General features: G+C 41.2%; 4 protein-coding genes across 12 annotated transcripts; 2 read left to right on the top strand and 2 right to left on the bottom strand.

The window, feature by feature from the left end:
• Nucleotides 1-2,209: 2,209 nt before the first annotated feature.
• Nucleotides 2,210-43,237, bottom strand: SLC24A1 (solute carrier family 24 member 1). 4 transcript variants are annotated; one of them, XM_086710984.1, is made up of 11 exons: nucleotides 43,120-43,237; nucleotides 41,895-42,041; nucleotides 28,872-30,885; nucleotides 17,598-17,651; nucleotides 16,155-16,263; nucleotides 12,127-12,210; nucleotides 10,946-11,037; nucleotides 7,050-7,613; nucleotides 6,238-6,327; nucleotides 5,198-5,364; nucleotides 2,210-4,250 (listed from the first exon to the last, which is right to left on the bottom strand). In XM_086710984.1, exons 3-11 carry the CDS (start codon nucleotides 30,753-30,755, stop codon nucleotides 4,001-4,003), a joined length of 3,294 nt encoding a protein of 1,097 aa, XP_086567110.1. In that variant the 5' UTR covers nucleotides 30,756-30,885; nucleotides 41,895-42,041; nucleotides 43,120-43,237; the 3' UTR covers nucleotides 2,210-4,000. The 4 variants fall into 4 exon arrangements, with proteins under 4 accessions (XP_086567110.1, XP_086567109.1, XP_086567112.1 ...); XM_086710983.1 differs by lacking the exons at nucleotides 41,895-42,041; nucleotides 43,120-43,237 and adding an exon at nucleotides 33,364-33,496; XM_086710986.1 differs by lacking the exons at nucleotides 6,238-6,327; nucleotides 41,895-42,041; nucleotides 43,120-43,237 and adding an exon at nucleotides 33,364-33,496.
• Nucleotides 43,238-44,147: 910 nt separating this feature from the next.
• Nucleotides 44,148-74,836, top strand: INTS14 (integrator complex subunit 14). 2 transcript variants are annotated; one of them, XM_086710977.1, is made up of 12 exons: nucleotides 44,148-44,247; nucleotides 48,525-48,808; nucleotides 50,552-50,659; nucleotides 54,347-54,502; nucleotides 55,286-55,404; nucleotides 55,845-55,987; nucleotides 57,966-58,058; nucleotides 59,243-59,387; nucleotides 60,624-60,757; nucleotides 69,887-70,005; nucleotides 72,187-72,252; nucleotides 73,938-74,836. In XM_086710977.1, exons 2-12 carry the CDS (start codon nucleotides 48,587-48,589, stop codon nucleotides 74,187-74,189), a joined length of 1,557 nt encoding a protein of 518 aa, XP_086567103.1. In that variant the 5' UTR covers nucleotides 44,148-44,247; nucleotides 48,525-48,586; the 3' UTR covers nucleotides 74,190-74,836. The 2 variants fall into 2 exon arrangements, with proteins under 2 accessions (XP_086567103.1, XP_025775300.1); XM_025919515.2 differs by having other exon boundaries at nucleotides 44,210-44,552.
• Nucleotides 74,837-75,277: 441 nt separating this feature from the next.
• On the bottom strand, nucleotides 75,278-114,073 carry HACD3 (3-hydroxyacyl-CoA dehydratase 3). The gene is made up of 11 exons (XM_025919117.2): nucleotides 113,828-114,073; nucleotides 96,793-96,835; nucleotides 94,820-94,893; nucleotides 93,371-93,535; nucleotides 91,623-91,674; nucleotides 90,263-90,373; nucleotides 83,775-83,902; nucleotides 81,739-81,851; nucleotides 80,245-80,351; nucleotides 79,582-79,713; nucleotides 75,278-76,964 (listed from the first exon to the last, which is right to left on the bottom strand). The coding sequence occupies exons 1-11, from the start codon at nucleotides 113,912-113,914 to the stop codon at nucleotides 76,888-76,890; spliced, it is 1,089 nt and encodes a 362-aa protein (XP_025774902.1). The 5' UTR covers nucleotides 113,915-114,073; the 3' UTR covers nucleotides 75,278-76,887.
• A 10,435-nt stretch (nucleotides 114,074-124,508) lies between these two features.
• DPP8 (dipeptidyl peptidase 8) lies at nucleotides 124,509-193,123 on the top strand. 5 transcript variants are annotated; one of them, XM_086710973.1, is made up of 21 exons: nucleotides 124,511-124,702; nucleotides 126,451-126,587; nucleotides 128,781-129,050; nucleotides 134,224-134,336; nucleotides 151,117-151,290; nucleotides 152,795-152,963; nucleotides 158,665-158,775; nucleotides 160,393-160,521; nucleotides 161,518-161,579; nucleotides 163,544-163,644; nucleotides 164,322-164,499; nucleotides 165,452-165,611; nucleotides 170,512-170,591; nucleotides 173,521-173,673; nucleotides 173,918-174,053; nucleotides 175,551-175,696; nucleotides 181,506-181,652; nucleotides 182,980-183,132; nucleotides 184,414-184,556; nucleotides 185,224-185,335; nucleotides 188,924-193,123. In XM_086710973.1, the coding sequence occupies exons 2-21, from the start codon at nucleotides 126,551-126,553 to the stop codon at nucleotides 189,044-189,046; spliced, it is 2,697 nt and encodes an 898-aa protein (XP_086567099.1). In that variant the 5' UTR covers nucleotides 124,511-124,702; nucleotides 126,451-126,550; the 3' UTR covers nucleotides 189,047-193,123. The 5 variants fall into 5 exon arrangements, with proteins under 5 accessions (XP_086567102.1, XP_086567099.1, XP_086567100.1 ...); XM_086710974.1 differs by having other exon boundaries at nucleotides 124,511-124,806; XM_025918928.2 differs by lacking the exon at nucleotides 124,511-124,702 and having other exon boundaries at nucleotides 124,819-126,587.
• The last annotated feature ends 14,252 nt before the right edge of the window (nucleotides 193,124-207,375 follow it).

Below are 207,375 nucleotides of genomic sequence, written 5' to 3'. Positions count from 1 at the left end.
TATATAGAGAAATGGCCCCTGAAAATGTTGGTTCAGCATTTTTAGTGATAAATACTTATTTTATTTTATGCTGGTCATTACCATGATGCTTATTGAAACTAGCAAGTGTTAGCCTGCTGTATAGAGAGGCTGTTACAGTGTATTTCTAAATACGTTTTAAGTATATGGTTAGAAAATACCCGTTTGTATGGTAATGTGAGGTAGCCCAGTTTTATTTTTATTTTTCCCACTAGAACTTGAAAGCTGCTATTAGGCACTTTATTTCAGAGCAGAAAGGGAAAGAACAGGCTGCCTCTTTAAGAGGGCCCTTGGCCCCTTTGTGTGGTAGAGTTGGTGTGCTCCGTCTTTCCTGTTTGGACACAAGACCAAGTTTTATTTCAGAACTGAACCACTAGCAATTGCATACCAGTTTACCTTAATATTCTCAGGCTTATTATCTTCTTATCCCTTCACACTAGCCTCTTCCTCTGGCCTCAAAGCAAGTGCATTTGCTGGCTTAATTATTGTCGTTTACAAAATGAGCAGTGCACAAATTAGTATAGGAGTTTGTCTCTCACTCAGGTGTGTGTGCATGTGCTTATCCTCTGAGATGGTAGCAGACCCTCCTGATGAAGTCTCTGCGGCCTTCCCACGGTTGCTGTCGTTTGCATGGCTCCCTCCTTTTGTCTGTAAAGATTTTTTTCAAACATTGTGCTGTGATAGAGCCACTGGAGCAACTGACAGAATTTTCTGTAAATGAAATTCTCCAGGCTTTGCCTGCTCATCACAGTGAAGACCTAAAGCTTGCCTTTGGTTGCAAAGGCAACCATGTTGTCTTAGGCCAGGGTGGCCTGCTTGGCTCCAGTACCCCCCACTCCCCACCCACACTGGGCAAAGACAGCCGTGATCATGAGCCCTCTCTGCACTTCCATAGTGACCAGTCCCAAAACACATCACAGGTGGCACCTATGGAGGGACCCTCCCACAAAAAAAGGAATCAGATCCCCAGGGTATTCTTTGGCACGGAAGGCCAGCCAGTTCTTCAAATGTATCTACCAGGCTGTGTCCTACACACTAAATTCCAGTTCCTGACCTCTTTGGTATCAGTCTTTAAAGAAATGATCATTATGATATAGACAACGGTGTCCTAAAGGGCCAAGCCTATAATTTGATGAAAACATTTTCAGATCTATTGATGAAAGTAACCATTTAACCATGTATAGTAACCATTTAAACATAACACCATTTTTCAAAAATTTGGAAGGAATCTTTTCTTAGTACTATATAGAGACTTAACCCATTAAATTAGGAACACCCTCACATTTTTAGAAATTTGACCCAAACCCATTACCAGGGTCATCAAGGAAATGGAACCTCCAGAGGGAGGGAGCAGTCATCTCTGCAGCCACTGTCTTCCAGCTGAGATGCCCAGCTGGGACACTTCAGACTTCCTGGGATGAATGAGTGATCTAGTATGTGTCCCTTGTAACTCAGTAGATCATTTTGCCTACCAAATGAGAGGGCCGTGTCACCATTATCTTGACATTTTAAGATGACTCTTTTTATCCTACAACAGCATAATTCTAATAAACTATAGGCTTATAAATATGACAAAAATTTTAATTTCCAAGCATAACAAATTGATCTTATAAAAGTTACATAAGTTTTCCATCTCCCTGAAATCTCCTTTCTCCTGCCCACCCCAGTGACTTCTTACCCATCCATCAAGACCCAGCTTTCATTTTACTTGACTCTTTCTGTCATAGTGTGAAGTGATCAGATCATCCCTTCTAAGCAAAGAGAAATGCCAAAAATCCAGCAAGCTAATCAGAAAAAGAATGTTAGATCATTAGAGTTGACTCTAATCATGAAATGACTGTCCAACACATTTTCATGACAAAATGTTCCACTGTCCATCACTCCTTATCAGTCATTCTGGGGAAGGCATCAGATCCCACACTCCCAGGTGATGCCCCTGAAGCTAGCTGGAATTAGACACAGATGCCCAGAGTTTGGGCATTGGGGTCACCCTTCTGTAGGCATTGTTCTCTCCTGTTCCTAGGCCATGGCATATGGAGACTGGGCAAATGCAGCAGCAACGGCAATGAGGATAAGTAAGAAAATGGAATGTGAACATGATTCCATATTCTTCTTCTTGAGCATTCTGACCCAGTGACCTAAAGATACAGATGAACTCATCCATGTTGGTAAAATAAAATACCATGGGGACTCACAATTTATTGAAATTTAATAAAAGTCATTTCCAAAGAATGTGAATCCTGGGGTAGTGAGGCCATTAATTAATCAGCCCATCTTAAGAGATGGATTATGGACTAAAGTATTTTCAGTACAGCCCTTCAACACCAAAATGTTTGATTTTTTTTTCCACATCACATCTGTCCTCTTATATTCCAGTCTGAATCCTCTCACGTTTGTAATTAAAGCCATATTTGCCATCATTATGTATAGTCACCTGAGCTCCTTTTGCTCTGAAACCAGGAACGCGGAACTGCTTCATTTCTAATGGTCCCCTAACTGAGTGCTAGTAAAAGCAGCAAGCAGTGGTATTTAACACACAAGCACTTCGAGTTGCACAAGCACTGCTTCAATAACCACACAATTTTTAAAAACACAGAAGTCCTTTACACTAGCTATTAGAAGTAGTAATACTCTTTTTCTCACTGTGTTGTCGTTATGTTAAGCATTTTTGGAATTTCTCCTTTGTAATTGCCTTAAGAGCCACATGTAAGCCACACGGGAAATCAATCTGGCTTTATCATCCAATGTAGGTTGGCATACAGAAGTAGCATTGCCCCACAAGATCTCTTACTTTATATAGCAGACTTGGCCCTACTGATTTTGGACTCTTTTTAAAAATCACTCCCCTGGGGCGCCTGGGTGGCTCAGTTGGTTGAGCGTCCAACTTCGGCTCAGGTCACGATCTCACAGTTTGTGGGTTCAAGCCCCGCTTCGGGCTCTGTGCTGATGGCTCGGAGCCTGGAGCCTGCTTCGGATTCTGTGTCTCCCTCTCTCTCTGCCCCTCCCCTGCTCGTGCTCTGTCTCTCTCTGTCTCAAAAATAAATAAAACATTTAAAAAATAAAATAAAATCACTCCCCTTCTGACTCACTAGTAGCATTTGTCACTGTTAGGTGAGCATATGCTGGAGGAGCAAAGTCAGGACAACTTTGTATGACTGTCTAATCCCCCAAGGCGACCACTTGATGGAGACAACACTAATTTGGATTTTCTAGTAAGTACATATTTTTAAATAGCCCTCCCTAATATCCCACCCCCCTTCTGGTACAACGGCGAATTATACATTTTCATTTGGGGGGCTACTTATTTTAATTTCACGTTTCAGAAATGCAAAAGAAGAGCTAAGGGAGTCTTTTTAAGCTATCAAATATCAGTACACATTTTACTGGGCTACAGTGTGTAATGATCATTGATTCCTGTTATACTTTTTTTTTTTCCGAGTCTTAGCTCCTTAAACCCACCAATAACTGGAAGTGTAATGTTTACAAACCTGGTAGAACCTCGTGTTTTAAACAGAAAAAGAGAGGACGGCAAGTTGCAGTGTGTGCTTGGGACAGGGGCCAAAGGGTGGGGTGTAGACCACATCTGTGTCTTTGGATCAGCAGCCTTTCAGGAATGATCAGGGAACTGTGAGTATAGGGGCTTGTCCTGCTACTGTGCCTGTCCCTGCCCTCACCCCCAAATGATCCCTCATTCCGAAAACCCTCTGGCTCCAGAGGTCCTTCTACTGGCCTCCATGTGATAGCTGCCAACATCAGGCAGGGGTAAAAACGCCATCCCTCCAGAGGTGAGACAATCCACAACGAGCTGCAGGTGTTTCCAAGGCTAACATTCAGTCCCCGATCACATTCCCATCAGTGGCTCTTTGCCACTCTGGTCTCTCTCATGGACCATGTTCATTCTTTTGTTAATGTAACAAGAAGTATGGTAGCTTCTGGCATGGTTTTCTGATCCACGTCCATTGTGAGCAACAGTGACTCTGCCTCAGACAGATACAGGACAGGAAATGATTCGATCTTCTAACATCACACTGATTATCAGGAATACAAAGTAAAGGAGGAACATTGTGAAGCCCAGGATCTTGTTCATTCTCCATTTGCATGATGCAATTGAAGAGATCACAAACAGGAGCATGAGAAAAAGCAAAACAATTGCACAAAACAAGCCGTTGCTGCTGACTGGAACAGGCTGTAATCCATTGATAAGAGAGAACAGCAACCAAGGGACAGGCAGGCTGCAAGATTGAAGAAACAATGTGAATATTCTGAATGTCTGCACTAATCCCATAAACATAAACAGTATTTTACAATTTACAAAGCACTTATTTTTCCACACACACAAGAAAGCTTATGAAATAGAGCAGAAAATAATAGTCCCATTTCACAGATGAGGAAACGAAGTTCATGGAAATTGAATTACGTGCCCAAGGTCTCACAGCTAATAACAAGGAGTTCTATATTAAAACCGAAATTTTCAGGATTTGAGTGGGTATTTTTTCTTTATAATTCATGACTTTCCTATGAGTAACCCAGGTGAGCTGATGTGTGACTCTTCCATCTGTAAATGTTTGCGATCAGTCCTAGCTCAGGCTAACGTGTCTTTACATTTAAATTAGCCTGAGCTAGGACTTACCATAAAAATTTAGAAAAATCAAAGCCACCACCCAAATCCAGGATACGCCTGTGGAAATGAAAATAGCCCAGAGGTTGGGTTCTGACAAAGTTGGGAGAAGGGGGCAAGAGAATGGGAACAGGGGATGCGGCATTTGCTTGTTTAGACAAAATGCTTTTAGAGCCTCTGAGCTGGCAGGATCCCAAACACAAAGGAGCAGAAGTATCAGCGAGTGAGATTGAGTCATTGCTCCTTCCAACCCCACTTCCACCACCTTGGAGGTCAGTGAGCAGAGCATCTGACTGAATTTGGGAATGAAATTTAAAGGACTTTGTTTTTCGATTCATCTATAAGTTCTAGTCAGTTACATTTCAGACCGCATTTTTGTTCTGTTATCCCCTCAGGCTGTGATGAACGAAGGGAGGACACTTTGATGCCTAGTAGAAACTAATAACATAAATGCCCTTTTATTCCATGTATAAATAATGAAACAGAAAACCAGCAGACAGAGCCAACACCGTGTTTTCCAGTCATTCTTGATATGCCTTGGAAAGCAACTTTGCCACTCACCCCACGGTGATATCAAATATGTTACTGCCCACAGAGCTGGACACAGCCATGTCTCCCAGGCCTTTCCGAGCGACAATCACACTGGTGATGAGGTCAGGAATGGACGTGCCTGCTGCTAGGATCGTCAAACCCATGATCTCTTCTGAAATCCCTATTGTTTCACCAACCTGGTAAAAAGTAACAGCGATGATAAGCCATGGCAACAGCAAAAGGAAAAATCTGAAGCTCTTCAAAGCACCAACCACATGCTACTTTGTGCAAACCCAACACTTTTCCGGAGAGCTCAGCATACTCCCGTGGCCTCGGAGGGAGGGTATGGCGAACCGACAGATGGGGAGATGGGCCACGGAGAGAAGGAGCAGGGTCCCTGCTCAAGGCTGCAGGGAATGACGCAGCTCCTTTCTGGAGTACACGTCTCTCCCTGATACAGCTGTCACTGATATTCCAGCTATAACACCTGCACCTTCTCAGAACTGCCCCTCCGAACACCTGTTCGTGTCACGTTTCCATCTCCAGAATCACGGACACCTGCTATGTGCCAGTTAGAGGCTGGAGACAGAAGTATGGGCACCACAACACTGCCCCTACCCTCAGCCTACTGAAAGAAAAAAGCTCGTGAACAACAATTACAAGTAGAACAGGAAAGCAATGGGCACTCAGAGGAAGACTCACTGGATGCCAGAGACAAGGCAAAATTGAGCTTGCTCTCACAAGTGTGTCCAACATCGCCAGGTGGGGAGGAGCAGGGCATCCATGACAGAGAAAGCCTGGAGTAAGGCTAATAAGCAATGGTCAGTTGGGTCAGACTGTGAAGGGCCTTCTATGTGAGGCTACAGCATGAACATTAAGACAGAAGAGCCGCACTTGAAAACACTACACTCACTGGAAGAAAAAAGGCAAATTTGACCCTTCGTAAACAATCTAGAAACTACAAAGTCACTCGAGCCTCACCGTTCCCTGGGTACTGGCCATTGACCCTGAAGGTAAAAATTGTCCTTGGGCCCCGCTGACGTTGAATGTAGTTCCTGCTGTTCACTCACCTGGTGAGCCCACCAGACCATGAGGTATGAGAAAATGGCTATCCACACGATGGATCCCAGGAAGGTGATAACAAAAAACTTCCTAGACTCCTATTTGCAAGTTTGAAAAGGAAGAGAAATAAGTTGCAGATGCTAAAGGTCATTGGCCCTTCTGAGGGAGCCCCAGAATCAGGGACGGGATCTGCTGAGTGAGTGATGGAGAGGATCTGGGGATGCGTCAGCTGAGATCTGGATCTCCAGTGAGGACCCCGGGATGGTGGCCTGCAGGGGAGTCCAGCCAGCAGGGCATTCAGCAGTCACCAAACTGAAGAGGACTGTTTGCTTGCCCTAGAGCCAGACTTGCCTAGGTGTTTAGTTTGGTATCTGCCACCTCCCCCCTACCCCACCCATCTCTGGACCTAGAGACAGCGTATGGATGGCCTTTGGGTAGGGTATGTTAGCACTTTCCCTATAAATGAGAATACTGGGTAGAAACAGTACTTTCCCCCTAGGTTTTCAGAATATCCCTGGAAATACAGGGGCGGAGTGGGGACGTCTTGGCATCATTCCCATATTAAAATCGAGAAACTGAGAATAGGAGTTGAGGGACCAGATCACATGCTTATAGTGATGGAAATAAGCATGTCTTAGGGCCTCCCAAGCCCACTGGTATGTCCCCATAGGTGCATGGTCCCATCTGGAGCTACAAGTTGCATCCCAGATACTCTCTGTGGTTGAGCCCTGCCAAGCTGATTTGCCCTGTCTTCTCACTTCTTGAGCGGGAGTGCTTAGAGACTCCACAGATTCCCTGGGGTACAGCTGGGCAAACTCACCAGCCTCCGGACATCAGGCACCGTCAACCACAGTGGGAACACAATGGGCAGGAGGAAGAGGTAAATGGCTTGCTTCTGCCTGGTGTCGGGCCACTCCAGGGACAAAGGCTCCTCATTTGCCTCCTCTTCTTCCTCATCGTCCTCCTCTTCCTCATCGTCCTCCTCTTCCTCATCATCCTCCTCTTCCTCTTCATCCTCCTCTTCATCTTTACTGTCACCTCCATCACCTCCCCCTTCACCATCTGTACCTTTCTCGTCACTTTTGGCTTCACCTTGACTCTCAGCATTGAATTCCTGCTCTTCATTTTCACCTTCATCAGCTTTCATTTCACCCTCTTCTGCTTGGAGTTCACCTTCACCTCCACCTTCATCAGCTTTCATGTCCTCATCTTCTGCTTGGAGTTCACTGCCATGTTCACCTTCTTCTCCTTCTGCTTCAATTTCACCTTCACCTTCCAGTTGAGACTCACCTCCACCTTGCTCTCCATTTTTGCCTTCACCAGGAGCTTCACCCTCTTCAGCTACTATTTCACCTGTGCTCTCAGCTCCAGCCACATCTCCTCCCTGCAGTCCAAAGCCAACAAATTAATGTGTAATAACTGCTGGGTTTGTTTTCCCTCCCACTTTCCCCCCACTTTGTTGTTGTTGCTGTTCTCAGAATGGATCTAAAAACTTTAGGAGGAGGAGAAATCATTCAGCAAAATTCCTCCACAACCACAACAGTGGTTGTCCTTTCTTTATTTGATTATTTTCAGGGATGGAAGACTCACCACCTAAGGCACCCTCTGTATCTTGGCAACTCTGATTAGAGTCCATATTTGTAACAAGGTTCTACTCTCTGTGTATAGGTTGACTCTTTGGAGCCACACAGAACAAAGCTAATCACTCTTTCATGAGGCAGCTCTTTTCCCTGAGTTAAAGATTCCCAGTCCCTTCCTTTATTCCATGCTATGGCCTGGAGCCTCCTCCCCATCTTGGTGAACTCATTCTAGTTAGATTATACCCCATGAGGAAGCTTTGAAAACTGAAACAGAACACCACACATAATAGGATCGGACCACAGAATGGAATAAGATTATCACTTCCCTCTCTTGGATACCTACTTCCATTAATGTTGCCTAATATTGCATATCTTTTGGTGGTTACATTGCTGAGCCTACTAAAACTTCTAAATTGTTATATTACCTTACGTATGTAAAACTATGATGGTAATACCTATTTACTGGGGGGTTTTATGTGCCAGGCACTATGTTAAGTGGCTTCAATAATAATAGCTAGCACTTACTGTGTCTCATGAGTCAATTAACTTATGATATAGATGGAATTAAACCCATCTGACAGATGGAGAAACTAGGGTACAGAATAGTTAAATAACTTGCCCGTGGTCCACACAGTGGTCCACATGGTGTAAGTGATAAAGTTGGGATTTGTCATATGGATAGTCCAGCTCTTGGCCTCTTAACCACCAAGCTACCCTTCTTCGCAAATGCCAGGGCTGAATGAGATCTTTGGTTCTCCGTTGGGGAGCTTAGTATAAATACTAATTTTCAAAATAAGTTAATAAAATAAAAGAAATCCAGATGTCCTGGCCCCTCCTGGACCAACTGAATTAGAATCTCTGTGATGAGAACTAAGCCAAGAATCTATTTTAACATGCTCACAAGTGCTCCTAATAGATGCATTTGCAGACCAGTGTTTGGGAACCAAACACTGTGACTCCATGCACTCTAAAAGGCATTGATTCTGAGTGTCCTCAGATTAGGCGCCCAACTAACCTATAGCAACATGCCTGGCCTGTCCCTTGAGCAAGTGACCTGCGCTGTGTGCTCATAGAATATCATCTGTAACGAAGTTCACACAGCCAACCCCAAGGGATACTCAGTGATTCTGAACTCCACTGCATATTCAGATCACCTGAGGGTTTTAAAAACATTCATACCCACCCCAGATACTCTAACTTAATGGTCGAGAGTACATTTTTTTAATTTTTAATGTTTTTTATTTATTCTTGAGAGAAAGGGAGACAGAGCATGAGCCAGGGAGGGGCACAGCAAGAGAGGGACACAGAATCTGAAGCAGACTCTAGGCTCTGAGCTGTCAGCACAGAGCCCGACACAGGGCTCGAACCCATGAGCCGTGAGGTCATGACCTGAGCCGAAGTCGGATGCTCAACCGACTGAGCCACCTAGATGCCCCTGAAATACTTCCTGCCCTCCCTCCCCCAGCCCCATCAGGAGAGAAGGCTTACTGGGGGAGATGACAAGTCATTTAAATCCATAGGTGTGGGAGTGTCTGCCCAGCCTGCACCCTTTTCTCTGAGAACTGTCACCCCTAACGCCCTCTGAATGGGTGGCTCCATTCTTCTGTGTTGGAGTCAGAGCACCCCAGCACTCCCTGTCACAGCTTAGACACAGGCTGGATCCCTGACCTGTGACCTGGTTTAAACAGATTCTCTCTTCTGAGACTGGGAGCCGGTCATCGGTTGACCCCCATAATGGACTGGGGCCTAGAGTGGTGCTATGTGTGCTAATAAGAAAGCAAATACGGGGCACCTGGGTGGCTCAGTCGGTTAAGCACCCGACTTCGGCTCAGTTCGTGATTTCACGGTTCATGAGTTCAAACCCCACATCAGGCTCCGAGCCTGGTTGGGATTCTCTCTCTCTCTCCCTCTCTCTCTGCCCCTCCCCACTCGCACTCTCTCTCTCTTCCCAAAATAAATAAAAATTGAGAGGAAAAAAAGTCTGCACACAGGGAAGGGAACATGAGGGAGCAAAGACAGACAGTGAGAAGCCACCAGGGTCACAGCTGCCTGCTTAGAGCTGGGGGCAGTTCTTTGTGAAATGGAGCTTCGCTTCTGGCCCTGGGATTCCAGGAGATCTCTCTGTCTCCTCTTAATCCCTTGTACTTGAGCTGGCTGCAGTGGGTCTACTCAGGACACTCATGATACCATCAAGAGGTCTTCGACACTAAACCCAAAGTTGCTGGCTTAAGGATGAGGTATAATTGACTATTTCTGGGTGGCAAACTAAAAAAACAAACAGGGATGGAACCTGCAAACTAAATGCAAGTCTATCACTGACCATCATCGACTCCCTTTCTGACTGGGCTGCTGGCCCCACACCCTCGCTGTCATCTCTGAACCCTTACTGAGCACAGCCGCGTGTGCCAGGCACCGCACTTCTCTCTGTGGGACAGACAGTTCAGGAGTGCATCCTGCCCTCAGGAACTTCACTCAGCAGCGAGCTGAAGGAAGAGAGACTCCTAAATGGAGTGCGGGGAAGGCAGTGATAAGAGCCCTGGGACAGGGACAAAGCACATGGGCATTTATTCATCAGATGGGGGTGGGGGGCCAGGGAAGCTTGAGGGCAATGGAGGCATTTACAGTGGCCTGGAAAGGTGGGTGAGGCGATACATGCAGGTGGGGGGATACATGAAGGGGAGGAAACCAAGGTCCGGAGGCAGAAGAGCACGGAGACAGGAGTCCAGTGTAGCTGGAGCGTGGTGGAAGAAGAGGCTGTGTGGCTGTAAAGGCAGCGGCAAGCCCTGTAGACAAACCTCAGGGGGTTCCAAGGCATGGAGCTACGCTTTGAGCTGCCTGGTCTTACTGCCCCCTAGTTTCTGAAAGACCCCCTAACAGTTATTCCTTATGTTTTCCTAGCACGTGACCCGTGGTGGCACATTCTCGTGTGCATATACCGCACTCACACTAAGGTGTTAATGGTGAATTAACTGGCCCCATGAGGTATTATTTGATCTTCAGAGAAAGGGCCATACTTACTTCAGAGGAATGAACCTCAAGCAGCATTTCAGACCTTCAAGAAGGAAGACTCTTTGGTCAGCAACTTCTTCCCTGGGCCTGTTCAATCCCCTCCACCTGGGAAGAGGCTCGTGCCTACCTGACTGCCAGGATCTTCCTCCTGATCTCCCTCAACATCTGGAGCAGGGGCTGGTGTGACCGTGACCGCAGGAAGCTTGGCTGACTCCTCCTCTTTAAAGGACAAACATGGAAAAGATCAGAAGAGTGTGCCAGTTTTTGAGGGCAGCTGGCAGAGCCAGTGTGAGGGGCTACAGGACGCGTCCACCCCAGGGTCTCAGTAAGTTTGGGGAATTTCTTGTTGTTAGGAAAAGTAACATGATGTGATAGGAATTATTGTTGCCCTGTCCACAGAGATACCTGCAGATAGGACAGCCGGGAGCTGGCCATCCTTGCTCCCCCTGTATTCACACATATTTCCATTCTGACCAGTGGGGCCAGGGATCCAACCTATAAAAAGCTTGGGCAACTGGGACCAAAGAGAGGGCAAAGCCCCAGCCCTCAGGGTCTGACCCTGCCCCCTACCGCCTACATGGAGAGGATCCTGATGACTTCAAAGGCAGCACAGCAGTTTGGAAGCCTTGAAATAGGTGGCAGGGAAGGGAGACTCAGAAAGCCTGGAGAGCCGGGTTTAGGAGCAGACCCTCTCACTTCTTCAGACGAGTCAGTTGACCTCTCAGCCTGGGTTTCCTTGTCTATTGTATGGAAAAAATGGCTGCCGCTCTCCCTCCTTCCGCAGGTCGCTGGGTGCATGGGGCAGGCCCGGTGTGCTGTGCAGAACCCACAGGGGCAGGAGCTTCCTCATTCCCTCCATCCCAGGTGCCACATGGATGCTGGACTTCTGCATCACCAGACCCCTGGTGTCCTTCCCTCCTGGGGTTGCTGGTCTCAGACCAATCCCTAAGAGCACTGTCCTTTTGTAGAAGTGACAGGAAGAAGAAACAGAGGTCCCATGGAGTCTCATTTGGGATGAGATTTAGTGAAAAAGAAACGGGCCTTCAATAACCCCTTGGCCTGGCCTGGCCTGGCCCATCAGAGGAGAGTGCGGAGGGGCTGTCCAGAGCCTCCCTAGGGCCAGCAGCCCAGTCAGAAAGGGAGCATACTGGAAGGAGGAGGCTAGAGTGCAGTGGCACTCAGGGCAGCACCAGACTATATCACTCCAGCTGACTGGCCCAGACAGGCCGAGAGGCACGTCTCAGCCCCTGGCCAACAGGAAGGAGGAAGGTAGCATGAGGAAACCCACCAGTTTCACCATCCTCTCACCTGGTTTGTTCTCTGCATTAGCATGAGGCTTGGCTTTGGTCTCCTGATTCAAGCTCTCCTCCTCCTTATCCTTGGAGGGATGGGCTGCAAATGAGAAAGGGGAACACATCTTATCTGAGGCCCTTCAGTTACACTGGTCAGCTGAGCAACCAGAGCAGCTGAAGTGGGTGGGAAGAGGCTGGCCTGGAAGTCATGGTCTGGGTTCCGGTCCTACTCCGCATGTTCCTGCTGCCCGCTCCCAAGCTTTCGCCTTAAATTCCCTGTATGTTACTAACTGGCTGTGACCTTAGGCAAGTCACGTCCCCTCTCTGATCCTATTTCCTCTCTGGCAAGATGACATGGTTGGACTCAGAGGCAACAAATAGGATTTATTTTCTTTACGAGCTCGAATGATGGCTGTTTTGAGTGCTGGATTGAGGAAGATTCTGATCCAAGGATAGTGGAGGTTTTACCATGATTTATTGATAATATCTGCAATGAGCAGGGAACGGACGAAAAATGGCAGGGAGACATGTTTGCCATCCTTGGACTGGATTATCTGTAAGGTCCTTTGTAGCTTGCTTTCTTCAGTGAATTTACCAGAAGCTCTGCTATAGCTCCAGGAGCACTACTGGTGAGACTTTCTTCTCTGGTCAGAAAGGGGAAATAGCCTACCACCAACCTCCCTGCCACACCATTTTGACCCTAGGTACCCAGAGCCTCCTTTCGGATCTCTATGAACACATTTTGCCAGAGGCCCAAAGAGAACTATGGACAGAATAGTGCTGCTCTGATTTCCAGGCAAGAAAACTAGGGAGGGCAATCTTTTTCAATGTGATGATGCTCCAGGCAACATGCAAAGTTTACATGTGTAATTCAAGGTGGGAGGCACAGAGACAGGTGCAGGGGCTCCTGCGGGTCCTCACAGCTGTGTAACCTGTGAGGGTAAGGACAACGGCACAAGCGAGAAAAAAAAGTGGCATCATGGAATCTATTCTGGAGTCCAGGCTGGCTCTCCCCTGTGAGCGCTGGGTGACCCTGGGAAGCCTGTGTGCCCTCTCTAAGCCTCAGCGTCCCCCTCTAAAAAGGCAACATCATGATATACTGAGAGCACTGATGTGGGGGTCCGTGAGACAAAAATAAATAAAAAGGCTTTAATGCTACAATTAAATATTGCTATGTTAGCTGGGATTCTGATACCAGATAGTCTGGGTTTGGATCCTAATTCTGCCACTTGATAGTCAGGGACCTAGCTCAGTGATTGCTTAACCTCTCTGTCCCTCAGTTTCTTCATCTGTAAAATCTTACAGAGTTGTTAATGGAATAAATAAGTTTATACATGAATGTGCTTTAAACAGTGCCTGGCACCTAGAAAGCACTATATAAGCATTAGCTACAACAAGGACGAAGTGAGTAATGGAGAGCAGCTGTCCCACCCAGGAAGCATCTCTGCAGTGGCCCAGCATTCCAGAGCGTTTGAGTTAGAAGGGAACCTGAAGATCCTCTAGTTTATGACAGACAGACTGAGAAGGTACAATGTGGGAAGCTGCTGGGACCAAACTCTGCCTGGGTCCAGGATGGGCAGGAAGCATAAACGGGTCTGGAATTTCCTCCTTTCAGCCTGTCAACTAAGCTCTCAGAGATGGTTCAGCTGCAGCTGCGTCTGGCAACAGGCTCCATCCTGCAGGGCCACCACTCTGGCATGACTTCCAAGTGTCCTGGTGGGCCAACCCAGCAGGTGCTCTTCAGAGCTGAGATGTCAGGAAGCAGGCCCTCCGCTGCCTGCTCACCCACACACCTTTAATGCCCCCCCTGGCATGGATGACGCATTGCAATCTTCTGTTGAGCAACAAACACAGAGTTGTTACCAAAGGAGAGAGTCCCACTCGTTCTGGTCCTGGTGCTGAGAATATCTGCCGACTGTTGGCTGGAAGGGCTGGCAAGAAAAACCAAGTCCCCCTGTTTCCTTCTCACTCCTCATCACACACCCTAACCTCTCATTTCCCTTGCCACTGAGGAAAGCAGGTCAGCTGCAGAACCTCTTTCTGTCCCTCTCTCCCTCTCTCTCTTACATATGCACACATCCATAGATGTGAAATCACCATAGAAGGCATAGGATCTTGGAGAAGAAAGGCCCCTTCACAGGGTGGGTGAGAGTTCAGACCACACATCAGCTCTGTGGAAAGAGTTGGAACACCTGGAAAGGGTGGAAACATCTGGACAGCCATTTGGAAACAGCATATGGAAACACAAACATGGATCTGGAAAGTCTTGGGAACAAAGGCCTTCACCACAGTTCTGCAAGGTCCCGGGCCCTCCTGGATGGGGTCTGGGAGTATAGAATCCGGGTTGGCTTCTCAGAGCAGGACTTCATCCCAGAGCGTATCAGCAGTTACCCACCACGAGGGCCTTTCCACGCCTCCCTGCCTGCCACATGTACCCACCATATACCAAGCTTGCTTGTCTTCCTAGGGATGACTGTCGCTGGCTCCCCCAGCACTTGTTTCCTCACGTGGCCTCTCTACTCTCAGCGTGGCCGGATCATCTCCTACTTAGTATCAATCTCCTCTGACCTCTGCCTGGCCTGGCCATCACATAATCCTGTTAGGACAAGTAGGTCAGCTGTTGGCAGGCTGCCAGTCATGGAAGTGGCCCAGGCAAGGGGCCCTGCAGTCCCATTCAGGAGATCTTTATCTTCAGGACTTTGCTAGAGTTGGTGATTCTACAAGGAGTGGCGGAGAGTAACCCAGAGATACAGCTTCCTTCACCGCCCCAGGCCAGGTACGCCCCCAGCACGATCACCCACAGGCTACTGCGTAATGCAAACTCCACTCTCAAAACTCCAGGGGCACTGTTTTTCTGGAGTTGACACTTGGGAGTAGCCTCTCTCAATGTCTGCAGAGGCTCGCCCTGAGGATTTCCTGAGGAAGGTTTCATCACCTCGGCTTTGTCTCTGCTTTTCCCAGTACAATAGCCTTCTAAATACCCTAAACCCAATACTGTATCTGAAGGGGATATTTCAAGGCCTGAGGAAATTCTGAGCCCCTTCCCAACCTCTCCCCCTGCCACTCCTCTCCCTCCCCCCCCGCCCCCCCCCCCCCACAAGATTTGTCCCTGAACCAGAAAAGTCAGTGAGGGTGTTTCCCGATGCTCATGGGCCAGTCTCCAGTGTCATATTCAGCTCAGCCCTCAGCCCTCCTTCCAACTACATTCTGACCCCTTGGCTTCTGCCCACAGGCCAACCTGGGCTCCTAGTTTTGCACCAGAGATCCAGAGATGAAGGGACCCAAGGAGAACAGGAGTGTACCTGAGGGTGCCCTTTAGGGGCCTGAGAAGCATTTTAGGAACAGTTCTCTGGGGAAGTGGGCCAAAAGGCAAGACTTGGTAAGGTGCATGGAGAGAATCTTAGCTACCCCCATCATTTGTCAATCAGGACCCACTTTACTTTGGACCCCTGTCATCCTCCAGAAGTGGTCCTGGCAGCTCCTTTGGGGTTCCTGGCTAGGGAGAGGGTTACCAGTTTCCCTAGGACTCCAGAGCTAGACAAAGACCAAGGGGAGGTGCTACTCAGAGCTTCTGGGCTGTGGGGCCCTACAGGAGGTACCCCCAGAAGTGGCCCTGGCAGTCAGCCTGGACCAAGCTGCCTGGCTGGAGGTTCTGTGGGACACTGGAGACGACTCGTGGGTGGTGGGCTACGCAGGGAAGTCACTGAGGACAGCCCTGACATCGACCAGAGCAGGGCACATGGCACTCATGGCCTCACTAACTACAAGTGGACCCTTTTACAGGAGGGGACACACAGACATGGAAGCCATGGGATACAGATGCCTAACCTTAGCTCCTTGGGGCCCTCTCCTGTTGAGTCCCATGTCCTCTCTCTACCCTGTCTCCCAGACAGTTGGCTTCATCCCCCCACTCCCCCCATTCCCCACTCCGTTCTCATCCTACCCACTGCCCCCTAGTTTTGCATGTCCCAGGTCTTGTCCACCTGCGGGAGGGAGGGAGGGAGTGGACAGGAGACCACGCAGGTCCAGGGAGGCCTTGCTTACCTTCTCCCAGAGGGTCCAGGCTGTGAAGCATGAGCCGGTAGATGGTGCTGCGGATGGTGCTGTTGTGCAGAGAGGTCGAGCTGCTCCCTCGGGTCAGCATTGCTGGGAGCTGAGCAGGGGAGAGCCGCACAGGCCTCAGTGAGCCCCTGCCCAAGCCAGGGGAGGAGCCACACAAGGGCCTCCCTAACCCTGCCTCCCTCCCATAGAGCTCAGAACAAAGCACAGGAGCCTTCTCCTGGCCTCCCTTCTCCCTTCCCCTCAGTGAGAAGAGTTACATTCTGCTTTCTTTCTCAGGCTCCTCTCACTCTTCCATGACTGGCTAATTTTACATACCAAATAATTCCCCAAGGTCTCAACAGGGAGCAGACAATGTGTACTAAGCATAACACATTACCAAGGGTTTGTCCTTCCCTGAAAATGCACTGTCATAGAAACACACACCCACACACAGCACAGACGGACCCCTGTGCACGGGCACAGCCCTTTACAGTCCACAAAGCATCATTGCGCTTTATCGTTGCCCCACCCCCAGATAAGCAAGGCTGTGACCCCCTTCTACAGAAAAGGACATGGAAACTCAACGAGGCTAGGTGATTTATCCAAGGTCGTGTGGGGAGTAAATGAAAGTATCAAAATGGGCACTCAGGTCTTTTGATTCCCAGTTCAGTCCTTTTTTCTACGCACAGGTGCTCAAGAGACCTTCGTAGGTGCACACATACACACATCTGTACATGCAGATACCCAGATGTGACACACATAGAAATATCATCTGATGTCCAAGGGAACATCCAAAGACAGACTGACACTTGCTCTGTCCCTCCCCCACGCTCCCCACGCCACCCCCATCCCTCTGGATCTGAACTCTTCTGCCATCTAGTGGCTGTGGTAACACAGTACTTCATAACAGCTCTGGGGATTTTCTTCAGATGAAGAAGGTTTCAGTCAGGCCCCAGACTCTCCCTTCTAAGGTTCCCATAATTCTCCCCAAATATCCCATAGGCCAAAGCAGCCAAGATACAGTTTTTCAGAAGCCTCAGACCCCCACATGCCCCCAGTGCCTCTCCTATGTTTCTCTTATTTCCAGGGCATCCCAAAGCCACAGGTAATTGGGCTTTGAGATCAATTCTAAATGTTGGGGCTTGAGTTCATCTAGTCCAAACAGTCATTTCACAGATGCAAAAGCTCACACAGCAAACTAGTGGTGGAGCGAGCAGTGATGTTCTGGCCTCAGCTCCCAAACAAGCACCTCAAGCACCTCGTCCAAGGCCACCTTAGAGGTGACAGTCCTGTTGGCAGAGGAGCTGGCGCCTTCCCTGGCTCATCCTGACAGCACTCCCTGGGGCTTCCCAAGCCTGAACCCGGCCCAGCACCCCCAGCATCAGGGCCACAGGGCCTCTGAGACCCTGCAGCGCCCCCTCTGGGCAGACTCCACATGGCACCCACCTTTAGCTTCTTGTTTTCCTGCAGCTCATCCACCGCAACTGCCCCATTGCCTGGCTGCAAACAGGGACAGGAGTCACGAGATGTCTGGAGAGACCCTTGCTCTCTCTCCCTAATTCTCTCTCTCTCCAAGGAACCCTCAGTTTGAGAAACACACCCAGAGAGAACCTGGTCTCGGGACATGTTTTCACATGTGCAAACCCCAGCCTGGCCTTTCACAGTCTGGCTTCAGCCCCCCGCCCCCCACAGTCTTCTTAAATGTATCCACTCACGACAGCCCACTACCACCAACCGTCTCTCAGTCCCTCAAATGCACCGTCTTTACCTGCTGTGAAACCCTCATCACAGGGTCCCTCCTCCCATGTTTGGAACCCTCTCTCCCTCACTCCCCATAGTTCAGGCCTCCATTTACATGTCACCTTCCTCTGTGAGGTTAAAGTGCTAATTATTTTTTATATGCTCCTGTTCTTTTCCTTCATAGCACTTTCCTCAATCTAGTCTTGTTTTTAATAAACAGACAAATAAATCAACTGCCCCACTAGCATCTTGAAGGTAGATTGCCTCTTTCATTCACCACCATGTGTTCGGCGTGAAAACACTCTTGAGCACTTAGCAAAGGTTCAATAAATATTTGTTGAATTAATGCATGGATGAACCATCCTGTAACTACACCCAATCTATTCGAGCTCCTGTTCCCTTGTTTACACCTTTTCCCTCTGCATAAAATGCCTCATCCATTCCCCCATGTCTCCAGTTTTTCAGAAAATTCACGGTGAATACTTCTATAAAGCTTTCCTGAATGGCCCCTTCCCCCGCCCCCACTCACTCCAGCTCACTACAATACCTCTCTCTTCAAAAGCTGTATAACAAGAGTAAGCACATTTTGTGTTACCAAAACCTGGCTCTGTGATCAAGTAAGTGCTAGTGTCCTGGGGAAGCTGTAGGGCAGCCATCTGGGAAATGAGACAGCCCTAGAAAAATCCAAGATGAAGAATCATTAAACCCGCAGTAACTATTGTCTGGACCACTAGCTTTCCACCTGGCATTTATTGCTTTATAATGCTGTTTGAACTTTTAAAAGAATCATTTAAAAAAATTTTTTTAATGTTTATTTATTTATTTTTTTTTTCAATGTTTATTTATTTTTGGGACAGAGAGAGACAGAGCATGAACAGGGGAGGGGCAGAGAGAGAGGGAGATACAGAATCGGAAACAGGCTCCAGGCTCTGAGCCATCAGCCCAGAGCCCGACGCGGGGCTCGAACCCACGGACCGCGAGATCGTGACCTGGCTGAAGTCGGACGCTCAACCGACTGCGCCACCCAGGCGCCCCTGTTTATTTATTTTTGAGAGAGAGAGAGAGAGACAGAGGGGGAGGGGGGAGGGGCAGAGAGAGAGGGAGACACAGAATCCGAAGCAGGCTCCGGGCTCTGAGTTGTCAGCACAGAGCCCAACGCAGGGCTCAAACCCACAAACCATGAGATCGTGACCTGAGCCTAAACTGGACGCTGAACCGACTGAGCCACCCAGGTGGCCCTAATAGAATCATTTTTTTAACTTTGCCATATGTGAGTTATCTACCCAGCTTGACTCCATATTTTTTTGAACTTACGATATAGTCATCTGTTCCCCAAGCCTGTGGCATAGGTTCTTGTACACAGGAGGTGCTCACTAAAGGTGAGCTGAATGAGGAGCTACTCCTAAGTGGCTTCCAGTACTATCTTCAGGTGGCAGGGTCACTGATAGCTGCCCCCAGTAATTGTCTTCCCCTCCTCACTGCCGGCCTCCATGGCCAGAACTAGAACTGGACTTGCTCTGTATCTCCTGTCTGTGTTTCAGCTCAGAAAATAAAGAAAACCCTGACTGGGCCAGAAAGGAATCGGGACCAATTCTATCTCCAGATAGAAAGCAGAACGTGATTCAAGAAATGAGAAGGTCAGATAAAGGTGCGGTGGTTGGAGGGACGAGGAGGCTTCCAAAAGTAAGTAGAACTTGGGGTGCCTGGGTGGCTCAGTCGGTTGAGCGTCCGACTTCAGCTCAGGTCATGATCTCACAGTTTGTGGGTTCAAGTCCTGCTTTGGGCTCTGTGCTGACAGCTCAGAACCTGGAGCCTGCTTCGGATTCTGTGTCTCCCTCTCTCTCTGCCCCTCCCCCACTCACGCTCTGTCTCTTTCTCTCTCTCAAAAAATAAATAAACATTAAAAAATTGTTTTTAATGTAGATAGAATCTGAGTAAGCTTTGAAGGATGGGGGAGGTCTGAATGCTGGATATACACTTGAATAAATAAACAGATGGATGAACAAATGAATATGCAAATGAATGAAATGGAGCAGAAATAACCAATCTGCATCTGAAGGGAGCACTCTAGATTTCTTGAACAAAGCCCCTGACTCTTTCCTGACACACCTGTAAGTTCACTGGGATACTGGAAGCTATAGCACCGACCCCCAGTGGCCCAGCCATCTCACTGTTTATCATGTCCCACCCACACCCAGTGAGTTTTTGGAGGTAACAAACTGTGAGGAGCCAGGCTGCCCTTTGGGGTAGCCAGTTCTGTCCTCAGAGGAGCAGGAGAGATTGACTTTTGCCCCATGATGTACAGGCCTCCTGATTTTTCTGCTATTCAGGTTTACTCAAGCCAAAGTACTTCTCTAGGAGCGCATCATTCTTTGCACACACCAATATCTTCTCCCTTCAGCATGTACTTCTAACCTTCTGACACCTTTCACATCCACTTTCTCATCCAATACCGCCAACCCCGTGAAGTAGACAAGGTTAGCGCTATTACTGCTTTTTGATAGATGGGAAAACTGAGATGCAGAAAGAGCCCGGGGCTTGCCCACACTCACAGAGACAGTGTCAGAACTCCGATCTCCATTGGAGGGAGATATTTGTTGCTGTTGTTGTTTACGAACTCCTATTTCTTTTCCCAAGGTATTGAGGTAAAAATCTCTATTCCCTAGTGGCTCTGCAAATTATTGACATTTTAGATAAATGGACATAAGTGTTTGCCTACTTTTAGGTGTGGACGATGGGTCCACTTACAGGAAGCAGTCCGGCAAGTGGGTGCATTCAGAATATGCCCTTAGTACAAACACATTTCATATCCACCTCTCACACCAACCCAGTGCCCCTCCTCTTTCTTCAGCCTCATCACCCCACCCTCCCCTTCTCCTCACAAAAACTAGCAAAGGGGCTGAGGAAACCAAAGAGGATGTCTCCATGCCAGCCAAAGCCCCCAGCACCTGCATGGTATCTTGCTGAGGTTGAGCAATAGGACCCCTTGCTGCCATTCATGGGAACCTGGGATGGCAAATATGGCAGGCCCTCAGGGGGCTTCCCCTCCTGACTTCCAGTTTCTGTTTCCCACTGATGTAGCAGTTAATCATTGACCTCTCCCCTTCTAGACCATCCGTGACACATTTTCTGAACCATGTATTTTAGTCTCTGTTGTTATTGTTGTTTTAAGATTCATTTAACAAATATTTACTGAGTCCCTGGTCTGAGTCCTGCCTTCACCGAGGTTAGACTCTAATAGGGGACTCTTCACTCTAGCCCTTTGCTGAGTACAGTCTTGCATCCGGATCCACTCATTTGTCTAGGCTGGAAACCCAAAAGTCTACCCAAATTGCTCCCTCTCCTTCACAGCCCAGGTCCAGTCAGCTGTCAGATCTAGTTACTCAAAGTCCTCACTTGTGGCCTCGTGTCTCCACTCTTCCTGCCTACAGTCCTGCAAGCCTCTGACTCCTGATCTGTTCCTCTTGCAGCTCATTCTCCACCCCTCAGCCAGAGTGATTTTCTGAACAAAGCACAAATCATGTCCCTCCCCTACATCCTGGGGGTTTACTGTCCTCATGAGGGAGTCCAGACTCCTTGGCTGAGCACACACTAGCCTCCTGCTTACCTCCAGTCCAGCACTGTCCAACAGAAATAGAATGCAAATCATATACGCAAACGTAATTCCTGTAGCAGCCACATGTTTTTAAAGTAAAAGAAATGAGTGGAATTGATTTTAATAATATACTCTAGCCCAATATACTAAAAATATTATAATTCAACATGTAATTAATATCATTGAGCTATTTTACTCCCCCCCCCCTTTTTTTCATCATACCAAACCTTTGAAACCCAGTGTATATTCTATACTTAACAGCATAACTCAGTCGGACCAGCCCCATTTCAAGAGCTCTGTAGCTACGTGTAGCAACTGGTCCGTATTGGACAGTGCGGCTATATCTCCTCACGGTGTCTCATTCCCTCGGCCTCTCCACAAGCCCAGGAGAGTCCTGGCCCCAGCTTCAGTCAGCCACCCCCTGCTGGTCCTTCAAGATTCTGTTAGACATCACCTCCCGGAGGAAGCCTTCCCTAACTCTCTGGTCTGTTGAGGTGTCTAACCCCTCAGCAGTACCCGCCGCAGTACTAAGCCCCTCAGTGCTTTCCTATACCATTACAGGTGATATTAACTTTATTTATTTACTTTGGGGGTGGGTGGGGGAGAGAGAATCCCAAGCAGGCTCCACACTGCCAGTACAGAGCCCGATGCAGGGCTCAACTCACAAACCATGAGATTACGACCTGAGCCCAAACCAAGAGTCAGATGCTCAACTGACTGAGCCGCCCAGGTGCCCCTGAAATTATCTTGTTTTTACTTGTTTATCATCCATATGCCCTCTCCCCCACACTATTAATGTTGGTTTTCTATTTCCAAGTTATTCAGGTGGTAGAGCATCTAGAAATCATGCTGTTACTTGTAGAACACCATGTATATCTAATCTCATATTTAATCCCATCATTTTCAGTATGAGAAAATATTACTGTGTTGCATGAATGCATGTAAAATCTCAATTATAAGCACACATGCATTCATGGAAACAAGCTATTAGACCAGGCATGATCAGGTTCTTGAGTTCTGTTCATATTTGTTTCTTACACATTCATTTTGTCATCTGCCAGCACTGACTAGCAGGTGAACACTAAAAAAATTTTATGACGAAAAGAAGGCTTAAAATTGAGAATTGTACTCATACCAACTTTTTGTGACAACTGGGGGGAAGCTAAGTATTCAAGGAGTTGAAGGAGGGAACCCTGGGGCTCCTGGCTGGCTCAGTCACTAGGGCGTGCAACCCTGATCTCAACATTGTGAGTTCAAGCCCCACAACGGGTGTGGAGCCTATTTAAAAAAAATAAATAAAAATAGGGGTGCCTGGGTGGCTCAGTCAGTTAAGCATCCAACTTCAGCTTAGGTCATGATCTCATGGTTCGTGGGTTCGAGCCCCGTGTCGGGCTCAGTGCTGACAGCTCAGAGCCTGGAGCCTGTTTCAGATTGTGTGTCTCCCTCTCTCTCTGCCCCTCCCCTGCTCTCTCTCTCTCTCTCTCTCTCTCTCAAAAATAAGTAAACATTAAAAATTTAAATTAATTAATTAATTAAAAATGGGTGAATGCTAAGGAAGGAAGGAAGGAAGGAAGGAAGGAAGGAAGGAAGGAAGGGAGGAAGGAAGGAAAAAAAAAACCCTCAGCCCAGGCTAGGATGCTTAGTGGATTCCCTGCAGCCTAGAGCAGGGACGGGGGAGGGGGCTGGTCCACAGAGACTGAAAAGGCTTTCCTGTCCACAGCCCCCTTGTCTCCACAGCAGACAGGTACCATATAAGCCACTGACAGAAGCCCTTGGAATAAATGTCAACCCTGGCAAGAAAGGGAAGGGGTGGCTCCTTAGGAGGTACTTGGTTTGCCTGCTTGAGAGTCATATTGGTTGGTTTAATTAAAAAAAACCGGGGCGCCTGGGTGGCGCAGTCGGTTAAGCGTCCGACTTCAGCCAGGTCACGATCTCGCGGTCCGTGGGTTCGCGCCCCGCGTCAGGCTCTGGGCTGATGGCTCGGAGCCTGGAGCCTGTTTCCGATTCTGTGTCTCCCTCTCTCTCTGCCCCTCCCCCGTTCATGCTCTGTCTCTCTCTGTCCCAAAAATAAATAAAAAACGTTGAAAAAAAAAAAAAAAAAAAAAAAAACCTTGCCAGGAAAACAAAACAAAACAAAACAAACAAAAAAACAGGCCTCAATGCATTTAGGAAAGAGTGGCAGACTTTTCTCCAGAGTTTCACATTCTGAAGTATTCTTGAGGGCATGATGTGGATAGAGACCCAAAGGGACCCAAAATAGGTTTGTTCCCCTCCCCCCCACCTCCTCCCACGGATTCCTTTTCACCACTGGCTCCCCTCCAGCCATATTGCCAATTAGCATCTCCTGCAGATGGCTGGTCCTTTCTAGCTAAGCTGGGAGCTCTCTCTATAATGGCCAGAGGTGCTTCAACCATTGAGAGATAACGCTTTTAAAGCCAGGCTAGTGTATCGGCTTTGCTGTTTATTGGCTTTCTGTGACTATGCATGGTCAAGGCAAGTCAGATATTTATCATGTCAGGCTAGAACAAATACATGGACAGGTGTACGCTTTATACTCAGGCATACTTTCTACTCAGGTATAAAATTTCAGAGCAAGCTAAGTTAGCCTATATCGATAATAGGGGTCATAAAAGGTATCCCAAACCAATACATGCCAGTTTGACGATGTTGTCTAAAATATCTTAGCCCAGGGGTGCCTGGGTGGCTCAGTCGGTTAAGCGTCTGACTTGACTTCCTCTCAGGTCATGATTTCACGGTTTGTGAATTTGACCACCGCGCGTCGGGCTCTGTGCTGACAGCTCAGTCAGCACAGAGCCTGGAGTCTGCTTTGGATTCTGTGTCTCCCTCTCTCTCTGCCCCTCCCATGCTCACACTCTGTCTCTCTCTCAAAAATAAATAAACATGAAAAAAATTTTTTAAAGAATTAATAATTCTCTGATCTTGTCTCCAAATTGTTCACATAGAAAAACACCTGCAAGTATGTTGCAATTGGTAACACACCATGTGGCCATTTCCGTGTGTTTATGTTCTGTCTGTGGCTGCTTTCATGCTGCAACAACAGAGCTGAGAAGTTGTGACAGAGACTGTATGGCCTGCAAAGCCTGAAATACTTACTATCTGGCTCTTTCCGGTAAAAGTCGGCCAACCCCTGCTCTGGGTCATCCCATTCACTTTATAGACAAACAATCTAAGGCCTGGTTGAAAAGCAAAGTGACTTTGTAGCACTTTGTATAAAGCTCGTTTTATTACAATTACTCTTGCCAAGCCTGTCCTTTCTACTGGAAGGGACACAATCTTTTTCCCACACTGCTTTTCATCTAAGTGCTTAATCATAAAGGTTTGTTGAATGGCATTGACTTGCCCAGGGCAACAGGGAGAGTCTGCAGTGTAGCCTGGATTAAAATCCAAAAATACAGCTTCAGGAATCAGTGGTAAGAACCACCAACTCGCTGTGAAACTAGCTGAGTTAAATATCTGCTGGGGGCCTCACTTTTCTCTACACTGGAGTCCCTGAACTGTTAGGATCTCCTGAGGAAACCGAACCAAATACTTACGGATCTCCTGCTAGAGACAAGACCCTGGGAGCACCTCTTTGGGAGATGCAAAGACTGTTTCCTGTTCAGTGGCAATGATGAGCTTGATGCTGTAGCCACCCCCTCTACCCCTCACCCCAGTCTGCTAACGGAGGCAGGGGGAGGCCCAGGTGTCTTTCCTATTCCTATTTCTCTCCAAAAGGAGCTGGCTCACACTGCCCTCCACTTCTCTTCCTGCTGCTTAGACTTCCGGAGCACCTGTGGCTCTGACCTGGCCTACCCCGCCTCTCCTTGACTCCCTACCACCCTGTCTGGTGGTATGCCCCACTTCTCTCTGACTTCTTCACTTTGGGCCATGGCAGACTGAATAAGCCCGGTTTCCCTGGATGCCTGCTTTCCAGAGGTGATGCTCAGAGAGGAACCATTAGTCGGGGAGAGGTGTGCGTCAGTATGTCAACATTAGTGAGAGAGCAAGGCACGTTCATTTTCATGTTAAAGTCAAACAGTTCACAGGGGTAAACTGCAAAAACAAATGCCAACACAGTTTACTAGATCAACAATTGGATTTTCGAGAATTGTTGCGTGAATTCAAAACCGAATAGCTCGCCCTCAGTCTATCAGTGAAGTGCAGGATAATTTATCTCCCTCTGACCAAATCATAGGTCTTGGCCAGCCAAACATAGACATAAAGGTAGAAGCAAAGACAAAGACAGTTCTCTCTATATATATATATCTATCTACCTCTATCTCTATCTCTAGAAGCATCCAACTTCTGCTCAGGTCATGATCTCACAGTTCATGAGTTCAAGCTGCATCGGGCTCCCTGCTGTCAGCACAGAGCCTGTTTTGGACCCTCTGCCCCTCCCCTTCCCACACTATCTCTCTTTCAAAAATAAATAAACATTAAAAAAAAATTTTTTTTTAAGAATGCTCTATCTCTCTTGCTATTAGAAACTTGAGGTGAAATCCAAATCCAGATGCTTTAAAAACCATGTAGCTATAGTTCTTGTTACTTGTACCAATTTTCAGTGAGGAGTTGTTAGTGCTGGAAAGTACTAACTATAGGTTTTTATTTTATTTTATTTTTTAAAAGATTTTATTTTTAAGCACTCAACATGGGACTGGAACTCACAACCCCAAGACCAAGAATTGCATACTCTACTGGCCAAGCCCACCAGGCTAGGTTTTTAATTTTTAAAAAAAATTTTTTTGAATGTTTATTTATTTTTGAGAGAGAGAGAGACAGAGACAGAACACGAACAGGCAAGGGGCAGAGAGAGGCAGACACAGAATCAGAAGTAGGCTCCAGACTTTGAGCTATCAGCAGAGCCTGACGTGGGGCTTGAACTCACAAACTGCGAGATCATGATCTGAGCCAAAGTCAGATACTTAACCGACTAAGCCACCCAGGCACCCCATAGGTTTTTAACTTTAAATAAATATAAATTTACTTTTAATAATAGCCCGTAATTCAACCTGTTTTTTTAAATAACACTGTTAATTAAAATTCATGCTGGATTTGTCTCAACAGATAAGAACAGAGCTGTAACCGGCACCACTCTTGGTGGTTGGCAAAGACCTGCTACTATTGCCCTTGAAGAGTCTCTTTAAGTAGATTACAAATTCTCCTTTAAAATCATGATTATGTTTCACTGTTTGATGAGCTTTCCTTTGATGGTCTAGCCCTGGCAAAATGGAAAACTCAGAATTTGGAGACTTGAAATAAAAACAGCACTGAGGGGCGCTGGTCATGATCTCATGGTTGGTGAGTTCAAGCCCCTCGTTGGGCTCTGTGCTGAAAGCTCAGAGCCTGGAGCCTGCTTCAGATTCTGTGTCTCCCTCTCTCTCTGTCCTTCCCCCACTCATGCTCTGTCTCCCTCTCTCTCAAAAAAAATAAACATTAGGGGCGCCTGGGTGGCTCAGTCCGTTAAGCGTCCGACTTTGGCTCAGGTCATGATCTCACAGTCCGTGAGTTCGAGCCCCGCGTCGGGCTCTGTGCTGACAGCTCAGAGCCTGGAGCCTGTTTCGGATTCTGTGTCTCCCTCTCTCTCTGCCCCTCCCCTATTCATGCTCTGTCTCTCTCTGTCTCAAAAATAAATAAACGTTAAAAAAAAATTAAAAAATAAATAAATAAATAAACATTAAAAAAATTAAAAAAACAGAATTACTGATAAGAATTAGGAGGCAAGTCAGAGGCATTTTGAAAACGGCTGGCCTGTGTGTACCACGGCATTAGATGCTTTTCTCAGGGGAGACTACCAGGCTTATGGCCACCCTCAGCAAGATGCGCCCTGAGGACCTCACTAGGAGGGAGGCCGCTGTTTCTTCATATTAAATTATGTAATGCTCTGAGCCTCCCTTTCTTTTTTAAGCCTCTGGCTTCATGGAGTAGTAGCCTAATAGAAAATAGCACTGAATGGGGAGTTAGATCCTGGGTTCTCATGCCAGTTCTGACACCTGCTGGCTGTACAACCTTGGGTAGGACATTCTCCTTTGGAGTCATCTGCAGATATGGCAATTGGAGCTTGGTTGACCAGACCGGACAAAAAAACCACGATGCGGGGTCTGCCAGAACTGAACTCACTTGGACAATGGTTGTCAGATAGGACCTTTTGGTGGCCAGTTGGACTCTGTCATTTCCCCCAGAGAAGAGAAGGGACCCATCCAAGGTCACACAGTTAGTTAGAGGCAGAATCAGAATAGAACCCAGATTTCCTGACTCTTAGTTCTGTGTTCTGTCCAGAACACCACATCATCTCAAAAATCCTAGAGGAAGTACATTTTCTCTTCCTTGCATCATAGATCTTCCAGACATGCTGCTAAATGTGGTCTCCATCCTGCCCACGCATCAAAACTGCTCTGGATTAAGTAGCTAAGTCCTTCCACTCTTTGCACACAAAATTATGTTCACACCAGTGGTTTGTCTGAGACCTGAAAGAGGCAGGCTGAGAGTTGACCTTTGCCCAAAATCACTGTTTAGGAGCAAGAAAGAAACAAGATCTGTGTTCCCTAGGGTATCTCACTTTGGAGTCAAGGAACAAAAACTCTGAGATGAATCTTCAGAAATCTCTTCCCCGGTCTAATCTCATCTTCCAGGTTATTGAATCATGCAGTGAACTCAGAGGGAGGGTCCCTCATGGGGGCAAAGAAATTCTTCAAAAGGAAGTTGAGGGTCAAGAGAAAGCCTTAGGGTTGGAGCCTCTGATATCTGGTCTCCACTCAACACGCAGAGAGGGCTCTGCACGCAGGGCTAGCCTATCATGGATGAGTGGAGCTCTCATCTTCTCCAATATATCAAAAACACGACAAAACCCAAAAACCTCCCCCTGCCAGACCCCATCCCAGCCACTAGCCCCTCCACATCTGGAATGTGAACAAACAAGATTAAGTGAAAGTTGAGGTGCTAGACAAGCCCTCAACACCATGGACAGGGAAGACATTATCATTTTTCCCTGCCTGATATCTTCCTTGGATATTCTCCAAAGCCCAGCTCAAATGCTATTTCCAAAGACCCAGTCAGACCAGCCCAAGTTCAAATCCTGGCTCCACTGCCTATTTGCTGTGTGACCTTGAACAGTGGTTTGACTTGATTAGGCCTCGGTTTCTTCCCCTACCAATGATAGATCATGATAATAACCACTGGGTGATTGGGGGCTGAGCCAAAGTCACTCTTGCAAAGGTCCCAGCATAGTGCCTAGAAAAGAATAGGACTTTAAATGTTGAATGAATAGCAAAGGGAACCAAAGCACCCATCTCTTGAGGTCTGACCCAGCACTTTCCTCTTTAGTCACTGGCTTCTCCCCCCTTTTTGCCCCAAAGGGGCTGCAGAAGCTTGAACCATCCTGTCCTTACCTTGCTGAGGTCCCCCAAGGCCATGACCTTGGCCACTGGCCTCCTGCTGAGCTGCTCCTTCACCCATATCTCTAGTTGTTTATTCCACTTCATGGTGAACACATAGAAGGCATAGGCCAGCAGCAGCAGCAGGCTTTCCCACCAGGCAATGAGGCTGTCCAGGAAGAAGAGAATGAGCATCATCAGGTCAAGGATGTAAAAGGAGACGTCACGGAACAAGGGCCACCACGTGAGATTGAGGATCTCCCGGGAGAAGAGGGCACAGGTGCCGATGACAAAGAGGATGTTGAACACAGCAGAGCCCACGATGGTACCAATGCCCACATTGCTGTGGGAGATGAAGACGCCAATGAGGGAGGTGAAGAGCTCGGGGGCAGAGCCTCCAGCAGCCATGAAGGTGGCACCTGCCACATCATCAGAGATCTGTAGCTTATCTGTGATGACACCCAGGGCTGGGACGAAGTACTCATCACACACGATGGCCAAGGCCACAAACACATACATCATGCCAAAGATGTGCAGCACCACCCAGCCCCGTCGCCGCTCCTCTATACTGAACAAGTCTGGGGGGTACTCTGCCTTGGAGTGAAGGTCTGGCCAGCCAGGGGGCAGCTCTGAGGGACTGGAACTGGGTGCCTCTGGGATCGCAGCTGTTGTCAGGTTGGGGGAGGAAGCAGGGGGCACAGCCGGTGCTGGCTCCACAAAAACACAGTGATGCACATGGATCTTTGGATTCACCCTGACCTTGGAGGTTGATGAGGTCCCGGGTGCTATGGAAGGTTTCTTTGCCAGCCCCCTGTAGGTAGCTGAGGATATTCCCATGGTCAATGCACTGGTCCTAGACAAAGGATCACTAACACTCCAGGTAGCAGTAGAGGCTTTGATTTCCTTTGGGCTACTGCCTGTCATGGTGCTTATCATCACTTGCCCCTCAGAGATGGCTGTGGTGTGCTCAAGGACCGTTCCCAGAGAAGTTGTCAGCCTGTTATTTCCCACTAACCCCCGCGGCTTGATCGGGCTCTTACTGTCCACTGTTCTGGGGGTAGTCACAGTGTTCTTTTCCGTTATACTCCTTGGAGAAGTCAGGATGTTTGTTTCTATTCCACTTATCTGGAAAGTTGGGGTGTTAATTATTCCCTTGAGAGTAGCTGGGGTGGTTTCCTCCCCCATTCTCTTAGAGGGGTTAGTCTCCAATATTTTGGTGGTTGTCATAATTTCACTGTCTTTCACTGTTGTTCTGGGGGTGACCCCATGTCTCCTTGTCATTGTCATGAGTGTGGATGGGGCATAATTGCCTACTAGTCTACCAAGTGGAGATGGGGTGTATTTCTTCACCTTTCCCTTGGCTTGAATTGGATTGTAGCTCTGCATTTCTCCCCTGGGTGGTGGTGTTGGGGTGTAATTCTTCACTGTTGGTCTGTTTGAAGTTGGGGTGTAGTGACTCAGTACTCCACTGGGTATGGTTGTGCTGTCTCCCTTCACTCTTTCTATGTCTCCTGCTGTGTACTTAATCTTGGATATTGTTGGAGTGATGTTGGCTGTTCTTCTGGGTGGATCGTGTGTATTCTTCATTGTTATCCCAGGTGTTGCTTCACGAACCCTGCCCACCGTGGCTTGGGGCACCTCCATTTCAGAGCTAGCTCTTGGAGGGTCACTGCTCACCATCATCATCTCATTGTCAGGGAGGTCACGGCTGGCCAGTTTTACAGAATGTTGGGAGGAGACTGCTGCCCACAATGAGGGGAGGCCCCGGGGGCTCCTCAGGTGCTGGTAGGTGGAACCGATGACCAACATTCCCAACAGGAAGAGGAGGCGACTCCAATGAAGCCGCTTTGGCCGGAGTAACCGCCTCTCCCGTGCCCCCATTCTGATCAATTTCCCCATGATGGCCAGCTATGCCTGGCTACGGAAGGCCTTTCATTCTGTCCAGGGAAAGAGGGGGTCTGTTCTGGGATTCAGGTTAGTGATCAGTGAAGAATTCTCCATGAAGCCCAGCCAGGGGGTATCCACAAACCTGCAGGGGGAAAAAAGAAGAGGTTATTTGTCCCTTACGAGGAGAGCTGAGAACCATCAAACCATCATCTAGAAGAGTGGACCTTTGTGCTAGGAGGCAGTTGTTTCTGCTGGGACAAAAGTACCCCTGCCGCCTGTTCCCAGAGAAAAATGCCTGCTCTTGGGAAAAAGCATTAGAGGTCCTCTGTGTAGACATGCCAGCAACCAGGTTCCTGAGCTGGGACTACCTAATCCTCTTTGGGATCCCTGCAAGAGGTCTGCCAGTGTCCCCCAAGTCCAAGCCTGACATACTGGGAGCTCAGTCATCCATAGTTGGTGCCCCAGGCCACAGATCTCACCTTGTCAAAGGCAGAGGAAGGGAAAGATTTTAAGCTTCAGACAAAAACAGGCAGCAGTGGAAGGCAGCGCTGGGAACTCAAGTCTCTGTTGGTGATTTTTTATTTTCTGGTTTTGGACTGACTTAAAACAATTCCACCATATCATCCAGAGAGGACAAAATCTAATGCCATAGAGCTTCCCAGACAGTGTGGTGTGGTGGGAAGAACACGGAGAATGGAGTCAAAGGCCTGGATTTCCAGCTCAGCTGCTTACTGGGTGTGCCTCCCTGGACAGGCCGAACCTCATTGCCTCCCCTTTGAAATAAGCATGATAATGTATATGTTGATTATGCAAAGAGGGTCCCTGGAAGGAGACGTGGAGAGAAGAAACTGAGGTCAGGGATCTGAGGAAGACTTACTTTTCAGTATATCCTTTTTTAAAAAATGTTTATTTTTATTTATTTTTGAGAGAGAGAGAGAGAGAGTAGGGGAGGGGCAGAGAGAGGGAGATGCAGAATCTGAAGCAGGCTCCAGGCTCTGAGCTGTCAGCACGGAGCCTGACTTGGGGCTCAAACCCACGGACCGTGAGATCACCATCTGAGCCAAAGTCGGACGCTTAACCGACTGAGCCACCCAGGCGCCCCACTTTTCAGTATATCATAATGTTCAGATTAACTGTTTAACCTTTTTATCCTGTGCTATTTAATTGTATTTTTTTAAGTTTATTTATTTATTTTGAGAGAGACCGGGGAGGAGTAGACAGAAAGGGAGAGAGAGAAAATCACAAGCAGGCCCTGCACTGTCAGTGCAAAGCCTGACGCAGGGCTTGAACTCACGAAACCATGAGATCGTGACCTGAGCCAAAACCACAGGTCCAACCACAGGTTGGACGCTTAACTGACTGAGCCACCCAGGCGTCACTATGGTATTTTAAACTTAAATTTAACAGAAATAACAATAGTAATACCAGTATCTATCCATGTAAATACTAATAACAATACCTATGTCACAGGAATGTTGAGAGTAAAAACACATAAGGTCTACAAAAAGCATTGTAGAGAGTCAAGTGCTACGTAAGGGTTAATTTTATATAAAGGGTTAATTTTATGTAAAATTTTAATTTTCTAATCTTATACAAAGGTTTAATTTATATTCTTCGGGAGGGAAGAAGAACGTGAAGGGCCCTCATAAAATCCTCAATTTATAAAGAACTAAATATTCATTAAATCTCTAGTGTCCACAGATTATTATAAAACAATAGCTAGAAATGGTTGGGTTTGCATATAAAGTAATATATTAGAAGACTCTAATATATTAGAGTCTAGACTAATAGACTCTTAGGATGTTAAAGGTAGACTCTGCTAGTGCGTAGCAGAGCAGGTGAGCCTTCTAATGCCCCATTCTTTCCAGCATACCATGCTAACTAGAGATGCAAATGCATTTATCTTTTTTTTTTTAATTTGTTAATGTTTATTTATTTTTGACAGAGAGACAGAGAGAGAGAGAGAGAGAGACAGAGCATGAGCGGGGGGGGGGGGCAGAGAGAGAGGGGGAGACAGAATCTGAAGCAGGCTCCAGGCTCCAAGCTGTCGGCACAGAGCCTTACGCGGGGCTTGAACTCACAGGCTGTGAGATCATGACCTGAGCCGAAGTCGGACGCTCAGCCAACTGAGCCACCCAGGCGCCCCATCAAATGCATTTATCTTAAAAACCAAAACAGGGGGCGCCTGGGTGGCTCGGTCGGTTACATGTCCGACTACGGCTCAGGTCATGATCTCATGGTTCCTGAGTCCGAATCCTGCATCGGGCTCACTGCTGTCAGCGAGCTTCGGATCCTCTGTCCCCCTCTCTCTCCCTCTCCCTCCCTACTCCCTCTCTCTTTTGCCAAAATAAACATTAAAAAAAACAAAACAAAAAAGGAGCAAGCTAAAGGAGCAGTACAGAATAAGCGAATTTCCTTCTCTGTCCTTGATTCCTGTAACTGTATTTCCACCATCTCCCTGCAGCCGCCCTGTCGCTTGCCAGACGCTCAACTCCGTAGCAACCCGCTTGACTCTCCTCAAGACCTTTGGAGGGTCTTCCTATTCCTGGTGTGCCTATGTTGTATAACAGAGCTGAGCTGGCACCCCAGCTGATCCCTCCTACCTAAGCACATCATTTACCTTCAAACCTGGACATCTGAGTGTCTTCTCAGTTCTGGAAACTTGTCAGAACCCAGGGTCTCAAAGAGTGAGTCTGAAGCTGGACAGCAGGGCACACCCCATTCTCCTGTCCCCAGCTCCCCTATGGAATCCTAATTCAAAGCAGGGTCGGGTGTGAAGGGCATCTCAGGGAAAGAATATCCGATCCCTGCTAATACCCACCTCTAAGAAGCTTATCAAGGCATTGTGCAAGTTCTGGGTCCCAGTGCCTCTGCCAGAGCCTGAGAGGGTGGACCTTTCACCCGGGAAAGAGATGGGCTCTCTAGTGGCCCCCTGCAGTCAACAGGGAACCTGGGGAAACTTCTCAAACTTGGCTCTAAGCTCTAGCAATGAGAGATGGTGCAAGGTTCCCAGGCTTAGTGTGAGGAAAGATCTGGAAAGATTCAGAAGGCACTCTGAGGTAACCAAGAGAAAGTACCTGGGGCTTAAGAGATCAGAAGACCTCAGTTAACACCAGGCTCTGTTACTGTGAGTCTAAATGTAACGTAAATGTGGAGATAATACCCCTTCTATTTGTAGGGTGGATGTGAGAATCAAAATTAAAAATTAGGGAGTATCTGCTCAATTTCACTGTGAACCTAAGACTGCTCTAAGAAATCAAGTTTATTTAAAAATATGAGAGGGGCCCCTGGGTGGCTTAGTCAGTTAAGCATCCGGCTTAGGCTCCGGTCATGATCTCACAGTTCATGGGTTCAAGCACTGAGTCCGGCTCTGGGCTGGCAGTGAGGAGCCTGCTTGGGATTCTCTCTCTCTCTCTCTCTCTCTCTCTCTCTCTCTCTGTGTCTCTCTCTCTCTGCCCCTCCCCCACCATTCTCTCTCTCTCTCTCTCTCTCTCTCTCTCTCTCTCTCTCTCAATAAATAAACTTTAAAAATAAGGTAAAATATGAGAGAATGTGGGGAAAATACTTCAAACTACCTTAAAGTATTTCACACATAAAAAATATTTTATTAGGCCAGAGGGAAATCCTTGGGGGAGAGGGCACTGACAGAACTCCCCAGAACAAGCTGGGACATCCCAAGATACCCAAGGAATTATGCCTCCAGCTCATGGCTGGAGCTGCTGAAGTGAAGGTGGGGTGAAGCAATGGGGACTTATGACCCTACCCATTGACCTGGAAGCCATTTTAATCATTCACCTAGCTTTGCTGGATTGCTGATTGCTCCTTTCTCCCTCCCTGTTTCCCCCGGGGACTAGAGAGCATGCAGTTTTGATTGTTCTCATCTGAAAAAGCAGGTAATCCCTCACAGCCTCACCCCTGCCCTACTTTATCCAGAGTGGCCTGTCAGAGTCAGAAGGTAGCCAGCTCCCCCTGCTGAAACACACAGGGGTGCCTGCCCCCTGTGGAAGCAGAGAGATGGGGGCTGACCTCTGCTAGTTAGCACATCCTTGCCTTCAGGCTGCTGCAAGCAGCCCCGGATCTAGTTACTTCTCCTCCCACACCAGCTCACAGTCTCCATGCGGCCTGGAAAGATGAACAAAGGAACCCAATTCACAGGTGGAATTTTGAGAGATCTTTTTTTTTCTAGATTAATTCCTCTATTTTTTACAATGTTATTTATGCCATACAGAAAATTCAAAAAAGCAAATTCCCAGAAAAGGAATTCCTTTTCTCATAAGCTTTATGTATTTATTTATTTTTTGAGAGAGAGAGAGAGAGAGAGAGAGAGAGAGAGACAAAGCAGGGGAGAGGGGCGGAGGGAGAGAGAGAGAGAATCTTAAGTAAGCTCCACACTCAGCCTGGAGCCCTACACGGTGCTTGATCACATGACCTTGTGATCATGACCTGAGCAGAAATCAAGAGTCAGCGGGTTTACCAAATGAGCCACCCAGGCGCCCCAATTTTTCTCATATACTTATAACTAACTGTTGCCAAGGAGTTCTTTCTAGTGTCCAACCCAAATCTCACTTGCTGGGGTGAATCTGGTTCCTTCTGTCTTGTTCTCATGGGGTTATGGCACATTTTGAAATTCACCAGGCTGTAGAAAAGTTTGCCGCTCAACCAAGAGTGGAAGCATTGTCTGTCCTGGCACAGTGAATTTGGGCAATCTCTTCCCCTGTAAAATGAGGGTGATAATGACACTACCTGCTTGGTAGGCCTGTTACGAAGATCAAGTAAATCGATATGGAAAACACGTCAACAGTGTCTGGTACTGTTGTTATTCTTCTTCCGGAGATCATAGGCTGCTAGGGGGGCAGCCGGTCCCCATGCATTCCACTGTGACAACACTGTACTGTGTACTAAGTGTGATCACCTGATTAGCGTTCTGAATCTCTTACTAGTTAGTGGCTCTAAGAGGAGGACAGGGACCTTGCCTGTCTTATTCATGACTGAATCAATCCCCAGAGCCCAGGACAGTGGGCTGCATATTTATTGATGGAATGAAAAAGTACATCCCAGTGAGCAGATCTCTGGGATAGGGTACCTGAGCTACGCATGAGGTCAGGAGGGTGCGGAGGAAATGTCCACTCACATAGGTTTATGTCCTTTTAGAAACAAAGTGCTGGAAAAAGACCATGACCGCTGAGGAAGAAAAATTGATATACTTTGTTCTACAAAGCTGCCTCATTTGATACTCTCCCTGGAACAGGGTGGCAGGACAGATATGGCCATTCTGGCTCTGACCTTCATAGTAACATCAGGGACTGAGGAAGGCAGGGTTTAGAGACTGGACAGGACAGCACAGAGGCCTTTCCTTTCCCTCTGCATCTCAGGGCTTTTCCTGTGGTTCTTTTAGAACAGGAGGAAGAGGGAATGGGATTTTTTGCCTGATGTAGAGGGTTTCTGGCTGAAGCTGGTTTATTTCTGGGCTACATCGGGAGCTGCTATTGACCCAACAGTTTCAGAGTGGAAAGTAGACAAGATTGGGCAGGGGTTGCAAAATCAAATGCCTTTGGTGCCTGGGTGGATAAAATTAAGTTACATTAGTTCTATTCAAAGTCAGTGGAGAGTAATGAGGCCTGTGTCTGGACAGAGAATGAATGACCTATCAATAGGCATTCCAACGTAAAGCAATTTTAAAATATTAAAATGTAAACGAAATGGGCCAAATTTGACTTACAGGTACTACTTTACAACATCTGATAAAGGAACAAGCCAGAACAGGAGCAAGTCTCCTAAGGTCTCTCAAAGTCAGCTTTCTCATTTATAAAACCTGTGGGGGTGATGTAAGAGGTCCAGTGGGAACCTGTGGAACAGCACTTGGATCTGTCAGGTACTGAACTGTGTCACAGCCCAAGACCTTTTGTTTATATTGTTTTAATTGTTTATATAATACTGTGTATAAGAGGTCAAAAAATGACCACACAGCTGTCACTGTGGGAATAAGCAAAATAAGCCCCAAAACATCCCATAACACCCTGTAATACTTCATCTCCTTAAACCAGTGGCTGGGGCCCTACCTGAGGCAGGGAGTTTGCAGGTGGTGACACTTCAGGTTAGTAGTGGTTCAGAGTCAGGGCTTGGGCCTTCTCAAGGACCCATCTGGATGAGCCTGGGGTCTAGAGGAGAAGTCAGACAGGCACTATCAGAGGGCTTCAATGTGGCCATACAGGAACCCACACAGCACCAGTCTGATTAACAACTCCCCACTGAGCAAATGAGAAACAGCCTATTAAGTAAAACTCACTGTCAATCTGGGGCGCCTGGGTGGCTCAGTCAGTTGGGCGTTTGATTTCGGCTCGGGTCATGATCTCACTCTTTGTGAGTTCAAGCCCCGCATCAGGCTCTGTGCTGACAGCTCAGAGCCTGGAGCCTGCTTCAGATTCTGTATCTCCCTCTCTCTGCCCCTTCCCCACTCACACTGTCTCTCTCTGTCTCAAAAATAAATAAACGTTAAAAAAAATTAAGAAAAAAACTCACTGTCAATCTGATTTTACAAAGGAATACCAACTGGGGGTTGTTGGGTAGCTCAGTCAGTTAAGCTTCTGACTTCAGCTCAGGTCATGATCCCACAGGTCACGGGTTCAAGTCCTGCATCAGGCTCTGTGCTGACAGCCTGGAGCCTGCTTTGGATTCTGTGTCTCCCTCTCTCTGCCCCTCCCTTGCTTGTGCTCTTTCTCTCTCTCTCTCTCAAAAATAAATAAACTTAAAAAAAAAAAAAACCCACAGAGGAATACCAAATGAAGCAATGGTGAGATTGTACTTTTCTTATCAGTTGACAAAGACTAAAAAATGTATTATCCAGTGCTGATGAAGTGTGTGTCAATCTGGTAGAGTAGCACATGAGACCTTGTTAAACTATAAGTTAGATCATGTCCCTGTTCTACTCCAAACTTTTCAGTGCTTCTCCACTTCAGTCAGAGGAAAAGCCCCCACAATGGTCTACAAGGCAATGCTTGTAAGAGCAGAAATGGAAAGCTATCTAAATGTCAATGGAAAACTGATTACATAAATGGTGTCATATCTTCCCAGTAATCAATTATATAGCAGTTCAAAGGAAGGAAGATGATGCCTAAGATATACTAATGAACGAGAAATAATAAAAACAAGACGTAAAACAGTATATATAACATTACTGCATTTAGTTTAAAAATATTATATACCTGGGGCACCTGGCTGGCTCAGAGGAGCACGTGACTCTTTGGGGTCATGAGTTTGAGCCCCACGTTTGGTGGAGAGAATACTTAAATAAATAAACAAACTTTAACAATTTTAAAGTATTATATATTTCATACTATTATCTATATGTGCATATATACATACATAAACACACGTTACACACAAATATAGACAAAGTTGCAAAAAGTATGCATGAATGGCTGTACTTTTGTCATCAGTAGTTACAGAATGAACAAAACCAAACAAAAAATTCTCTGATATTTCATGCCTTAAAGCCAGTGGTTGGAACCACCCTTGAGGCAGGGAGATACATATGGTTACTTTCAGGAAGGGAAACAGTTATTTTTCACTTTATATATTTTAAAAGTGTTTGAATTTTTTCCCTTTATAAATGAATTACTTTTATAATAAAGAAGTTTTGTTTTGCTTTATCTGCTTTTTCACTGAAAGATGCTACCAAAGTGGGTTTTTTTTTTTCATTTAAATCCAAGTTAGTTAACATATAGTGTAATGATGATTTCAGGAATAGAATTTAGTGATGCATCACTTACATATAACACCCAGTGCTCATCCCAACAAGGGCCCTCCTTAATGCCCAGTGCTCATTTAGCCCATCCCCTGACCCAGTACCCCACCAGCAACGCTAAGTTTGTTCTCCGCAGTTAAGAGTCTCTTATGGTTTGTTTCCATCTCTGTTTTTTATCTTATTATTCCTTCCCTTCCCCTATGTTCATGTTTTGTTTCTTAAATTCCACATATGAGTAAAATCATATCATATTTGTCTTTCTCTGACTGATTTATTTTGCTTAGCATAATACATTCTAGTTCCATTCATATTGTTGCAAATGGCAAGATTTCATTCTTTTTGATTGCTGAGTAATATTCCATTGTGGAATGTCGATGCACATTTGGGCGCTTTCCATACTCTGGCTATTGTCGATAGCACTGCTATAAACATTGGGGTGCATGTGTCCCCTTTGAATCAGCATTTTTGTATCCTTTGGATATAATACCTAGTAGTGCAATTGTTGGGTCATAGGGTAGTTCTATTTTTAATTTTTTGAGGAACCTCCATACTATTTTCCAGAGTGGTTGCACCAGTTTGCATTCCCACCATCAATGCAAAAGGGTTCCTCTTTCTCTGCATCCTCGCCAACATCTGTTGTTGCCTGAGTTGTTAATTTTAGCCATTCTGACAGGTGTGAGGTGGTATCTCATTGTGGTTTTGATTTGTATTTCCCTGATGATGAGTGATATTGCATATCTTTTTATAAGATGCTACCAAAGTTTTAAGAGGGTGAGGGTGAGCCCGGCAAGATAGATGCAGACCCAGATCATGAGGAGTCTTTAACAATTTAGAGTTTTGTAACACTTCTCAAAGGAGAAGGTATCCCAAATAAAGAAGTTCAATTCTACTTTCTTAGACAAATGTAGTATCAAATTTTCTCTGCTTTCCCCTTTGATTTTTTCCCCCAAATAATCTCCTCCTTCCTTCCTATCTTCTTTCCACAAATGCATACTCGGTGTCACATGCCAGACCCTTGGCAACCAAGGCTCACCCCTATTTGCAGAGCACAGATGAAGTTAATTGGAATTGGAATTGTATGAAATCCCTTCTTTGTTCAGTGAGTCTTTCTATGATTTTAGAATAGAGAGAAACTTTGTGATTTTCTCAAATGTTGTGGAAGGAAGGATTGAGAGCAATTAAAAGAGAGAATGTTATGGTTTCTTCATCAAATACTTTGCAAGAGAAAAAAGACATAGAGGGAGGGAGAAACCTATAGATGATCAGAGACTTCAGGGATTGCAATGTCTGGATCATACTTGGATCCTGACTCAAGCAACCAAAGTGTAAAAAAAGTAAAATTTATTTTTTTAATGTTTATTATTTTATCTTTGAGAGAGAGTGTCAGAGCATGAGAGAGGGAGGGAAAGAGAGAGAAGATCCTAAGCAGACTCCATGCTCAGCACTGAGCCTGACTTGGGGCTGGATACCACAACACTGGGATCATGACCTGAGCCAAAATCCAGAGCTGGATGCTCAACCGACTGAGCCACACCCTGTGCCCCCAAATTTATGATATTTATGAGACACCTGGATATTTGAAAACTGACTGGGCATTTGACGATATTAGGGCCTTATTGTTCATTATTTTAAATTTTATAAGGATATTGCAATTATTGTGGTTTTCTTTAAGTCCTTCACTGTCAAGAGAATGCAAAGGCAAGCCACAGACTGGCAGAAAATATTTGCAAAACACATATCTGACAAGTGTTATCAAAAATACACAAACAACAACACTTACAATTCAAAGAAAAGAAACAATCTGATTTTAAAATGTGCAAAAAACCTGAACAGACCTTCACCAAAGAAGATATACAGATGGAAAGTAAGCACATGAAAATATGTTCAACCTCATATATCATTAGTGAATTACAAATTAAAACAATGAGATAGAACTACACGCCTATTAGAATGGCCAAAATCAAGAACAGTGACACCACCAAATGTTGCTGAGAATGTGGAGCCGCAGAAACTCTTTCATTGCTGCTAGGAACACAAAATAGCACAGCCACTTCAACACAGCTTGGTGGTTTTTCACAAAACTAAACATAATCTCATCATACGACCCAGCAATCTCTTTCCTTGGTATTTATTCAAATGAATTGAAAAACGTATGTCCACGCAAAACCTGCACAATGATGTTTATAGCAGCCTTATTCATAATTGCCCAAACTTGGGAGCAACCAAGTATTGCTAAGCAAAAACAGCCAATGTGAAAAGGCTACATACTGCAGGATTGCAACTCTACAACACCCAGGGAAAGGCAGAACTATGGAGACATTAAAACGATTAGTGGTCACTGGGAATCAGGCTAGAGGGAGGGATAAAAAGGCAGAACACAGGATTTTTAGAGCAGTGAAAATATTCTGAATGGTGCTACAATGGTGGATATCTGAACCTCCCTCTGAGCCCGAGTATCTAGCACCTATGAGTGGTTCTGTCACTAACCTTTACTTTGCCACTCTGACTTTTAAAGCCTCTGTTGACAGCAGTCCACTGTTTTATGGCAAAAAAATTAAAAAAATAAATTAAAAATGAAAGGATGATAGATTATGCAAAGGAAGTTGTTTATTGATTCTCTTTAATGTGTGTGTGGAAACATGCAAATGAGGATCTCTGGAGTGGGACAAAGAAATTCATTAGCCAGCTACAGCTTGAAAGACATCTCCTGTAAGACCTTCTAACTCTTTGTGTTGATGTTCTCTTTTTTTATAATCACTGAACAATTTTCCAGTTTTTAATGGGATTCTGCTACGAATTTAAAAATAAAAACAAAAGCACTCAACAGTTGCCTTAAGTGACGCAGCCCCCTTGGTAGGTCTATCTTTTACCATTCAATTTTAGTAAATCGCCCTTTTGCTTCCCTAGTCTCCTGAAAGCCTGTATTCAGAACTAGATTACCAAAATCTGATCAACCATCAGCAAACTAATAAACGTAAGCTTTAGGACTGAGGAAGGTAACGAATCAGTCCATGGAGCTGAGCTGGAACTACCAGGAGAACAGCGACCCTATGGCTGAGTCATCACCACTTTAAGTGTAACTAGACGACTCCCTTGCCCATATATTCTGGGCCACATCCTTCCCACTAGGGAAAAAGTTAGAAATTGTGACTAAGTAGGGGTGTCTGTGTGGTTCAGTTGGCTAAGCATCCGACTTCGGCTCAGGTCATGATCTCACCGTTCAGAGTTTGAGCCCCACATTGGGCTCTGTGCTGACAGATGGGAGCCTGGAGCCTGTTTCAGATTCTGTGTCTCCCTCTCTCTCTCTCTGCCCCTCCCCTCCCTCTCTCTCGCTTAAAAATAAATAAACATTTAAAAAAATAAAAAAAGAAATGGTGACTAAGTAATCAGAAAGCAGCCTTACTTACTCATTATGCTCAAGCATTGTAAGGTTTTGAGACAGCGAGGCTGGCCAAGTTGGGGAAAGAAGTTCTGAAACAAAAAGGACAGTCTGTAGGTGTTTGGGCCTTGGTGCTGGCAGGGACATTCCCAGGGACTGACTCCTCTTCTGCCACCTTGGATAGAAGAAGAAGAAAGAACTATAAGCAAATGTGATGAGGGACCATAAGGCAGACTGAGGGCAAAGTACAAGCTAGCATACCCTCCCCCTACAGGTGACAAATGTGTGATATTCCTCAGGCACTCCTGGCTGCCCAAGGACAAAGGAAAGGACAGAAAACAAATGGTTAAACTGATAGGGTCTCCATCAGTATACAAATATCTTAGTAAATTACAAGGAAAAGGCAATCTTATCAATAACCTAATCTCCAGTAAACTATAGACTCAGTTTCCTGGAGCCCCAACATCACCCCTCCATAGTGATAGGGGGAACAAAGTCAAAAGGAAATGGCAGGTAAAATTAAATTTCCTTATAACCTGCAGGCATCGACATATACTTGAGGCAGGCAGAGTAGAACTCCAGGAACTCCCTACTGTCTTAATGTTAATACTTTGCTAGAGGGAAAAACAATTTTAGCTTGACAAGAGATAGGCCTCCAGTAATCTGTGAGTCCTCTTGGGGCACCTGGGTGGCTCAGTTGGTTAAATGTTAAGCATCTGACTTTGGCTCAGGGCATGATCTCACAGTCTGTGAGTTCGAGCCCCATGTTGGGCTCTGTGCTGACAGCTCGGAGCCTGAAGCCTGATTTGGATTCTGTGTCTCCCTCTCTCTCTGCCCCTCCCCCACTCATGCTCTGTCTCTCCATCTCTCAAAAATAAATAAACATTAAAATAATTTTTTTTTAATTTTTTTTCAATGTTTATTTATTTTTGGGACAGAGAGAGACAGAGCATGAACGGGGGAGGGGCAGAGAGAGAGGGAGACACAGAATCGGAAACAGGCTCCAGGCTCCGAGCCATCGGCCCAGAGCCCGACGCGGGGCTCGAACTCACGGACCGCGAGATCGTGACCTGGCTGAAGTCGGACGCTTAACCGACTGCGCCACCCAGGCGCCCCAAAATAATTTTTTTAAAAAAGAAACTTCCTCTTGACCTCACCTCTCCCAGCCCCATAGTGTATAACAAGTCACTCTTCACAACCACAGTGCAGTTCTTTCTGCCCACAACCCTGTCCCCATGCTTTAAGAAAATCACCTTTTTTGCACCAAAGATGTCTTCAAGAATTCTTTCTTGGCCGTCAGCTCAGAACCCCCATCTCCCCAAACCCCATCAACTGGACCCTGTACTCTCCCACAGAACAAGCTGTGAAAAGTCAGACAGACTGGGTGGTTCAGTTCAAAGCATCCTCCCTCCTGGACTCAACCTCCACCCCTCCCACCCCTGCCCCAATTCACCCCATCCCACCAACTAAAAGAAAGAGGCAGAGGCCTTTTTCTGTTCTCACTTGTAACCTGTGTGGTACAACATGATTTTTTGAACCACATCTACCCACGGCCTGATGGCATCCATTCAGGCCTATTTCTAGCTGGCATTTCCTGGCTCCCTACGTGGCTAGACCTGGCCCACAGGTTGCTGTGGGACACCAGGCGGCCAGAGGTGAGGCAGGCGAGGGCTCATGGTGCCTCACGGGTAAGTTTAAGTGCAATGCACCTGGTATTGTAGGGAGAGCCCACTGAACCTTCCCCCCGCCCCCTCGCCCCCCCCCCTTCCCTTAAAGAAGGAATCGGGGTGGGGGGATAAGGTGAGTCTCGCGCTGAGGAGACCAAGAGAGAAAGTCTTGACTTGTAAACTGGCTCAGGTCAGCTAAAAAAAAAAAAAAAAAAATGTGCTTAGCCGTTAGGAATTGCAGTTAAAAAACAGTTTGGAGAGGATACTGTCAACTGGTTCGTAGGATATTGACTGAGGGGGCTGAAGAGTGCGGGCGACGAGGAACAAGTGCCAGCGAGGGAGAGGCTGGTGCACCAACGGGCCTAGGTGCGTGAGGCGAGAGGAGTGTGAAGAGCTCAGAGTTACCAGAAAGGGGAGGAGGTGGGCAGGTGGGCAGGTGGCCAGGTGGGCAGATGGCCAGGAGGCCAGGAGGCCAGGAGGCCAGGGGTAAAAAGGGAAGCGCCCGAGAAAGGACGGGGAGGGAAGGAGAGATGAAGGCGCGCCCCCTAGCGGCCCAACTGCGCCAGAGTCCTGCCCCTCAGGCCTTAAAGCCCCGCCCCAACCCCGTGAGCCGTCTGGCGCAGGCTTCCCTTCTGTAGCGCGGCACTATAGTTCCGGCCGTGGTGCACGGGCGGAAAGTTTACGCGGACGGACTGCGCCGGCGATGGGCGCGGGGTGAGTGGAGGCGGCTGCGGTCTCGGGCCGTCCTTCGTTGCTTGTTGGAGCTGCAGGAGTAGGGGTCAGGGGTGAGGAACCACGCGGAGCCAGCGCCCGGCCTTTCCGCCGCCCCGCGCGGTCTCTGCGGCACCAGTTCCGGGCCCTGCTTCGCGGCGTCTGCTCCCGGGTTCCCCTCGCTCCGCCGCTCGGGGTCGTCGGCCGCGCGTAAACACCGCGATTTCGGCCCTTCCCTGGGCCCTGTTCGTCCCCTCTACCCATGAGAGACTTCCCGATAAAAAATTTTGTTTGGGGCTGATTTTAAGGTAAAAATACACCCCTCCAGCTGCGATTCAAATGCAGGCGTGCTGTATTTCCAGGCTGAAGGTTTCGAGATGAAGTTGTATCTGAGAACCTCAGGGCAAGGGAAGTCAGGCTGACTCAGAAACCTGAGGGTAGGTGAGGACCCGAACGTGAATGGGCGGGCGCCTAAAAATCCGAGTGGAATCAAAACTGCTGAGAACCAATTCTTTACGAAGGAGCCAATTGTCACCTGCTGGGAAGAATTGCAAATGTGTACTTCTGTGACTTGGCCCTAAGGCCAAATCAGGTGGCTAGGGTCTATTCTCAGCAGTAGACTGACCTTGAGAAAGGAGACCTACAGTTGTCTTTAGCCATGTATGTAAACAGTACTTATGGGGAAAGGCGGGGGTGGGGCGGGGAGGTGAGCATTAGCCCCAAGTGAGAAATGCTTCGCGTTCTCACAAAATTGCTGGACTGTGGTGGGCAGGATTTTTTTTTTTTTTTTTTTTTAATCGGGGCTAGATTGAGTGAATCATCCTTCAAGAACATGCAGTTCCCTCTTTTACTTCTGTGCTTACAACCTGGGTACTAAAATGGTTTCCCATGACATTGCCACTATTAAGAAGGTGGATGGACACACATACATCAGTAAGGAGAAAGAGCCAGCACTCGAGGTGTTCGCAGAGAAGGCAGGACTGCCAGCCGTGGTCGCCCAGTGCGGTGTTACAACCGATTTCGTGGGATAGAGATGCTTTCGTGTACCTGATCTAAATCTTTGTAGCCTGTTTCTCAGTTTCCTCTAAGAGTTGAGAAAGTACTTCCCATAATCCCTAACTTTCAGTAACAGGTAGGCCTCTATGCATGAATAGGTCTACCCATGAGATTCTACTTGTGGGAAGAGGCTTAGGTGTCCCTAGTATCTCTGATTGAATGAGGAGAGAAGGAAATGTGTTCCTAGTGTCCAGAGTTAAAATTTATCATGTGTTTTGCCAAAGAATTAATGTTACATCTGATGATGAGGGGTAGTCATTATGAAACATTTGTCTAGCTCACACTATGTGCCAGTTACTGTGATAGGTTCTGAGGAGACCATTGGTGGGCAGTGCCCTTTTATTGAATTTATGGCCTAATGTAGTATAGTTGAACCGATATTGTACAGGACCTCCCCTTTTGAACAACACAGCTAAGACCCAGAAAGGAAATAAAAAAGACTGAGGAGGTGAAATATTACCAAGTTGACACACCTAAGCCCATACATTTGATACGAGAAGAAACCCACAGACTCTGAGAGCCCGCTTGACTTTGGACGCAGTTTTTTTTTTAATTTTTTTTTCAACGTTTTTATTTATTTGTGGGACAGAGAGAGACAGAGCATGAACGGGGGAGGGGCAGAGAGAGAGGGAGACACAGAATCGGAAACAGGCTCCAGGCTCTGAGCCATCGGCCCAGAGCCTGACGCGGGGCTCGAACCCACGGACCGTGAGATCGTGACCTGGATGAAGTCGGACGCTTAACTGACTGCGCCACCCAGGCGCCCCAGGACGCAGTTTTAACAAGCTTGATTACCTGACTTTCCAGCCCATAGTAGCCAAGAAGCAGCAAATTAGAAAGAGGAGGATGATTACAGGGGATTACTGAGGAAAGTAGAATGCAAACTTATAGGCTAAAAATTAATTATAATTTTTTTTTCCACGTTTATTTATTTTTGGGACAGAGAGAGACAGAGCATGAACGGGGGAGGGGCAGAGAAAGAGGGAGACACAGAATCCGAAACAGGCTCCAGGCTCTGAGCCATCAGCCCAGAGCCTGACGCGGGGCTCGAACTCACGGACCGCGAGATCGTGACCTGGCTGAAGTCGGACGCTCAACCGACTGCGCCACCCAGGCGCCCCTAAAAATTAATTATAAAAAGACACCAAAACAAACCACAACAGCCTGGATACCTTGAATATAAGACATTGTTTCTTTTTTTTTTTTTTTTCTTTCTTAAGGCATTGTTTCTGTGTATGTTCTATATAAGCCCTGTTTTTTGAGACCTTAATGATAATTATGTAGAAAAAGGTAAAATGGGAAACACAGGGTTAGCAAATTAAACTGAATTCTTTGCGCTGGTACTTTTCAACATCTTTAATAAGGCTGGAACTCATTTTTCTTGGAGCATTTCTCCAGAACAGTGTTCCGCAGCACGTACTTGGGGGAATGTTGGTGTAAAGAAACCTATCAGAGTACCAGGGTGTTAGGCAGTATTGGTGTTTAGACGGGTGATGCCAAGTCATCATAAGAGATAAATTATGTTCAGCACACAGTGTTTAATGAGGCAGAGAAGAAAGATACACATTTTAATTTTGTCTATCAAAATGGTGAAACATTTTGGAATTTTTTTTAAGTTTACTTATTTATGTATTTATTTATTTTGAGAGAAAGAGAAAGCATGAGTCAGTGAGGGGCAGAGAGAGAGAGAGAGAGAGAGAGAGAGAGAGAGAGAATCCCAAGCAGGCTCTGCACTGTCAGCATGGAGCCCACTCGGGGCTTAAACCCCTGAACCACAGATCATGTCCTGAGTTGAAGTTGGACGCTTAACTGACTGAGCCACCCAGGTGCCCCAACATTTTAGAATCTTGAGGAGTCTGGAAAAGTAATTTATATCTCTCATTTAATCTTTATTGATGTTAGATACATGAGGCATTACTGTATTTGAAATGTATCTCGGGCCACTATGTGGTAAAAAGGCTTTTCCTACTTGAGTCCCTGACTCCCATTTATAACATTGCTTCCCTGAACCAGTATGTTCTAAGTTCCCAGCAGCCTATGTAGAAATGGAATTTTAGAATATCACACATTAGCAGTTGGATATTTTAATGAAACAAGCAGCCTGGCTACTGTTAAGTGTGTTTAAAGAAAGTTCTAAAAAAGAAACTGATGACTTTTTAATGAGTATTATCCATCCAGTGTGTTCCCTAATTGTATATGCAGTATAATTTTTATGAAGTTGTAATCAGTATATACATAGAATGCTATGACCTGCTTTTCTCAGTTACTGGTATTTTGTGTAAATATTTTTCATATTTACATATGTGTCTTTTATTTATAGCTATACGAGATTTGATTATGTCAATAGAATGTAGTTTGCTTAGTAACAGTAGCAGCAAGCTGTGTCCCCATGAACAGGTCTGTATATCTATGAACTATGTTCTTTATTTTTGAGAATAGAAATGTTTTCTCCATTTATTCTGCATATTGACTTTTATACACAATTTCATGAGATAATGCCAGCTGTCATTCACATTCTTTAATTTTGTTCTTTTCCTTCAATTAAAGTACTGTTGCCTGATTTATGTACAGTGCATGCTACTGAGGGTGTTGCTTTTGTAATAGTTAATGATTTCCAGCTTTGTCTGATTTGGATTATGACTCTTCTAACCCTTTCATTTTTATATTTTGCATTCATTTTAATAAAAAAAGGGCACCAAGCAACACGATAATTAAATAAACACATATACAAATACTGCTGTATTCATTAAGATAGTAATAATGCCCGGGGCCCCTGGGTGGCTCAGTCAGTTGACCATCTGACTTTGGCTCAGGTCATGATCTCATGGTTTGTGAGTTTGAGCCAGGTATCTGTCTCTGTGCTGACAGTGTGGAGCCTGCCTGGGATTTTCTCTCTCCCCCTCTCTCGGGCCTTCCCCCCACCATGTGTGCCTCTCTGTCTCTAAAAATAAATAAATAAATTAAAAACAAGAAAAATACTTATGTGGTCCTTGATTTATGGCCATTTAGTGGGTGATTCTAGGAGTCTTCCTCACAGGGAACTAAGCTGCTTGCTTCCTTCCCATTGAACTCTCCACAGATTTGCCTTCACCTCAACTTAAATGTGGTTTGCCTTCACCCATTTCTGCAAAGTTTGGTTAAAATTATGGTGGGGTAAAAACAAAAAACAAAAAACCTTTTTCTCTCTGTGACATGTGAGACCTAATCATGTTTATTTTCTACAGCATTTTTCTGTTCGTAGCTGTGTGTTTGCACTCGGACTGGGAACACTGGGATCACTTTCATCATGCCAACAGTGGTGGTAATGGACGTATCCCTTTCCATGACCCGACCTGTGTCTATTGAGGGGTCTGAAGAATATCAACGCAAGCACCTAGCCGCCCATGGTTTGACGATGCTGTTTGAGCACATGGCCACAAATTATAAGCTCGAGTTTACAGCCCTGGTGGTTTTTTCATCACTCTGGGAGCTGATGGTTCCCTTCACAAGAGATTACAACACACTTCAGGTACAAAAAGGAATAAGTGTTTGCAATCCAAGGCTCAAATTTTTAGGGAGGAAAACAGTGTTACCATATTGGGCTGAATATTTAGAATTTGGGATTATTTAATGTTAAGTTTATAGATAAAATATCTGTAAAACAAAGATTCATAAACTGTAAGCCTTATGCCTTTGGTAGAGCTATGAGTTCGAGCTGTGAGTTGTTACTTTATTTTCTTCTCTCGGTTTTCTGGAATTTTTCTGTGGAAAGGAGAGCATGTGAAGATGTAGTGCCCCATTTTCTAAAATTCAAGGTCTTTAGGTGCAATACTTGATTATTTTCTATTTTCCTATAAACCAAGTAGTTGAAAAATGGCCCTTCTTATAAAAACCTTTATTCTAGAGTAATTCAAAATTATATTTCCTCTCCAGTAAATAGCTTTGATTTACAGATGGCAAGAAAGTATAATTTTTAAACCTTAATTGTTAGGTGTCAGTTCAAAAGATGTCTGTGAAATGCCAGAAAATTTACTTTCTGACAACATCTCTAAATCATATTTCCAGCAGTACCTTGCATAGTGCCTTGCTTATAGTCAATAAGTGTTGAATTAAAACAGTTTAGGGGCACTTGGGTTGCTCTGTTCGTTAAGCATCTGACTCTTGATTTTGGCTCAGGTCACGATCTCAGGGTTGTGAGATTGAGCCCTATGTTGGGCTATGCACTGGGCTTGAAGCTTTCTTGGGATTCTCTCTGTCTCCTTCTGCTCATGTGCATGCGTGCGTGTGCTCTATCTCTCTCAAAATCAATCAATAAAAGAAAAGAAAATAGTTAATAATTGCTGGGTAGGTTAGAAATCCAGGATCGGTGTAATGTGATTTTTTTTTTAATATAAGTAATAACATTTTGTTAAATCATTGCTTTTATTATCTCACTTTCTTAATGTTACCTAAAAGCTTTTTAAAAATTGCACTGGATTTTTTTTTTTTAAGTTTATTTATTTTGAGATAGAGAGGGAGCGAGCATGAGCTCAGCACGGAGCTCAACACAGGGCTCGACCTGGGGCTTGATTCCACAACCACATCATGACCTGAGCCACCATCAAAGGTCAGATGCTTAACTGATTGAGCCACCCCAGCACCCCTGCACTGGATTTATTATAAATGAGTAGTAAACTAAGAGTTTTCGGATGTTCAGTAGTTTTGAAATTTAGAGAATTACTATCTAAGTTGTTCATAGTAGTGATTAAGACCAGGAGCCCTAGAGTCCAATTAAGTGGGTTTAAATCTAAACTCTGCCACCTCTAGGCATGTGACCTAGGAAAGTTACCTCATCAATCTGTACCTCAGTTTCCTCATTTTAAAAATAGGTTAATAATCTGTACCTTACAGTGTTGTGATAATTAAATGCATGTAAAGTGCCTAGGTTGATGTTTAGGATATAGTTACTACTCAATTTTTGTCATTTTTTTCGGTGTGTTTAAAAGTTCTTCATTTTAGTTACTTTCTTCAGGGTTCCCTTACAAAGCTATGAACTTGGTGGATTGTTCACTCATACTTGATAAGAGAATAGAATAAGGGGAAGCTGTTTTAATTGTCCTTTGTGGTTGAGGAAGCCTGTCTTAACATTTTGCTTTGAGAAACTATGCTTTTGGGCTCTCAGAAACACAATGTCCCCTGTGTAACATTCATGATTTGAATGGTTTATGTTGTTTTCTAATAACAGATTAAGACAGTAAAGAATAATGAGCAATTTTATCTTTTATTCAATTAGGAAGCCCTAAGTAATATGGATGATTATGATAAAACCTGCTTGGAATCTGCATTAGTTGGTGTTTGCAATATTGTTCAGCAAGAATGGGGTGGTGCAATTCCTTGCCAGGTAATGATCAATTCTTTTTCATTGCCCTAAGTTAAAACCATTAACCACTGAGGTGCTTCGATTTTCTTTAGGCTCTGACACAGCATGCATTGTAATTTCTATAAACTACATTATACACGATTGGTATCTTTTTAAAAGAAGGCACTAAGTCAACACTACCATGCTCAGAAAACAGCAAAATTATGCCTTGAGGAAAGCATTCTCCTAGTAAATTGGCTTATTGCAAACCAATATTGTTTGTATAAAACACGAAGTGCTCACAGTTGAATTTTAGAACACTTCCTAGAAGGGGTAATTATAATTTTGAATGATACAATTATAAACATCAGTACATTATACTCTGTCTTCATTATCTCACTGTAGCATTTGTTTAGCAAACTTAACCATCTCAACTGAGTTGTCTAAAAATGGGGGGAGTATGAATGTCATATATCTGTTGCCCTTTACTTAGAGTCCACAGCAGGGTCCACATTAGCATCAAATCAGAACAGAGTATTAAGATGAAAAGAGAATTGGAAGTTTGCTATAAATATTAGGTACAGACATACCTCAGAGATACTGTGGGTTCGGTCCAGACTACCAGAATAAAGCTAATATTGCAGTAAAGTGAGTCACATGAAGTTTTTGCTTTCCCAGTATGTATAAAATTGTTTATACTATACTGTAGTCTATTTAGTGTATAATAGCATTATGTCTAAAAAAAAATACATATCTTAATTTAAAAATATTGCTAAAATGATGTCAACTGAAAGTTGTAATCACTGACACAGATCACCATAACAAAGATAGCAATGATGAAAAAGTTTAAAATATTGCAAGAATTACCAAAATGTGGCACAGAGACACGAAGTGAGCAAATACTATTAGAAAAATGGCACCGATAAACTTGCTTAGTGCAGGGTTGCCACAGACCTTCGATTTGTAAAAACTGTAATATCTGTGAAGCACAAAACAAAAACAAAAAAATACAACGACGAATATGCTTGTGCTTTGAGAAGTGGTACCATATTTTAAAGGAGAAAACAAAAAATCACTAACAGAAAAATTATAGTAATCTACAACAGGAGTCAGCAAGCTTTTTCTTTTTCTCTTTTTTTTTTTTTAACTTTATTTATTTAAGAGAGCGCATGCACACACATGAGCAAGCATGAGCTGGGGAGAGGCAGAGAGAGAGGGAGAGAGAGAATCCCAAGCAGGCTTTGCAGGGCTGTCTCACAAACCATGAGATCATGACCTGAGCTGAAATCAAGAGTTGGACACTTAACCAACTGAGCCACCCAGGCACCCCAACAAGCTTTTTCTATATTTTAGATGTTGCAGATGTCTGTGACGACAACTCATTTCCACTGTCATGGCATGAAAGCAACCATAGATAAAAAGTAAATAAATGAAAAGCCTGTGTTGCAATAAAATTTTATTTACGAAAACAGGCAGTGTGCCATAGCATATGATTTTTTATTATATGGTCAAACATGGATTCTTTAGTAGTGTCAATGGCATAACTGGTATTTATTTTTTAAGATTGTGGTTGCCTGGGGGTGAGGGATGGGTTAGGGGATTGACTTAAATGAAGCACAAGGGAGAATGGAAAGTGACAGGACAGAACTAGCCTTTATCTTGATTGTAGAAGTCGTTGCTCACTAAAGGCAGTTGTTGGAATTCCTAGAACTGTATACTAAGAAGGATGAGTTTTATTGCGTGTGAAGTCTGTCTAATGAACCCAACTTTTTTTTTGGTTTTTGGGTTTTTTTCTTACTGTCAAACCACCCTGTTTTACAGAGTATGAACTCATGGGTTAATGAAGACCCTGAGCTGCTACTAAAGGTTAAATCGCTTTAGCAAATGCCATAAATGCCTTTAGATCAGTTTATTTTCAGAAATAAACATATTTGGTACCTTCATAAACATTTATTTGGTAAATCTGTGCATACAGAATTTCTAATGTCCTAACAATATACTGAATAAATGAAATTTTGTTGTCAGTATCTTCTGAACTAGAAGCTAGCTGGTAGCACAGTTTCCTTTGCTACTTCAGTCATTTTAGAGAAGAAATTCAGAAAATATGTAACAAGCAAGATCTTGTGTACCATGCAGACTTCTGCCTTTTAATATTTTTTCTTCCTTTGCAAAAGGAAGAATCTGAATTTGAGATGTACTGTACCCTGAGGTCATGGGGCTAGGCCTGGATCCACTTAGATTTGTTTGATGAGTTTTGGAGTGAATCAGGTCCAAAACAGTGTGCTAGGTGTGGAAGTTATTAGTGATTGTTTTTATAATCCGTTGCTATCATATAGATTTGTTTTAACATGGAGTTTTATTAACCAAGGTTTTAGACAGCTGGACTATGTCTTCATTATCTCAGTGAAGTCTGTCTCATTTTGATATTACATGAAATATTTCCACTATCACAAAGCATCTGAAAAAAGTAGGGGCAGAAGTAAATCATTATATAGCATTTGTTCATAGAAGAGGACATTGCCTTGTAATAAACTATCTTCCCAAAAGATGACATCCCTCCAGGAGACTGCCATTGAGCATTCTTGGGCTTTAGAAACAAGGGCCAATCTTGGTACTTCACATGGTTGCAGTCACCTAATACTGCTTTAATGGCTGTTTTATCAAGTACAAGTCTAGAATAGGAAAAGCCAAAACAGTCCTCCTCTGGAATGCTTGGAAAGTCTACCACCCTGTAGGGTCTCTGAAGCAATGAGGAAAATGATTTGTAACCACTGTCTATTGTTGGTATAGTTGGAAGGCTTTTTCAAATTGCAGGTTGATTAAGAATATATTTTAAAGGTCTTATACATGTCTGGTTAAATGGCTTTTATGAATACATTTTTAAAACAGTTGTCATTTTTAAAAAAATATTTTTAACGTTTATTTATTTTTTGAGAGAGAGAGAGACAGAATCTGAAGTAGGCTTCAAGCTCTGAGCTGTCAGCACAGAGCTCAACACGGGGCTTGAGCCCACGAACCACGAGATCGTGATATGAGCTGAACTCGGATACTTAACTGACTGAGCCACCCAGGCACCCCTGAAACACTGGTCTTTTTAATTGACCAGGTAGAGTTTAACATCTCTGAAAATAGTGTCAAGGTTCAGATTTCCTAGGTCCACGTAAAATAGATCCTCATGTCATTCTTGATGTCCAGTGCCATAGGGGCCCACCCCTTAGCTAAGAGATCGAGTTCTAGTTTTAATACAATTAAGTAAGAATTGATTATATGATTTTAAGTATTCATAGGTAGGTACTAGTTTTTATGTTTAATTATATAAAATACAGTAAAATGCATAGATCTTAAGCACGTAGTTCCCTGAGTTTTGACAGATACATACACCTATGTAACCACTATTCCAGTATAGATCTAGAACATTTCCGTTATCCAACGAAGTTTCCTCAACCCCCTTTCTAGTCATTATCCGCCTATACCTGAAGTCTCCTGTTTGATTTATCTTAGCTTTGTTGCATCTGTACTAGAACTTCATATAAATAGAGTCCTACATTGTGTCATCTTTCACTTGACAAAATGTTTTTGAGATTTATTTACCTTCTTGCTTATCTCCCTGAAGAGATGGGCTTTTCAGTGTAGGTGCAATTAGGGAGAAATGAAAACATTGCTAAATGAGACTGCTTTAAATAAATATGTTATTTCATGTACAAACCTCCTCTCACACTTTGCAAACAGGTTGTTCTGGTGACAGATGGCTGTCTTGGCATTGGTAGAGGGTCACTGCGGCATTCCCTAGCTACTCACAGTCAACGAAGCGAGAGCAACAGGTTTCCACTACCTTTTCCTTTCCCATCTAAGTTATACATCATGTGCATGGCAAATTTGGAGGAGGTAATACCAAGTTCTTTTTAGTTTGGTTAGATACATCTTAGGATTTTATTTTTTAGTATATTCCATTGATAGTAATATTGTGTATACTATAGCATTGAACTCCATTGGTTTCAGCTGAGGCTGGTCACTAAATTATATTTGAAAAGACTCTAGGTCTGTAATGCTCTTTGGAGGTTTAGAGGTTGCCCATCTCGGGAAACATAGCTGGACTTGTTGTTTTGTCCTACTTCCCACAGAGATTCTTCAGATGCCTAAAAGTCAAAATGTTCGTTTTGGTGTTAAGACATTTCTCTCGTTTAGGAATTCTTATGTCCATTCCACCAGAAATGTTGACAGAAGTGTGCTTGAACTTTTTCAGTAAAGTAACACTACTGATACATGTTTTATTAAACTCTACTTCCTGCTTTTGTCATTTCTTTGGGAAAGTTAGTTAACCTTTCTTCACCTCAGTTTTTCTGTCTGTAGAATGTAGATAATGATGGTTCTCACCAAAAGATGTTAGAAACGCCTTGGAGGAAAGAGACTGTAAATACCAACTGTGGTCACTTCTGAGAATCTTTGTAAAACTTTCTGAATGAAATAGCTCTCCTGGTATCATTTTATATAACATTCCTCTTAGTAACCTTGAATCAAAATTGTTATAGTTATTTTTCTGTCACATTGTTAAAAAAATCATTTCTATTACTTATTGGCTGTGTTATTGTGATGGGTTTGACCTTGGTGTGCTGATAATAATCTGTCATTGTGTGCCACTTTACAAGGGTCATCTGTTTTGCCTTGTAGCTTCAGAGTACTGATTCTTTGGATTGCCTTGAACGTCTCATAGATTTAAACAATGGTGAAGGGCAGATTTTTACTATTGATGGCCCCCTGTGCTTGAAAAATGTACAGTCTATGTTTGGGTGAGTATATCCTTTGAGCTTTTTTTGCCTTCTTACAATCTGTTGTTATAATTTGATATTCCACTATAAGATCTGTTTCATTATTTCTAATTGTTATTTTATTTTGCCCGAGTTGCACAATTGTCAGGTAAAAATTAATGGTAGTAGTGATTTTTTAAAGTTCATTCCCTTTTAAATTAGGCATGACTGAATCAGTGATGTCTATAGATATTGACCTCCTTACAACGACTCAGCAGTTTCAAAAGATTAATTTGCTTTTGGGCTATTCAGGATTGAAATTTGCTCACCAAAAGTGTCAGACTTTGTTCTATTTCACAAATGGTCAGATCATAGTTTTGGAATCAACTTGAAGGGAAAATAAACTTAGCATCTTGAAAAAATTACATGAAAAAATATGTATCATATTACTCTTCTAATAACAATTAATCCTCATATTCTAGAAAACTAATAGATCTAGCATATACGCCTTTCCATGCTGTTCTCAAGTGCGGCCATCTAACTGCTGATGTGCAAGTCTTCCCCAGACCAGAGCCTTTTGTTGTAGATGAGGAAATCGATCCCATTCCTAAAGTCATCAACACAGGTAATGTGTTTTTTAACTTCCTTCTTAGTTCTTCTGTCATCCTTACTTTCTTGTAACTTCTGACTTCTACTCTTCTCTATCCAAGAGGATTGAAAAGAAATGTAAGTTCTCATACCAGGGTGCTGTTGTCATCACCAGTATGTATATTTTGGGTGGGAGGAAGCATTGCCTAAGGGGTGGCAGGCTGGTAATCTTTCATGGTGAGGTCATGAATTAATCTCCAATCCTAGATGACTATAGCCCACAAATTAAATAGAGTTAGAAATCATGACCAGATTTACTAGTGATGATATCCTTGAAGTAATTCTTAAGAGATGCTAAGATTGATTAGCATCATAATTAAGATCATCTGTGAAGAGCTAGCTTCTAAACTTGGCTGTGTGGTTCTTCCTGTGTGATGCTGGACAGATCACTTCCTCTAATTCTGATTGCCTAGGTGCATGGAAATCTTTAGATGAATCATGGTCTCTCTGAGGTCTCTGCTCTGATATACTGTACCCCTTTAGCCCTGATGCTTATATTATGACTAAAAGGAAGAGATGTGCTACTGCTTTTACCTGGTTCGTGCTGATAGTGCTGTGCTTAGCTGAGATTGGCAAAGTGAGTCAAACCTAACAAGAGTGGAGAGGAGAGTTGTCTCCTATTGGTAGGTGTACCCCTCGAGGTGGTGGGTGCACGTTATATCATCATTGTCCTCCCTTCAGTGCCTAGCACAGTATCTGATGCTTATAGGTGTTTACTAGATAATTGCTCAGTCAACAAATGATTAAAATTAAGTGCACAGTAAATGTTCATTTCACTCATGGGTGTATAGATTTGAAGGAGTCTTGAGAGTGAAGGGCTGTGCAAAGGCTTTTTATTTTTTGTGTCTTTAAGCTCCTGGCTGTCTGGAAGTAGGGCATCCCTCTCTCTCACTGTGGCTCCTACACTGTGTTAAGCTGTGTCAAGTGTTTTGTTGCCTTCAGACCATCTAGATTCTACTCCCTCCCCTCTCTTTTTATAAGTACCTTTCAATTGGTCTTTTCTTTTCCATATAAACTTTTGGTCCAAGATCTTTGTCCATAGCTTATACTCCTTTTAAGCTACTTTAAAATGCAGGCCTTGTGCTACTCAAATGAAAAATATGTGACTGCTTTATGCTGATTCATTTGTTACTAAGCTGAAGAAGGTAATGACAACAACTCTCCAGAGAAGCAGATTTCCTGGTGTGTTTGAAGTACAACGTACTCACTGTGACTCTGATTTTTTTTAAAAATCGTTTTGAGAATATAGATATGTCTGTGCCTAGAAGAAAGACTTGAAAAGCAATTCAATAAAATATTGAGAGGTTTCCTTTGACGGTGAAGAACGACTGACTTTTCTTCTTTACAATTTTTAGTGTTTTTCCAAGTTTTTCTATTTATATAATCAGAAAATAAACTTAAAAAAAAAGTACTTTGGGATAAAACTTTCATTTTTTACCTATTAGGTTTTCAACAAATACCCATGGTCTTTAATACAGCTTCTATAAAGCAATCATTGTCATGGTTATACTGCTACCTTGGGTTTATAGATAATATATTTCTTTCTCACAGAAATGTTTTTAATGATAGTTTTACTGTCCCAGGATGGCAGTTCCTCCTGCGACTGTGGCTTGGTGGACGTGCTACACTGTGATGCCCCCTGCTGACCAGAGCATCCCTGACTAAACAGGGATTCAACCTTGAAGCTTTCGTCTTGGCTGGGGACCTAGCCTCATAAAAATAAAGTCTAGCTGATTTGTCTTATAACTTAAATCATTAAATGAAAGGCATGTAGTATTATTTCTTCAGCTATTTAAAATGCAAATTATGAATCATCCAGAGAAACTTCTAATAACATTCCTAGTCAGCGCATCTGAATTCCTCACCTAAGTACTGTATTTGTGAAATCTAGTACGTAGAAAATAATGTACTTCCCTATAGCATGAATTAATTGTGTTGATTCCATTTTTTTTCAGATTTGGAAATAGTGGGATTTATTGATATAGCTGATATTTCTAGTCCCCCAGTTCTGTCCAGACATCTGGTCCTACCAATAGCACTTAACAAAGGTGAGTTCTTTTCCTATTCTGGTTATAAAGATGAAGCACCTTATGATCTGAAGAATTGGGGGAAAGGAATAGTTATTGGATCGGGTTGTTTTTTTTTAATTTTTTAATGTTTATGTATTTGTTTTGAGAGAGAGAGAGAGAGAGAGAGAGAGAGAGAACGCATGAGCAGGGGAGGGGCAGACAGAGTGGGAAAGTCCCAAGCAGGCTCCACACTGTCAGTGCACAGCCTGATGTGGGGCTCAAACTCACAAATCTCACGGTTTGAGATTGTGACCTGAGCTGAAATCGAAAGTCATATGCTTAACCAACTGAGCCACCCAGGCACCCCTACTGAATTGGATTTTTTAAAAATGGAATGGGGGCCTGGGTAGCTCAGTCATTTTAGCATCTGACTTTGGCTCAGGTTATGATCTCATGGTTGGTGAGTTTGAGCCCTACATCAGGCTGTCTGCTGTCAGTGCCAGGCCCGCTTTGGATCCTTTGTCCCCTTCTTTCTCTACCCCTTCCCTGCTCACATTCTCTCAAAAATACACATTTAAGGAAAAAAAAAAAAAAAAAAGGAACGTCTTGGGCACCTGGGTGGCTCAGTCAGTTAAGTGTCTGACTCTTGATTTCGGCTTAGGTCAGGATCTCACTGTTCATGGGTTTAAGCCCCATGTTAGGCTTCATGCTGACAGCATAGAACCTGCTTAGGATTCTCTCTCGCCTCTCTCTGCCTCTCCCTCCACTCACATGCGCATGCTCTCTCTCTCTCTCTCTCTCAAAAAATAAATAAGCTTAAAATTTTTTTTATATAAAAATTGAATGTTGCCTAATATACTAAGAAACTGGTTCTGCTGTTTTAATTTCACAACCATAAAAGGAACCTTTTAGCTGTCAACCCCTAGCTTCCCATATCCCTCAAGCCCAGGTAACCAGTAAATGTCTTTTTTGTTTCAATAGATTCACCTATTCTGGATGTTCCATATAAATGGAATTCATATAATATGGGAAAATGGGTTTTTATATGGATAGAAGAAAACCAGAATAAGAATTTTTCTTATTTATTCCCATATAAGCAATTTATAAGCAATATTCCTTTATAAGCAAATACTCTCCTTCCAAGGCTAGAAACAGCCTAGGAGTATAATTGGGGTCTGGGAGTTTTGTAGCTAATCTCAGTCTGACCTGTTTTCTTTTCACAGAAGGTGATGAGGTGGGTACTGGAATAACTGATGACAATGAAGATGAAAACTCAGCCAATCAGATTGCAGGCAAAATACCCAACTTTTGTGTCCTGCTCCATGGCAGCCTAAAAGTGGAAGGAATGGTGGCAATAGTTCAATTAGGGTAAGAAACTTTGTTTACCTTTGGTTGAATGAAAGGGAGAATCAATTTACAAAGCGAAGGATTTCCTAGACTCTTCTGAAGGAAATAGAAATATTCTTGTCATCTTTTTCCTCTCCCTGCCATACCCTTCCCACCTACCATCACCTTCTAAACTGCTCTTTAAATCATCCCCTAAAGTCAATATAGAGTGAGCCTTTTTTTATTTATATTGCTTTTATATCCTTTCTCTATTTTCCTCTTTTCTATTTTTATCTAGGAAATCTGGACTTAGTTATAACAGTGCTACTGCTTACTATCTTATGCAATATTCACAGCCTCCTTAAGCTATAAAATGAGGAGGTAGAACTAAATGAAAAAAGATGCCAAGAACATTGGTTGAACATTGTATTATGTGCCAGGCACTCCTGTAGTCACTTTACATGTATTAATTCATTAAATCCCTCACAACAACAGTTGTATATAGTGTTATCCCTATTGTATAGATGAGGAAACTGAGGCTTAGGGAGGTCAGGGAACTTGCTCAGGGTCACACAGCTTGTAAACCGAAGAGCCAGGGTTCTTATGCATTCTGACTCCAGAGCCCATGCTCATAACCACTGTGCTATAACCCTTCCCTATGAGGAAAACCTTTCTAGCTTTCACGTGTGCTGCAGTCTTGAAATTTGCAAAGCCATCTGCTTCCCTCTCTATAATACTTATTGTTAGGAAAGAAGAAGTGACTGATCATCTTCTGGCCATCACCTGGGGTTGACTGGTATAGAAGATGAAGAGATTAGGAGTACTCAAATGAAGCTCCATTTCTACTTGAGTTAAAATTACCTAGTCCAAAAAGAAGAATACAATTCTTATTAGGTATTAATTTGCTGAGTTACTTGTACTGGCTCTGAATATGAGAATCCCTTGGGGCCCCTTGAGAGGCGGGAACGGAGTTGGGTGATGGCTTTGTGCCCTTTGTTAGAAGTACTCCCTGTGTTGGTGTTGCTGTGAATGACTCAAGGAGGCAGCTGAAACATAGGTTGCAGCCCTTACTCCTTCCGACCTCTGTGGCTATTTGCTGCCCTTGTGATTTTTTTTTTTTTTTAATGTTTATTTTTAAGAAAGAGAGACAGAGTGCTAGAGGGGGAGGGCAGGGAGAGAAGGAGACAAAGAATCTGAAGCAGACTCCAGGCTCCAAGCTGTTAACGTTACAGTCCCAGGCTTGACATTCTTCTGGTCTTCCATCTTCTCTCCATCTAGTCCTGAATGGCATGGAATGCTCTACTCCCAAGCTGACAGCAAGAAGAAATCAAACCTCATGATGTCTCTCTTTGAGCCTGGCCCAGAACCTCTCCCATGGCTAGGGAAAATGGCACAGTTGGGTCCTATTTCAGGTATAACCCAGATCAGATTTTACTTATCTTGACTTTGTTTTCTGTCTACTATTCTGAATGGCTCTGACTGTGTAGTCAGAGAGCTGTGTGATCTCCCTTAGGGGTGTGCTGTGGTCTCTGATGCTGGATATGTGCATGGAGAACCCCAATAGAATTTGATGTTTGAACTTTTAACTTTATGTCAAGGAAAACCAACATTTAGGTTGCTTTAAGTAAATGTAAATACTTTCACTGCTTAGGGTGAAAAGATACTGTCTATAAACTTTTTTTTCTCCAGTGCACTATTTTCAAACCAGGTAACCTCAGTCATTCCTAGAGAATTTAATTCCCTTCCTTCTGGAAAGTGTTTTCCCTCACCTTTCCTAACATTACATTCTCCTGGTATTTTCTTGTCCTTGTGTCGTTTTCTCTTGCCTCGTGATTTTCAGAATGCTGTTTGCCTTCTTCTCTTAGCTTATTATTCTCTCTTGATTATCTCGTCAACCATTACAGCTTCAGCTTCCCCTAGATCCATCACTCTGGTCCTACTCGATCTCTCCCTGGAACTTGCATATTGTATTTCCAGTTCCTAGTTGGACCTGTCCACCTAGATATTCTGCCTTAGTACTAAGCTCAGCATGTTTGTTACAGAAACCAGTGTCTCTCACCCTTTCCCTCACTAAATGGTTACTTCTTCTGATTTCCTTGCCCCTACTGATGGAAGCCTAAGTACTTCTAGGTACTCAGGCTCCAACTGTAGAGTCATCCTTGACTTATTTGGGCCCATTTCAATTTCAGGTACATCTACCAAGCAACCTTTCAAGGGATAAAAGAGTTAGCAGGAGTTAGTTGCTCAAAGTCTAGTGGAAAGTGGAATAATAAACATAGACTGGTACAAGATCAGAGTTGGCTTTAATGATCATCTCTGCCAGAGAACTCAGGAGAATCTTCACAGAGGAGGGACACCTTAGCTGGAGTTTGAAGAAAAAGATGTACTGAGCTGATGAAGGCAAAGGGGGCATCCTGGACAAATGGAACACCTATAGAAAAACAAATCTGGAACACAAAGGATGAGGGTAGTGGTGGGAGGGCCAGATGTTAGGTTAGAGCTTGGCAATGGCTGGAATAGGGCAGGCTTCATTTGAAGTGTGAAGAGCTAAAACTATTCTGCAGGTACTAGGAAGCCACTGAAGGAGGTGCATGTGAGAACAGTGGAGATACCAGTTGGGAGACTTTGTGTTCTGGGCAGTGGAGCCTCTGGAGTTGTGCAGTTTGGCTGAAATTAAGCGAGAGCTAATAAATTTACGTTTAGAAAGATAATACTGTGGAGTGTGGATTTGGAAAGGTAAGGGCATCCTGCAGTTAGAAGTCTACTGTGACAGTCCTGGAGATGTAAAGATGAGAGCCCAGAACAGGGCAGTGGCTGGGAATAGATAGGGTGGGGATCCATGCAAAAGATATTCAGGAGGTAGAATCAACAGTCTTTAGATATGGGTAAAGGAAATGGAAGTGTCAAGAATGATCCCAGGTTTCTGAACTAGACTGCAGGGTGAAAGGTGATACTGTTGATTGAAAGAGAGAAAAGGATTCCTGGGTGGCTCAGTTGGTTGAATATACGACTCTTAATTTCAGCTCAGGTCATAGTCTCATGGTTTATGGGCTCAAGCCTCGTGTTGGACTCTGTGTTGACAGCACAGATCCTCTCTCTCCCTCCCTGCCACCTCAAAATAAATAAAACTTAAAAAAAAAAATGAACAGAACAGAGGAGGAAGAGTAGGTTTGGGAAGACATCTTTTGTGCATTTCGAGTTTATGCCTATGAGATTTAAGTGGAGGTGCCTAGAGACAACTCCTGGAAGAGTTCTAGAGAGGGGGCAGAGTTGGATATATAATTTTTAGTTATAAGCATATCACTGATAGTTAAAATGGTGAAAATGAGCATAAGCTTAAGTAGTGGTTCACACATTTGATTTTTCGTATACATAAATAAAAAAAAAAAAAAACTTGTTTAAAAATTGTTTCCTGGGCCCCACTTAAAGATGGGGTAGGACTGATTCAGTAGGTCTGAATTCTGGCCTAAGAACTTACAATTTTAATATAACCCAAGTGATAACAGTCCAGGTGATCCATAACCACACTTTAAGAAGCCCTACCCTCAGGAAGGTGTGTAGTTAAGGCAAAAAAAGAGCCAAGGACCAAACCCCTAGGAAGGACTAACTGGTGGGGACAGTGGAAAGGGCACTGGCTAGTAAAGGAAAATGAGAAGGAATAGGCAGAAGGAAAAGTAGAAAAAAGTGATGTCACAGAAACCAAAACAATAGAGAGTCAAGAAGAAAGTACATTGTCTCATGCACATGTAAGATACATGACCTACATACTCTGTCTTATACATATGTGCATGCATATATGCACATATATGCCTAGAAAAGAGTTTGACTAAATATACACCCTAGATGCTAGACCAAGAGTCAGCAAGCTTTTTCAGTGAAGGGCAAGATAATAAATATTTTAGACTTGGCAGGTCATGTGCTCTCTGTTATAACTCCTATTAACTCTGCCATTATAGCACAGTACATAAATGAATGGGAATGACGTATTCCAATAAAATTTTCTTCATGGACACCAAAATTTAAACTTCATACAATTTTCGCGTGTCATGAAATATTATTTTGATTTCCCCCAACTATTTAAAAATATAAAAACCATTTGTAACTCAAAAAGAAGGCCATAGTTGGCCTGCTCTTGATCTAGGATGCAGGGGCTGGTGTTTTAAAGCTTACACAGGGAAAGAGAATATGACTTTGCTTCCAAATAAGATAAAACTGAAAACTCTGAGTAAAGCTAGGAATGTGGAACGTCTACTCCCTTAGTGAGAGGATGACAAGAAAAATTCTACCCATTGTTTCTACCTGCTTTTCCAGATATTATAAAAATTAAAGTCTCCTGGGGTGCCTGGATGGCTCAGTCGAGTAGCTGACTCTTGGTTTTGGCTCAGGTTCATGGGTTTGAGCCCTGCATTGGGCTCTGCACTGGGCTCTGCGCTGACAGCGCAGAGCCTGCTTGGGATTCTCTCTCTCTCTCTCTCTCTCTCTCTCTCTCTCTCTCTCTGCTCTTCCTCCTCCAAATAAATAAATAAACAAACTTAAAAAATTAAAAGTCTCACGAGTCCTGCACCATGCAGATTGACACTCCCAATTCTGAAGTGGGGATCCCCAAAACCAAGCAATGCACTAACCCGTTTCTGAAGCAATGAAACCTATGGTGCAACCTCCGGAGTTAATATAATGGCAACACAGGGCATAAAGACTTGTGCAGAAAAACCATCCTCGCTGAAGATGAGTTCCTGATTTGAAGAAAAGCCTTTAAATTATATGAGCATTATATCTCCTTTGAATGGAGGCCAACAGGAAGATTAGGATTGCCACCTTGAGAACTTAATGTGAAAGAGGCCACAGAATGTTGTAAATGACTAAAGAGTTTTAGGAAGGAATGGAAATGAAGAGGAAAGAATCATTTGACGTCGACAGGACATTTGTTGTGGCTTTGTAAGAGTAGCTTCAGTCGTGGTTAGACAGGAGGCAAGTTGAGGAATGAGTGAGAGATGAGGAAACGAAGATGACAAGTTTGCCACAAGAGGAGAGAAGTAAGGCAGTAATTGGAGAGCACTGGGCGCAAGAAGCCATGTGTATGTGTTAGGGTGAAGAGATTGCTCACCTCCTGGTCTCTGTAGCATTCCTGAATTTATTCTACCTTTTTGTTTGCACTGCTCTTGCCTTGGTCTGGTTTTCTTTTACCTTTCATTTAGATCAAAGGTCGGCTAACCAATGCCTGCTGGCCACACTAGCCCACTGCTTGTTTTGTAAATAAAATTCTACTCTAAAGGTTTATTACATGGTCACATGCATTAATTGATGTGTTATCGAGGACTGCTTTCCTGCTTCAGTGGCAGAGTTGAGTAGTTACAACAGAGACCATATAACCCACAGACTCTAAAATATTTACTGCTTGCCTTTTTGCAGGAAAAGTTTGTCAACCCCTGACCTAGACTTGTGACATTCTCATGCAGATACTTGTCGATGATCTAAGATGTAGCATTTAAGTTCCTTTCTAATCTAGTTTCCAATCTAGTAGTGCTTGGTTTGTTACACATGTTCTTTATTCAAATTGAACTGCTTTTTACTTTGCCCTATATTCATTTTTTTCTCCCTCAGGGTCTGTTCTCTTCAAATGAAGATAATAAGAGCTAACATTTTGTTGAATTTAACTTTATACCAGGCACTCTGCTAGACAATGAAGTGTGTAATGTCCTTTAATTCTCGTGACAGTCTTATGAGGTTAGAATTGCCATTATGACAGCAAGTAATAATTGATAATAAAACTTACCTTAGTGGGTTGTTGAGAGAATTTATTAGAGAATGTGCATAAAGTGACTGACACACAATAGATATATAAATGGTAGATCCTGCTGTTTTTATTGTTTTCTTTTCCTTTTTTTAAAGTATAATGTACACTGTTAGTTTCAGGTGTACAATATAATGATTCAACAATTACATTACTCAGTGCTCATCATGATAAGTGTACTCTTAGTTCCCTTTATCTATTTCACCCATCCTCCCACCCATCTCCTATCTGGCAACCGCCAGTTCTCCGTATTTAAGAATCTGGGCTTTTTTGTTTTTCCTTTTTCTTTGTTCATTTGTTTCTGAAATTCCACACATGAGTGAAATCATATGGTGTTTGTCTTTCTCTGACTTATTTCACTTAGCATTATACCCTCTAGGTTCATCCATGTTGTTGCAGATGGCAAGATCTTTCTTTTTTATGGCTGAATAATAGTCCCTTGTGTGTGTGTATATATATCACATCTTCTTTATCCATTCATCTATCAAAGGACGTGAGTTGCTTCCATATCTTGGCTATTGTAAATAATGCTGCAAAAAACACAGGGGTACATATGTCTTTTCAAATTAGTGTTTTCATTCTCTTTGGGTGAATACCGTAGTGGAATTGATGGATCATATGATAATTCTGTTTTTAGTTTTTTGAGGAACCTGCATACTGTTTTCTACAGTGGCTGCACTGATTTGTATTCCCACCAGCATTGCCCAAGGGTTTCTTTTTCTCCACATCCTAGCCAGCACTTGTTATTTTGTGTGTGTGTGTTAATTTTTTTTTTTTTTTATTGTAGACATTCTGACAGGTACAAGATGGTATAGCATTGTGGTTTTTATTTGCGTTTCCCTGATGATTAGTGATATTGAGCATCTTTTCATGTGCCTGTTGGGCAGTTGTATGTCTTTTTGGAAAATTGTCTGTTCAAGTCCTCTGCCCATTTTTTAATTGGATTATTTGTTTTTCTGGTATTGCATTGTGTAAGTTTTTTATATATTTTTAATATTAACCCCTTATCAGATATATCATTTGCAAATACCTTCTCTCAATCAGTAGGTTGCCTTTTTGTTTTGTTGATGGTTTCCTTTTCCATGCAAAAAGCTTTTTATTTTGGTGTACTCCCAATAGCTTAGTTTTGTTTTTGTTTACCTTGCCTGAGGAGACATACCTAGAAAAATATTTCTATGGCCTATGTCAAAGAAGTTGTTTTTATTTATTTATTTATTTATAGTCACAGCAAGGCATGCAGAACAATACCATTGTTTACACCTTTCCCTCCTACTTCTCATTCTGTTCCTAGAAACAACCACTAACAACTTATAATTTGGGGATGGGTTTTTTTTTTTGATATTTACATTTCTAATTAATATACATATATAATTATTTCTTAACTTTTTTTTCATTTTAAATGTCATATTTTTGACTTTTTAAGGTTCACTACTTAGCTCTCTTATCAACACCGTCCCAACCCACCCCTCCAAGAAGCACATTTTCCCTTTCTGTATCCTTCCAGTGCGGTTATAGTGTTCTTGGTTGTTCCAGAGTGGTTATAGTGTTCTTGATTGTCCTTGTTAGACGATGTGCTAATTACACCTAAGCCATGTGGTGTATACCAAGTTACATTTTGTTTTGCAATTCCTTGTTCTCTGCCCCACTTTTTTTTTTTCTAGCAGGCAAAATAAATGTGCAGGTGACCCTTGAATAATATGGGGGTTATAACTTTTAACTCCTCCAAAACTTAACTATTAAGAGCCTACTAATGACTAGAAGCATTACCGATAACAAACAGTTAACACATATTTTGTATGTGTACTATATAATGTATTCTAGAGAAAAGAAAATGTTATTAAGAAAACCCTCAGGAAGAGAAAATACACTTACAGTACTTGTATTTATGGAAGAAATTCTGTGTGTAAGTGGACCTGTGCATTTCAAACCCATGTTGTTCAGAGGTCAGCTGTATCCTAACATGAAAAGGAAGGCAATAATCAGAGAGACACTCCGATCTCTGAGGTTGCTCAGAGACTTCAAGAAATAACTGGGCAAGCAGGCTCTGGGGGCAGCCAGTGGCAGATGAGGGCAGTCCTCCCTCAGGGCTCTCGTGGCCTTCCTCTCTACTTAGTTTTTCTTTGCTCCTTTTTTTGTGTACTTACTGCTAATTCCTACTTTCCTACCTTCCAGGTACATTCTTCCAGTATGTATTTTTGTCAGTTTTTTCTTCCCCTTAGTATCATTTCCCTTCCTCTTGTTTCATAAAGTGAATTGGTTGTTCTCGAGGCCTGTTGGAGAGCTGTCAGCCTTCCCATCTCTCCTCTGGCTCTCCTGTTTCATGACTCCTCCTGAGAAAAGGATACATGGGAAGTAGATGTTTGAAACCTTGCCTATTTGGCAATGTTCGTATTTCATCCCTTACACTCAGTTGATGGTTTTGTTGGAGTTATGGGTTTGGAATCACTTTCCCTTAGAGTTTTGAAGCATAGCTCTATTTTTCCTTTCTGGCTTCCAGTGTTGCTGTTAAGAGTCTAGTGCCATGCTGTCAGGGCTTTGATGCTCTGTTTTCTCTGCACTCCTGGAGGTGCTTCTTTGTGTCCCTTGTGTTCTGGATTTTCAGAATGATGTCCTTAGTTGTTGGTCTCCTCATTCATAGTGCTGGGCATTCAGTGGGCCCTTCCATCTAGCAATTCATGTTCTTCAGTTCTGGAAACATGAATTATGTCTTTGATTTTCCCCTCTCCGTATTCTCTTGTCTCCCTTTCTAGAACATCTGTTTATGATTTTTGTGTATAATTTTCTTCCACCCATTTTTCCATTTTTTTCTAATTCCTGTAAGTTATCTTCAGTTTTACCTTGCAACTGTCTTTTTTTTGTTGTTGTTGTTGTTAATTCTGCTATCATATTTCTTATTTCTAAGAGTCTCCTGTTCTTTATTCATAAATGCAGTATTTTCTGTCTGCCAAGGCAGTTATCACATAAAGTCCCCAAACAATTAGAGGCAGTACAAGATAGACTTTGATCAGGTGTTGAAATATTTGGTACCGATACTGGGTGCTATAGTAGGAAAGGGTCTAGAGAAAGTACCGTGTGCCAGGAAAACTTGGGACAGATCATGGAGAAGGTGGGATAGGATAGGACCTAGAGTGTAAGTTTATGGGAGGAACAGTGGCGTTCAGTGGTAGAAAACCTGTTGCTTTTGCAGCCAGGCCCAGCTGGGTCACTGTGAAACCCGTGAAGGTCCAACCTGTCTAACCCTCAGTTTCCTCATCTTTAATGGGACTGATAATATCTACCCTGTAGGGTTGCTCTAAGGAGAGAAGGTCTATATGTAAAATGTTTGACACATAGTTGGAATTTAATAAATATTCTTTATTCTGTAAGTTCCTTGAATCCAGAAAAATATCTTCTCCAGTCACACTAGCAGGTGCTTGCTACATGGTGGGTCGACCATATAGCTCATGAGTGATGTAAGTGAGTAAGGGAATAAATGAATGAGGAAAGGGGAGCACCCCAGGCAGAGGAAATAACAGAAATAGTGGCAGAGAAGTTGGAAATAAACATGTTACATGGAAAAAGACTGCTGGGACCTTGGCCTGGCTAAAAAAGTGTGTGTGTGTGTGTGTGTGTGTGTGTGTGTGTGTGTGTGTGTGTGTATGTGTGTATGCACACATACATACATACATACATACATACATACATACATACAAGTATTTACGGAAATAGGTCTGGAAAGCTGGACCAGTACTTCTGGAGGGGCTGGGAGGAGAGGGGACTGACAGGAGTTGTGGGGCCAGTATAAAACATTAAATTACTGACCAGATTGGGGTTAGAGAGCTTCTCACTCAGAGAAACTAGGCTAATTCCAGTTTCCAACATGAACATTTGGGCAAGGGAGTTAAACTCCCTGAACTTGGAGAAATGATCCCTGCTCTGTCTACCCCAGAAGGTGGTAATAATCAGGATAAAATGAGCCAGTAGATGTAAGTATGCTTTGTAAGTTTGTGGCAAAGTTTCATTGGCTCAGGAAGCAAATAGAAAAACAGAAATCCTTGTTTATTCACATGACTGAAAAACAACCTGGCTTTTAATCTTTGGAAACAAGAACTAATAAACTATGATGACCTGGGGTATGTTTCACCAAAAAATATTTTTTATGCTCTTTCTTTAATTTGGCTATATGTAATTTTCCTTTGGAATTTTTCTCAGTGCCTAGACTGATGTCCAACCCACGAGCCATTAGATACTTGAGGATATTTAAATTTAATGAAGATAGTAAAATTTAAAATTCAGTTCCTCACTCTAGCCACAAGTCAAGTGTCCAATGGCCGTGTGGTCTAGTGACTGCCATTTGATCATTGTAGTAAATTCTGTTGGAGAGTGCTGGGCTTGACTATATAGAATTGTATTATGTATTTTTATATATTTTTTAAATACGTACTTCAGTATTGTTGCATGTATTTGTATTATTCTCTCTGAACTCAATTTATAAAGCAGATAAGTGAAGCTTGTCTCTTTGAAAACATTAAGCTGTTTTGTTTTGTTTTTTTACCTACATGGGCCTCAGTTGATTGTTTATAGACTTCTACATCAGTGGCTTTCTATTACAAACAGATTCCCTAACCTGAGGGAAGTTAATAGATTTTCTTAATTAGGGAAGTAACAGGATGTAGAAGATTGAATGATTCAAAGAGCTTTTAGCCTAATTGGAAATGTAATTGATTATGTTTTGCCAGATATCATTTTAACAATGTCTTTTTCTTTTAAGATGCTAAAGAAAACCCTTATGGTGAAGATGACAATAAGAGCCCATTCCCCCTGCAGCCCAAAAACAAACGCAGTTATGCCCAGAATGTGACTGTCTGGATCAAACCCAGTGGCCTACAGGTAATACTACCATTCAAGTTGCTTTCCACTGGGCACAGGAGGAGGGATTCTGGCAAGCAGGCAGACCTTTGATTTGATTTTCCTTTCCTTTGATACTTAGTAATTCATTTACTTCTAATGTTTGTCATTATTTCCAAAAAAGAATTGAGGTGGCCTACAGTAAAACACGTATGCAGCAAAATCACTTCTTAGAAAATTTAGAGCAGTAAAAAACCTAGAGGAAGAGGAGAGACAATTGTGCCAGGAACCCAAGGCAAATGATAATTATATTTGAGCAATTTGGCTCTGAGCTTCCTGCTACCAAGGTCAAAAAAGCAACATGTAGGATTATATGGTTTTTCTGGTCTGATAAAAGGAAGCATGTCGGTTCTAGAGAGATACATTTTCCTGGCATTGAATTTCAGTGTAAAATTTTTGACATAGTGAGGCATTGACATAATGGGTTTTTATCTTTTAACAACAGTTTTGAGAAAGATATAAAAATCTCTATGGGGTTATTTCTTCTGTCCCCACAGTAGAACCCAAGCAATGGCATTACACTTTAATCCTACAAACACACTTTCATGGGAAGCTAAGATGATACTGTCACAAGGTATGTTGCTTTCAGGCAAGGTACTCAGTGATGCTTCTCCTTCCACTGACATATAGTCCTTTCTGCCTGTTTTTAAAAATCATTTTTGAGCCTTTTTTCTCATTTGAGCACCATCTTCTTTTTCTTTGTTCCTCCAATGAATTCAACCTAAGCCAAATGAGAAGAGGCGGTTAGGCCACCTGACAAGGGAAATAGCTTTGGCTGATGGCACAGTTTCTTTTAGCCCCGTCTCCGTGGAGACTGGACACGTCCTGTCGTGGCTAAGAGGGTAGGGGTTTTGTTGGAAAATCAGGTTCTCTCTTTCCTGCCATCCTTGATCCCAGCACTCCCCTGTCACGAGGATTGCTGATTTTTTTCTTAAATTACTTTTTATATTTTGTTTTGGTCTGGTTGTATATATTTTTTAAGTTTATTTATTTTGAGAGAGAGAGAGAGAGAGCAGGCAGAGGAGGGGCAGAAAAGAAAGTGGGAGAGAGAGAATCCCAAGCAGGCTACACGCTGTCAGTGTAGAGCCCGATGTGGGGCTCAAACTCATGAAACTGAGATCATGACCTGAGCCAAAACCACTTAACCTAACTGAGCCACCCAGGCACCCTTGGATGAATTTTTTAATTGTGAAATATACATAAAAGTTATCATTTAAGCCATTTTAAACCATTCAGTGGCATTTAGTACAACCATAATGTTATATAACCATCATCACTGTGCAGCTCTAGAACATTTTCATCACCCCAAAAGGAAACCCTTTACCCATTAAGCAAGTCACTCTACATTCCTGACTTCCCCCAGCCCGTGACAACCACTAATCTGCTTTTTGTCTCTATGGATTTGCCTAGTCTAGATATTTCATATAAATAGCCTCATATAATGTGTGGGTTTTTGTGTTTGGCTTCCTTCACTTAGCTTAATGTTTTCAGTGTTCATATATCTTGTAGCATGTATCAGTACTTCATTTCTTTTGATGATGGCTACATTTATCCATTCATTCAGTTGACAAACATTTGAATTGTTTGCGCCTTTTGACTATTGTGAATAATGCTCCTGTGAATATTTGTCAGAATTTTTTTTCTTTTGTTGCTGTGCTGTTGTCATAACTAAGAAATCATTACCAATCTAAGGTCATGAGGGTTTACCCCTGTGTTTTCTTCCAAGAATTTTGTAGTTTTTCCTCTTACATTTAGGTCTCTGAAGCATTTTGAGTTAATTTTTTTGTATATGGTGTGAAGCAAGGGTCCAGCTTCATTCTTTTACATGTGGATATCCAGTTGTCCTGGCACCATTTGTTGAAGAGAGTATTATTCTTTTCCCCCAGGTCTTGGTGCCCTGGCCAAAAAGCAGCTGGCCATAGATACATGAGTTTACTGGGTTTGTTTTTGTGAGACAAGTTCATTTCTGTCACCAAGGGGATTTATTATCAAACATTTTGAAGGAGGGAGGTGCTTTACTAATGTTGAACAGAACAGTGACATTAACTCACAAGAGATTCTCTGTTCCCATATTCATTTCTCTAAACATTTAGGGATATCCTTTTGTATTCTTACCCCTGTTACCACAGAATCCTTATGTTGAAATCTTTTTACCCTTGACAGACAGACGTACAGAAGATTTTAAGAAATGCAAGGAAACTACCTGAAAAAACACAGACATTCTATAAGGTAAGACTGTCAGAATTATAGTGGAAAAGGGTGGGTCCTGGGATGTGTGCCAAAAATAAATGGTTCACAGTAGTTATGAATGTGGGGTGGCCGAGTGAACATGGACAGGAATTAGAAATGTTTAGCTTATGCCTCAGTTTTTTCCTTGATAAAGTCAATAGAAATGATAGGTCCACTGCTGACCCAAAATCTAAGAAGTGGATGTGTTTAAATGGCCTGGTTCTGTGCAGAAGGGCTCCTCCGTATTGGTGCTGCTGTGAATGGCTGAGGGAAGGAGTTGAAAGAACCTGTGGGTCAAAGCCCTTAACCCCTGTCACCACTCTCCTGTGAGTATCCAGCCAAACCCCAGGCAGCCAGGATGACTTCCTGGGATGGTGATCTCCCAAAGCATTCTTACTGTACCAGAGAAGCTGCTCCCAGGAATGACTATTAACATTGCACTTTTATGAGTTGCAAAAGGACGGCCCTCTGGAATCCTGTCTAGCTGAATCCAGAACAGTTGGTGGAGGGGATAAAGTTACAAGGAGGGGAGTTGAGGGGGTAATTTAAGTACACTCCTTGTTTCTCCCCTGTCCATCTGGTGTTTGGCCAGAAATAAATTAAGTGGCAGTGTGAGGTATGCCGTGTTGTCACTTGTAGCCTAGCTACTAATATATTATGGTGCGCATAACGTACCCCAGGCTAGCATCTCTTCCCAGAGAATATACGTGCTACTCTGGGTGTTATCTCATTACCTTCATGTCACTGGTGTCTTCAAACCTAATTGTGGCAAAGAAGAGCAACCTTAATCAGAGTTCAAACAGCTGCTCAGTCCACCATGCCCTCCCTCCCCATGAAGCTGAGCTCACACAGGCCCTTGATGACCACTATTTGGCTATAGTCCCTTTCTCCCCTACACACGATTGTCGGCCGTCTATCCAGATGGCACGCTTTACTTTCGCCTTCTTCTGAACTTTTCACCCGTTCACAGATGATAGTAGAGAGGTGGTCAGAAAGCCCACTTCTTTTCTGGTTTTATATAATCCCACATACCAGATGTGGAAGGGCCTCTTTTTGTTGGGCAAGAGTCAGCCCCTCCTGTGGGCAAGGACGAGGTCATCCTTCTTGTTTTATAAATGAGACCACTGAGACCTGGAGAGGCTACACAGCTTGCCTAGATTGCACTGCTAAGTGGTTTTAGAGGCACTTTGTATTTCTCTTGCTTCCATCCACTGCCCGGCCCTTCTTTTTATGGCAGTCTCTCAAGTCAGACTTCTTGAATCCTCCAGAGCCTCCTCCAAGCGTGTTGTTGTTTGGCCTGAGGCCCATCCAGAGAGGAGGTACCAGAGGGTTCAGAGCCCTCTGAGGTTTGAGGCATGCCTTTTCCATACCTGAGTAACAGGGGAAAGGTAATCCTCCTGAGAGTTACAAGTGAATGGTGTGCGACAAGGGTCTCTTCATGTTTGGTGTAAGCGCTCAGTCTGCCAGCTTTCTGATTGCCTGTAGAGGACCTGGTCGTGTCATCACATTCTCTTGTTATTGGCATCTCTGTATGAGCATTTGTTCTCCTATAAAAATGCTCACTTAAGTTCGGAGATCAAGGAAAACTTACTCTAAGCTGAGCATTTAGAAAGTACGTGATAAGGAAAATGCATTTCAGGAACATTGGTTTTTTTGTTTTTGTTTTCTTTTTAATCTTGTTTCAGGAGCTAAACCGTTTACGAAAGGCCGCCCTGGCATTTGGTTTCCTGGACCTGCTCAAAGGGGTGGCTGACATGCTGGAAAGGGAGTGCACACTGCTGCCCGACACAGCGCACCCAGACGCTGCATTCCAGTTGACCCATGCTGCCCAGCAACTCAAGCTCGCCAGTACCGGCACCTCCGAGTATGCTGGGTATGAGCACAACATCACACCTTTGCACACAGACTTCTCCGGAAGCAGCACCGAAAGAATGTAAAGCCGACTTTGGGAGCCTACCTTCTTTTGTCATTCCAGGTGAAAATGATTTAGGGTAAAAACTTTTTAGTTTGTTCACCTCTGCAGGAGCCACCCGAAGAACTCCGAGGCTGTCTCAGAAGCACCACTTGCTGGTTTCAGTGACTCTGCTAGAGTCTGAGGGAGGTTCCGAAGAGTGGTTGCCAGTTTGGGCTTTGACTTTAGCTTTTGGGGGCTGAGTCTTTAAGCCCAAAAAAACGCTGTTGCTCCCGCAATAGGCACATCTCAGAAACTTAAAGGACTGTTGAGCACAGAGCTCTCTCCCACTTCCTCAGGAAATCTAACCAGCAAGGGCTCTCCAGCTTCCTGAAAGGCACCTTTTTCCTCTTCTCTCTCAACCATAAGGACACTTTCAGGCTCCTGTCCTTAGAATGAGTAGCCCAGACTGTCTGGGGCTTGCTAAATACAAGCCCAACACCTAATTAAGCTTCAGAACTTTCCTTAGAACTTGGGCAAAAACTTGGTGGTAACCCTTTGGTGCTTTTGGTATGTCTTGAGATACAGACTTTTAAACAGCAACCATAAATGTATAAAATGATTCCTGTTCCTTCAAGTTGTTTTTTTTTTTTTTTTAATGAAAATAAAATACTTGATTTTCTATGAAATGGATTCACTGGGAAGCTAATGGGTCTTTGCCTATCTGTCTGTCCTATCACCTGTGTATAATTTCGGCTTCCTAAGCAGCACAGGTTCATAAGTCCCCAGAGTTCCTTGGGTTCCATATGGACTTCCTTGTTTCTGACATTGGTTAGGTCTCTGCCTAAGCCAGGTTCCACCCGTGGATTCTGACGGATCACTGTGGTCAGTTACAGTACCTTTTCATTAGCTAGCTTCATGATATTAGGCAAGTCACATAACTTCACTAAGCTTTGTTTATGTCATCGATACTTTTCAAATTGTTCTGTGGCCTTCCTAAGGTATTACTCCCTCCCTCGGGCTTTAACCCGAGCAACCATTTTAACATGCTATATAATGTTTTCCCTGAACAAAGGACAATGTTATCATTAACAACTTGAAAACCTATCAGACTAAATGATCTTTAAACACAGGTTATTAGGATTTTGATTGTAAATGTTTAATAGAAATACACAATCTTTTGCTTTCTCAGACAGCAATAAAGGAGTTTTAACAATCACTAAGAATACAGGATTCTGCCACAAAGATGCAGCATATACTGCAAAGCTGATCTGTCCAAATAAACATAGAAAGTCAATTGAAAGAACAACGGAAGTTAACACAAACAAGTGTTGACAGAAGTTACAGACATGCAAAATACCCTTCAGTGCAGTGAACTTATAAAAATAAAAATCAGCCAGCCTATGCTAATCAGATGTTTTTAGGTCAAACCAAGTTTCCATATTGGACTCAGAGAAACAGCATAACTCACTGAGTCCCCCTTTCCCAAGAACAGTAGGAATGGCAGAACAGAAAGAGCTATCATGCTCTTAAATTCTTTAATACAAGCATTACTTCTAACATATTTTACTTGGTTAACTTGGAATGTATTAGAGGAAACAATGTTTTTGACAATGACCAAACTTTACAACGTCTGGATTTTCCTCAGTTCCTCTGTTGGTGGGTTTCCTGCCAGGAAGCTTTGTTAAGCTTCTCCAGCCAAAGTTCTCACTCTGTTTTTACTGTCTGACGGCAGACAGGTGAAACCAAAGAAAGCAGGTGTTTTTGAGGTCAGTTCTACCAGTCACTCTGACAGGTACACGAGTAAATGGACTCAGCCAGTGCAGAGGATGATAGCAAGGTTTTTTATGTATGTGCACAGCCTGAGGCCATTTTGTAGGTCTGTTTTGTCTGCTCCCAGGTTGCCACAGGCTGCACTGCCAGCCGCTGTCTTACTGCCAGTTTCACCCTCTGACACCCTGTAGCCATTTGGGTTTGGAACTCTTATAATCTCATTGTTTTCTAACTAATGTTTCATCTTTCTCTAGTGTTGAAAATAGTTCTGATTTAGCCAGGAATGAAGTAAGTGATCATGGTGTTCCAAGGTTCTGACCGGTTTCTCCCAAATCATTCCATGCCTCTCCCGTGCACACACAGGTAAGCACGTAGCAGGTGGTGTTAGAGGCCAAAAGATTCAGAGGTAATAGGTGTTCTCTAGCTCCACTCAGACTCAGAAATGTTTTATCAATGACTGAGTTGAACTTGATTTTCCAAAAATCAATGCCACCCCACTTAACAAGCAACTCCTTGGATACAGAATGTATCCAAGGTCCTGCCTGAGTCACTTTCACAGCCCCCTGTAGAGGCAACAGTGGTTTTTTTCTTGCAGGCAACAGCTGAAAAGAACAATTCCCAGTTACTGTAAGAATGGCCAGTACCTGGTAGGGTTAGGGCACTGAAGAAATATCTCTGGCCCGTGTGAGAGTGACAGGACAAGGAGTGTGTGGGGGTAGAGCTGAGTCTTTTGCAGTCATTAATGGAACACACAAGAACAAACCTGTCCTCAGATACCAGGAACCCATGTCATGCAAGTACTACACTAAGTTCGGTAAATTCAGGAATGTTATGGGGGAAAAGGGAAGATAGCTTCACTGAGAATTTAATCATTTAACTTTAAAAAAACTTTTACATCAGTACAAGAAGGTAAAACTGTAAGAATTATAGATTAGGCTCAAACTGGCAAGGAATCCTCTCAATCTTTGTTTTCAGTGGACCTTTTTCTTTTTTTGTCCATAGCGCCGCCTGCGCTGTTTATAAAGGTGACGAAAATTTATGTACAACCCTGAAAAAGAAAAGAAGCCAGTGAGAAAAGGGAATCTTGGTCTGTATTTATAACCAGAAGCTCTTGGGGCAAGGACAGTCTCTAGATGTCTGCCTGTCCTATCCACCAGCACTGTGCTCACTGTAGGTGCTCAGAAATTACAGCTTTGAACCAAGTTATTATCAATGCACTGGAGACCCTTCATTTTTTCCCCAGAGGGTTTATAATTTAACTTCCCTCCCATATTCTAATACGAAAATTTTCAAACATGGTGCAAGATTAAAATACTGTACAGTGAACACCACCTAGATTTAAACTTTTAAGTTTTTATTATATTCGTCTGAGCACATGCCCACTCCCACCTCATCTTTGATGTATTTCACTGTAAGTAGCACACATCAGTATACTTCACCCCGAAACATTCCATTAATTAGAGTTCAGTTTTCTTTTTTTCTTCCTTTTAAGGTAAGATTTACACAAAATTAAATATACAAACCTTAAGTATAAAAACAACCCTATTTTTAGTTCAATTTTTAATATAATAATGTGTATTAAGCACTAGTCTAAAAGGTATGAAATGCTTTTCTAGGAAGGAAATTCGAAAACGCAGGATTTCAGAGTCAAAAAACTTTCCAATCCTACTTGACTACTAACTAGTTCTATGGCTTAGCCTCACCTCAGTTTCCTCGTTGTACAAGGTTAAAAACACCTATTTTACAGGATTACTAAGCATGTGTATTTGGAAAAGCACCTTGATCTATATGCAAATGTAACTGTAGTACTGCTTCTAAATTATGCAAATTTGAGATTTCATTCTGACAGATAAGAACCACATTATTCATTGCAAGCAAACTAAATAGGAGTATAAAACCTCGTAAATTAGAGTGTATAACAATATAACCTGAAGAAAAGCCACTAAAGTTAATGCACATTAAAATACTTCTACTCTTCTAACTTTTCTAGTAAAGTATTTTAAGGGTCTTTCCAATACTTCTTCCTCTTAACACTTTCAGTATCATGCCTCATGGAGCCTAGTTGCAGTAAACCAGATTTATTTATCCAGTAATAGGGATAAAGAATTTTTTTAATGAGTGCATCTTCCAAATTGAAGCTTACTCCCTTCAAGGGCCAAACATTTTAACGTTTCTGGTTAGAAATCTTTCTAAAATAAATGATACCCTCTCTGAAATAGGAAAGGAGAAACTGCATAAAATTTAACCTTTGGCAAATGATCTACACCCATACTGTGCTTCTGCCACGTGCTGATACCTGGAGGCCCTCCTAAAGGGTATGTGATCAGTACTAACTGATCAAGACCACTGAGCTTTTGGGGTTCTCGGGTTTACTTTTTGTGGTCTTCCTCTCACTGGGGTAGCCACCACGATGGTCCCCAGTGATCCTACCTTCTGGGATCTCATACCCTTGTGTATCCCCTCCTGTCCTCTACTAGGTTGGTCTGTGTAGCCAAGAGAATATGGCAGAAGTGATGGTATGTCACTTCTGATACAAATGAGTCAAATCAACATGGTGTATACCTTACTTAACTTTACGCAATGTTATATGTCAAATATATTTCAATAAAAAATAGATAAAATTTAAAAACAAAGAAGAATGTGGCTTCTGCCTCTCAGACCACTTGTTCTGGGGGAAAGCCATGTCACGAGCAGCCACATGGAGATGTACTGTGGCAAGAAACTGAAGCCTCCTGTCTACAGCTACATGTGTGAGCTTGGAGCAGATCCTCCAGCCCCAGTCAAGTCTGCAGAAACTGCAGTCCCCACTGGGCTGACAGACTGACTGAACCCTCAGGAGGGACCCTGAGCCACCCAGCTAGACTGCTTTCTGACCCTCAGAAACATTGAGAGATAACAAACGTTTGCTGTCTTAAGCAACTAAGTTTTGGGGTAATTGGTTACACAGCAATAGATAACTAACATAGTATCCGCTCTCATATCCTGTTGCTAGAAGAGCAGACAGCCATACTTATTTAGGGCCACCTTAAGATTTTTGAGAACTAAAACAGAAATATATAGATTAAAATGCATTAGAACTTTATCTAAAGTAAACAGTCCTTACAGTTAGGAAGACTTTTAAATTTCTCATATTTTCAATAATTAGGTTTGCTTCTTTTAATTCTTAGTTTTTATGAATTAAGGCAAGAATTTATGATTTTATATAAAAGTAAATTAATATATAGGCAGGTTTTACATAAGGAACAGGGTGGGGGCTAAGGGAGCTTTCCTATTGTTAAGTAGAAGGCTTTATGACATCTCTGGCTGCTCAGAAGCCTTTACTGCCTTCTTCCTTCCTTGCTGCCAGTGGTATTACCACCTCTGTGAACTCGAGATAAGGAATGTGTCAGTGAAATTATTAAAATGAGCTTCTTAAAAGAGTTTCTTACATTGTTTTAAACATGAAATATGGTGAACTTCCAATGACCAAGAAGATAACCACTGGAGATTTGGAAGATACACGTAGCATATTCTTGTGGGTCCGTTTTATACAAGTAATGTTTTTCTAACTCTACACTACTCTTCTAGAAAGAAAATCCCTAATAAGGACTTGGAAAACTTTGAATCATTTAATTCTACTCTCTAAGAAGTGACTGGAAAAAGTCTATTACAGAGCCAATACTTACCTAAAAATAATATTATGAGATAAATCTGAAGAAAAAAGGAAAATCTAACTTTGATTTTCACTGGATATGGCAATGTGAAACTGAATCTTCCTGTTTCATTGAATACTGGAATGGACTGGATCACTGAGACAGCTGAGAGCAGAAATAACTTGTCAGAAACAAATGAAATACAGTCCCATCTAGCCTCCTTAATACAGAGGGCTCGTGCCTCTTCCATTCCCCACCGCCCTAGTTTTCATGTGATAACCCTCCACGCTGACAAAAGGAAGATGAATGAAGAACAGTCATTTTGATAGCACTGAGATTCAGTCTTCTCTAAAATGGAGAGAAAAAGCCCTACTTGACCCACCCACTAGGTGTGTGTTGGATAAAATGAAGTTGTCGCTAAGAAACTGCTTTGGAAAATTTTAAATACCGTATAAATAGGAAGCATACGATACATGAACTTCCAAACTTTACAAATACATGAGCTTCCAAACTTTACAAAAACGAGCTACTTCCCTGAAACAGTCTGGGTACCATGAGTACTATGGAAGGAAGCCACGAGAAAGAAATTCTTAAAAAGTCTAACACCCATATATCAGACTAAGGCTGGCACAGGAAGAAAGAAAGTTTAGCTATCTTTAGAACTAAGCTTGTAAAACCTAGTGTTCTTGAAAGTACCTTCTGCCAAACATCCCAGAGGATACAAGGGTATCCACACAGTGTAACGAAGCCATGTGAGCACCTTCCAATCCATGTCAATGCAGGAAAGCATGTAGAAGGGGTACCTATTGAAAATAAGGAATTCAGATGTGAAAAGCCACTTCAGGTCCTGAATGCAACCTAGAACATCATTCAAGAAGAATCATTTCACAATTAGCCACACATGGCTTCTTCAGAACAGAATTCTAATCCTGGGCTCTCTACCCACAAACTCCCATCACACCCCTCCTCCAATTTTCAGTGGATGTGAACTCTGATGGCAGACTAAGTTTAGGTCCTAAGACAACCTTCTTTGGAATAGTTCAGTATATGGAATGAATGCTCAGAAGCTCTTTGGCTTCATTCCTAGTTCTAAGTTCCAAGAGGTAAAGATGACAAACACTGTGACAATTTATCCCTGGATCAACGAATGTCATCAAAATTTCAGTATACAAAAGACCCCTAATCTAGAATCAGACACTCTATTTAAAACACAAGGGGCACCTGGGTGGCTCAGCCAGTTAAGCAGCCGACTTCAACTTGGGTCATGATCTCATGGTTCGTGAGTTTGAGCCCCGCATCAGACTCTGTGCTGGCAGCTAAGTCTGGAGCCTGCTTCAGGTTCCGTGTCTCCCTCTCTCTCTGCCCCTCCCCAGCTTGCACTCTGTCTCTCTCAAAAAATAAGCATTAAAAAAAATTTTTTTTGATAAGAGATAAAAGAATTTTTAACAGAGTTAATATTAAGTACCTATAATCTCTTTCACGTTTGTATTAGCAGATTTAAGAGGGTATACGGGATACTATGGGACCAGACCACTGTTAAGATAAATCTAGGATTGCTAACTACTTCTCCCTCTCAACTATTAAGTTTGCAAAATACTAGAGCTCAGGAGTCAATGTGCAAAATCCTTTCTCCACCTGACTGAAAAAGAAATGGAATATGTATGGTCTGGTAGATAAGAACACCTCTACTATTAATGGATATATTTTTTAAAGATATTTTTTTCTATGACAATTGAGAATGGAAGAATCATAGAAGGCTGATTCAAATTTCCGTAATCTTGTAGTAAAAGATTTCTATCATTCCTTCTAGAAGGCTGGTATTCACTGTTTCCATCCAGCCTGACTACTCCTTCAACCCCGTGTTTCTTCAGCTTTTTCAAAAATATTCCCACGTGGATGAGTCCTCTCTTTCCAACAAGACAGCAAGAAGGGTAACACAGGTCTTTCATTTCTCCAGATCTCTCCTCCCTCTGTTCTCCAGTGCCTACACTGGTATTATGATTGCTTTAAAAAAAAAAAAACACTGTGTGTCTCCTTTGCAGAGCTCACAGATTCAGCTAGAACTCTCCACATATGTAGAACCTTAATTTCAAACCAAATGAGACTCGGAATAAAACAACTCCCTCCAGAAGAGAGCTGTTCCAGAGAAAGGAGAAGCATTCAAACAGCCATGCTGGCATTTCTACCCACCTGAAGATTTCAACTGCGCTCCATGTATAAAACACAAAGAAAACCACAGCTTTGTTTTGCATTTCTTCCATGGTGCCAAAGATGATAAACAAAATGAAATTTCTTCCAAGAAGCTATTAAAAGAACCCAGAAGAGAGAAAAAAAGTTTAAAAATATATTCTACAAAAACTATGTAAAAGTGTCATCCAAAACCGAGCCCCACTAAATTCAGGGGCTCTTTTCCTCCAGGAAAAGACTGAGCTCAGGTAGTTTAATTCTCTGTTCCAGCTTTGGAACAAGTTAAGTATCCAAATCAGTCTTTCTGAATAGACTGTGTGCATGTGTGTAAATACATATCATTACGAATAGTTCAAACACGGTTTAAAGACTACTGCCAAATGGACATCCGTGTCTGCGTAACCCAAGAACAAGAACATCACCATTGTGGGGGTGCCTGGGTGGCTCAGTCGGTTAGGCGGCCGACTTCACTTCAGGTCATGATCTTGCGGTCTGTGGGTTCGAGCCCCATGTCGGGCTCTGTGCTGGCAGCTCGGAGCTTGGAGCCTGCTTCCGATTCTGTGTCTCCCTCTCTCTCTGCCCCTCCCCTGCTTGCTCTCTGTCTCTTCTCAAATAATAAACATTAAAGAAAAAATATTTTTTAGAACATCACCAGTGTGGCAGCCCCTCATAAGTAACTACTATCTTGTCTCTCTAGAGGTTTACTAGTTATGTACATATTTCTAAACAGTACACCGTTTCACTTTGCCTGTTTTTAAACTTTAAGAAACAGAATGTATTATTCTCTGACTTCTTACTCCATGTTTTGTTTCCAAGATTCGTCCGTGCTAGTGCGCATGGCACTGTCCGACTCCAGGAGGTTTTACTCACACTGCATTCTATGTGACTCGCACTCCCTGGGGCCATGCGTTATGACAATAACTCAATCTGTCCCTTCCATCTTGCCCTAGAAATGCTATCCTCATTCTAATCGCAGTAGTCCTTGATGTACAAAAAATATTATTCCATATTAGTGGGTCACTTTGTATCCTCTTTTATTTTTTAGACTGAACAAAACAGCCTCTCTCTAAGAACAGAAAACCTAGAAATAAGTCCACTGCATTAACACACTTTACCATGCAATGGATACTATCAGAATGCCGGAGCAGGTGTACCATAAAAGAATAGAACTATAAAAACAGTACTCCAGGGATGCCTGGGTGGCTCTGTTGGTTAAGTGGTCAAGTTTGCTCAGGTCATGATCTCGAGGTTTGTGAGTTCGAGCCCTGTGTCGGGCTCTGTGCTGACAACTCAGAGCCTGGAGCCTGCTTTGGATTCTGTCTCTCTCTCTCTCCCTGCCTCTCCCTCTCTCTTGCTCTGTCTCTCTCAAAAATGGATAAAAAAATTTAAAAAATTAAAAAAAAAAACAAAAACAAACAACAGTACTCTGGAAGAGACTAACCAACCATCACCTGGTTCCCCCTGACTCCAGGTCAAATACTATATTTGATAGTATACAATCACATAGGTAGGTAATAGGGCAAGGAAATTAAAAGACTCCTATTCCTGATAGCAATCTTCCAAATGTTAGGAAATAACACAGATGTATGGTGAGGGGGAGAATCCCCACACAAATCAAAAATGTTACCTTCATATATGGAAGAAAGTCCAAAGTGAAAAGATCTCCTAGGATCACACTGCCTTCACCTACCCAAGATGGGAGGAGACTAAGCATGTCTCTACCTGAGAAGACTGTGGGTGAGGTCTTTCTGCTCCTGCTTGAAAGTCAAGTTTTGCTAGTTTTAAAGCCCTTTTTATCACTTTGTAATTTCATGAAGATATTATAAACAAGCAAAAAAAAAAAAAAAACACAGATCTGAAATGGCAAAAGTCTACTTTGGAAATTATCCCTGTGGCTTACAGTTTTCCTCTTTTTTCAGATAAAAACAATGCTATTCCTGTGTAAAGAGATTTTTACTGAGACTTCTCAGCAAATTGTGGTGTACCTACTAAATTCTGAAATCTTTCATTCCCCACCCTAGAAGTCAATTACTCAATACCTGGATAAGACAAGGTATCACTGGTGACTTAATGACTCCAATTGCTGCATTGATAGTTTCCACAACTGACAGCATCTGGCAGAAATACATCATGTCGGCCAAGGTGTGGAACGTGTCATAGAAGGACTCTATGGGACAAATATACATTAAGGGTAAATCAAATGGCAAATTCCAACAGAATTATTTCTCAAACTAGATACCTCCTTACAAGAAAGGAATTTAAGGAAAAGTAAAATAAACAGCCCCTCAGATTCGAGCTTAGTATCCAAACAAAGCTGGCGGGGAACAGGCCTGTGGAGTCATAAATCGTAAACTCTACTGGTTAGCAGAGAGTTAAAACACATAAACCCTGTATGTCCTTCTCATTTTAAAAGGCAAGAAAAAAAGCATACCTATACTTCATTCAGTTATTATAAGCTGAAAAGTCTATGTATCAGGAACAGTGGCTAAGTCTTTTCAGATCCATTATCACATTGAATTTAAAGCTAAAATTATGGGGGCGCCTGGGTGGCGCAGTCGGTTAAGCGTCCGACTTCAGCCAGGTCACGATCTCCCGGTCCGTGAGTTCGAGCCCCGCGTCAGGCTCTGGGCTGATGGCTCGGAGCCTGGAGCCTGTTTCCGATTCTGTGTCTCCCTCTCTCTCTGCCCCTCCCCCGTTCATGCTCTGTCTCTCTCTGTCCCAAAAATAAATAAATGTTGAAAAAAAAAATTAAAAAAAATAATAAAGCTAAAATTATGTCACATATATTGAATGCAATGTAGCCTCTTAAAAACCTCAAAAGTGTGCAATCATAAACAAACGCAGATGTGTAAAAATACTAAATAAAATTAACTTTCAAAAACCTTATTTATGTCTATTTCATCCCTATAATTCTTACTCTAAGAATCTATCCTAACTAAAAAATCTAAAATGAAAAAACCAAAAGCTTTTTAGGAATAAGGCTGCTCTCTGAAACATTTCTAAGTGCATTACAGTGCAAAGAGTCTAAATGCCTAAGCGTATGGAAAGTTTGAGTAAACTACAGTTTATCTACTTCATGGAATAGTATGTAATATTTAAAGTGACAGTTATTGCCTATATGACATCAGCCAATGTGGTATCAGTTCTGAGTGGACCATAATATAAAATCCTTTACTTTTCATATTGATCCTCACTTGACCTCCTGCCTCCCCACATTCCTCTTTGCGTGCTACTCAACCAGGGTACTGCTGACAATTTGGGCAGGACAATTCTTTGGCCTTAGGAGTTTATTAGGATTTTTGGCTCCCTGCCTATCTTTTAAAAAACAAATTTTATGTTTGTTTGTTTGTTTGTTTGTTTATTTAGAGACAGAGTGCAAGCAGGGGAGGGGCAGAAAGGGAGAGAGACACAGAATCTGAAGCAGGCTCCAGGCTCTGAGCTGTCAGCACAGAGCCCGATGCAAACCCACAAGCTGTGAGATCATGACCTGAGCCGAACTCAGAAGCTAAACTGACCGAGCCCCTCAGGCGCCCCATGGCTTCCTGCCTATTAAATACAAGTAGCGCCTCCAAGGATCTGGCACAGGTAGGCCAGGTGCCAAACAAAGATGACCCTTGTAGGATCCTCGAAAGAATATGGTTTAAATATTACTTAAATAAAAGAGGCCCTTCCAAAAACTTAAACCATCTACTATTTTTGCAAAAATGATCCACTTTACAATCCTACTACAAAGTCAAATGTGAAATGAAGAATGGTATATACGGTGTTATTACGTAATTTTGCCAGAAAAATTCCACTAGTAATTTAGTTCAAAATTTGACTAATTCTTTGCTTTGAAGAATTAATGCAAAATTACAATGTGAATTTTGCTATATATAAGATAAAAATTTTATTCTAATTTTAAATCTCCCTGTTTCCAAGACAAAATCCCAATCAAATCACAGTGAAATTCGGGTGTCCATTTAAAGGGAATTCCCTTTAAGGTGGCATTTCTCCTGGACAAATCTTTGAAACATAAGAACCTCCCATGTTGAAACAGAAAGCTGTGACTTAAGATTTGGTATATATGGTGGGGTTGCCTGTATCAGACTTTGGCTCAGGTCATGATCTCACCATCTGTGGGTTCAAGCCCCGCATCAAGCTCTGTGCTGACAGTTTGGAGCCTGGAGCCTGCTTTGGATTGTGTGTCTCCCTCTCTCCACCCCACCCCCCACTCGTGCTCTGTCTCTCTCAAAAATAAATAAGCATTAAAAAAAATTTTTTTTAAAAAGATTTGGCATATGGTGAACAAAAATCACATCTTGTGGCTTTGCTCTGATTTTATAGGAAATTCATCCCTGTTTCAATTCAGGACTAGAAATCTGGCTTCTAAAATGATAGTTACAAAGAATATTAATAACATTAAAATGGTTCTAATTTTTTATTTAAAAAATTTTTTTAATGTTTTACTTATTTTTGAGACAGAGAGCAAGCGGGGGAGGGGCAGAGAGAGAGGGAGACACAATCTGAAGCAGGCTCCAGGCTCTGAGCTGTCAGCACAGAGCCTGATGCAGAGCTTGAACCCACAGACGGTGAGATCATGACCTGAGCTGAAGTCAGACGCTTAACTAGCTGAGCCACCCCGGCGCCCCATTTATAATTTTATTTTTAAAACAAGACAGAAAGTTGTGTACACAGTATGATTATAACTTTTTAAAGTTTATTTATTTTGAGAGAGAGTGTGTGCACGTGGACACGCGTGAGTGGAGGAGGAGCAGAGAAAGGGAGCGAAAGAATCCCGAGCAGGCTCTGCGCTGTCAGCAAGGAGCCTGACACAGGACTTGATCCCACAAACTGGGAGATCATGACCTGAGCCACAATTAAGTGTTGGCAGCCCAACCAACGGACTGAGCCACCCAGGTGCCCTAAAATTTTTAACTGTAGGAGAACAACAACTAAAAGGAAATGTATGGATATATTAAAGTGATGGACAATGGCTTATTTACCTTCCTTTCTTTTCCCCCACACCTCCACCTGGTTTCCCTCACCTTCCAAAGTTGCTTCAATCAGCACACTTACTTTGATGATTTGAAAAAAAAAAATGTTTTAAGTAGCAAAAGGCACTCATCTGTTAATGAGATACAGATTTAAATAGTGGTAGTATAATATAGTATACTCTATCTGCACAGTATACGTGAAAATCCTTAAAAACAATTTGCCATTAATCTTGCAATTCCATATCAGGAATTGCTCCTAAGGAAATTTTGTGGGTTGGAAAAATATACATCAGGATGCCAAGAATCTGTTGCTGTCATAGATGGGATTATAGGAGAATGTCTTAAGTCTTTATTTTCTGATTTTTCTAGAACACCTTTTTATAGCTAGAAAAAAATTAATTTTACTAAGAAAAAAAAGTATTCCTTTGAGGTGCCTGGGTGGCTCAGTCAGTTAAGCATCTGACTTTGGCTCAGGTCACCATCTTGCCATTTGTGGGTTCAAGCCCCGTGTCGGGTTCTGTGCTGACAGCTCACAGCCTGGAGCCTGCTTTGGATTCTGTGTCTTCCTCTCTCTCTCTCTCACAAAAATGAATAAACATTAAAAAAAAAAAAAAAAAAAAAAAAAAAGCATTCCTTAACAGGGAGCTAGATAAGCTCAAACAAGGGTTTCTACATAAGCCCAAAAATTTGCTTCTGTTTCCTTAGCATAAGAAGTTTGGGAAATACGTGCTTAAGTATATGTGTGGTATTTGCTATTTCCCAACACCCTTTGTTCAAAAGGAGAAAAGTGTTAAGGGCAAATTGAGTGCCAGGCCCCAAGTCCTTACTACGTTTTTGAGGACTGATAAGGGAAGAATTAAACCAGCAGCTCCATTCCAGAAGGGGGTTAGGAAGGGGTTGAGCGCCAAAATAGAAATTACAAATCCAAGCAGCTTAAACACATGACCCAAATAACTTAGGAGCTTCTGGACTAGATCACTTGATGGCCAGCAGGCTTGCACGGGAACGTGGAGAATCCATCTAACTATGTTAAATTATTTATGTATTTGCATGTCCCTGTTCATTCCGTGGACCTTGTGATAAACCCAGAGAAATAAAAACTACAGGTCTGAGACTTGCCTTCTTTTTTTTAAGTAACTCATCTGTAGACCTCTGATCACTTGGGGCTGTAAGACACTAGGTAGCTGGGAAGTTTTTCCTGCCACTGTGCTTTGCAGAATTCTAAGGTGTTGAGAAGGCTGGGAAAACAACATGCGCTTCTTTCAAATGACTCGAGCTAACTGCAGTTCACGTACTACCAACCTCAGATTGGAAAATTTAGGACTGAAAATTAAACAGACTACAGGATTTTTTATTCCTCTTTTAAAACAGAGTTTATATATTCCATTATACTTATATTTTTCCTCATTTTTATTTTATAAAATAAGGGAAAATGTCTAAATTATCCACATCCAAACCATCTGAAATGGTGCATTTCCTTCCGATCTTTTTGCATGTATTGGCTCAGTTGTTTCCGCTTTTTATGCAGATGTGATGAAGCTGGAAGAACAACTTTATATATTACTTTCTTAGCCTATCATATTTCTCCATGTCACTACAAACTCCTTGAATATTTTATATCTGCTTCTCATCATTCCACTGAGTAAGTATTCTAAAGTAATCCCTCGTTGATGGACATCTAGGTAGTTTCTAACTTGTCAGTAATAAAAGTAATGCCATAATGTAGATCTTTTTGAAAAAGCTGTTTTTGTAGTTTCAATGACTTCTTTAGAACATATTCCGAGAAGTGAAATAACCAGGGTTAAGGATATGAACAGTTAAGGTTCCTGATGTGCTTTGCCGAATGATTTTCCAAGAGAGTCATATTTATGTACCCTCCCAGTAGCCACTACTGTGTATTTTAGCAAATGTCCTCTTGAATTAGGTATCTTTTTTAACTTTGAAAAACTGATAAAAATCTTTTTATTTCCTTCATCATTATTGAGTTAAACATTTTCTGTACATTAAATTGGCTTTACTTCCTTTTATGAACTGCCTGCACATGACTTCTGTTTATTTATCTATTGGATGAAGTTGTCACATTTTTGGATCAATTTGTAACATACTCTTTATAGGTAATCAACCCTTGCAGGTATTTGTTGCAATTTTCCACCAACCCTTCATCCCCATGCTACTAGCCTCAATAGGCTTTTAATCTTTAGTGTTGTTTTAGCTGGGGTATTTTTAGATACACAGGAATTTAGGTATTTTACTTAGTCAAATATATTGACCTTATTCTTCATGATTTCCACTAACACTTTTAACCTTGGAAAGTACTAACCTTCCACATGAGACGGTTATAAACATTAACTTATATCTTCTGTTATGTTTTATTTTTTTTTTAATTTTTTTTTTCAACGTTTATTTTTGGGACAGCGAGAGACAGAGCATGAATGGGGAGGGGCAGAGAGAGAGGGAGACACAGAATCAGAAACAGGCTCCAGGCTCTGAGCCATCAGCCCAGAGCCTGACGCGGGGCTCGAACTCACGGACCGCGAGATCGTGACCTGGCTGAAGTCGGACACTTAACCGACTGCGCCACCCAGGCGCCCCTTCTGTTATGTTTTAAAATTTTGATACATGACTCTTAAATCCTTCGGGGGAATTTATTTTTGTATACAATGTAAGGAAAAGAGTCAAAGAGATTCCTTGCCTGCCTCATGTATCCAAACCTAACCAATTGTCCCTGGAAATATTATTAGAATTCTCATCCAGTAAAAAAGTATTGGGTAATATTTCCCCTTCCATTGATTCATTATTTCTTTTTTATAATATTTATATAATTTATATATATGTGTGTATGTGTGTGTGTACATATACATACATACATATATTATAATGTAAGAGCTATTTCTGGACCACCTAATCTGCTCTACTGATCATTCTATTTTTTTAATAATTGCTATGTTAATTATTCTCTCCTGTCAGGCAGAGAAAGTACTCTCCCATTATCCTTTCTTCCTCCAAATTTTATTACCTATTTATTGTTCATAATATAATTTTAGAATACTTTAGATCACATTCTCAAAAACTTTCCATTGTCTTTACTTTTGCCAGAATTCTGTTAAACATATAAATTAATTCATCAAGAACTAACATCTTTATGATAGTCCTTTCATTCAATTTTGGAATAGGACTTGCATAACTTTGTCACTGAAATTACCACATAAGTCTATTTGGTTATAAATGAACTGTCATATAGTGAACAGAGAAAGGAATGCTAGCCCAAGATGTGCCTCCGGCCAGCTGTGTGAATGGGACCATTTCTAAGCCTGTTTGTGCACATGTTAAGTGCACACAATCTCCAGTCTACTTGTGCACACAATCTCCAGTCTGCTTGTTTCACAAGGTCAAGGGAAATAAGAGACATGAAAGTAGAATGGAAGGCATGTGTGCCACACAAACATGGGGGGTTATTATTAACACCAGAGGCAGGGTATTATTAGTACCTTTGGTGAGTAGTAGGTCAAACTACTGAAAACAGAAAACTAATGTTGAAATTTTGTGCTTGCCTTTTCCCAAAATAAAGAACCTCACAGTCATGTTGACAAAGATCCAGGAGAATCCCAAGAACTGCACAAGATTATACATGAACAGGTATCCTTTCTTCAAGCTTGTAAGAGCTGAAAAGCAAAACAAGACAGTAAACTGTTACAAGGGGTAGGTGCAGCAGGAGGGAGTATGGGGGGCATACCTGGGTGACCTCTCCCCACTTTCCCACTGGGTGCCCTAAGCTCCCAAAAAGATATCTGGCCCAGATCTGTGCCAGCCTGGGCTCCTAGTGCCACAGAGAAATGGGTAAAATTATGAACATTGCACTCCAAGGTATGTTTTTAGCAGTCTTTCCCCTCATAGCCTTGAAGGGTAAGTACACAGACATAAGTCCAAGGAGAATAAAGACAAATTACTTCTGGCAAAGAATGACCACCTTAGAGGGCATTAAAGAAGGTAAATAAAGCTATACTCAGCTCCTGCTCTTACCATTTTTATATTATCTATAGTTTCTTCTTCCTGGAATTTTTTTAAGGCCATGTAGGTCAAAGTAGCTCAAAGAAATAGGAACACAATGAAAAAAAGAATTCTGACATTTGATCATATATTCATTCAACCAAGTATTAACTGGACACCTCCAACATGCAAGGTACTGAGGGGGCACTACTGGGATTCAAAGATGTTAAGACTTGATGTTGCCCTCAAAGAACTTATAATCTGAAAGCTGTAATACAAAATCGAGAGTAATAGGTAATGTCTTGTGACAATTTCGAGGTGAGAAAATGACATTAGGCTGGGGAAGTCAGAATCAGGCAGTCTGCATAGATGAGACGATGCCTGCTCTGGGCTTTGGAAGATGGGTAGGATGAGGATATAACCAAAGAAGGAAAATTACAGACTGAGATGCAGGAGGATAAGGAACATTAATTTTGTCTGCAGCCTAAGGCTCATGAAGACACAGCCAATTACAGAGTTAAGGAAGGAGTAAGGAACTTAGAGTCACGGTTGAGTCAAAGGGGTAGGACACAGGAAATGGGACAGTTCTCAAGAAAAGAGCTATGGAGTTCAAATTTTCCTGCTACATATTTATTCCTAGGCTACAGATATTCTGCATATAACCCTTGGCTGATGCTCAAATAATCACACTAAATAGTGTGCTCAATTAAACGCAACCCAGTCCTGAGAAGCCAAGAGTCAGACTTTTCGCAACATGTAACTACACTTTTTTCTTCAAAACTACAAAAATGTATTATACTTCCCCATCCTAAAGAATTCATTTCATCAGGGAGCACCTAGGTGGCTCAGTTGTTCGCACCCCTCCATACCCCCATCTCTATCATTAGTTAACTGGTAACTCCCACGGCCGTGGGGGCAACTTACTTTCAGGGGACCCTTGGCTTTCAATTCTTAGTTTATTTAGGCGTTCTTCTTCCTAGAATTTGGACAGATTTCCAAGAACACAGGTTAGGATTCCCAGATGCTTGCAAAAGTCCACCTGCAGGATAAGTGATCTGACTCCCTCAAAGCCACTTCCTCCAATTGTGTTCATATTTCACTGGGGCAAACGGCCTAGCTAATGGTGCCAGAAAGACTGACTCCTCCTACTAGGTAGTGCTAGCATCATAGAATGCCCTTCCAATGCTCACAGAATTAAACCAATCAGCTGGCTTCCAAACTACAAAGTGGATAGTCTTAGAATCATGGAGCTGGAAAAGACACCCAGAAGATGTGTCATGGTCGTAGGAACTAAACAGAATTTTAAGGCAGTAAATAGACAGCAGTTTTGGTTGTTGTTGTTTCTGAGACTTCCAGATTTTTAGTATAATTTTTCCAGAAGCTAAAATCATGTCGCCAACATCAGTAAGAACCCACATCTGGTCAATATATAGATAGATATGTACAGAAATATTTATAAATATAGGTAGGATTTGCATGCACGCATATAGTTAGTTGCTCATTCTGTTACCTGAGAGGGCCTAGAAGCAATATCTAGAGCCCAGATCTTGGTTTCCACTATTATCCTTCAATAAAAAGAACAGAGCTCCTTGAAGAATGGCTGACTCTAGGGCTGGAGCAGGGAATATACAAGATAAGCCTGGGGCAGCTTATAGTGCTAGAAATTAAGAATGTCAAAAAAAAAAAAAAAAAAAAAAAAGCACCCCACAGTGATGGAGCTTTGTCAAAGGGACACAAGAGTCAACTGAAAAAGCTTCCAATAGCCAAAGCTGGAACAACACAAACAACAAAATAAATAATATAGTACTGGGTTATAACCCAAATATAAAATATTCATCAGTCCATACTGATATAAACAAATTATTGAATAAATGAAGAGGAGATAAATCTCCCATGTGGAAAAATTCCAAATAAAGTACGTAGACACTCTACCCTAAAGTTGGAAAGCATCACTCTTCACTCCTTTGGCATGGGCTATGCACAGTGACTTCCATCCAAAAAGTACACAGTAGGGGCACCTGGGTGGCTCAGTCGGTTTAAGTGTCCGACATTGGCTCAGGTCATGATCTCGCGGTCTGTGGGTTTGAGCCGGGCAGCTCAGAGCCTGGAGCCTCCTTCAGATTCTGTGTCTCCCTCTCTCTCTGCCCCTCCCCTGCTCACGCTCTGTCTCTCTCTCAAAAGAAAATAAACATTGAAAAATATTTTTTTAATTTAAACAAAAAGTACAAAGTAAAGAAAGGTGGGGGAGTAACATTACAGTGGAGAAATCTGACAAATGTTACCTCAGCCAGATGACCAAGATCAGTATCAACAGTGATAAATCATGCTGATAGTATGTGCCCTTGATACGACACAGTAAGAATTAAACCTCTGTGGTCTTCCTCCCCCCAAACCCATCACCCCATCTAATCATAAGAAAAACATTCGACACACCCCAGTTGAGAGACAAAATACAAAATACATGTCCAGTACTTCTATAAAACCATGTTTCCAGGTCTTTAACTGAATTTGTGTCTTTAACTGAATTTGTCTTTATTCTATCAGATAGATAAAGATACCTGCCAAATAGGTATCTGAGGTAGCCCAAATAACTTGTGTTCTTTATGATTTGTCTAGATCTTTTTTTTTTTTGATTTGTCTAGATCTTTACTAGGATCCAGGTCCTTACTGACCTTGGCTCTGAGCTCCATTTCCGCATCAGACTCGTCCAGCCAGCGATCAAAGTCGGGGGCCAAAAACAGTGGGCGCTTCTCCTGCTTGGTGAGTCTCTCCCACCAGTGACTTACTTTCTTCTGTACTGTAATGTTTACCTGCCTTTGGGTCAGTTTGTAAACCGGCTAGAAGAGAAAGTGAGAATGTGAGAGTGCCCTTGCCTTCCCATCCCTCACTCCTCCTGCGACAAGTGCACCAAGCCAGTGTAGCTACCCAGAGAAGCTCACAATATATGCTCACTCCCCTTCCTCCTCCATTCCTACAAGCCGTGATGCAAGGAGAACATCTGGACCAAGGGCTGGGATAGCCAAGAACTGCTAAGAATGGCGCTCTGTTTCTTTGATTCCTCCAGCAAATGACTTCAGAGGAAATCAGGGTGAGAAAGGCATATAGTTTCGGTTTTCCTGGAGGAAACCAGGCGAACCTCCTGCCAGACCTGTATCATGCAAGGCATGACTTCCAATCACTCTCTCAGTGCATCCTCACCGTCCACATTTCTCTCCCATGAAGATGACTGAATTCAAGTGGTCAACATTCCCTGGCCTAGCGAGCCCTTGTTTTTTAGAAAGGTCTACTCAAGACTGGAACTTAGTGGATACTTAGTGGATAATGACAACTCTATCACAAGGGCCAGCCTAGGGCATCTTCCCAACAAAACTCAAATTCTGAGAGGCTGTTCCAGTTCATTATTCCTCCACATAGCCTCTTCCTTCCTTACCTCCAAGGCAAGACCTATGACAGGTTCTCTATCCCTTACACTATTGCTGGCTATTAAAACAACCAAAACAACGGACCCCTCCTGCACAGAGAGATCAATATGCCCAGGCCCCCAGAGATAAGAGAGTAATTCCAGAAACTTCAATACACCATCTGTGAGATTCTCTCTCTTCCTGTCAGAAAAACTTCCTTGAGTTCTGAGAGAAAGGAAACTTCAATTATACTTCCAGCATTCTTTCTGAAGGTCAGCTGCCTCCACCTTTTCGGATTTCTACTGCCCCTGTGGCAAAGTCACATGAAAGTAAGCCCCTGGCGTGGGCTTTACCTAGCTTACGTAACTCTGCTCCCTGTGAGCGCCACACCCCTCTGTCTTCACTGAAAACCACAGAACATCAGAGCTGGAAAGGACCCTAAAGATTATTTAGTCCAATCATCCATTTAACACACACGAGGAAATTGTAACTCAAAGAAGTGAAGAGACTTGTTTGCACTGCTAATCACCTCAGGTTCTCTGACTTTCCTACTCCTTTGCAGCTAAAATCTGGGCTCAGTTCCCAATAAAAGAACCATATTCTCCTTTGGTTTTCATCTTATTTCCCCCCACATCTTATTTCCCTTGCCCTCCTATTTTACTGAACTACTAGTATTTATTTCCTAAAATGGAAAGGGAAGTGAGAAAAGAGAAAACATACCTCTGGTTTCACAGGGTCTAAGAACTCCAAGTGAAATTCATAGACATTGTCTCCTTTGGCACCATGTCCCTGAGCTAAAAAGAAAGAAATGTGGGTTACAATGTGAACAGGCAGAGCAAGGCCATCCAAAAGCTTGGTGCAGTTCTCTCAGAAGCATACAAATAGTAATGGGTCCTTCCAAAATGAGTAGGGGCTTGTGAGCAGAACTACTCGACAGCTAGATAAGCCGAATCCCAGACAAAAGTTTTATCTCCACATGTCCTTCTAATGATCAGTTCCAGAATATTTACTGAATCTTCCAATGTGGCCTTGATAATACCCAGTACAAATAAGAGGCAGGAAAAGCAATACAGAAAGCAAAGCCAAAGGTATCACATAGATATAAATTTAACTTTCACATTTACTTTGGTGCTGAATTCAGAACAGAGAAATATCAGGTGGGCGTATTCTCTTGACTGCAGTTAAGGAGAGTTGTGTGGAGAACACAGAAGTGCTGGACTGTCTCAGAGAAAGCTCTGAATCTAACATCTCCCTACCAATGACAGAAAAAGGAGATGCTCACTTCTCCTTTAGCACATCCCAAAAGGAATGAAAAAGAGAAATATAATTTCCTCGGCTCATTTCTAAGAGAGGATAAATGGATCTGGGATGAAAATCCCTGGGTTGCTCATTACACCATTCCTGTGCTTTGACATGGCTCCTTTCCCCAAATCAAGCAGGTGCCGTGCCTAGGTGCCAATGACTGCTAGACATCCCTTCCTCTCTAACTCTCTGACTTGTCTATCATTTGGTTCCCTCCTGGATTCTCATTCCTCATCTGGCCATATGTGGTACAACTTGCCTAATATCTGCTATATACAGGTGGCTACTGTTCTCTAGGACCATAAATTCCTTAAGGTTGAGCAGTCCATAATCTCCAACTGGCAAGATACACTTTCATCACTTAACTTCCTCTCTCAAATGTATAACACCCCAAAAATCTGAGCTGCTACAAGTGTTCTCATCTTGAAAAGCAGATACGAAAGCCAGGCTGTGGCTTTCATGCAAATATACCAAGGTAGATGGAATCTCAAGTAAAGCAGAAACTCGTCAATATCCCATAACCCCAGTCTTTTAGTAATGGCATTCCAAAGAACTAGAACAAAGAGAGAGCAGGGAGAATCCCATCCCATTGGGTGACAATGAATCTGGACCTACCCTCTCAGGCCCAGCAGCATATCTGCTGACGAACTAAGGAGAAAGGAGACAGAGGCAAGTTCACAGAAACAAAGACTGTCAGAGCAGCAAAGGCTCGAGGTATCATCCAGAATGCCATGTTTCTTAAACTGGCCTTTGACTGTACCATATCAGGGAGCTGCAAAATCTATTCAGAAAATTTCTATTTTTTGTTTTGATTATAATCTTTAAAAAAAAATCATAGTCTGGATTATCTAGATGGCTACATTATAATCAACTACTGACATACAAGTTTAGCAGCTGTGTTTGTGGCCATGTTCACAGCTGCAATAGAGCCAAGTATCACTTAAAGTGACCATATTTAATTCTTAACATGTTTTCTCAAACTGGGGCCTATGGCCTGGGAGGATCCTTAGGACATATTTTCAGGTGTCCATAGGTCCTAAAGTTTGAGAAACACAGATTATAACCAAATACCTTCATTTTATGGGTCCACAGAAGGCAGTAAGTTGTCCAAGGTGATAGCAGGATTAGAACTAGAAGATAGATCTCCTGATTTCCAGCTCGGGATTCTTTCTTGCTCTATCTACTGCCTCTCCAAGAGAAAAGTGGGACTTTAAATAAGTTCTTTGACTTTTTCAATCATGTATTTCAAAACCATCTAGTTTACCCCAAGAGCAGCAGAGAGGTGAGCATCAATAGAAAGTGAATAAAACAAATAGACAAAAAGAAAAAGAAACCACCACCACGCCTCTGTAGCTGTGTAGAAAGCGGGGAGCATTTGCCCGGATACTGACCTTTGAAATGCAGCACATTTTCAGTGATGCTGATGGCAGGATTCTGTGAAAAGAGACCAAGGATGCAAGAAGGGCATTTTAATAGGAGAAAAATGAAATTAACACCGGGCTTACTTCCCTCCATCCTTCCCCCTTAGGGACTTGACCTCCTACCTACGCCTCCTCCAGAAAATACATCTAGTTGTTTATTCACAGCTCTGTACGGGATTTCTCCGTGCCTATCTGTACCCATCTGAGATTGCAGGCTGCTGCAAGAAGAACCCTAAACTGTTCTCACTGTGCAGAACTATCAGATACTGAGTCAGTTCGTTCTGCTAATGGCAAATGGCACAAGGTGCTATGTGAGGTGCCTCCAGGGAATACGCAGATCTCCAAGACTCAGTCCCTGAGCTGTGGAGGCACAGAATCTAGTGGAACAGATGAGTCATTTCCTGTGAGAAGATATCAAATAGTATCAAATAACATATGCTCAAAACCAAGAGAGTAGTAAAAAGCAGTGAGTATTATGGACACTAATAAGAGAGCAAGCTCAAGAATCGAATGGCTGGGGCAAGTTTCACCAAAGGTGGGGCCTATAATGCAACATGAAGAGTCAATTAATTCCAACAAGTAGAGAGAAGGGCTGACAGTCACAGGGGATTGGTTCAAATTGAAATGTACAGTGCCCTCACCTCATGCTCCTCATGCTCTTAACGCCTATCCAAACCAACACTAGAAGAGATTAAATTCTCCAAATTGTTCACTTATTCCCAGAAGTTGACACGTGCCTTTAACTTCATATCTTAAAGTGAAACTCTTTTATCAATGGATAAGAAACTACTCACCTCCTACCTCCCAGCTCAAAGTTAATAATCAGGGAGCAGCGTGTTTCCAGTGACATAACTAATTCATTTAATTTTTCCCCTGTAGGCTCAGTTCTCTGTGCTGAGAGCTCCATCATGCATTGAAGGAAACCGACAAGACAGAGAGAAGGTTGGAGAGGGGGTATACTCATGGGGAGTGGGAGCCTGCAGGGTCTACTCACAGCCAAGAGTGTTAAGAAAAGGGAAAGAACGAAGGCTGGGGTAGGTGGGGGCGAGCAACTGGGCCGAGCTTTATGTTAAGAACCTCCCTAGTGGGAGTACAGACTTCAGGCTGAGATGCTCATGGAAAGGAGCTAAAAATCTAGATGATCTTCTCTTTCACAGGAAGAGGCAGTTAGGAAACCTCAGTAAAAGAGGCTACACTTCCAGGGACATAGTCCCTCAGTAATGGAAACAGGGTTTTGATATAGCTGTTCTCATTAAATCTAAAGTTCTAGAATGTCTGGAGGTAAATTTCCTACCGAGGTCACTTCTTGCCCAAACTGGGTATGTTTCCTATACTCTAAATCACTTGGAAGGAAAAATGAATAAAACTGAATCAGCAGCCAAAAAACTACTAACAAACAAAAGTCCAGGACCAGATGGCTTCACAGGTAAATACCAAACATTTAAAGAAGAGTTAATACCTATCTTTCTGAAACTATTCCAAAAACTTGGAGAGGAGAAATGCTTCCAAACCTATTCTGTGAGGCCAGCATTACCATTATACCAAAACCAGAGAAAAGAGATTATACACACACACACACACACACACACACACACACACAATTACAGACCAATATCTCTGATAAATACAGAAACAAAAATTTTCAACAAAATATTAGCAAACTTAAATCAACAGTACATTAAAAGGATCATACACCATGACTGAGATTGATTCCAGGGATGCAAAAATGTTTCCATATACTAAAATCAATCAACATGATACACCACATTAACAGAATGAAGGATAAAAGCCACATACATGATCATCTCAATAGATAAAAAAAGCATCTGACAAAATTCAACATCCAATGATAAATACAATGATATAATTTATCATCATTTATGATTAAACCTCTCAACAAAGAGTGTACAGAGGGAATACACCTCAACATAAAAAATGCCATATAAGACAAACTCATAGCTAATGTCATACTCAATGATGAAAAGCTGAAAGCTTTTCTCTAAGATCACAAAGACAAGGACACCCACTGTCCCCACTTTTATCTAACACAGTACTGGAAATCAGACTAAATAAATAAATAAATGGCATCCAAATTGGTTAAAAAAAAGAAGTAAAATTGTCACTATTTGCAGATAACATGAAGCTAATAAATACAGAAAAATTCTAAAGACTCCACCAAAAAACTACTAGAATTAATAAATGAATTCCATCAAGTTGCAGGATACAAAATCAATGTACAGAAATCTGCTGCATTTCTATACACTAATAATGGACTATCAGAAATGGAAATTAAGAAAACAATGTCATTTACACTTGCATCAGAAAGAATAAAATACCTAGGAATAAATTTAACCAAGGAGGGAAAAGACCTGGATTCTGAAAACTGTAAGACACAGGTGAAAAAAATTGAAAGATGATGTAAATAAATGGAAAGATATTCCAGGCTCATAGACTGGAAGAATTAATAGTATTAAATGCCCATACTACCAATAACAATCTACAGACTAAATGCAATCCCTATCAAAATACCAATGGCATTTTTCACAGAACTAGAATAAATAATCCTAAAATTTGTACAGAGCCACAAAAAGACCCCAAATAGCCAAAGCAATTTTGAGAAAGAAGAAGAAAGCAGGAGGCATCATGCTGCCTGATTTCAAACTATACTACAAAGCTATAGTAACCAAACAGTAGAGTACTGGCACAAAGATAGACACAGATCAATGGAACAGAATAGAAAACCCAGAAATAAACCCAAGCTTCCATGGTCAATTAATCTATGGCAAAGGAGGCAAGAATATGCAATGAGAAAAGGACAGTCTCTTCAATCAATGGTGTCAGGAAAACTGGACAGCTACATGTAAAAGAATGAAACTGGACCACTTTCTTATCCCGTATACAAAAATAAACTCAAAATGGATTGAAGATTTAAATGTAAGACCTGAAACAATAAAACTTCTAAAAGAAAACATAGGCAGTAAATTCCTGGACATTCATCTTTGAAATACTTTTTACATCTGTCTCTTCAGGCAAGGACAGCAAAAGCAAAAATAAACAAATACATCACACCAGAAAGCTTTTGCACAGTGAAGGAAACCATTAACAAAACAAAAAGGCAACTTACTGAATGGGTGAAAACATTTGTAAGCGATATATTCCATAAGGGATTAATATCCAAAATATATCAAGAACTCATATACAACTCAACACAGAAACAAAATCCAATTAAAAAAAGGGGCCCAGGATATGAATAGACATTTTTCCAAAGAAGACATACGGATAGCCAACAGACACATGAAAAGATGCTAAACATGACTAATCATCAGGGAAATGCAAATCAAAAGTACAATGAGATTATCACGTCACACCTGTCAGAATGGCTATTATCCAAAAGAAAAAAAAAAAATCTTGGTGAGGATGTGGAAAAAAGGGAGCCCTCATGTACTGTTGGTGAGAATGTAAATTGGTCAGCCACTATGGAAAACAGTATGGAGTTTCCTCAAAAAATTAAAATAGGACTACCATACAATCCAGCGACTCTTCTTCTGGGTATTTATCAAAAAAAAAAAAAAAAGAAAAGAAAGAAAATACTTTGCTAAGATTTAAGAACTTTTTAAATGTTTACGTATTTATTTTGAGGGGGAACAGGGCAGAGAGAGAGAGAGAACCCCAAGCAGGTTCTGTGCTGTCAGTGCAGAGCCCGATGCAGGGCTGATTCTACGAACCGTGAGATCATGAACTGAGCTAAAATCAAGAGTCAGACACTCAGCCAAGCCCCTGTCAACTACAATTTTTTAAAAAAAGAATATAAATTTCCTGCCAACCTCTACTTTGTTGCATCTCTCAAGCTTTGAATTATTATTTTCATTATCATTCAGTCTAACGTATGTTCTAATATTCATTACTGTTTCTTTCTTGATACGTGGGTTACTAAGAAGTATTTAATTTCCAAAATACATGAGATTTTCTAGTCATCTTATTATCAATTTCTACCTCAACTGCATTGTGGTCAGAGGATATTCTCTGTGTGATTTGAACCCTCTCAAATTTGTGGAGACTTGCATTAGGAAGCAGTATACAATCAAATCGTGTAAATGTTCTGAGTGTACTTGAATGTGTGTTCTAGAATTGTTAGACACAGGGTTCTACATATGTCTACTGGGTTTACTGTTAACTATTTACTCACATAATCTATATCCTTACTGAATTTTACCTTGTTATTCTATCAATTACTGAGAAATCACACTACTGTAAACGTCTATTTCTCCTTGTACTTCTGTTACTTTACATAATACTGAAGCCACATTAGTTACATATAATACTGTTTTGCCTTCCTGGTGAACTGAAACCTCTATCATTATGAACTGACCATTCAGTCTCTAAAAATACATTTTGCCTAAAATTCTCATCTGATATCAGCATCGCTATACCACAGGGATCTGCATTTGCTTCTGCCAGGCACCTATGGGCTCTACCAACTGAGACCACTTTAAATTCATGACTTGAGGATTTTTAGATCGCCAAAACTGTACGGTGTATTTGAGCTACATAATCTTTTAAGAGCCAACTAATGATTTTAACTCTTCAAGGACCTTTTCCCCACTTTACTCAGTGCTAAGACATCTGGGGAGGAGGGGATGGGATGGATTTACTTCTAGGTCATCGCTACCCTAAGAGTATAGTCCTCTGAAGTAGTTTGTGCGAAGAAGGGTTTCCTGTTGCATATTGCATATTCGATGGGCTTTGGTCTTATTCTGTCCCCTGCACTCTGTCGGGCAAAGTTCAAGTGTACTCAGTTGAGCAAATATTCTCAGGGCAAAGCAGTTTCTATATTCGGCTTTACCAGAATTCCCACTTTAATTTCTAACCTGTTCACTCTTTGATGATTTTAAGATTTTCACTGAATATTTTTAGTTGTTCTTAGGATCTGCACAACCTAGCCCATCTTTCACTAGAGAAGAATTGTCCTTTTGCTTATGAAAAGAGGAGTGGTTAGGGACAAGGGTAAAAGGTGACTCTGAAGTTAGATGGACCTGAGTTCAAATCCTAATTACACCACTTTTAGTTCTCTCATTCACTTTCAAATCCATAGCAACTATTTTTTTTTAACTTTATTTAGAGCAGGAGCGCATGCGCACGCACGTACGTGAGTGGGGGAGGGGCAGAGAGAGAGGGAGACAGAGGATCTGAAGTGGGCTCCGCACTGACAACACAGAGTCCAACACGGGGCTCAAACTCACGAACCTGAGATCATGACCTGAGCCAATTCAAGACTCAGACGCTTAACCAACTGAGCCACCCAGGCACCCCAGCAGCCATCATTATTTTTAAAACAACAGTAACACCACTTTTTTCACAAAACTGTTGCAAGAATTGAACAGTAACATGCACAGTCTGGCAGCTAGTAAGCACTCATATTCCGGTTGCTTTTCTTCCTCTGACTAGAATGCCCTTCTAAGCTTCCTTATATGTTGAATACTATTCATCTTTCAAAATCCAGGCCAAATATTAATTCCTCTTCTCTCCTACTCACCTCCAACATTAATAGTTTCCTTACTACTTTGTCTTTATTGTCATTATAATAATTATCACACTGTTCTGCAATTATTGTTTATTGGTGCATGGGCCCCTCTAGACTTGAGCTCCTTGATGGCAGGGGCTGTGTCTTATTCATCTCTGAATTCCTACTATCTCAACAACTAGTGAACTGAAGTTAAATCAATGCATCCCATTTTCATAATTTCTGACAGAGCTACAGAGTTCAGGGAACTATCTGCTACCTAAGCCTTTAGACATTTAGATCTCATTTAAACCATTCGTATTTCATTTTGCACGTGTGTGATTAATATATGCACAAAAAAGTTACATAGCAACCATGGGGCTGCTATCTTTAAAAGGGACTGTTTCCAAAATCAGCCCTTGGCTGGCATCTGGGAACCTGGCTTTCCTCCATCACCTAACAGTTGGTTCACTGTGCCTAGATTGTGCTTACAATGTGATTAATGGTGAACACGAACACCAACTTTCCTTCTGGGAGTCTAGAATTTTGGTACATGGATACTGCACCTGTAAGGGGCTTCCATGGACAGAAACATTACATAAAAGTCACTGCATTTTTCACTGCTGGGAAAAAGAGCAACTCAAGTATACAACCTCACAGGAAAGAGGAGGATGAGGAGCCCTGTGCGTGGATTTCTCCACGCTCCACTGTGTTTTTATCCTTTGCTGATCATATACCCTTTCACTGTCATAAACCTTAGCCAGGAATACAACCATATGCTGAATCCCATGAATCCTTCTAAGTGAATTAGCAAACATAGAGGTGGGTGTTGGGCATCCGTGCCAAAAAGCGTCTCAACCCAATGTTTTATTTTGGAAATTTTTCAGTTCACTTTAAAAAGTGAGGGGGAAAAAAGAGTGTAATGAATACTCATATGCCATTCATCAATTGCTTGTATTTAATCACACTTGCTTTTTCTACTACATGATGTTTCTGAATCATCTCACAATGAGTTGCAGACATCGTGACGCTTCACCCCTAAACATTTGAGCACGCTTCTTCTAAAAAGGACGATGTTCTCTTACATACTTACCACAATTTTCTCATACCTAAGAACAAAAATTCTGTATCATCTAACAACCAGTTTATATTCAAACAACTGTCTGGAAAAAAAAAAAAAAACGTTTACTTGTTTCAGTTCTCTACTGTAACGCAAAACTTGGAGGCTTGAAGCGAAACTATGCAGGTTGACTGGGGTTAGATGGACGGCTCCCCGGGATGCTCGCTAGGCCTATATATAGTATATTGGGCTGAACATCCACTCACATGGCTCAGAGTTGATGTTGCTGGTCATCTAGGAGTTCAGCTAGGGCTGCTGACCAGAGTACCTGTGTGTGTGACCTCTCTCTGTGATCTGGGTTTCTTACAGTGGGGCTGCTGAGTTCTGGGAAGGAATGTCTCGATAAGCAAGTGTTCTAAGAGAGAGAAAGCATAAGCTGGCAGTTCTCTTAAAAAAAGTTAGGTCTGGAACTGACTACAGCATCATTCTGCAGCATTCTACTAGTTAAGCTGCCACAGGACCTGTCCAGATTCAAAGGAAGAGAAAATAGAGTCCACTTCTCAACTGAGCTCTTGACATGGGTGCCTTTAAACCACTACTACATGTATACTTTTTTAAAAAAACCAATCCAGAATCCAATCAAGGATCATACATCCCATTTGACTGTTTAATGTCTATCTTAACCTAATACAGACTTCTACTTTTATTATGTTTAATCCATGCCAGTTGTCTTAGAAAATATATCATGTCCTGGATTTGTCTGTACATTCCTTCATATTAACCATTTTTGACAACAATACTTCATAAGTGATATAGGCACTTCTTTTTTTTCTTTTTCTTTTTTTTTTTTTTTGATATGGATACTTCTTAAGGTATCATAAGAAGAGGCCAATACTGTCATATGGGTGATACTAAGTTTGATCATTTGATTAAGAGACGGGGACTGCCAGAACCCTCTACTGTAAAGGTACTTTTTCTTTTGCAATTAGTAAATAATCTAACTGTCATCTCCTATTCTCTAACTCTTTCCTCCAGCTGTCACCCACTGTTAATCCTTGCCTGATTTGGAGGCTCCACAACGATTTTCTAATTCAATCATTCCTTCATTTTTTTTTTAAGCTGGCATTCGTGTGTAAGGAAGAGCTTTTTTCCCCTTTCTCTCTCCCTTCCCTCTTTTATTTTAAATTGAAATTTTTATTGAGATCATTGTAAATCTACATGCAGTTATAAGAAATAACACTGAGAGATCCTTTGTACTCTTTGCCCAGCTTCTCCCAATGATATTTTACATAATTATACATTGTATACATATTGTACATAACATACATAATTATACATATTGTATAATATCACAATCAGGATATTGATATTGATACAATCCACTCAACTTCTTCATAGTTTCCCTGTTCAACTTGTATTCATTTGTGTGTATGTGTGTGAGTTCTATACAACTTTACTACAAGTATAGGTTCTTCTATCCATCACAGTCAAGATACTGAACAGTTACAGATCCCTGGTGCTTAACCACGCCTACCTCCTGTCACCTTCCCCCAGCCTCCCCCATTGCTCCACCTTCATTTCTTTTTGACTATCACTATGAACTGGTGGATCTTCTTTTTTACTCCTCTCTACCAAAATCCACTACTATTCTTATTCTTTTTGATGTTCAAATTATCACAAATTTGGCCAGTGGAAATCTCTTCAAACTGGCTGCTATGTTATTCTGACTTGACCTTGTAGCCTTTGAGGATGTTGTATTTTTCTCTAGCACAGACTTATAATAATCTGCCATTTCTTCAAGGAGACTTAGTGCATTTAGTGGGAAATGGTAATTCAGGAAACAGGATCTGGCACATTGAGGTATACTCAATGCTCATTTTTAGTGTCTAGCTAGGAATTTTTAAAATCACATTGTCATATTTAAATTTCCAATTCAAATTTACTATTATAGAGCTTCTCATCTTCTGTTACTCAACATTTTTATCTTTTTACTTACAGTGAAAATCTTGGTTCCTAATAGCATTAACCTATTTACTTATTTGTGTGATCCTCAAAAAGTTTCTGAATTATATATCTACTTTTACTTACAATTAACCTACTGAGTAAAATATAACATTTATTTGCAGTTCTTTTTGTTCTCAGAATGTATTCTACTAAAGAACCAGAGTACTGTGTTCAATCGTTACTTGCATTAACTTACTCATCTGGATGGCTATGGTATCCACTTGAAATATAGTTAGGTCCTTTTGATTGTACTTTTGAATTTCAAGATTTGCCATTGTATTCTTTTTTATTGAGTTCTATTTTTGAATACGTAAAATACTCACATTGTCCAAAAGTCAAACTTTGTAGAAATGGATCTTCAGAAGTCCTGTCTTAAAGCTATCTCCCTCTACCACATTCCCGCTCACCACCTATAGGTAACCATTTCAGTAGTTTCTGGTTAATCTTTCCTTTATACGTATGCGTACACGTCTTCCAAAAAATAAGTAAATACACCCAGATATTCTTGTATCCCTTTCATTCTACATTAAAGGTAGCATATAATATACATTCTCACATACCTGCTTTTTTCACCTAACCCAATCCTCACCAGTTCATACAGACCTCACTTGTTCTTTTTACAGCTACATTATATTCAATTGGGTAAACATAACAGTACATATCCCCTTCAATCTCCCCTTTTGGAATCCAAATTCTACTTACACTTTAAAACGCAGGGCGCCTGGGTGGCTCAGTCGGTTAAGTGTCCGACTTCAGCTCAGGTCATGATCTCACAGTTGTGGGCTGGAGCCCCACATCTGGCTCTGTTCTGACAGCTCACAGCCTGGAGCCTGCTTCCGATTCTGTGTCTCCCTTTCTCTCTGCCTCTCCCCTGCTTGTGCGCTCTCTAAAAACAACGCAGCTCAAGGCCCACATCTTTTAGAAAGAAAGCCTTCCTCTTATCTCTGAACTCCAAAATGCTGCACCACTGATTTCTCCGCCCATCCCTTCCCCCCTCCCAGAAAAAAACTTCTTTAAAAGTTATCTATAATCATTACTTCTTCCTCACCATAAACTTACTCTTAAATCTACTCTGATCTAGCCTCCATCCCTGCCATTCCACTGAAACTGTTATTATCAAGATCAATAACCTCCATGCTGGCAAATCCAATAGACATGTTCAACCTGTGAGCATCACTGGACACAGCTGAATACACCCCACAGAAACACCCCTATCCCCTGGCATCTAGAATATCAGAGGACACTGGGTTTTATGCCTCACAGGCTACTCCTTCTCTATCTTTTGCTGTTCTTTCTCCTCTGCTCAACTTCTAAATGGCTGAGTAGCTCAGGACTCAACCCTGGGCTGCTTCCTATCTCCATCAGTTTTTTTGTTTTTAATTTTTTTTAACGTTTATTTATTTTTGAGAGAAAGAGAGACAGAGTATGAGCAAGGGAGGGGCAGAGAGAGAGGGAGGCACAGAATCCGGAGCAGGCTCCAGGCTCCGAGCTGCCAGCACAGAGCCCAACATGGGGCTCAAACTCACGAACTGCGAGATAATGACCTGAACCAAAGTCAGACACTTAACTGACTGAGCCACCCAGCTGACCCTCTACCAGTTTTTAATGTCTATCAGTTTTCTGTCATAAACTGGCATCGGGCCAAATTACACCCACAATATTTTATATGGCCTGCAGAAATTATTTTTGTTTTATTTATGTATTAATTTTTCATCTGAATTCACCACCAAGTACTTCCCACCCAGGGATTCTGCAGGAGCTGTTCCCTCTCTCTGTGACATTCAGTCCTCATCATTTTGCATGGCTTCTTCACATTTAGGTCTCTGCTCACATGACACTTCCTCAGACAGCTTCCCTGACAACCCAGTTTGAGGCGGTTCACATGATTCTTTCTCCTATTTGTCTTGTTTGGCTTTCTCCGTAACATTCACTATTAGCTCAAACTATTCGATGAACTTGTTTACTTCTATTATCACTCTTCCACCACTACCAGTGTCAGCACATAAACTTCATGAGAGGAGGGACCTCCGTCTGCCTTGGCTCATGCCCAAGTCCCAGAATCTGAGTCTAGAAGACTCCCAAGCATACAGTAGGCATTTACATACATTTGTTCAATAACTTCAGTGTAAAACTATGACTTTTTTTCATTTAAAAAAATCTGGATTTCCGGCTTCTCTTTCACAAATTAGAGAATTAGATGCCAACCTCAGATCTGCATTCTTGCACAACAGTAGCTCCCTCTGTAAGATGAACCCTATTCTCTACAACTGACCACACTCCCCACCCAGCTCACTTCACATTTACTGGCGCTCACTATATGCCAGATATCATTTAAAAATTTTTTTTAAGTTTATTATTTATTTTGAGAGAGAGAAAGAACACACACGAGCAGGGGAGGGGCAGAGAGAAGGGGAGCGAGAGAGAATCTCAAGCAGGCTTCGTACTATCAGTGCGGAGCCGGACTCGGGGCTCAAACCCACGAACCGTGAGGTCATGACCTGAGCCGAAACCAAGAGTCCGACACTTAACCAACTGAGCCAACCCAGGTGCCCCTGCCAGGTATCATTTAAAGTGTTTCACATTACTAGCTCACACGCAGAAACACACGAAGCCCTATAAAATAGGTACTATTACAACGATTTTACAAATGGGAAACTAAGGCTTACAGAGGCTTTGTAACTTGCCCAGGATAACACGATCAGCAAGTGGCAAAACCGAGATTCAAATCAAGGCAAAAAGAGACACCCAGGCTCCTAAACGCTACGCGGTATTTTGGGCATTTGAGTTGGTAACCTTTGATCTACAGTCTCTACCTGGGTGAACTCATCCTGTCTCAGGAATTTAAATACTACAACTTATTAACTGACAACTCCAAACTCTGCTACATTTCAGCAGTTCTGAAGTGCACATTTTTTTCACATTTAAAATCTCTAAAATCAGGATATATACTACCATAGATAGTGGCACCTTACAAGTGCTCTGGTAAAGTGGCAGCCATGACGTGGTTGTCCCTGGCTGAACATGTGAATTTGGCTATTGTTCCAGATGGCATGGCGACACGGGTGTAACTCAGTTTTTCAGTCAACAAACCACTTGCAGGCCATTTGAGGAAGGAGTAGGAGTCCTGATTCTATTCTGGAAATGTTCTGTTGACGTCTTCTGGTAACATCAAGAAGTGCCCGCATCAAAACTTATAAATAGGTCCTGATGACTTGAAAAAAAACAATGCTCATGTAGAGCACTCTCTCAGAAATGCTGCATTTCTGGTCCTCTTAATGGCACAGAGGATGATACCATGTGGAAAAGCAGGGACAGTGACATCTCTGAGCTGAAGGTGATTCAGAAGAGTGAGTTCTAAAATATGAAGATGGTTTAGAAATAATTTCACTAATTTATTTTGCTTAAACTTACATGTACAGAAGAGTGAACTATATATGCAAAGATATTTAGGACTTTTAAAACTGTTTTTAAAAAAAGAAAATAAGCAGCCCTGACAGCTGAAACTGATCTGACATTCACAGCTAGATCTCAAAATTATTACAAGCTGTTCTAAAGCTCACAGCAAAGCCATTTTTGCTCTCCTACACAAATAGTCTCAAATAAAACCAGCTGACCTCAGGTTTCTCTGAGACCATGATAAAATGACACAAAGTAAGGTCAACTCATAATTTTGTCTTAAGAACAGGTCACTATGCCATCCACAAAATATCCAATCATAGAAATGTCCCCATTTTCTACAGCATTGAATCTAAAATGAATCCCTACTTCCTTAGACCCTTTCCCAAACAGCCAAGTTTGGGATTTCTATTATCACTTATTTCTAACACCCCCTTACTGAGATACCCCAAGATTCCCCAATACGTGTTCTCCCTCATTGAAACAAGCAATAAAGCCACTTGTTAAAACAAGGTGTTTCTGGTGGTCTTTGACAGAGGGGGAGTTGTATAAAAATGTCCCATTGCTGAACAATCTCACCAACAACCGATAATGTTAGACTTTTCATCTCTCCCAATCTAAGAAATATTGGTTTACTAACAAACACTATCCCTTCAATTTACATGTCCCTGATTATAACTAAGATCAAGCATCTTCTCAGGTATACTGGCCATTCTTGTTTCCTTTTACTCTGAATTGCTTATATTTTCTGCCCCCTTTTTAATGGGTAATATGGGGGCGCCTGGGTGGCACAGTCGGTTGGGTGTCCGACTTCGGCCAGGTCACGATCTCGCGGTCCGTGAGTTCGAGCCCCGCGTCAGGCTCTGGGCTGATGGCTCAGAGCCTGGAGCCTGTTTCCGATTCTGAGTCTCCCTCTCTCTCTGACCCTCTCCCGTTCATGCTCTGTCTCTCTCTGTCCCAAAGATGAATAAACGTTGAAAAAAAAAAAAAAAAACTTAATGGGTAATATGTCTTTTCCTAATTGATCTGTAGTGGTTCTTTATATATTTCCGACGTTAATCGTTTGTCGGTGATATGTGCTGTAGATATCTTCTTCAGGTTTGTCTTAAATTTGTTAATCTTTAGGGTTTATGCTTTGTGTGTCTTATTTAACACATTCTTTTCTGGTCCAATACCGTAAAGACAGTCTCCTATATCTTCTTTTAGTAGTTTTGCTTAGCATTCAGGTCATTAACCCACCTGGAATTAACTTTTGTGTATGACATAAGGCAAGATCTTGTTTTATCTTTTTGCTATCTGTGTTTTGTTGTTGTTGTTGCCATTGCTGTTGTTGTTTGGGGGTTTCTTATTTTTTATTTTGGAGAGAGAGAATGTGTGCAGACGGGAGAGGGGCAGAGGGAGAGAGGGAATCTTAAGCAGGCTCCTGACCTGAGCCAAAATCAAGAGTCAGATGCTGAACAGACTGAGCCACCCAGGGGCCCCTCATTTTGTTATCTGGATTACCAATCATCCCCAAATAATTTCCCGAATTGTTCATCCTTTCCCCTACTAATACGCAAAGCCACCTCTGTCGTACAATACGTGTGATACCATATACGGATAACTCTGCTAATAGACTCTACCTTGTTCTACTGCTCTTTGGTTTCTCTCATCTAAGGTTTAACATCACAATATAATCCCTTTCATTTGAATAGCAATCTAGAATTTACAAAGCACTTTCAAATCCATGATCCAATTCAAACTTTAAAAAAATCCTGTGAATGAGGGGTATTCAAACTTTGTGTGAAGAACCTGAGACACATAAGGGTTAAGTGAATTATCCACGGCCCCTAGACGGTAGGTAGAAGAGCAAGAACCCACCCTCATGTCTTCAGTTACCACTCTTTCTACCAGACTGTCTATCAACTAAGGACAACAACAGTATCTGCCAAACAGCTCCCGAACAGAGGTATGCACTTTGTTCCCATATAACTTTAAAACAAACAAAAACCTTGATAAATGAACAAACGCTCTAACAACTACAGTTGCCGTGGCTGGCACAAACCTGTATGTTATGCTTATCTTGAAAATAAACTCTGTTGTGAAAAGGACTCTGCCCTAGCCCCCTGGACTCCAGCTGGCATCTTTGCTACTGCTTACCTCAAACTCAGACAATGCTGCAGTTGAAGCCTTTCCTGTATACTACTCCTCCTCACATCAGTAGTGGTTTCTCCGCAGCCACTAACCCTGTACCTCCAAAGACAGAATGGAGACGTGAAAACTGGACAGTTCTTTGTGTCTCAGAAAGGGAGGGGAGGGGAGCTGCTGCCCCCAAATTGGAATTCAACACTAAAACTCACTAACATAGAAGCTGTGAAACATGCCAGAAAGCAGGGAGCAACAGAGAGCTGTCCAAAAACCCAGCACCTAGCTTAATGAGATAAGAGTAGTAGGCACGCTGCAAATGGTTTTCACTGAATAAGTGCATTGCTTCATTCGGACCCTGAAGCACAGGTCCACAGCCCTGCACTGGGCAGTTAAGTGAGAAATTAAAAAGAAAGAGCAGCCCCTGACATTCAGAGGGTGGCCTGTCACAGCTTGGCCACATTATTCTCCTATTAGGCATAATGGCACAGAATACCAACCTCGGACAAGGTTATTATGAAACATTAATGAAATGAGACAAAGGTCATTTCATAATTTGGGGTAAGCACAGACAAAAACATGGCCACTACGCTACCCACAAAATACCAGACACCCTTTCTCTCTTGGCCAAAATGAGTGACTGCTACTTTTCTACCAATTATTTTATTCTTTTGCTAGTCTCTCCTCCCAACAGATAAGATGTATTCAGATAACCAACCACAGAATTGTCCCTGTTTTCTGACAGCATCCAAATCCTACAATCAGTTCCAACCCCCTTAATGAGACACCATTGTCCCCCATGGGCTATGCTCTCCTTGCTGGAATGAATAATAAACCCAACCTGTTCAACTAGAGGTGTTTCTCTGGCAGTCTTTGGCTGTCATGCATTGACACGGTACAAGTCAGAAAACCCAAAAGTTCATGCCTTTCTCTTTCTGGAAAGTTCTTCCAATCTCAGTTTGAAAAGAACACTTCATCTCATTTCTGAAGGTCATGTCTAACTAAACAAAAGAGAGGTAACAAATTCCTTTAACACCAGGTTAAAGGAGACCTGGTTCATAGTCAACTCTAATTCTACCAATAAACATACCCATACACAAAACTTTTTGTTTGTATAAGATAATATGCTTCTTCTAGACAGTATGCCCTTGGAAAGCTGAGACTATCTGACTCATCTTTATAAATCTCTAGTACCCCACACAAGGTAGAGGATTTCTTTTACGAACGGTACTAACATGTTGCTTTTGGAGGAAAAATGTTTTTCCCAAACATAAAAGGATTCTCTATCCAAAAGAAACTTCCATTTTCTTCCTCCACCTTTACATTTCCTTATCTATAACACATTTCAAATGTAAACTTTTCGTGTTTCTAAACATACCAAGTGTGATGAACATGTGTTCATACTTCTTAACTAAGAGGTTGAGATCTCTTAAGACAAACATAAGTATGATGCATTCTTTCATTTGTCCAACTAATTTCCATTTCTTTCCACCACCACCCCCCTATGCCCTTAAACACCTTTAGTGTTTGCAGCTTCAAAAGTATCCCAGAATAGTACATCCTTATTACATGATAACATCTAGAGAGGACAGGGCCTGAGTTTAACTGGTCTACGTAATGCTTGACTAAATACCTTTAACAAGAGACTGTCATAACTAACACACATTCCACACTTATTGAGTGAGAACCCTCTCCAAATGGGGACTTTGATTCCCATCAACAAAGATTTTGTTTGTTTCCTTCTTTATTACAACACCCTGAAGAGCACAGAACATTTACTCATCTTCTGATGCAAAAATATAATTCAGTCTGGTTTAATACATTAAATGACACACCATGCAATGTCACATCCTATTTAAAGGCATTCTGGTCAGTATTGTCTTTATCTTTCAACGGGAAAACAGGTTTAAATTCCAGAAACAGATCCAATTCAACAAATTCAAATCTACACTGAAAGAGCACCTACACGCACTTCACAAGACAATATGCCAGGCAGGCAGAGGGACAGAAGCACAAACTCCTGACTCAGAGGCAGTGAGCTGAGTGGAGTGAAGGAGGTTACGAATTGCCACAGATATCAGGGACAAGTAGGGAGTAAGGATGACTGGGGAAAGAACATTCCAGACTGAAAACTCCAGTTTCTCAAAGACTGGAATCCCGGATGCTCTGGACAGAGGCAGAGGCTACACAGGTCCTGGGATCTCCACCATTTAGGGGGCAACAGCTTGTTCATGGAGGAGGCTAAGGAAATCAAACATAAATGTTGGATGTAACTTAATTTTTAAGTTCTCTATGCAACTCCTCAAACCTGAGCTCATAGCCTTCAGAATAGGGGCGGAAATCACTTTCTCGGGGTTCCCCGGTTTTTAAAATTAAAATTAACAAGAATGATTTCCATCACTGAACGGTTGGAAGGTGGGTGTGGCCCCTCTGGGGCAGCGGCGGGCCTTGTGAACGTTGGACAGGCCCAGCTGGACCTCTCAGGCGAACGCCAGGCGTCCTAGCAAGCCACGGTCACTCTGAACCCCTGGCCCAACGAGCTCATCCCACGTCTCCAAGGGCCTTGGCGAACTCGAACCCCGGCGGCCAGGCCTCCAGGGCCGGGCTCGGGCTCCATCAGGCCTCAAACTGCGAACAAAGAGAAGGCCCGGGCAGCCTCTGAGACCCGCGCAGGACTCACGCAGCACCCGAAGGTACCTGCAGCCTTCAGGGGGTCGCGCCCCAGGCCCGTGGTGTGCGGGTGCGCCTCGACCAGGGCCAGTTCCTGCCCGGGCCTGGACGCCGAAAGTGCACCGCGTCGCCGAACCCCTTGGTGCACTGCAGGCTCTCCAGCGCGCACTGGGACAAAGAGAGTGGCGGGGATCGGCGGGTCCCGGGAGCTGCGACCCCGCGTTCGTCCCGCCGCCCGCAGCGGCCTTTACCTGTACGTCACTCAGCTCCACGCGCAGATACAGCTCGCGGTGTCGCTGAGCCCAGTAGACGTGAGGCGTCAGCACCTGATTCTCCATGGCCACACCGCACGGGGCGCGGGGAGACGGATCGCTGCACCTCGCTGCCTCGGATAGTGAGAGACTGGTGCCGGTCGAACGCAGGCCACAAACCCCTGCGCTCTTGAGCGCCGGCAGCCGCCAACCTCGAGACACCCCACGCTCGCAGGCTGCGCCTGCGCAATGCCGGGGTGGGGGGTGGTGGCGCGAGCTCTAGACCTTGGCGCGAGCAGGGCGGGGGCGGCACGGGGCGCAGAAGTGGGAAGGGGCGGGCCCAGCACGAGTGACGCCAGAGCTTGATACAGCGGTTTGGGGAGTTGGGAGTCAGCAGGTGCATGCAAGGCCCTTTCCCCTCTTCTCCGGGGCGATGCTTTAAGATAGGCTTAAAAATGAAAAGTCCTGAGACTCATAAAGAACTGATCAGCGTGAGAAAGGGATTGGGACTGATGCATCTGGAAGATCACCCCGTTCTATCACCTATTTATTTCAACGTTTACTGAGAGCTTATTAATTGCGCTGGGCTTCGAAGCTAAACACTGGAGCTAAAGCAGTAAGACACAGTCCCTGCTGTCCCGAAATCCTGTAATTACAGACACAATAAGAATGATGATATTATAGGGGAAGGAGTATGGGAAGAGGGTGGAAGGGTGTTCTAAGAGGGAAGAGTAAATGTAAAGGCCCGAAATTTTCAGCGCAGTCTCATAGAACTTTATGCGGTGATGGAAATGTTCCATTCTGCGCTGTTCGATTTTGGTAGCCACCAGCCACATGAGACTTTGAGTACTTGAAATGTGGCTTGTGAGACTGAGAAATTGAATTTTCTATTTTATTTACTTCTAATTAATTTATTTTTTAATATGTATTCAGTTTTGAGAGACACAGTGTGAATGGGGGAGGGGCAGAGAGAGAGGGAGATACAGAATCTGAAGCAGTCTCCAGGCTCTGAGTTGTCAGCACAGCGCCCACAGACCGGGAGATGATGCCCTGAGCTGAAGTCGGAAGCTTAACTGACTGAGCCACTTGCGCCCCAACGTCTAATTAATTTAAACAGCGACATAATAGTGGCTATCCTATTGGCCAGAGCAGGAGACTTTTCTCTCTTAAAGTAAGGGACCCAGACTAGATACAACACTAATTTATGTCTAATTTAAGCTATCTTGTCTGTATCCACTTTCATCCCTAAGTCTGCTGCAGTGAAGAGTGTAATAGGAAGCAACATTACTATGAAAACCAGAAGTCTGGGACAAAAATGAGACTTATAATTCAGTTCTGTTGGCACCTATTTATTTAGCAAAGTGCTGAGCACAGGGATCCAGAGATGAAGAGCTATGAGACGGGCTCGGGGCGCCTGGGTGGCTCAGTCAGTTGAGTGTCCCAGTTGGGCTCCCGGCATGATCTCACAGTTCGTGAGTTCCAGCCCCTTGTCAGGCTCTGTGCTGACAGCTCAGAGCCTGGAGCCTGCTTCCCATTCTGTGTCTCCCTCTCTCTGCCCCTTCACTCCTCATGCTCTGTCTCTGTCTGTCTCTCAAAAATGAATAAACGTTAAAAAAAATTTAAAAAAAAGAAATGAGACAGGCTCTTGGGAAACACTTAATTCAGGGGTGGATCATATAAAATACAGAGGGCTTTACATATGGTGAATGTGCTGAACTTACAAAGGCAGGAAGGTGGGAAATGAGGGTTTTGGAAACCCAATGGGTGGACATTTGAGAGTGAATCCTTAAAAGCTGGACAGTGAAATGTGAGAAGGAAATTTGATAGAGAAAGAAGCAGAGGTAGGACAGCAGAAGCATAGAGCCAGAGTCCAAAGGTGAAGAGCTATGGAAGCTTCTGTGTACTGGGGGTTAAGGACCTGGAGAATAGAGGTCACCCTGGATCTGAAAAGGCAGATGGGAAATGAAATGAGAAAGTCTTTGCTTCAATCAGGTGTTTGTACTATGTCCCACAGACACATGGGGGTCAGAGAAGTTTGTTAAACTGGAGCCAAATCAAATATGTGCTTGGCAGGTCCACCTGTCAGTGAGGAGGAACTGGTAATAGACAAACCTGTTGGAGGTGAAGTAATCTGCTGGGTATGGGGGATGGTGAAAGCAATAAACTTGATAGTCTTGAATTTTAAAAATGCTTTTGAAATGGTAAACGTGTTTTTATTGCATGGCCTTTAATACAATGCAGATCCAATATAGGGCACTTTTTTTTTCAATATATGAAGTTTATTGTCAAATTGGTTTCCATACAACATCCAGTGCTCATCCCAAAAGGTGCCCTCCTCAATACCCATCACCCACTCTCCCCTCCCTCCCACCCACCATCAACCCTCAGTTTGTTCTCAGTTTTTAAGTCTCTTATGCTTTGACTCTCTTCCACTCTAACCTCTTTTTTTTTTTTCCTTCCCCTCCCCCATGAGTTTCTGTTAAGTTTCTCAGGATCCATATAAGAGTGAAACCATATGGTATCTGTCTTTCTCTGTATGGCTTATTTCACTTAGCATAACATAGGGCACTTTTTTTTTTTAATGTTCACTTATTTTTGAGAGAGAGAGAGAGAGAGAGCAAGTATGAGAGGGGGAGGTGTAGAGAGGGATGACAGAGGATCTGAAGTGCGCTCCACACTGACAGTAGAGAGCCCAATGCAGGGGTTCAAACTCATGAACCTTAAGATCATGACCGGAGCTGAGGTCAGACATGCAACTGACTAAGCCACTCAGGTGCCCCCAATTATAGGGCATTAAAAAAAATTGAGGCATACAGGAAATGAGCAAATTTTAAATGTTTAGCTTAAGCTGAATATTTACTTACATTTATATCTGTGTAATTAATTACTACCTAGATCAAGATCCAGAACATTTCCAGCATCCCAGAGGTTCTTTCATATCAATATACCTTTGCCTCCCATCTCTCCCCCCCACACACAAATTTCTATGCTGACCTCTCTCACCATAGAGTAGCTTTTGTCAGTTCTTGAATTTCATATAAATGGAATGGTTTTTGTTGGTATCTGCAGTATTGCATTTCATTGTATGAATATACCACAAATTATCCATTCTCTTGATGAAGGACATTTGCATTGTTTCCAGTTTTTAGCTATTATAAATAAATAATGGAGTGCAATCAACATTTATGTAATTATCTTTTACTGTATAAATGTGCTTAATTCTCTTGGATAAATACATAGGAGTAGAAATGCAAGGTCATAGAGTAGGTGTATGTTGAGCTTTAGTAGATAAGCAGTTTGGGGGGTTTTTGGTTCCTGGTTTTGTTTCGTTTTGTTTTTTTTCGTATAGTTGACACAGGAGATAAGCAGTTTTACAAAGTGTTCTGATCAATTTACATACCTACAAGTAATTCTTGAAAGTTCTAGTTGCCTTATATCCTTGGTATTTTCAGTCTTTCTAATTTTAGCCATTCTGGTAGGTGTGTAATAAAAAATAAAATCATTTCAATCCAGCATTCTTGAAACCTGAGGCTTATCAACTGACCTCCATCCAAGATGAGAGCTATTGATAAGCAAGAAGAATGAATCTGGACATTTTGCTTCAGGTCCTCCTTAAGAAAGATACAAAGGAAGAGGGCCTATGCAGCCTGGTTCAACTGAACACCAGTAATGTACTGGAAACTTCTCTGGGCCTGAGTTTCCATATCCATCAAACGAGAGAGTTAGACTCCATCCTCTCTGATGATCTTACTGGCTATTTCTAAATTTTCCTGCAAGGAGGCCAGCTCTTGTGTACTCCTCTCTCCAGGGGAAATCCATGAAGAAAAAAATTGAAATGGAGAGGGTACTGAGTAGCATCAGGGTAAACTATAAAACAAAAAGATAGCAGAGGGTATAAAAAGGCAGACCCAAGCAGCACCGCCAAGCTTAAGTAAGTAGGGCTAAGGGTTTTATGATAATACTAGTCAAATAAAAATGCAAATTAAGTACTTTCTGTGTGTCCTGCCTTCTAGATGTAGCCTTCCTAGCCCCAGGGCCAGGGCCATCTCTCCTTTCTCAGGCCACAGGAAGCATTTGCTGAGTGCTTGCTACCGATGAAGCATGTATTCAGTGCTTAAGGCTGTTTTCTGGCTTTGGACAAAGGATCATGCACATTCTCCTTATTCACCATTTTACAAAATCTTCTGTTCGTGGAAGAAGTTTTAGAAAATGAAGTGTAGAATTTGGCTGTTTTGTGCCTCGCCCAGAATCACCCAGCTAGATATCCTTTTTTTTTTTTTTTTTTTTTTTTTTTTTAATGTTTATTTTTGAGAGGAGGGAGGCGGTGCAGAGAGGAAGGCAGAGGATCCGAAGGGTGCAGGGCTAGAACTCACAAACCGTGAGATCATGACCTGAGCAGAAGTCAGTCGCTGAACTGACTCAACCACCCAGGTGCTCCTAGACATCCTTAACCAAAATCACGTTTGTCTATCTAGACAGCACAAAGCTGAAAGTGGAGCCAGAGACTCACTGGGTCAATCCAGGCACACACTGGGACATCGTATGAACCCAGTTAGTAGATCTGTAACCTCCTAGCTATTCCAGGAGGGTGGGCCTTGCGGCCAATCATTGACAGAAGAAAAAGAAAAAAGAAAAAGAAAGAAGACCCTTCCCCTTAATCCATAGTTCAGAAAAAGGTACAGAATGACCCCACCTCAGGCTCAACCTTACTTGGGTATGGGGAGTGGCCTTTCCACCCTCTTCAGTTTGATCTGCCTGTTAAGTCCTGGTTCTCTGAACCGCATACATGGTTGCAGGTGCAGACAGTTGGTACGCTACCATTTGTATTAAAAATAGTGGAATAGTGGGAGGAATAATGATCTATCTATCTATCTATCTATCTATAGTATTTGTTTTTATATCAAGGAAACTGGGTAAATTGGAGGAGCAGGATAGAAGAATCTTTTTTTACTATAGACCTTTCCATTTGTCAAATTTGGGGTCATGTGATAGTATTACCTACTCAAAAACTTAAATATGGAAAAGAAAATCAGCAGGAAAGGCCCTTTTTTGTTATTGCAGCTTGGTTTGTGCTAGTCCCCAGAAGGTACAAAATATGGGGGAAGTGGAAAAACAAACTTTAGCCCACCATATCCTGCAATCAACTGTTATTAGGGTGTTCGTTATATGCTTATAATCTGTTTCCTCAACTAGATTATAAATCTCTCTAGAATACAGACTGCCTCCTTTTGGTACCCTATAGCATCTAGCACAATGTGTTTCAGAAAATAGATGCTTAAAATACATTTGTGGACAATAATGCCCAGTGTTAGAAAAGTTTTAGTGAAATTGGCACACCCATGCTGACTGTAGCTAAGAGCAATATACAATCGTGGGATCATTTTGGAAAACAGTTGTGCAATTTGTAGCAAATTCCTCTCTGGGGACTTTGTTCTAAAAATAACTTCAAGAAAGGAATAAGTATATATGAAGATGTTCATGGTGTTACAGGGTGAAACACTGGAAATTACACAAGGAGAATGACCAATGAAAAAACAATACAGCAGCACAAAATGGTGAATTAGAAACTAATAAAATTTGGGGCGCCTGTGTGGTTCAGTCGGTTAAGCGTCCGATTTCAGCTCAGGTCATGATCTCATGGTTTGTGAGTTCAAGCCTTGCAACAGGCTCTGTGCCCACAGCTCAGAGCCTGAAGCCTGCTTCGAGTTCTGTGTCTCCCTCTCTCTCTGCCCCTCCCCCACTCACACTCTGTGTCTTTCTCTCTCAAAAATAAACAAGCATTCAAAAAAATAAAAAAAAAAAAGAAACTAGTAATATTGAAAATGTTTATGATAAAAAAATACAAAAATTCCAATCACAGGGGCACCTGCCTGGCTCAGTCAGAAGAGCATGTGATTCTTGATCTTGGGGTCAGGAGCTCGAGTCCCATTTTGGGTGGAGAGATTACTTAAATGAAAATAAGAAAACGTAAAAAAAAAAAAATCCAATTACAACTTTACATAGTGCTATAATACAAGGAAATATCTTGTGTTTTTGTTTTCCTTCTTCATAACCCTTGATCCTTCCCAATTTAGGGGGCTAGGATGTGGCAACCATGGCTCTTGGAGAATTGTAATCATGGAAACGGAGAATAGAGACATCAGATTCTTCTCTTTTAAACCTGGCTGCACATGTAAAACAGAAAATATTTGAAATAATATGCAGACTAAATAAAAAATTTCCAGGCAGACTAGGGAGAAGAAAGTCAAAAGAGAAGTAAGGGACTCTGCTCAATGACATTTACACAAATGATACAACCTGACTTTGGAGTTCAGTAAACTCCAGGAGGATTTTTTTAAAGGGGCAGGGGGAACTAAGGGAGTACCCTTGAGAAGGAGCCACAGTCTTGCCCTCACCTCCCCTTAAGGGCTTATGCAGAGCTGAGGGAATCCCCCCTCAACACCCATGACAGGTTTAGGGATCTAGGGAAAGAAAAGACCTGTGCTCTTGCCCAGGCATTAGCGCAAGGCTCTAGAGCAGCAGTCACCTAGTGGAGATAAAGGTTAAAGATCGGCAAGAGGGCCAGAGGCTTCCTGGATATGGGTGAAGGTGCAGGAACAAATGTGAGAAGGGCCAGCAAGTGGGGCAGAGAGGGAATAGAACACAGTGTGGATTCACAACTAGAGACTGACAGATAACAGCTATCTCACTGAGTACTTCATGATGGGGGGAAGGTCATACCTGAGGATTAGCTGGTATATTCATATCCTAGGGCAGCCATAACAAAATACCACAAAATCACATGGCTTAAAACAACAGAAGTTTAGGGGTCGGTTAAGTGTATGACTCTTGATTTCAGCTCAGGTCATGATCTCACGTTCATGAGATCAAGCCCCACACTGGGCTCCACGTTGGCTGTACTGAGCCTGCTTGGGATTCTCTCTCTCCCTCTTTCCTCTGTCCCTCCCCCACTCCACATACACACACTCTCCCTCTCTCAAAAACAAACTAACTAACCAACTAAAAAAAATAAAAAATAATAAATAAATAAATAAATAAATAAAAGTTTATTCTCTTACAGTTCTGGAGGTTAGAAGTCCAAAGTCAAGATGCTGGAAGGACCATGCTCCCCCTGAAGGCTCTAGGCAAGAATCCAACCTGGCGGTTGCTGGCAATCCTTGCTGCCCTATGGCCTGTGGCAGCATTGCTCCAATCTTCACCTTTGCTGTCAAATGATCTGTGAGTATATCTGTTCTTATTTCCTCATATGGCCTTCTTTTTGTTTGTTTGTTTATTGTTTTGTTTTTTATTTAAAATTTTTTTTCTAAGTGTTTACTTATTTTGAAGGAGAGAGAGAGAGCAGAGTACAAGCAGGGGAGGGGCAGAGACACACACACAGAATCCAAAGAAGGCTCCAGGCTCCAAGCTGTCAGCACAGAGCCCAATGCAGGGCTTGAACTCACGAACTGTGAAATCGTGACCTAAGCCAAAGTCGGGTGCTTAACCAACTGAGCCACCCTGGCACCCCTCCTCATACGGACTTCTTATAAGGACACCAGTCAACGAATTTGAGACCCACTCTACTCTAACATGATCTTAACTAATAACATCTGCAAAGACCCTATTTCCAAATAAGGGTCACATTATGAGGTTCTGGATGAACATAGATTTGAGGAGGACACTATTCAAACCAGTACAGCTGGGATGAAGGTCTAGAGAAGGCATTGGCCGTCACACCCTTCACCAGAAAGGATCCTGAATTGAATGACTGGGTTTGCCTAGAGTTAATCAAGATTACACTTTTTACTATTAAATGAAATGGGTCATATAAATATAGGTTGGGTCAAATTATGGAAAAACTAAGGAAATTAAATGCAGTACAAATCTGTAAGTGGCTTGAAAATATTGCTCCTGCTACATGTGTAAAATATGTATATAAAACAAGAAAGTTATGATAGGGTAGAGGGAAGATTGGTGGATCTTTCTGTAATGAATGTCAGAATGTTGTGTTCAAATTGACGCTTGTGAATTGTGACAAATGATGCTTATTGTCGCATGGATAGTGCTACCCAGCGAGGCTTTGGGCATGCCCCTCTGGGAAAGGTTTTTGTTGTTATCTTTGTCATCATCACCACCATTCATAAATAGAATTAATAAACGGAATGCTTAATGTGCACCACGTGTTGTTAAGCACTTTAAATGCATCATATATTTCATTTATTCATTTCAGTGATGTTACTGAAGTCATTTTACAGATGAGAGAAACAAAACTTAGAAAAGCCTGGGAGTAAGGAGTATCTCCTTAATAAGGAGAGGAGCCAGGATATGATCCCAGGTATGTCTGATCCTGGGAGTGCACGCTTTTACCTGTGAATACCAGAGGAAAAGTACCACTGCCTGAAGATCATGGAGTGTTAGACACAGAAGGACTCTTAGGCTGGTCTCTGAGGAGGACCAGTGTGGAAAACTCTCAGGATCTCTAAAACATAAGGCTAGACCCAGACAAGGACTTGACTGCCTCAGACGGGCATAGCTCCAGGAGGCAGCCCAGATTTCCCTAGGAAGCGTTCTCACTTGGCCTTGCCATCCCAGCTTTCACTCACACTTACTGCCCCCTGCCCATTATGCCAGAACCCGACTTTTTAAATGCAAGAATGAATTTGTATCAACGCCGCCATGTTAACACAGACTATTTACTCAGATGTTGTGTGCTAGACAACTTGCCTTTTCCTGATGAGTTCCTAGAGTGCAGGGTGGCGACAAGCTGGCTAGGCTTTGTCAAGCACATACACAAGGTTGGCAAGACCCCAGCCTGACTGAGTTAGCCAGTAGAGATACAACGGGCCACTTCAGATTAGGATAGTTTAATACTTACCTACACAACAAAAGGAAGAACACATTAAGGTGCCAGCTGCCAGTGGTCCTTGTCCCACAAATCAAAATGGAGAATACTGAAACAGATGGGGTAAGATGACGGCAGGGTAAGTTGTGGCATACCCAGCTGCTGAGAAGCCAATTCTAGACTGCAGCTAAGTGGTTCTCATATTCTGCAGCGATATTCTGAGTGGGTGGGACAGAGAGCCCACATCTCAACAGAACCTGGGAAATGAGAAGCTGCCAGGGGAGATTGGCTTGAGATCCTTATAAGCCTCCCATCCTCTCCTGTTCTGGGAAGATCACAAAGCATTCTGCTAAGACTCAGATAAGCTTTGGTTCAAAGACTTTGCCCGTGAGGCCTGTGTGAGGCAACATGGGAGGTTGCCAGGGTGCAGGGTGGAGATGTTCCCTTACAGCTTCCTCTGGCTTGAGGCTTGTTAAGCCTGCCATAGAGAAAGTGAGATTAAAAACCAAGAAATCTGAATTCAAGCCTAGATCAATCCATAATTAGTCAAATGACTTAAGCAAGTACTTAACCTCTCCAGAGCTTGCTTTTTAAAATCCATAAAATTACATATTGTTTTGTTTGTTTGCTTTTGGGGAGGTCTTTTTCCTCTTCTTCGAGTGTAAACCACACAAAGGGATCTTGTCTACTTTATTCACTATTGTAGCCCCAGTGCTTAGAACAGTGACAGGCACATGGCAGCGATTCAACAAACACTTGGTTGAATGAAATGAACTGCAAGATATTTCATTGTGTTTTGTGTTTTGTTAGTATGTGCATGTGCATTCAAAGTCTTAAAACCTACTTTCAGGTCATTTGCAGAAAATTCACAGAGGAGTCCCAGTGAAAATGCCTGTACCTTTCTGTTAGGGGAGCTCAACTGAAAAAAAAGCCCGAGGGAAGACTCATTTAAAGTGAAAGTGAGCAATTACAATGAAGAATGGAATCTTGGCACCCAAATGGATCTTTTATTAGTGCTATTATAATAAATCCTAATGATCCACACCTCTGACACATGGTCCCTTGAGTAATAGAAGAGAGGGGAGGCCAGCTTTTCCACTGTTTTGTTATACACCTTCCACTTTCCCAGTCATCTCCCCAGCCTCCCTTTTTCTCTTTTTCTCAGCCAATGCATGGTGTGAAATAGGAAGAGACTACAGGTTAACAGACCTGCGTCTGGTTGTGATTACAGCAAATTGGTCACCTCCCTGCCCGAGCCAGTTTCTTCCTCTTTAAGTGTTATTGTGACACATACGGTTTTCCTTAATTACAACTACATAATGTGTTCTATCTCTCCTACAGATCAAGAAACCATGGCTCAAAGAGATCGACTGACCTGCTAAAGATCACTAATTAGTACTAGAGCCAAGCTTTCTGACTCCGAGTTCAGGTTTCTCTCCACCACAACAGTGGGCCGCTCAGAAGTTCCCTAAGGCCTTGGTCCCTCCCCTCTGTCATCTTCAAGAAGGGGCAGGGATTTTTACTGGCTTGCTCCCTGCTGTGATCTCAGCGTCTACAAACTCTGCCTGGTACATAGCAGGCACTCAATATATACTTGCTGAATGAAAAAAAAAAAAAAAAAAAAAAGATGGATGAGCAGACACGCGCCACAATGCGTCCTGCGACTTCAAGCAAGTCGCCACCCGTTTCTGGATTTCATCTCGGTCCCCCACCGCAGCGGTGTCCGTTCCGCGCCGCGTTCGTTCCTCCGGCCACTAGACTGCACTGTGGCAAGGGACCCCACCCAGCAGGGAGCGGCGCCCTTCTTGGCCCCGCCGAGCCTTCGCTGGTCGGAGGGCGGGTCGCGACGAACCGGAAGTTCCGAGGCGCCAGCGCCGCCGCCGCCGCTGCCGCTGCCGCCTTTAAGTGCCGCGTTCGCCGCCTGGGTTGCCACCGGCGCCGTCGCCGAGGAAGCCGCTGCAGCCGGGTCGGGAGTGGAGGCGGCGCGGCATGAAGCGGCGCAGGCCCGCTCAGTAGCACGCGTCGGGACGCTCCGGGCGGGGCCGGGGGGGAAGGTGCAGTATCCGCCCCCTCTCCTTCCCCTTCGCCCGCGAGGCCTGGGCCCCAGCCCGGCGGGCCCGCTCCGCCTTACGGAGGAACCGCCCGACGCGCTCTCCCGGTTAGCCCGCCGTGCGGTTTATCCGGCGCGCCGCCCTGCGCGGATCAGAGCCGGTGGCGGGGCCCCGCTTGCCGGAAGAGGAAGCCGAGGCTCTGAGATTCCGAGTCCACCAACGTTCACTGGGCGCCCCCTGAGCGCTGGGTGCTGGCCTCCCGGCTTCCACGTCCGTTATCCTAATTGAGCCTCGCTGGGGTTGGGAGCCGGGTAATGCCCGGGCTTACGGATGAGGAAACAGAAGCTCGCAGAGGCGAAGGGATCTGCCTAAAGTTCGACTGTGGCGGATCGGATTCGGACTGAGATTTTTCTGGTTTCCCAGCCGGTGTTCCTTCCTTTTTCCTGTCCCACTCTAGGTCGATTCCCTCCCTGCTTCACTGCCCCCCCCCCCCCCCCGCTCATTCTCGTTCACCCACCCGGGGCAGGATATATACGTTCCTTTCCCGCTCCCCCACCTCTCCCCCTCACACGCTTTTCTCCTAAGACTTCTAAGACTTGGCATTCCCTCCCCTCCCCCCCGCATTCTCCTCAACATTCTCTGCTACACCTATCCTCTTCTTCCCCATTCACACCTTTCAAGATCTTTGCCCAGTCTGTGATAATCAACCTCTCCACTAGCTCTGGACCCGGAAAAGTGAAATGGCTAGGCTTAAGTGACGCGTGGGGTGTTCAACTGGACGACTGGTTGCCTCTTGGATTGAAAATTAAGAATGACGTTTTAGTGGGTCCAAATTCAGGAGTCCTGAAGCCGTTCTCTAACCCAACACGCTCTTATCTGAGTGAGGGGCTTAGTACATGGGAACATGTCTTGACATCTGAGTCCATCGTTCTTATGCTAGCATAGCTTCACCCTTTTCCCTCCATTGCCACTGACCTTTTCTCACCGCATCTCCCCTTCACCTACTTGGTGAGCCCAGAATTAAAACTGATAACAAAGTAACAAGTGTAATCACAGCTCCTCCTTTCTTTTTCCTTTTACTAAGCCAAAATTTCAACAAGCTTAATGCTTCCTTTTAGGGCAAAGTTACCTAATTCAATTGTTTTCAGACTATAGGTGGAAAGGAAAAGGGCAAAAGTGGAGTGCACTTTAAACGGATAGCGCATTCTTCATCTTATGAAAAAAATTATTAAATGCAAGTTAGTTCCCTTTCCATGAAAATGGCCTGTTTTATAATTTTTACTGGTTATTCTACGGAGTCTGTCTCCACCCAGCTCAGTATATATTATAGTGTAAAAGCAGGAACAGGAACAAGCACAGAGAAATAAATTTTATTAATCATCTGTCATTTTTGAGGATTTACAGTAGCCACTGAGTAACCTCACATTTGTATGCCTTTTATACTTTTTGAAGGTCTTCCATAATTTGCCTTTTAATGTATATATACATGTCAGGATTTAGACTGTGTTTGGATATCCTTTTGAGTAAATTAGGCTGTACATTTCTGAGATTTTTAAAAAATTGTAATTATAATAATCTAAAATGTAGATAGAAAATAATTCAGGCATTATATATTACACCAAGAAGGTTATTTCTGTTTCAGTTTTAAGTACTATTTGAGATTTGAGATTTAATCTTTTTGGCCACATATGCTCCGTTTTAATAATGATCAACAACAGCCTTGTATCTTATCTCATTATCCTGGTGAGCAGGATTGGATGGTGAGAAAAGGAAAGACTCCTGTGAGAAGAGAGCAAGATGAGCAGAGGGATCTATGCTTGAAGTTGAGTCACTTGAAAAAGATCTCTTTGAATGTGGAAGAGATCTGAGCAGATGAAAATACAATCAGGTAGGCATGAGGGAAGGTCCTTAAGTGAAGAGGTAGGGGGGCAGTGAAATATATGTACTGTGCTGAAAATGTATGCTGACTCTCCTAATTTTTGAAGTTAGAATCTTAGGAATGTATTTGAATATAAGATGTTATGGAAACCTGGAACTTAAGTCATTTAGTTACACACTTGTGTATATTACTAAAATTGTATAGTATTAGCTGTATCCTGGAAAATGCAGGATGTACATTTACTATAAGCACATAGAGTAGTAGAATGTCATTTGAACTGTGAAGTTTGTGTGTGTGTAGACAGAGACAGAAATAGTCCAGAGACCTAGTACAACTTAGGAATAGCAGGTAATTTGCTATTAATAAGTGCGCGCTAACACAACTTTTACATAGGAGAGATGTCAAGTTAACGGTGACTCAGGAAGCTGGGCACTAAGCCTTGGGAAGTCTGCCCGCTGAACTTCCCTCTTCTGTTCCCTAGCCTTATTCTTGTGAGCAGTGGTTTGAAGGTGAAGTTCCAAATTTAACAAATGGGGGGTTGAAAAAAATGAGCACGGTTTGTGTAGCTTCTCTCACTTGTCCTTTGCTCTGTTAGGAGTTGAACTAGATCCACTTACGTATTTGATAGAAAGTAGGCCTCCCATTAGCTTTTAGGTGGGCAGTCACCACTGTCATAAACTGCTCCTTACTATCAGTGTGCTAAGTAGCAGTTGAGCTAAATGACTTTTCTCTACCAAACTGTTTGGATTTTGGTCATTGGAAGTAAATGTCCTGTCCTAGTAACATTACAAGTTGGATACTTGATAAAACTCTTGAGTGGGTTTTTTGTCCACTTGTGCTACTGTTACATTGAAAATGGTAATATGTTTCGCTGTAGCATGAAAAAAGACACACTGTTCTGGCCACACACTGTTCTGCCGTAAAGCTTGCCTAGTGTAGTAATTCACAACCCACACCTTCTAATTAATTACTTTTTCTCTGTGGTTGGTAGTTACCACGAACTCTTGTGAACCTGGGAAGCTGAGCTTTAAAAAAGACATCGTATTAAATATACAATCATGTACTGATTGTTGCCCTAGAAGTAGTTAATAATTATGTGAAATCCGTTACATAAATGCAATCTATTTATCTCCCAAATCAAAAAAAGGTTGCTCCAGAATTTTTATGTTGCTTCTTTTTGGTAGTTTCATGAATAATGCGTGGCAGAACATCACACAACGGCTTATGATAACACTTCTTGATATTTTCTCTGATACTTTGCTTGTGTTACATTTAAGTTTTGAAATAAAGGAAAATACATCCTCTTCTGAATTTGTAAAATGAAAAGAAACACCATTGGTAGATGAAATGTTAATATTGTTTTGGGGTTGAACTGGTAAATTGGGTTCCCACTTCAAATATCGATAGTACAAAAGTTAAATGCTTTTTGCATAAACTATTTCAACTAATTAAAGCCGCTTGAAAATAGTATCTTTTTCCTCTCTGAGAGTAAAAGTTGTATAATCTATAATCATAGTTACATAAATTCCTTATAGTCACCAAAAGTGATGGTAAGATAGTGATGTCTAGGCAAGAGCAGAAGACAAAGAAAAATGTACCAGCCAGTTAAGTCTTTTGTTGTTTGGAGTTCTATTTAAAAGGATACAGTATTTATATTTTCATGGGTAAGTGCCCTATTACATTACATTGTATTATTACAAGTACATTGTTGACAGCAATTTTATCACTGTTCTAATTGGTCACAGTTATTTCTGTTAACTGAAGAAGTTCATGTTTATCAAATGTGTTACTTTTTTAAGTGCAAAAACACTTAGCTCCCTTAGCACATTTAGCTTCACTATTGACATGCTCTTGGATGGAACATAGCAGCCAACTGGCATATGGCCTGTTTCCTTCCAGTGTGGGAAAGAAAAAAGGAATTTTGGCAAGAGATATGTAAGGACAGCCTTTATAAAAGGTCCTAAAGCGATTTATAGTCATAGTGAAATAGACATGACCTCAATTTTTTAAAAAAATCTCATTTTTAAACTGAATCGAGAAGAGGGAGCTATTACTTTTACTAGCTTTCATTGCAAATGTGCTGAAGACCATCTTTTTCTTGCCTTTTTTCGGGGGGGGGGAGCACTATCAGACTGTCATTCCGATTAATATAAAAGAAGGCAGGCCTGTGAACAACTAACTTCATGTGCCTTATTTTTCTAGGAAAATGCAACATGGCAGCAGCAATGGAAACAGAACAGCTGGGTGTTGAGATCTTTGAAACTGCAGAGTGTGAGGAGAATATTGAATCACAGGATCGTCCTAAATTGGAGCCATTTTATGTTGAGCGATATTCCTGGAGTCAGCTTAAAAAGCTGCTTGCTGATACCAGAAAATATCATGGCTATATGATGGCTAAGGCACCACATGATTTTATGTTTGTGAAGAGGAATGATCCAGATGGGCCTCATTCAGACAGGATCTATTACCTTGGTGAGTATGAAGTCATAGTTTCTAGGGGAAATTCTTTCTGGATTCAAACTTACAAGCTAGATATAATTGGTGAACAAATAAATGAATCAGTAATGTTCCATTCAAGGGAAAAAAATGATTGGAAGAACTTCAGTTTTGGTGCTGTTGTAATTTCGGTTTGTCCCATTATTTTCACTTGCAGGTACGAAACCATGAGTTGATTGTGGCCTGCCTTTCAGAATCAAAGTTAAAGATGCCAGAAATTACTTCTTCCTAAAGCTAGTTCAAAATGCCTTTCCTTGGGAATGGTCAGATTAGGAACACAAACAGTAAAACCACTCTCATCAGTGGCTACTTTCATTTTTTTTAAACCAAGACTGGATTTGGTGTCTTTTTTTCTGAGCCTGTTCACTCCAGATTTAAGATCCATCTAAATTAAATATATTATGCCACTGACTTACTTTTTTGTTTATTAACCTTTTAAAAATAAATTTATTCCTCTCCTTCAAGATTATTTCATTCATATACATGCATATATTTTTAGAGCTATTCTCTGGATTAGTGCACATCAGTAATTATAGATGCATTTTTTTTTAACAACTCCAGAGTATTCCATTATATAATTGTGCCATATTTACTTAACCATGCCCCTAATAATGGGCATTTAGGTTTTTCTATTATACTGTTAGAAAAGATGATGCGATGAATATTTTCTGTGTTAGATCAATTTGTACATTTGTGAATTTTATTATGTATAGGACTGATTCCAGAGAGTGGAAATGTTGGGACAAGAGTTGTATGTATTCTGAATTTTGGTTGATATTGTCAAATTACCCTTCCATCGAGGGTTTATATTCCTATCAGCATTGTCTCAGAGTATATGTTTCTACACACCTGTACCAGTAGTGGGTAATCAGACTTTTTTATCTTTTCTAGTCTGATTAGTGAACAGCCATCTCATTGTAGTTAGTTTTATAAATTACTATTTTTTTAAGTTGAAGTATAATTGACATATATATTAGTTTCAGGTGTATGACATAAAGATTGGATATTTATATACAATATAAAAGGATCATCAAAATAAATGATCTAGATATTTTATAATAATGTCTAGATTTTAACTAGATATGTTTCACCTTACATAGTTAACAAAAATTTTTTTCAATGATTTTTTTTATGATAACTTTTTTTTTAAGTTTATTTATTTATTTTGAGAGAGACAGAGTACCAGTAAGGGAGGGGCAGAGAGGGAGAGAGAGAATCCCAAGCAGAGCTCAAACTCATGAAGCTGAGATCATGACCTGAGCCCAAACCAAGAGTCAGACACTTAACCAAGTGAGCCACCCAGGTGCCCCACTTACCTACTTTTAAGATCTGTTCTCCTACCAACTTTAAAATATGCAATACAATATTATGAATTATAGTCACCACTCTGTACCTTATATCCCTGTATCTCATTATAGTTTTAATTCCAGTTATAAGTGAGGTTGAGCATCTTTTTACATATTTAAGAGACCTTTATATACCCTTTTCTGTGACTGATTTATTTATAACATTTGTTTTTTGTTGGACTGTGGGTGTTTCTTATTAAAACATTTTTTTTGTATAATGAGGGAATTAAACCATTGTAGTGTTTTCCTCTGAGGTTTAATTTGTCTTTTGCCTTTAGTGCCTTTTGCCACATAGAAATTTGTGATTTTTTTTTTTTTTTTTTTTTTGATAGTTAAATTTGTATTCTCTGTAGGCTTTGGCATCGTATCTAGAAAGGCTCTCCCTGGGGCGCCTGCGTGGCTCAGTCAGTTAAGCGTCCAACTTCGGCTCAGGTCATGATCGCACAGTTTGTGGGTTCAAGCCCCTTGTCAGGCTGTGTGCTGACAGCTCAAAGCTTGGAGCCTGCTTCGGGTTCTGTGTGTGTCTCTCTCTCTGCCCTTCCTCACTTGTGCGCGCGCTTTCTCTCTCTTTCAAAAATAAATAAACATAAAAAGAAAAAATTAGGCTCTCCCAACTCCAGGATTATGTCATTTAAAATCTGTATATATTTTGGACTTTCTGTTTTGTTCCATTGCTCCCTCAGATCGAGTGCAGCATAGTATTACTATTATTGTTATCATAGCTCTATATGTTTTCCTATTTGGTAGCACTAGTCACCTTTCATCACTCTCTTTCATATTTGTTTCGGCTATTTTTGTTTGCTTGTTTTTCTATGAACACTTAAAAATAGCCTAGATAGCTTTTTTTTTCCTAATGCTGTTTAAACTCCTTTAGGATTGATGTTACATTTATAGGTGAAGTTAGGGAAAATTGACAGTCTTCAGAATTTTGAGCTCTTCAAGAAAGTTGTATGCCTTTTCGTTTGTTCAAGTCTTTTATATTCATCTGAATTTAAAATATTTTTTTGTATAAATCCATTGTTCTAAAAGTTTTAATATACTTTGAACACCCATAAGTGTGTTCTAGTGTGTCATCAGGAGAGAAACAATGGGAAAAGTTTGTTTTGTGCTTATATGGAACTGGTGTGTGTGTGCCTAGAATGCCTTGGAAGTTTTTATTGGTCACATATGAAGCCAGGGAAGACATGGAACAAGGCACAGTTTCAAGAGGTTCAGCTGAAATGATTATGGGGAATGGTTCTCATTTGAAAATAGATGAGAACCAAGTTTTTCATGTTTGAGGGCTGAAGACTCAAATCTTTTTTTTTTTTTTAATGTTTATTTTTGAGAGAGAGACAGCATGAGTGGGGGAGGGGCAGAGAGAGAGGGAAACATAAACCTGAAGCAGGCTCCCGGCTCTGAGTTGTCAGCACAGAGCCTGATGCAGGGCTTGAACTCAGAGACCACGAGATCATGACCTGAGCCAAAGTCGGACGCTTAACCCAGGCGCCCCAGGGCTGAAGACTCTTAGAAGGAGAAGGCTTAAGGAAGATATGATCACATTTTATAAAGTTATGAGTGGTATAGATAGGTGACTGCCATTCTGATAATTCTTTAACAAAGTAACTCTAGAATTACAGAATAGGTTTAAGACGGAGTCAAGTTCTAAAGTGAATGTCAGTTGATATCTTTTTATTCCAAAAGGCAGTACAAATTAAGAAAGCTTAAGAACAGTTTAGGAAAATAAAGAAATAAAGGAGGACATGGATATTTGGGGGCTCATCCCCAGCCTTTGCAGGGGTTAGCATGGAAGTTACCATGCCCTTCCATAGACTACCTCCTCTGCCATTATCACAAACACTAGGCTAAGGGGGCGTCTGGATCGCTTGGTCGGTTAAGTGTCCTACTTCGGCTCAGGTCGTGATCTCACGACCTGCTCTGCTTGTCGGTTCGAGCCTGGTGTTGGGCTCTGTGCTGACAGCTCAGAGCCAGAAGCCTGCCTCAAGTTCTGTGTCTCCTCTCTTTGTCCCTCCCCTGCTCATGCTCTGTCTCTGTCTCTCATAAATAAACATTAAAAAAAAAAAAATTAAAAAGAAAAAAAAACACACTAGGCTGAGGATCTGTTCTAGCCAAGAGAGATTTCCTTGGTCTTCCTGTTGTGCTTTATTTTCTTCTTCCTTCACTCTCCCCTAGATTTTTTGGAAATGATACCATTCTAGCACATTTTATGGTAGAAGGGATTTGTTTTACTTTGAATTTTCTTTGGTTCACATCTTCATAATCATAATGTGTTTCTATTACTTCTCTTTTGTATGTAGTTCATTCCACACTGCTGTGATATTCCCATTCAGTTACTGCATGATTTCACAGAATAGACCTGACTTCTACTTAGTATAGACCTCTTTACTTCATCCTTCCCCAGTAAAGAACAAAGAGATTTTTAGCAAATCAAATAGCAGATTTTTGTTTTGTTTTAATGAGTATACTTAGATCTGAAATGTATTACATTTCAGTAATGTAAATGTATTACTGACTATGGTTATAGGATATTTATAACAGGAAAAACTAGTATTCAGTTAGATCTATGTATACTTCTAAATAACTATTTTTTAGGGGCACCTGGGTGGCTCAGTTGGTTAATTAAGTGTCCGACTTTGGTTCAGGTCATGATCTCATGGCTCTTTGTGCATGCTCGCTCGCTCTCTCTCTCTCTCTCTCTCTCTCTCTCAAAAATAAATCAACATAAAAAAAAAATTTATTCAGAGCATTAGCGGGGAAAAGGCGGGGAGAGAGGGAGACACAGAACCCAAAGAAGGATTCAGGCTCCAGGTTCCATGCTGTCAGCACAGAGCCCAACATGGGGCTCAAACCCACAAACCGCGAGATCATGACCTGAGCTGAAATCGGAAACTTAAATTAACCGACTGAACCATCCAGGCAACCCCTGGCCCCTAATTTTTTTTAATAAGTATTTTTATTTTTATTTTTTTAGTTTTTTAATGTTTTATTTATTTTTGAGAGAGAGAGAGCGTGAGCGAGAGAAGGGGCAGAGAGAGAGACAGACACAGAATCCAAAGCAGCTCTAGGCTCTGAGCTGTCAGCACAGAGCCAGACGTAGGGCTTGAACTCATGGACCGTGAGATCATGACCTGAGCTGAAGTCGGACGCCTAACCACCTGAGCCACCCAGGTGCCCCAATAAGTATTTTTATTTTTTTAAGTTTATTTATTTATTTTGAGAGAGAGTACAAGCAGGAGGGGCAGAGAGAGAGAGGGAGAGGGAGAATACCAAGCAGGCTCTGCACTGCCAGCACTGAGCCCTCCGTGGGGCTTGATCTCACAAACCGTGAGATCATGACCTGAGCTGAAATCAAGAGTTGGATGCTCAACTAGGTGAGCCACACAGGCGCCCCTAAATGGGAATTTTAAATGATTCAGGAGAAGAAGAAACTTAGTAACCAGAAGTTTCCACAAAGCTCCATGCTTTTGCGTTTCATGAATCTATTGCCAACTTGTAAGAGGACTTAACAGTTTTCAAAAAACTAAAAAGATATTTGTCCTTACATCGTCTTACACACTTTCACGTTTGTTTTGAGAGGGTCCAGGATCTGAATATTGAAATGAAACTTGAGCATTCTTCTGTGAATCCTGGGTTTTACTGAAGAAAATTCCCGTGGCAAATGGCATGTGCATCTCCTACCTGTTAACCTTCCCAGAGAGTGCAAAACTTCGCATTATGTAGAAGGCTTTATGTTCTTACTACTACGATTGCAGTAGACTGCTTTTTCTGGAAATGATTTTTAAATGATTATTTTTCTCTTATAGCTATGTCTGGTGAGAACAGAGAAAATACACTGTTTTATTCTGAAATTCCCAAAACCATCAACAGAGCAGCAGTCTTAATGCTCTCTTGGAAGCCTCTTTTGGATCTTTTTCAGGTAGGATTAAACATTGCTATTCCTGTGATTTGGTGTACATTTTCAGATGCCTTTATTAAGAGGCAGAAATTCAAGTGGGTTTTATATTTGAAGTAGATGTGAATCAAAAAGAATGAAAACATGTTTATATTTTTGAATGTATGACTGTTAAATTCCATTTAATTCTCAACATCTGAAACTAAGGGATGTTACAATTCAGGTTTCAAAACTACTTTCTCCCTGTTAAACCACCTTCCCCTTCTATAAACTTGTTAGTTATATAGTTCTCACATTTTGGGGGAGGAGTTATTCATATAAAGGCAGATATATGTTTCTGCCTTTATATTTATATAAAGGCAGATATATAGTTCCAGAAAGCTTTTGTTTAAATTTTTAAATTGAATCTTTAGTTTTACTGCTTAGTAACAGTGCTAATGTAAGGACACTAAGTTCAGTTTTTATTTCTAAATAGTATAATACAATTTATGTAGAATCAAAAGCTTAGGGGTTGTTAGGGGGGTTTTTTTGTTTGTTTGTTTTCCTCAATATTTTATCTTTAGACAAAAAGCAAATAGCTGAAAACATCCCAAGAACAAGATGACAGTTTGGGTGTGATCGTTTGCCCTTTTGGTTCTCATTTATTATTTTACATTGAATATTTCCTTACTAAATAGCATTTTGGGTTAAATGAGCTAAATGTGATATTATTCTTAGGAATTAAAAAAAATAATTTCTATGATAACTAATCATTTTGACTGCAAATATATCACTGTTGTTTTTTACATAGACTTCATGACTTTTCTTTAAAACAGAAAAATTACTGTTTTTAAGAACCAAAATAATGGTAGTTTTCTAATGAAACAGTTTGCAAAGTAATAAATCAAACTTTTATTTTAAACTTTTATTGTGGAAAATTTCAAACTAGTAAAATTGTATGTAATTATCAAGAATTATCAAATCTTGGCCATTTACATTTTATTGCAGCCCTACCAGTCTCCCCTTGCAATCCCTACCCCCACTTCTTGGATCATTTTGAGGCAGAGCCAGATATGTTGTTTCACTCGTAAATAAGTCAGTGTGTGTCTAAAAGATACAAATTCTTTTTAGAAATTACCACAGCATCATTATCATAACTTTAAAAACTGCTGATCTTTTTTTCATATGAAATATTCAACTGGTGTTCAAATTTCCCTGATATTTAAATAAAATTTCTCTTTTTTTACACTTGATTTGTTCAAATCAAGATCTAAATAAGGTTCACATGTTATAATTTATTAATAGGTCTCTTTTAATCTATTGGTTTTCCCCTCTATCCTTTTTTTTCCTCGTTGTACTTTATCCATTGAAGAAAGAAGGTTTTGCTGATTGCTTATCTGTGGTGCTGTTTGATATGTTTTTTGGCCCCCGTATTTTCTGTAAATATGAATAGGTAGTTAGATCTAGAAACTTGATCAGACCCAGGTTTGCTTTTTTTTGAAAGCAGGGTCTCGAAAAGATACTTGTACACCCATGTTCATAGCAGCATTATTCACAATAGCCAAAAGGTGGAAACAACCCAAGTGTCCATGGACAGATGGATGGATAAACAAAATGTGGTATATACATACAATGGAATATTATTCAGCCTTAAAAAAGAAGGAAATTCTGACATGCTACAGCATCGATGAACCATGAAGACATTATAATAAGTGAAATAAGCCAGTCACAAAAGGACAAATACTATATGATTCCACTTATATGAGGTACCTAAAGCAGTCTAATTCATAGAGACAGAAAGTAGAAGCTGGCTGCCAGGGGCTGGGGGAAGGGAAGAATGGGGACTTGTTGTTTAATGGGTATAGAATTTCAGCATTGCAAAATGAAAAATTCAGAGATGGGTTATACAGCAATGTGAGTATACTTAACACTACTGAACTAAACACTTAAAATAGCTAAGATGGCAAATTTTATGTTATATGTATTTTACCACAATGTAGAAAAAAAGAATACTTCTTAGATAAGGTTTGCTTCCATCAGGAGGCATGTAGAACTTTATTTCTCTTCTTGTGATGATAGCACCCTTTGGATCATTGCCAAAATCCATTAATTTATGAGGAGTTAAAAAATGGTGGTATTTTATCATTCCTTCTTCATTTATTAACTGAAATACTTCTATAAAAAGAAATTGCTATTCAAAAACTCAAGAAACAATGGAGAGGCAGAATAAATTTTGATTCTTTCCCCTTATTTATCATTTTTCAAATAATTTGTTTCCTGTAGTCCTTCATAGGTGATCACCTAGGTTTTTCAGAGGAATGTGTTTTTTGGTGTGTGTGTGTGTGTGTGTGTGTGTGTGTGTGTGTGTGTGTGTGTGTGTGGTGTGTGTGTGTGCATCCATCCTCATAAACTTGTAGAGTAAGCCTATTTGATGTTTTTTGATCCACTGACAGTTATTATTCTTACTGTACAAATTGTCTTATTTTTGGCTGGTGACAGCCCCTTCAACTTGACGTGTCAAATCCTTTTGGCATGATACTTGCTGCTATAATGAAGATTTTCCACCTTACACATTGCCTATTGCATGCTTGGAGTCCATCATTTCTGCAAGGAACTCTAGTTCCTTTAGAGGAAATTGGTATTAAGAGACCACGATGTGGGTACTAGGAATGCTCATTATTATTGGGTTTGTCATCGTTTCTAGGTTTTTTATTGAACAAACTAGGGAATATATACATTCTGTGTGTATGTATGTGTGTGTGTGTGTGTGTGTGTGTTTGAAATGTAGGTATCAATATGTATCCAAATCAAGTCAGATAAACCATAATGTCAGACTGATGTAACTAATTGAAATTTTACATACAGAATTTTTCTTTAACCTCATTTATCTTACACATGAATCTCCTTTCTCTGATGCTAAATAACAGTTTAAATAACATATTACTCATTTGCTTTACTCCATATTACACACACAAGTTTCAAGATAACAAAGGAATCAACACTATGATTACTTATAACAGTAACTTGGAATTGTTCTTCTCTGTGTGGTTATGTTACCACTTCTATCCAGTTAGGTGCATTTGCTTCATTTTGTTTTCAAGTGTTAGGAATTCCTTTTAAAAAAAATTTTTTTTTAATTTTTTTTTTTTTAACGTTTATTTATTTTTGGGACAGAGAGAGACAGAGCATGAACGGGGGAGGGGCAGAGAGAGAGGAAGACACAGAATCGGAAGCAGGCTCCAGGCTCTGAGCCATCAGCCCAGAGCCTGACGCGGGGCTCGAACTCACGGACCGCGAGATCGTGACCTGAGCTGAAGTCAGATGCTTAACCAACTGAGCCACCCAGGCGCCCCCAAAATTTTTTAATCTTTATTTTTGAGAGAGAGAGACAGACAGACAGACAGAACTCAAGTGGGAGAGGGGCAAAGAGAGACGGAGATACAGAATCTGAAGCAGACTGTAGTCTCTGAGCTGTCAGCACAGAGCCCAACGCAGGACTTGAATCCACAAACTATGAAATCATGACCTGAGCCAAAGTTGGACGCTTAATCTACTGAGCCACTCAGTTGACCCAGGAATTCCTTTAATTTTTAATTGAATTTTGTTGTATAAAATAGTTACAGGATTCCAAATTCAAATCCACAGAACAATGTATTCAGAGAAGCTCCCTGTCTCCTCCAATCTGTTGCCCTCCCTCTCCTTCTAGATAATGGTTTTGTTTCTAAATAGCTTATCCCTTTTAAACAATGTGAGTATATAGACATTCATATCCCCCCCTTAGAGAAATAGTAACATCCAATATACATTTTTCCACCTTGCAATTTTCAAGTAACAATGTATCCTTCAGATCACTCCACAGGGATACATACATGATTTTTATTTCTTTTTACGTATGTTGTGTTGTGCAGACTAATCATAGTCAACCAGTTCCCTATTGGTGGACATTTCAGTTATTTCCAGTTCTATTATAAATAGTATCACAGTGGAATGGCTTGGGCATACACCTCTTTATAATTTTGCCAGTATGTCTTTAAGCTAGATTCTTAGAAATAAAATCACTGGACCAAAAGGTCTATTCTTTTGTAAATTTTCTAGATAGTACCAAATTTCCCTCCATAGGAACTGTGCCATTCGAATTCCCACTAGCAAGATTTGTAAGTGTGCCTGTTTTCCCGTAGTTCTCCAACACAATAAATATATGGTTGTACATTTGGATTTTTGCCAGTCTGCTAGATGGGAATAGTGTCCCAGTATAGTTTAATTTGCATTTCTGTTACAGGCAAAATTGATCATCTTTTTATACAGTTTAAGGCTACTTGCATTTCTTTCTCTGTAAATTGTTTATTATATTTCTAACCCATTTTTCTGTGGGGTGATAGGTCTTTTTCTTTATTCTTAGAAGCCTTTAACCTACTTAAAGAAGATATTAACCTTTTGCCTGTGATACAGTTGGCAAATATTTTCCCCAAGTTGTCATTTGTAATTTTACTCTCTTCATGGTAGGGTGGGCTGGGTGTGTGTGTGTGTGTGTGTGTGTGTGTGTTGGTCATGTGAAAGATTTTTATATAATAAAATATATCAGTCTTTTCTTTATTTCTTTTGGATTTTATTGCTTCTAGAATTTGTGTCTTCTCTCACAGTTAGAACAGTTTTTTCCACACCCAAATTATAAAAGAATTCAATCATGTTTTCATCTGGTACTTACACGATTTCATTTTTTAAAGCTTTATTGAGGTGTAATTGACACGTAATAAACTGCAACTATTAAAGTATACAATTGATAGATTTGGGCATATGTATGTACCTGTGAAACCATTACCTCAGTCATTACCCCCAAAAGTTTCCTTGTACCCTTCGGTAATCTTCCTACCCATCTATCCCCAGGCAACTATGGTACCAGTCATGTACAGTCTTTGATCAAAGTTTTATCTCTTAAATATTTCAGAGATTTTTTTATTCTACTGTAAATGGTATTTTCTAATTTCAGTTTCTGGTTGTTCATTGATAATATTTAGAAATACAATTGATTTTGTGTATTGATCTTGTCTTGTAACCTTGCTTAAACCCTTTTATTGGTTCCATTTGTTTTTTTGTAGCTTCCACTGGATTTTTCTGTATAAACAGTCCTATTGCCTGCAGACACTGGCAGTTTTACTTCTTGCTTTCCAATATGATTTCTTTCGGTTTCTTTTTCTTGGCGTATTGTACTGGCTAACTCCTCCAGTGCCAAGTTGAATAGAAATGGTGAAAGCAGATGTTTTTGTGTTCCTAATCTTAGGGGAGGAGTCATTCGGCCCTTTGTCAGTAAGCCTATTAGCTGTAGGTTTTTCATAAATGCCCTTTGGTAGCTGGAGAAGTACTCTTATATTTCTGGGTTGCTTAGAATTTTTATCAGGAACAGTTACTGAATTTTGTTAAGTGTTTTATTCTGTGTTTGTTGAAAAGATCATAAGGCTTTCTTTTTTATTTGTTAATATGGTAAAGCATCATTTGATTATTGAATGTTAAATCAATAATCACTTGGTTATGATTTATTATCCTTTTTAAGTATTGTTGATTTAATTTGCTATAATTTTCTTGAGATTGTTTTATATGTTCATGAGGGATACTGGTCTGTAAGGTTATTTCCTTGTAATTACAAAAATTTTTTTAATCTTTATTTTTGAAAGAGAGACAGAGTGTGAGTAGGGCAGAGGCAGAGAGAGAGGGAAACACAGAATCCGAAGCAAGCTCCAGGTTCTGAGCTGTCAGCACAGAGCCTGATGCGGGGCTTGAACTCACAAGCTGTGAGATCATGACCTGAGCCAAAGTTGGATGCTTAACTGACTGAGCCATCCAGGTGTCCCCCCTTGTAAATTTTTTAAGTGTTTATTTATTTATTTTGAGACAGAGAGACAGTACATGGGGAGGGGCAGAGAGAAAGAGAGAGAGAGAGTGGGAGAGAATCCCAAGTAGGCTCTACACTCAGCACAACGTAAGCCTGACGTGGGGCTGAAATCAAGAGTCATACACTTAACCTGAGCCACCTAGGCGCCCCTTTTCTTGTAATTTCTATATATGATTTTGGTAATGATGTTATGCTGGCCAAGAATAAGTTGGAAGTCATTTCCTCCTTTTTAATTTGCTAGAAGAATTTGTTTGGTAGAATTCACCAGTAAAGCCATCTGGACCTGAAGTTTTCTGTGTGGAAAAGTTTTTAACTGCAAATTCAATTTCTTTATTAGATGTAGTGCTATTCAAGTTATCTATTTCTTTTTGACTGAACTTTGGTTGTTTGTGTTTTTTAAGGAATGTTTCTATTTCACCTGTGTTACTGAATGTTTTGACATAAGTTTCATAATATTCCCTAATCTTTTTTTTAAATTTTTTTTAATGTTTATTTATTTTTGAGACAGAGAGAGACAGACTGCAAGTGGGGGAGGGGCAGAGAGAGAGGGAGACACAGAATCAGAACCAGGCTCCAGGCCCTGAACTGTCAGCACAGAGCCCAATGCGGGGCTTGAACCCACGAACCGTGAGATCATGACCTGAGCCGAAGTCGGACGCTTAACCGACTGAGCCACCCAGGCGCCCCTTCCCTAATCTTTTTAATGTCTGCAGAATCTGTGGTGATGTTCCTCTCTCATTCTTGATATTCTGTGTAATTTGTGTCCTCTCTCCCTTTTTTTTTTTTTTTTTTTCTAATTAATCTGAGGGTTTATCAGTTTGGTTTCATTAATTTTTCTGTCATTTTCTATTTTCTGTTTCATTGTTTTATCCCCTGATCTTCATTACTTCCTTTATTTCTGCTTACTTTGAATTTCATTTGTCTTCTAGTTTTGTAAGGTAGTGGCTGATATTACTAGTTTGAGACCTTTCGTTTTTTCACTAAATAGGCATTTAGTGTTCCACATTTCCCTGTAAGTGCCATCTTAGCTGCATCCCATATATATATATTTTTAATTTTTTTTCAACGTTTTTTATTTATTTTTGGGACAGAGAGAGACAGAGCATGAACAGGGGAGGGGCAGAGAGAGAGGGAGACACAGAATCGGAAACAGGCTCCAGGCTCCGAGCCGTCAGCCCAGAGCCTGACGCGGGGCTCGAACTCACGGACCGCGAGATCGTGACCTGGCTGAGGTCGGACGCTTAACCGTCTGCGCCACCCAGGCGCCCCATGCATCCCATATATTTTGATATGTTGTGTTGCCATTTTCATTTAGTTCAAAATACTTCCTATTTTCCCTTTACCCCATGAGTTATTGAGGTGTGTACTATTTAGTCTCCAAGTATTTGTGTATTCTCCAGAGATTTGCTTTCTAATCTAATTCTCTGGTATTCAGAGAACATAATTTGTATGACTCAAATCTTTTCCAGTTTTTGAGTCTTGTCTTACGACTCAAATATCATCTATCTTGGTGAACGTTCTGTGTTTACTTGAGAAAAATATGTGTTCTGCTATTACTGCATTTATAAACGACTTGGATCAATTTATTGTATTGCTCACGTCTCCTATGTCCTTACTGATTTTCTGTTTGTTTGATCAGTTATTGAGAGAGAGTGTTGAAATTTCCATTTCATGATTGTAGGTTTAACTGTTTCTCCTTGCAGCTTTATTAGTTGTTGCTTTATATATGTCGAAGCTACGTTGTTAGGTACATAAGTGGATAGGATGGTTATGTCTTCCTGATTAATTGGCTCATTTATTGTTACAAGATGACACTCTCTGTTTCTAGCAACATGTTTTACTCTGAAATTTAATAGTAATATAACCACTCTAGCTTTCTTGTAATTAGTGTTAGCACAGAATGTGCTTTTCCATTTTTTAATTTTTTTTTACCAGCTTTATTGAGATATAATTCACATACCATATTCACTCATTCAAGTATAGAATTCACTGGGTTTTAGTATATTTACAGAGCTGTACAGCTATCATCCCAATCTAATTTTGGAATATTTTGTCATCCCAAACGGAAACCGATCAGCAGTTACTCCCCATCCACCTAGCTGCTCACCTGCAGACCTGGGCAACTATTCATCCATTTTGAGTCTCTATAGATTTGCCTATCCTGGACGTTTCGTATCAATGGAATCGTACAATATGTGGGTCTTTGTGACTGGTTTCTTTCAGCACAGTATTTTCTGGATTCATTCACATCGTAGCAGATAACAATATTTGTGTGGCTGAATAATGTTTAATTTCATGGCAGTACCACATTTTATTTATCAGCTTATGGATATCTGTGTCATTTCAGCTTTTGGGCATTTATGACTAATTCTGCTTTTACCACATATGAGATTTTTTGTAGACTTATGTTTTCAGTTCTCTTGGGTATATATATCTAGGAGTAGAATTGCTGGGTCATGTGGTAACTGTCTAAAATTTGTATAATTTTTTTTTGACCTGAGCTGAAGTCGGTCGCTTAACCAACTGAGCCACCCAGGCGCCCCTAACTGTCTAAACTTTTAAGGAAGTATTAAATTGCTTTTCCATAGCAGCCGCACCATTTTACATTCCCACCAGTAACGTATGAGGCTTCTAATTTCCTACATCCTCACTAACACTTGCTATTATCTGTCATTTTGGTTATAGCCATCCTAGTGAGTGTGAAGAGGTATCTCAGTCATTTGATTTGTATTTCCCTAATGATCAGTGATGTTGAGCAGTTTTTAATGTCTTTATTGGCCATCTGTATATCTTCTTTGAAGAAATCTCTTTGCAGGTTGTTTGCCCATTTTATTTTATTTTATTTTTTTTTTTTTTTAATTTTTTTTTCAACGTTTATTTATTTTTGGGACAGAGAGAGACAGAGCATGAACGGGGGAGGGGCAGAGAGAGAGGGAGACACAGAATCGGAAACAGGCTCCAGGCTCTGAGCCATCAGCCCAGAGCCCGACGCGGGGCTCGAACTCACGGACCGAGAGATCGTGACCTGGCTGAAGTCGGACGCTTAACCGACTGCGCCACCCAGGCGCCCCTGTTTGCCCATTTTAAATTGGGTCTTTCTAATTTTGTGTTGTAAGAGGTTTTTTTATATATTCTGGATACAAGGTACTTATCAGATATTTGATTTACAAACATTTTCTCCCATTCTGTGAGTTGCCTTTTTGCTTTTTGCTTGAATTGCAGTAGTCATTAATTAGTATGCGATCAGTCATCATTACCTTTGGCAAGAGTTTAGTACTATAATCATTAATTTAGATCTGTATATTTAAACACAATAGCTTTGGTCTCTCCTTTATGGAAGATAAGACATTTTTGAGACTTCCTTTTTCTTCTATTCATCATTTACCTTAATCTGAAGTTCTTATATCTTCATTACAAAAAAAAATTGCACTGAAATACGTGTAATATAAAATTTACCATTTTAACCATTTTTTTTTCAATTTTTTTTCAATGTTTATTTATTTTTGGGACAGAGAGAGACAGAGCATGAACGGGGGAGGGGCAGAGAGAGAGGGAGACACAGAATCGGAAACAGGCTCCAGGCTCTGAGCCATCAGCCCAGAGCCCGACGCGGGGCTCGAACTCACGGACCGCGAGATCGTGACCTGGCTGAAGTCAGATGCTTAACCGACTGCGCCACCCAGGCGCCCCCATTTTAACCATTTTTAAGTGTACATTAGTGCACATAAGTGGTATTAAGTACATTCACGTTGTATATCCATCACCATCATCCATCCATAAAACCTTTTCATCTTGCAAAACCGTACCTCAGTACAAATGAAATAATAACTTCCCATTACCTTTCCACCTAGCCACTGGCAACCACCATTCTACCTTCTGTTCCTGGGAGTATAATTACTCTAGGTGTCTCATATAAATAGAGTCATACCGTGTTTGTACCTGACCTATTTTACTTAGCATAATGTACTTAAAGTTTATCCATGTTGTAGTCTGTATCAGAATATCCTTTTTAAAGATGAATAATATTCCATTGTGTATGTATGTACGTACACACACACACACACACACCCCACATGTTATTTACCCATTCATCATTAATAGTCACTTGGGTTGCTTCCACCTTTTCACCATTGTAAATAATGCTGCTATGAACATGGGTGTACAAATATGCTTTCATGTTCCTTTTTTAATTCTTTTAGGTATGTACTGAGAAATGGAATTACTGGATCATATAACTCTGTTTTGTTTTGTTTTGTTTTGTTTTGTTTTGTTTTGTTTTTGAGAGATTGCTGTAATATTTTCCATAGCTACTACGCCATTTTACATTCCCACTAATAGTGTATGAGAGTCCCAATTTCTCCACATCTTCACCAATACTTATTATTTTCTGGCTTTTTATAGTAGTCATCTTAATGAGTATGAAGTGGTATCTCATTGTGGTTTTGATTTGCATTTCTCTAATGATTAGTGATATTGAGCATCTTTTCATGTGCTTATTGGCTATTCGTGTATTTTTTGCAGAAATGTCTATTCAAATTCCTAGCCCATTTTTTAATGCAGGTTGTTTGGGGGTTTTTGTGGTTTATTTTCTTGATAGTGTTGTATTGTTTGAATAGTCACCACCAAAATGATATGTCCAAATCCTAAAGGTGTCTGTGAATGTGACCTTGTTTAGTAATAGGGTCTTTCCAGATGTAATTAAAGATCTCAAGATGAGATAATCCTGGGTATAGGGTGGGCCCTAAATACAGTAACTGATATTCTTATATGACAAAGGAGAGGGAAATTTGAGACAGACACAAAGGGTAAAGACCATCTGAAGACATAGAGAAAGATTAGAATTATGTTGCCACGAGCCAGGGAACACTGGAGCCACCAGAAGCTGGGAGAGGCAAGGAAGTATTCTCCCCTAGAGCCTTTGGAGGCAGCCTGACCCTGCTGAAATCTTAATTTTGGGCTTCTGTCCTCCAGAACTGTGAGATAATAAATTTCTGTTGTTTTCAGTCACTAAATTTGTGGTAATTTGTTAAAGCAGCCCTAGGAAACTAATAGACATTCTTTGATGCACACAGTTAAGTTTTGATAAAGTACAGTTGTGCTTTTTTTTTTTCCTTTGATTCCTTGTGCTTCCAATGTCGTATCTAAAATACTGTTGCTTAATCTAGGGTCACACAGTTTTGTCTCTTATATATGAGGTTTTTTTTTTTTCATTTCAACGTTTTTATTTATTTTTGGGACAGAGAGAGACAGAGCATGAACGGGGGAGGGGCAGAGAGAGAGGGAGACACAGAATCGGAAACAGGCTCCAGGCTCTGAGCCATCAGCCCAGAGCCTGACGCGGGGCTCGAACTCACGGACCGCGAGATCGTGACCTGGCTGAAGTCGGACGCTCAACCGACTGCGCCACCCAGGCGCCCCTTATATATGAGTTTTATAGTTTTAGTTCTTACATTTAGATCTTTGATTCATGTTGAATTAACTTTTGTATGTGGTGTGAGATAGGGATCCAAATTAATTCTCTTACATGTGGAATCCAGTTGTCCTACCATTTCTTATGGAAAGCTATTCTTTTCCTCATGGAATGGTCTTAGCACCCTTGTTGATTAATTAGCACCTTAGCACCTTTGTTGAAATTCAATTGACCATAAATGTCTAGGCTTATTTCTGGGCTCTCAATTCAATTCCAGTGGCCTGTAAATCTGTTTGTATGCCAGCACCATACTGGCTTGATTAATGTAGCTTTGTACTATTGAAATTTGAAAACGTGAGTCCTCCAATGCTGCTTTTTTTCAAAATTTCTTTGAAATTCCATATCAATACTGTTAAGATCAGCTCGTCTATATCTGGAAAAAAGGCAGATATGATAGGCAGTCTTTGAATCTCTAGATTAATTTGGGGTATATTGCCATCTTTATAATCTTAAGTTTTCCAGTCATGGATATGGGATATCTTTCCATTTATTTAGATGTTTATTTTACTTAAATAGTGTTCTACGCTTGTACTTCTTCAGTTAAAATTATTCCTAAGTATTTTATTCTTTTTGAGGATATTTTAGATGAAGTTATTTTTTTATTTAATTTTTTTATGTTTATTTATTTTTGAGAGACATGGAGAGAGACAGAGGGTGAGCGGGGGAAGTGCAGAGAGAGAGAGAGAGGGAGACACAGAATCCGAAGCAGGCTTCAGGCTCTGAGCTGTCAGCACAGAGCCCAACACGGGGCTCGAACTCACAGACTGTGAGTTCATGACCCGAGCCGAAGTCTGAGGCTTAACCCACTGAGCTACCCAGGCACCCCTTTGATGAAGTTATTTTCTTAATTCATGTTCATACTGTTCATTACTAGTGTACAGAAATGCAGCTGATATTTGTATATCAATCTTGTATTCTGTAACTTTGCTGACGTCATTTATTAGCTCTAATACTTTTTGTAGGTTGTTTTAGGGTTTTTCACATATAACATCATGTCATCTCTAAATAGAGATGTTTTTCTTCTTCCTTTCTAACCCTAGCTAGAACCTCTAGTACCTGTTAAATAGTGGTGGTAAAAGCAGACATCATTTCTTTTTCCTGATCTTGAGGAGAAAACTTGTGGTTTTTCCCTTTGAGACTGATTTAGCTATGGATTTTTTATAGATGCCCTTTATCAGATTGAAGAATTTCCCTTCTATTCCTAATTTGTTGAACACTTATCATGAAATGGTGTTAGCTTTTGTCAAATGATTTTTCTGTGTCTATTGAGAAGATCACTTTTTCCCTTGTTATTGTATTAATATCATTGATTGGTTTTTATATGTTGAACCAAGCTTACATTCCTGGGATAAATCCCACCTGTTCATATATAATTCTTTTAATATCCTGCTATATTCAGTTTGCCGGTATTTTATTGAGGATTTTTGCATCTATAGTCCTAGGGCATGTTAGTCTGTAGTTTTATTTATTTATTTTTTTGTGATGTCTTGGTCTGGTTTTGATGTCAGGGTAATACTCACTTCATTAAATGAGTTGGAAAGTGTTTCGTCCAAGAGTTTGAGAAGGATGGGTATTCATTCTTTCTGTAGAACTCATCAGTAAAGCCATCTAGTCCTGGGCTTTTTGTGGGTAGTTTTTTGAATCCTGACCTAATCTGTACTCATTAGAGGTCTGTTTAGATTTTCTGTTTCTTCTTCTTCTTCTTCTTCTTCTTTTTTTCTTTTTTTTTTTTTTGCTTCTAATTATTTCTCTTATTTTTATTTTTTATTTTATTTTTTATTTTTTTAAATTTACATCCAAATTAATTAGCGTATAGTACAACAATGATTTCAGGAGTAGATTCCTTAGTGTCCCTTACCCATTTAGCCCATCCCCCCTCCCACAGCCCCTCCATCAACTCTCAGTTTGTTCTCCATATTTATATTACTGTTTTTATATTACTTTTGTTTCCCTTCCCTTATGTTCATCTGTTTTGTCTCTTAAAAGTCCTCATATGAGTGAAGTCATATGATTTTTGTCTTTCTCCGACTAATTTCACTTAGCATGATACCCTCCAGTTCCATCCACGTAGTTGCAAATGGCAAGATTTCATTCTTTTTGATTGCCGAGTAATATTCCATTGTATATATATACCAAATCTTCTTTATCTGTTCATCCATCGATGGACATTTGGGCTCTTTCCATACTTTGGCTATTGTGGATAGTGCTGCTATAAACATGGGGGTGCATGTGTCCCTTCGAAACAGCACACCTGTATCCCTTGGATAAATGCCTAGTAGTGCAATTGCTGGGTTGTAGGGTTGTTCTATTTTTAGTTTTTTGAGGAACCTCCATACTGTTTTCCAGAGTGGCTGCACCAGCTTGCGTTCCCAGATTTTCTGTTTCTTCTTGAGTCACTTTTGATGCTTTGTGTTTCTAGGAGTTCAGTCATTTCACCTACATTATTGAATTTGTTGGCATAGAATTGTTTATATCGTTCCCTCATAATCTTTTTTTTTAATCTCTTTAAGATCATTCAAAATGACCTTTCTTCATTTTAGCTAAATTTGATCTTTTCAAATAACCAACTTTTGGTTCGTTAGGCTTTGTTGTTTTTCTATTCTGTATTTTATTTCCAGTTTATTTTAGAATATTTTCTCACTTCTGCTTGCTTTGGATTTAGTTTGCTCTTTCTTTCTAGTGTCTTAAGGTGGAAGATAGGTTATTGATTTCAGATCTCTCTCTCTCTCTCTCTCTTTTAATATTTTTATTGTTAAGTAACTCTATACCCAACATGGGGCTTGAACCTACAACCCTGAGATCAAGAGTTGCATGCTCTACTGAGCCAGTAGATGCCCCGATCTCTCTCTCTCTCTTTTTTTTAAGTTTAATTTTTTTAATGTTTATTTATTTATTTAGAGAGAGTGGGCACATGTGTATGTGAGGAGGGGAGTGGCAGAGAGAGGGAAAGAGAGAGCAAGCAGGCTCCACGATGTCTGCACAGAGTCCAGTGCGGGGCTCAATCCCACAAAACATGAGATCATGACCTGGACCAAAATCAAGAGCCACCCAGGTGCCCCAGATCTCTTTTTTAATGCAGATACTTAGAGTTACAAATTTCCCTCTCAGCACTGCTTTTGCTGCATGCTTTAAGTTTTGATACAGTGTTTTCATTTATCTCAAAGTATTTTCTGATTTCCTTTGTGATTTCTTCTTTGATCCATTGACTAACCCTTCTTGTGCCAACATCTGTAAACTGTCAGAGCAGTTAGCTGGGACAATTGTAATGCTCACCTCATTTGGTTCCCATTTCTCAGAGATCACTGTCCTTTGTTGTCTAATGTCCAGTGTCTTAAAAACATTACTTCATATATTTTGTTCAGTTTTTCAGTTGTTTCAGGTGGGAGGATAAGCCGAGTCCCTGTTACTCCATCTTGGCTAAAAGTGGAAGTTGGTTTCATTTTTAACATTTAAATCTCTGACCTCTTTGGAATATGTGACAAGTGGATCCATGGTTATCTTTTTGCATATGGCTATGCAGTAATTCTGATTTAAAATTTAAATCAGTAATCACTGATTTTAAAAGTCTCACCTTTTCGTACCATTGTTTTCTTACAAACTTCTATATTCAGCTTTCTATTTTAGATTTTTTCTTCTGTACCATTGCCATTGTTCATTCTGTTTATTCATGTTTTAATTTTTTAATGTCTTGGAGAGCTAACCTTGTTCCCTGTAATTGATCTTTTTCCTGGTTATTTTTATCATCTTCCTTGTTATTCTTTCAAATAACCAAATTTGTAGTTACCAAGTTATGAGTACAGAGTTCTCTTGTGAGATAATTTCTTAGCTCTGAAATGTCTTGTGTTCTGATTATTAAACTTTAAGATATATTAAATATGGCCCACGTCCAGTGACATTCAGGGAGAATAGGAAGGGAGAAATTAAAATATGATCATATTCTCAGAATTGCTCTAGGCTTCAATGGAAACAGTTTTAACAGATATTTAAAACAAAGAGATCAGAATTAATAAAACTATATGTTCATTGAATTTGCTAGTTTTTTCTTTTAGAGTCTAACACACACAGGTACGAATGTATATATATGTAATTAAATATTCACTAAAAAGTGATAGATACAAAGAATACAAAAAACTAGATGGGTTTTTAGCAAGATTCCCAGGGTGTTTCATTTTTAACCTCACCTAACCTTGTTTTAGATTTGCAAGTACACACATGTATTTGCCGTCCTTGAGCAATGTTTACTCTCATTGTGCTAGCTTAGTTTTGGAGTGATACATTCCTGCCAATAAACTCAATCTAGATTCCTTTTTAAGGTATCACTCTTTGATAGCAGAAACCATGTCTGCTTTCCTTATTTATCATAATCAAATAAAGTATAAAGAGCTCTTAGGGAAAATGTGGATGTAATTTTTTTTGTTAGCACTTACTGAATTTGTTTTCTTTATATTCCTTTTTAAATTTTATACCTCTATCAAATAATATTTCTAGCTTAGGAAATTATTATCATTATCAATCATTAGTTACAAACAGTCTTTGAGAAAGATTTTAACAGATCGTGCAGGTAGGAAAACGAAATGACACAGATTCTGGTCTTAAGTTGTTTGTTTTAACTATTTCTGGTCAGAAATACTGAAAAAAAAAAAAAAAGTGAAAGTACCATGGCCAAATAAGTAAAAGAGGTAGTAACTCTTATATCAGTTTCACAGAAGAAATCCCTGTACCCCATAGTGGATCAGGAAAATTTCCTTGCCAAGGTTAAATTAGAGCTAAGGTTTTGGGATAATGGTAAAACTTGGATGAAAGAAAAATAGCGTTTCAAAGGAGGACAGTGGAACAAGGACCAGGAGGCAGAACCTCATATGTTGGGTTTTATGTCAGTGATGTGACAAGCCTAATCTAGGATTTTATTAGAAGAGTATTAATAGATGTGTTGGAAAAGTATTAATGACAGCTGATACTTGAGAACTTAACTCTATGCCAATCATTGTATTAAACACTTGATATGTTTTATCTAAATTAATCTTCACAAAGCCGAAGTAGATGATAACAAAACTATTTTAAAAGTGAGGAAAATTACTTTTGAAGAAATTAAGCCACTTCCCAAAGTCAGACTTCTATTAAGGGTCAAAGCCTAGATTCAAACCACTTGGTTTCACAGTCTGTGCTCTTAACTACGTGCATCACTGCTCATTTAGGTTGTAGAAGATCTAGAATGCCAAGCCAAGGTGATAAGACAATTCTTGTTCTCTAATGTATGCAGTAATCATCTAGAGATCCTATACCAGGAAATCTTTCCACAGACTTCTTGGAATTAGTTTGCTTAAAGTTGCTGACACATTTTAGACCCCCTCAACATGTAGACTCAATAGTATGGGAGATACTAGGATTTCAGTGGAAAGTTTTTGCTAAAAGCAAAAAGCAAGCTTTCAGAAGACCGAATAGGTGACTTCTCTTTCCTTTTGCATTAGGCAACACTGGACTATGGAATGTATTCTCGAGAAGAAGAACTATTAAGAGAAAGAAAACGCATTGGAACCGTTGGAATTGCTTCTTATGATTATCACCAAGGAAGTGGAACATTTCTCTTTCAAGCTGGTAGTGGAATTTATCATGTAAAAGATGGAGGGCCACAAGGATTTACTGTAAGTTGGTGTTACTACTTGTTAAATCTGTTAAATCCTAAAGGCTGTTTGCATCCAAATCAGGAAGGTAATTAAACCAAAAAATTGTATTTACCCACCAAGTGAAAAATTTAATAGTAAAGAAAACAAGATAAATGGGCATTAGTTTCCGGTGTTAAGAGTTAATCCTTTTTACACTGACATTAATATGCAATTTTTTAAACGCTAAAGACACTTGCTCTATAGGAAGATATGGTAAAGGGCAATGCCCATTTTCTGAGTAAACGCTGAGGGGGATCTTGGAAGATAATGTTATCACAAGGCAATCTATTTTTGGTTCCCCTAAAAGCTTAATTCATTTTTTTTTAAGTTCTGTTTATTTATTTTGAGAGAGAGAGACACCACAAGCAAGGGAGGGGCAGAGAGGAGGAGAGGAGAGACAGAATCCTAAGCAGGCTCTGCATCATCAGCACAGAGCCCGATGCGGGGCTTGAACTCCTGAATCATGAGATCATAACCGGAGCCGACCTGACTGCGCCACCCAGGCACCCCAGCTTAATTCATCTTAATAAATGGTTTTTAAATGTTTGGTTTTAGTCCAGACAATTTTTTACATGGTATTAGACCTTTTGTTAAAATTGTATGATTCTGGCTTTTGTTGTATCTTTGTTTTTTTTTTTTTTTTTTTTTTTTTTAATTTTTTCTTAACGTTTATTTATTTTTGAGACAGAGACAGAGCATGAACGGGGGAGGGTCAGAGAGAGAGGGAGACACAGAATCGGAAGCAGGCTCCAGGCTCTGAGCCATCAGCCCAGAGCCCGACGCGGGGCTCGAACTCACGGACCGTGAGATCGTGACCTGAGCCGAAGTCGGACGCTCAACCGACTGAGCCACCCAGGCGCCCCTGTTGTATCTTTTTGAGCAAACTGTTTTATATTGGTAAAATTAATTTGAAATATTTAATAAATATTCAATAAATAAGTGCTTAATAAAAGTATTTAACAAACAATAATTACTCCATTAAACAGGTATGGACAACAAAATTTATGAAGTGCCCTTATATTGTCTTTACTGTCCTATTACCCTTAGCTTTCTAATTTATGGTAAAAAAAAAAAAAATGAGTCTGTCCTTATAAGTTAAGGAATGCAAAAGTGTATTTTTCTTTTTTATAAATTTTTTTTAATGTTTATTTATTTTTGAGAGAGAGAGAGAGAGACAGACAGAGCATGAGCATGGGAGGGGTAGAGAGAGAGGGAGACAGAATCTGAAGCAGACTCTGGGCTCTGAGCTGTCAGCACAGAGCCTGATGTGGGGCTCAAACTCATGAGCTGTGAGACCATGACCTGAGCCGAAGTCAGCTGCCCAACCAACTGAGCCACCCAGGCGCCCCAAAAGTGAATTTTTCTGAGGAGCAATTATCATAGTTGACATTTTACTTGGAATTCTTTTCCATTGAAGGGTGTTGGCAAATGAGTATGTATGTATCAGCCTGATACTTTCCTAAAAATGTTTTTTCTTTTCTAGCAACAACCCTTACGGCCAAATTTAGTAGAGACTAGTTGTCCCAACATTCGTATGGATCCTAAATTATGCCCGGCTGATCCAGACTGGATTGCTTTTATACACAGCAATGATATTTGGATATCCAACATTGTAACCAGAGAAGAAAGAAGGCTCACCTATGTGCACAATGGTAACACATAGTTCTGCAAATCTGCTTTTCTGAAAAATATTTTTAAAATTTTGCTCTTGCTTACTTTATGAAATGGAGGCAAGGTGGCTGGCCTTCATATTTTAAATTCAAATCTTTAAAATTAATAAAAAAGTACAGAGGATACATAGTACTTACCACATGCAAAACGCTACCTTGTTTGAATGTTCATTTTCAGAAAGCACAACAGTAATGCCTCTGACATGATTGTTCCTTTAGCTTAATAAGACTGCCAGAATTACCCCAAAATGGTTCTCATTAAAATCAAATTTCAATTTAAAAAATTAATCTTGTTTTTGGGAAACAAAGACCTAATATGCACCAAAAATTTATCTCCCCCTTTTGGAGAGGCTACTTAGTTATTTTGTCATAATAGGAAAAACAACACTTTGTAGAACTGTGTGTATTATGGAAATATTTAATTTTCATTAAGTGATTATAGTAATACTAAGCGCTACTCAAAGCACAGATGTGCTTTGTTTTCCTCTAAAGAGGTGAATATTTTCCTCTAAAGCTTTCATACAAATGAAATATGGGAAATAGTGTATTGCTTTTTCTTTGAACACATGAAACAACTTAAAGTTAGGAAGTTTCATAGTGAAACATTTGTTCAGGGGTGCCGGGGTGGCTCAGTCTGTTGAGTGTCTGACTTCAGCTCAGGTCATGATCTCATGGTTCTTGAGTTCAAGCCCCACATCAGGCTCGCTGCTGTCAACTGGTCAGCACAGAGCCCACTTTGGATCCTCTGTCCCCCTCTCTTTGCCCCTCCCTCCACCAAATAAATAAAACATTAAAAAAAATTTTTTTTAACATTTATTCATTTTTGAGATGGAGAGAGATAGAGCGTGAGTGGGGGAGGGGCAGAGAGAGGGGGAGACACAGAATCTGAAGCAGGCTACAGGCTCTGAGCTGTCAGCACAGAGCCAGAAGCAGGGCTCAAACTCATGAACCTGAGAACGTGACCTGAGCTGAAGTCGGACACCTAACCGACTGAGCCACCCAGGAGCCCCAATAAATAAAACATTTTAAAAAAATAATAAATAAAATTTTAAAAATTCATTTGTTCAACTCTTGCTTAATCTAATGTTCACAAATCTGATTTATTGGGCATCTTTTTTTTTTTAATGTTTATTTATTTATTTTGAGAGAGAGGGAGTGAGCAGGCGAGGGGCAGAAGGAGAGAAAGACACAGAATCCCAGGCAGGCTCTGCACTGTCAGTGTGGAGCCTGACATGGGGTTGAACTCATGAACCATGAGATCATGACCTGAGCTGAAATCGAGTTGGATGCTTAACTGAGCCACCCAGGCGTCCCTGGGCATCTTTCTTAATAAATTATTTTAGAATACAATAGTGTATTGACAACAAATATTTTTTTCATTATTAGGATAATCAGTGTTATAGAAGAAGCCTTTTCCTGAACAATTTACATTGGTAGAAAGAACACTGAATTAGAAGTCAAGAAACCTGTTCTAACTATTCAGTCAAGAAAAATACATTAAGTTCCTGTGTGCCAGGTAATGCGGCAGGAACTAAGAATACAGAGTTGAATAAGACATAACCCAGGCCCTCAAGGAAACTACATGAATGATAAAACAGTGATAAGCAAACATAGGGTGTTATAAGAGCATCAGTGAGGGTAGTGTTCAGGAAGGGCTTCCCAGAAGAGATGACACCTAACTGGCACCTAAACTCATCTTAGATACGAGTATACATTAGCCTGTACACTCCAGGTGAGGGGACCACATGAGAAAGGTCTTGATGCAGAAAGTGATGTTTGTGAGGAGTTAAAGCAATCTGATGGTTCCTAAAGTATAAGGTATGAGTCAAGAAGAAGGGAAAAGTAAGGCTGGCAGATAAAAAGAGCCAAGACAGGGGTAACCTGTATCTTGTGTAAATCGACAGGGTCTCTAGAATGATATGGGCATCCACTGAAACATTTTTATCAATTGGGTGGTATGGGCAGAGTCATATGATAGATAAATTGTTTTCGATACTTTGTGAAGGTTATATTTGAAAAGCACAGGACTAGAGACAGGAACACCAAAAGTTGACTGTTGAAATGATCTAGGTTTAATGATCTAAAACTAGAACATCAGTTAAAAGGGGATGGAGTAGGGAAGTTTTTAAGTGAAAAGTACATGTTTTGGTGTTTAATGGGTCTCCATTTGGAGTCCGGGAATCAGAACAGCTGCTAGTGGCAATGGAAGGATTAGATCGGTGATTCGTAAATCTGGGTTGGAAATCCTAGCCATTTGTTCATGCTTTCAACAGACATTGAACACGCACTACATACTAGTTATTGTACTTGAGTCTGGGATTACAAAGTTCTGACAGTAACTGATAGAATTAAGGAATTTTTTAAGTCTATTTTTTCTTCTGTAGAATTGTTTTCCACACAGGATTATGGTGAGGATTGACAGAATGTAAAGTAGAGAGCACCGGAGCCATGTGTGATGCTATAGTATTGTTTTTATTATTTTTCCTTTCTGTGCATGTAGGTTGTGATATGTTTATCATTTTCAAGATTAGTGTACTAAAGATATAGTCTAGAACCAGAGAGCTGAGTTTGGGTTCCAGATCTACCAGTTTTTAGTTCTGTGACCTTGAGTAAGTTATTTAACCTCTCAGTTTCCATATCTAAAAAGGCAGATCATTATAGTGCTGTTAGGAGGTTTTAATGAGTTAATATTTGTGAAGTGCTTAGGATGGTGTCTGATACATGGTAAGTGCAGTGTGTTAGTTTAAATAGAAAAGTAAATACAAAGTAAGTGTCTTCACTCTTACTCCTCTTATTCACAATAAGTTTCCAAGTGAAAGTCTGCTTGTAGGTGAGTTTAGTCAGTGAGCAAGTGCATGTGTTTATTTTCTGCCTGGTATGATAAAGGAATGTTAAAGTAATACAGTACCAGCCTCTACTATCAAATGATGTATCAGACGAACAAAGCGATAGCTTTTATTCATTTAATAAATAACTCTTAATAATTGAGGTCTGTAGTCAGTGAAAGGGAGATAAAAATGAGTGGTACCTGTTCTCACATCTAAAGGAGAACAAAATATAAAACAGTAGCGTGGATACACCTTTGGGGTAGTTTAAAGATCCAGGAAAACTGAACACTGGTTTTGGCTATATCATTCACTCCAAAATTCAAAAAACTCTTAAAAACTGAGCTTACTTTTCACTGGCTTGGTGCTAAAACTCATTTGGTGGCAAAATCTGACCTGAACTGACCTGAGGATATTTATAATCTTAATCCTACTTAGTGTGTCTATTCATAAGTTTGCTGTAGGAATATTGGTGTATTCAGTTACAGGGTATTTGATTCCCCTGCTGGAGATGTTATATAATTTTATGGTAGATATATATAATATATATGAAAAATCACCCAAATTCTGAGTTCCAAACACTTCTGGACTCAAATTTTTGGGTAGCGGATTATGGGTTCATTTTGCATATTTGTTTCAGACAATATGTAGAAAATACAGATAAGCAAAAATAATACATTGAAACTGGTTTATAATATTGAAATCACTATGAGGTATTACCATACACTTATTAGACTGGCTAAAGTGAAAAAGATTAATTCTGAACACAAATACTAGAAAGGAACTTTCATCCATTGCTAGTAAGAATATAAAATAATACAAGTACTTTGGAAAACTGTGGCAGTTTCTTATGAACACTTACCATACTACCCAGGCATTCCACTCCTGGGTCCTGATTCAAGAGAAATGAAAGCATACACCCACAAAGATCCCTATACAAGAAAGATTAACATCTTTATTCATAGTTGCCAATAACTAGAAGTAGCCCAGATAACCCATTAACAGGTGAATGGATAAAGGAACTGTGATATACTATGGAATACTACCCAGCAATTAACAGAAGTGAATTATTGATATGTGTAACAACATTGATGAATTTCAAAAAGCAAAGTATGAGTTCACTTATGTGATATTTTAGAATATGCAGAACTAACCTATGATGATAGAAATCAGATCATTGGTTGCTTCTGGGGTGATAATGGGCATTGACTGAGAAGAGACATGAAAATACATTCTAGGTGTTGGAAATATTCTGTCTTGATGAGGTGTGGTTACACAAGTGTATACATTTATCACAAATATATATACCTAAGATTTTGTAAATTATAAAGCAATTTAAAAAAATGCTTGTCCATAGTCTGTCTCATTACTTGGAGAGAACCACATTTTGATTTATATCCCCAACATTTTTTTTTTTTTTTTTTAGAGAGCGCAGGCTGGGGAAAGGGGCAGATGGGGAGAGAAAGAGAGAATCTCAAGCAGGCTCTATGCCCAGTGCAGAGACTGACAAGGGGCTCTATCCTGCCACCCTGGGATCATGACCTGAGCCGAAATCAAGAGTCAAATGTTCAACTACCCGGAAACAAGCATTTTAAAATATTGGGGATGGGGTGCCTGGGTGGCTCAGTTGGTTTAAGCATCCGACTTCGGCTCAGGTCACGATCTCATGGTTCATGAGTTTGAACCCTGCGTCAGGCTCTGTGCTGACAGCTCAGAGCCTGAAGCCTGCTTCAGATTCTGTGTCTTCCTCTCTCTGCCCCTCCCCTGCTCATGCTTTGTCGCTCTCTGTCTCAAAAATGAATAAACATTTAAAAAAATTAAGAAATAAAGTGTTGGGGAGTGCCTGGGTGGCTGGGTGGCTCAGTCGGCTCAGTCCAACTCTTGATTTCTACTCAGGTCATGGCATCAAGCCCTGTGTTGGGCTCCACACTGAGCATCGAGTCTGCTTGAGGTTCTTTCTCTCTCTCTCTCTCTCAAATAAATAAAAATAAAATGTATGTTTAACATTTTTTAAATGAAATTATAGTGTACATGCCATTTAGTAATATGGCTTTTTAAAATTCAATTACATTGTAAACATTTCTCCATGTCATGAAATCTTTAAAAATTATGGCTTCATGGTTTGGGGAGGTTTTATTTATTTATTTATTGAACCAGTGGGGGAGGGGCAGAGAGAGAGGGAGACAAAGGATCCAAAGCAGGCTCTATGCTGTTAGCAAAGAGTCCAATGTGGGGCTCAAACTCACGGACTACAAGATCATGACCTGAGCCAAAGTTGCATGCTTACCTAGCTGAGCCACCCAGGCACCCCACTGGGGAGTTTAGTTTTAAAGCAGGAGTTCCCTTCAAATTATATGCTGTAAACTATTTGCTGGAAAGTGTAAAACAGATGAAAGCTGAGATGTTCTGGTTGAATGGAAGAAGGGGAGGAAGAGTGATGAATTACCTGATCTGTAGGAGCCATTCTAGGTCTAAAGTTGGACTTTTCTGTGTAGAAGATACAAATCACTGTGACACTCTACATGTATTCTTGTTTCCTATGACCCCAGCTAAATGGGGAAATAACCAACATTTATGTTCTGGCTCAGGCTTTGTTCTAAGTGCTTTATGTGAATTAACTCATTTAATTCTAACAACCCCATTTACAAATGGGACACTGCGGTGAATGAGGTTGGGTGATTTATCCAAGGTCAGTCAGTTAGTAAATGATGGAGCTCAGATTTAAATCCAGTCCATTTAGTTCCAGAGTTCACCACTGTACTACAGCTGCATTTCACAATAAACGAAATCATTGTGCTTAGTATCTATGAAAAGATGGAGAATTTCCTGTGGTGATTTTGCCTTTTATGTTTGTCTAGAGCTAGCCAACATGGAAGAAGATCCCAGATCAGCTGGAGTTGCTACCTTTGTTCTTCAAGAAGAATTTGATAGATACTCTGGCTACTGGTGGTGTCCAGAAGCTGAAACAAGTAAGGGAGTTCAAAATATTATAAATCAAAGTATCATGAGATTTAACTCCCAGTTAGTTAAGTGCATAGATTCTGAGTCCTAAATAGTAGCTTATGAAGTCTTGAAAATTGGATCCTACCAGTAGTTATTTAAAATACACAGGCTATATCCCACCATAATGAATTCTAATAAAAATAATTCCATTGCAGTTCAGTACCTCCGGTCCTTCAACTCTTTACCACTTTTTCTTCTAGAAGCTGATCTTGCTGGCAACATTGGTGGAAAAATAAAAAATACTACACCTGAATGCATTGTTTAAAAAATGTAGGATTGACTAGAGAGTCTACGTGAACGTATGACCAAATTAGTGTATGAATGGATCAGAAAAAAGGACACAAATTCCTCCTTTTTCTGGGTGAATTCACAAGTGTTTACTGCCCGAGAAGCAGATCTCGTGAAGCAGTGGCTTTCAGATTTTTTTGTCCTTGATCCACTTAGAAATTTGCTTTACATTCTAGCCTAACAATTCATATATGTATTATATACAAAAACTGAAAACAAATTTCATGGAGCAATATTTATCCTTATGTGAAAGGCACTCTTATATTGTATTTTTTTTGTTCATTATACATTTTAAATGCTGGTTATTACCCATTAATACATTTCATGACATAGTAATTATTTGCAGCTAGCTTTTGTTTTTTTTTTTTTTAAGTTAGCTTTACACCCAAAGTGGGGCTTGAACTCACGACCCCAAGATCAAGAGTCTCATGCTGCACTGAAGGAGCATCCTAGCAGCTTGTATTTTAAACACTTCTCTAAGGGACTATTAAAAATACTTATTTTTAAGCCATGTCTTAGATTTGGACATTTAATTTTAATATGTAAAATGTTTGCCATAATTGTGTTTGTTAGAACAAGATTTTACATGAATTAGAGTAACTATTAAGAGAAAACTGGACTCTTTAAGTTGCATCTATTTTATCAAAGGAAATGTTATAATTAAGTAATTCACTTTTCAACAAGGAATACATTTTAAGGTACGCAGGGACTGAAGACCTTCACAAATGTGTTTCTGCTGGTTTTGTTTGTTTTTTTTTTATTTTTTAATTTTTTAAAGTAGGCTCCACCCCTAGCATGGAATCCAGCATGGAGCCCAACTTGGGACTTGAACTCACGACCCTGAGATCAAGACCTGAGCAGAGATCAAGAATAGGATGCTTAACCGAACCACCGAGGCACCCCTTTGCTGTTTAAAGATGTATATGTACAGGGGTGCCTGGCTGGCAGTCTGGGTGCCAGTCTGTAGAGCATGTGACTCTTGATCTCAGGGTCATAAGTTCAAGCCCCATGTTGGGCATGAAGCCTACCTAAAATTTTAAAAAAATATATATATGTACATAAGTATCTTCAGGTTTTGCCTTCCAAAAGGAGTAACCCTTAACCAGCAAAAGTGATTTAACAATAATTCACCTTCTTAGTACAAAGGCTAATGATAGTTTCATACACAAAATGCAGTATATTTTATACATGAATTATTTTTCACTATGGGAAATATACTACTAGAGGAAATGGTCAGTTATGATTACTCTATGGAACAGTTCTTCTAAATTTACAATATTTAAATTCCTTTTAAGCTCCCAGTGGCAGCAAAATTCTTAGAATTTTGTATGAAGAAAATGATGAATCTGAGGTGGAAATTATTCATGTTACATCCCCTATGTTGGAAACAAGGAGGGCAGATTCATTCCGTTATCCTAAAACAGGTACTATATTCCATTGGCATTTATATTCACTCATTTCTGCTTTCCAAACAAGATTCATTCTGCAGTCATCCAAAGGTATGGTCAACATTGATCATTTACAGACTTAGTAAAAGTGGGTTGTTCATTAAGTGTCACAGAAGAAAAATTAAAAAAATTTTTTAAGTTTATTTATTTATTTTGAGGGAAAGCATGCACGCTGAAGAGCAGAGAGAGGGGACAGAGAGAGAATCTCCACACTATAACAGTGTGGAGCCCAGTGCAGGGCTCGGACTCAAGAAACACGAGATCATGACTTGAGCCACAATCAAGAGCTGGCCACCTAACCAACTGAGCCACCCAGGTGCTCCTGAAGTAGATTTTTTAATTACAGGCTGATCTCTTTAAAATTTTTTTCAAAGGTTGGGAAGTGCACAAAGCTGGTTGGTTACTTCAAGGAATGAATAAAAAGGTGTCTTTGCTAGGAAATAAAGATTTTTAAGGGATTATGTTCTTAATAAATCAGTAATTTTTTCCCATTTTGCTGTTTATAGCAATTTTTTAAAGTTTATTTATTTATTTTGAGAGAGAGAGTGCAGGGGAGGGGCGAGAGCACAGGGGGAGAGAATCCCAAGCAGGCTCCACGCAGTCAGTACAGAGCCCAACGCAGGGCTCTGTCCCACCAACCATGAGATCATGACCTGAGCCAAAACCAAGAGTCGATGCTCAACCAACTGAGCCACCCAGGCAACCCCGTTTATAGTATTTAATTACAAAATGATACAGCATTTCCCTTCTTTATTTCGTACCTACTCTTGATGTTTTTAACCTCTTTTTTTTTTTTTATATACCAATGGTGAAAATTATGAATTTGAGATGGAGTTCTGAGATTCTTATACAATAAAGCCCTGACTCTACCAAGTTCCTGACTTAAACAAAGTGTAAAGGGGATTGATCTGGCAAAATTTGTTTGAATAATTTTGGATCTGCATTACTGTTCATTTCTATCTCTTTCTAAAGGCACAGCAAATCCAAAAGTCACCTTTAAGATGTCAGAAATAATGATTGATGCTGAAGGAAGGGTAAGTATAAAATGTGGAGTTGACTTTTTTATCCTTTGACTGGTCAGTCTCGTAGATATCGTAGATTCACTCTTTAATTTTTTGGACTTGTTTAACTTGCTGAGACATTTGTGGACCATCAGTTTCAGGTTGACCTAATTTTCTGCTTTGAAAACTTTTTGCTGGTTCTCAAGATAGGAATATGGGGATAGGCATATTTACCACTCTTTCAAAAGTTTTTTCTCTTTACCATTGTTAATTCCAGATCAATATTTTTAAAATAGCAGTATTGACTAGTGATTTACCTTGTGTGTTGGATAGATGTGTCCCACATTTCTCTTGTCCTGGGGCTTTCCATTTGGATAGTCAAATTCTTACAAGCTGAATGCCCAGAGGATTACTTAAAAAAGTCTTCTCTGCTAGGCTTTGTTTTAATAGCTTTATTGAGATATAATTCAAGTGTGATTCAGTTCACTCATTTAAAGTTTAAAATGGCTTTTAGTGTATTCACAGAATTGTGCAACATTTTCATCACCCCAAAAAGAAACCCCACATCCCTTAATCATCACCTTCCAACCTTCCCACGTCCCTTAACCCTGGGTAACCACTAGTATATCTACTTTCTGTCTGTACATTTGCCTATTCTGGATACTTCATATAAATGGAATCATATAGTATCTAGTCTGGTTTCTTTTGCTTAGCATTTTGTCCTTAAGCTCCATCTATATTGCACCATGTATCAGCACTTTCTTGCTTTTTTTCTTTAAGTTTTTATGTATGTATGTATGCATGTAATCTCTACACTCAACATGGAGCTCAGACTCAGAACCCTGACGTTGAGAGTTGCACACTCTTCCAATTGAGCCAGCCACGTGCCCCAACACTTTATCTACTCATCAGTTATGGACATTTAGTCTGTTTCCACCTTTTGACTGTTAGGAATAATGCTACCATGAATGTGTGTGTATGTTTTTCACTTCTCTTGGTTAGATACCTAGAAACAGAATTGTTCAGTCACACGATAGCTATATGTTTAACCTTTGAGGAACTGCAAGACTATTTGCCCCAAGTGGTTGCACTATTTTACATTCCCATTGTGTGAGGTTTCCAATCTCTCCACATCGTCATCAACACTTTTATTCATCTTATTGATTATAGCCATCCTAGTAAGTTTGAAATTGTATCTCACTGTTATTTTGACTTAAATTTTCCTGATGGCTAATGATGTTGAGCATCTTTTCATGTGCCTATTGGCCATTTGTGTATCTTCGTTGGAGAACTATCTATTCAGATCCTTTGCCCTTTTTTAAAAAACTTACTTTTTGTGTTGGCTAGATTTTTAAAGGAAAAAATTTGCTTACTAAGGGCCATTTTATTAATACATTACACAAATCCTATTTTAGGCTAAAATATAGGAAATCAGGAACTATTATTTTTCTTTGATACTAGACTCTAAAGTGATTAAAACTTGTTGTTACCACTTATTAGCAAGGGCTCTCAGTGTAAACTCATGGAAAAAGACTTTTAGACTGTGCTAATTCTCGTTCTTAGAACTTTGTTAGACATAAAGAGTACACTAGTGTAGGTAACCCACAACTTACCGCTAGTTTTGCTGTATCCCTCATGCCTATTTAAATACTTAAGTCTGAAAAGCTGTCATGCTGTTAAAGGTAATGATTTAAGGGGCGCCTGGGTGGCTCAGTTGGTTAAGAGTCCGACTTCGGCTCACGTCACGATCTCACAGTTTGTGAGTTCGAGCCCCGCATCAGGCTCTGTGCTTACAGCTCAGAGCCTGGAGCCTGGTTCAGATTCTGGGTCTCCCTCTCTCTCTGCCCCTCCCCGACTCATGCTCTGTTTCTGTCTGTCTCTCTCTCAAGAATAAATAAACATTAAAAAAAAAAAAGATAATGATTTAAGTAGACTAGTAAACTGGTTATTGATCTATGTCTTCTGTAACTAGAATCCTTTTTTTTCTTTTTTAAAAGATTATCGATGTCATAGATAAGGAACTGATTCAACCTTTTGAGATTCTGTTTGAAGGAGTTGAATATATTGCCAGAGCTGGATGGACTCCAGAGGGAAAATAGTGCGTATGTTAAATTGTCACTTGTTTACAAATAATTTAGAATCCAGAACTTTAGAAATTGCCCCTCAGTTGGAGATGCCCTCACATGTAAATTTGCAGAGTAGTTATTTCTGCACAGAGAATTTTTCCTGAGCTAAGTGGCCTTGTGGATTTTTTATTCCTATAAGCATAGGGGCACTGCATTTCAATTCTCTCTCTTACATAGCCACTCATGGTTTCAAAGTTTTTTTGTGGTTAAATTGTATGACTTTAGGACTCACATGTAAGGGTGTGTTCTTTTTTTTTTTTTTAATAATTTAAGCAAAAATTTTTGTAGAGTTTCATGTGAAGATGGTTGCATATAGTTCCTAACGTAGACAACAGGAGTTTCACAAGGCTGGCAATTGGTGACACTAAAGGGAGAAAACAATTTCACAGGCTAGTTGTGGTTTTAGGAGTTTAAAGAAAACCAGTTTTAAAAAAAGCTTTATTCAAGCTTAACTTTAAAAAATAAATATAGAGTAAGCTAATACTTCTAATTGGCCATTTGTAGGTGATAATTTAATATCTTTTAAAGCAATTCTTTAATGTGATTACAGAAATAACTGATGGGTGCCAGGGGAGAGAGTAAGGGAATATTCATTTTCTGAGAGCCTGCTTTATTTTTGGTGCTTTTTTTGTTTTGTTTGTTTAAATAGTGCTTGGTCCATTCTACTAGATCGCTCCCAAACTCGCCTACAGATAGTGTTGATCTCACCTGAATTATTTATCCCAGTAGAAGATGATGCCATGGAAAGACAGAGACTCATCGAGTCGGTGCCTGACTCTGTGACGCCACTGATTATCTATGAAGAAACAACAGACATCTGGATAAATGTATGTTTTCCTGTACTTGGTTAAATATTTTCTCAGAATGCTAAAGCAAGTGAAGTTTTATAGCAAACTATCAAAATGAATTTTTTAAATTCAAGTAACCGTGAATGTTATTTGCTAAGTTTGAACATTTCAAATTGGAATGATGGTTCCAGAATGGAATGGCTTATAGATAGAAAGTAGATGTCATTGAAATGACATCTCCTTGGCTACAAATTTCCCCTTTTCCTGGACACGTGAGGTATTGAAAACAGCCTCATGAGTGCTTCTCAGGAGGACCTCAGTAGAGGTCTGGAAAAGACTTTCTCTTTTAAGTTGGCAGACTATACTAAAACTTACCAATTTTCCAATTTAGTGGAAAAAATTTAAACAAGATACAAAATTAATAAAGCCAGATCACTCCCTGGATGAATACAGGCTTCATATGATTCACCCTTCAACTGTTAAAATATTTCTCTTTGGAAAGAAAAGTAGTAAGATTTTGAATTAGAGTAAGTAATAAGGGGCCCCTGGCTGGCTCAGTTGGTGGAGCATGTGACTTTTGATCTGGTTGTGAGTTCAATCCCCATGTTGGGTATAGCGATTACATGAACAAATAAAATATTTAAAATAAAAAAAAGAATAATAAGATTCTATAATAAGATTTGTATAATAAAACCTCATGCCGAGTTTCAAAGGATTACAGAGATGGTGAGTAAGAAAAGCTTTTGGTCGTATTTTTCTTTTTTCACCTTTTGGAAACATTTATTTCTCAATGGAGGAAGTCTATGTCTAAAGTGAGATAAGTCTGAAGGGCCCAGGCAAAATCTATATCATAAATATACATTACCCCCAGCACTGACAGTTGCTTATATTTCAGAATGTATTTATCAATTCTTCTTTATCTAACTTAATTGAATTGTTTGTGCAGTATTTTCATTAATGTGTGTAGTAAATTCAGCTATTCATTTTACAGATCCATGACATCTTTCATGTTTTTCCCCAAAGTCATGAAGATGAAATTGAATTTATTTTTGCCTCTGAATGCAAAACAGGTTTTCGTCATTTATACAAAATTACATCCATTTTAAAGGAGAGCAAATATAAACGATCCAGTGGTGGGCTGCCTGCCCCAAGTAAGAAATCCTTTTTTATTTAAAAAACATATATATGTTGGCAGAAGGTGGGAGGGGCAAGGTAATGTAATGTCTCTTTTGTATACTTTGTAAGCATTGGTACTTGCTTCATCAAATTTTATACATAAGTGTGGCACCTGGGTGGCTCAGTCAGCTGAGGGACCGACTTTGGTTCAGGTCACGATCTCACGGTTCGTGGGTTCAAGCCCTATGTCGGGCTTTGCGCTGACAGCGCAGAGTCTGCTTCAGATTTTCTCTCTCTCTCTCTCTCTCTCTGTCTCTCTCTCTCTGCCCCTCCCCTGCTCACGTGCCCTGTCTCAAAAATAACATGAAAAATAACTTAATACAGAAGTTAAACTAAAATATAAATACATGCACATGTGAAAACACAGAACAAAGTTCTTGATGGATATGTATATTAATAGTGGGTAATCTCTGGGAATGGAATTACTTATTTTTGCTTTCTACTTTTGCTTTGACTGTAATTTTTTTTGTTTAAAATGAGCCCATGTCATATTTAGATGTTAAAAAGCTACTGTTAAAATGTTACTTGGTTATTAGATATTTTTATATACTAGTTTGTTCTTGGTTTGTTTTTTACATACTAGTTTTTTTTCTTTTTTTTTTTTTTTAATATTTATTTTTGAGAGAGAGAGAGAAAGAGTAAGTGGAGAGGGAGACAGAGAATCCAAAGTGGGCTCTGCACTGACAGCAGAGAGCCTGATGCAGGGACCAAACTCAAGAACTCAAGAACTGTGAGATCATGACCTGAGCCAAAGTTGGACGCTTAACCAACTAAGCCACCCAGGCGCCCTGCCCCCATACTCATTTTTTAAAATACTGTCTGCATCTACACTGAAGTCAATATGATTGTAGCTCTTCACATTGATACAATTATATTGCCCAAAGTGAAACTAAACATTGTGTCAGCTGAAGTAATTTCTCTCTAAAAAGTGATGGTTTTGGGTGTCGAAGTCCAACTTTGACTCAGGTCATTATCTCACTGTTCGTGGGTTCCCCGTATCAGGCTTCGTGCTGACAGCTCAGAGCCTGGAACCTGCTTTGGATTCTGTGTCTCCCACTCTCTCTGCCCCTCCCGCCGCTCGTGCTCTGTCTCTCTCTCCCTCTCTCAAAAATAAATAAACAGTAAAAAAATTTTTTTAATAAAAGTGATGGTTTGGGGTGCCTTGGTGGCTCAGTTGGTTAAGCACCCAACTTCCAATTTTGACTCAGGTCATGAAGTCCTGGTTCATGGGATTGAGCCTCACACCCCGCTGCCAGCCTGCTTTGGAGTCTCTCTCTGCCCCTCCCCCACTCACGCTCTTTCTCAAAATAAATAAATAAAAAGCTATGGTTTTCCTTCTGGGGAATGTAATACAGAATGGATATGTAAGCCTAGAAGAAGTGAAATGGTTTATCTAATAGTTTTCCCGTTTATTTGTTTTAATGGAGTTATAATTTTCTACTTTAATAATAGAGTTTGTTTTGGAATAGTAGGCACTTTATGGTAATGTTATATGCTTAACTGCCCTTTGTAACTTAATTGACTCAACATAGCCATTTTTTAAAATTGTGGCGAAATGTGCATAACAGAATCTACCATTTTAACCATTTAAGGGTACTGTTTAGTGGCATTAAGTATATTCATATTGTCACGCAACCATAACTACCATCTGCCTCCAGAACTTTTTTCATCTTCCAAAGCTGAAACTGCCTAACAAGTAATACCCAGCTCAGCTCATTGCTCCCTCCCCTCAGCCCCTGGCAACTACCTTCTGTCTCTATGATTTTAACTGCTCTAGATACTTCATATAAGTGGAATCATACCATATTTGCCCTTTCATGTCTGACTTATTTCACATCGCATAATGTCCTCATCCATGTCATAGCATATGTGAGAACGCCCTTCCTTTTTAAGGCTGAATAAATTCAGTGGTGTGTATAGACCACATTGTGTTTTCCATTTATCTAGCCACAGACACTTGTTCCTTCCACATTTTGGCTATTGTGAATAATGCTGCTATAAAGGTGGGTGTATAGATATCTGTTTGAGACCCTGCCTTCAGTTCTTTTCCAGAAATGAAATTACGGGATCATATGGGAGTTCTGTTTTTAATTTTTTGAGGCACCACCGTACTCTTTTCCTTGGCAGCTGCACCATTTTACATTCCCATTAGCAGCGCACAAGGGTTCCAATTTATCAACATCCTTGCCAACACTTGTTATCTTCTGTGTGTTTTGTTTGTTTTATTTGTTTTGGTAATAGCCACCCTTAGTGGGTATGAAGTGGTATGTCATTGTGGCTTTGATTTGCGTTTCCCTAATGACCAGTAACATTGTGCCTCTTTTCATGTGTTATTACCTGTCTTCTTTGGAGAAATGTCTATTTGAATCCTTTGCCAACTTTTTTTTTAAGTTTATTTATTTGTTTTGAGAGAGAGCACGTGTGTGCACACAAGGTGGGAGGGGCAGGAGAGAGAGAGAGAGGGAGGGAGGGAGAGAGAGAGAGGGAGGGAGGGAGAATCCCAGGCAGTCTTCACACTGTCAGCAGGGAGCCCAAAGTGGGGCTGGAACTCAGGAACTGAACTGAGTTCATGACCTGATCTGAAATCAGGAGTCAGGCACTTAAACAGCTGAGCTACCCAGATGCCCCACATCCTTTGCTAACTTTTAAAGTGGGTTGTTTTTCTCAATGTGGCCTTTAAATATGGGGAAATGAGCTATATCTTAGGACTAGCAAAATAGATACTGTGTAGACCCTGCTCCTTTCCTTAGCCTAATTTTCTTTAAGGCAGACTAGATCTTGTATATCCAAGATGAAGAATGTCTTCCTTAAACTTCTCGGTAAAACTCCTGTTGTTTACATAAATTAAGTCCCCTTTCAAAATTCCAGAAATTTTAGTGATGAAAACTGGTCAAAGAGCTCTGAATAGTAGTTAATTAACATAGTACTTGGGGGGCAGTAATAAAAAGTATTAAAAATTTTAATAACTTAAAATATTTTACTCTGATTGAAGAATGTCAGAACCATTACCTCAGTTAACATTCATCTCAGAAGCTTAGCTTCTTTGTTCCCTTTCAGTGTCTTTCTAGGTCCCTCAGTTTATCTACCTCTTCTTTCTCTTCCCTTTTTTCTTAGTTTTTCTTGCTCCATGTCTTCCTTTTTCTTGATACCCTTTTTATTTTCCTCCTCCCTCCTCTTTCTAAAGTGGCTATAATGTGAAGTAATTAGTATTTGTTATATATATGTTAAGTACTATTTATTTTCTGGTCATAAAGTTTAAAGTACTAAGTTGAATTTTTGCATCCAAAGAAAAAATAAATCAACTTTTTTAACTTTAGTAGGACCCTAGTTAAGACCCTGTACTATCTCACCTTCTCATCCTGTCCCCAGCTGTCTCTCCCCGTAGTGCTGCTAGGCAAACAGGAATGGTTTTCCATTTCTGAACCTCCTCCTTAGGCCACTGAGAGAGTCTTCTCTATCCAGACAGAATCTTGTAAAGACAATGGGGCATGTTGGCATTTACTGTGTTTATACCTAGTTTACTTTTTGGCAAATGAAGAACAATTCTATTAAAAATTTTCTTCTGTGGCTTTTTAAGTATTTTGTTGCATTTCTAGAAGAAATGCCTTGTTAACCCATTAGACTTCCTTGTCTGATCAAAGGTCTAGGAATACAAATCCTTTTGAATTCTTTTCTGGCTTTGTAATCAGAATCTATTTTGTTGTTTTCATTTGATTTACATGGATCCTTCCACTATTATTGCAGAGTATTGTGAAGACTTGTAATGGGGTTTTTTTAACTGTAGACTTTTTTTAAAATTAAGGTGAGGGGCGCCTGGTGGCTCAATCAGTTGAGTGTCTGGCTCTTGATTTCAGCAAAGGTTAGGATCTTACGGTTCGTGAGTTCTGGCCCCACGTCAGGTGCTGTGCTGACAGCATGGAGCCTGCTTGAGATTCTCTCACTCTCTCTCTCTGAAAATAAATAGATAAACTTTAAGGTGAAGTTCATACAACATTAAACTAGCCATTTTTTTTTTTAATTTTATCTTAAGGTTTATAAGTTTATTTATTTTGAGAGAGCAAGTGAGTGCACAACTTGGTGGGGGTGGGGAACAGAGAGAGAGAAGGAAACCAAGATCCCAAGCAGGCTCCGCTCTATCAGCGCAGAGCCCGATACAGGGCCTGAACTCGTGAACCCTGAGCTCCTGACCTGAGCCAAATCAAGAGGTGGACACTTAATCAACTGAGCTACCCAGGCACCCCTGAACTAGCCATTTTAAAATAAACATTTTAAACAAACATTTTAAATTAAACAGTGGTGGAGCACCTGGCTGGCTCAGTCAGTAGAGCATGTGACACTTGATATCAGAGTTGTGAGTTCAAGCCCCAGGTTGGGTATAGAGATTACATGTATGTATGTATGTATGCATGTATGTAGGTATGTATGTATTTATTTATTTTTAATGTTTATTTATTTATTTTGAGAGAGTGCAAGCGGTGGAGGGGCAGAGAGAGAGGGAGACAGAGGACCCAAAGCAGGCTCCAAGCTCTGAGCTGTCAGTGCAGAGTCCAACGCTAGGGCTTGAACCCACAAACTGTGAGACCATGACCTGAGCCAAAGTCAGATGCTTAATCACTGAGCCACCCAGGCACCCTTAGAGATTACTTTAAAAATAAAAATTAAAATATTAAGAAGTAAAAGAAAATGAACAGTACATTCAGTGTTGTGCATTCGCCACCTCTGTTGAGTTTCAAAACATTTTATTACCCCAGACATAACTTGAATTTTTTAATGTATGTTTTTGGAAAGAAGAATTTTAGAATAGTGTTCTTTATTCTGTAAGTCATTTGCTTATAGTCTGATAGAGTGCTGAATTGTAATTATGTTTATCTTTAGGTGATTTCAAGTGTCCTGTCAAAGAGGAAATAGCAATTACCAGTGGTGAATGGGAAGTTCTTGGCCGGCATGGATCTAATGTATGTTCTCTTATTCTACTGATATGTTTGGTCAACATCTGCTGTGTTTATGCGGTACTGAAAAGCAGTAGTGCAACTTCATATGACCCCGATGTTTTGAAACTATTAAATTAGGGACTTAAAGGACTCAAGTTGTTAGAAGGGAAAAATCTTCGGTTAAGTTCTAAATCTCCCCCATTTTATAGCTCTGGTATCAGATGTGTACTGGTTACTTAAGGTCAGTGTTTTCAAATATAATGTTGCTACTTAACAAGGAAGGGGCTGGGCCATACTTTCTGAGTCTGCAAAAGTGAGTTGGGATATTGTTTGAAAATTATGTTTGTGTCTCTTATAGACTGCTCATGTCATTTCTACATTAAAAATTGCATTTATTACTTCGGAGGTAGTGATTCTCTTTTACTTACCTGTTTATCTCACAAATGTGAAATTTTATCCACCACCTGCCAAGAGTGATGGACCTATGTACAGAGAGTAGACCGATAGGGAAAAGGGGGAAAATCCACCCTCTGTTTCCTCTCAGCATGCGGTTTTCTGTAGCATTTCGGTGAATTCTCATTCTTTTGCCTTTCACAGTATTTTGTGTTTGTTTCAACTTTCAGTTAGGTGGTCAGTTTCATGAGCTCTCTAAGAACTTCATCCTTTATAGGTGTGATACATAGTTAAGTTGATACATGCTACCAGGATTTAGTGAAGGCTTATGATTCCCTCAAATTGATTTGGAGATTTATTGAAGGATTATCTATACTGGTATACTGGCTACTCTAGAAGTCACTCATAGTCCCCAATGTGATGAAGGAGAAAAAGTGAAGATCCACATCTCAGATTTGGTTTTGTTGGTAAAAACTTTAGAATATCATAGGCAACTGTTAAAGTTTGATTTCCACTGATAAGAAGTTCTGATAACAAAAAATTACACTGATGTAAACTTCCTGCTTTGTAATTGTTGGATAATACTTAAGGAAACCCCAGAATTGTATTTATGTAAATCTGAACCTCATTTGGGCAACCTAAACATCTTCCTGCTACTTGCCATTATGTGCAGCAGTTTTCTTCTTTATGTCATGCTTACTTATGTAATGTGTTTGTGTCTCTCTTTCTTACCCTTCTGTATTCCCCTCTATCCCTGCTTTATTTTTTTGTTACCTCTTCATTCTCTGCTTTTGCCACTGACCTTGGTCTCACCCAAAGATTTTTTTTTATTATTATTTTTTTAATGTTTATTCACTCTCTGAGAGAGAGACAGAGCATGAGCCAGGGAGGGGCAGAGAGAGGGAGATGGAGACACAGAATCTGAAGCAGGCTACAGGCTCTGAGCTCTCAGCACAGAGCCCAGCGCAGGGCCCAAACCGTGAGATCAGGACGTGAGCCAAAGTTGGATGCCTAACCAACTGAGTCACCCAGGTGCCCCTCCCACCCAAAGATATTTAATGGCAGTAATTGGCTAACGCTTCGAGACTTTTAAGCCCATGTACTCACTATTGAGGTGGTACTCAAAGTATGGTCCTTGGACCAACTGCCCAGCCTCAACATTTTAGAAACGTAAATTCTCAGGCCCACCATAGACCTCCTGAATCAGAAATAATGGGGGAGGGGTGCCTGGGTGGCCCAGTCAGTTGGGTGTCCGACTTCAGCTCAGGTCATGATCTCACAGTTCGTGAGTTTGGGCTCTGCGTTGGGCTCCGTGCTGGAAACTCAGAGCCTGGATCCTGCTTTGGATTCTGTGTCTCCTTCTCTCTCTGCCCCTCCCCCGCGCACACTCTGTGTCTCTCTCTCTCTCTCTGTCTCTCAAAAATAAGTGAACATTTAAAAAAGAAAAGAAAAAAGAAATAATGGTGGTGGGATCCAGCCCTCTGCTTAACAAGCCCCTCAAAGTGATTCTGATACTTTTCTTGAATAAGGTAGTTACATGAAACAAAGAAAAATACCATTATAATCCGGGGTGAGAAATTAACCAGTTATTTCTTCAGTTTTGAAAGGCCTGACCCCCAGCTGCTAGGTCCAGAGCAGAACGTGTCCTAACCTTTTGCACAGATCAGTGCATACCTGTGAAGCTTCATGAATGTTTGTTCTGGCATTTCCTATCACTTGTATCCTTTCTGTATATCTCATATGGGCTTACTTAATCTCAACTGTGTTTCTGTTCCTGTGTATGCTAAAATATGTTTGATAATGAAGAAGCTTCCTGGAGAAAATGTGGCATTTGAAAATACTTGCTTTTGTAAATGTATCCATGTTTTCTTTGCTGTGTTAAAAAATTTGAATTTCATTGAACACTGAGTAGGCTGGTAGATTTTTTTTAAAGAGACAATAAAAGCCATTTATTTAAACACTTACTGTAATTTGGGAAGAATATGAAGTGAATTCAGCTGTGAGTGCACTTAGTTTTTTGAGTTCTGAATAAAGACTTAAAAAGATCTTACCTACATTTATTTACAAACTATACCAGTATTGAAACTGAGTTCAGTTATTTCCCAACCCAATAGATAAAATACTTCTGCAAATTTGTACAAAAGGCCAAAAAAGTACTGCCTAAATTAATACTGCACTGAGAAAAATACAGGATGCTACAATTAGAGTCTTTTAAGTACGTATGAATGGTTGGCCTAACCTGCAATGTAGGAATTTTTTTTCCCTATAAGGTATGTTTTATTGAAATAACTCCTGTATTTTAAGAAAAGCACACATTTTTACCATATAGGAAATTCTAATAATAGCATGCAATTCAAGTGTCCTTTTTCTTTCCGGGAAAGATATATTCTTAGGTATAAGTCATAAGCAAAACCAACTCAGGTTTATTAACATTTGTGGCAAAATTTTTTAAGAGGCGCAAGTCAAAGGGTGACTCAAATGATTGGAAATTGTTTGTTGAATTACTGGCCCTTGCCAAGGTCCTGCTAGCACTGGTTTTTCTGTTGTTGTTTTTTGGCAGATCCAGGTTGATGAAGTCAGGAAACTGGTGTATTTTGAAGGCACCAAGGACTCTCCTTTAGAACATCACCTGTATGTGGTCAGTTATGTAAATCCTGGAGAGGTGACAAGGCTGACTGACCGTGGCTATTCCCACTCTTGCTGCATCAGCCAGGTATTAAGTCCCTGTTGGAAAAGGGTTTCCTATCAATTGAAAAACTCTCTGCTCATATAATACTCCATTTGAGTAATGTGAAAATCAGTGAAATTGGCCTGCAGAAGTCTGATTCTCTGAAGAAAAACTTTAAAAAGTCAGGTTTTAACTTTAGCATCATATATGGACATAAATGATCAGACTCTTAACCATACTCCTGCTCTGGCACCATGAGGGAAAAAGTAATTGTTTCTCCTTTCTCTAGCATTGTGACTTCTTTATAAGTAAGTATAGTAACCAGAAGAATCCACACTGTGTGTCCCTTTACAAGCTATCAAGTCCTGAAGATGACCCAACTTGCAAAACAAAGGAATTTTGGGCCACCATTTTGGATTCAGCAGGTACTCATTTCCCTGAACCTGATTTTAAGTAGGATTAGTACATAAGTGCACTAAACCTGTCTCATATGTCCACATTTCTCATCTCTTACCACCACTTATCCCTGAGCTGCTGAGTTCCTGATTGATCCCACCCTTCCTATTCTATCAACCACCAAATGAGATGCATTAACCTCCCACTCAGGCAGGAGCAGGTCTGGAAGGCCTTTTTGAAGATTGTGTTTTGTTTTGTTTTGTTTTTGTTTTGTTTTAAGTTCAGTAATCTCTGCACTCAATGAAGGGCTCGAACTCACAACCCTGAGATCAGAACTCACAACCCTGAGATCAGAACACTCTTCCAGTTGAGCCAGCCAGGTGCCCCCTGGAAGACCTTTTTTTGTTGTTTGTTTGTTTGGTTGGTTGTTTTAATGTTTATTTTTGAGAGAGAGAGAGCATGAGTGGGAGAGGAGCAGAGAGAGGTGGGGTGGGGGGGTGGACAGAGGATCCAAAGCAGGCTCTACACTGACAGCACAGAGCCCGATGCAGGGCTCAAACTCATGAACCATGAGATCGTGACCTGAGCCAAAGTCGGATGGATGCTCAACGGCCTGAACCACCCAGGCACCCCTGGAAGGCCTTTTTGAAAATAAGAATAAAATAGTCACAATATCAGCTTGAAAACTGTTTGTTCACATGTTTGGATGATTTCCCAGAAATGCTTTCTTTTAAAGCATTTGCAATGGCCATCTTAATAAAAGATAGAACGCTTGTTCTATGTAAGAGTGAAGAACACGGAATTATCTATTTTTTAAATGCTTGATTTCTTTAAAAAAAAGGACTAATTTTGCATATCTTTAGTCTACTTTCTCCCCAAGTTCTTTTTCCTGTTAAGTATTTTCACTCGTGAATATGTGCTAAGGGATTAAGAACTTAATGCAAAACCACAGGGTATGTTCTGTTGTCCACAAGTAGGATTTGTAATATGGTGACGATCTCTGCTTAGGTTGTAACATCATCCAATATACACTCTTAGGGTAGGTCTCTAAAGCTTTGGTAAACCAAAGACTGATTGTGACTTTCTTTTTTTCTGGGTCCTGGTTAGGTTTATTCTCTAATGATCAGAAACAGATGTTTATTGAGCACCTGCTATGAGCAAGTTAAATTGACTGAGTTAAATTTGTGCTTCCAATTTCTAATCAGATATATGGCTTAACCATCATTAAGTTACACTGAACCAAGCACTAAGTATTTGTATAGTGCTGCATCTAAATACCTCCTAGGCTCCATGGACTAGTCAGAATACGTTGTATCTGCTTTTGAAATAGGTAATGTGATATGTTCAGTAGATTTTCTTTTTTAAAAATAAATGTTTTTGCTTAATTTCTTGCTGACCACCTGAAAGGGAGATGGTCAGTTATTTGTGTGTAGAGTTGTGGGTTATGGTTTCTTTTCCTTGCTCGCAGATTTTAGAGCTCCCGTAAGAACTCCCTTTACATACTCATTTTTGTTATCTCCTCATAGGTCCTCTGCCTGACTATACCCCTCCAGAAATTTTTTCTTTTGAAAGTACTACTGGATTTACATTGTATGGGATGCTGTACAAACCTCATGATCTACAACCTGGAAAGAAGTACCCCACTGTGCTGTTCATATATGGTGGTCCTCAGGTGGGCCTGTTTATTTATTTTAATTTTTTTATTTTGACTCCAGTATTGTTAACATACAGTGTTATATTAGTTTCAGGTGTACAGGATAGTGAATCAACAATTCACATCACCCAGCCCTCATCACAAGTACACTCCTTAATCCCCTGATATCACCTATTTCACTCATCCCTCCACCCACCTCTCAGGTGGGCATATTTATATGCATACGTGTGTGTGTGTGTGTGTGTGTGTGTGTACACATATTTTTTTGGGGGGGGTGATTTGTATTTTAAATGTCTCATCAATTGTTTAAGTTAAGATGTGAACATTGTTGGGCCTCTGCTGTTATTGACTCTGGCTTATGTTCTAATTCCTGTTTAGAAGTTGGATTTTGTTACATGGCTAATGTGTAAATAAGTGTCAATTTCTTAGTTTACAGTAGGACTGTAACAGTCATTGGAGAATGAAATATTCATGTCAGTAGGTATATATGTTGTCTTTTATGTAGAGAAGAATCTTGTTTGGGAAATGAAATTAAATAGTTAACTGTCTTGGTAAGTAAAAAGAATCTTAATAGATATTTGCAGAAGCCTTGGTAGCCTAATGAGTTACCTCTCTCCATTCTAAGTCTGTATCTCTCAAGCAGACTAGAATATTTTTATCATCTAGTTAAGGCAACTGTTATACTTCTATTCAACACTATAAGAGTTTACACTGTAATATTCCTTTTTCTGGATGAAATATTAGCATGTAAATATTAAGTAAATTCTGTTGACTATCAGAGTAAATAAAGTATTTGGGGTAGGTGCATTGGTTAATTGGCACTTTTTAAAAATGTCTATTGACTATCTTAAACTGGGCCCTTGAAGAAATTAGAATATAATTACACTGTTTTTATAGTGCAGGTCTTGACTCAGTAAATATCCTTTATAATTATACCTAGTTATCCAGTATTTGGAAATGTATTTAGATGCTAAGATATCCAAAAAATAGGAGTGCCTGGCTGGCTCAGTTGGTAGAGCATGCGACTCTTGATCTCAGGGTCTTGAGTTCAAGCCCCACATTGGGTGTAGAGCTTTATTATTTTTTTTTTAAGTTTATTTGTTTTGAGAGAAAGAGAGCCGGGGAGGGGCAGAGAAAGAAGGAGAAAGAGAGAATCCCAAGTGGACTCCACACTGTCACTGTGGGGCCCAACATGGGGCTCAAACTCACAAACCATAATATCATGACCTGAGCCAAAATCAAGAGTTGGACACTTAACCAGCTGCACTTAACCAGCTGAGCTGCCCAGGCTCCCCAGAGCTAAAGAAAGAAAGAGACAGAGAGACAGAGAGAGAGAGAGAGAGAGAAAGAGAAAGAGAGAGAGAGACAGAGAGAGAAAGAGAAAGAAAGAGGGAGGGAGAGAGAGAGAAAGGAAGAAAGAGAGAGGGAGGAAGGGGAAGGAAGAAAGAGAGAGAGAGAGAAAGAAAAGAAAGAAAAGGACATCCAAAAAATAAAAGCAAAATAACTATATAAGCCACAAAATCTCAGCAATGACGATCATATATCAAGTTAAATCACTTTGCCATCGTTAAGATTTTTTTCAAACATGATTCACATTTGTATTATACTCATCTACACATAAATCATAAACATTTAAATTAGCCTTCCATTAAAAACTTAAAGCTGAATCTTTGTAAACTTTAAAAAAAAGGCTTAAAACAAAGAAATTCAAGAGAGAAATTACAGGATACTCTCAGAAGCTTTACATGTTTTTGTTACATTATTTTGATATTAAGGCTGAGTAAGAAGGATGTTTCTCCTTTCCAGTGAAGAAGTGATATATGAGGTATGTGACAAACACACTATAAAAACTAACTGCTTGTGTAGATTTTTAAGACAAAAGGAATCCTTATATTATTCCTCATTACCAATTATGTTTAAAAAGTCTAACCCACATAGAAGGATATTCAGCACCACTAGTCATTAGGGAAATGAAAATCCAAATCACAATGAAATACTACTTCACACTCATTAGGATAGTTATTATGAAAAAAAAGAAAGAAAAAAGGAAAATAACAAATGTTGCTGAGGACGTGGAGAAATTGGAACTCATGCATTGCTGATGGGAATGTAAAGTGGTGCAGCTGCTGTGGCAAATAATATGGCAGTTCTTTAAACATAATGTTAAGTCTGATGCAGCAATTCCATTTCTGGTTGTATACCCAGAAGAATTGAAAGCAGAGACTTGGACAGATACTTGTACACCAACATTCATTGCAGCATTATTCCCAATAGCCAAAAGCTGAAGCGCCCCAAGTGTCCTTTGACATATGAATGGGTAAACAAAACATGGTATATAATGGAACATTGTGCAGCCTTAAAAAGGAGGAGATTCTAACACATGGTACAGCATGGGTGAACCTTGAGGACATTATGCTAAGTGAAATAAGCCAGACACAAAAGGACAAATATTGTATTACTCCACTTGTATGAGGTACCTAGAAGAAGCAAATTCATGGAGACAGAAAGTAGATAGAGATTGCCAGGAACTGGGGAAGGAATAGGAAGTTATCGAATAAGATACGGAGTTTCTCTTTGAGGTGATGAAAAGGTTCTGGAAATGGATAGTGGTGATGGTTGCACAGCAGGGTGAATACTTAATGCCATTAAATTGTACACTTCAAATGGTCAAAATGGTAAATTTTACCATAATAAAAAATCTTAGCCAATGCAGTTAAAATAAAATTGTTTAATTGTTTAGAGTACTTTATGAGTACAACTATACTTACACTTACAGAAACAGTTTCTTCTCAGAATACTCTGTTCAGTTTGCAAGATTTCCCCAAGAGACTTTGCATGATAGAATGCCTCTGGCCCTTCAACGCACTGGGATTATCCATCCTCTTGTTGACTCCATTTGGGTTAATTATGAAGATATTCCTTAATACAAGAGCAGATCTTTTTTTAATTATTATTTCTAAGTTTACTTATTTATTTTGAGAAAGACAGAGACAGCACAAGTTGGGGGGGGGGGGGGGGGGGGGCAGAGAGAGAGGGAGAGAGGGAGAAGCCCAAGCAGGCCCAGCACTGCCAGCATAGAGCCTAACATGGGGCTCAAACTCACAAAACTGAGATCAAGACCTGTGCCGAAACCAAGAGTTGGGCACTTAACCAACTAAGCCACCCAGGCACCCCAAGGCCACATCTTTTTTAATAGCACAGAAAGCCTTGTGAACTTTGATTAAATCTTGTAAGCAATCCAAACTGTGTTCTTTCTCCGAGTATATTCAGTGCAAAGTGGGAATCTGTTGATTGGCAACAGTATCGCAATTTGTAACATGAAGTGGATTACTTTGTCACTAAATGCAACAATGTCTGTAGTTGGACAAAAGTGAAATCCAAGAAAAGCAACAAATATTTCCAGTTAAAGTCATCCAGGCTTAGTTCTTTAAACTCTTCATTGATAACAGCTGTATGTTTTAAATGTTCATTTAACAAATCCTTGTGATGTTTCCTATGTGCTACATTCTGTAAATAGAAGTGCACAACAGAGCGACCTAAGTGATAGCAGGACACAGGTTTTGAAGAGTGGGTACTGAAGAACTTTGAATCCTCAGTGCCACAGGTCATTACGTTTAAGTTCCTTCTTCCAGAAGTAGCAGGCCTCTGGCTACAAAGGCAGAAACACTGCCTCTCAAGGGAAATTCATATCAGGCAATGAGGCCATTTTTTTTTGCATGACAACAGGCAAAGAAGTGAACTGAAGTAGTTTTCTTTACATAGTTATTTTGTGTTTTATGTCTAGTACTTTTTTCCACTCCCTTCCTTTTTGCCCCTTCTCCCAAGATAGAAAGGAAAAACATCATTAACTATACTGGAATTCAAGTTTTTAAAAAATATTTTTTTTTAAAGAAAGGGAAAACATCATTCTCCTGTCTGTATTTTTTATTCATTCATTCAGCAAATAGTTATTGAAGTTCCTAGTGTGTCCCAGGTACTATTTTAGACAGCGAGGATACCATAGCAAACAAGTCTGACTAAGGTCCCACCCTCATGGAGCTAAATAAGGAAAATAATAAATGAGTAGACATATAAAGTATATAACTTCATATAATGGAAGTGCTCTTTGGAGGGTGGCTCAGTCGCTTGAGCGTCCGACTCTTGATTTCATCTCAGGTCATGATCAAAGGGTTGTAGGATCAAGCCCCACTTTGGGCTCTGTGCTGAGCATGGAGCCTGCTTGAGATATTCTCTCTCTCTTCTCTTCTCTCTTCTCTTCTCTTCTCTTCTCTTCTCTTCTCTTCTCTTCTCTTCTCTTCTCTTCCCTTCCCTTCCCTTCCCTTCCCTTCCCTTCCCTCCCTCCCTCCCTCCCTCTATCTGCCCCTCTCTGCCAGTCACACCCTCTCCCTCTCTAAAATAAGAAATTAAAATAAAACAAATTAAAAAATTTTTTTAAATAGTAATTGTTGGGAAAGACGATGGCAAAGTGACTAAAATGGAAGTTCTGATAGGAAGTTCAGAGACTGTCTCTGAGGGTACATAAGATGAGAAGGAATGACCGTGTTAAAGATCTGAAGGAAGAGTATTCCAGACAGAGGGAACAGTAAATGTCAAGGTCCTGGGGATTAGAGTCAACTTGATATGGTTGATAATAGGGTTAGAGTCTAGTAAGTAGGGATTTGGTATGAGATGAGGTCAGAGAAATAGCCAAAGGTCAGATAATATAACATTTCAAAGGCAATGGTAAGGACCTTAGAATAAGATCTAAACTCTTTACGGTTTCAGGGAGCTAAGCTATAAAGTCTTACCAAATTTACATTTAAAAATCATCCCTCTGCTACCAAGTGAGTGGACTGTAGGAGAGCAAGAGTAGAAACAGGAAGACCAGTTTGGCCGTTGTTACAGTGGTTACAGTGGCACTGAATATGCAGAAGTTCAAAACGAGAAGATTCTCTAGACACACAGCACACGCACACCAGTCCAGCCCAGTAAATGCTCAGTATATAGTTACTGTGTGAAGATGTGTTGATTATTTTTTAACTTGTGGCTGACTTGGTTTTCCCATTGGTTTCAGCCAGAAAAAACCTCTTTCATTTTTGCCAGAACCGTTTTTGTCGTAGTTTAATGTGTGGTCTTAGTGTCCACCAAACGCTGAACTTCTCTCAGCTTCTTTCCTCTAATTAAAGTCCTCTTTTCACTAGTTTATTTCTGTTGAGGCACTAAACTACATTTAATTTCTCAGTCATTTTGAGGTATAGGTTCTAGGGTGATAAAGCGATCTAAGAATTATCCTACCTTTTGCACTGATTTGTGTCACAGGAGAAAGGAAGCTGAGCTGGTCACAGTGTTTCCTTAAAATACTGAATTTTTCCACTGCTAGTCAGGGACAATCCTAGAAGAGATAGATAGGGAGGAAAAAATGATCCTTGTCTCTGTCATCTGAATGGCATAGTTTTTCAGGGTAGTGGTAATGATTTTATCAACTTTTTTATGGGATAGGTTAAATCTCTTGTCTTGTATGTAATGAATATCAAGTTAATTTAAAAACAAGTCAGGGAGGGGGGAAATGGGGAGTTACTAATCAGCGAGCATAAAGTCTCAAGTATGCAAGATGAATAAGTTGTATCCTACTGTCCTACAATTAATGATGCTATATTGTACATTTAAAATTTTGTTAAGAGGGCACACCTTGTGATAAGTGTTCTTGCCACAAGAAAATAAAATTTCATTCTAAAAGCAAAATAATACAAAAAATTCAAGCTTTCTACTTTTCACAGCATCCTGTCACTTAATGCTTTTTTTATATTACCATATAATAAATTTCACTGAAATTGTATTTCTTCCTCAGGTGCAGTTGGTGAATAATCGATTTAAAGGAGTCAAGTATTTCCGCTTGAATACCCTAGCCTCTCTGGGTTATGTGGTTGTAGTGATAGACAACAGGGGATCCTGTCACCGAGGGCTTAAATTTGAAGGCGCCTTTAAATATAAAATGGTGTGTGAGCATACAAACATTTTTCTTTTTTAAGACATTTCTATTTTTTGGTTCATTGTTTGGTGTGAAGTCCCAGAGAGAGAGAGAGAGAGAGAGAGTTGAGGGAAGGGGCCGTAAGAGATGGAGAGAGAGAGAGAGAGAGAGAGAGAGAGAGAGAGAGAGAGAGAGTGTGTGTGTGTGTGTGTGTGTGAGAGAGAGAGAGACAGAGAGACAGAGACAGAGACAGAGAGAGAGGGAGGGAGAGCAAGAGTGTTCAGGGGTGGGAGGGATGATGCAACTTGATACTCACTAGGCTAGTTCACATCCACCTGTATGTAACTTCGGGGAGCTGAGATAGAACCACTTTTACACAGAAGTACCTTCTCTTTCTATTTGGTATGTCCAGCTTAGCCAGAAGGCAGCACCATTTAGTTTTCAGCATCCTGTCCCCTATTGAGAGGAATAATTGAGATTTGTTCTGTCCTCTGTGAAGAGAGAAATCAACTGATTAGTGCCTTCCTTGTGACAAGCCTCTTTCTCTCTACAGGAAGCTTTAAATGCTACCTTTTAGAGATGCCCCATGTCCTTTCTGCTGCTTTGGGAAATGATGAGAATCCGATGTTCCTTTTACACAGTAAGGCAGTTACTGTGTTTGCCAGTGTATTGGACATGCTGAGTAAGACATGGGATTTTCTCCCACAGCCAGTTCTTTGACCTTATGTTGTATTCTCATGTAAGTTTTTTTGTTTTTATTTTTGTTTTTGGCTCAGTGAAGTGAGATTGTGTGCACTGGCAGGCCTAGTAATACAGACAGGGTGGTGGTGGTAGGAATTAGGACTTAATAGGACTTTAAAGAAATAGTGTATGTTCAATTCCTAGAAATCGATAACGGGGAAATAGGAGGAAAGACCTCAAGAGTGATTCCTTCTGCTTTAGTGCATTAAGTTTTAAAAAGAAGTAAAATTAGTCAACCACTTAAGGGGGCTAATTTTTTGTCTTTGGGTATAGGAAGGCTTGTTACAAGGAAGATGCTGACCTCTTAGCAGACAACAGAACAAATGGAAAGGGGAGATACCCATATACCAGGAACGGTTTGGGTCTTAATAGGAAAGAACTTTATGACTAAGGGGTTACAAAACTCTGGACTGGCTAGCAATGGAAGCTATAGGCCCCTCTCTCTAAATAGAGTTAAAAAAATTTTTTTTGGCCAACAGAATGTCAATTGATAATGAATTCTTTAAAAACTACAGGTATTTTTTAGTAAAACCCATTTATCAGTTTTAAAAGCACTCTTACAAGGAGACTTCTATTCATCAGAATGAGTGAAATGTTCTCCCTTTTTTGACAGGGTCAAATAGAAATTGACGATCAGGTGGAAGGACTCCAATATCTAGCTTCTCAATATGATTTCATTGACTTAGATCGTGTGGGCATCCATGGCTGGTCCTATGGAGGATACCTCTCCCTGATGGCATTAATGCAGAGGTCGGATATCTTTAGGGTATGTGACTTCCTATTGTACTTCTTTTTGTAGTAAGGGTAGAATTTTCTATAAATTGAGGATCTGAGAAAATGCCTATTTTTTGAAGGCTTACAGGGTTGGCAATATTATGGAATGTTAGAGTTTGTGTATCTGCAGTCATGCGAGATAATAGATGATCTTGTCAACTTGTGATAGCCATGTGAAATATATATTTACTTGTCTATGTCTGTATCTAGAACAAAAAACACATGTCAACTTGATAACCAGTTATTGGCTATTTATAGACATGCAGAGATTATGGGAGATAGCCATGATTAGTAAAACACACACAATGTGGATTGTAATTACTTATTTAATTACTGGACTGAAAGCTCTTAGGGCTGGGATTGTGTGCACATCACTGTATCTATCCTCAGTAGCCAAGCATAATGCTTGGCACATAGTAGGTCCTAAATAAATCTTTATTGAATGACTACTGTATTAAATATGTAAATGTTGGTTACAATTTTATAAACAACTTCTTTGAAAAATACGCCAGAAGGAAATAAAGATGCTAAAAGTTGTTAAGAGAATGGCAATTGTGAAGTGTTTTTCTTTCTTAATATTTGAATAACATGATTTTATCTTACAGTGAAAATAATTTTTAAGAATTAAAATAATAGAGTTTTTGTTCTTGCATGTATATTCACATAAGCTTTATAATAACCACAAAATGAACTCTGAAAACTGTCATAATTTTCCCAGGCTTGCAGCTGTCAAAATAATTAGAATATTTAAATGTAAAACTGTTTGTGGGGACCTTAAAATGAGGGAAGTATTTAGTGCTTAAATATATTTCATTCATAATTTTTGTTAAAAATTCTGTACTCCCAGTAGAGGCTGAAAAAAAAAAAAGAAAGAAAGAAATGACTGCTTTTTTGATATAAAAGCTGACACTTGTCACACTTTTTTTTCCCCAGTAGCAGGAATGAGTTTACACTGAGGCATTCATATGTTCTAGTTCAGTCTCCCCTTTCAACAAAGTGTCCCGTGTATATATTTCAACTAGCCCAGGTTAGGGGTTTGGTGTGTGGCATGCCTGCGGAACATGAAGCTAACTGACTCACAAAGTATCAAATTCTTGACCTTGGCACTCCACTTTGATTTTCTGAGTTGCCTAACTCAGAAATGTGTGCCCCAGTTGGGCATGTGGGGCAAAAGCCTAAGGATAATTTTAGCCTTTAAATTTGTAGTTAAACTTTCTCATTGCTAGCCATTCTTTTCTGGACCACACTTGATTGTCATTGTTGTCTTATGTAGGTTGCTATTGCTGGGGCCCCAGTCACTCTGTGGATCTTCTATGATACAGGCTACACGGAACGTTACATGGGCCACCCTGACCAGAATGAACAGGGCTATTACTTAGGATCTGTGGCCATGCAAGCAGAAAAGTTTCCCTCTGAGTAAGTTCAAGCTTTAAAGTTAAGATTATAAATTTAAAACTGTAGTGTTAAAATTTGTCTTTAATAATAATGAAAACTACAAATACTGCAAAACCAAGACTAATATTCTAAAGAATACTCTAGTGGCATAGCTATTTTTCAGAGCTGAGTTACAGGCCAGTTCATACACTTTGGTTTTTTTATAAGTTATATTTGAAGCAATGAGGGTGCTGAAAGAAGTTTAATAAGTACGTAACTGTTTCAAGGTGGAAAATACTCTGTTTCTGCTTAAATATATTTTATGGATAATGTTTATGATTTTTCTTTCCCTATGGACAGGCTGTAATTATTATATTGATATATGCTAATATCTTCATAAGAAATTGAACACATGATATTTAAAATTTTTTTAATCTTTCGTTACATGTAATATCTGGTTAATATATTATAAATTTATTGAAAATGTTGAATTCTTATTTTAACATTTATAGTAGAAGTTAACTTTATTAACACTGATTATATTATTATACAGTTATATGTTTTCATATAATTATGTTATATAACTGTATATAGTTGTATATATTACCTAACTATAATATTTACTAATAGGTAATTGTGATTAAAGGAGGTAAGTGGTTTTCCCAAATACTCTATTTTGCCTAATCCTCTGATATTTCCATTTCTCCAGACCAAATCGTTTACTACTTTTACATGGGTTCTTGGATGAGAATGTCCATTTTGCACACACCAGTATATTACTGAGTTTTTTAGTGAGGGCCGGAAAGCCCTATGATTTACAGGTGAGTTCTTCATCTTCTGATGGAATTAAGTAGTGATTAGTGATTGATTACTTTGAAATATAATAAACTATGGAGTAAGGCTAAATTTTCAGCTGTGGCCTCTCTCTGCTTCAGAGATCTAAAGTCATAGACATACATAGCAGTGCCTCTAGTTGCATAAAAATTAATACTCTGTGGAAGTTGGACTAAAAACTGGCCTATTAGATTATATGACTGGTGTATCTGTATCTGCTTTCAGTTTGTAATCATGGAAAAGATGACAGGAGTCCATTCAGTGTCCTTTGCTTTTCTTCTTCCCCTTGGAAGGGTGAGGAAGTGCTACTTGGTATCATTGGTTTTTAAAGATCTTTTAATTTAATATTATGTTGACATTGGAACAGAAAGCAGCAAAGTAACCACCTCTGTTGCTCCTTACTCAAAAAAAGGGGGTTTTAAAACTTGTTCCTTCTTTCTTCCTCCTTTGTACTTCTTTCACAGATTATGTGCTCCTAAGAAATGAAAAATATTGTTTTTCCCTTTTTAAAAAAGAATTTTTTTTAATGTTTATTATTTTTGAGAGACAGAGACAGAGCACGAGTTGGGGAGGGGCACAGAGAGAGGGAGACACAGACTCGGAAGCAGGCTCCAGGCTCTGAGCGGTCAGTACGGAGCCCTAGGTGGGGCTTGAACCCCTGAACCGTGAGATCATGACCGGAGCCAAAGTCAGATGCTTAACCAACTGAGCCATGCAGGTGCCCCTACTTTGTCCATTTTTATGTCTCAGTTGACATTTATGTAAGTAAACTGCGAGATATTTGGTCTATAGCAGCAGTTTTCAAGCATTTTGGTCTCAGGATCCCTTTACATACCAAAGAACTTTCATTTATGTGGGTTTAATCTGACACCATTTTCATGTAAGATATTAAAACTAAGAAAGATTCTGTTTTTTTAAAATTTACTTGTTTACTTAAGTAATCTCTGTCTGCATCCAACATGGGGCTTGAATTCATGACCCCAAGATCAAGAGCCTCATGTTTTTCCAACTGAGGCAGGCAGCCCCAAAACTAAAAAAAATTTTAAATATATTTTTAAATAACAATAATAAACTATTGTATGTTAACACAAATCACAGTTTTTGTGGGAGAGAAAAACTATTTTCCAAAACAGACAAAAAATTACTTAGAAAAGTAGCATTGTTTTTACATTTTTGTAAAATCCCTTTAATGTCTGGCTTAAGAAAGACACCCAGATTCTCCTATCTGCTCATATGCAACACATGCAACCTGTTGGGAATTGTTGTTTTGGCTAAAGTAGAGAGTAGTTTCCCACTATATGCAGTTTTACTCTATAAGGCTTCAGCTAACCCGCAGTCAGCTGCGATCAATCCAGAAGCAGACGATCCTCTTGATCTGACATAGCGTCAGAAGGTCAATAGCGGCCTAACGCTCTATCACAATGCCTGCATCATTCACCTCACTTCATCTCATCACATAAACATTTATCATCTCGCATTATAAGAAGAAGACTGAGCATAGTGCAAGATACTTTGAGAGCGAGCCCACATTCACATAACTTTTATTACAGTATGTTGTTATGATTATTTCATTATTAGCTATTGTTTATCTCTCACTGTGCCCAACTTATAAATTAAACTTTATCATATGTATGTATAGATGGGGGGGAACAGCACATACAGGGTTTGGTACTACCTGCAGTTTCAGGAATCCAGAGTTGGTCTTGGAATGTGCCCCCTGCAGATAAGGGGGGGACTACTATGTGAAGAAACTACAGCCTCCCAAAATATGTAGTTAAGAAAGGGGAGGAATATTTTAGCCTTTTCGGATAATTGTGGATATTCTTCTTTGATACTACACCAAAACTGGACAAATCTTAGTTTCTTAAAGGTTAGTTTTAGTGGGGAATCTGAAGCCATATCTATAAATGTTTCATACTCTGTTACGTTAAAATTTGTTGGATCTTATATTTGAAATGGATCTCTTGTACATGCATCGAGCATCTGGAAAATACTGGTTCACTGTGTGACGTCAGTCTTCTAAATGTTGACTCCTTTCATTATAGAATATTTTTAAGGTCACATATATTAATATTACCTCTGATCTCACCAGAAATGTTTGTAAGTTTGGGGGAGGCTCATGATACAAGTTCTCCAAAATTCTTTTTTTTTTTTTTAATGTTTATTTTTGAGACAGAGAGAGACACAGCATGAGCAGGGGAGGGGCAGCGAGAGAGGGAGACACAGAATCTGAAACGGGCTCCAGGCTCTGAGCTGTCAGCACAGAGCCCGACGCGGGGCTTGAACCCACGAACTGCGAGATCGTGACCTGAGCTGAGGTCGGACGCTTAGCTGACTGAGCCACCCAGGCACTCCACAAGTTTTCCGAAATTCTGATTTCCACTCAAAAGCTCAAAGTTTATCATTGGTAACAGTGTTGTCCTTGAGGTGACCAGCTCACTTCATTCATTTTTGAGCAGGTGTTTGCCAGACACCCTGGTCTGAGTCACCATGGTTGTCAGTCATTTTTCCAAACTGAAAATGGAGCTCCGTTTACGAAGTGGCATCTCGGCCTGCAGCTGGGCCTGTGGTGCTTCTCCTTGAGACGTCCTGGAGCAGACTTGCTTTCTGCACTCTTTTCGCTTTATCACCACAGAATATTTAAAAAGACAACTATTCAAGGGTTGCAGTTTCATAAAATTCTAATTTTTACTGCTACCTAAGTGAAATTGGCATTTTTGTTTTTACTACAAGTGTGGTACAATTTATTGTCACTGCCTTGGTTCATACTAAGGCACTGACACTTTTTACCCATCATTGCTTTTGCATTATCGGTGCAAATGCCAACACAATGAATAAAGGTAAATTGTTCTGAAAGTGGTTTTGACCTTATGTATCCCCTGAAAGGGTTTCTGAGGACCCCAGAAGTCTGTAGATCACACTTGGAGAACCACTGCTCTATAGAGAGGTTTTGTGTGTGTGTGTGTGTGTGTGTGTGTGTGTGTGTGTGTGTGTGTGTGTGTGTTTAAGTTTATTTATTTTGAGAGAGGGAGAATGTGAGTGGCGGGGCGGGGGCAAAGATAATGGGAGAGGGAGAATCCCAAGCAAGCTTCATGCTGTCAGCTCACCGCCTGATGCGGGGCTCGAAGTGCTGAGCTGAAATCAAGAGTTGGTCCCTGAACCAGTTGAGCCACCAGGCGCCCCAATGATCTATAGATAAATCCTTCTGTAAGCCTAATGGTATATAGGAAATTATAGGGGTGCCTGGGTGGCTCAGTCAGTTGAGTGTCTGACTCTTGATTTCTGCTCAGGTCATAATGGTGGTCATGGGCTCCAGTTCTGTATCAGGCTCGCGCTGAGCGTGGAGCCTGCTTAAGATTCTCTGCCTCTCTGCTCCACTCGAACACTCTCTCTGTCTCTCTCAGATAAAATGTTTTTTCAAAGGGGGAGGGGCCTCTTGATAGGATATATGTGTGTATTATCTGAGGCTGTGCTCCATATTATTAATCCTGTTGAAACTCTCTGGAAAGCTTTGGAAGGAGGTGTATTATTAAATTCTTACTTTTTGTATTTTGATTGTTTTGTTGTTGTTTAAGATCTATCCTCAGGAGAGACACAGCATAAGAGTCCCTGAATCTGGAGAACATTACGAACTGCATCTTTTGCACTACCTTCAAGAAAACCTTGGATCGCGTATTGCTGCTCTGAAAGTGATATAATTTTGACCTGTGTAGAACTCTGGTATACACTGGCTGTTTAACCAAACGAGGAGGTTTAATCAGTAGAAAACACGGAATTGATCAACACATTTTGGTACCTGCCATGTAACATCTACTCCGGAAAGTATAATCGGTGCCGTGCAGGCGTCTACAGCTTGTGGATAGTAATCTAATACCTTAACCATACACACCCAAAATTGAATGACACCTATTTCTAAAGGACCCAGCAATACCATGAGAATCACTGAAGGAAATAAGACATTAGCACCATATATCCATACTACCTTATTTTCACTTCTAATAGCATTATAAACCTCATGGACTTAATTAGTGTATTTTTACAGTATACTTCTGAGTTTGTTAAAATATGATGATATTAGTGATTGGTTTGGTTCAATTCCAGAATCTCTGACTAGTTACAGATTTGATAGCACTTAAATGTAATTGAATAGCTTATGCTTCATTGCTTGGGGTGTATCCAGCATGTTATGAACTAATCACTATTAAACCTATGACTTTTAACCAGTCATTAATGATTTTTCAAGGATAACTTAGTGGCCTCCTAAAGACACTTATTTTGTTTCATTCAAGCTCTGACCAATTTTAGCCAATTTCAACTGTATCTAGTATAAATAGTTCTCTCTGATGATATGACAGAGTGGGCTTTTCCTTTCATACAACGGCAAGTAACTGTACATGTAGCATGGTTTAATTAGTCTTACAATATTGATAATTACAGGCGGAAAAATTTTAAATGGTTAGAGCTTAAATATTTGCAGGCAATTTCTTCTCCTTTAAGAAAAGGAAAAAGTACACCTTACTCTTCAGAAAATTTAGTGGTGCCAGTTTCCATTGGGTATTTCCTTATTGAAAGGTTTCAGAATTTTAGGTGATGGAAGGGAATTGTGGTAGGGTTGGGGATACTAGGGTGTGTAAAATGACAGGGAGAGGAGAAGGGTCTGCTTAACAACTAAGTAGAAGTATAATTTGACCAAAAATACTCATGCAAAAGTTTTGGGGGGGTGAAATTGAAACTCCTAGAATGTTAGTTACAGAAACCAGAATTAAGAAATCACTCTCTTACCAGCGCAGTTACAGACCGATGTTATTCAGGGAGAAAAAGTTACTTAGTTACTTCTCTAATTCTAAGTTTTTGTTATTTTCCTCTTAATTTTGGAAACTTTACAGATTTAAACTTTCTCTATCCTTTTTAAATTATTTGAGCATAATTTAGGTATTGTGAGCTTAAAGAGGTTTCCAGACAACTTCTTTACCACAAACTGATCCCCAGCCAGCCATGGCTCTCTTTTTCAGTGTTCAAAGCCTCTAAGCAGCTTCTTGAATGGCCATGACATTTCCTGGTTTAGCCCTAGCACTTGACTGTTAAGGGAGCTCATAGGCTTTTCAGGTGCTGATTGGAATCTGTCATCTTAGAGTCTTGGGGTGTTAGATGGGTCACTTTGCCAGCGGCAAAGAAGATACCTATGAGTTTGACCCTTTTTATCACAAGCCTCAGTGTTTGGAAAGTTGTTACCAGTACTTTTAAACAATGCTCCAAAAAAGTTGCTGTTTTTCTTTCTCACCACTACAGAGTAGATTTCTCCCATAGAGAGCACAGCCTCCATCAGGAAGGATGATGACTGTGCGTCAGAGGTGAATTCATCACTGAGGGCCAAGTGGGAGGTGGGGGAGGTCCAGAAATGGCAAGGTGACCTGGTGGCTCTGTCCTTGGGAAGGGGATTGGGTTTTGCTGTTTGTGTATTTATACTGTATCATAGGTACCACACTTTTCCTTATTGTCTGTGTATGTATTGATTTCTTTGTTTATATTTTCCCATGCCAAGGTCTGTTTATATTTTTTTCAATGTTAAATTAAATTGATTTGGGTAATTTTTCTTCCCAAGAAAGTATTTTCCCCCTTGATTTAAGTATATATCTGACTATCGAAGGTGGTTTTTGTTTGTGAACTGGTTGGCCCCCAGGGATCTATCCTTATATAATATGCAAAGTAGAAATGGTATACAGTGGCTTTTAGACATCTACTCATTTGAAACCTCTTGCCCGTTAAAGCTATTTCTTCAAAACGGCGTCTCTCATTTTACCAAAACAAACCTAAAAGAACCTCATGTGCTCTTGAATTCACCAGTGTTTTCCTTTTGCATCTTCCTTCTCCTTTCCTCATATCACAAGGAATGCCTCTGTTATAACCCCCAGTTCATTAAATGCCATTCTCCTTGTGTAAGGGGAAAAATACAGGGCTGAATTCACTTGCAGAAAGACAGTTTGAGTTTTATTTTAAAAACCGATGAGGAAAACATCCTAGTCCATCCAAGCAATCAGTTGAAATCTCACTGAAACTATTTGTACCCTATCAATGGGGAACATTTTAAAAGGCAAGAGTATATAAAAGTAGCAACAGTTTTGGTTAAGAACCAAAAAGCAGTAGGTTAAGTATCAAATGGGGCGGCTTTTGCAGGCTTGATAAGTAGGTGCACTTGAGCAACCATCGGTAGGGGTGGTGGCTTACGTGTTGAGCGCGAGGACTCAATCTAAGAATCTTCTGGGATGCTTAGAAAAAGAAATGCAGTCTTGAACCTTACGCTTAGAACTTTAAATTTGGTTGATTTGGGTGGAGACCAGGAATCTGCATTTCTAACCGCCTTTCCTAGGTGATTTAAAGTTGTTTGTGGGCTACTTTCACAGACTCTTCTGTAGAGAATGGAATTGGATTAAGAGTATAATAGGTGATTTTTACACTGGACTGATTTACAAAAACCTAAAGCAATAGTCAAGGACAGCCGCTCATCTGTGATCATGACTGGGCCCTTCTCACTCTGAAAGCAGCAGAAAGGTGTCGCTAACTATGTCTCCTCTTTGTCTGGAGATTTCGTTTTGGAATGAAGGTTCTTCCCTCAATGCCGTTCCTGGCTCATTTCCAAAGCCTCATACTAGAGGATGGAGTCACAAGGCATGCATTACTTCGTAAAGGAATGAGATACAGATATTGATGCTTCCTTTTTTTACTACTTGTTTTATTTCTTACAGAAGGTGTAGCCCACCTGTCTGTAACATAATTCTCTCTTTAGGTGGAATGATTCTTATGAGATCTCCCGTTTATTATAGAAGCCTAAATTTTTAAGCTGTTGCATCTTTGATATAATCTAATGTTCTCATCTGTTGGAGGAGGAACCGACATAGAGAGAGAAGAGAAAATATACCCATTGCCACGCGGCCGGTGACTGCTCAGCTGGTACTAGACTCCATCCGGATGCCCTGACTCACGGTAGTTAAATGATAGATAGAAAAGGCAAATTTTTAAAGAAGTATTTATTAATATATTCCTATGAAACATTTTAAAGATAACATAAAATGGTTAATTTTTCCATTCTGAAGTAAATGCTAAGCATGCTTATTACTGAAGCAGTACTTCTAATTAGTATATGACATTCTGAAGTTAATTAAAACTGTTAGACTAAATGTGTCTTCCTAGTAGTGAGGGATTTGGGAATTGGGGTGTAGAATAGAGTGCTTGCTTAAGCCTGAGAGCCTAACTTAGAGCTAGTTGAAGTAAGAAAAGAGACATGGCCATATCTAACTGAGATTTTGAGGTGAGTGTCCGCTTCCAGCAGACATGAAGGAATAAAGAAACTTCCCTGACTCCCACTTTCCCAACTCTCCCCAGCCTCACCTATCCGTCTTGCAGCCTAAAATAAGGAAACGTTAGTGCAAGGTGCCGGTTCCTGCTTCTCTTATTTCGTCAAGAGACAGTTCTAGGTAATCATTTCAGAAGTCCCTCACAGAGAGAAAAAGGAATATTTGTATGTTTGTTTCTGGATAACCCAAATACAAATTTATGTTGTATTCAGCACAATTGGAGTTCAGGTCTTTAATTTTAGAATATAAAGTGCCTGCTGTTTTAAGCATTGACTTGTATAAAAAGAATTGCATGTCTCACTCCAGTAAGTTTACGGGTTTTCTCATTTTCAGCTACATGGCTTTTAATCATGTAAAGTGAAACATTAGTTTTGTTGCATTTTATTACAGGTTCTTTGTTGCAATAAAGATGCTGCTAAATTACTTGATGTAAATGTTCCTTCCCCCCCCCCCCATTCCCTATTTGTACAATCTTGACTTGATTAGTGGCAAGTGTGGAGTGATTAATACACGTGTCCAAGGTCATGTGCTTGCAATGGAGAAAGGAAGACTGCAAGGTGATTACATGGGGTTTCTAGTACAAACCCTAGCCATAAATGCATCCAAACCCACACGGAGGTGTGCTGAGAACTGCTTTGTGCCTGCCAGTGGTGCCCAGCGACCAGCACTTTCTACTGCAGGGGTAGGGTAGGTGGTGCCTGGAGCCAGTGCCCTTCCTGAACAGCTGGGATTTTCTTAGGGATGCCACTTGGAGTTGATAGTGGTTTCTGCATGCTCCCTGGAAAATTTCTCGGGAGTTCAGTGTAATACTTTCTTCAGAGCTTTCTTTGACGATTCTCGGGTCTGTTGAAACTGTACTGGAGAAAAGATGAACTCCTCTGAAATTAGTAAATTTGGGGTTTGTCTGATAATCCTTCCAGAACAGACGCTTAACCTGGATTCTCTAATCCTCTGAGGTGGTATGCAAAATATTGCATGAATGAGAGGAAGTGCATTCTGGGGAGAAAGGCTTTGGCTTTATCACATTCCCAAAGGGAGGGTGATCCCCGCCCCAAAAGAACCCCTGCTGTGTTATGTATTAGGTTCATAAACTTTTAATTTTTTAAAATTTCCTATGTTTTAAAAATGTTTAGTTTATTTTTGAGAGAGAGAGAGAGTAGGCAAGTTGGGGAGGGACAGAGAGAATCCGAAGCAGGCTCCAGGCTCTGAGCTGTCAGCATAGAGCCCCATGTGGGGCTAAAACCCATGAACCGTGAGATCATGTCCTGAGCCGAAGTTGGACACTTAACTGACTGAGCCACCCAGTCGCCCCTTTATTATTTTTTTAATGCCCCCTTTGTTCATTTTCTTAAGTAAACTGTACCCCCAACGTGAGGGTCGAAGTCATGACCCCAAGATCAAGAGTTGTGTGCTCTACCAACTGAGCCAGCCAGGAACCCCGGGGTCTTAAACTTTTAATTTGTATACAAAAATTATTAGAAATAAAGATGATCTTTAAGCAGGGTAATGCTACAGACCGTGCTTCCTAACCTTTTTACCTCGTCACACACACACACACACACACACACACACACACACACACACACAAAGGGATTTGTATGATCCTGAGGTAAACTGGGGTACACTGGGTTAACTAACCTGTTGAGGCTGCTTGCAGTGGGAAGTAACCAGCCAGGCCCACCAAGGCTCTAAAGCATACATACAATCCCATTTATGGCATGCTTTTATAGACTACCTTGGTCTCTCTCTTTTTTTTCCTGAGTTTATTTTTTTTCGTAATCTCCACCCAAATTGGGCCTTGAACTCCCAACCCTGAGATCAAGAGTCATGCTCTTTTGTCTCAGCCAGCCAGGCACCCCTACCTTGGTCTATTTAGCCTGGATCTATTGCCAATAGAAATCAGCTTTCTAGGAGCGCCTGGGTGCTTCTGTCAGTTAAGCGTCCAACTCTTGATCTCAGTTCAGGTCATGATCTTACAGTCCAAAGGTTCAAGCCCTGCACTGAGCTCTATGCTGGGTGCTGACAGCAGAGCCTGCTTAAGATCCTCTATCCCCCTTCTCTCTGCCCATCCCCTGCTCTCTCTCTCTCTCTCTCCCTCTCTCTCTCTCTCAAATAAGCTTTAAATTTTTTACTAAAAAATAATCAGCTCTCTAGGGATTCCTGGATGGCTCAGTTGGTTGACTCTTGATTTCGGCTCACGTCATGATCTCAGGGTTTGTGGGTTCAAGCCCTGCGTTGGGCATGGAGCTTGCTTCGGATTCTCCCTTGCTTGCTGGTTCTCTCTCTCTCTCTCTCTCTCTCTCTCTCTCTCTCTCTCAAATAAACAAACTTAAAAAGTCAGCTTTCTGGGGGCACCTGGGTGGCTCAGTCAGTTGAGGGTCCAACTTCAGCTCAGGTCATGGTGTCCCAGTTCGTGGGTTCAAGCCCCACATGGGGCTCTGTGCTGACAGCTCAGTGCTTGGAGCCTGCTTCCAATTCTGTTTCCCTCTCTCTCTGCCCCTTCTCTGCTCACACCCTGTCTCTCTCTGCCTCTCAAAAATAAATAAACATAAATTTTTTTTTTCCAAATCAGCTTTGTTGGGTGCCTGGCTGGCTCAGTTGGTAGAGCATGTGATTCCTGATCTCGGGGTTGTTAGTTCGAGCCCCATTTGAATGTAGAGATTACTTAAAATATTTTTTAAAAATTAAAATTAAAAAAAAATCTGCTTTCAACCTGGCCATAAGCATCCTGCAGATACTGTGTTGGAAGTGCAGACCTCCCAGTGGCTGTAGGGCTTCAGGGCTCCAGAGTCCTATCCGGGCAAGTGCTATGGCCCTGAAGCCTTTGGACTTCCCTTTGGCCTAACCTCACCCACTCAGTGATTATGGGGAAACAATGATTGATCCCATGGTGCTTTCGAGGGAAACAGAATTGAAACAACTGCAGTATGAGAATCTCATGGTTGTAATTTTATTTTGGGCTTGGAGTGGTTCGAGGAATTACCAGGATTTAAACGTTTATCGGCCTAGCTCTGCCCACAGCTCTGGTGCCCTGGCCTTGCCACTCTGGAAGAGGTTGAGGTCCCGTTGAAATGGCTTAGATGGGATTCAGCTCTGGCTCAGCTGAGTTGTTGAGTCTGCTGTGTGTGCTCCTTACTGAAAGATGCTTTCTCTAAATTGGCTCCCAAACTTGAGTCCTTGAAATACAGAGTTTGGGGAAACAATTAACCAGTCCCAGAACTCTACACACACACTCCGACCCTTCCCCCTCACCCACCCCCACCCCCACCCCACCCTGGGCAGTCCTCACTGGAAAAGCATCCCACAGAAATGGCATAGATTAGTTTAACATTCCATTCACAGATGAGAATTCTCTGCAGGAAGGTCCTCTGGCCAGGTAGGTTCTGGAAGGCACATTGCTCTTCTGTAGATGGAACTCTCCATGTTGGCTGGGTCTCTGGGGGTGTACGTGGTCATCGTGGCATCCCTAAGCATGCATGTAAATGCTACTGCATGTGATGCAGTTGGGAGCTTTGGGATGTGTGGCCCTGCCAGTTAATTGCTTTGCGTTGTCTCCACTGTCCCTTCCTCCTCATTCCTATTGCTGCCCTTCCTACCTCAGTCGAGGACCTGTAAGGTCATGGTGAGTAACTGTAGCAGCTCTCTAGCCTGAGTTGGAGGAGAAGATTAGGAATTCCAAGTGACTTCAAAGAAGCTGCTCTCAACTTTCATTCAGCGAATATTTAGTAACGATCAAGTGCCAGGCCTTTGATGGGCCAGGAGAAAACAAAGATAGAAGAGGAACAGCCCTTGTCCTCCAGGTTCTCAGGACCAACTCACCCCACCCCCCACCCGCACCAACCCCCCTCACTAGCACACCCAGCAGGACACTTGCCACTTTCGTAAATGTACTTTATATTCTCACCTTCCTGCTCCAGGCCCTAATCCAATCCAAGGCCCCGTGTCACCTGACCTTTCCTCACTTTCCCCCACCTGGGATCTTTGGTCCCCACAAGCCTCTTGAGGCGTTCCTCTTCCAGTTAGTAGAACATATACTTTGAAGTCAGGCCCAGGTTCCTCTAGGCACCCTACAGAGCTTATGGGAATGTCCCCACCCAAAGATAAGTGGGTTGGCAAAATGATACCTGCATTGGCTTTGGAGCCTGGCTTCAACCTTTGCTACTTGCTAGCTTTGTGGGCTTGGGCACGTTTACATAACATCCTGACCCTCAGTTTCCTAAAGTAGGAAATTGGAATAATAACAGAACCCTCCTCAACAGATGGTTGTGAGGATTAACTCTGTTTGCTGTGAAGAACTTGGTGCCTGGCATATGCAACAGAAGTGCCCAATAAGGTCATCTCCGATTTAGCACTTAATTTTACACCGTACTTTTGGCCACTCATTCTGTTTCTCCAGTTAGATTACACACGCTGAGAGTAGGCACTGTATTGCATTTGGCAAATTCTGGACCGGCTTATTAGAAACTTTAAACAATTTTCAAATGAATATTTTGATGGTGCTTCTTAGGTTCCCAAGTACCTATCTACCAATTCACTAATAGGGCTGCCAAAAAACAGCCCAAATTCTCCCTAAGTTAAGTTTTTAGGACCCTTTCTTTGTTTTGAATCATTTTTAAAAAAATGTTTATTGATTTATTTATTTTGAGGGGGGTAGGGACAGAGAGAGAGGGAGAGAGAGAATCCCAAGCAGGCTCTGTGATGTCAGCATCCACAGGGCTGGAACTCACGAACTGTGAGATCATGACCTGAGCCTAAATCAAGAGTCAGACATGAGTGAGCCACCCAGGTGCCCCAGGACATTTTCTTTGAAATGTCACTGGAATTTTTATTCTCTGTCCCCCATCGGAGGAGTGGTGCCTCTTAGCCCTGGTGGCTATCACAATTGCCTGGGGAGTTTTAACAATGTTGATGTCTTAGTCCCTCCTATGATCAATTACATCAACATGGAAGGCAGTGAGGAGACCTGCCATCTTTTAATTTTTCTCATAAGCTCTCTAGGTGATCCTAATATGCAACCAAAGTAAAGCACCTTTGAGGTAGAGCATTGGAAGATTGTGATCATGGAATGTTAGCACCAGAACAGATTCTTAGGAAACATCTCATCTACTGCTGACTTTGCAGATGAGAAGCTGACACCCAGAGCCAGGAAGTGATTATACTTCACCATCCCAGCGGCTCAGAGTCCATACTTGAGCCCAGATCTTCTAGCATTGTCTTCGTTCAGTGTTCTCCCAAACCAGGGCTCAACAGAGGAATTTGCCAAACTGAGAAGGCTGAGGGGGCCGCCATAATGGCCCTGACAGAAGTGGAGGGAGTAGAGGAGACCCCAGGGTTCCAGGCCCTCCAGCCATTACTTAATACAGAGCAGTTTAGCTGTTTACTTACCTGTGACTGGGGAAATGTATTCTGCAGCTTAAAAGAAGAGGTACAAAATTAGAGACCCCTCCCATCATTTTACATATGGGGAACCCGAGTCCCAGAGAAGATTGCAAAGCTGTACAAGCTGTCAAGTGGCAGAGCTGACAACAGTCAGGCTGATTAGACTCCCTGATCTACAAGCAAGTAAGGTGACTCCTTCAAAGGCACAAAACCAGTTGGTAGCTGAACAGAGAACTGGAATGCGGTCTCTAGGACTCCTACTAAATTTCCTAAAATCTAAGATATTACCATCTGTAAGATCCTGATATCAGAAATATAAAAATGTGAATAGAAATGTATTTTAAATCAAGGAAATATGGTGTTTGCCTGAAATCTGAGCTCCTTCAGGGACTGAGCTCATGCTGAGAAAGCATGTCCTGGGTGGATCTTGGATATAAATCTCCTTGAACTTGCCCAGAGAAAAAAGGAGGAGCATGGGAAAGTCTAGAGAATTTGGAACCTGATAGACTTGGGGTCAAGTCCAACAATCATGATTTTGAGTAAACCCTTTGCTTCTCTAATCTTGGGCAAAGTGAGGTTCTAATACCTCCTTCACAGAGTCGTAGTGAGGCCAAAGTACCGAACGCAGACCTGGCATGCGACTGGGGCCTGGAGGTGGTTGATGAAGCTATTGTTGGCACTCCTGCCATTGGTCTAACCCCACTCCTCCAAAGAGTGCAAGGCTGCAAGTGGGAGCAGTCCACTCTCCAGAACCTGAATTGTCCGGCCCGAGCTCTGGGGAGGAGGTAGATGCTGGGTGGGGAGAGGAACATGACTCAGCCCCAGGGATCTTGGGAGAACAGCAATTTCTGGGATGTGATCAAGGAGGGTGGGTACAGAAGTCTGCCATGGGGGTGAGTAGACTCTGCCTGGGGCGCAGACATTTCCCACCTGCCTGACCCAAGGGCTGATTTTCCAATATTGCACATGGTTAGGATGAAGTTATCATTAACTGTAAGGCCCTTGTAGGAATAACACGTTTTGCCTATGAGCAGAGAACACATTGCCTTCTGAGAACCAACTGCTACCATTTGTAATTTGTAAGAGCACTTACAGAATATTTCCTCATGACAGTGTCTTGTTCCATTTGATCTCCACAATGAGTTAGGAGACATCAGTTAGATATCAGTATTATTCCCCACTGTGGCTGCCTCACCCTACTCCCCAGAGAAAGAAATTAGAGCTCAGTGAGGTTGTATGTCTTTCCCAAGGTCATGGTGCAGAAGTGGAATGCTAATTCTGGCTCTACTCATCCATTAGCAAGCAACATGAATTGAACAGCTGCCATGGGCATGGCTCATGCTGAGGGATCCAGGGATCTGAGGATGTTCAGAGGAGCCAGACAACGTTCTCTACTCTCAAAAGATTTCAATCCAGGTGTGGAGATGGACTGTAAACAAAAAAGGGTAAGCGCAAAGAGAAATATATCGAGTGCTGTGTGAGCTCCACGGAGGTACACACAGCAGGACAGCAGTTAGGAGTGAGGGCTTTGACCTGTCCTGACTCCCACTGAATCACCTCCCGCTGTGTGATCTTGAGCAAGTTTCTTAAACTCTCTGTGCTTCAGCTTCCTCTTTTAGAACATAGGACTGATGATGGTACTAGTTGATGGAGCTGCTATAACTCTGCTATAAGAAAATGCATGCCAACCTGCTAGTATCTGGTACACAGCACTCAACAAACACAAACTATTAATTTTTCTGGGCAACGAAGAAAAAGGTGGTCAGGGAAGGCTGCACAAAGGAGGTAGCATTTGGATTAAGTTTTATTTCGTTTTTAAAGTTTATTTATTTATTTTCAGAGAGAGAGAGAGAGAGAGTGCACCGGGGAGAGGGGCAGAGAGGGAGAGAGAGTCCCAAGCAGGCTCCATGTTCAGTGCACAGAGCCTGACACAGGGCTCGATCCCGTGATCCCAGGATCATGACCTGAGCCAAAATCGAGAGTCAGATGCTGAACCAACTGAGCCACCCAGGTGCCCCTGGATTAAGTTTTAAGGATAACTTTCCCCAAGTGGGAGGAAGTCATTCCAAGCAAAGAAAATGCTTTACTCACAGGCACAAAGGGATAAAGCAGGGGCTGGGAGAGATAGCTGGCTCACTGGGAGCCGGGAGCCTGCATGTGGGGGCAATGAAAGGAACAGACTCTAAGGCTAGGGGTGGATGGTGAAGAGCCTTGAATAACAAGTACTCAGGGGGCTCTGCCTCTGCCCTTAGCTTTCCTGCTTGCTGCACTTCAACAGGCTGTCTATTTGAGAGACCACAGGAGAGGGCGGGTCTTTGGGTAGACATGCTTTGATGGGGAAAGTGAGGAGGAAAAAGGCCACTGGGTAGGACAAGCCTGTGGGGAGGGCCCTGACCCTCAGAGGCTGTGGGTGGACACAGTCTCCAGTAATGGGGGTACAGCTTCCAAAGAGGGGTAGATGGGTGCCTGGCTGGCTCAGTCAGTTAAGCGTCCAACTTCGGCTCAGGTCATGATCGGGCGCTTGGTGGGTTCAAGCTCCAAGTCAGCCTTTGAGCTGACGGCTCAGAGCCTGGAACCTGCTTCAGAATCTCTGTCTCCCTCTCTCTCTCTCTCTCTCTGCCCCTCCCCTGTTTGTGCACTCTCTCTCTCTCTCTCAAAAATGAATAAACATTAATAAAAAAACAAAAGCGGGATGGGGGAGGTGGACAAGGTGACCTGTATCACCTACCTCTCAGTTCTGATGAAGGCAGTGTGCCCATCCTGCCAAGGTCAGTGTGTCCAGCTACAACAGGGCATCCAGAACCCCTGGAAGAGAGCAAGTCTTAGCCCATTACGCCAGATGTGCAGGGGTCCTCCTAAAGGGGTACCAGAAAGGAGCCATCCGAATCTCAGACTCGCCGGGGCGGGCTGACCTTGCACAGTGGAGCAGTGGCTGCAGACAGGAACTAGCTGCTGGGCGCAGCAGGGCAGTGATGGGAATGGGGCAATGGATCAGTGTCTGCCTGGAGAGCTGAGAGGGAAGGCAGGTTCTGACTGAACCATACAGACATTTGTGTCACTTTTTCTTTTTCTTTTTTTTTTAGGTTTACTTTTATCCCAATTTCACAGGCACATGGCTTTACAGAGTCAATTTCTAAAACAAATCTCTAAATAAAATGTATATAACGTTACTGATTATTTTCAGTTTTCATACATTGTTCAGTGGCATTCCACGATGAAAGCTTAGAATTTACCTGTTTTCCTTCTCATTTTCACCAAACACACACATTTCCCATCCCCCTCATCTTTTCAATATAATTCTTTTTTATTATTATTATTTTCCATTTTTCATTTGTATTTGAGACAGAGAGAGAGAGAGAGAGAGAGAGAAAATGTGTGAGTGAGGGAGGGGCAGAGAGAGACAGAGACAGAATCCAAAGCAGGCTCCAGGCTCCAAGCTGTCAGCACAGAGCTTTCACGGGGCTAAACCCACAAACTGTGAGATCATGACCTGAGCCGAAGTTGGCCGCTTAACCAACTGAGTCACTCAGGCGCCCCAGTTCTTTTTTTTTTTTTAATGTTTATTTATTTATTTTGAGAGCGAGAGAGCACGTGCGCACACATGTGCATGAGCTGGGGAGGGGCAGAGAGAGAAGGAGAGAGAAAATCCCAAGCAGGCTCTACTCTGTCAGCACAGAGCCTGATGCAGGGCTTGATCTCACCAATTGTGAGATCATGACCTGAGCTAAAATCAAGAGTGGAATGCTTAACCAACTGAGCCACCCAGGTGCCCCTCAATATAGTTCTATTGCAATTTCACTTAAACCAATATCAGTGCTTATGTTATTGTAACTACGTAAATGTATTCAGACATGAGTCATGTAATAAACTTTGAGTCATTTTCATTCATGCAGAACTTGGTTTTACCTTGCTAATTATGATCTCTTTTTAAATATATGTCTTTATTACTAATTCAATCCCGAACTTGTCGACCTTTCCACTGATTTTTCTGTTTTGTTTAATTGCTCATATTTTCACTGTGTTTCTGCAATATATTTTCATTGCCAATATACAACATTTCAGCTATTTAATGAGTTAAACAGATTTTGATTGGCTAGTCTGAGAACACAGCCTTCATTTGTGGCGTCGATTCTTTAAGGAAATGTGTTCTGATTTCCAGGCAATTGTTTTATAAAGGTACTGTGGGCATGACCACCTGTGTAATGCCAGTTTCTGCCCTCAGGGAGCTTCCAGTGTCATCTGGGACACAAGACTGAGACAAACTGATTTACACAATTAATTTACATAATTAAACTTCATTTGCATAATGAAATCCCTGTCCGAGGCAGAAATAATCCAGTGCCTATTGAGTGATACAGACGAATGGGTAAGAAAGATCTGGATGATCTATCTTGAAGGAACTGGCACTTGAGTTTTTAAGAAACTGTATATATGTTTTTTTAGTTTTTTTAAATGTTTGTTTATTTATGAGAGACAGAGTTATATTTTGAGAGACAGAGTGTGAGCGGGGGAGGGGCAGAGAGAGAGGGAGACAGAATCCAAAGCAGGCTCCAGGCTCTGAGCTGTCAGCACAAAGCCCGATGCGGGGCTCGAACCCACGAACCTCGAGATCATGACCTGAGCCGAAGTCGGACATTCAACCAACTGAGCCACCCAGGCGCCCCAGGAACTGTATATATTTTTTCCATCGTGATGAAATATACACAACAAAATTTACCACGTAGCCATTTTTCAGTGGCCACCACAGTGGCACTAAGTACATTCGCACTGTTGTGCAACCATCACCACTGTTTATCTCCAGAACTTCTTCCTCATCATCCCAAACTGAAGATTATATTTTTCTCTTCTAAGTTACATTTAATATTTCTGGTTGCAAAAATAAAATGTGTTCAGTGCCGACAACTTGTTTAAAACATAGAAAAGCACCAAGACGAAAATAAAAATATCCTATAATTCTATAAATCGGTTAGCGATTTTGTGGTGAGGGGTGGAAAGGCATCTCAGGTGGAGGGGCGAGACATCCCATGGGCTCAGAGGGTTTAAGCAGAGATGTAGTAGGGGAGATAGTTTTGAATATGAAGGGTGAAGATATTGTAAACATATTTAACTTTTGCATCTTCCTTTAAAGGGGCTGAATGGGGGAGGGAGGCAGTGAGTGGTTCTAACAGTGAACCCAAGCCAGTAAGATCCCCGCAGCTGTTCTGGTTATCCAGGACTATATAACAAGCCACCCCAAACTTAGTGGCATAAAACAATGACCATTTGTTATTATTACTATCTCTCACGGTGCTGGGGATTGACTGGTCTCAGGGTCTCCTGTGTGGTCGTAGTCAGATAGGGGCTGGGGCTGGACACGGGGAAGGTTTCCTCACTTACCCGTTTGGCTCCTTGGGTGCAAGAGCTGAGGCTACCGTAGCGTCTCTTTGTCCGTGTTGTCTTCCCACGTGGTCTCTCCAACATGGCAGCCTCAAGTGGCCAGACTTCTGACAGGGTAGCTCAGGGCTCTCTGACGCATGTGCCTGAGAATAAAGCCGGGTGGGACTTGAGTCTTCTTTTATGACTAACCTCAGAAGCCAAGCAGTATCACCTCCATCACATCCTATCCTTTAGAGCTGAGGGCCTAAGGCCGGCCTGTATTCAAAGGGAGGGCAAGTAGACAGTACTCCTCGAAGGGAGGAGTGCCAGAGAACTTCTACATATTTTTTTTTAATTTTTTAAAACGTTTATTTATTTTTGAGACAGAGAGAGACAGAGCATGAACGGGGGAGGGTCAGAGAGAGGGAGACACAGAATGCGAAACAGGATCCAGGCTCTGAGCGGTCAGCGCAGAGCCCGACGTGGGACTCGAACTCACGAACCATGAGATCATGACCTAAACTGACTGAGTCACTCACGCACCCCGACGAGTAACTTTATCATTCACTTTAAAAACATTAATTGGGATCTTACTATATGCTGTGCACTGTGCTAGATGCCAGGAAAAAGTGAGCAAGATACGTGTGGTTACTGCCGCAAGGAGTTTACTGTCTTGCAGGTCAGCCAGACAGTTCAATAAAGAATGTTATAATAAGGTGGGTTAGGTGCTCTGCTGGAAGTGCCAGCTCACAAAATAGTTTCTGATAGTTCTGATAGTTCTGATCTCTCTGCTCAGATGAAAATGGCATTGCTGGTGATTTGATATTTTCACCTGGATGCCATGTAGGCACCTCCCCCTCAGCATGTTAATTTGAGAGTCCCACGCCACTGCCCGGCTCTTCCCTGTGTCGTCTTTGATAGCATCCCACCCACCTGGTCAAACCAATAGAAACCGCAGACCTCGGTGGAGCCTATGCCAGGTCTCTCAGCCTCTACGTTGGCTGGTCTCCAAGTTGTTACTTCCGTCTTAGAATTTCTCACAGAAGTTATTTTAAGAAAATAATAAATTATAGGGACAACTGGGTGGCTCAGTCGGTTGAGCTTCTGACTCTTGATTTAGGCCCAGGTCATGGCCTTGTGGTTCTGTGGGCTTGAGCCCTACGTCAGGCTCTGTGCTGATGGTACAGAGCCTTCTTGGGATTCTCCTCTCTCTCTCTCTGCCCCTCCCCTGCTCTCTCTCTCTCTCACAAAATAAATAAACTTAAAAATATGTAACAGTATATGGTGAATTGAAGGCACTTTTAACACATTTAATTGATGATTTTTTATTTTTTTTTAATTTTTTTTTTCAACGTTTATTTATTTTTGGGACAGAGAGAGACAGAGCATGAACGGGGGAGGGGCAGAGAGAGAGGGAGACACAGAATCGGAAACAGGCTCCAGGCTCTGAGCCATCAGCCCAGAGCCTGACGCGGGGCTCGAACTCCCGGACCGCGAGATCGTGACCTGGCTGAAGTCGGACGCTTAACCGACTGCGCCACCCAGGCGCCCCTAATTGATGATTTTTTAAAAAAGATTTTATTTTGGGAGGGTGCGCCTGCGTGGCTCAGTTGGTTAAGCACCCGACTTAGGCTCAGGTCATGATCTCATGGTTCATGGGTTCGAGCCCCACATCAGGCTCTGTGCTGACAGCTCAGAGCCTGGAGCCTGCTTCCAATTCTGTAGTCTCTCTCTTTGCCCCTCCCCTGCTCACACTCTGTCTGTCTGACCCTCTCTCTCATAAAGATAAATAAACATTAAAAAATTTTTTAAAGATTTTATTTTTTAAGTAATCTCCACATCCCATGTGGGGCTGAATCTCACAATCCTGAGATCAAGAGTCACATGCTCTACCCACTAAGCCAGCCAGGTGCCCCTAAATTGATGATTTTTTTTTTTTTGAGAGAGAGAGCGCAAGAGGAAGAGTTGGGGAGGGGCAGAGGAAAAGGGAGAGCTATGAGGTAACTCTATACTCTCTGTACCCCTTCACAGCCTGTATATGACACAGTATTAGAGTTACCTGCCTACTTGTCTGTCTCCCTCACTAGACCAAGCACCATGCAGGCAAGAACCATCTTGTTCACCATTATGCCCCTAGTGCCCAGAGCAGGGTCTGACCCATCGGGGTCATCCGTGGATATCTGTGCCGCTAATGATTGGATCTGCCATTTCCTGTGCTCTTATACCACTGGGCCTCTTCCCCCACCATCAGTTCTATCCTCCTTAAATTGTCAAGACCCGGGTCAAACATTTATAACAATCAATAGTTCCGTGAAGCCTCCTTCCTCACCCCCACCCCCTTAGACACACACCACTGTCCTTCCTTCTCTTGTTCCCGTTCTCCCTGCCACCCCATGCCACTTAGGACACTACCCTCCCTGTGGGCAGTGACTTGTATCTTTTTTATCTTGACCCCTGGTACCTACACACAGTGCCAGAGATACTGGTCCAGCTGCTTAGAATTCAGCAGGGAATCTAGCAGACAAAAATCCCTGTCCTCATGAAGCCCTCATTCTGTTGAGTAGACAGACTATAAATAAAATAAGTAAAATGTAGAGCATGTTAGAAAGAAGGGGGATAGGGAGAGGGAGCACGTTGTGAGGAAGGAGGGATCGGGAGGCAGAGCTCCACACTGAACTAGGTGGGCAAAGGTCTAGAGGCTGGAGGGAGGGAACTGGCCACCACAGCCCTTCTCATCACAGGAAGGACTTTGGCTTTTGCTCTGAGATGGAAGGTACTGGTGGGTTTTGAGCAGAGAAGTGACATGATCTTGTGCACACTTTAACAGGATGCCTCTTGCTGTATTGGGAAAAGACGGAAGAGGTACAAGGACAGAAAAAAGGAGACCTAAGGTGGGGTGACAATCCAGATGAGAGCTGATGGAGCTTGGATCCTGTGGTAGGGGAAGGATGGAGCTGCTAGGACCTCAGACAAGGAGACTGTGGGAGGCACAAGTTTGACAGGGAAGGCCAAGGCTCAGTTGTGCATGTTAAATTTAGATGCCTATTAGACATCCAATGGGAATATTGAGCAGGTGGCAGGATATGAGTCTGGAGTTCTAGGGAGAGGGTCCAGGCTGGAAGTATATATTCGGGCATCTTTAGCATAAAGATAGATGTCATTTAAGCTCTTTTCCTCCCTGGCTGCCTGAAGCTTGGCCACCATCATGATTGACATGATAACTATCCAGACCAGGAATTTCAGCAGAAACAAATGGTCATCGATATTCTTCACGCTGGAAAGGCAGCAGTACCGTACTAAGACAGAAATTTGGGGAAAACTACCCAGAATGTATAAGACCACACCAGATGGCATCTTTGTAATGATTTATGGTTCACTGGATGATGCAAAGAAAAAGGAACCCAAACATAGACTTGTAAGACATGGCCTGTAGGAGAAGATAAAGACCTCAAGAACACACAAAAGGAATGCAAGAACGGAACGAAGAAAGTCAGGGGGACTGCAGATCCATGTTGGTACTGGTGAAAAGTGAGCTGGAGATTGGACAACAGAAGGAGTAAAGATTCTGCAGTGACTTTCTCTGTGGTGATGGTGCAGATTTTTCATGAAAGAATAAACTAAGAACTTAAAAAAAAAAAAGATGTCATTTAAAGCCTTGATGACCAGATGAGATCACTAAAAAAGAAAGCAGGGGTGCTCACGTAAGTCAAATGCTGCCGATGGGCCTGACAAGAAATGAATACATGCCAGGGCCCGTTAGATCTGCAAAGTACAGGCCATAATTAAAGGTAACTTGCAACAAATGGGTAAGGCACCTAGCAGGTACAGAGATGAAATGGCTCTAAGTCATGGGAACACTGGACACCTAAGGAATGAAAAACCATGGCATCTTGGGGCGCCTTGGTGGCTCAGTCGGTTGGTTAAGGGTCTGACTCTTGATT

Source organism: Puma concolor, chromosome B3 (genome assembly GCF_028749965.1).
Source record: "Puma concolor isolate L17-30 chromosome B3, mPumCon1.1.hap2, whole genome shotgun sequence".
Lineage (NCBI taxonomy): Eukaryota > Metazoa > Chordata > Mammalia > Carnivora > Felidae > Puma > Puma concolor.
Note: the sequence above shows the minus strand (reverse complement) of the source record. Positions and strands in the feature narration are given on the sequence as shown.

What these genes read in the sequence shown, in the direction of transcription:
- HACD3 (XM_025919117.2), bottom strand. Translation starts at nt 113,914, where the DNA reads ATGGAGAATCAGGTGCTGACGCCTCACGTCTACTGGGCTCAGCGACAC. An exon ending in AAATGTGCTGCATTTCAAAG is followed by an intron (nt 94,894 to 96,792) that starts GTCAGTATCCGG and finishes CTTTCTTTTTAG; the next exon opens with CTCAGGGACATGGTGCCAAA. An exon ending in TCTGGGATGTTTGGCAGAAG is followed by an intron (nt 79,714 to 80,244) that starts GTACTTTCAAGA and finishes TTCTGCTCTCAG; the next exon opens with CTGTCTCAGTGATCCAGTCC.
- INTS14 (XM_086710977.1), top strand. Translation starts at nt 48,587, where the DNA reads ATGCCAACAGTGGTGGTAATGGACGTATCCCTTTCCATGACCCGACCT. An exon ending in GTGGTGCAATTCCTTGCCAG is followed by an intron (nt 50,660 to 54,346) that starts GTAATGATCAAT and finishes CTTTGCAAACAG; the next exon opens with GTTGTTCTGGTGACAGATGG. An exon ending in GCATGGCAAATTTGGAGGAG is followed by an intron (nt 54,503 to 55,285) that starts GTAATACCAAGT and finishes TTTGCCTTGTAG; the next exon opens with CTTCAGAGTACTGATTCTTT.
- SLC24A1 (XM_086710984.1), bottom strand. Translation starts at nt 30,755, where the DNA reads ATGGGGAAATTGATCAGAATGGGGGCACGGGAGAGGCGGTTACTCCGG. An exon ending in AGGAAAACAAGAAGCTAAAG is followed by an intron (nt 16,264 to 17,597) that starts GTGGGTGCCATG and finishes TCCCCTGCTCAG; the next exon opens with CTCCCAGCAATGCTGACCCG. An exon ending in AGGAAGATCCTGGCAGTCAG is followed by an intron (nt 7,614 to 10,945) that starts GTAGGCACGAGC and finishes TTTGGACTGCAG; the next exon opens with GGAGGAGATGTGGCTGGAGC.
- DPP8 (XM_086710973.1), top strand. Translation starts at nt 126,551, where the DNA reads ATGTGGAAGAGATCTGAGCAGATGAAAATACAATCAG. An exon ending in TTGGCCGGCATGGATCTAAT is followed by an intron (nt 170,592 to 173,520) that starts GTATGTTCTCTT and finishes GTTTTTTGGCAG; the next exon opens with ATCCAGGTTGATGAAGTCAG. An exon ending in TCATATATGGTGGTCCTCAG is followed by an intron (nt 175,697 to 181,505) that starts GTGGGCCTGTTT and finishes TTTCTTCCTCAG; the next exon opens with GTGCAGTTGGTGAATAATCG.